The sequence below is a fragment of the Triturus cristatus genome, chromosome 9 (assembly GCF_964204655.1).
Source record: "Triturus cristatus chromosome 9, aTriCri1.1, whole genome shotgun sequence".
NCBI lineage: Eukaryota > Metazoa > Chordata > Amphibia > Caudata > Salamandridae > Triturus > Triturus cristatus.
This window is the reverse complement of record NC_140592.1, coordinates 70,095,533-70,383,890: the sequence shown is the minus strand read 5'-3', so window position 1 is coordinate 70,383,890 and position 288,358 is coordinate 70,095,533. Positions and strand designations below refer to the sequence as shown.

Below are 288,358 nucleotides of genomic sequence, written 5' to 3'. Positions count from 1 at the left end.
AGCCTTTGCATGTCGGCCTTTCCGACATGGAAAGGGTATTGGAAAGCGTCATTGGGGACCCCTAGCAGGGCCCCCTTTCCCCCTGGCTCTCCGTATCTTTGCTGGGGGGGCACCTCATGGTGCCCGTCACACGGTGCAGGGTTGTTCACAAACTCACATTTCTCAATGGGAGCTTGCGCTGTGGACGGTTTCCGCCCGACGCACAAGCTCCCATTGAGAAATGGGAGTTTGCAACCATGTGCGGTCGCATCCAAATGATGCGGTCGGAACCGCCGACCTGACGTTCATTTATCACCATTTTATTTTTCAAAAACCCTGTCCTGAGTCAAGGGTCAGGATGGAGGGTGGGGTTTTCTGCTTTCTGCTGCTGCCACTCAGGCAGCAGCAAAAAGCAGTGTGGGGCTGAGCACTTTAAGTTTAAAGTGCTCATGTCTCTTTGACCGGCCTTCTTGCAATGGCCGGCCAGACATGTGTATTTTAAACCTCTCTAATGCAGCTGTCTAAGCTGGACAAGAGACAGCATAGGGCTCCAGTGTCCTCGAAAGCGCCGAAGGAGGCCCCTGCCTCCAACCCTGGTGCTGCTTTCATGCTCCATGAGAGCAGCGCTAGGATTGGTTAGTGAAGTTTCCTGGGTCCTGCGTTGGAGCCTGCCTGCCCGGAGAAGACCAGAGCGAAAAGGACATTGCACCAGGAAGGTAAGTGGTTATTTTTTTACTTTTATTTTTTTCCCACCCGCGCACCACCCTCTGGATATGTCAGCCGCCACTGTTGAAAATATCTGTGTCAAAGAAGCAATCTTTCATCAGTGCAGCATTCAGCCCTTGTACTAATACTGAGGACTTAACCAGACCTACTCTCTTTTAGAAAACAGCTGTGAACACATCTGTTATAGCTTCACTTGAACGAATTGTAATTGTATAACTCCTACACGTCACACCTTCCCGCCAATCCGACTTGTAACAAAACTTTATCATCTATTGTTGCTTTGTGATTTTTCCTTCTGTTACATGTAAAATATTTCAGCAACGCAACAGAACAGTGGAAACAATACAATACAGAAGGAAAATAGGACAGTAAAGCAAAAGAGTAAACGCAGAAGGTAAGGCAGTTTAGGAAAGAAGCAAATAATCAAGATTTGCTGGTAGAGTTTTTGAGCGTATGTTAGTGAAATGGGCCCTAGCGTATGATGAATGTATGTGCGTGTAACTGTGTGATTACTCTATCCGTGGTAGTGGGCATATTGTGTAACTGTGTGATTACTCTATCCGTGGTAGTGGGCATATTTTAGATACCCTGATCTCTATCAGTATGTTCCAATTTTTCCTGAAGATATCATGCATATCTTCAGGAAAAATTGGCACATACTAAAGACAGATAATGTGCTGAAAAATCTAATTCCAGCCTATCCCTTGATCACATACAAGCGGAGTCAATCACTCAAAGATCATTTAGTCTATAGCTACTATCATGCGATACCAAAAGTGAAGAACAGAATCAATGCAGTAGGATTTTATTCATGCATGCGCTGCAAAGCGTGCAAATATAGCAAGAAATTCTTAAGCTACAAGGGGAGACCAGGTGATCCAAGGCCTCTAAGGAATATTAAACAATTCCTGAATTGCAATTCAGACTTCACGGTGTACTGCCTGGAATGTCCGTGTTCCAAGCGGTACATAGGAAGTACTATTCATTCCACCAAGAAACGTGTTCTTGAACACGTGTGCAATAACAAACAAAGATACTAACTATCCAGTTGCGCGTCATTTCAAAATGTTTCACAAAAGCAAACGAGATTTTTTTGAAATTCTACTGCATAGACCAAATAGAAAACGATGAAAGGGGAGGTGACACAACCAAAAGATTGCGGATACTTGAATCAAAATACATCATTGATCTTCAAACAAAGGCTCCCATAGGGCTTAATAACGATGAGGAACTATGGGTACATCTTCAATAGGGGTTAGTGACTTCTACAAGTCAAATTCCATCAGGGAAAACTGAACATAATATTCCCTTTCCCTCCCCATCCTTCCCACCACCGTCCCTCCACCTGACGCACAATTGCCCATTCAGGGCATAATAAACATGCATAGGAGTGAGCACTGTGGAAAGATATATACAATGTCAAAACCATAATATACATTAGAAACATTTGGTCTTCGGCAATTACTATTTAAAAATGTTGAGCTAAGTCTGAACTAATATATTTAACCGCAAATGTTGAATAAGAACAATGTTCACCCGTGTATAATGTTTTTAAATCACAAAAGAGCACTTTATCACTTTTTTATCGGTAGTAGTACTCATGAATACAAAAACATGTTCTAAGAGGGCCGCCATGAATTTTAGCATTAAGCGACGTGAGTCTGTCTTCTATGTTAATGAAATATCATGTGACATGTTGAGTAATGAAATACTGCCGTTTATGCACGATGTAACTGACATTGACAAAGCCGCAAGGCGAAACGCGTCTGTCGGTGCAGGGGGTCTGCACAATAAAGCACTTTACTCAATACGGCTCCTGTGTGCTCTTTCCACTTGGGCATGAGAAGGACATGCCTCTTTGTAGAATATATATATATATATATATATATTCACTTAAAAAACCATAGGTTTCACACATGTTATAGTTAGGTGGACATTTCACTCATAAAAAAACAATGAAATTCCCCCGTTATAGTTAGTTCAGATAACTATAACTCTCGCGCGCGCGCGCAATCCACTGCTGATGACGTCACATATTACATCACTCATGACATGGTCAGTGGCATCACTCATGACATCACTGATGACATCATCCTTTTGATAGAGTGGCGGTCGCGCGAGTTATAGTTATCTGAACTAACTATAACGGGGGAATTTCATTGGTTTTTTACGAGTGAAATGTCCACCTAACTATAACATGTGTGAAACCTATGGTTTTTTAAGTGAATTTGCAAGGTTTTTTAAATGCTAATTCCTAACTATAACGTGTGTGAAACCTATGGTTTTTTTAGTGAATTTGTACGTTTTTTTAAATGCTAAGTTATGTATTTATTATTATATTTTTTATATATTTATTTTACAATAAACTACGTATTAAAAATTTTTTTTTTAGGGTTTTTCACCGTGCGCGCACCCCGCGATTTTTAAAAACAAAAAATGTTTTTTTCTGCCTTCGGGGTCCTTCAGGGACCCCCTGACAAAGGCAAGGGGGTCAGGAACTCTCTACCCTGCCCCCTTTTCACGTTCGCCACCTTCCATTTTCCCTCTCGCACTCAAAACAAACAAAATGGCGTCTGACACTTCCTGATTTCGACCGATTCGAACGTTGACTGACATGTAACCACCAATCAGAATTACGCTTGCGCACGTTAGGGTGCGCGCACGGTGCGCGGCTATAGATATTTATGTACTTTAACTGCAATTTTCTCAGGAACTACTGAACAGATTGACTCCATATATGCAAAAGGCACATCCCTGACCTGAGGACTACCTCTTTGCCAAATTTCAAGTAATTCTGTTCAGCCGTTCGGGCTGTACCTTCGACTAAAGGTCCTAAGGGAAAATGCATGGGGAAAACGCGTTTTAGGACCCCCTTTTTTCTCGGCCCCCGCTTGACGAATCCCCCCGAGACTTTCAGGGTAGGAGCTGAGCGGAGCGCCCCATTAGTTTTGAAAATTTTGCGAGGATTCGTCAACCGGCGCCAAAGTTATTCAAAATAGAATTTTGAGATTTCCTATGGAAACACGGTCCTAACTATAACTATCTGCTGGCGACCGCCAGTAGATAATATATATATATATATATATATATATATATATATATATATATATATATTCACTGAAAAAACCATAGGTTTCACACACGTTATAGTTACGAATTAGCATTTAAAAAACCTTGCAAATTCACTTAAAAAACCATAGGTTTCTCACATGTTATAGTTAGCTGGACATTTCACTCGTAAAAAACCAATGAAATTCCCCCGTTATAATTAGTGCAGGCAACTATAACTCACGCGACCGCAATCCTCTGCTGATGACGTCAGATATTACATCACTGTATTTAGACACTTATTTACCCATGTCTTCTTCCATTAATCTTTAGCTATACATATATTACAAATATTTATTTTTCATAAAGACACATATGTCATCAGTGATGTAATATCTGACGTCATCAGCAGAGGATTGCGGTCACGTGAGTTACCCATGGTTCGCCGTGCGCGCACCGTGCGCGCACCTCGCGTTTTAAAAAAAACAAAAAATATGTTTTTTTCGCCTTTGGGAGTCCTTCCGTGACCCCCTGACCAAGGCTAGGGGGTCAGGAACTGTCCACTCTGCCCCCTTTTCAAGTTCTCCACCTTTTTTTTTCACCCCTTCAGACTGTGAGAGACAAAATGGCGGCCGACACTTCCTGGTTTCGACCGATTCGAATGTTTACCGACATCTAATAACCAATCAGAATTGCGCTCGCGCACGGCAGGGTGCGCGCACAGTGCGCGCACTGTGCGCGCGTATAGATATTGATATGCTTTTAAATGCTATTTTCTCAGGAAATACTGAACAGATTTACACCAGACCTGCAAAAGGCACTTCCTTGACCTAATGGCTACCTCTCTGATATTAAAAATGCATGGGGAAAACACGTTTTGGGACCCTACTCCCTGTTGACGAGAGGCAACTACCTCGAAACACGTGTCCAGGGATGGCTAACGCGACACTTATTTTCATTTTAAACTTTTGGCATAGACGTACCCGCCGACGCTACTTCATGGACCACAATTCTTTGGGGTAACACGCTGGTAGGACTAGCAGAGTGCGGCCAATCGGATTTTTGTTTACATTCAGGCTCCCTTGAGCCGGTGGGGCTGACGAGCCCATGGCTACGCACCTGCGCGCCTTGAGCGGTACTTTACCTGAGAATATTTTTTGGCAGCCTACGCAGCAACCTTACACACATACCTACTCCCTGCTGACGAGAGGCAACTACCTCGAAACACGTGTCCAGGGATGGCTAACGCAACACTTATTTCCATTTTAAACTTTTGGCATAGACGTACCCGCCGACGCTACTTCATGGACCACAATTCTTTGGGGTAACACGCTGGTAGGACTAGCAGAGTGCGGCCAATCGGATTTTTGTTTACATTCAGGCTCCCTTGAGCCGGTGGGGCTGACGAGCCCATGGCTACGCACCTGCGCGCCTTGAGCGGTACTTTACCTGAGAATATTTTTTGGCAGCCTACGCAGCAACCCTACACACATACCTACTCCCTGCTGACGAGAGGCAACTACCTCGAAACATGTGTCCAGGGATGGCTAACGCGACACTTATTTTCATTTTAAACTTTTGGCATAGACGTACCCGCCGACGCTACTTCATGGACCACAATTCTTTGGGGTAACACGCTGGTAGGACTAGCAGAGTGCGGCCAATCGGATTTTTGTTTACATTCAGGCTCCCTTGAGCCGGTGGGGCTGACGAGCCCATGGCTACGCACCTGCGCGCCTTGAGCGGTACTTTACCTGAGAATATTTTTTGGCAGCCTACGCAGCAACCCTACACACATACCTACTCCCTGCTGACGAGAGGCAACTACCTCGAAACACGTGTCCAGGGATGGCTAACGCGACACTTATTTTCATTTTAATCTTTTGGCATAGACGTACCCGCCGACGCTACTTCATGGACCACAATTCTTTGGGGTAACACGCTGGTAGGACTAGCAGAGTGCGGCCAATCGGATTTTTGTTTACATTCAGGCTCCCTTGAGCCGGTGGGGCTGACGAGCCCATGGCTACGCACCTGCGCGCCTTGAGCGGTACTTTACCTGAGAATATTTTTTGGCAGCCTACGCAGCAACCCTACACACATACCTACTCCCTGCTGACGAGAGGCAACTACCTCGAAACACGTGTCCAGGGATGGCTAACACGACACTTATTTTCATTTTAAACTTTTGGCATAGACGTACCCGCCGACGCTACTTCATGGACCACAATTCTTTGGGGTAACACGCTGGTAGGACTAGCAGAGTGCGGCCAATCGGATTTTTGTTTACATTCAGGCTCCCTTGAGCCGGTGGGGCTGACGAGCCCATGGCTACGCACCTGCGCGCCTTGAGCGGTACTTTACCTGAGAATATTTTTTGGCAGCCTATGCAGCAACCCTACACACATACCTACTCCCTGCTGACGAGAGGCAACTACCTCGAAACACGTGTCCAGGGATGGCTAACGCGACACTTATTTTCATTTTAATCTTTTGGCATAGACGTACCCGCCGACGCTACTTCATGGACCACAATTCTTTGGGGTAACACGCTGGTAGGACTAGCAGAGTGCGGCCAATCGGATTTTTGTTTACATTCAGGCTCCCTTGAGCCGGTGGGGCTGACGAGCCCATGGCTACGCACCTGCGCGCCTTGAGCGGTACTTTACCTGAGAATATTTTTTGGTAGCCTACGCAGCAACCCTACACACATACCTACTCCCTGCTGACGAGAGGCAACTACCTCGAAACACGTGTCCAGGGATGGCTAACGCGACACTTATTTTCATTTTAAACTTTTGGCATAGACGTACCCGCCGACGCTACTTCATGGACCACAATTCTTTGGGGTAACGCACTGGTAGGACTAGCAGAGTGCGGCCAATCGGATTTTTGTTTACATTCAGGCTCCCTTGAGCCGGTGGGGCTGACGAGCCCATGGCTACGCACCTGCGCGCCTTGAGCGGTACTTTACCTGAGAATATTTTTTGGCAGCCTACGCAGCAACCCTACACACATACCTACTCCCTGCTGACGAGAGGCAACTACCTCGAAACACGTGTCCAGGGATGGCTAACGCGACACTTATTTTCATTTTAAACTTTTGGCATAGACGTACCCGCCGACGCTACTTCATGGACCACAATTCTTTGGGGTAACACGCTGGTAGGACTAGCAGAGTGCGGCCAATCGGATTTTTGTTTACATTCAGGCTCCCTTGAGCCGGTGGGGCTGACGAGGCCATGGCTACGCACCTGCGCGCCTTGAGCGGTACTTTACCTGAGAATATTTTTTGGCAGCCTACGCAGCAACCCTACACACATACCTACTCCCTGCTGACGAGAGGCAACTACCTCGAAACACGTGTCCAGGGATGGCTAACGCGACACTTATTTTCATTTTAAACTTTTGGCATAGACGTACCCGCCGACGCTACTTCATGGACCACAATTCTTTGGGGTAACACGCTGGTAGGACTAGCAGAGTGCGGCCAATCGGATTTTTGTTTACATTCAGGCTCCCTTGAGCCGGTGGGGCTGACGAGCCCATGGCTACGCACCTGCGCGCCTTGAGCGGTACTTTACCTGAGAATATTTTTTGGCAGCCTACGCAGCAACCCTACACACATACCTACTCCCTGCTGACGAGAGGCAACTACCTCGAAACACGTGTCCAGGGATGGCTAACGCAACACTTATTTTCATTTCAAACTTTTGGCATAGACGTACCCGCCGACGCTACTTCATGGACCACAATTCTTTGGGGTAACACGCTGGTAGGACTAGCAGAGTGCGGCCAATCGGATTTACGTTTTGGGACCCCCCCTTTTTCTCGGCCCCCGCTTGACTAATCACCCCGAGACTTTCAGGGTAGGAGCTGAACGGAGCGCCCCATTAGTTTTGAAAATTTCGCGAGGATTCGTTAACCGGCGCCAAAGTTATTCAAAATAGAATTTTGAGATTTCCTATGGAAACTAGGTTGTAACTATAACTATATTCACTGAAAAAACCATAGGTTTCAGACATGTTATAGTTAGCGGAAATTTTACTGATAAAAAACCAATGAAATTCCCCCGTTATAGTTAGTGCAGGCAACTATAACTCACGCGACCGCAATCCTCTGCTGATGCTAATACTGTATTTAGACACTTATTTGCCCATGTCTTCTTCCATAAATTTTTAGCTATACATATATTACAAATATTTTTTTTTCATAAAGACACATATGTCATCAGCAGAAGATTGCGGTCGCGTGAGTTATAGTTGCCTGCACTAACTATAACGGGGGAATTTCATTGGTTTTTTATCAGTAAAATTTCCGCTAACTATAACATGTCTGAAACCTATGGTTTTTTCAGTGAATTTGCAAGGTTTTTTAAATGCTAATTCCTAACTATAACGTGTGTGAAACCTATGGTTTTTTCAGTGAATTTGTACGGTTTTTTAAATGCTAAGTTACTTTACGCCATTCGTGGCGTGCACGCCCACTTAACGCAGTTCGTTCCGTGCACGGTTTTTATCAACTATAATAAGCCCTGTACATTTGGTGGCCTTCGGCCACCAAAAGCACAGGGGGTGGGGTCAATGTGGATAGTGTTTTTTTTATTTCGATTTTATAATTTAATTATAATTTAATGCAAATTTTTTTTATGTCATTTTTTGTAAGCCTTTTTTTAATAATTTATGTACTATATCCTGCATTATGGAAAGGTTTTTTTTTTATGCATTTTTTTCCGTGCGCGTACGGTAAGCTGACGCTACGCGCTTGTAGAATACGCGTACGGTAAGCTGACGCTACGCGCTCTGGACGTAATTAGTGCAGCGCGCCTACGTGATACGTGCGTGCCGTACGTGTATACCCGGAAGCAACGTCGCGGTTACGCAGGGGCGTGTAATGCACATGCGCGATACGTGATACGTGCGTGCCGTACGCGTACACCCGGAAGCAACGTCGCGGTTACGCAGGGGCGTGTAATGCGCATGCGCGAAAGTGACGTAAGCGCTGCGTAAGCGCACCGTAAGCGTCACGTGCGCGCACGGTAGGTCATGTGACTTACAAAGAACACTTTTTATTGGTTGAAATTACTTTCACTTCCAGAAACTTCCCACACCACACCAATTCCCCTCATTACTGCTTGAAAGAACACTTTTCATTGGTTGAAACTACTTTCAGTTCCAGATTCTTCCCACACCACACCCATTCCCCTCATTTCTGCTTGTGATTCTCTAGGAGCAGGAGCTGGATTGACATTGGGATACAATGGCAGAACAGCAGGGCTCTTCTGAGAGTGAGGCCAGCAGCACCACCATGATCCAGAGAAGGAGGAAACAAAAGACTTCTTTTGTATGGGAGTATTTCACTTTTCCAGAGGGGGAGAAAAAGGTGAATGCTCAATTGGTCACTTGCATACTTTGTGATCGTGTTTTATCAAGAGGAAATCCAAGGAAGAAATATTCCTTTGGAAATCACTCTATGACGAGACACCTTCAGGACAAACACCCAAGGACCTTTGCTCGACATACTGGAGAAAACTCTTCAGTAAGTCACCAGAGCCCAGCCTCAGATGCTCAGCCGAGTACATCATCGGCAGCTCAGCTGAGCCCTTCCTCTGTTGTTGGAGCATCACCTTCTTCTTTTCCTTTGGACATCAACCCTCGATTTGCGAGTGTTGAAATGAGGTGTACAAAATGTGGTGGTCTTATTGTTTTTGGGGAGGTCAGTCTTCCCCTTATTAACAATAAGATAGACCAGCATGTTTGTAGACGCTCATAATACTCCCATTCTTTCTTTCCTCCATCCCTGTATGAACCCAACGGCTCTTATAAGAGCCAACCTTACCTCACAATTTTTTTTATTTTTTTTTAAGCTTTCCTTTTTGCAAATTTTTTTTTGCCGTGCGCGCACGGTACGCGTAATTCCGCGAATTTCGCGGAATTCCGCAGGTCACCGTGCGCGTACGCTACGCGCATACGGCGATTTTTCGAAAAAATTTTTATTTTTATTTTTGCCCTTGAGGGTCCTTCTGGGACCCCCTGACCAAGGCTAGGGGGTCAGGAACTGTCGAGCCTGCCCCCTTTTCACATTATCCACCTTTTTTATTCACCCCCCTGACAGTTCGAGAGAGAAAATGGCGGCCGCCGCTTCCTGGTTTCGACCGATTAGAATGTTTACTATGATCTAACAGCCAATCAGAATCGCGCTCGCGCACGGCAGCGTACGCGTACCGTAAGCTTACCGTAAGCGCACGGTAAGCGCACCGTAAGCTGCCACAGATATATATATTGATTTAAAGGCTATTTTCTCAGGATCTACTGAACAGATTTACACCAAACCTACAAAAGGCACTTCCTTGACCTGAGGACTACCTCTCTGCCAAATTTCTAGTAATTCTGTTCAGCCGTTCGGGCTGTAGCCCTGTCTAAAGGTCCTATGGAAAAATGCATGGGAAAAACGCGTTTTGGGACCCCCCTTTTATCTCAGCCCCCGCTTGACGAATCCCCCCGAGACTTTCAGGGTAGGAGCGGAGCGTAGCGCCCCACCTATTTTGAGAAATTCGCGAGGATTCGTCGACCGGCGCCAAAGTTATTCAAAATAGAATGTTGAGGTTTTCCTATGGAAAAGGGGTCCTAACTATAACTACCTACTGGCGACCGCCAGTAGGTAATACTGGCGACCGCCAGTAGATAATATATATATATATATATATATATATATATTTATATATATATATATCACTAACACGAGTCCACCAGCCGTTGCACCTCAGCGTCACGGGTGCTGCTCAGCGCTTGGAGGACGCGCAAATTAATTCCAAAACACAGGTTACCCACTCCTCCGGAACCTTTTACAATAGAGCGCACTCAGAGCCATCAGCGTTTCGTAAGCACTTTTTGCATTTATTTTCGTCTCAGCTGCTTGCAGAATAGACAAACGCGTTTCAGCGTGACCGCCTTCGTCAGTGTCTATTCGACTGTTACAATCAAAAATTGTTAAATAAAGTTTTCATGCAATTCATGGAAATAGAAAATAACGTTTGTAAACATAGAAGAAGGTTCAATACTGCAGACATTTGTTATGTTAAGAAAGCGGACATCTTTGAACAGTCAATACATTATATTCATGTATAGGTTCATAGCTTAAATATGCTTATCTCTGTCACTTATTATGTAAAAGGTTCCGGAGGAGTGGGTAACCTGTGTTTTGGAATATATATATATATATATATATATATAAATTTATATATATATACAGATATATATATATATATATTTTTTTTTACAATAGTTCTAAAGCTTACAATATAATTTACTATTTTTAGTGTATGTGTTTCTCCCTGAGGCTGAGATGCAACATGTCTCCTTCTCCCCCCCTGAGGGTGTTCGCCATTCTGGTCTGGGATCCACGGGGAAGCCATAGGAATATGAGGCACATTTATGTCAGAGTTTGAGGCGGGGCAGGGTGCATCTGTGATCAGAGCAGCAGTCGGCATGAGGGATGTGGAGGAGCGGTGACTGCAGCTCCACTTTCTTAGTAGGGATGCCTGCTCTGCCTCGCTTCACCTCGAAGCCACTAGAGTCACACCAAGCAGAGCTGAGCAGCTCTCTGCCTCTCTCAGATGTAGCAGTAGCACTAGGCTTTCAGAAGAAAATAGACTTTAAGAGAATGAAAGATTCACTTAGAGGTTGGCAGCTGAGAAGATCAACAAAACAACAGCCGATAAGGCATCTGCCAACCCTTTGGTTCCAACCAGCATTGAGATATATTGAACTGCGGGGTTCCCAACAACAGAGCTTTGCCACCTTGGAAACCTCATGATCTGATAAAGCATGCAACACTGGGAAGCAGGGACAATCACCCCATCTTCTTTAGGGCAGGGCAATCATCCCTGCATGATGTAGTGTTCTGCTGGACATGTTTTAGTGTTCCTGGAATGTACTGTACATACACGCTACACCCACCGATCACGGGCTTCACCAGTCAGGTGACTCTGCTAATAGGTGGGGCTGGTCGCTTGTGCCCTGAGCCAGTTACCAGTAACCCTACTACTGTGTCTGTGTGCACTATTCCCAAGTATGTGGGCGTAGAGCCCACTACTTTACACATACCACTTCTATAGAGGCATGCTGATCTTGAGAAGGTGGTGGTGCCGGATGCCTCCCAGTGCTTTGTGGTTTGTTACTAAAATGAAAAAGAAATACTGAGCTGACTAAAAAAGACATGGCCGCCGCTTAGCATTAGCAATGACGAAGTACATCCACAAGGTCCAGAGATCCCCACCGCACAGGCAGGGATATCTCATTATGGTTGGCAGACGTCCTCCAGGAAAGAAGAGACTACGACATCTGCTGACCTGGCTACCTCATAGATACATAGGTAATATGAATCCTACGACAAGCTGAATCACTTGCAAGAGGATGTGGACTAATGGCTAGCATGGCAGACCTCAAAGCTAGGTAAGCGGGTTCGACTCTCAGCAGGGATGCTCAACATCCTGTGATTTTGGTCAAATTACTTAATCTCCCTAACCACATTCAAGCCAGGACAGAGAAGCCGGGTCAATCAAGTCAGAGGAATGGAGGTTGCCCTTCAAAGGAAAGGAATACTACTTAAAACTAAGGATGGATGCCAGGAAAGAACCAATTCTCCACTCTCCAGTGAGAAAGAAAAATGAAGGCTGGCCAGGTGCTCAAGACAGGGTTTAGGAAGCACTAATAATTCCTGGATTATGTAAATTTCTGAAACAATGAATTTAAATCAGTTGCTCTTCCAAAGTCTACAAACTCACCCCTCTTGCCTCCAAACTCACAAACCACCAACTCTCAACCTTCTAATCCTGTAATTCAGTGCAAATAAGATGACATATGAGCTGATGTCCTGTTTCTCCCCTGTATACCACGTGTTGTGGCAATAGCGTTAAAATGTCCCAACTACCATGGTTGTCACTCTATAAACCCTGCATGCCCCTGCACTCTAAAAAGGGTCTGACAGGCTTAGACATCTTAAATTTAACCTATACAAGAGAAAAACCATGTTACTTTGATGTTGAACAGAGCATTGGGATATTACTGTGTGTACGCCCAATATGGCTCTGGCCCGGTACACCAGCTAACAGTGATATCCTTGTGGACAGTCGTAGGCCGCGGTCTCACTCTGAGCGTCCAGGTCAGTGCAGTGTGGATCCTTCAGGGGGATCCTTCAGGATCTGAATTTGCCAGTGGTATCCGCGTGCATGTATTCCAGTCTGGATTGCTGCAATAGCCTGCTCATTGATTTGCCAAATTGTGCTGTTGAAGAACTGTAGGGGGAACAGACACCTCCTTATCATCCATAGGAGCAAAGATGATCAAGTAATACATCCTCTCAGAAGTCTTCATTGGCTGGTTGGGACATAAAAAATTCCTTCTAAATTTATCTGCCTAATCCATATGGTTTTCTAGTTTGAAGAACATTGGTGTTTCAAACCTTATGTCCAGAAATGTTCATTATGCTCATAAACCTGGTTGCTTCTTCCAACTCTCAAGGGTCAGCTGAGGAACTTCGATTTCTGATCGCGATCGAATCGACCCGCCATTTTGTGCTCCGCCGCCATTTTATGTTGCCATCACTCAAGCAGCACGGCGAGAAAAGTCTATTCTGCTTTTTCTGCAACCTGGTGTCGAAATACGCTTTCTGCCTCTATTTACAAAGCTGGTGTTAGGACTGGCCGAGTACACTAATCCCCGTCTGGCTTTCCTAATCCCTGTCTCAACTATCTATTGATTCACACCATTCTTTTCTGACTCTATCTTGTCCCCTGGCCTTCACTGCCTTCTGCTAGCATTCTCTTGTTTCACAACTGTCCTCCAACACACACAAACGTATCTCGCTACCTGCAAGTTAGTTATGAATCTGTTAATGAATTAGCTTGAGGGAGGGGTGACACACATAGTTGAAGGAGAGGTTTCTTCGAGTCATCTGACACTTTTGTTTTCCAATCTCTCCTATTGGTTCTATCCTGTTTTCCAATTCTCCTTATTGGCTCTTTCTTGTGTGTTCTGGGAGTGCGTTTTGTTAAAATGTCTGAACCTTGTATAATATAAAACCCTGTGTGCCACAGAGTGAAGTGGCTGTCTCCTGAGAACCTACTTTGTGTACTTCTAGGATAACTGTACTAGCTGCAGCTAAATAAATCTGATCTTCTAACGCCGACAGAGTGTCCCGTGTCTCTGTGTAGCTGAGCAGGAGAAACCCAGGAGATTATGGCGTACCCTGCGCCGCCAGGCCCAATTGGTTCTGGTTCTTCAACTGGCGCCCAATGTGGGGAGTCTTCAGTGGTACCGGTTCTGCCTGAAGGTCGTGAGGAACCCCGCAAGAAAATTCCGGAGGGTTCGCGAGCCACATTAAGCGACCCCTGTATGTCGAAAGTGGTCCGAAGGTCTTTTGCAGCGTGGTTACTCCTTCCTGACGGCTACTGACGACCGCTGCCCTGACTGCCGCCCTGCTTTGGCCCTTCCTTTGATGATGTATGGTAAGGCGAGACGATAGACGGGCCTCTGTTGGTGTGAGAAGACGTCCTTAGTTAAGTATCTTCGTGGGTCGCGCCCACAATTTTTGTCCTTTGTTTTCTTAGTATTTGTAGTTCTTAGTCTCCGACTATTGCAATAGCCGAAACCGAGGGTAAGTGCATTTGTGCTGCGTAAACTGAGTTTTACTCCCTTGAAGTTTGTGAACAGACAGGAAATATCGCGAGATGCCTGGTCTGACTAAGTTTGGAAGAATTTGTTGTCTTGGTTGTAATAGGGATTCCCGACTTGAGGATTCTTGTCTGATTCCTTCGGTTGGAACTCCTACATCTGAGCTCTATTCAAAACATGGTATTGGCCCCATTGCCTTTAACGTGACATGGACCCGATACACAAAGAAAGATGGTGTTCTAAAATGGCCAGAAAATGGTAGCTTTGATCCTGATGTGTTAGATAATTTGGAAACAGTTTTATTCAAAAGAAAAGCCCGGCCGGCAATGTTTGACTCTTTCCGCCTTTGGCGAAAGGAAGCCAAACAGAAAGAAATTAAACAAGCAAAACAAGATAGAAAAGCACAAGGTATGACGATTATACAGGCTGCCCAACAGTTCAAAGATGATGAAATTGATAAAGTAACTGAAATTTCAGAGAGACAGCATCGCATGGCAATAGATAAATGCTATCCGGTGTTGCCTGTTTCTCCTTCTGATAAAAAGATAGATATAGAAGAAGATCCCCTAATGTCCCATTTATTGAGGTTGCCTCCGCCCTATGTACAAAGTGCCAATGCACCTCAGCCTTTACAGCCTGCCCAGCCGCCAGCGGTACCTCCGCCTGTTCCGGCTCTTCCGCATTTGACTCCTCCAGTATTACCGCCCTTGCCGGTTTTACCATTAACTTCGACTTCTTTGCCCTCATCTCCTGATCTTAGATCTCCTTTGCCTTCTGCACCTCCTGCAATTATCGATTCTTCTCCTGTTAGTTCTCCTAATACTTTGTCTCCAATTCTTATGTCTAATTCTCCGTCTGTGCGTAAGCGTCTCACAGACACTGTTACTGGTATTCTATCTCCTTTCTTTGGAGCTTTAAGTGTATCTCCGGCTTTTGCTCGAAGACAGTCTCGTAGTCAGTTCCCAGATTTTGAAGAACGAGAGAAGTTGGACTCTCTCGCACGAAAATGGATCAAGAAGGGTCCACAATACAGTGTGCTTGATATTATGCCTACCTTCTTGCAATGGAATGCGCCTACGCAAAGATATGTTTTTAATGTAATGTGCGACATTCACATTCAAGAATGGAAAGATGTTCGTGAGAGTCCGATCCCACAAGACCTGTTAAATGTTCAGGCTGATTTTGATAAAGGACTTATTGTGGGTTCTAGGGTTGAGAGAGCTATAAGGACACTTATGTCTTATAGATCCTTGTTGTTCTCTCAGACTTTTCTTGATTCTGATCCGACGGTTAAACTGACGTCGAAAAACTATCCCATGAGAGAGGTTCCTCCAGTATGGAAGGAAGAGGTTGCGGCAGTAGGTGCTAATGCAGCTATTCCTGCTCATTTTCAACGTATATGGGTACATGTTCCATGGAAACGATCTGAAGTCTTGGCTCTTAAGCAGACTCTACCAGATCCTCGTAAGAACCCTGCAGGTTATTACAAAGAATTATCACAGACAGTTGATGCTTGCATCATGAATGTAGCTGATATCGACATGTTAATGGGAAATGTAGTCCCACAGACAATATGGGCTAAGATTCGTAGAGAGGATCACGCGCAGGAACTAGGTGCTACTTGGGATGTTATAACTACTACAGATAGAGATCAAGTGAGTGGTGCAAAACCTGAAGCATTGATTTTGGAACTCCCTGGTAGGATTATTACATTAATGAAAACTATGATGCCTGCATTGAGAGCTAATTGGGATAAATTAGCAGCATGCAAGCAAAAGAAAGATGAAAGTGTTTCTGATTTCTTCACTCGTTTCGAAGAAACCTTTCTTGACCACAGTGGTCAAGATATGGCTACAGAAGGTGGACAGCGATTATTTGTGGACAAATTCGTATTCAATTTGCTTCCCGAGCTGTCACACAAATTAAAAGATTCTGAAAGTTCATGGGCTGTTTCTTCTTCTGCCCAGATATTGGCTACTGCACAATATTACGAAAACAGAGATAAAGAAGAGAAGGAAAAGCAAGAGAAAAAGACGAAAGAATTAAAAACAACAAGCCTATCCTCCACGCTATGTTCAGCCTCAATTTCAACAGCCTCCGCAGTTTCAGAGGTTGTATCAAAAACCTGAGCCATACATTCCGCGACCTTTGTTAGGTCCTAATCAATGTGCCTATTGTAGAGAGGAAGGTCAATAGTTGTCCGGTTTTATTGCAACGCAATGGAGCGTTATCTGCTCCACGAGGTCATGCTGGCCTCCAGTCAGCAAACAGAGGTAGAGGTCGAGGTGTGTTGACTCAAGAACAGCGTACCCTTCCTTATCCCAATTCTGTGAACTGTTTTGATCAGCAAAATGTTATGTCTACGCAATATTATAACGAAGATTATTATGTTGAAAACGGAAATGAGAGTCTTCATGCCAACTAGGACAGCCATGGACAAAGTAAGGGAGTTGTGTCGATTCCAGTAGATCGGAATGGACCTTATGTTAACGTCACTACGATGGGTGTTTCAGAGCCATTTCTTTTAGATACTGGGGCGATGAGAAGTTCTATCATTCATTCTAAACTCCTTGGGGCACCTTTGTCTGGCTTAACAAATGTTTCGGTAGGTTTCTCTGGCGCCCTGTTTGCAACCCAGTTTCTTGCCCTTTGCCTATTTCAATTGGCCCTTATGACTTGGAAGCTCCACTTCTGTTGACGAATGGTTGCGGTGAGAATCTGTTGGGTTTAGACCTATTGAAAAGAATGCATGCTACGATATATTGTTCTCCTTCTGGTGTACATCTTACTTTGGGACAGAAATTGATCTCCCCAATGTATTTGTCCAAAGATCAGTTTCCACCTGAATTACTTTCTCTTCCAGCAACACTTTGGGCCACGGGTCCAAACGATGTGGGTTGTCTTGAGATGCCACCTTATGTTGTCACTCTCAAGCCCAATGTTGAATTACTGCGTATCCCGCAGTATAAAATTTCCACTGAAGGTGAAAAAGTGCTTTTGGAAATTATTCATGATTTGATCCAGAAGGGTGTGGTTGAAGAAACAAGAGGTAACACATGCAATAGTCCTATTCTTCCTGTTCTCAAACGCACTGATCCTTCTCAACCACCTGTATATCGTTTTGTAATTGATCTGCGGGAGGTAAACAAAATTGTTGTCCCACAATTTCCTGTTGTTCCAGATATCACTGCTCTGTTTACAATGATACCTTCCACAGCGACTTGGTTCTCTGTTATCGATCTGAAGAATGCCTTCTTTAGTATCCCCATTGCACAAGAGTGTAGGGATATTTTTGGCTTCTCTCTTGGAGGCCGAAGCTTCCGGTTTAAGCGCGCACCTCAAGGCTATTGTGAAAGTCCCTCTATTTACAGCCATGCTTTAAAATGTCATCTTGATACTTTTCATTTGCCGTCTGGTGCTGCTCTCATCCAGTATATGGATGACTTGTTAGTAGCCACTGACTCAGAAGAGATTTGTAAAAATTTCACTGTTGCATTATTACGCCATTTGTTTAATCTGAATCATAAGGTTTCACCTTCTAAATTACAATATGTCTGTCGAGAGGTTACCTATTTGGGTCATCTCCTATCAAAGGAGGGACGGCGACTAACGCCAGAACGAATTCAGGCGATTACGCGAATGTCTGTGCCATCCACATAAAGGGAGGTACGTGCCTTTCTGGGTATCACCTCTTATTGTAGGCAATGGATCCCTAACTTCTCTCTAATAGCTAAACCTTTGTTGGCACTCACTTTAAAAGATACGCCTCAGCCCCTTCCATGGACTGATGAGTGCCAGAAGAGTTTCACTGATTTACGTACCGCTCTGTGTTCTGCTCCTGTATTGGGTACCCCCGATTACACTAAGCCTTTTACGCTCTATGTTCATGAGAGAGAAGGTTGTGCATTGTTAGTTCTAACACAGCAATTTGGAGACAAACAGCGGCCATGTGCCTATTTTTCGGCTACGTTAGATCCTGTAGCTAAAGCATTGCCCAGTTGTCTCAAAGCAACAGCAGCAGCAGCAATTTCTATTCGACAGTCTGCTGGAATAGTGTTGGATAACACTCTCATTGTCATGGTGCCACATGCGGTGGATACCTTACTAAACAGAACGAAAACGCAGCATCTTATGAGCGCACGTCTAACTGGATACGAGCTGGCGCTGTTGTCTAGTCACGTACACATTAAACGATGTAATACCCTGAATCCAGCCACTCTATTGCCCCTACCAGATGAGGAAAATGTTAAAGAACGGCATGATTGTTTCTTCCGTACTGAGGAAGAGACGAAAGGAAGAATTGACCTGAAAGATGCACCACTAGAGAATCCGGATGGAACTCTATGGGTAGACGGTTCTTGTTTTAAAATGCCTAATGGAGATACAGTTTCAGCCTATGCTGTGACTACTTTGCACACAGTGGTGGAAGCTGCACGTATTAGACATAATTCAGCACAAGCAGCAGAATTGATAGCTTTAACAAGAGCCTGTGTATTGTCAAAAGGGAAGAGAGTGAACGTGTACACTGACAGCCAATATGCTTTTGGTGTAGCGTTCAACTTTGGGCGTCTCTGGAAGGAAAGGGGTTTTCTCACCTCACATGGCACCAAAAAACAACATGGTCAGTTAGTGACTGAACTCCTCGAATCACTTGCCTTACCCACCCAAATAGCGATCGTGAAGTGTAGTGCACACAAAAAGATTACAGATGATGTTGGTCGAAGAAATGCATTTGCAGATGAAACAGCGAAAAAGACAGCAAGAGATTCTACAAGTCGAATGTATGTGGCAGATCCTGCAAATTGGGTCAGAGAGAGAGGAATGTATGAGAATACAGTAGAAAGTGTAAAAGCGATTCAGAAAGAGGCTTCGGAGAGGGAATTGAGCAAGTGGAAAGAAAGTACAGGAATGTTAGACGAGATGGGTTGTTGGATAGAACTATCTGAACATCAACGTTGGCTGTTACCGGATGCCTATGTACTCCCAGTGGTTACTATGGCACATGGTCCAGCCCACTTAAGTGCGAAAGGCATATGCAAGCTTCTGGCTCCAGTGTGGCAAAATGACACAATCCCAAAATGCGCAGACAATGTAGTGAAACATTGTATTGTTTGTCTGATGTACAATCCGGGAAAGGGAACCCCAACTCCAGCAGGTCACTTTGCCCCTCCGACATATCCATTTGAGGTGTTGCAGATCGATTATATTCACATGGAACAATGCAACAACCTCAAATATGTTCTAGTGGTAGTATGCACCTTTTCAAGATGGATAGAAGCATACCCCCTAAAGGATAACACAGCTTTATCCACAGCTAAAGTTCTACTAAAAGAATTTTTCCCCAGGTTTGGTTTGCCGCGCATTGTCTGGAGTGACAATGGGAGCGAATTTGTTGGCCAAGTTATGCAGAAAGTTTGTGCAGGTCTTGGTATCAAGCAAAAGTTTCATGCGGCAAACCATCCCCAATCAGCGGGTTTAGTAGAATGCTACAATGGAACCTTGAAGTTGAAACTAGCAAAGGTTCAAGCGACTACAGGACTCAATTGGCCTGATGCTTTGCCATTAGCCTTGCTATCCACCAGAACTGCAGTACACTCTCGTTTGGGACTTAGCCCTTACGAAGTGGTTTTTGGTCGCCCAGCTAATGTATGGGGAGTCCCTTGCCCTAAGAAATACTCAGACTTGCCGTATCCAATGTTGATTGATTATCTGCATGATCTCACGACTAAATTGCGTGTTCTCCATCGACAGGTTCAGAGTGCTCTGCCGGAGGCTTCCACAGACCCAGGTCATTCCATCCGACCAGGTGACTGGGTCTGCATCAAAAACTTTCAGAAGACAAAGAATTTGGAACCCAGATGGCGGGAGCCCCGGATGGTCTTGCTGACCACGAGAACAGCAGTTAAAGTCGAGGGGAAGAAAAATTGGATTCACGGTGTGCATTGCAAGAAAGTGCCTTTGCCTTTGCCTTTGCCCTTTGATCAGTGGGTTCGTAGAGGTGTTGGTGACTGTGAAAATGAAAAGACTCCACAATTCGTGCCTTTTAGTGATGCACACCTGAATGCGACACTGTCTGAGAAAAAGGACGACGACGTTTTGCAAGAAGCAATACCACCACATCGTCGCTTAGAAACGACTAATCCACGAACATTGTTCCAAGACCAAAGCGTACCTGGGAAAGAACGATATAATTTAAGACCTAGACCAAAGAACATTTAAAAGTTTCTCTCTTGTGTAGTATTCTGTCCCGGTTGCAGGGTCACGGTAGGAGTCTGAATCACGACATGAGTAGTGGCAATAGGCCTGCAGGACTTAACAGTGTCATAGGACGGTAGACAATCGTGATTTAGCGATTGAGGAAGATTGCCGTGAGCATCCATTAGTAAGATGGAAACTACACTAGGCAAAAGAGAGAGAAAAGAAGAAATAAAGAAAGAATCCTGTAAAATAATGTACAGTCGTTTCATTATAACTTTATGTGTTATTATATTATTGTGTATTGTTTTGGCGTTTATAAATTGGATTATTTATGCTCTGCAGCCAAAAGTTATAACTCCTTCTCCTTCTTCGTCTTCTTCAACTGTCTCTCCACATCTCTTTCATACTCTTCCTCAACATGAACTCATTAGAAGAACTGAATATTATAACAATTCCTTTATCCAGTTATTACATCAGCATCAGTTATTGGTCAATACGACTGATTGTTGGGTGTGTTGACTTATGCCACACACCGCAGAGAAAGGAATGCCAAATTTAGTTCTCCCGTTTTCTTATGAGGGTTCTGCTTGGGCTTATTTCGTCATCTTCTCCAATGCTAATCAAAGCAAATTCAGACGATCTGTTAGTTCACATGTTAGCGATCCCGATTTTAGTCATAGTTCTTTGATTAAGGGAATGGTGGCTATGGCTAAAATCATGGAAAATAGTAAAATCTCCATTGACGAAAGAAAGGCATACACCAACTGGAATGTCACCCAATATATGTCTAGTCTTAGTGATAAAGTTAAAAAAGGAAAGTCTTCACCAATTTGGACTATACCACATCAGGGCAACTTCTGCTTACAGATAAACGATCGCTCTTCTGACAGTATACAAAGGAATGACTGCTCCTACACGTACGTTTATTCCTCTCAGAACTCGCCTCCTCTAGTGCCGTCTCAAGGCACCTATTTCATTTACTATAACAGAGCTTATACATGGTTACCAACGGGTTTTTCTGGCACCTGTTATATAGCTTTTCTTCTTCCCCCTACTTACACCGCTTCCGCAAACCATCATCGAACCAGATACGGCAGAGGGATTATTGATTCAAAGGACACAGCAGGACAAGAGGGAGGAGATTTCCTCAAAGGATTTCTTCCTTTTTGGGGTCCAATGGCCAACAGCAGAAATATAAGGCAACTGGTTTGTGTCATAGAGACCACAATAGACATCACTGTAGGAGCCTTGAGTAACATCACGGCAGAACTACAGGCGGATCGTCTTATGACCTTACAGAATCGAGTTGCCTTAGATTTTGTTCTCGCAGATCGTGGTGGAGTGTGCAAATTGATCGGGTCAAGTTGCTGTATTTTCATACCTAATGACGCTCCGACAGTATACCAAGCTATCTCCAAGTTGCACATAATCTCTGAGTCTATTCACCAGGACGAAGGAGATTGGTCTTTTACGGAGTGGTTTTGGGGACTACTGTCCAAATGGGGTTGGAAAGCATTGACATTTCTTGGTATAATCCTGACCATTATTTTCTCCTGTTGCCTTTGTATGCACTGTGGTCCCGTTATCTGTAACCTTTGTGCTACTATGTGCATTCCAAAACCCAAACCACAAGTAACAGAAAACATAAGAATGATGTTACAGCAACAACTCGATGACCTCATGACTATCGACATTGACTCAGATTAGCATGAGTCTATCTTGCCTGAGTTCTGGCAAAAGGAGGGTCTGAGGAACTCCGATTTCTGATCGCGATCGAATCGACCCGCCATTATGTGCTCCGCCGCCATTTTATGTTGCCATCACTCAGGCAGCACGGCGAGGAAAGTCTATTCTGCTTTTTCTGCAACCTGGTGTCGAAATACGCTTTCTGCCTCTATTTACAAAGCTGGTGTTAGGACTGGCCGAGTACACTAATCCCTGTCTGGCTTTCCTAATCCCTGTCTCAACTATCTATTGATTCACACCATTCTTTTCTGACTTTATCTTGTCCCCTGGCCTTCACTGCCTTCTACTAGCATTCTCTCATTTCAACTGTCCTCCAACACACACAAACGTATCTCGCCACCTGCAAGTTAGTTATGAATCTGTTAATGAATTAGCTTGAGGGAGGGGTGACAAACATAGTTGGAGGAGAGGTTTCTTCGAGTGATCTGACACTTTTGTTTTCCAATCTCTCCTATTGGTTCTATCCTGTTTTCCAATTCTCCTTATTGGCTCTTTCTTGTGTGTTCTGGGAGTGCGTTTTGTTAAAATGTCTGAACCTTGTTTAGTATAAAACCCTGTGCGCCACAGAGTGAAGTGGCAGTCTCCTGAGAACCTACTTTGTGTACTTCTAGGATAACTGTACTAGCTGCAGCTAAATAAATCTGATCTTCTAACGCCGACAGAGTGTCCCGTGTCTCTGTGTAGCTGAGCAGGAGAAACCCAGGAGATTAAGGCGTACCCTGCGCCGCCAGGCCCAATTGGTTCTGGTTCTTCACAGCAGTCCTGCGAGGTGGCGGATGGAGCCACAGCTCTGGAAGAATCGGCCTCCGAAGTTGAGGTCCATCACCTCCCATTTGGCTTTTTGGAAGCCTCGACCTCATCTTTAGTCATTCTTCTGTTAGCATTTATCATGTTCTGTTTAAAATATCTAAAAAAGAAATAAAAAAAATACAAAAAACATTTATTGTGTTCTCTTCTGTCGCCTTTCTGCTGAGCTGCATCTTAGCTAGGTCTAGGGCCTTGTCCCAGTTCAAAGAAGCCTGTCTGTGTACATGGCATGTTCTGTAAATATTTTTTTATAATACTCATCTATGACCCACTAAATCATAAAATAACTTTCAATGTAATTTTTCTTTCACAGCCACCCCTAATGACAAAGGAATTTTCTAAAAACAAAAATAAAATATTAAAGCCTTTCTATTTTTCCACTTTATTTTTCTGTACTTTATCATGTTCTACATTTCTCCATTCTACCCTTTTCTGTTTGTATATGTGCGGATGAATGGATGACTATACACGCAAACTGTGTTCCCAACCGCCTGTTCATCAACCCCTCGTGATTCATGGCCTTTGTCCATGTGCAGTCCGAGGGGCATACAGGGCGTGGCATTCACAAAGGCCCTCCACCCAACCATCCCAGTGTCCTACCAGATGGAGCAGCACCTGGCCTTACACCAGTCCCTCTACACAACTATCAATGTGTGGCACCTAAAAGTCTTTGGTCAATCACCCCTATTCCCTGCACCCTTTTCTGACCCACACTACCTGGCTAGCATTACATTGAGTAACTTCCTTATTTTTTTTATTTTTTTCATAACTTGCATGTATATGGTTCATGACTTTGCTGCAAGTCACGAAGTTGGGGCCATATCAGCAACGGCCAGCGATAATTATCGCTGGGCGTTCTTAGCGATAATTTTCTTATCGCCGGCAATCTCTGCTTTTTATCGCCCTGGTAGCGCGTTACCATCAACGTGTAGCTCCAGGGCGATAAAAATTCCAGAGATAGTGATGTTATCGCCGTTTTGCAGGGAACATCGCTGGTTTCCCAGTTTTTGGAGAAAACAGCAGTTTTCTCCAAAAACTAACGTCTGCTAAAATGCAAGGGCATCCTTGCTGATAGCGCAAAGACGCGTTATTGCTCTCCTGACATGTAGTGTATGTCAGGAACGCCCACTTTGCATCTCATTAGAGATACAAAGGTAGACGCAGTGTAAAAGGGTGCTAACATGCAAATACGCATGTTAGCACCCTCTTGCTGATAGGGCGTTGGTTTTTATCTCTGCTCTTCTGGCTTTTAAAGCCAGAAAAGCAGAGATAAAGCCCTTGATGATATGCCCCTTGGTGTCTAGAAATCCGTTTTTTTGGTAAAACAAATGACTTACTTTTTCCTTTTATCATTCAACTTCACTCTATTTATCTTTAAACAAATGCACCATTTGGTTTGATTTTGCCAAACTCACAAGTGTTTCAAATCTTGTGAGTTCAAGATGGTGCTGCCCATTCCCAAATACAAAACAACAGCACCGAGATCACCACTTCTCAATTATTTGAGATTTCACCGTATTTTAAATGTTTGTTTTCCCTTTTTTGAAGACTTTTCCATGTCCCTGATGACAAATAAAATAGTACAGAAACTGACCCCATGCCTTGAAGTTTGCTCTCAAAATTCTTTCTTTTGGCTTCAAGCTTTCAGGTTTTGACAACTCAACATTTCAAGATGGTGGTTGGGGGATGCATACAAACTCTTCATCAACCACTTACATTTAAGTAAACATTCAAATCTGAGGAAAAATCTATTTATATATCAAATTTACTATAATTCCATTCATCAGTTTTTGCTGCGATCAACAGAAAAAAAATATATATAGCAAAAATGAAAAGCGCTTTCTTAAGCCCTTGCTTAATCGATTATATAGGACTTCACCAACATCATCCATCTTTGATTACTTCATTGTTGTGACCTCTTACAAATATCACTCAATGGGTCCCCTATATCTGCGTGGCAATAAATGTTGTCAAGACAAGGGTTAAGAGCGTCCATCCTCCCACTCTATCCACTGCTGCTATCATTCATGGAAACTATGGGGACTAGTTACGGTATGGAGGAACTGAAAATCCTCCACCATCTGGAGGGGAGTGGGATATACCTGGTCGCCTTTCTCCGCCGTGCTATCCCTTATGATGGAGAACATTCTGCTAGTAGATTCCCCTCTGTAGTTTCTGATGATATCATGTGGATATCTGCATAGATTTTGGACTTATAGAACCAGCTACCACGTAGATACACTTTTTGGGCATGTTGATGATGGAATGGATTATAGTATACCGGACATGAATCGGGTTTGATGACTCTTGGCTTGACCATGGCAAGTTTGTATCACTGTAATTCATTGGAATATTATCACTTCCTACTTGGCACTAATACTTTACATTCGTTTTGGTGAGTACACAATACTTAGGGGTCTATTAGGATGGCGGGCGGACATCCGCCCGCGATCGCAACCCTGAAAACCGCCGGTCCCATTAGCATGGCGTTGACGACCGTGGCGGTGAGAATCTCTGCCCGCCACTTTTTCACTGGTACCAGTCCACACGGATGCCTAGCGGGCAGAACTGGACTGCTACAATGATGCCTGTGCAGGGCCAGGCTCCGCCGGCATGATTATGATTATGGTAGTCAGACTTTCCGCGGCGGTGGAACCGCCATGGAAAGGCATGCAGAGAATGTCTCCCGGGGCCCACTGCAGACCCCCAATGTGTTGGGGGGTGTGTGGGTGCACTGGGGGGTACCATGCATGTCCCTGTACCAGGTGGCAGGCACTGTGCAGTGCCTGCCACGCAGTGCAGTGACATGCATGACATGCTCCTTTTCACACCGCGGCGGTGCTGCTGGCAGCAGCAACCGCCGCTATGTTAATCGCCAGAATTTCGACTGCGGAGCATCCTAATTGGACCGGCGGTTATGCCCCGGTCCTTGCGGGCGGTCTTTTCCAGCTACCATGGCGGTCGGGCAGATTTTCCGACCGCCATCCTAATAGACCCCAGAGTGTTTTCCTTTATTGGCACTTTTTTTCTTTCCTTTGATTTCCTGGCTGAAATAGATGGGCATTGTGTGCTTGAGAGGTGCATTGAGGTACAAAAGCGGTTATTGTCGAAATACATTATGAGTTTTGCACTTATTGCAGCTTTGAAAAAGTCTGCACCAGACGAAACATGTGACGGCTGTTGAGTGTATGTACTTATTTGAAAAACTGGAAACAATGAGAATTAACTTTTGGATCATTAATTAAATACAACAATTGCTAATGTTTGCTATTATTGCTTTATAGTGCTCCGGTGTCATATTGTAATTTTTAGGTCTCGCCTGCGCTGCTTGCTTGCGAGATCTATTGTCGCCGGTTTGGTTTAGGAAGTGGGGTTGGTGACCGCCCTGTTTCCCTTAGGCCCCACCCACCCGGACTGGACTCGTCGTCATGGGCGCTCTGTCTCTTCATGTTGTGTCCTTGCCTCACACTCGAGCCCCCCTTCTCTGAGAGGCTTGCGTCGTGTCCCACCACCGCAAACCAGTGCTTGTTTTTCATGGGCTTTCCGAGGCGGAGGGCAAAGTTAGCCACGCCGAATGTTTAATTGGAGCTCATGTCGCTTTACTTGTTTCTGGTGCTCCTCAGCCCCGGGTTAATTTCATTCTAGTGCTTTCGCTTTTGCTTGTTGGCTGCGTAAGGTGACTGTCACGTCACCACAAACGCACAAAACCCGTGTCAGGTGGCTCTCTGGATTAACGCATTCACTTCAGGAACTGATGTTTGATCCCATAGGCACCTGCCCCTCATCCTACCGAGGTCGATAAAATGATTTACTTGAGTTGGATAACATTAAACATTGAACAATACCCCTCCCAGATTCGAACAGCGCAGCCGTTTCCCCTCACAGAAACAGTACACACGTTCCAAAACATAACACCTACTGATAGCCAACATGCAAGTTTGCTACAGTCGGTGCAGGTGTCGTTTTCCATAACAGGAAGCAACAAACAAAGCAATGCTGAGAGGAGGAAGAGGAACACAAATACCTATGAACTGCGACACCAAGAAGCTGGCCAGGCAGGGACACAACTTTCAGAGCGGCCACTGGCTCAGTACCCTTACCGTCAGTCCAAGCTCGCCAGCGAGTAGGACCTGTCTGCTTTGCTGTCCAGCTCTCCACCGGGACGGGTACCGTGCACTCTACGGCCTGCTGTACAGCTCTCATGCACGCTGCTGCCTGCTGCTTAGCACTCCCACCGGACAGGTCTCGTGCAGAATGTTATTTACTGCACAGCTCTTCCCCGGCACAAGTCCAGTGCACTCTGCTGTCTGTTGCACAGGTCTCCTCCGGGACAGGTCCCGTGCACACTGCTGTCTGTTGCACAGGTCTCCTCCGGGACAGGTCCCGTGCACACTGCTGTCTGTTACACAGGTCTCCTCCGGGTCAGGTCCCGTGCACACTGCTGTCTGTTGCAACAGGTCTCCTCCGGGACAGGTCCAGTGCACTCTGCTGTCAGTTGCACAGGTCTCCTCCGGGACAGGTCCAGTGCACTCTGCTGTCAGTTGCACAGGTCTCCTCCGGGACAGGTCCCGTGCACTCTGCTGTCTGTTGCACAGGTCTCCTCTGGGACAGGTCCCGTGCACATTGCTGTCTGTTGCAACAGGTCTCCTCCGGGACAGCTCCCGTGCACACTGCTGTCAGTTGCACAGGTCTCCTCCGGGACAGGTCCAGTGCACTCTGCTGTCTGTTGCACAGGTCTTCTCCGGGACAGGTCCCGTGCACTCTGCTGTCTGTTGCACAGGTCTCCTCTGGGACAGGTCCCGTGCACATTGCTGTCTGTTGCAACAGGTCTCCTCCGGGACAGCTCCCGTGCACACTGCTGTCTGTTGCACAGGTCTCCTCCGGGACAGGTCCAGTGCACTCTGCTGTCTGTTGCACAGGTCTTCTCCGGGACAGGTCCCGGTGCACACTGCTGTCTGTTGCAACAGGTCTCCTCCGGGTCAGGTCCCGTGCACACTGCTGTCTGTTGCAACAGGTCTTCTCCGGGACAGGTCCAGTGCACTCTGCTGTCTGTTGCACAGGTCTTCTCCGGGACAGGTCCCGGTGCACACTGCTGTCTGTTGCAACAGGTCTCCTCCGGGTCAGGTCCCGTGCACACTGCTGTCTGTTGCAACAGGTCTCCTCCGGGACAGGTCCAGTGCACACTGCTGTCGGTTGCACAGGTCTCATCCGGGACAGGTCCCGGTGCACACTGCTGTCTGTTGCAACAGGTCTCCTCCAGGACAGGTCCCGTGCACACTGCTGTCTGTTGCACAGGTCTCATCCGGGACAGGTCCCGGTGCACACTGCTGTCTGTTGCAACAGGTCTCATCCGGGTCAGGTCCCGTGCACACTGCTGTCTGTTGCAACAGGTCTCCTCCGGGACAGGTCCAGTGCACACTGCTGTCTGTTGCACAGGTCTCATCCGGGACAGGTCCCGGTGCACACTGCTGTCTGTTGCAACAGGTCTCCTCCAGGACAGGTCCCGTGCACACTGCTGTCTGTTGCACAGGTCTCATCCGGGACAGGTCCCGGTGCACACTGCTGTCTGTTGCAACAGGTCTCATCCGGGACAGGTCCCGGTGCACACTGCTGTCTGTTGCACAGGTCTCATCCGGGACAGGTCCCGGTGCACATTGCTGTCTGTTGCACAGGTCTCCTCCGGGACAGGTCCTGTGCACACTGCTGTCTGTTGCAACAGGTCTCCTCTGGGACAGGTCCAGTGCACTCTGCTGTCTGTTGCACAGGTCTTCTCCGGGACAGGTCCAGTGCACTCTGCTGTCTGTTGCACAGGTCTTCTCCGGGACAGGTCCCGTGCACTCTGCTGTCTGTTGCACAGGTCTTCTCCGGGACAGGTCCCGTGCACACTGCTGTCTGTTGCAACAGGTCTCCTCCAGGACAGGTCCCGTGCACACTGCTGTCTGTTGCACAGGTCTCATGCGGGACAGGTCCCGGTGCACACTGCTGTCTGTTGCAACAGGTCTCATCCGGGACAGGTCCCGGTGCACACTGCTGTCTGTTGCACAGGTCTCATCCGGGACAGGTCCCGGTGCACACTGCTGTCTGTTGCACAGGTCTCCTCCGGGACAGGTCCTGTGCACACTGCTGTCTGTTGCACAGGTCTTCTCCGGGACAGGTCCCGTGCACTCTGCTGTCTGTTGCACAGGTCTCCTCCGGGACAGGTTCCGTGCACACTGCTGTCTGTTGCAACAGGTCTCCTCCGGGAAGCTCCCATGCACACTGCTGTCTGTTGCACAGGTCTCCTCCGGGACAGGTCCAGTGCACTCTGCTGTCTGTTGCACAGGTCTCCTCCGGGACAGGTCCTGTGCACACTGCTGTCTGTTGCACAGGTCTCCTCCGGGACAGGTCCCGTGCACACTTCTGTCTGTTGCAACAGGTCTCCTCCGGGACAGCTCCCGTGCACACTGCAGTCTGTTGCACAGGTCTCATCCGGGACAGGTCCCGGTGCACACTGCTGTCTGTTGCACAGGTCTCCTCCGGGACAGCTCCCGTGCACACTGCTGTCTGTTGCACAGGTCTCCTCCGGGACAGGTCCCGTGCACACTGCTGTCTGTTGCAACAGGTCTCCTTTGGGACAATTCCCGTGCACACTGCTGTCTGTTGCACAGGTCTTCTCCGGGACAGGTCCCGTGCACTCTGCTGTCTGTTGCACAGGTCTTCTCCGGGACAGGTCCCGGTGCACACTGCTGTCTGTTGCAACAGGTCTCCTCCGGGACAGGTCTCGTGCACACTGTTGTTTACTGCACAGCTCTTCCCCGGAGGGAGAGTGCTGTCAGCGGAGCCCTGGCAGCATTTCTGTGAGCCTGGTTCAACTTTTTAAATTGTGTTTTTTCCCCCCTGTAAATGTTGGCTTTTCCACGTCTTGGTGTTCTCCTCACTGCAGCATGAAATGCCCTGCAGTGTAGTGCTTGGATCCCAACTGCCCTGGTGATGATTGTTAACAAAATGCCCCGAAGTCAAACCAAAGCAGGAACTATTTACTTAGTTAATTAGAATTTCCAGAACACTCATTCACTCACACATTCATCTCCTCTCTTGGGAAGTCATTGGAGAATCCAGTGCCTTCTAGGAGCTGTAAACTGCAACCGTGATCCCAAATTAACTAAAGATTTCAATGTGATGCAAACTGCGAAGCAAATATTTTTTAGGGAGCAACGAAAGGTATTTTTGCGGCAAAGTTGACGTGACAACAGCACCAATTGCCTTTGCATCACGGAGTTGCAAACCCCCTATAATCAGGGCCACTGGAATTATGCGGCCGGAGACCACCAAATTATGCGGCAGTGTAGACCACATTTTGCGTCAAGAAAAGGCATACAATGTGGCATAATGCAGACATTTTTTTAAAATATAATTACTTCATTTTTATGTTACTTTTACACATGCTAATACTGTCTTGGCAGAGTTCACTTCATTGGTACCGGTTTAATAACTAAATACAAAAATAAGCAACTAAAAGATGACCAGTTAACCTTTACGAATGGTATTCCACTGCATGTGAACAGGTGTCGCCACTTTTTTGGTAACTATTGATCCGTTTGAGCTTGAGACAATCTTTTTTTTAAAGCAGCAGATTATGCAGCAAATGATGGATTATGTGGCAAATACCATGGCAGCAGAATCGCATATTTCCAGTGTTCCTGCCCTTGAGGTATGCAAAGGGGGCCTAATGGGACAGGAACAGACCAAACACTATGATGGTTCAATGCAAGGCCAGATCTGCTAAAGTAGAGTGACCTTTGCGTTGAGACCTGGTACAAAATTAAGACACCTGCAAATAGTGGGAATGCAGAATAGTTTGTCATTTTTAACCTACAGCTGCAAAATGACACATTTTAAGTGACATGACCTTAGCCGGTTGGGACTGTGTATACATGTTTTGTACAGGGTCTACCTTGCGTATAAATCTGACAACCCTCACTCACCTTTGCACTGTGGTGCAATTCCTAAAATGGAATTCCCTGCAAATAAATCATCAGTGTGCAACTCCCTGTAAAAATGGTGATACATAATTTTCCCCATTTGCCCAATGTAGCACTGCAGATAATCATGCATTCATGCATGATTTTTAATTAATTTGGGCCTAGGTACTCGGACAATATGAGTGACTTAGCAACTAAAGTGACTATGAAAAGCTTCCCCAGGACTCAGTCTTTTTTGGAAATTTCATGATACAAAAATAGCTTATTTTGAAGAAAAGCAAGCATTTGCAATGCAATAGGTCTGGCATTTACGCATGTTTAAGCTATTGGCATTGTAAATGACAATGTCTTTTATTTATGTTTCAAAAACTAAAACAAAAATAAAAGGCATTGTCATTTGCAATGTCAATAGCTCAAACTTGCGTAAATGCGTGACCTATTGCATTGCAAATGCTTGTTTTGATTGTAACCAGGGGCGGGTCCTCCGCTAAGGTAGAGGAGCGTTGCCCCACTGCTCTTTGAGCAGAAAAACAAAATGTTAATAACATAGTTATTATCCTTTCATTTTTCGCAGGTTCAGGGCTTGGTTAGAGCGGGCGGGGCTTGTGGCACATGGGGAGGATTGGTTTTCACACTCCAAGTGCCCACGACTGCTTGGCCGGCCAACCAGTCATGCACACTTGGCACTTTCCTCACTAGGCTGAATTACACAGCCTGGTGGGGAACGTGCCCAGGCTCACAGCCCCCATCTGAGCGCTGATCCATGACGCTCAGACCAATTACAAAGTTGCATTGCAGCGTGTGAATGGTTTAGGGGAGTCAATCACAATGCTGCATTGCAGGGTTGCAGGGCCGTTTCTACCATTAGACAAGACTAGGCAGCTGCCTAGGGCGGCAAAAGGGGAGGGCGGCATAAAACATGAGTTTGGGAATCACAGCCAAGTGAATCGGGAGTGGCGCTTTTTCTGTATTACTATTTTTCTGCAATGAACTGCCTGGTGCTAATGCACCCACTCCTGCTTAGTGTTAGTGCCACTGACATGACACCTTTTGACGGCCCTGCGGCATTATTTGCAGAAGATCACACTGTTCTTTCATCTTGAATTGGCGCCCTCCGCCAGAGTAGGGCGGCTGGCGCCCATCAGGTCGGTGCACTTGGACAGACTCTGTCGGACTATGACCCCCCCCCCCCCGCATGGCTGCGCCCCGGAGACTACTGACTTCCTAATAGTTGCAAACAGCGTGACGCAGTCACGCAGCGCGTCGTGGTCGTACAAAGCACGCTTTTATTCCAAAATTCCAGCCTGCTGCCTGAGACAAACCCCCTGTCTCTGCAGGCCTGGCAGAGCCCGAGGGGGGCGAATGGAGGTTCGTGCCCCTGGTGAAGCACCTCACCCTCCACTACGGAGAGAGCGGGGGCGTGCGGGGTGTTTGGTACCCAGAAAACTGGAGCCGCTCGCCTTGTACTGGGCTATCTTCCGCAACTGGGAGGAGGCGGCCGCGGAGCTCCAGCGGGCAGGTGAGTCCAGGGCAGAGGGGCACGCAGTGCAAGTGTGTCCAGGACAGCAGGCAACACAACGCAGAGTGTCCTCCTAGCTGGACAAGCAGTTCACAGTGTGTACAGGATAAGTGTGGCCTGCAGTGTGCAGTGTGAGTCCAGGTTAGTAGGGCACGCTGGGCCTGCAGTGAAAGTATGTCCAGTGCGCAGTGTGAGTCCAGCTAGGGCCCACTGGGCCTGCAGTGCAAGTGTACCCAGTGCACAGTGTGAGTTCAGGGTAGTAGGGCCCGCTGGGCCCGCAGTGCAAGTGTGTCCAGTGCACAGTGTGAGTCCAGGGCAGAGAGGCACAAAGGTCTGTATGTCCAGGATAGCATGCAATGCCACGCAGAGTGTGTCATAGCTGGACAAGCAGTGCACAGTGTGTCCAGGATAATGTGGCCTGCAATGCAAGTGTGTCCAGTGCGCAGTGTAAGTCCAGGGTAGTAGGGCCCACAGTGCAAGTGTGTCCAGGACAGCAAGGCCCGTAAGTACAGCGTGTGTCCACGATAACAGGGCATGCCGGGCAGGGTGTCCAGGGTGTCAAGTCCCGCAGTCAGTATGTGTCCGGGATAGCTGGTAACGCAGGGCAGAGTGTGCTCAGGATAGAACATGAATTGCAGAATTTGTCCTGACTAGAAAAAACGTGACGTATTAAAACGCCCTTGCATCCGGACAGGGTTCTCAGGGGACCTCTTCAGCAGCGCTGCCCTGCAGAGGCCCCTCTCGCATCTCACTACCCAGATCCGGCAGGACTTCCAGTCTGGAGATCTCCTCAGTGTGTGCAGGTAGGAGTCCCATCTCAGTGTGACACGCTCAACCCCCTTCCTTCGGACAATGTCACTATTCCTGTCTCACCTTCTTCTACCCCGTGCCCTCCTGCCAACTATACCCCAGTCACACCACCTCCTTCTAGCCCTGTCACATCCATCTCTCTCTTGCCCCCTCACACCTAACGTTTGCTGCCTGCCATGTCTCCCTCCCTCTACCTCCTCACATGTCCTCTTCTTATTCTGGCATCTCCTGTTGGGGCTCCTTAGCTCTTATTCGGCGTCTTCTGTCATGAGGGGCTCTCCCTGGGGCTCACATTATTCAAATTTCTGCATCCTGTCTATCCTACCTGGACTTGGAGCACTCATTTTCACCTTTCTTATTAGGGGCTGCGTCCCATCACAAGATAACAGCACCTCACCTCGGTGGTCATCACGCATGACAGGGAAATACTTCCCACATTGGATAAAAAAACAAACACAAAACCCTTCCAACCACACACCATACATGGCTTAGTTCTGCCCATGTAGATGAGTGCTTCAGTGCCCCACATAAGGGTAGTAGGCACTATATATTGGGGAGAGGATGTAGCCTTAGGGCTAGAGTGGTCGACTTCGAAGCTAGGGAACCGGGTTTGAGTCTCGGCAAGGACACTCAACATCCTGTGATTCTGGGCAAATCACTTAATCTCCTTGTGCCTAACAAGAACAAAAATCAATGTGTCCTTCTGTAACTAAACTGGTGCTCATGTAAAGCGCTCTGATACCTGATATCCTCGGGTCTAGTTAGCGCTATATGAAACTATAAAAAATATATATATATTTAACTGTTACAATACAGGATCACTGGAGCTCTTAATCTGCGCTCCCTGTGGTTGTTTTTGTCGGGTCCGTGGGGCTCTTGAGGTCGCTGATTCCTGGCCTCCTTTTCTAGGGTTCCTCTAGGCTTCTGTTTTGGAGACCTGGGGGCACTTCTTCTGGGTCCCTTTGGCTCCTACTGCGGGGTCTATGAATCTCAAGTTCTGTGGTGCCCTCTGTACTTCCACTCAGGGGTCCTCCTGTATGTTCCTTTTTCGAGGACCCACTGCACACCTCCTCAACAGCCTGTGTGTTCTTATTGTAGGTCCCCTGCCTGCTACACGTCTTCGGTTCCCAACATATTCTCTTGTGTAATGGTTATCTATTAAATACCCTTAGGTAGAGCACTGGCTGCACCTTCATAATTCCAACACGTTTTTGGGGAGAGGTGCTTCTAGCCTGGATAACAGGGGGAGAGAGTGATGGTAGTAAAAGGGAGGGGGCGGCATTTTTCAATTCTCGTCTAGGGTGGCAAAACACCTAGAAACGGCCCTGCAGGGTTGTGATTGGCTATGGAGTCCTGGGTGCTTCCCAGTTCCAGGACTTGCCGCCCTCGTTGGAGAAGCAGGGCAAAGACGGGATGGGCAGATGAGGTAAGTAGTATTTGTTTTTTTCCCCTTTTCCCCTTTCCCCCTGCCCCTCAACCCTCATTACCTGCCAGCCGGTACTGATTGTAACCCACCTCAGCGTAAAAATGTATGTGACACCCTATGGGTACCAGGGTGTCAGTAGCACTTCACTTACTTACGAGGGACATTTTGCAGGGGTAACAACATGCAAACCCAATTCTGTATATTAGGGATGTTCGATTGATTTAGACCACTGCTGCCTTTCTGTTTTTTTGTTACAGTACCTCAGCCAAAAAATGTTGCAACTCAGAATGAGTATTGACATGTAGAGGGATTCTTTCTCTGCTGTAATGAGCAACGTTGACATAGATCCCTTCTTTTGTTAACCAAGTTTCATTTTAGAAAAATAAGATCATAAGAATGAAAAGCTATTTTGTGGTTTGGTTGTTTAAAAAAGAGCTGCTTTATAATGCCCCATGACCTCATTTTCACCTTGCTGCTGATCCTCACAGCAGGCATTATGATATAATAATAATAATCCACATTTGTAAAGTGCAAACAATCACCCGTAAGGGTCTCTAGGCGCTAGGGGCCGTGGGGAAGATTAAGCAAGCTATTGCCCAGAGTCACATGGTGCTGGGCTGAACTGCCGCCGGCACTGGGGATTGAACCGTGATCCCCAGATTCCAGAGTCAGTCGCCCTGGCCGCGGCGCCACACCTCTTCCACTCAACTGAATCTTATCACCTTATCACAACTCAACTCAAATAAAATATTACAGTTGAACACCTATGTCGCTTTCTCATTACAGGTGAATTGAGATATCACAACACAACTGTAATAAGGAAATTAGAGACAGGTTGTTATATTGTGATTGTTAGAGTTTGTATTATATTGTAAAATAAATAAAAATAATATTTAAGTCAAGCTGTAGCTTTTGGCAAACACACAATGTGGTCCACATTGAGGATTACGTTTGGCTCATACGCGCCCTTTCAACTGCACGATTAACGCAGTCGATTAACATTAGGAATATTGTACACGGTTTTGTTGTGGGTTTTTAGGTTTTGCATCAAACCATATTCACTGCAAAAAATGGTTAAAGTAAAGTTATGGTTTCAAAGAAAAACCTTATCCAGTGTTTTAGATGGCTAAACCCTAACTAGTGCCCCGCAATGCCCACAGGGCAACCCTATGGCCAAATCCCAGGAGGTGGGGGTTGGGTGTATGGGAGGCTGCCCAACCCTTGCAACACACTGTCTAAGGTTGCAGTGGGCTGCATGGAGTTTTCAGAGCATTTGAATATGAAAACATGGACGTTCGATGTAGCATTTCATTAAATAATTCCAAACATTCACTGAAAAATCTTTGTTAAGAGCATGCCATGGTTTCTTTTGCTCATGAAACTGGTCTTAAAAAATATTAATTGCTGAAAAAGGTACAGTTATAGATAAACCTGGGCGGAGTTCACGGAGATCCGCATTGAGGAACTCCGCGAAGAGACAAAAAAACTCTGCCGCGCTATGCAGAGATCCGCAAGCAACGCAGTGCGCTTGGTCATGCCTGTTCGCGTTCTTTTTCAGCGCCAGGTGTTTGTCCCGCACTGGAAAATCACCGGGAATGGCACCATGTGCAGCGCAAGAAGGCGCTGCTTCTTTTCTGCCGCTCAAGTAGATTTCCTACTCAAGCGGCAACATTCTCAACGCAAACAGAAGGTTTCTCAGCGCGAGCCGTCGTGACCACCAGCGACCGCCTGCATTGAGAAATCTGACCGTCTGCGTTGAGAAATCTCTCTGGGAGGTGGATTTTTCCCGCTCGCCAACTTGATGATGGGGAGCGCGAGCGAGGTAAAATCTTGCCGGCATGTGGATTTTCCTTCCTCGCGCTTGCCAAATTGGAGCTGGGGAGCGCAAGCGAAGAAAAAAAGTCTGCTACGTGAAGCAGAGTTTTTCAGAATTGTGTGTGTCCACAGAGTGCAGAAAACTTTACAAACTCAGCGAACGGAGCAGAGTTCACTGCCCGGGCTTAGTTTTAGTGAAGTTATGGTAAAGGAACAAAAGCTTTTTTTTTTTTAAACATGAATTTACCATCTATTGTTTGCTATGCTAACCACAATTCATGACCCCCCTTTATCATGACCTCACACATGACATCAATGATAACATCTCAAATGACATCATTGATGAACTCACATATGACGTTACCAATAAAATTAATAATGACATCTCCGTTGTGGACACCTAAGATTTCATAAATGGTTCCACAATGATATCACTAGACATGAGAAGCATTTTTTTTATGTTTGAGGGCACAGTTTATTACTTTCTACATTATCTCGTCCCACCCACTATTACTAGCATGTGTAAGCTATGTTGCGGGGATGCACACAATATAGTCTACACTGATGGCCTATGTTGTTTTGATTTTTATTTACAACCAGCCTTCAAAGTGCATGAATAGCTTAGACAGGAGCCTTTAATGACGTCTTCCACTCATTCAAAAACTACGGGCCAGATTACGAGTCTGGTGGTCCTCGGACCGCCAGATTCATGGTGGCGCAGCAGTGGCAGATCCAGTCACCGCTGAAGGAAGTGACCCGGTAAGGGTCACTCGGGTCACTCACAACCACCTTCTCTGCCTTCTTACAAATGAAGAGTCAGTCAGACAGGAGAGATACAAACCAGATTGTTTATTGATATTACACTGCAGCGGAGCCCAGCCTGTCCAGCCTCCTGGGAAGGCTGTTGAGGGACTGGACCCCGTAAGCATACAATCACATTATGTACGTTGGAAAATTACTAGTACGTGTCATAATACAATGAAGGTACAGAGCATGAGTTTAGATTCTGCAGCTGGGCACAGGCTATCTACTGCCCAAGGACGTCTGGCCTATCCTCCCCACCGGACAGGTGGGAGGAGGAGGACTCTATCTAACGAGAAAGGCACGCACTAACGAGAACACTTGCAATTATTTAAAGAAAGCTCAACCTTGGAAACGAAACTTACTAAAGACCACTTTCTCGAAAATAACCAAGGCAGCAGTTTCGATTATCATACAAAATGGCTTCCGGATTACAAGATGGTTGCGCGAATGCTAAAATATACAGATAGGAGGGCCCTTCAGTATTAACAAACCCTCCTGTTAGCATGAGCTAACCATCTACAATTGGAAACCAAAGCAAAATATAAATGAATAATAAAGGCACATGGCTATTTTATACACGTAATATAGTCAACAGTAGGAATGTGCTCTATAAGAAGGGAAGAAGTTTCAAAGATACCCTTGTCTATGACCATCAGTTCATCTATTTCTTTCTGTAGCATTATTGCAGCGTTGGTATCATGAATCGATATCTCCCTCTTTTGAGTCAATACAGAGATACAATATGTGCAGCACATTGGAAGACATTGAATAAGGACACAGCAAAGTATCAAGGAAGAAGTCAGGTCTCCTGTCTTAGGGGCCCTCAGACCGCTTCTTCCCAGAGTGACAGGTTTCTGGGTGCTATATATATTTAGTAATGCCATGTCAGCGGATCTAGAATAAGGCACCAAGCCAAATATGACTAACAAGGATGTGTAAAATGCCAATTATAAATGGCTAGATATGGGCAAGCCAGAAAGGCTGGCACTGCACTGTGTAAGCAACTTGCACAACCAGATAAGGAAACTTATGATGACGTCAGGACAAGGAAGGTGACCTTTAAGGCTGATTCAGAATAGCTGATGGAAGCTTGTCCAGGCAAGGTCAGATAGGAAGCCCTTTGGAGCTCTGGGCCTCATGTTAGTGTGAGTGCATACATATGAATTTAAATGGATACACTTATTGCACAGAGACTGACTTCTTCCTTGCAAATTAGCAATGATGCATGCTTTTGGTCCCAATAAATACATTTCACTCTGTTTCTCAGCAAACCTGCTATGTCTGGTGAGTTTCATTCATTTGCTCCTGGGAGGGTGCCAGTATTTCCCCATCAGAATGGTGTTTGAAAGTGGGACATTGGAGGACTGTGATGTCACCAGTCGGTAAGTGAGATGTAAGCTAAATAACTAACTTGCCTTGCTGCAAGTGACCTTTCAGTCTTTCAAATGCATATTTAACACATAGTATTAATAAAAGGGGCATTGGCTGGCATTTAAAATAGACAGGGGAGTGTGGAGAATGTTTCTAAAATATTCTCTGTATCAATTCACTAATATGTGGCATACACTGCAGGAGTGCCTGGGTTAGAGAATAATTTATGTGCACCTACACATATAAGAAGTAGTTAAACAGGTGACTGATAAGTAACTTTATGTCAATAAATATTGACAAATGGCTAGACCCTTCGGGGGTTTTATAAAAATCCATTGCAGGGGACCCTATGCTAGGATGGGGATTGATTTTACCCACAAAAAAAGAAACCCTCCCAGAATATAGTGAGTGGAGCTTCTGATTTGCAGGTTGCACCGGAACACATGGAAATGATTTTGAAATATGCGTAGTTATGTCATGGATGAATGACTGCATTTGAATAGGGTATTGATCTTCAGTACTGGACCTCTATGTTTCCTTGAAATGTTTCTTTGATTTATATAAAAAATGGAGCGCATTAGTGCATTAGACAAGCAAATGGGTTTTATGTGATGTCTCTGGCCGGTTCATAACTGTTGATTTTCCTCTTTTTAACACATTCTATCCACTACCTAACAACTTTTCCTTTGTAGGAGACCTTTTGTATTTATCTTTCAGGGTAAGTGCACATTGTGAGTAAACAAAACACATTTCATGCGAGGGGATCTCAGAAGAAAATCATGGTAAGCCCACTAGAAAATTGTTTAAAAAACTGGCAGGAGGAAAAAAGGTTCAAAACAAATCATCACCAGATAGCCCTGCAGATAAAGGTAAGAATATGAATTATATAAAATATGTTAAGTAGTTGCACGCTACTGTGAAAAGTGTAGCTGTAACAAAGTATAGATGTGTGAAGCTTCAATTATATACCCAGAATGAAGAAAAAAAATTAGAATAAAAAAAGATGCATGGACTTTTCATACATTGTTCTATGTTTCAGAGAAGATATTTTGTGTTTGTTTATGTTATGTTATGTTATGTTACGGAAACTTCGAAAGCGCACGAATACCCAAGGGTGTCTTGGCACTAAGTTGGGGTGTTTAAAGTGTCGAGAGGCTAGGAATTAAAAAGCCAAGTTTTAACAAGTTTTCTAAAAACAAAAACTAAGTAACGTGGGCGCTGCTCTGATATTTATGGGCAAGCTGTTCCAAAGCGCTGCCACTTCTGAAGAAAAACAGCTACACCCCCCCCCCCCCCCATTCGAGTCTCTTAAATTTAGGACGCAAGATCATTAAAGTATTTTTAGACCTTAGATCTCGTTTGGGTATATACCAAGAGAGAGATTGTTTGAGGAACATGGGGTTGGAATAATATACGGCTTTATATGTAAGGCATAGAGCCTTGAATTTGATCCAGATACCCACTGTAAGCCAGTGCAGCTTTTTGATACAAGCTGAGAAAGGGTGACATTTGGGAAAATAAAGGATAAGCCTAGCTGCTGCGTTTTGGATACTTAATACAATAATACATAATTGATGTATTAAGGATTGCTCATGTTTTATGTACCTCTTGTAAAGCGCTCTGAAACCTTTGGGTATAGCTAGTGCTATATTATGTTAAAACTAACTTTACCTAGAAAAAGGCACTCAATAGGAAAAAGTAGGCCTCACACGGAAAAATGAATTTCTGTGTTTTACACAACTAGGACTTAAAACATTTTTTTTTTAAATAGATGCCCAACATTTTGTTAGTGCTGCCTATCAGCTGTGCAAAATGTTACAGCACTCTCCTCAAATACATGATATTAAATATTAAAAGCATTTACATTGTATGAGTAATTGGTGGCTGCTGTACGGGTAAAATGCTAAAATAAAAGTGTCCTCCTTTTTACCACATTGCCAACAATAGATTTTGACTGGCTTGGAATGCCTGGGTTTTAATAGAATGAACTGAGCTGAGTCCCAGCACCAGCTGCTGCCTTCTCTCCTGAGAAGTGTAGAAGCTGACACCTGGTGGTCATAAAACACAGCTAAATAATTAAGACAGGGCCGACCAAGTAAAGACCGTGGCAACTAGGTTTTTTTAAATTAGTATCAAATAGCACATAAAAGCATGTACATTATAGACAACTAGTCTTGAAAGTTAGAAATATAGCTTCATTCTTTTTGGATACAAGGAAAAGGATGAAAGTCAGGACTTTCCTTCCTAAAAAGTGCATTTGTGGATCTGATGGTAAATAATTACTACTTTCTAAAGGGTGAAATACTTATTTCTAAAGAGTAGAATAACTTTCTATGTTTCATTAACGCTTCTGTACTTTCTAAAGGGTGAAATACTTATTTCTAGAGGGTAAAATAACTTTCTATGTTTCATTAAAGCTTCTGTGCTTAGCTTCAAAACATCTTTTGTAAGTGTTATAAATAAAGGCTTTTAAAGACAAAATGAAAGGAATGAGGCTTGCTTTTCATACGTAGACACAACCAAACGGGTTAGTGATTATTTTTCAATAATGACTACATGTAAAAATAATTAAAAGTAATTGCACTAAAATCGTTTTTGCATTTTAATAACCTTTATAATGTCTACTAACCCTATTGTAAAAAAATATATATATATAGCAGGGGAAAAAAATCAATATTTGTGAAGTGCACATTCAGATTTCAATGTGCACATTAAGATTTCTATCTCCAAATGGTTAAATACGTTGTTGCACCAAATGGGTGAATATTAGTTTATCTAACAATGCCAATATTACTGTCTCTTAGTGACAAACTTAAAATGTAGTATGGCCTAATGGCTGCAGTGTCAAATACAAAGGCTATTTAAATGTTATACAAAGAGTAGCTGTACAGTCATGTGAATAACATTGCAAGCCTTCATGCACAAGAATTCTGGGCGCATTATGGCATTCTGAAAAATAGAATTTTGAGCCAGTTCTTTAGGTGCTAGAAAACACATTGCACAGGAATAAAAATAAATACATAAATAAGACAGCAAAAGTTACATCCTACCTTTAAAATATCACCACCGGAGCCAGCCCCTCAGTCATGCTTCTCGAGAGTTACTTGAACTGTGATGGCCACATGGGGATAGCCTTGCTCAGACAGGGGACAACAGGTTAAAGGGTCAGAGGTCAAGTTCTGTATTTAGAACTGACCAGCACTACTGAAAGCAAAATGTCCACGCAGGGAGTTTTGGAGCATTTTTTAATCTGAGGTTAGCCTCTATGACAGTGTGTGATTTCCTATTTTAGGGCCCTACATTAGACTATGAAAGCATCACAGCATTTCCTGATGTATACATGTACATATATAATTGTGTAAATGGAAGTTGTACATTTAGTCTATAGCCCTTGCAGTAATAATACAAATAAATAAATAAACAGGGCTGTATTTGATTGAACGGGGAACATATTCCTTTTCAGGAGATTTGCTTCCATTTTGGTCTACAGCAATAACACGTATTAAGCAAACGCACACTCCAGTGCCACTTGTTCTAAATAGGAAAAACATAGATATATAATACGTGCTTGTAATGTTGAAGAGTAGTTTAGCAACTTAATTCCTTTGTATAATTACATTTCCTGATTCAAACATTGTTGGATAAAACACTTCAGGTAATTTACAAATAAGATCATAGCATTTAAAAAAAATAGCTCATTTATGAGAATGTTAAAATAAACTTAGCTCTGATGATGTCTGAGGCTATAATGTGTCTAGGAAAATTAGGGTCAAATTAATTCTCAATTCATGTTAATAATATTGATGATATCGTCATTAGTAATTTAACTACATTTAAGAAATGGAGGAATTTACCTAGTTGTTACAATGAAATTATGGCCTTGATTAAGCCTTCCTAGAGCTAGAGTGGACACCACAGATCTGTTTAGGTACCATTAGCTAAAGGAAAAATTGCATATTCTTTTTGGAGCAGAGGGGGATATCACAGTTTTCTTGAGAAATAATACCAGTGTAAGAGGATATGCAGGGTGGGGTTTATCCTACTGTATAACATTATCACGGGGCGCAGCGTAGATACCAGAGAGTAGATAAGAGTATGGCATCAGTGCTATTGTTCCCAGTGTTTCAGGATGAAGGTATCAAACACGTCCCTCCCTGAAACACGCCCAAGGAGAATGTCATGTTTCCACTAAGGTGGGAGATTTTTCCACTAACGTGGGAGATAAAGGAATACATTTCACAATTTTAATATAAATAAATATAATTTTTTGCAGCAGTATATATATATTTTTTTTCAATACATGGAATATACTCACAAATACCTAAGGATAAGTTCGAACAGGGCACTTACTACTTGCAGCTTCAGTAAGGATTCAGTAAGGATTCTCAGTAGTTAGACTGCAGTCTGAAACAGATGAAAAGGAAATGGATGGATGTGCACTTAACTAACAATAAGGTTATAGAACTAAGGAACGGAGAGGTTTGGAAAAATGCCCTCCCCATAAAGTGATATTTAAAATAAATAGAAAATAAAAAAAAGAGAGGGTGGTGAAAACATGCTGTCCCCATAAAGTGATTACCTTATGAACTTGTGGATCCATTAGAGCCTGACACCAGTACTATATTATTATTTATACCTGTAGAGGCAGAGAATGTTTCTCTCTTCTGTGGGTTTTAACATTAAAGTCCATCTACAGAGTGAAAGCCTCTTTGCCGTCGTGCTGGGATACCCAGTACACTTTGTTCACTGTGAGTCCCAAAGTCAATGCGCAGGCAGTAAAGAGAGACTTGGGCCACCTATGCTTGGAAGGTGGTAGCATCGTCTTGCAGTAGGCTGATGGCCTCCTTGTAACATCTCCATCACTTGAGGCCTGTGAAAGCCTATGAAAAAGACACTGTAGCTCTGCTGAACTACCTTCAGAAGAGAAGCCTCATTGTCAAAATGCTAGTGCTGCCAGAAAGAGGTGACTTACCTGGGTTATGTGATATTCCAAGGTACACGCTGCATGCCACCTGACAGAATAAATTTGTTTTAGGGCATTCAGCTCCTGCCCACCAAGAAAGGAACGATGTTCTTCCTGGGGATAATGAACTGCGGCCACCAATGGGTCCATGAATGCAGATGCTATGACTAATGAACTTGCAAACTGTTTCAAGAAATTGAAATAGACAGTGTGTACTGCGCCATCATGGGGAATGCCTTTTTATCTCTGTTTCAGAGCAAAATAACATTGCAAATGAAGTGGTGTTGCACATGGTGTGCTGACACAGCTGGAAAAGAAAGGCCTGTGGGACACAACTATGTGACTTTGCTTTCTGCATTGATTGGGGGTCGGCAGCTGTGATGGTGAAGAGGACGGATCTCATTGTGTTGGACTATGCTTGTATTGTCTAGGTGCCACATTTGGTGCGGTTGCATTTGGTACGGCTGTTGTTGTCTTGATCAACACCACATTTTCTGTTGGCAGTAACACAGGTTATAATTGCACCATATTGTCTAATTGTAATGTCATAATAAGAGGCCCACCTGTTAATTTGGCAAACCTGCAATAGGTTCTTCTGATGAGATCCATTCTTTTAGAGACAGACGAGACCCCTAAGTAAGTTGGTGCTGAGATTGTAGAAATCAGCACCACGCCAAGATTAGACACCATTAGAAAAGGCAGACTATAGGAGTGGTACACTGATGGTTCCTACAGCAGACTGATAGACACTGATTACAGAGCAGGGTATGCTATAGCAATAGCTGAAGTGCAACTCTGCCACTTGGAACATCTACCTAATAAGTTGAGCTGTATGCTGTAACAAAAGCATGAATACTAGTCAAGGGTAAAACTGTTAACATTTAAACTGACTCACATTATGCTTTGCAGTTCTTATTTGTGGCCAGCTGTGAAAGTATTGCGCATTCATAACAGAAGCAGGGCGCCTTATAAAAAAATGGTCCTTTAGTAAGGATCCTGTTAAAAGCAATACTATTATACACCAGGATGGCCGGTAATAAAATGTGAAGCCTACACCGCAGCTAATACTAAGTTAGCCAAAGGTGATGCCATCGCTGAGACAGCATTACATGAAAGCATGTTACAGCCAGTGCAGACGGGACTAATGAATAAAGCATTCCAAAAATACAGCTCATTCAGAGACAATTGTTGCAAGCTAATGTAAAGGAAGCACAATGGTCTGCAACACCAGATGAACATAGAGGGTGGATTGATGATGGATGTGAGCCGAAGAGGGTATGGGCCTACCAGGATGAGATTCCTGTGCCCCCACGCAGTATGTTCCTTTCCCTTACAAGACTGGAGCAGGGACCCTCTGATATTGCACAAGGGAGGATGAATGCGCAGATGCATGTTGCTTCCCAGTGAATGGATTTAAATATTTACTGGTCTGGGTGGATACATTTTCAAAATGAATGGAGGTGTGTCCAACAGGGAAGAATGATGCAGCAACTGGGGCGCAGTGCTTCAGGAAAGCCAGCTCTCCAAGGTTAGGGGTCCACCAGACCATAAATAGCGATAGAAGGAGATCACTTACTGGCACATGCATCAACAAAGACTTTTGCGATTCCTAAATTGCGATTTTTAAGGAATCGCAATTAAGGAATTGCAAAAGCCTATGCATGTAGGAATCGCTATAAAAATAGTGATTCTTACAAATTCCTTAATTGCGACTCGCAAATTGCGACTCGCAATTAAGGAATGCCGTCCCAATCATTCCTATGGGCCTCCAGGCCCATAGGAATGAATTGGAGATTGCATGAGCAATTTGCGAGTACCAGTAAGTACTCGCAAATGGCTCATGCAATTTCAAGGGTGCAAGGGTGTCAAAATGACACCCTATTGCACCCCTGAAATTGATCTGTGCACATATGTTGCACACACACATGCTCTAAGGGCATGTGTGTGCGCAACATGAAACTTTGAAAAATGCACAAAAGTGCATTTTTCAAAGTTTTGCAAATTACCATGAAGTTCAACTTCATGGTAATTTGCTCCCCCTATTAGCGAAATCGCTAATTCTTTAACTTTAATGCATTGCATTTAAGGAATCTCAATTTGGGATTCCTTAAATGCAATCGCAATTTAAGGAATCGCTATTTAGAGATTCCATAAATTGCGATTTTTGCATTTGGGATGATGCATCCCAAATGCAATAATACCGGTCGCAAAGGGGCAGATTCTGCTAATCTGCCCGTTTGCGACCAGTTTTCTCGTTGATGCATGTGGCCCTTAGTGACTACATTTATGCTAAAGAGGTTGTGTTTGGGAATAAAGTATAACATGCATACCCCATACCACCCTCCAACTTGAGGCCAAGAGGTGTAAATTAGCTCCAAAATAACAATTAAAAAAAAAACTGATTGTTAGTAAAGGCAACTGATGGAACATGCCTGAAATTGCCTGATGCTCTGAATTTAGTACAGCCTGCAATGCGGCAAAGACTTCTAAAGCGATTATGGAAAAATGGTCATGGTGAGAAAAATAAAAGCTGTTTCTCTAGTTCTAGGTGGACTGAACCACAGACGGTGAACCAACAAAATGAATGGATTGAGGGGACAAAATGCAGAGCAGCACCCCAATGCCTGAGAGGACGGTACCAGAAATTGATGACCATCTGTTACCAGAGGACCTGCGCAACGCAGCAGTCAAGAAGAGGACAGACCAGACCATTTCTACGATCCATGAGGGCCCATCATAAAGTGTCAGAGGGACGTGTCATAAACTGATGCTGTTGAGAGAAGTACATAACGCAGTCTCGAAGAAAGGTGATGGTGTGCACTTGCAGAAAAATAGACTGAAGAGGACAACGCAGGGCAGGTCCGTGAAACTGCCCCTGAACAAGACGACTGCAGACCAGGAGGAGAAGCAGATGACCGCTCACTGCGTGCCTTTAAATTACTGACACTTGCAGAAAGTGCCCGGGAACAGAGTGACTAAGTGACAATGTAGCCTTATGCATTACACAGAGAAAACAATATTTGATTGGACACTTAATTATGAGTATGCTGCCGGTATCACAACAGCCTGCTGATATAATAATGATCTCATCAGCATGTATCAATGTGACAATATATGCATTTTATGCAAACACTGTGTAATGCCTTCCAAAGATATGTAACTAATGTTTCCTTCAAATATACATATATATTTTGGTTTTACACTAATGTTGGATAGGTCTAGCCAAAAGGGAGGATTGTTGCAAAATATATATGTATATCCATTTAAATTCATATATATGCACTCACACTAACATGAGGCCCAGCGCTCCAAAGGGATTCCTATCTGACCTTGCCTGGACAAGCTTCCAGCAGCTATTCTGAATCAGCCTTAAAGGTCACTTACCTTTTCCTGACGTCATCATAAGTTTCCTTATCTGGTTGTGCAAGTTGCTTACACAGTGCTGAGCCAGCCTTTCTGGCCTGCCCATATCTAGCCATTTATAATTGGCATGTTACACATCCCTGTTAGCCATATTTGGCTTGGTGCCTTATTCTAGATCCGCTGACATGGCATTACTAAATGTATATAAAGCACCCAGAAACCTGTCACTCTGGGAAGAAGCAGTCTGAGAGCCCCTAAGGCAGGAGACCTGACTTCTTCCTTGCTAAGTAGCAATGATGCATGCTTTTGGTACCAATAAATACATTTCACTCTGTTTCTGAGCAAACCTGCTATGTCTGGTGAGTTTCATTCATTTGCTCCTGGGAGGGTGCCAGTATTTCCCTATCAGAGGCGAGTTACATGTATACTCTAGCACCCAGAGAACCCCACAAAAGATAATCATCAGCAGAATAGCTCTCTGTTGTTTGATCCATGATGATCGTGGCAAAACAACAAGACCCAATGGCTGTTCCTCATCAATCATTGGCCTGCCAAAAGGATACATGATAGCAGAACAGAAATATACAATCAATATGACCTCAATGAAACCAAAGAAACAATCTTCTTCTCAGCGTCCGTTTTTCTTCTCCTTCGAGCCTCGCCGGCAGGCTCCTATTGTTCATCTACGGTGGTGCTATTGAACACTTCTCGTTGGAGCTGTGCCATTGCAGCCCTTTGTGAGGAAAATCCACTTCTCTCAGGATAGGGTACCCTCCCTCCTGGGAAAACACCCCAAACTCATCCTGTCCAGTGTCTCGAACAATGCACCAATCTCCCTATCCCTACTCTATTGTCCCTATTCTTCATCCATGAAGTCCATTCCTACTAATCTGACTTTTCCTTTGGTGCACTGTACCTCCGTCGAGGGTGCAAATTGTACTTAACAACTCCAGGAACAGAGGCATCAAGAAACAAAGGCTCACTTTCAGCGGGATTAACAGACTCATACTCGGACACAGACGGGCCATCCGACTGAAGCTCTTGGCCAGCCTTAATCTCAGGTGGTACTGCCTCATTCAAAAATGCATCGCTCTCCTCCTCAGTAGGTGCCCATGTTACTCTGGTATTGGAGAAAGGAATGAAACGGGGAACCTTCTCCGTCTCAGAATCCCCAATGCCGTCAAGCCTCCATTGATAATAGGGCAGAGGAAGTGGCACCTTCTTGCAGTGCGTTGAACTAATCCAATTTTTCCAACCGTCCACCTTCTATGCTGTACGCGTACCAAGGAGGATCTGGAAAGGCCCCTTCCACTGGGGTTCCGGACTGTTTTTGCGCTGAAAGTAGAGAACCAGCACGAAATTTCCAGGCCAGAGATTGTGGCCTGGTCCCTCTGTAGCGGATGGCAAGGCTTCTTGAATCTGCTGATGAATAGAACGCAAATTTTTAGTCAACTCACATAAATAATCTATCAAGAAAGGGTGATCTATCTCGTAAAAGTGGCGGGGTCTTGGAACACCCCAGACATTAGCGGGCCGACCAAAAACAACCTCATAAGGGGACACTCCGATTCTAGTATGGGCCGTAACTCTTGTCGACAGCAAAGCCAATGGTAAAGCATCCGGCCACTTCAATCCTGTACTCTCCTGGTTTTTTGCCATCTTTAGTTTGAGAGTACCATTGTACTTCTCAACTAAACCTGCTGACTGAGGGTGATTCGCAGCATGAAACTTTTGCTTAATGTGCAGGCCATTGCACACCAACTAGATGACTTTTGAATTAAAGTGACTGCTGTTATCACTCCAAATCAAACGGGCAAACCAAAATGAGGGAAGAACTCCATACCCGTAGCATCACCGATCACCTGACTTTCAGAAAAGGCTGGTGAAGACCTGGCTTTTCTCGCACTGCTAATCCTCGCTATGCTTCCCCACTCAGTGTTCTACTTCAGCGCTGGGACGCCCCGGTGATGCGGCAGCCATGGGCTATATAAATATCATAACATAACATAACATAACTCCTTTAAGAGAGCCTTCACGGTCGCCAAAGCTGTATTCTCCTTAGTAGGACAAGTCTCAACCCACTTACTGAATGCACAGACCACCACTAACATATACTTCAAATTATTTACCCGTTCCATCTCAATGAAGTCCATTTGAAGGACTTCAAAGGGGAAAGAAGGGGGTGAAAAATTACCGGGAGGTGTAGGAGTACCCTTTCCAGGATTGTACATCATACAGACCATGCAATGTTTTACTAAATGGGCAGCCCTATTTGGGATATTATCATTCTGCCATACAGGGTCTAGCAACTTACAGATACCCCTAGCACTAATGTGAGCTGGTCCATGAGCCATAGTGACTACAGGAAGAACATATGCATCTGGCAGCATCCATCTCTGCTTCCCCGACTTATCTATCCAACACCCATCATCATTCAATTGCGCCGTACTTTCCTGCCATATTGGTAATTCCTCAACCGTAACCTCACCCTGTATTTCCTTCACATTATCTATTGTGTCCTCAAACATCGTAACTTCTGGCACCCATCTAGCAGGACCTGTTACAAACATATTTTTCATCTTAGATCGAGCCGTCTCCTTGGCTGTTTGATCTGCAAAAGCATTTCCCCTCTCATATCATCAGTAATTGCTTTTTTAGTGCTACACTTCACCATTGTCATCTTCTTGGGCAGCGTTAAAGCCGACAAAAGCCTATTTATCAAAAGGCCATGCTGAATTTTTGAACCATGGGAAGTGATGAATCCTCTCTCTGCCCAGAGTTGCCCAAAATTACGAGTGACTCCGAAGGCATACTTGCTGGTAGTATAAATATTGACCGCCAGTCCCTGACTCAACTCACATGCTCGAATGAGGGACACTAACTCTGCAGCTTGGGCTGACTGATAGGGAACTTGTGATGTCTCAACTACCGTGTGCAGTGTTGTGATTGCATAAGCAGCAGTTGTGGTGCAATCCGGTAACTTAAAGCAAGACCCATCGGCATATAGTTCCCCTTGACATCAGTCAAGTCTACCCGTCCCTTCATCTCCTCTTCCGTCCGAAACATACAATCATGTATGTCTATGTCCTCACTCTCCGAAGGGAGGGGTAGTAACGTGGCAGGGTTCAGAGTGGCACATCTTTTAATTGTAATGTGTGGTGCAAAAAGGGTTAGTTCATAGCCAGTCAGACGTGCACTGGTAAGGTGCTGTGTTTTTGTTATGTTCAAAAGCGTATCGACAGCATGAGGTACCATAACTGTGAGATCAGTATAAAAAAAAAGCCCTGCCGATTGTCGAATAGAGACGCCCATGGCCGCAGTCCCTCTTAAACAGCTCTGAAGAGCTTTCGTGACTGGATCAAGCACAGTGAAAATATACGCACATGGCCTCTGCTTACTTCCAAAGGCCTGTGTTAAAACAGAAAGCACACAACCGGCCGACTCGTGTACATATAACACAAACAGCTTATTGTAATTGGGTGTGCCAAGCACACCGCCGAGCAAAGTGCAACCTTCAATTGCTCAAAAGCGTGTTGGAATTTAGGCATCCGGCAAAGGTTCTTGGCACATCTTTAGTTGTTAGATATAACAATGGCTTTGATAGTAAAGCAAAATTCGGTATCCAGTGACGACAATACGAAGTAATACCAATAAAGGCTCGTACATCCCTTTGGGTCCTTGGAACAGGCATGTTAACTACAGCATTAATATGCTCAGGAGTTAGTTTCCGACCCTCCTTCGACAGTAGGTGACCTAAATAGGTGACCGCCTGTAAACAATATTGAAATTTGGAAAGGGACACTTTGTGTCCAAGTTGAGCCAAATGCAGCAACACTTTTACTGTAGCTGCTTTACGTCCGTCTTCAGTATCAGACGCAATCAAAAGATCATCCACATACTGTAACAATACTTTACCTGGGGAAGGGTGAGGGAGTCCAAGTGACCCTTAAAAGCCTGGCTATATATACTAGGACTCTCAGTGTAGCCCTGAGGAACCCGACAAATCTAAAACTACGACATGCCAAGGAAAATCCGAAAAGGCGTCTGCTATTTGGATGAACAGGGACGCTAAAGAAGGCATTCTTCAAATCAATAACAGAAATGAATTTAGCAGAAAATTGAATCATAGTCAAAAGAGCAGTAATGTCAGGAACCACGGGAAACTGAGGGACCACTATTTTATTAACTTCGCACAGATCAATCACAAAATGATAAACATCAGTAACATCATTAGAGGAACCCGGAGGTGGCCTCTTGAGAACAGGAAGGATGGGACTATTACACACATTTGCTGTTGTCTCCTCTACCACTCATGACTGAATCAAATCTTGTATTATGCACAACAACGCCTGTTCTCCTGCATGCAAAATTTTATACTGAGGGATACCAGGCAACATAGCATTTTCTTTAACCTGAATAGAAACTGGAGGTATCTGCAAAAGTCCTACATCAGTGTCACTTGTGGCCCACAACGTAGATGAAATATCCTTAAACTCAACTGGAAGGGGGGCATCTTTAGACAAACATTGCATAGTACTAACCATACTCGGACCCATTTTCATATAGACACCATCTGGGGAACAGTAAATAGTAGCACGTAACTTCTTCAACAGATCCAATCCCAACAAGTTCTCCACAATTTGATGTTAGTAAAAATGGTAAATCAACGGTGAAGAGGCCTATAGTCAAAGCAAGAGGCTTGGGGATGGGGCTTACTACCGGTACACCAGAAAAACCAACTGAAAAATTGTTATGGCCAGACAGGGCTGTCGCAGGGACCAGTGACCTTCGAAACAGAACTCTTCATTGCTCCTGTGTCCACCAAAAATTTATTTTCCGAGCCCTGCAAATCCACACTAATATTAGGTCCATGCTGATATACAGGTATCGGAAATGGTCCCTTACCCTGTCTCTGGCTGTCCTAGCTGTAAGACATCCCCGTCACCTCATCCAAATCATAATCATCATGAAAATACTGTCGACCCCGAACGTCATCAAAGTAATTTTTATCGGAACAGCCCAGTGATGTCCCAGTAGCCTAATCTCCACCCTGACTGCATGCTCCCCGGCCTCTCCCTCCATCCTTCCGTCATCTAGGAGCCACAACCTTTTGCAACAAAACTGGGCCCTCGCTACACCAGTGCCCTTCCTCCTTGCAATACGCACATTGATTTGGGCCCACAGGCACAGCATTTCGGCTTGTACGAGGAAGCTGCCGGGCCGGTCCAATACCTCGACCCCATCCCTGCCCCCTAGATGCCTAATCCAGCCATACGCAATATCACCGAAGGGGTAGATGTAGTCCACGTACTCTCAGCAGCCTGCAACCGGGTTGCAATCTCTGGGAGAAAATTTGTGACAAACCTGTTGACAAACAATTGGATACCTGCTTCCAAAGACAAATCCTGGCCACTAAAATCCCAGAACACACCTTCAAACCAAGTAAAGAAATCAGACACAGTTTCATCTTTCTTCTGACGACATGGGGCCAGCTTATCCCAGTACACCTTTTGAGGTGGGATAAGAGAGTGCATATAGGTAATAAAGCGGTCTGGCAATGCCAAGATCTCAGCCTTAGGCTTTTCCCCAGGCTTCCTCTCCTTATCCCACGTCCTAATCTCGTCCCAAGTACCACCCAGTTCTAGGGCATGGTCTTGAGTATGCACCTGTTGCCAGTTATCCACTGGCACCAATAAGCCAAAAAACATTTCAATATCTGTTAACGTCATTACCGTCGATGTGGCAGCCTCTGTCAATTCTTTATAGTACGCAGTAGGATTTTTTTCTGTTGTCGGGTAACTGAAACTTAATTGCGAGGACTTCACTCCTCTTCCATGGAGTATAAACCCATTGTTCTTGAAAACTGGCCTCTACTCGTTGTCTAGTTACCTGATTGTGCTGATCACGTAGCTCCGGTATCTCCGGGTGGAAAATGGGGTGAACTCCCTCATCGGGAACTGAGATATCGTCGTCAGACATTTCTGATGCAATCTACCTCGATATCCAATCAATGTGATAACACTAGCAAAAATCTCATTGGAAACCATACACTTGGTCTTCAATATCCTAAACAGACTGAGGTGCAACACCTTTAAAACACTGTTCCCATAGTCCAATCAAAGTAGCCAACATGTGTTTAAGGGCATGCTGCTGGACAAATGGCTCATAATCCTTTAACACACTCCATACATCTTCAACACCATAAATAGGATTATGGGCCCACTGGGCAGGCTGATTGGCCACCATCTTTTTCTCCATATCTCCCACATCAGATCGAATCAACACCTGTCCCAATCGCTCCCTTGCAACTGCCCCAGCCCTGTCATCCTGGTCATGCACCGGTATCTCAGCGCCTAACAAGGGGGCATAAGAGAGAAGTGGGGACAACACAGTAATCGAAGGGGGAGTCATCAAGGTCAACATCGGTTGAGTAGTTAAGTGTCTGTGAAGGAGAAAGTGACGCCGTAACAACAGGAGTGGCAGGAAGACTAGCAGTCACATCGACTATGGGGACGGAGCCAAAGAAGAAGCTGTTGCTGTCTGGACCGAAGCACTATGATCAATACCACAAACAGCAAGAACAGCGGGGGCAGAGGCAGGTGGCAAGGGCTGTGGGATGATAGGATATATTCTATGCGGGGCATAAGGGGGAGGCGGTCTGTCTTCCAATAATTCTTCTACAAAAATGTCTGCCTCCTCCCTAGCAACATAGGACTTATCACATTGCAATCGAAACCTCCTATCGGCACATTCTATACCCTTCTCCACTTTCTCTTTATCATGCGCTACTGCTTTCTGAGTCAGTGTCTGCGTTCTCTGCCTCCGTGCCTCCCTTTCCGCCCTCAGCTGTCTCTGTTTAGTTTCCTTTCACCATACCAGAAGATAATCAAACATTGACTGCCTGCTATGCTTAGCAAACAGTTTTTCCTCTAAATAATTCAATTTCTGCTCATCAAAGGTGCCTGTTGATGGCCACTGCAATTCAGCATTGTCCCTTGTATATTTGTGCTTTAATGTACTAAATATAATAGGGCCAAGGCCGTATTTGACATATATATCATAATTCGGAGTACCCTTCTCAGGTGTGGGCTGCCCTTCCTCAAATTGAGCATTAGCAGAATAACAACGACACCACACACAACAGAACTTACTCCAACAGGAATTCTGTTCACACAAAGAAACACATTCACCACCCAATTACACTAGAACGCACTTGTGCTTTTACCAAAGGTCGCTTCCGCGGATTACATTAATCACAAATTAACAATAAGGTACCATATTAAAAGATATTCAAAATCAAATGCATGCGCTTGTCTAAAACTTATTCCTAAACCAACCAAAGTCCCCGCCAAACAAACGTCATGACGACAAAGAATCAAACAAGCTCTCCTGGTGCACACAGGTCAAACGACTTTATTCTCCACTGCCGACTCTTCGGACCATACAGTCAGATCCAAGGGTTCCGCCATTCAGGACCCCAGTCGCGATGACCACTGGGAAGGGCACTGCTGAATCAGACAGGCGGGCAGATGCGAGTACAAAACTCTATCGTGCATGGGTCCCCCGATACGCCAATCTGACCCAATGTGGCCCCATACTCCTCATACATCCATGGGCGAGGATAAGGTCACCCGATGGAGTCACTGTTCGGGCGATAACTGAAGGTAGCAACCCAGAAAGTGTCACTCGGGTCACTCACGACCACCTTCTCTGCCTTCCTAAAAATGAAGAGACTGTCAGACACTAGAGAATACAAACCAGATTATTTATTGATATTACACTGCAGCGGAGCCCAGTCTGACCAGCCTCATGGGATGGCTGTTGAAGGACTGGACCCCGTAAGCATACAATTACATTATGTACGTTAGAGTCCAAAAAGACCAGCCTACTATGGAAAAATACTAGTAGATGTCATAATACAATGGAGGTGCAGAACATGGTTTTCAATTCTGCAGCTGGGCACAGGCTATCTACTGGCCAAGGTCGTCTGGCCTATCCTCCTCACCGAATAGGTGGGAGGAGGACTCTATCTATAACGAGAAAGGCATGCACTAACGAGAACACTTGCAAATATTTAAAGAAAGCTCAACCTTGGGAAACAATACTTACTAAAGACCGCTTTCTCGAAAATAACCAAAGCAGCAGTTTCGATTATCATACAAAATGGCGTCCGGATTACAAGATGGTTGCACGAATGCTAAAATATACAGTCAGGAGGGCCCTTCAGTATTAACACCGCCGCACCCTTGGTCCGACTGCCCGATTACGACTCGGTTAGTCGGACCTTAATGGGACCGCCGGCTCCGCCAGGGTCTCCCCCATTACCTGGCATAGGAGTGGCTGTCAGAGGCCGCAATATGCTTGGTGGGACCACCACAGTCCCGCCAAGCATATTGCGAGTTTCCTCTGAGCCAGACTTTTCATGGCGGTTCAACTGCCATGAAAAGCCTGGCAGGGAGGAAACAAAGGGGGCCTTACAGGGCCTCCCTGTGCCTCAGACATTTGTGGATGCACACAGGGGCATGACATGTGCCCCCCTGTGTGCATGCACATAGGTTCCTGCATGACATGGACTTACGAGTCCATGCCGTGCAAGAACCTTGTGAGGTGTTCCTTTTGCCGTGCCTTTTTAAAAGAAATAGCTGACTTTTAAAGGATACCGCAGGAGGAACCGCCACGACCACACTACGAATAAGTTGTAATCTATTGGGCAGACGGGCAGCACGTGCTTTGGCCGAGCGGTGGTACCAGGCGCCACCACTCCGCCAAAATCTCGTAATTTGGCCCTTAGTAGGCATACCCTTCGTCCACATAAAACATGTACAACTGAGTCCATGCAGGAGAGTAAAGCTTTAAATGCAGATATAATTTATACATTTTTTTTTAAATAGGCGTCAATATCAGGGTACTCCAAAGTCAGTCCTGTAGGGCCGGACCCATGCCAGATTTTTAAGATAACTACATTTATCCAAATGGGGATATGCTAAAAATTTGGCATGGATCTGGCCCTCCAGGACCAACTTTGGAGAACCCTGGTCTATATGTCCAGTTGTTCAGGGATGCCAATGATGTGAAATTCTTCGATAGGCCTTCATTGTTTTCTTTTACATTTCCATCTCAGTATAGTTGAACATTTGGGCATCTTTTTTATCTAAAGTTTTACTAGTGTTATTTTCTTTCTGCAGAAAGCCACCCTTTTGTCAGCACTCACTGCCCCAGAAGCACTGACTGAACTATCACACACATTTTCAAGATGATAACAAATATGTCTACCTCATTGAAATTTGATGTCAACTGTCCCTTCTCATGGGAGAAGTAGTAGGGTTAATACAATCACTAATAATATTTTTTTTATAAGGCACTTAACACCAGAGTTTGGCAGTTTCTGTGTCTGTTATAGTCAGATATGTTACTGTTGCCTGATTTAAGGTTTTAAGTATATCGACCCCGGAAGGGGGATAGGCTGAGTTGGTCCTGCAGCATTCGGGACCATGACTTACAGGTCAAACAAACTGTGGCAGGTGATCTATGCAATCCAATCACTTCATTTGTGTTCTCAACTACTCCCTCAAACACATCACTCTGTGAGCCAGAGGGGTTCTGCTTTTGGGTGTAGACAACACTGATGCAGATCTCTTTGCAGCACCTACAGCACATAAATCAACATGTCACTCAAGTGCAGCACGCACACCTTCACTCAATATTTCACACATGAATCAAAATGTCACCCAAGTGCAGCATGCACAACTTCACTCAATATTACACACATGAATCAACATCTAACACAAGTGAAGCATGCGCTCTTCACTCAAAATTTCACACGAGTCAACATGTCACTCAAGTGAAGCACTCACACCTTCACTAAATATTTCACACATGAATCAAAATGTAACCAAGTGCAGCACGCACACCTTCACTTAAAATTTCACACATGAATCAACATGTCACACGGTGCAACATGCACACCTTTACTCACTATTTCAAACATGAATCAACATGCCACTAAAGAGCGCCATACACACCTTCACCCAATATTTGACACATGAATCATGTTACACAAGTGCTGCATGCACACCTTCACTCAATATTTCACACATGAATTAACATGTCACTCAAGTGCAGCACGCACACCTTCACTCAATATTTCACACATGAGTCAACATGCCACACAAGTGCAGCAAGCACACTATCACTTAATATTTCACGCATTAATCAACATGTCACACAAGTGCTGCACACACACCTTCAGTCAATATTTGACACATGAATCAACATGTCACACAAGTGCAGCACGCACACCTTTACTCACTATTTCTCATATGAATCAACATGTCGCTCAAGTGCACCACGCACACCTTCACCCAATATTTCACACATGAATCATGTCACACAAGTGCTGCATGCACACGCGCACACCTTCAGTCACTATTTGACCCAGAAATGAGCATGTCACAGAAGTACAGCATGCACCCCTTCACTCAATATTTCACACATGAGTCAACATGTCACAGAAATGCAGCATGCACACCTTCAGTCAATATTTCACACATGAATGAGCATGTCACACAAGTGCAGCATGCACACCTTCACTCAATATTTCACACATAATTCAACATGTCACACAAGTGCAGCATTCAAACAAGCACACCTTTACTCAATATTACACACATGAATCAACATATCGCACAAGTGCATCATGCACACCTTCACTCAGTATTTCACACATGAATCAATGAGTCACAGAAGTGCTGCAACAACACCTTCACTCAATATTTCACACAAGAATCATCATGTCACACAAGTGTAGCATGCTCACCACTCAATATTTCACACATGAATCAACATGTCACACAAGTCCAGCAAGCACACACGCCTTCACTCAATATTTCACATGTGAATCAACATGCCACTCACGTGCAGCATGCACACCTTCACTCAATATTTCACACATGAATCAACATGTCACAAACGTGATCCACGCAAACCTTCTCTCAATATTTCAAAAATGAATCAACATGTCACACAAGTTCAGCACGCACACACCTTTACTCAATATTTCACATGTGAATCAACATGTAACACAAGTGCAGCACGCACACCTTCACTCAATATTTCACACATTAATTAACATGTCACACAAGTGCTGCATGCACACGCACCCACCTTCACTCAATATATCACACATGAATCAACATGTCACACAAGTGCAGCAGGCACACCTTCACTCAATATTTCACCCATGAATCAACATGTCAATCAAGAGCTACACGCACACATTCACACCTTCACTCAATATTTCACACGAGCCAACAACTCACACAAGTGCAGCACGCACTCTGTGCCTCAATATTTCACATATAAATCAACATCTCGCACAAGTGCATCACACACACCTTCACTCAGTATTTCACACATGAATCAACGTGTCACAGAAGTGCTACACGCACTCGTGCATACCTTCACTCAAGATTTCACACATAAATCCACATGTCACACAAGTGCAGCACGCACAACTTCACTCAATATTTCACACATGAATCAACATGTCACTCAAGTGTAGCATGCTTATCACTCAATATTTCACACATGAATCAACATGTCACTCAAGTGTAGCATGCTTATCACTCAATATTTCACACATGAATCAACATGTCACAAAAATGATGCACGCACACCTTCACTCAATATTTCATACAATCAACATGTCACACAAGTGCAGCACGCACACACGCACACCTTTACTCAATATTTCACATATGAATCAACATATCACACAAGTGCAGCAAGCACACCTTCACTCAATATTTCACACATTAATTAACATGTCACACAAGTGCTGCATGCACACGCGCCCACCTTCACTTAATATATCACCCATGAATCAACATGTCACACAAGTGGAGAACGCACACCTTCACTCAATATTTCACCCATGAATCAACATGTCAATCAAGTGCTACCAGCACATGTGCACACCTGCATTACGCACACTGTGCCTCAATATTTCACATATAAATCAACACGTCACACAAGTGCAGCAGGCACACTTTCACTCAATATTTCACACATGAATCAACACGTCACACAAGTGCAGCACACGCACATTCAGTCAATATTTCACGCATGAATCAACATGTCACTTAAGTACAGCACACACACCACTCAATATTTCACACATGAGTCAACATGCCACACAAGTGCAGCAAGCACACTATCACTTAATATTTCACGCATTAATCAACATGTCACAAAAGTGCTGCACACACACCTTCAGTCAATATTTGACACATGAATCAACATGTCACACAAGTGCAGCACGCACACCTTTACTCACTATTTCTCATATGAATCAACATGTCGCTCAAGTGCACCACGCACACCTTCACTCAATATTTCACACATGAATCATGTCACACAAATGCTGCATGCACACACGCACACCTTCAGTCACTATTTGACCCACAAATGAGCATGTCACAGATGTACAGCATGCACACCTTCACTCAATATTTCACACAATCAATCAATCAATCAATGCATTTATATAGCGCACTACTCACCCAGAGGGTCTCAAGGCGCTAGGGGAGGGGGGTCCGCTACTGCTCGAACAGCCAGGTCTTGAGCTGCTTCCTGAAGGTGAGGTGGTCCTGGGTCAGGCGGAGATGGGTCGGGAGGGAGTTCCATGTCTTGGCGGCGAGGTAGGAGAAGGACCGTCCCCCTGTGGTGGCTCTTCAGATTCGGGGGACGGTGGCGAGGGCGTGGGCGGTCGATCGAAGCTGGCGTTTGGGAGCGTTGAAGTTGAGGCGGCTGTTGAGGTATCCTGGTCCTTGGTTGTGTAGGGCTTTGTGAGCGTGGGTGCGGAGACGGAAGGTGATTCTCTTGTTGACCGGGAGCCAGTGCGGGTCTCTCAGGTGTTCGGAGATGTGGCTGCAACGGGGGATGTCCAGGATGAGTCGTGCTGAGGCGTTCTGGATCCGCTGTAGTCTCTTCTGGAGTTTGGCGGTGGTTCCTGTGTAGAGGGAGTTGCCGTAGTCCAGACGGCTGGTGACGAGGGCCTGGGTGACCGTCTTCCTGGTCTCGGTGGGGATCCACCGGAAGATCTTTCGTAGCATGCGCAGGATGTTGAAGCACGATGAGGAGACGGCGTTGACTTGTCTGGTCATGGAGAGAGAGGAGTCCAGGATGAAGCCTAGGTTGCGTGCGTGGTCTGTTGGTTTGGGTGCGCTGCCTAGGGCGGGGGGCCACCAGGAGTAGTCCCAGGCGGAGGGTGAGGATCCCAGGATGAGGACTTCCGTCTTGTCCGAGTTCAGTTTCAGGCGGCTGTTCTTCATCCATTCGGCTACCTCTTTCATCCCTTCGTGGAGGTTGGCTCTGGCGGTGGCGGGGTCGTTGGTGAGGGAGAGGATCAGCTGGGTGTCGTCGGCGTCGGGTCAAATAGTGACTGAAGGTGTGCGCGTGTGCATGCAGCACTTGTGTGACATGATTCATGTGTGAAATATTGGGTGAAGGTGTGCGTGGTGCACTTGAGCGACATGTTGATTCATATGAGAAATAGTGAGTAAAGGTGTGCGTGCTGCACTTGTGTGACATGTTGATTCATGTATCAAATATTGACTGAAGGTGTGTGTGCAGCACTTGTGTGACATGTTGATTAATGCGTGAAATATTAAGTGATAGTGTGCTTGCTGCACTTGTGTGGCATGTTGACTCATGTGTGAAATATTGAGTGGTGTGTGTGCTGTACTTAAGTGACATGTTGATTCATGCGTGAAATATTGACTGAATGTGCGTGTGCTGCACTTGTGTGACGTGTTGATTCATGTGTGAAATATTGAGTGAAAGTGTGCCTGCTGCACTTGTGTGACGTGTTGATTTATATGTGAAATATTGAGGCACAGTGTGCGTAATGCAGGTGTGCACATGTGCTGGTAGCACTTGATTGACATGTTGATTCATGCGTGAAATATTGAGTGAAGGTGTGCGTTCTCCACTTGTGTGACATGTTGATTCATGGGTGATATATTAAGTGAAGGTGGGCGCGTGTGCATGCAGCACTTGTGTGACATGTTAATTAATGTGTGAAATATTGAGTAAAGGTGTGCTTGCTGCACTTGTGTGATATGTTGATTCATATGTGAAATATTGAGTAAAGGTGTGCGTGTGTGCGTGCTGCACTTGTGTGACATGTTGATTGTATGAAATATTGAGTGAAGGTGTGCGTGCATCATTTTTGTGACATGTTGATTCATGTGTGAAATATTGAGTGATAAGCATGCTACACTTGAGTGACATGTTGATTCATGTGTGAAATATTGAGTGAAGTTGTGCGTGCTGCACTTGTGTGACATGTGGATTTATGTGTGAAATCTTGAGTGAAGGTATGCACGAGTGCGTGTAGCACTTCTGTGAGACGTTGATTCATGTGTGAAATACTGAGTGAAGGTGTGTGTGATGCACTTGTGCGAGATGTTGATTTATATGTGAAATATTGAGGCACAGAGTGCGTGCTGCACTTGTGTGAGTTGTTGACTCGTGTGAAATATTGAGTGAAGGTGTGAATGTGTGCGTGTAGCTCTTGATTGACATGTTGATTCATGGGTGAAATATTGAGTGAAGGTGTGCCTGCTGCACTTGTGTGACATGTTGATTCATGTGTGATATATTGAGTGAAGGTGGGTGTGTGTGCATGCAGCACTTGTGTGACATGTTAATTAATGTGTGAAATATTGAGTGAAGGTGTGCGTGCTGCACTTGTGTTACATGTTGATTCACATGTGAAATATTCAGTAAAGGTGTGTGCATGCTGAACTTGTGTGACATGTTGATTCATTTTTGAAATATTGAGAGAAGGTTTGCGTGGATCACGTTTGTGACATGTTGATTCATGTGTGAAATATTGAGTGAAGGTGTGCATGCTGCACGTGAGTGGCATGTTGATTCACATGTGAAATATTGAGTGAAGGCGTGTGTGCTTGCTGCACTTGTGTGACATGTTGATTCATGTGTGAAATATTGAGTGGTGAGCATGCTACACTTGTGTGACATGATGATTCTTGTGTGAAATATTGAGTGAAGGTGTTGTTCTCTTTGCAGCACTCAGTATTTCACACATGAATCAATGAGTCACAGAAGTGCTGCAACAACACCTTCACTCAATATTTCACACAAGAATCATCATGTCACACAAGTGTAGCATGCTCACCACTCAATATTTCACACATGAATCAACATGTCACACAAGTACAGCAAGCACACACGCCTTCACTCAATATTTCACATGTGAATCAACATGCCACTCACGTGCAGCATGCACACCTTCACTCAATATTTCACACATGAATCAACATGTCACAAACGTGATCCACGCAAACCTTCTCTCAATATTTCAAAAATGAATCAACATGTCACACAAGTTCAGCACGCACACGCACACACCTTTACTCAATATTTCACATGTGAATCAACATGTAACACAAGTGCAGCACGCACACCTTCACTCAAGATTTCACACATTAATTAACATGTCACACAAGTGCTGCATGCACACGCACCCACCTTCACTCAATATATCACACATGAATCAACATGTCACACAAGCGCAGCAGGCATACCTTCACTCAATATTTCACCCATGAATCAACATGTCAATCAAGAGCTACACGCACACATGCACACCTTCACTCAATATTTCACACGAGTCAACAACTCACACAAGTGCAGCACGCACTCTGTGCCTCAATATTTCACATATAAATCAACATCTGGCACAAGTGCATCACACACACCTTCACTCAGTATTTCACACATGAATCAACGTGTCACAGAAGTGCTACATGCACTTGTGCATACCTTCACTCAAGATTTCACACATAAATCCACATGTCACACAAGTGCAGCACGCACAACTTCACTCAATATTTCACACCTAAATCAACATGTCACTCAAGTGTAGCATGCTTATCACTCTATATTTCACACATGAATCAACATGTCACAAAAATTATGCACGCACACCTTCACTCAATATTTCATACAATCAACATGTCACACAAGTGCAGCACGCACACACGCACACCTTTACTCAATATTTCACATATGAATCAACATATCACACAAGTGCAGCAAGCACACCTTCACTCAATATTTCACACATTAATTAACATGTCACACAAGTGCTGCATGCACACGCGCCCACCTTCACTTAATATATCACCCATGAATCAACATGTCACACAAGTGGAGAACGCACACGTTCACTCAATATTTCACCCATGAATCAACATGTCAATCAAGTGCTACATGCACATGTGCACACCTGCATTACGCTCACTGTGCCTCAATATTTCACATATAAATCAACACGTCACACAAGTGCAGCAGGCACACTTTCACTCAATATTTCACACATGAATCAACACGTCACACAAGTGCAGCACACGCACCTTCAGTCCATATTTCACGCATGAATCAACATGTCACTTAAGTACAGCACACACACCACTCAATATTTCACACATGAATCAACATGTCACAAAAGTGCAGCACGCATACATGCCTTCACTCAATATGTCACACATAAATCAACATGTCACTCAAGCGCAGCATGCACACCTTCAGTCAATATTTGACACATAAATCATGTCACACAAGTTCTGCATGCACACTCGTACACCTTCTTTCACTATTTGAGACATGAATGAGCATGTCACACAAGTGCAGCAGGCACACCTTCACTCATTATTTCTTACATGAATCAACTTGTCACTCAAGCTCAGCTCACAGAGGCACACACCTTCACTGAATATTTCACACGTGAATCAATGCCACACAAGTGCTACATGCACACCAGTACTCAATATTTCACACATGTATCAACATATCACTCAAGTGCAGCACACACATACCTTCACTCAATATTTCACACACGACTCAACATATCACACAAGTCGTGAATATTTCACATATGGCCCAACATGTCATACAAGTGCAGCACACATACGCGCACACCTTCACCCAACATTACACACATGAATCAACATGTCTCACAAGTGCACCACGTACACACCTTTACTAAATATTTCACACATGAATCAACATGTATCTCAAGTGCAGTACGCACATGAGCACACTTTTACCCAACATTTCACACATAAATCAACATGTCACACAAGTGCAGCACGCACACCTTCCCTCAGTATTTCACACATGAATTAACATGTCACACACGTGCTGCAACAACACCTTCACTCAATATTTCACGCAAGAATCGTCATGTCACACAAGTGTTGCACATGCACACGCACACCTTCACCTACGATTTCACACATGAATTAACATGTCTCGCAAGTGCAGGGCACACACACTGTAAGTCAATATTTCACACATGAATCAACATGTCACTCAAGTGCAGCACACACACCTTCACTCAATATTTCATGCATGAATCAACATGTCACACAATTGTGCACTCACACCTTCACTCAATATTTTATGCATGAATCAACATGTCACTCAAGTGCAGCACGCACACCTTCAGTTAATATTTGGCACATGAATATTTCATACAAGTGCTGCATGCACATGCGCACACATTCAGTCACTGTTTGACACATGAATGAGCATGTCACACAAGTGCAGCACACACACCTTCACTCACTATTTCACACATGAAACATCATGTCACACAATTGCAGCACACACACCTTCACTCAATATTTCACACATGAATCAACATGTCGCACAAGTGCAGCACACACACCTTCAGTCAATATTTCACACATGAATCAACATGTCACACAAGTACTGAATATTGCACACATGGCCCATCATGTCATACAAGTGCAGCACACACATGCACACACCTTCACTCAATATTTCACATATAAATCAACATGTCACTCAAGTGCAGTACGCACATGAGCACACTTTTACTTAATATTTTACCCATGAATCAACATGTCACACAAGTGCAGCACACACACCTTCACTCAGTATTTCACACATGCATCAACATGTCACACACATGCTGCAACAACACCTTCACTCAATATTTCACACACGAATCGTCATGTCACACAAGTGTTGCATGCGCACACCTTCCCTCAAGATTTCACACATGAATCAACATGTCACACAAGTGGAGCATGCACACCTTCACTCAATATTTCACACATGAATCAACATGTCACTCAAGTGCAGCACACTCTCCACTCAATATTTAACACATGAATCAGCATGTCACACAAGTGCAGCACACACACCTTCAGTCAATATTTCCCAAATGAATCAACATGTCACACAATTGTACACTCGCACCTTCACTCAATATTTCATGCATGAATCAACATGTCAGTTAATATTTGGCACATGAATATTGTTAGACGGACCGGGAGGGTCGGCCGAGGACAAGGGGAGAGGTCTCCGGGGAGAGCCGTCTCCAGTGATCGTACAGATGAGTAACTTCCCCCCCACAGATACACACCACACAAGGATAGGATTTAACGTTCTTTATAGGCGATTTCTTAAGGTACGATGAAATGGTACAAGGAGGTCTGGACTCAGGGGTCCCCTCGATTCTAGTCTCTTGGTTTGGGAAAAGGGGGTAGCGGGACAGTCTGGTTACCAATCTGGTAGCTGAGATGGTATGGTGGATAGCTCACAATCCTCGAGCTCGGTGTTCTAGCTTGGACGGGCCGCGGCAGCGCCAGCAGGTCCCGGTAAAGGTGGTCGTTACAACGGTCCGCGGCAGCGCCAGCAGGTCCCGATGAAGGTGGTCGTTACAACGGTCCGCGGCAGCGCCAGCAGGTCCCGATGAAGGTGGTCGTTACAACGGTCCGCGGCAGCGCCAGCAGGTCCCGACGAGGATAGATGATGCAGAAGGCCGCGGCAGCGCCAGCAGGCAGGACGATAATTCACAAGACAGGGCTACGGCAGCGCCAGTAGTCCGTCAAGGCTGAGTTCTTCTCGGTGTCTCTCGACTCCAGGATACAACTGCCTTCCTGCTCTGGAGCTGCCCTAGTTATAGGTCTGGCGCCCTTTGATGTCCGGACCCTCGCACTTGGAGGTCGGGGGGTCCGGGATGAGGGAGTCCAGACACCCAGCGGGGGGTGGAGCCAGCGCCCGGGGGAGCTGGAGGGTGATCGGCACCTGGCGGGGGAGAGCCATCGACACTTCTTTCTCCCATTGACCTGCCAAGTGGTCCGTTCACCTCCTGGGTGGATGGTGGTGCCGGGATGTCGGGGCCGGGCCAGGCCCAGGGTTAGGGTCGAGCTGAGGCCACGCGGCCTCGTGGCGCAGTGTCCAAGATGGCGGCTGATCCGGCCGGGGGAGCCGGTAGTGGTTCGGCCCCATGATACATTGATGTCCGGGGGCAGGAGCTCCGTCGGGAGACGGGGTGCGGGTTGCTCTTGTGGGTAACACCTGGGAGTCCGGGGCTTGGGCCTTGTCATGCGGGGAGGGAGCAAGCCCTTCATGTGGCCTGTCCAACATGCGTCCCCCCCAGCTGAAGGCGGGGAGAGTCACCCATCCTCTTGGGGACTCTCCTCGTCGAGGCGGAAAAAGCGTGACAGGCCATCTGCGTTGGCGTGGTCTTGGCCCGGTCGATGTTCCACAGTGAAGTCCATCCCCTGCAGGGAGATGGACCAGCGCAATAGTTTTGGGTTTTCCCCCCGCATCTGCATTAGCCACTGCAGGGGTCGATGATCGGTTTGCACCCGGAAGTGGGTACCGAAGAGATAGGGCCGGAGCTTTTTGAGGGCCCACACCACTGCGAAGGCCTCCCTCTCGATTGTGCTCCAGCGCTGCTCTCGGGCCAGGCGGCGTCTGCTGATGAAGGCCACCGGCTGGTCAAGACCCTCGGGGTTCAGCTGGGAGAGAACCGCCCCGATGCCGTGGTCGGAGGCGTACGTTTGCACAATGAATTCCCGACTGTAATCGGGGGCCTGGAGCACAGGGGCGGTGCACAGGGCGGCTTTCAGCTTCTCGAAGGCCGCTTGACAGTCGGGGGTCCAGTTAATCTTCTTCGGGTGGTTTTTGGATGTGAGACCCGTGAGGGGCCCCACAATGCTGCCATAGTCCCTCACGAACCGCCGGTAGTAGCCGGTGAGTCCCAAGAAGGCTCGGACCTCGGTCTGCGTGACTGGGGGTTGCCAGGACTGGATGGCAGCGATTTTGAGTTGCAGAGGGGCCACCAGACCGCTTCCCACCTGGTGTCCGAGGTAGGTCACGGACCCCTGACCAATTTGGCACTTGCCGGCCTTGATTGTGAGGCCGGCCCGCTGGAGGGCTTGCAGGACCTCTCGGAGGTGGTGGAGGTGGTCGGACCAGTGGTGGCTGTACACAGCGATATCGTCCAGGTAGGCGGTGCTGAACTCTTCGAGCCCCGCCAAGACCTGGTTCACTAGTCGCTGAAAAGTAGCTGGGGCATTCTTCATGCCGAAGGGCATGACCTTGAAGTGGTAGTGGCCATCGGGGGTAGAAAAGGCGGACCGTTCTTGGGCTCGGGGTGTGAGACCGATCTGCCAGTAGCCCGCTGTCAGGTCGAAGATGCTGAGGTAGCGGGCAGCCCCCATGCGGTCGATCAATTCATCCGCTCGGGGGATGGGATGAGCGTCGGTCCTGGTGACAGCATTCAAGCCCCGATAGTCGACGCAGAATCGGAGTTCAGGTGTGGTGCCGGGGGCAGCGGCTTTGGGGACCAGCACGACCGGGCTGGCCCAGGGGCTGTCCGAGGGCTCGATGACCCCGAGCGTGAGCATCTTGGACACTTCCTCTTGGATACAGGCCCGCACCCGATCTGGTACGCGGTATGCCCGGTGTCTGATAGGGGGACTGTCCCCAGTGTCCACGTCGTGCAAGCACCAGGGGGTGACCCCTGGGGTGAGGGAAAACAGAGTAGCAAACTGCAGCAGGAGGTCCCGGCAGCCTTGGCGTTGCTCTGGGGTGAGGGCATCGGAGAGCCGGACCCCGTCCACGGAACCGTCTTTCTCCTGAGTCTTCAGGAGATCAGGGAGAGGCTCGGAGTCTTCTTCCGCCCCACTGTCTGTAGCCATCAGGAGGCTGAGTTCCGAGCGCACAAAGTGGGGTTTGAGTCTGTTGGTGTGGAGGACCCTGAGGGGGTTCCGGGGAGACTCCATATCGATGAGATAGGTGACGGGGCTCTTGCGTTCGACCACTTTGAAGGGCCCCGTCCACTTGTCCTGCAAGGCACATGGTTCGGTGGGGGACATCACCCACACTTGTTGACCAGGTTCGAATTCGACGGAGGAGGCATTTTGATCGTACCATTTTTTCATGTCCTCCTGACTGGCCTCAAGATTCGCTTTTGCCATTTCCCTGAATCGCCGGGTCTGATTGCGTAGTGCCAGGAGGTACTTGAAGACGTCTGGAGGGGTCTTTAGGGGGGCCATCTCCCAACCTTCTTTGACTAGGCTGAGGGGCCCTCGCACAGGGTGCCCGTCCAAGAGTTCGAAAGGGCTAAAACCGAGGGACTTCTGGGGAACTTCTCGATAGGCGAAGAGGAGGCACGGAAGTAGTACATCCCACTGGTGACGGAGGGGCTCTTCCAATCCCCCAATCATTCCCTTGAGCGTGCGGTTGAATCGCTCAACTAGTCCGTTTCCTTGAGGATGATAGGGGGTCGTGAATCGGTAGGTGACCCCGCACTGTTGCCAGAGGGACTTCATATATTTTGAGATAAAGTTTGTGCCTCGGTCGCTGACGACTTCTCGGGGGAAGCCCACCCGGGAGAAGATCCCCATTAAGGCCCGGCCGACCACCGGAGCTGTTACAGTTCGCAGGGGCACAGCCTCGGGGTAGCGGGTGGCGTGGTCCACCAGTACCAGGATGAACCGATGTCCTTGTGCTGTGCGGGGGTCCAGGGGCCCCACAATGTCTATTCCCACCCTCTCGAACGGGGTGGTGACAACTGGGAAGGGTTGCAGAGGTGCTTTGAGCTTGCGGCCGCTCTTCCCGCTGGCCTGGCACGTGGGGCAGGACCGGCAGTGGTTGAGGACGTCGTTTCGCATCCTCGGCCAGAAAAAGTGGGTCACCAGACGACTGTAGGTTTTGTCCTGGCCCAGGTGTCCAGCCAGAGGGACATCGTGGGCCAAATTTAGCAGGAAGTCTCTGAAACGGAGGGGCACCACCAGCACTCGACTGGCCCCTAACTCCGCGATTCTCTGTTCACTGTATAACAGGTCGTTATCCCAATAGACCCAATGGGCTCCGGTGGAGTCCCCTGCGCTCTGGGCGATGGCTTGCTGGCGGAGTCCCTCGAGGGAGGGACAGGTCTTCTGCTCCTGGCGGAACTGTTCCTGGGTGGGCCCCCCTTCTTGACGCCACTGAGCCAGGCCGGGAAGGTCCTGGGGCTGGGCGACCCCTTCGGGGGTTTGCTCTGGGGGGTCGGTGTAGTCGGTGTCCTCTACTGGAGCGATCGGGGGAGGAGGTGCAGGCCATTCTGGTTCTTCTGGTCGGGGGATGGCACGGGCGGCCATGGACCGGGTGGTTACGCACGCCCAGTCCGGGAGGCCCAGCATCCCCGGGTGCTCTCTTCTTTCGACGGCGGCCCACGGGGAACTCTCAAGATCATTCCCCAGGAGACAGTCCACGGGGGCATCATCCCGGACCGTCACCTTCAACATGCCGGAGACCCCTCCCCATTCGAAGGGGACGCAGGCCATCCGACATAGACTCTCGGAATTGTCGGCTGAGCGGACGGGGCAGAGAATGTTCGGCAGGATCTGCTCTGGTTTTACCAGGTGACAGCGGACGGCCGTCACACTGGCCCCTGTGTCACGTAGGGCTTCGGCCCGGCGCCCATTAATGTTTACCCACTGGCTATATTTTCTGGTGTTGGCGGGTAGGGGGGCCCGCGGGACCATGTCTTTTCCCCCTAGGCACGCTAGAACCATGGCGGCCGGTTCCCACTCTTGTTGTGCCTGCTCGTATTCTTTTTGTTCTTCGGAGATTTGTTCTCCCCCCAGGGCAGCGGCAGCTACCTGGCGGGGTTTTGGAGTTTGGTTCTGTGGACAGTTCGGGTCATTGGCGTAGTGGCCGACTCGCTGGCATCGGTGACACGTGACGTTGGCTCGGAACCCCGGGCGCATCGGGGGGCGGGGTGCTGGCAGCGGGAGCGGCCGGGACGGTGTCTCTCCCTCGCCCCTGGCCTCCTCCTCCTCCTCGGGGACGGTGCTGACCTTGGTTGTTCCGGTTCTGCTCGTGTGGCCCTCTCCGGCCCACTCGGGTGCTTTCCCACCGGTCAGCTTCGGCGGCGAGTTGCCGTGGGTCAGTCAATTTACTGTCGAGGAGGTGCTGCCTGAGCTCGACGAAGCAGTTGTTAGACAGGTGCTCCCACACCATGAGACTAAAAAGTTGCTCGTAGGTCGTTGCGTGGCTTCCCTTAATCCAACCCTCGAAGGCTCGGCTGAAATAGTTGACATATTCCACCCACGTTGTACCCGGGATCCAGGTGCAGTCCCGAAACCTCTGGCGGTACATTTCGGGTGTGAGCCCATATCGGGTGAGGAGGGCAGCCTTCATGTGGTCATAGGATGACATCTGATGGTCTGGGAGCTGCAGTAGGGCATCGCGGCCTTCGTTGACGAACCTCCCCCATAGGCCGGCTCCCCAGTCACTTCGATCGATCCGGTGGGAGGTCATGGCGATCTCGTAGGCCTTGAACCACTGTTGTATGTCGTCCTCTCGGACATACTCTCGGACAACATCCTTGGGGATGTGGACTTTCTTTTCTGTCGCTCCCGGGGTGCGCGGTCGCTCGGGCACCTCCGGTTCTTTGTTCTGCTTCCGTAGTTCTATTTCTGCCAGTTTGCGCTCGTGTTCGAATGTTAGTCTTTTTTCTTCGAGCTCTCTCTGCCTCTGTTTTTCTTTCCGTTCTTCTCGGAGCCGCAGATGTTCTAGGTTCAGTTTTTGCTCGGCTAATTTTAGTTCACCGTCCATTTTGAGTCATGCCATTTCTAACTCATGTAATCTGTTTTTTTCTCTTTCTTGGATCTCTTCCTGCGAGAGGCCCGTTCCTCGCTCCTCGGGAGCCGTGGCGTTCCTCTCCGATGCTGCACCGTTTTGGTCTGGGGATCCGGCGACCCCGGTTTCTGCCCACGACTCAATGGCGTGCTTAAAATCGTCTTTGGTACTCAGGCCGGTGGTAGCAATGCCTAGTTCCATGCAGAATTGTTTCAGTTCACGATGGCTATACTCTTCCAATTTATCCATCTGGAATTTCTCGGTGGATCCGCTCTCTTTGGCTGACATCGTGGTTTTGTCGTGGGGTGAGCTACTCTCTGTACGATTACGCGTTGATTCGGATCGCGCCGCTGGCCACCAATGTTAGACGGACCGGGAGGGTCGGCCGAGGACAAGGGGAGAGGTCTCCGGGGAGAGCCGTCTCCAGTGATCGTACAGATGAGTAACTTCCCCCCCACAGATACACACCACACAAGGATAGGATTTAACGTTCTTTATAGGCGATTTCTTAAGGTACGATGAAATGGTACAAGGAGGTCTGGACTCAGGGGTCCCCTCGATTCTAGTCTCTTGGTTTGGGAAAAGGGGGTAGCGGGACAGTCTGGTTACCAATCTGGTAGCTGAGATGGTATGGTGGATAGCTCACAATCCTCGAGCTCGGTGTTCTAGCTTGGACGGGCCGCGGCAGCGCCAGCAGGTCCCGGTGAAGGTGGTCGTTACAACGGTCTGCGGCAGCGCCAGCAGGTCCCGATGAAGGTGGTCGTTACAACGGTCCGCGGCAGCGCCAGCAGGTCCCGATGAAGGTGGTCGTTACAACGGTCCGCGGCAGCGCCAACAGGTCCCGGCGAGGATGGATGATGCAGAAGGCCGCGGCAGCGCCAGCAGGCAGGACGATAATTCACAAGACAGGGCTACGGCAGCGCCAGTAGTCCGTCAAGGCTGAGTTCTTCTCGGTGTCTCTCGACTCCAGGATACAACTGCCTTCCTGCTCTGGAGCTGCCCTAGTTATAGGTCTGGCGCCCTTTGATGTCCGGACCCTCGCACTTGGAGGTCGGGGGTCCGGGATGAGGGAGTCCAGACACCCAGCAGGGGGTGGAGCCAGCGCCCGGGGGAGCTGGAGGGCGATCGGCACCTGGCGGGGGAGAGCCATCGACACTTCTTTCTCCCATTGACCTGCCAAGTGGTCCGTTCACCTCCTGGGTGGATGGTGGTGCCGGGATGTCGGGGCCGGGCCAGGCCCAGGGTTAGGGTCGAGCTGAGGCCACGCGGCCTCGTGGCGCAGTGTCCAAGATGGCGGCTGATCCGGCCGGGGGAGCCGGTAGTGGTTCGGCCCCATGATACATGGATGTCCGGGGGCAGGAGCTCCGTCGGGAGACGGGGTGCGGGTTGCTCTTGTGGGTAACACCTGGGAGTCCGGGGCTTGGGCCTTGTCATGCGGGGAGGGAGCAAGCCCTTCATGTGGCCTGTCCAACAAATATTTCATACACGTGCTGCATGCACATGCACACACGTTCAGTCACTATTTCACACATGAAACATCATGTCACACAATTGCAGTACGCACACCTTCACTCAATATTTCACACATGAATCAACATGTCACTCAAGTGCAGCACACACAGGCGCACACCTTCACTCAATATTTCACACATGAATCAAAATCACACAAGTGCTGTATGCACACCTTCTCTCAATATTCCACACATGAATCAACCTACCACTCAAGTGCAGCACACACACTTGCACACCTTCACTCAATATTTCACACATGACTCAACAAGTCACACAAGTGCTGAATATTTCACACATGACTCAACATGCCATACAAGTGTTGCAAGCACATCTTCACTCAATATTTCACACATGACTCAACCTACCACTCAAGTGCAGCACACACACTTGCACACCTTCACTCAATATTTCACACATGACTCAACATGTCACACAAGTGTTGAATATTTCACACATGACTCAACAGTCACACAAGTGTTGAATATTTCACACGACTCAACATGTCACACAAGTGCAGCATGCACAAACGTATGCCCTCACTCAATATTTCGCACATGAATCAACATGTCACACACGTGCAGCACACACACTGTTACTCAATATTTCACTTCCCTGGCTTGCCCTTTCTTCTCCTGGCCCTGTCCTTTCTACCCCTGTCCTAAAGGTGTGATCGAGTTTACTTAAAATGCTCGGCAATCCTTGTGCCCCCCTCATCTCCTCACATCAGCAACAAATAAGACATTATTTAAGGGTTAAGGGCTGGACTAGGTCGAAGGCCACCCTGTGATGTCATCAACACTCAAAATGTTGCGTGATGTCACTTCTGTCCCTGGCATTATGTTAAGTCGACATCCACACTTAAACCTTTCAGAATAAGCTGTGGCGAGTAGGTTTACTCTTAGTGTGTTTTTGTCCATTTATTTTTTATCTCATGTGTCCTCCCACGTTCTATTCAAATGCAGTAGGGGCAGAGTCCTGGAGGCGCCTCGAAGCTCTCCTGTGAAAAAGCACCTTCTGCAGCCTGTGTTTTCAGCCCGCCACCACCACGGGCCCTCGGGCAGCTCAAACCTCTCCTTTGAGGCCTGATGCTCGCCCACCTGGCTGCTCCTATTTTTAGAAACAAACCCTCCAGGCTGCTGCTAGAGCCCAACTATTTGCATTTCGTGATGTGTGACCTAATCCAGTCAAAAAAGAGGAAGCCGCTCCTTTTCACCCAGCCCCGCCTGCTCGCGTCTAAATAATATCGAAAAGTGAATATAATGCGAACATTTGTTTAGCAATCATTCTGCGCTTTGACTCCATACAGAAGAGGAGACCTCTGAGTAGAGGCAGGAGTCCACATGTTTTCACATCAAGCGGTGTTTACTTTAAGATAAATGCCGGGTAAACACCTCAGCTGGGAATCCGAGTCCAATTTTAAATTATAGGAATAGGTTCTTCCTTGTGCTCCATGTGGTGTCTTCAGGGAAGTGATGTCCGGCTGGACTATGTTGAAAAACTGCACTTAAAACGTGATTGTGTAACAGTGCCATTTTCTACATAAATGTGAATTTCCGCCCTCGCCGCACTGTCCATAAACTGCTGTCTAATTTAGTGACTAATGTAAAAATAGAGAAAAATGAATACTGGCTCCAGTGGCTCAGGGGTTATTAAAATGCAACACATGAGGTGTTATGTCCTCCAGACTCTATGAAAGTTAACTGTTTTTACTCTGCTCTGAGTGCTGCCATTCGTTTAGACTTAAAGATGCTGGCTGCAAAGACAGTGTGAAGATCTCCATTCGGTGAACTGGGAAATGGGCTTTTGTCTGAAACAGGAAACAAAAACTGAAATGCAATTCAAACATGGAGGATAGAATGATTCCTTCTATGTAATTTGTTTTTCATTGACTGTTAACTCACATTAAAGTTCACATCATGGCAACTGTTCTAAATCTCTGCGACGGAAGCATTTTTTCAGGGCGTAAAGTACAGATGCCAACCCTGACTTTCATGTTTTGTCTCCTGGCTTGTGAAAGAGAAGCCCCTGGCGTGTAACACGCACAATTGTGCCCACACACCTTCACTCACTATTTCACGCATGAATCAACGTGTCACACAAGTGCAGCACGCACACACCTTCACTCAATATTTCATACAGAAATCAACATATCACTCAAGTGCAGCACACACACACATACATACCTTCACTCAAGATTTCACACAAGAATCAACATGTCATAAAAGTTCTGAATATTTCACACATGGCCCAACATGTCATGCAAGTGCAGCACACACACACATAGCTTCACTCAAGATTTCACACATGAATCAACATGCCACACAATTGTGCACACACACCTTCACTCAAGATTTCACACATAAATCCACATGTCACACAAGTGCAGCACGCACACACCTTCACTCAAGATTTCACACATGAATCAACATGCCACACAATTGTGCACACACACCTTCACTCAAGATTTCACACATGAATCAACATGTCACACAGGTGCAGCACGCACACACCTTCACTCAAGATTTCACACATGAATCAACATGTCACACAAGTGCAGCACGCACACACCTTCACTCAATATTTCACAGCATGAATCAATATGCCACACAATTATGCACGCACACCTTCACTCAATATTTCACAGCATGAATCAATATGCCACACAATTGTGCAAGCACACCTTCACTCAATATTTCATACAGAAATCAACATATCACTCAAGTGCAGCACACACACACATACCTTCACTCAAGATTTCACACATGAATCAACATGCCACACAATTGTGCACACGCACCTTCACTCAAGATTTCACACATGAATCAACATGCCACACAATTGTGCACACACACCTTCACTCAAGATTTCACACATGAATCAACATGTCACACAAGTGCAGCACGCACACACCTTCACTCAAGATTTCATATATGAATCAACATGTCACACAAGTGCAGCACGCACACACCTTCACTCAATATTTCACGCATGAATCAATATGCCACACAATTATGCACGCACACCTTCACTCAATATTTCACAGCATGAATCAATATGCCACACAATTGTGCACGCACACCTTCACTCAATATTTCACAGCATGAATCAATATGCCACAGAATTGTGCGCGCACACCTTCACTCAAAATTTCATACAGAAATCAACATATCACTCAAGTGCAGCACACACACACTCATACCTTCAGTCAATATTTCACACATGACTCAACATGTCATAAAAGTTCTGAATATTTCACACATGGCCCAAAGCAGCACACACACACATACCTTCACTCAAGATTTCACACATGAATCAACATGCCACACAATTGTGCAAACACCTTCACTCAAGATTTCACACATGAATCAACATGCCACACAATTGTGCACGTACACCTTCACTCAATATTTCACAGCATGAATCAATATGCCACACAATTGTGCACGCACACCTTCACTCAATACTTCACGCATGAATCAACGTGTTACACAAGTTCAGCACGCAAAGGTGACAAAACTGTGCTGCTGCAGCAACATGGGTTTGTTTTTCTTGGAACATGACTCCCGAGGATGTTCTTCCCTGCCCCCTACTTGCCAACATTCTCTGACAAAAAAACAAATAGGATTTCTCAGGTTTAAACCATTATTTACCATACTGAGGATGTCACATCACATCACCTTTGCCCCAAGAATAGCATCACAGAAAATTACATAACATGATACGGGATGCAGATTAGAGGGACATTTTACGTGACTTTAGTCCCAGAGGACCTAATGAGAAACACGCATTGGCAAAGCCAATAGGTTTGACATTCGTATGGCATTTGGATATGGCCGCTGTCATAAAAACCTAATCACTTTGGAAATGCTTGTTTGACCAGCAGCACTGGGGAGTGTGCACAGACAAAGGCATGCGAAAAATACACGCTACAGAAAATATAGCAAAGCAGTGCTTCCCTAGTGCTTCCAGGCAGTTTGCCAATTGATTTTAGATGTGAAATACTTCCTCAAGTATTCCAATGGCGGAGGAAGGACACACCCAAACAGCCAATGAAGACAATGTGAGACTAAAGCACTCCTGTGGGCTGATCCAATATGTGAATGGCAAAGCCTCAAGCCAATTGCTCAAGGTTCCAGAGCAAAAGATGGAGACTGACCAAAGCTCTTTAAATGATGTATGTATGTGGTATTTGTAGAACGTGGTATGCCAGATGCAGTGCAGCTGGGTGGACGGCCCCTGCAGCGTGATGCAATGTTTGCCATGAATGCTGCAAACGTCAGGAACATCACACCTAACAACATGGCCACGTTCACAAACTAGCCTTTAAAGCCTTTTTCGAGTAAACCTTTCATCCACCTGTGAAGGAAAAATTCGTTGTCATCACTGCAACTTCCTGGTTGAGTCATCGTGCAAATTCATAGCTGTTTTATGTTTTATTTGTGAAGATCTGTTTCTGCCTGGGAGGAGGGCACCCCAGACAAGAGCACTGCCAGAGATCTATCTTGGGTCACATGGAAATCTCTAACAATGTTATGTTATGTTATGTTATGTTATCGTCACTTGGTATAGTGCACCGATCACCACCATCACAGTCATGAAGCAAGAAGAGTATGTAGCAAAGTGCATTTATTTCAATTCCACTTCAGATAAAATAGGCCTACCTGCCATCTGCATTTACACCACTATCAAGATTGGAAGAGTCTATTGTGGTTCAGAGGCTAAAAATGGCGGAAGAGAACATCTAACAACAGATTTAAGCGTAGAGCGAAAGAACGAATCAAGTGCCTTGTAGGGCCCGTGGCAATTTGTGTAATTTCCCCAACCTTCAATTTACACAATTTTGGGAAAATTCTGAGAAATTAGGTAAGGTGTTTAAGAGGTCTTGGCTCGGGATCGGCATGATTTTTCTATGAGAGAGGATACCTAGAATGCAAAAGTTACTCGAGGTAGTGCGGGAGACTGGTTCAAGCGCAGCAAGACTTTTTCCGCATGAACCAGCCTCTGGTTTACAAAAACAATGTTAAACTTCATATTATGCAAATTGTTAAGATTTTCAGATTTTGCGTATTTGGTAATTATGCGGTATTGCACCCACGCAATGAAGAGTATGCAGGGGCTACCTCTGATCCCATTAATAAGAGGAGACCCACTGCAGGGATGGGGACGGGCTTGAGCAGCCTCTCGGCCTGTTTCATGATTTCCAGGCTTCTTCCAGAAGGAGTTAGTAAGTGCTCTATGATCCTGCTCTTTGAGGTAGTCTGGAGGGAATACCCATAGCCTTCTGCCGGCGAAGCACCTTACGGGGCCTACTGGAGCCCCTGCACGTGAGTAGATATCCCTGCTACCCCAGGCCCTTCTCTGCAGAGGGAAGAGCGACCCTAGCCTGATTGGTTGGATTTTTGAAATTGTGGAATGCACTGGACAGTGATTGGGTATTGAGATGCTACCACCGGCCCACCTATGTGAATATACCTGGAGCTGCCCATAGGCTCCCTGAGCATTTGCTGGACTTGGACCTGTGTGTAGCCTTTTCATACTGAGCATTTGCTGGACTTGGACCTGTGTGTAGCCTTTTCATACTGAGCATTTGCTGGACTTGGACCTGTGTGTAGCCTTTTCATACTGAACTGTATGTGAATTGTGGAGCGGGTCTGCTGCTCTCCTCTCCATGCTGGGCCTAAGCCGAGGCCCTGCTTAAGGTCTTCTTGCCTCCCCTGCTGCTCTTGCTCAACATAGACATGTCCAATGAGCACAGAGCTCTGCTTTGCTGTTGAGAACCTGGAGGTAACTTCCGTCTGATGTAACCTTCACCCTGAAAAGAAGCTGCGATGTCAAAACTTCGACCATGTCAGGCACCCTTGTTCACAAACATCTGCTGAGCACCTCATTCCCTCGCCTATGACAGAGCCGGGCTGTGAGATGGTGTTGATTAAGCCGGGCCAACATACCCCTCTTTGTACAACCTTTTAATGTTTTACTCAGTTTCCTCATTTTTCCCTCTGTTGCCTGCCAGAATGTCATTTGGTTCCCAGCTACCAGGATCCAATGACCTTTGCGGTCCACTCTGAAACCCTAGTGGCCCTGGGCTGTTTAGCCTGTGTCTCAGTGATAGTACCTAGGTCAACATACCTCTAGAGGGCTGGATCCATGCCAGATGTTTAAGATAACGACATATATCTAAATGGGGATATGCTAAACATCTGGCATGGATCCAGCCCCCAGGACCAACTTTGGAGAACCCTGCTATAGAGTACCACCAAGTTGTGGGCACGGACTTCAACTCATTGCCCTCTTTGTGCTTCTGTTGTGTTGTTTTTTTACTCTAATTCAAGAGAGAAATGCACACAATAAAGGCAAAGCAACACAAAGCATCTATTTGTGGTTGGAACCCTTACAATCCTCCAATTTCAATCCCAGTGTCCATGTTTGCAAAGTTTCGCAAGGATTCGCTGTCTTCGAACCTGCAGTAGTGTATCCATAATGCTTGCATTGGGCCTGTGCCTTTTAAATGCTAGCCCTCATTCGGCCTTTATGAACAACATGATCATTGAAGGCGCTGTAAATATTATGTACTGTTTGGGCAGTGGACCTGGTTTCAGAACAGTATTGTGTTTACATCTGCTCTGCTTGTGTCCAGTTGTACAGTAGTGAGTGTTGTACAGTTCTGTGCTTAGGGTACTTTCTATTTGATGAATTTGTGTTCATACTATAAAAATAACCAACAGTCATTATTAAAAGTTTTGTGTACACACAGTCCTTGGCTGGACATGTGTACATGATTGATGCTTTGTTTTGTACTGTATTTAGATTCATGCTACACACCTTGTCATGAGCTCAGCTTTGGATTGTGTGACCATCTCTACCCAGAGAGTCTAAGATGTTAGCTGCAGGGGCATAGCTTCAGGGGGGGTGTTTGGGGTATGACACCCCCCAAATACAGTGCTTAATTTGTAAACAAATAAGTGCCGGGCCTTCGTGATGAGGCCACCGCAGTTTGCACCTCACATTGCCAGTGCAGCGCTGCAAATAACAGAACTTACACAAATGCTTACCATCACACTGCTACAAGTGGGAGAATTCAGACTGTTCAAGCCCCCCAAGCTTTAAAAATGGCTTGGATGGCTGGTGGTAGTTGTTTTAAACGTGTATTAAATTATTAAATAACTGTTTTCCTGCTCATCTTTAAATCAGCAGCTGTTCCAAGTGCCGGTGCCGGCATTTAAGTGCAGGTGCCGAGCACCGGAAAGCACCGGCTCAAATTAAGCACTGCCCAAATATATGCACTCTTGGCTGGGTAGTTTGGTCGGGGGCCCTGATTCTGGTCTGCTATTTTGTGTTCGTTTTTCTCACAAACCGGATTACAGTAACAGATTTTAACTTGTTGATTTTTTGGATAAGGAACGTAACTATATATATAGTGACTGGTTTACCTACAAAGGCAGTAAATCTGTACCCATAAAAATACTCCTTGAAAGAGTGCACATTTACTACTTTTTGGAATTCACAAACATTGGCAGCCCAAGGCTTGGACATCTCTGCAAGTCTAAACTTGTAAATATTCTAGCCACTGGCAGTTGCTCTAGGTAGAATTCCAAACCATTGTATCTCACCCACTGTGCCACTCTAGACAGAGGGCCTGATTTTCTATTTGGCAGACGGAGTAAAGCCAGATGGTGATGGGAGACTTTACATCCAACACCCTTCCTTTACTTCACCTGCCAACTTTAGAGATGTCTGCTGGCTTGTGCAGATCTCTATACATTGCAGGAAAAGCTGTTGTTGCCACTGTAGGAAAAGTTTGACGAATAGTTCTGTTAAATGTCAATCTTTTCCAAAGTTTTTTTTTTTTAATTTTTAAAAGCAACCTTCCAAAGTGTGAGTTTGTTTCTCAAAAAAGAAATATTGTCCTCCACACTATGGGAGTTTCCTCCCATGTGGTGGAGGGGTCATTTTTCTTTTTTTTTATAGACCTTCACCGCAAGGATATACTTTGTGGTGATGGACAGTTACAAAAATTAATATTCCACCATGCACTCTAAAGAGGGCAGAAGATCTGATGGCTTACCTCTGACAGCTCCTACTCTGCCTGGCATGTTTTACACTGGAGGAGTATATTTATTCCATTGGTGTCAAACTTTAGTCCAACCGATTCAAGATTGGGCAGGTGGACCTTGGCATTGGTGGACACAGTACTCTATACACATTTGAAACCGAGTACATGTATGCCAACATCTGCATCAGCCCAATGACCCACCTAATACAGATACGTACTGACCCTGCTCCTTATGGGATGACTCCATCCCACACCTTGGTCTCCTCATCCATTCACCCGGCAGCCCACTGCTATTTTAGTGGGGATATTTGTGATTCACCCCCTCCCCTCAAAATCTGTAAGCTACACCCCTGCTTATCTGCCCCAACTGATGTGTGTCCTGAGTGCTGATCCCTAAGAAACATCTCTCTTTTAAAGAGCCCAGGTGGCCCTGTAATTACCTACACTAGGGAAACTGTCCCGATCTGACCGAATGTTGCATGAAGTAGGCCCCGCAGAAAAGGCTGCTAGGCCTGCCAGCTTAAACTGGGCAGCAGATCAAAAGATACCAATTTTTCATGGAAAACACATCACCCAAATAACGTTTCTCCCAGCATATCCAGTGAGGGATGTGACATCAGGAAGCCTGCCTTGACCTGCCCTATTAAAAGGCTTGAAGAATGCGGAGGACCGAACTTCCGCCATTTTTGGGCAGTTGTCTGATTAGCTCTAGGTATTGATTTGGTAATCATGTTAATCAATCAATCAAGGATTTATAAAGCGGTGTAAATCACCCCTGAGGGCATCAAGGCGCTGGAGTTGCTAGCTGCTTCGTGGTGAGCTTGTCCATTCGAACCTGCCGGGTCTTGAGTCCTTCCCTGAATTGCCGGAGCGATAAGGTGGTCCTGAGGTGCAGAGGAACCTGCTGAGTCTTGAGTCCTTCCCTGAATTGCCGGAGCGATGAGGTGGTCCTGAGGTGCAGGGGAAGGTTGTTCCAGGCTTTGGCCGCAAGGCGTGAGAAGGAGCGCCCTCCGCTGTTGTTGAGTCTGAGGATAGCTCAGTACATTTTCCTACAACAATTCTGCTTGTAACACTGGAAATAGGAAACTAGAGTTGCTTAATGATAAACTTTATTTCCGTGTTCATGGATCTAGTGAGCGTGAGGTGACTGCATTTTCCTTTATTAAATCCTGTTCCTCCTTTTCCGCTGGCTGGCTTGCGCGTGTTTTTGTTGGCATTAGGCTGACAAGGTAAAGAGTTCACTCCGAGCCTGGAGGGGTCAGCACGGCTGTGCGCATATCATTGAAATTCCAACATATCTGACGCGGAGATCCCTTGGGAATCGAGTTTACCACAGGACACATATTCATAAATGTGGGACAACAGTGAAATAATTGGTGGGATGAGAGAGGGGAGTGGGGGGGATTTTTGTTGTAAAAACTGATGGATTGTGGAAAGTAGGAAAGGTTACCATTTTTGGGGGTGTTACAGAGAGTTTTCACAGGTGGGAGATGATCACATCTTATATTCATGCTGTCTTTGGAGTGGAGTGAGAGAAGTCAGGGATGGAAATTGACCCTGTTGAAAGATGATTTCATGAGGTTGGAATCTCAATGCCTGAGTATCAGTTGATATTAGAGGAGCTCATCTCTCAGATGAGAAACTGGTCCCAGTGTCCCTTCACCTCATCTTCCAAAAGCCAGTATTCTGCTTGAAGGCACTGCCACCCTCCTACGAGTCACAACCAAAGACGTCTACGGTTGACCAAGAATTAGAGTTAAGTTTTTCCAGCTTGGAGCATCCTGCTGCCCAGGGTCTAAGAAAAGCACAAAGCGGTGAAACCGTCAGAAGTAAACATGGGGTCCTATTTATGAGGATGCTTGCCTCACTCGTGCACCACACAACATGGTGTGAGAGTGGCGCAAACATTAAGACAGATTTTTGAAGCCATGCAAAGCCACTTTGAGTGATGAGCGCAGCACACTTAGATAGAGCAAACAATCAGAACGAACGATATTTCTCCTTGTTGTGCCTCCACTGGGTTTCAGATTCTTAGTAAATCTGGGAATGTGCCAAAATCCATGGGTGGATGCATAAGAACACCCAAGCTCCACCCTTGGATCGTCTTTCCAGGGCAGAGTAATGCAAGGCTGTGACTTGCGCTGTTTTGTCTCACTTCAGATTTATGAAGTAACGCAGGGCCACGCAAGGTGGCCTTGCGTTGTTTGGTAAATCTGACCTTAGTATTGTGACTTAAGCCTGTGTGACACAAGTGCAACGCAATACAATGATAAAGCTGGACCTATGTGTCACGGCAGCCAAAATACATAGGGACACATGCATCAACCAAAATACCGGTCCGAAATGGGCTGATTCGCAGAACCAGCCCCTTTGCGACCGGTACTTTGGCATTTGGGATGCATCAACCCAAATGCAAATTCGCAAAATAGGTAATCGCAAATCGCGAACCAGGAAGGTTAACTGGGGTGACAGGTGCTTTACGGTCTCAACAGCTAAACTCTGGAACACACTGCCTACTCATATCAAAACTGCTCCTACCCTCTTGAGTTTTAGGAAGAAACTGAAAACTTGGCTTTTTTCACCTTGATTTATTTGCTGTGGCACGATTTCCGTTTCTTGAGCGCCGAGACACCCCTGGGTATTTGCGCGCTTTAAAAATTGCACAAACATAAACATAAACATAAACATATTTTGCAAATGCATTTAGGGAATCTGCACAAATGTGACACAACAACCATGTCATAGGTGCTCTCAGTGTACTCCCCTAGGTCCTGGCCCATATTTAAATATGGATGCTTAGGTATCATGTCCTACCAAGGCCACTCCCTGGGCTATTGAACTTCAGACTTCCACTCCGCCAGCCATAAAGGTACCTGATATTCGTGTGAAAGTGGTCTTATCGTACCTACAGTCCACCCGTTCATCTAAGTTCAAAGGTTACATCCAGGACGGGGGTGGGGGGGGTCGTTTTACTCTGTTTTCATCCTGGACCATCATGGCGTGCATGGCAGACTTGAAAAGACTTGACAAGTAGAACTCATGCAGACATTGTGTTGAAGGACCCACCCAACAGGGCAGACCTTTGATGCCATGTTCACTGACAGAAACTCTGCACAGATGGCACTCATAGTGTTAGAGATTTCAGGGGCTCTGCTTTTGGAAACCCCACCATCCATCAACCTCTAAATGGCAAATTTCCCACTGCCACCTGGTTCTAAGTGAAGCCCGTTGTGTAATCTATGAAAGCACTGCTATTCCTGTGATGGGACGGTCACTGTCTTGCATATTCCCTCACATACCAGATGAAGAAGTCGCCTACTACAAGCCCCCTTTACTCATGACAGGTGAGTCACTCTGTTTGATTCAGCCTGATATAGCACATAGGTGGTATCTCCCACAGCACGGTAGCAGTGCTGTTGAGCAAACACTACAGGGTCATATTTATGTAGGTTTTGCTTCACCCTTGAACAACCCAAGGAGACTCAAGGGTGACACCAAACCTAAGTAAGATTTATCAAGCCACAAAAGGCCACCTTGCGCCGCTTGATAAATGCAGAGTAACGCCATGAAGCGCAAATTGATGCTTTGCATTATTCTGCCCAGAGAAGGCATTCCATGGCTGGAGAATGGATGTTCCCATGCATGGCTTCTGAAGAATTTCCAGATTTACCATTACTGGTAGTCCTGGGAATGTGTCGGAATGCTACGCCTTCCCAGGTGAGGCAAAACAACATCTATGTTTTTGTGGAGGAAGGTGTCCCTTCCTGCACATAAACAATCCTGTTTACAATGCATTCCTGCCCTTTCCCGATCACGCAGCACAGCAAGGTGACGCTGCGCTGCACTACGTGATATCTTAGTGAATATGCCCCTCTAGTCTATTCCGCACCAGGTACCATTGTGTACCTTGTGTACCATTTTGAAAGTTTTAAGGTGAATATGGATTCCCAAGTTTTGGCAGCGCATTCATTTACACATGCACTTACTTTCTGTCCTGCAGGTGCCAGAGCTATGGAAACAGCCTCTAGGGGATCCATCTTGCCTTGTCCATTTAATGATGTATGTAGTGGGGGGGTGGGTGTTCTTTAGCATAACTCCTCCGATCACTTCTTGGAATAGCTTTTAGCATATACAGACTGTTTCATTTCTTGCCCTTGTTAATACAATAGTTCAGCCATCCTGTACTTGAATAGACTATTGTTTTCCTGGCAAGTCTACCAGGATAGAATGTGCTATAGGAACTAGGTAAACTAGCCTGTCAAATTCATGAGGCACGACATTGTTATGTAATCGCTTATTTCATAAGTTATTTCATCTATTACAGCTGTTACTTTCGAGACCTCAGCTGGAACTGACTCCAAATGGGTGGACCTGGCCGTGCACAAGGTCTTCCAAGAGAGCATTATGGTGCTCCTGGTCCACAGTCTGGTGGCTTGAAGGTGATGCTTGCCTACACCAAAGAAGTCCATGCAGTCTAGGATGATGAACAGTTGTGACTACTCAGGCCGCAGAATAATAGTGTGTTTAAGTGCTAAAGATATACCTGATCATGAGCCATTTCCAGCAGCGGCTGCTGCCAAATTAAAGATGTGTGGTAGTAGCGCGGGGGCAAATAATTTTTAAAAATGCACTAACCTGATGCTCCTCTTTTCCGGAAATCCCTGGGCCAGCACCGGAGGCTCCCAGACTCCCCACCCAATTCAGACGCTGCTCTAAGGCGGTGAGAGCAGTGCCTGGAACTGTCTGAGTGCCGTGGTTAGGTGCTCACGAGGGGACTAGGACTATTTCTCCACCCAGCTGTATACAATACAGCTGGGTGGAGCAATACAGCTGGGTGGAGAAATTCTAAGTGCGCATGTCTGGCCGGCGTAAGACGGCTGGCTAAACAGACATGCACACTTACAAGTGCCCCCCACTTCTCCTCCAAGTCCCTGGCTAGTGTCAAGAGAGGATTGCCTGGCCTTGCCCTAGACTCTGCGGCACCGGCTGCCAGTGAAAAATAAAACGATATTAAAATAGTTGTATTATTGTTTTCTTTTCCATTCTGCAGTGGGGCAGCGCTCTCCGCCATTGTGTAGGAGCTGCCACTGGTCATTTCCCATTGTGGTGCCTGCGGGTGACATATCTTCCTAATCCAATTAGATGGAACCCTTGTGTGCTGCGTTTGGATGCGGCTCCCCTCCTCTACCTACAGTAGAGTATTTGTTCATTGTCACTGTTGAAATGTAGCTGCTTCTCTCCTGGATCTTAGTTGTTTGTTGATGTTATCAGCTAATCTGCTGCCTGCTTCTTCTGATTGACTCATAGTGTCTCTTCGCTGCATGCAGTTGGGCCTTCGACATAGTTCTCCTGTTCTCTTTGGTGCAGCTCCTTCACCTCAAAGTTGAGATGACCATAGTATGGGTTATGCAAAGGAGAAGAAACTGCACTATTTTGCCAATCAGATGACATCATCTCTTTTGCAATGTTTGCAGTGGGCATTTAGAAGAGATTTATAACGCCACATAATAATAATAATCCACATTTGTAAAGCGCAAACAATCCCCCGTAAGGGTCTCTAGGAGCTGGGGGCCGTCAGGAAGATTAAGCAAGCTATTGCCCAGAATCACATGGTGCTGGGCTAATCTGCCGCCGGAGCCAGGGATTGATCCGTGAGCCCCAGATTCCGGAGTCACCCGGGCCGCTGCACCACACCTCTTCCACATAAGTGTAAGCATCAACTGCTTGTGTGTCTGCCGTGTTCAATACAGGCAGAGTGTACCTTTGCACATCAAGCAAGGTTTAATTGTGTGTGGCAGAGGATCCAGGTTGATGCTTGTGTACATGGGGCATTTTTGTTCTGGTACTGGAGTTGACATTACTTGTCAAGATGAGATACAGTTATTGCTTATCGGCCTATCGTGTTTGAGAATTGTCGCAGGAACAACACATGAACTGTCACTTGCAGCTCATGTGCTCACAGCTCTTTCCTTTCCATTAATGCTTTAAACATTATTTATATTCTAATGTCTAGAATGTTGCTTTGGACCCAAGCTGCATCTCACTGATGAGGCCCAAACCAGCCTGAATAATCGCTGTAGGGGAGCTGTGGCTTGGCAGTTTTAGAGGGACAGCCAAGACTCCTTTGCCTTTGTCGAGGACTTTGATTTTTGTTTGCTGACCCAGTGGCCCTCACTCTCTTTTTATTCCATGTATTGAGAGTGTTCCTGAAAGTAGTTACTCTGAGTTTTGACACTAACTTTTCGACTTGTTCTGCATGCACGTCTATGTACGCAAAGGGTGCATTTTGCACAAAAAAATGTGCGAAAAACATAAGCAGTGCAAACAGCCGCCTCTTGCTTTCTGTTTGTTCATATTGTTGCTGTAGGTTTGTGCTAAATATTTGCTCTGCAAACCATGAAATAATGCAACATGGCATTAGAGCGTCATTACAGCGATTGCACCTAACAAGCGTAACACGAATTTACTGAAATTACGCAAGATTATGCCAGCATACCGGAAATGAGACCCCGGGCATACTTGTCAACAATTCCCAATGCATTTCACCATCAAGTAGTGCTTCATCATGGGAATTCTCTGAATCAGTTACATCTTTAATAAGTGAACCATAAATTGCAGGCAAGTGCAATAGGTAATCTGGGATGGATGTCCACAGCTTGGTGTAGGGCTTTGATTTTGACCCAGTGTTTATGACCTATACCTTTGCCCCTCACTGCGGGTACAAACATGATATACGGGGCACCCTAAACCACGAGCTAGCGATAAGATGCCCTTGTGCATGGACTTGGACTTGGTGGTGATTCCTTTATACTTTAGCTATAAAGTAGTAGGGATTTTCTTTCCATTCAGTTTAGATCTCCTCAACAGACAGCTTTAGCTTCTTGTTATTGAAGACATGTGGTGAACAATACAACACAGTGTGGACTTTGTGTCAGCAGCCTCCCTGTGATTTCATGGCTTTCTTGTCTCTGGCACTTTCCTGCTCCCTGTTTAATGGCCTTCCTCCCTATTCTTGTGTTTGTCCTACCAAGAGAATTTTGGTCTCACACAGATTTCAGACCTTGCATTGCAGTACACGTGGGGAACTAGTTACATCCCCTTGTGGTGCACACATGTACAATTGAAATTTTGAACACACTGTAAATAACAGGCTAAAAACAAGGCAATGCACTTTAGGTTATGGGTTTTCTTTGACTCAAGGACTTTTGGGTTCTGTTTCAGGGTGATAGCATTATGTCAATGGCTGATCACAGTGAAAGGTCACTGCTAGTTTGGAATGTCCACCAACATTGCCCACCTTTCTCAAGAGTTTGACTTATCACAGATAATCTCCACCCCACGTATGGAGTCTTCGCTCCACATACAGAAATTGAGCGGAGACTCCGCAGTCGGGGCGCAGACTCCACAGTCAAAGCGGAGATCAAATAACACAGGAAATGATACACAGGAAATGACATAGAGGAAGATGATGTCAGCCATTTTCATATCATTCTGTACCATCCTTTCCTTAGAGAAGCTTCCTCCTCCACCTGGTTGCTCTGCGCATCTATTCTGCCCTCAACATGGCTAAGGGGCTAGTTGAGAAGGAACCCCCCCTCATGTCACAGGGAGAGTATTTACAACTTTTACTCAAGATGATAATGGAAATTTGAATTTAATTTACATAGTATTCTGGGCCTTGAAGTGTGATTGAGAAAATGAAACTCATAGGAGTACAAATCACTTTGAGTTATAGAACAAACGTGAAGTGGCCCCTATAGTCTCAATTGCGAATGGGAAAACACATATTTACGTATTGAATGTCTTTGTTCCTCATGCATTAGGTGGCACCACAACACAGTCGTCTGTCGCAGGCAGCCCACGGAGCAGGTGTGGGTGCATAGTGGAGAGAGCGTCTGTCTCTAAAGGGGAGAGCCAGAAAGAGCTCTAGGCACCTCTGTCCTAGTGCACTTCACCTATCTCCTCTCATGCTGCCACTTTTCCTCGATGTCACACGTGGTCTGGACGTCCTCCCCCAATGCAGTGACTGCATTTGCGAACTGCCACTATAAGGCTGCGTTCTGTGTCACACTAGTTAAATAAGAGGGTACCCCATGTAATTCGTTGCATTTTTAACTACAAATTTGATAAAAGTTTTAGTCTCCTTTGAAATCGTGCTTCCTCCTCAAGACAGGAAACATCTCGGGTAGAGAATTGCAAGGGTGCAGGCAGGTGGAGCAAGGAGTATGCACGTGACATAGGGAGCAGCTAGGTTGTCGAATGAGTTTGGAAGAAACAGACTCTTGGCTGTGGGCTGCGTTTATGTGATTTCAATTCAATGAGTTTGTTACTTTCTCTGCTCCGAGTGTGGCGATTCCTACCCGAGTGTGGAGACTCCACAGGCATAAAGATACTACTCATAAGTGCCTTTGTCAATACCGAAAAGTGGTAAATTAGACTTCAATTTAAGTTTACCTTTGTGAATCGGGCCCTATGTCAGGCTGCAGGTATGCAACAGGTTCTCAGAGGCACCCTCTCTTTTAGCACACACTTTCACTGAGTTTGTGCTGGATAAATCCATTGTGACAACATGCATGCCCTTGTATCCCACTCTTTTTAGTGGAGCAGCTTTTAAGAACGTGGTTGCAGGAGAATATCTACATCAAAATACCCGACTGCTCAATACACGGTTTAAATATTTCCCCAAATTTGTTTTGAAAAAAAAACCTACAGGTTCACTGTCAGAGCTCTGTGATAGTCCATATTCGAAGTGAATGGAGGTTGATAAAAAATGGATACATTTATCTTAAAAAAATGTCCACTGACATTCGTAAGTGTACTTTTTCAAGCACTTTTTCCTCGGTGGTGCATGTGCTGCCTAATTAATACTAAGAGATGCAATCAAGGCATACAGTCCATTTTTTACTCTTACCATAACGTGCATTTTTAAAGTGCACGTTCACCCCTGATGGGCATCTTGCCACTGAATAACAGATGTTTAATGGTTACAAAACTCAATGGTACTGATTTTATCAACCTCAGAAGGATGAAAGGCTGAGTGCACTGACCGGGATTTGAATCTGTGACCATGAGGTTGAACACAGGCCCCTGCAGTGGATGCATCAGTCCACTGAGCCACCAGACCCGGCTCTTTGGAAGCATGTTATGGTCCAAGAGCTATAAAAGGTCAATTCGCTTGTCAGATGGCAACCTGCCTTCATCTTCTAAAGGATAAACTGCTGTCATGACCTTCAAGTATCAAGAACCGATAGTAAATGACAGTACGGTGCACATACTACACCCTAGTTGTTGTTGCCTTCACTTAAAACATTGCCACAACGCAGTGCCGGAAACATCAAATCCATGTACGCCCTGCAGGATTTGACAGTTTGCTTATCTAGGGGGCTATCTTCATACTGAAATTATTTAGAGAAAAAATCTGAACACAATGCCTGTTTTTTAATGTAAAGAAATATAGAGCTTTAAATGGCTATACCAACCATTAGGACTTTCTTTGCCAATCATATTAACTCCTCGAACAAGTCGACGAAAGAAATTTTCAATATTGTTCAAGGCTTTATGAAACCTGTAGCACTGAAAAGCACTATTCCATCCTCCAAAACTCTATGTGAAAAACTAGCTACTTTGTTCCAGACAAAAATTCAGGATATTTACTCCTCCTTTCCACTTCTGGGACCACCAGATTTTCCTTCCCAAACATTGGGTGCAACTAGCATGTGGGCAGTCTTTCGCCCCCTAAACCTAGAAACATCTGAGGGGGAGCTTAATAAGATAAAATAAGGCTCTCCTGTGGACCCATGTCTGGCCAGACTTTCTAAACTTTTTGCCCCTTGGTTTCTCCCGCTATTGAATGAGATCTGGAACTCCTCGCTGGTGACGGGGGTTTACCCCTCCAGCTGGAAAAATGCATATGTCCAGCCCATTCTAAAAAAGGAATATGCAGATCCTTCGGAGCCCAAACATTTCAGGCCAATTTCTCTTCTTCCTGCTCCGGATAAAATTCTAGAAAACTAAGTCCCGAAACAACTTAAGGCCTTCCTAGAGTCGAACCTTCACCTTCACGACTCCCAATCTGGTTTTAGATCCGGATCTAGCGAGGAAACGGCTCTGCTGGAAGTGGCAGAGACTATCCGGGAAACCATAGATCAAGGAAGCTGTGCGATGCTAGTGCTGCTAGACTTATCCGTGGCTTTTGATACCGTGTCGCACAGGATCCTTTTAAACAGACTCAAGGGTCTTGGGGTGTCAGGCATGGTCTGGACCTGGTTTCGCTCCTGTCTAGAGGGGTGCACGCAGCGAGGTGTTCTCCAGTCTCACACCTCAACCATTAGCCCGCTTAAGTGTGGGGTTCCGCAGGGCTCAGCCTTGAGCCCTACGCTTTTTAATGTGTACCTTACTCCTTTGGCTGCAATAATTGAGAAATAGGGGGTGAAGGTCGTCTCGTATGCGGATGACACACAATTAGTGTTCTCCTTCAAAGATCATAGCGAGTTGGCCTTTGTTAACGGAGGTGCTGTTTTTTAATCAACCTATCACCCCACAGCCAGAGCTTTGGTGGCCGGTTGAGCTAAATCCCCCACCTCTTCCAGTTACCTCTGCCAGGAATCTGGGCTTCAAGTTTGACACACAACTGTCTAGCAAAGTGCAAATTGCCCATGTTTCGGGGCAGTGTTTTTGGAAATTGAAGGCTCTTCGGAGCTTTCTTCACTATCTTCCTATGGACTGCAGGAAGACCGTGGTGCACGTACTGGTCACCTCTCAACTTGACTATGCGAACAGTTTGCATATAGGACTTCCGGAGTACTTACTCAAAAGACTGCAGATTATTCAGAACCCAGCAGCAAGGCTTGTGCGGAATGTGCCAATGCATCACCACATAACCCCCCATCTGATCAGTCTTCACTGGCTACCAGTGAAAAGAAGAGTAGCGTACAAGGCCCTTACTGTGGCTTACAGTGCAATGAACAACATTGGTCCGCAATATCTGAGGCAAAGACTTGTACAATACGGCAACAAGAGAGCACTCAGATCTAATGACAAGAACTGTATGATCATTCCACGGTTTGCAAAGGCTAGGACCGGAGGCCGTTTCTTCTCGGTCAAAACTGCTACTCTATGGAATACTATGCCGGAACACCTAAGGAAGATCCACTCTGAACACATTTTCAGAAGAGCATTAAAAACATGGCTCTTTACTCTTCCCTAACTCCTCATGACAATGTCAACAGCACTACTAGCATTGGGAAACCTCCGTAGGAGGTAGCCGCGCGCTCTATACTATCTATTATTATTATTATTATTACCAACCCGTGCAAGGTGTACACAATTTAAAGAGACCCGGATATGTTTTTAATACCTTCAGTCCTTTTCACTGTGTTTTTAGGTCTCGCCTAAGCAGCACGCATGCCCTGCATAGGTGGGCCTTTAGCCGTCGCTCTGCTCATTTTCAAGCACACACTTGTGCTTGTGGCGACATCCACCTTGCGGGAGTGAACAGGGGCACGCCACAAGCACGAGTGCAGTGCTTGAAAATGAGCAGACTGCTCTCCCAAGCGCGCGCGCCTCTCTCCTTGCCCACACGACCCGGCCACTCACTCGCTCCGCCTTTTCTGTCTTCTATTTGCTCACGCTTCTTGTTTGTTTTTGTCTCCTTACTCTAGGCGAACCATTGCTCTTCTCTAGCTTCATTTCCATCCCTGTCTTTTCACTTTCTCCATTCCTCGCTACGATCGAACCTCTCACTCCATTCATTTCCATTTTTCTCACTGCTTTCATTTAAATTCTCTCATTTTGCTCTCTTCCATCTCCCCGCCTTGATAAGACTTTCTCTTCCTTAGTATCTTTCTCCCAACTCTCACATCATGACATCATTTGCGTTGGAGACACCATCTGCGCTGAGTGCTTGCTTCTCTTTTGTCTGCTTGGCCTTCCTGGTTTTAGCGTCGATCACCGCCAACTCTCAAACCAGGTGAGGCACTCATATCGCCTGTTTTAGCTACCATGCCAGTTAGCCCCATGCGCTGCCCCGCACCCACAAGCAGATCTCTTTCTACTCTTCCCCCTCGATGGTGAGCATGCCAGAATGACAGCTGCTAGCCCGTTTGCTGCTTCCCTCTTGGGCTATGAAACGCCCACCCAGGCTGAGGACAATAACCCAGGGCCAGGCCTTATCAAACTGTCCCGAAGGCCGCTAATTAATTTTGCTAACCTCACAAATGAATGACAAGGCTAATCCTAAACAGTGCTAATCATTACGCTCATCTCAGGGTTGCCCTTGACCCTTACTGTCTCTTTGAACCCGCCCAACAACCAAAGTCACTTATTCCCTCTCCCCAACAGACCTGGACTGCACCGACCTTCGAGCTGCCACCCCTAGGAGACCATTCTAAGCCAAGGTGACTTCTTGATTTTTAAGGCGCTGGAGAGGACAATGAACGCATGAGCTGGACAAAGCTGTGACAATAATTCAAGGCATTGATGAATAAATGAGCACACAGAGCCTACTTATACTTACCATGGAAATGAAGCTCCTAAAAACTGCCTTTCAACATCTTTTTTGGTTTGTACTGCACTTTGTAGCAGATGGGGAAGGTTTGAAACTTTCTCCGTTTTAATCCTTGCGATGCGTTGACCTGAGTCACAGTAATTAACAAGCGCATTAGAGGAACAAGCAGTTGACATTTCGCGAGATTTCTCAAAAACGTGAATATTAACTAACTGGGCCGCACATTCTAAAGCAGAGGCCTGTCAGACCTCAACTCTAATTTTAAAGAATGTTCACTACAACAAAGTTCAACAAGCATTTGTAATGCAATAGGGCTCGCATTTACGCGAGTTTAAGCTATTGCCATTGTAAATGACAATGTCATTTATTTATGTTTTAAAAACCAATATCAAAATAAAAGACATAGCCAGTTACAATGCCAATAGCTCAAACTTGCGTAACTGCGAGACATATTGCATTGCAAATGCTTGTTTTGTCAAGGTATTGGGCGGGTAGGAGGACTTTGCCACCTCGTACCTTTTCTTTATCACCTTAGTACATTATGGTGACCCTTCCTTCTGTAGAGAGGCGTCCTTGTTTGACCTCTAGGTTATGTTCTTGAATTGCCCTTCCCTTCTGAGACAGGCAGAAGTTTGCCTGTCTTGTTAAACTCCTTTTTTGACTGTCTTCGGGTATGGCAGGATCCTGTGACCTGCATATTGTTGTGTTTCCGGTCTAGCCGAGATAGGCTTCCACTAGGCAGGATACAGCTGGATTTCCTCACGTTGATGGGTGACAGATTGACTAGTGCCTGAAGGGCTTGTGGTCTGGTCTCAAGGCGCCCTGTCTGATGCTTTCCAAGGATCCAGCATATGACAAGTGTTCCTGCCCCACGCAAAATTCTTGGGGCCTCATTCCTAAGAAATCAGTGAATCTGCACCCAGATGTTCACTCTCTTGCTTAGGTGCACGTTTGAACTTTCGAGGACTTCACAAAGGTTTTTCAGGTTAGACCTGGAAACTAGCACCAGACACCGCTTTCCAGGCACCCTCTTGTAAAGGATGTGTGCATTCCTTTCTTGTATGCACGATTGTACAATAAAAAAGAATTAGCAAAGTAAATATAACTAGCTTTAATGTTCTAATGTATGCAAACACTTGCAAGCAAAAATGGTTTCCGACTGCTCTAGCATATTAAAGCCAAGCCTATTGACTTTGCCAACGTTTGTTTTGTTTTTAAAAGTACTTATACAGCACACATTCAAACAGGAAGGGCAGCAGAGTGCTTTTTCGAGGGAGCTTGGCTTTGCCAACGTTTGTTTTGTTTTAAAAGTACTTATACAGCACACATCCAAACAGGAAGGGCAGCAGAGTGCTTTTTCGAGGGAGCTTGCTATTGTGAGCTAAGTTATTTAGGTTACACAAGTGTGGGTGGGTGCACATGCAATATTTGAATGTCACATTAGTATTAGGAGAATGCTGCCATTCACACATTTATCAATGCACAGTTAATGTTCCAAGATAACTTTATGTCGTCAGGGGCGGAACATCTGGATCCTGGACTTTTAGTGAACAACATAAAGCATGCTGGGGATTGTAGTCCTAGTGCACCTCAAATAAACCAATTAGCTTAAAGTTGGATTTTCGCACTGGCTTTTAGAAGGAAAACCCGTACTGGAATTTGGTTGTCCTTGGTGATTTGAAGCCATCTGTTGATTTCTTCCCTTGTACTCCAATCAGACTCTGTTAAGTTTGTGAGAGTTGCCCATCTCTGAAACGCTGCATAATATGAAGATGTTTCTGGTTCTGCCTGCTGAAATCTTTCAGAGGTTCTTCAATGTATTTACTTTGCTCACATGATTTTGTTTTTTGGTTGGGCATGGCTCTTTATCTATAGTTCTGGACAATTGTACTGAAAAACTAACAGACAGAACTCAACACCTGTGCCTATTACAATAACACAGTAAGCTCCAATCCTTTATAACGTACTTTCCTTCTTCCCGAGAGGACATCATATATCTTTTAACATCACTGGTCCTCACAAAAAGGTGGGTGAATTGGCTTTTCCAATGCTTGTTTATTGTTAGTCCTGGGAGTAATTTCAGTTATGCTGGAGTAACCTGGAATAATAATGGTAATTCTGCATTACTTTTTGGTGTGGCATTACCAATAATTACGCAATTACACTTGATTGCGTAATTAAGAGGAATTTGAGGGAAAATTAGCACAGAAACAATGAATTCTGTGAGTGGCTGCTCGAGCTGCTTTTCATGTTGTTTGGATTTAGTTCTATTTTCTTAGCGCATAATGCCTCCTCGTGTACAGTTTGGAGGCAGTGGTGCATTTTGTGCTAAGAAACCAGAGCTAAATGATGGAAGGAAGTTGTGGGAAAATCCTAACCGAAGAGCACAATTAGCGACCGTGAGCAGCTGCTCGCGCCTCTATTTGAGATCTGTTGTGTTTAGCTCTATTTCTTTGTGCAAAGTGCATCCTCTAGACCATTTTGAATGGGAGGGTGCATTTTTTCCCCGAAGAAAATTGAGCTAAATGCAAACCTACTCTTGTAGCATAATTCTGCATAATCTGGCATAATTTTTAGGTCATTTCTCATGATTATGCTACACAGAATTATGTGAGTTACGCCCACCCATTTCACCCCCCCCCCACAATTATGCTATTAAAAATATTATGTTTTCAATAAGGTATCCAGAATATTGACTAGTACTGGTTCCCAAACTTTTGACTCCTGAGGACCCCCATTGAGTCACCACTGGAAGCCGGGGACCCCCAAGCAATTTGTAGGATTTAAATTTCAAACATTAAAACAGTAATTTGAAAAAAATAAACACACATCTGCATACAAAACAAATACTAGAATTACTAAGGATTTTAGGGGCATATTTACAAGCCCCTATCGCCATGGGAACACCACTTTTTGCGATGTTCCCGTGGTGATAGGGGCTTCGCCTTATTTACAAGGCAGCGTTAAGCCACATAACGTGGCTTAATGCTGCCTTGTAAATAAGGCCCCCTTTCACGCATTGCTTAGCGTGAAAGGGGTGGGCAGTGGGTGTTCCACCGCAACACCTATTGATTTTGACGCTGCGCCCTATTTACAAGGGCAGCATAAATAGGAGGCAGGGCCAAAATTAAGACCAGGGAAAACCTGTTCTTATCTTGGCGAAACGAGAAGAAATGGTTTCTCTCTCCTCGTTTTTGCTTTTTCCGTGTGTGCTGCCTTGTGCAGCACACATGGAAAAAGCAAAGCGCCTTGGATTGTTTATGTTAAGGATGGTGACCCTTCCTGCACATAAACAATCTTAAAAATAAAGACATATTTTAACTTCCATGTGTGTTGCATTAAGTAGCACACATAGAAGTGACAAAACTGCATTTCAAGATTTCAAGGGGGACCTTCCTGTACATAAAAAATCTTCCCCTGCGCGCAGACAACCTTGCACTATGGCGCAAGGGTGCCTGCCTTGGTGCTACACTGCTAAGTGTAGCACAATGGAAAACGCAGGACTGCACCATATTCTTGTAAATATGGTGCAGCCCTGCGTTTCTGAAGTGGCGGAGCGTGTCGTTAAGCCAAGGAGGCTAACGATATGCTCCGCCACTTCTGTTGTAAGTATCCCCCTTAGTATTTTGTATTGAAAGAATTTGCAAAAAACTAAAAACTGTAATGGGAAGGTTGATGCTGCATGTCCGTGACTAACCTTTAAATGGTTGGTTTTATTTTGCTCTACAAGGCTCCTGCTCCTGCCAGGGCCAGACTGGAAACCCAAAGCAGCCCTGGAAAGTATTTCCAGACCAGTCCCCATACGGCGCACACCAGGTGCAGTGAGTGAGCCTGACCACTACAAAGGGGGCTTTGGGACGCTCTCCTCCCCAAAACATTTAGGATACAATAGTGCAGTCTACAACACATTTATCACTATATATTTAATTGTATCAGCTTTGAAAGAATAGTAAATGAAGACCTTACTATGCACCAGGATATGACAGTCTTTGTTGGGGTTCTTCAATGATTCCCTTACTAGCACCCTCCAACAGTGCCTCTCATCTCTCCATAGCGCCTCTCATACCATTGTAGGATGTCAGAGCACTTTACATCACACGCATATAGAGACAATGAATCATACGTGTAAATCAGTGTATAGAAAATGTTACATATGGCAAAGGGGACTACATGGTGTAGGATTCACGTCATTCATACTGATAGGCATTTTTAAAGAGTGCTTGGTCTGGAGAAGCACCAACTCAGGATTCAGAACATAACACAGTGGTTAGCATGGACTTTAACAATAAAAACGTATTTCCACCCAAATAAACCTTTTTAGCAGCATCAGGATAATGAAAGACTGGGAAAAAACATAAGTTACTAACTTGTACCATGCAGTTTGAAAACAGCTCTTTGATGCCAATTTATAGGTCACTGTGCTAGATTACGATTGTCACTTATGAACTGCACAGTAACAAAAGAATCTCTGTGACAAAAGCAGTAACCCACTGACCTATGCACATAAAATACTGTTTTTTTAAACTGCATGGTACACCTTCTTTGCAGTAGGCATATTAACCCTCTGTGCTACATTAGATAAGTCAACGCTGCTACTGGACAAAACTCTCATCTCTCTCCAGCAGATACATTAATTACTGGTGTTATCTTGACCCTTTTATTGTTGCTAGAAAACTGCTAATTATACAAGGAACTTTGCAGTGCTTTTTAAACTGCTGCCTACGGACCCCCTGGGAATGTGTCACTGACCCCTGGGGGTCCCCGGACCACAGTTTGGGAAACACTGCTATAATGGGAAGGTAAACATATATAAGTACGCATAGATTTATTGGGCCCAATTCACAAAGGTACACTGAGATCAAAGTCTAACTCTACGACTTTGGATATCCACATAGGGCATTTACAATTAGGAAAGTTAGACTTTTGTCTCAGTTAAGCATTCATGTTGGTCTTAAGTTTAACTGAGACCAAAATGCCCTTTGTGAATCCCGAAAGTCATAAAGTTAGACTTTCGTATCAGTTTACCTTGGAGAATCAGGGCCATTATTCTTAAGTCCACATTTATGTACCTTGATGATATATTTCTCTACAATGCACATAATGAGGAGTTAAGAACGGTAAATCTGTACTTACGCAACTATTCTGTGTCAAATGCAAAGAATGTGAGGATACATCTTATACATGTAAGTCAACATCTAATTTCTTTTATAATATATGGTTTTATTTTACAACTTTGTTAAGAACAAACTCTATATGAATTTTGCGAAGAGAGTTGGTATCCCTGTCATGTTTTTAGTCACTGCCTTACCATTGATGAATCTTGGAATATTCCATTGACAAATATGTAACCAGGCAGCATGGACTTGGCACACAGTTTGTTTACGACACAATCATTTATTATACAAAGTTCACTGTCATGCCCAAGTTCAAAGTCTGTCTTGTAGTGTGTATTATCATTTACATCTGGTTATTGATTAATGTATGTTAGAGGTCTTATTCGATGTGTATTAATAGCACAGGCTGGTTTTATGTTGACGATTTGTTTTTGAGATTGCATGCTTTGTGTTTTGGGAACTTCTTCATGGACATTTACTCAGGAAGCAGTATTTTGCAGTTGTCGTGTTCAGTGCTTCATTTAGTGAAAGCATAGGTGGTGGTGAGCATGCCTGTGCCATGAGAGTCAAATGTGATGCGATGAAAGGAGGAGCTAAAAAAATAGAAGTGCACGCAGAAGCAATTGTTATCACTGAGGGCCAAGAAACCAGGGGTTCAGATTTACAAGCCCCTTGCGCCACTTTTGCGTCACTTTTAATATGGGAAAAATGACGCAAAAGTGGCGCAAGGGGCTTGTAAATCTGCCCCCACGTGGGCAGCTGGATGTCTTGTCCTGCTTAAAACAAGTAGTACAAAAAAGTTTAGGGAAAAATGGCCACTTCGCTAAATTGAGCAGATTATTGGGTAAGAATGTATAAGTGACTAACATCTAGGAAAAAGAACTACTTCTGGTATAGAAAGATGTAAAAAGTAAATTAGAACTAACAGTTAGAACCTGGAGAAAATTAAGGTGTAAAAACAGGATCATATTTGTGCTATTGAGAATGGTGTTGTGCAGGTACAGTACGATTCAGGCACACTGGTTACAATCATTTCAGACAAAATGTTTTCTAAGTAATGAACCAGTGTTGCTTCAAGACCTTTCGATGTCTACCTTCTATCTTTTGGGAACAATTGGGGCAACATGCTTGGTTACTTCAGTGACAGTCATGGGAAGAGGTGTGGCGCCGCGGCCAGGGTGACTGATTCTGGAATCTGGGGATCACGGTTTGATCCCCAGCGCCGGCGGCAGTTTAGCCCAGCACCATGTGACTCTGGGCAATAGCTTGCTTAATCTTCCTGATGGCCCCTAGCGCCTAGAGACCCTTACGGGTGATTGTTTGCGCTCTACAAATGTGGATTATTATAGCATAACTTGCTGTGGAAACCTATTCAATGCAAAAATGTATATCACTAAAAAGGATTGCACTATATTGGGGTGGAAAGATCAGGGTAGGTTTCAAGGTATTTTGAGGCCCGGTAATGATATATCCATCATTTAATGAGATAGTTGATTCTTGTGAGGACGTATTTAGTGACGGATTAGAATATGCAGCTGAATTTGAACATCATTTTTTTTAAAAAGACAAGGCTGTACCTGTGTGCCATTACTCAGCATTATATCAAAGTGGCCAGTTAAAAGGAACTTTGAAAGAAATTTGTAAAAATGATATCATAAAACATGGGAACTCTTCTGATGGGTTACTCCCATAGTTATCTCAAAAACAAAACTGGTGAGATACAACTCTGTGTCGACCTTTTGTCACTTTATAAGAATATGCATGCCTGCTGCCACACACTGCCCAAAATTCAAGAGATGTTTGGAGAGCTGGACTTGTCAAGGTATTTTTCAAATGTAGATTTAAAGGCTGCATACCACCAGATTTCCCTTTCAGAAGAGTGCACGTATTTGTCCACTTTTCTGACACTTTGGTGGCACATTTTCTAACTTGTGGATGACGTCTGGTCTTACATCAAAAAGACAAATGCACAGTGGTTCCATGGGATTCCTTTGCACAGGTGTAATGCATAATTGCAACCTGCGGACATTAATAAATCCATTTAAACACATATTAAAATGTATCCAAGACCCTCTCTATGCCAAAAGATATTGTATTCTGTTTATACCCTTGAATAAGTAACACATATTTGCATATTCACAGATGGTACGGTGTTTAGAAAATAGTGCGTATGTGAATTATGCATCCAGTAGTACAAATATATTAAGGGTTCTCAAATCAATTAAATATAACAAAGCATTGTTTTGGTCTATGGAAACTACTATGGAGCAAGGCTGATTGCTTCACTAAAGTAAAATAAATGTGGACCAGGAATGGGAGCATCTGCGATGCATAGAATCCCCGTTTTATAATCCTGGTCCTGCATAAAATGTAGCAGATCGGTGTTCCACCCTCGTGCACGTCAGCCCTCCAGATATCCGCGACTCGCCTATACCCATCATCTGTGTGGATCTGCACTTACATACACTCAAACAACGCACCCAAAGGAGTGTTTGCACTCTGTCCAGGGTAATAAAGTACTTGTGATCCACCAACATGTGAGCGATTGGCTACATTTGCTTTGCAGTATGGCCAAAGCATCATTTTATTGAGAGATGTATGTTTGTGAGATATTTGTGATCAACTGTTTTCTCTCTCCTGAAGCACAACAAATTTTGTTTCAAGAGGTTGATTATGAATATTTTGAACCAGGAGCCCTCCACACCTACCTTTACACTTATGGGATGATTGGCGGTAATGGGGATCAGAGCTGACCTCTACAATCCATCCATCCATCCATCATTGCATCCATCCATCAGTCTGTCCGTATGTTCGTTTGTTCATCTATCCATCAATTCCCTGAACTACAACTGGCATTATTAGTGCCCACTGGCGACTCCACCACAATGGCGGAGGATCATCGCCCCACTGCCTGGCACAGTGCCAGCAAATGTAAAATAAAACAATGCTTTTTCATCATTTTATTTGACATTTGCCGGCTCTAAGCCAGCGGTGTTGGGAGGGGTAGGGCAGAGGCATGGGAGGGGGTGGAGGGGTGCTACGTGCACTCCACTCCATAAGTGCGTATATGTGATTTGGCCGGCCGTCTCAGGCCGACCAAACCACAAATGCGCACTTAGGTTTCCTCCAGCCCAGCTGCATTGAGCAGCCGGGTTGGCGAAACCCCACAGACTCCCTGGTTTGAGCAGGGCATCTTTTCTGCCTGCTGAGACCGATCCCCGCGTTACTCTGCAGCACAGGGATTGGCTGGGAGTCTGTCCCAGGGGCTGCTGGGACCAGCAGGAAGAGGAGAGGCAGCGAGAGGAGACGCAACGCTGGAGGCGACAAAAGTTAAGTTTATTATTTTTTTATTGCCTCCCCCCACCAATTGTGCGACGCTTCCTGGCGACTCCGCCCGCCCCACCAGCCTTTGTTTATGGCGACCACCGCTGTTTGTGCATCCCTAAAAAAAAAGAGAAATCTGCCCAGTGGCAACACAAGGCACCCAATTTGCAAAGTTATTTTCACACCTAGGTGCTATAAAAGGGTACAAACAGTTTCATTTATGAGAACAATTTCAAATTTATGATACCCAAAGCTTTAATTTCTACTTGTACATTGATTTGGTTACACAGAAAATTACAGAGTAAACACATCTCTACAACAAGTTGGTTGTGGGTATTCTAGGCTGCGATAGGTGTGCAGCGGGTACACAGCATGTGGTTCCTTCCTGGGAAAAATGTTTTCCCTGTAGAAAAAAAGAGTACAAAATAGCCAATGGACTCATGGACAACATTTACCCATTCGGTAATATGCACTTGCCACATTTCGGAATGTGTAAATGATTATGCACACGAACAGAGTGACAATTGCAGCTTCCTTGGCGTGGAGCCAGACGTCTTTTCGAAGCTTGCGCCCAACGTAGGAGTAACCCTGCAGGAGCAAATGGCCAACTTTTTGTGTATTAGGGGCAGAGGAGACATTCAAACGTTTTAACTCATGCTTGTCTGCGTGCCTTCAAGTGTTCACATAAAAGAAAGCTTGGAGATAAGCCAATATGATCTGGGGTATGATGGGGATGACGTGGTGAGGGCGGATTCAACACATAATATAATTACAGACCAGAGACAGCAGAAGGGTCTTTTGAGTTCACCCTTTAAATGTTGCCCTTCACTATTTCCTTGTGATTTTGGCCACCTAGCCAATGCTGGGTAGGCCGGGTTACCACCTGGCACCTTTCCATTCTTTCTTTTTCTTTCATAAATTATTAATATCAAGTGCAATAGGATTCTTCTTTTAGAAACTATTAATATCAAGTGCATTAGTCCATTTGGTTTAATAAAAGCAAAGCAAGACCGCAACTCCCAGAAGGCATTAGGGTGCCAGATGAAAGCCCAGGCCCTGCCACATGAAACACGGTGCCTCATAAGTCAAAACTCAAACAAACTGGTGAAAGTGATGCTTTTTCAGCCCTGGTCGTTCCTATTGGACACTTTGGGGCATATTTAAAAGGAGTTAAAGCCACCAGAACGTCACTTTTTCCGACTTCTGGTGGCATTAAGCCACGCCGCCTTGTAAATAATGCCCCGATTCAACCAGCACTTAGCGTGAAAGGGGTGTGCAATTGGTTTTGCAGTGGGCATACTGCCACAACACCCATTGCTTTTTTTACACTACCCAATATTTACAAGGTATGGGTAGCGCTAAAAATACCTCCAGGGAATATCTGGTCTTAAGCAGGCAAAACAAGGAGAAATGTTTTATTTCTCCTCGTATTTTGCTCTTTCCATGCATGCGGCACACATAGAAAGAACAAATCGCCTGTAAAATTGTTTATGTGCAGGAAGGTGTTCCTTCCTGCACCTAAACAATCACCCCCTGCAGCGCTGGCACCCTCGCAAAATGGCACACGGGGGCCTGTGCTGTTGCTAGGCAGCTTTTTTAGCGTCAGCGCTAGGGGTAACGCAGGGGTGCGCGTTTACTTGTGAATACAGTGACGGGTGCCTGCGCTGGTGCTAGGCAGCTTTTTTAGCACCCGCGCTAGGGGTAACGCAGGGGTGCGTGTTTACTTGTGAATACAGTGACGGGTGCCTGCGCTGGTGCTAGGCAGCTTTTTTAGCACCCGCGCTAGGGGTAACGCAGGGGTGCGCGTTTACTTGTGAATACAGTGACGGGTGCCTGCGCTGGTGCTAGGCAGCTTTTTTAGCACCCGCGCTAGGGGTAACGCAGGGGTGCGTGTTTACTTGTGAATACAGTGCATCCCTGCGTTTTGAAACTGTCGGAACGTGGCGTTACAAATTTTGGCATAACAGCGCATCCTGCCAGTTTCTTGTAAATATGCCCCTCTGTCTTCTGTCTGCGTGGTTTTGATGCAATTCAGATGTCCTCACTGTTGGGACAACATATCTTCACTTTCCTCTGAGCTTCTCCTAGGCACACAATGCAACTAGTGTTACTAGCCACGAGGTCGCGCGAACCTGCGTTTTTTGCACGGACCTCTGCGGGCGAAGGTGCCGCTGAAACAGCGGGCACTTGTAAACTCTGCCGCCTGAATGTGCGACTGTGGGCAGATCCAGGCAGTACATTTCCACTGGCTTCCAATGCAAGCAGAAGCTCTTCTTCCACTCAGGATGGTTTGGTCGAAAAAAAGAAAAAAAAAATGTTGAGCCTTTTTTCAATATAATAATTTAATTTGTCTGCGGGAAAATTTCCATCCTCTCGCAGCATGAAAGAACAGTTTGATCCTGGCCAACGATAGTTGTGCTAATTTTAATTTTGCAACTAGCGAGCGTTTGAAAAATAATCTTATTTACCAGAAGTGGTTTCACGCAAAGGAAACAACACGCGGGTGTTTGTCAAGTCATTGCGTGTAATGGTTGTGGGGCTGGTCTCAGCGCTCTGCTGAAGTCATCACTTCGGAAAACCACAGGACCCCACTGTGTGTTTATTAAAATGTAAAATGTTTTATGTGCAACATAGAAACAGAGAGTTTGCAAGATTTCATCCGAGGAGCAGGCGGGTGGGCAGAATGTACGGAGCAACGTACACATAACACACTACAAAATTCCAGACTAACGTTTCACTAATAGCCACTTAGCAAATGTCCCCCCAGCACAAAGAAGCGATCGCACATGCTAAGAAAACACTTCTCAGAGGCTGCTATGGTTGGGACAGAGTCAGCCATGTGTCTTAAGAGAGACCCCCAATGCAAGAGTCAGATGTCATGTTAGCCTCTGGGTCCCATGGAAGGCCGGCACAGAGGGGTGGAAATCTGCCACGTCAGAATAGTTCCTCAGGAAGGCCGGTAGGGCTGGGATAGAATCCATTGTATTTTCGCTGGACCTGTGAGTCCCCATGCCAGGATCACTCTGACTCTGTAAGCGATATGCAGATAAAGGCACACACACGTTTGATTATTCACATGGGGAGTCAGTGCCGGATAGGTTGTAGAGCTGGGGTAGAGTCAGTCACGTAGGGCTCGAAATATTTATTTATATGGCAGGCCAGCGACTCTGTAGAGGCAGATGTTTTGCGCCAGAGTTGATCACTAACTCTGCTTGTTTCACAGATGTAAAGGACAGCCTAAACACAGTAGACCTTCACAAAACTTGCATTTTTAAGTTCAAACTTTGCTGTGAGTAAATGTTGCACCAATGTGGGTGTGTTTTGCACATACAAGCTAAACATTGCCACATGGATGAATTTTTTGTTTTTTTTAGGATGCAGCATATATGAAATGAAGAGCGTATTCTCTCTATATATAATCTTGTGTGGGACAGTGAGTTCAAAAGTTGAAATTAGGACCACCAGTGCAATGTTAATTAGAGTCTTGCAGGCTGATATTCGTAAAAATAATTTATAGGGGGTTGAAAGATAAGATATTTTCCTTGGTGAACAAAAAGTTGCTCATATTTCTTCAAAAATCATTTGATTTCTCCATGAAAAAGTGAATTTGAAAGGTTCATGAAAGGTAGCACATAATTATGTGTTAACTTAATTAGGGAATTGATTTATTACTTTCTTCAGATGATTGCTGTCTACCTATCGATTTGTCTATCTGTCCACCTATGCATCTATATATATATATATATATATTATCTACTGGCGGTTGCCAGTAGATAGTTATATTTAGGACCGTGTTTCCATAGGAAATCTGAAAATTCTATTTTGAATAACTTTGGCGCCGGTTGACGAATCCTCGCGAAATTTTCAAAACTAATGGGGCGCTCCGCTCAGCTCCTACCCTGAAAGTCTCGGGGTGATTCGTCAAGCGGGGGCTGAGAAAGAAGGGGGGTCCCAAAACGCGTTTTCCCCATGCATTTTCCCATAGGACCTTTAGTCGAAGGTACAGCCCGAACGGCTGAACAGAATTACTTGAAATTTGGCAAAGAGGTAGTCCTCAGGTCAGGCATGTGTCTTTTGCATATATGGTGTCAATCTGTTCAGTAGTTCCTGAGAAAATAGCATTTAAAAGCACATAAATATCTATAAGCGCGCACCATAACGTGCGCAAGCGTAATTCTGATTGGCGGTTACATGTCAGTCAACATTCGAATCGGTCGAAATCAGGAAGTGTCGGCCGCCATTTTGTGTGTTTTGTGTGTGACAGTGAAAAAGAAAGGTGGAGAACGTGAAAAGGGGGCAGGGTAGAGAGTTCCTGACCCCCTAGCCTTTGTCAGGGGGTCCCTGAAGGACCCCGAAGGGTGAAAAAAACATTTTTTTTTTTCAAAAAATCGCGGGGTGCGCGCACGGTGCGCGCGCGCACGGTGAAAAACCTTAAAAAAAACAAACATTTTAAACGAGCCATTCCATATTACAAGATACAGTCAATCTATAACTATATACATAGGTAGCTTATTGTAAAATAAATATATAAAAAATATAATAAAACATACATAACTTAACATTTAAAAAACCTTACAAATTCACTTAAAAAACCATAGGTTTCACACACGTTATAGTTAGGATTTAGCATTTAAAAAACCTTGCAAATTCACTTAAAAAACCATAGGTTTCACACATGTTATAGTTAGCTGGACATTTCACTCGTAAAAAACCATTGAAATTCCCCCGTTATAGTTAGTTCAGATAACTATAACTCGCGCGACCGCCACTCTATCACAAGGATGATGTCTTCAGTGATGTCATGAGTGATGCCAATGACCATGTCATGAGTGATGTAATATGTGACGTCATCAGCAGTGGATTGTGGTCGCGCGAGTTATAGTTATCTGAACTAACTATAACGGGGGAATTTCACTGGTTTTTTACGAGTGAAATGTCCAGCTAACTATAACATGTGTGAAACCTATGGTTTTTTAAGTGAATATATATATATATCTATATATATATCTATATATATCTATATCTATAGCAAATTCACTGAAAAAACCATAGGTTTCACACGTTATAGTTAGCTGGACATTTTACTGATAAAAAACCAATGAAATTCCCCCGTTATAGTTACTGCAGGCAACTATAACTCACGCGACCGCAATCTTCTGCTGATGCTAATACTGTATTTAGACACTTATTTGCCCATGTCTTCTTCCATTAAATTTTAGCTTTACATATATTACAAATATTTTTTTTTCATAAATACACATATGTCATCAGCAGAAGATTGCGGTCGCGTGAGTTATAGTTGCCTGCAGTAACTATAACGGGGGAATTTCATTGGTTTTTTATCAGTAAAATGTCCAGCTAACTATAACATGTGTGAAACCTATGGTTTTTTCAGTGAATTTGCAAGGTTTTTTAAATGCTAAGTTACTTTACGCCATTCGTGGCGTGCGCGCCCAGTTAACGCAGTTCGTTCCGTGCGCGCACCGTGCGCGCACAGTGAGCACGCGGTGCGCTTCGCGCACCGCGCGCCCACTTTACGCAGTTAGTGCCGTGCACGCACAGTGGTCACGCGGTGCACTGCGCGCACCGCATGCCCACGTTAAGCGGGATGGGCCATGTACGCACGATGCGCTTCGCGCACCGTGCGCACATGGGGGACACATTTTGCGCATCTGTGTGAAATATATTCTTCGGGCACCATTTGCACACGGGGTGGGGAGAATGTGGATAGTTTTTTTTTTTTTATAATTTTTTACCGTGCGCGTACGGTAAGCGTAATCGGCGATTTTCCGGAAAAAAAAATTATTTTTTTTTTGGGCTTGGGGGTGGTTTGGGGACCCCTGTATCAATGCTGGGTGGTTAGGATCTCATGAAACTGCCTCTTTACATATATTTGGGGTACGTTTTTGCTGCCCAACTCAGGAAGCGAGAGAGAAAATGGCGGCCGCCGCTTCCTGGTTTCGACCGACTCAAATGTTTACTAAGATCTAAGAGCCAATCAGAATCGCGCTCGCGCACGCCACTATACGCGTACGTTAAGCTTACGGTAAGCGCACGGTAAGCACACCGTAAGCTGCCACAGATATATATATTGATTTAAAGGCTATTTTCTCAGAATCTACTGAACAGATTTACACCAAACCTACAAAAGGCACTTCCTTGACCTGGGGACTACCTCTCTGCCAAATTTCATTAAATTCTGTTCAGCCGTTCGGGCTGTAGCCCTGTCTAAAGGTCCTATGGAAAAATGCATGGGAAAAACGCGTTTTGGGACCCCCCTTTTAACTCAGCCCCCGCTTGACGAATCCCCCGAGACTTTCAGGGTAGGAGCGGAGCGTAGCGCCCCACCTATTTTGAAAAATGCGCGAGGATTCGTCGACCGGCGCCAAAGTTATTCAAAATAGAATGTTGCAGATTTCCTATGGAAACGTGGTCCTAACTATAACTACCTACTGGCGACCGCCAGTAGGTAATATATATATATATATATATATATATATATATATATATATATATATATATATATATATATATATATATATATATATATAGTTTTAAAGCATGTAATTAGCTTCCCATTATCGCTAGGAACAGGAAGTGACATCAGTGATTTGCCACCAGAACCATCTTTAAAAGAAGACGACAGACAAGTGGACTTCCCCTCATCTATTTGCACAGGAAGTGACATTACTGCTGTTCCTATCATACATCGAACAGTAACTGATGCCATTTGGTACCTTCTTCCTCCTTCAGTCAACTCTTCAGAGCATCGCTTCACCCACATGTCCGCACGAAAGGGCCTGTTAGGAACAGCGATGGTCTATGACCAGAACCACAGTTCAACTGAAAGTTACAAAGTAAGAGTAAATCATGTGCCTCACCGGCCACCTCTTACCTCCAATCTTAAAAATCACACCTGAACCTCGATGACCCAAACACTCACATAGCATTTTCACAACAGAGACCCAACCTCATACACACCCCACTAACTACCAGACCGTCAAACTACAGAACACACATTCCAGCTCATTAATGCTCGCTCTGCACTACTATATGCACGAGACATCAGAGACCTCAACACTTATCACAAGCTTGACATCCTATTCATCACAGAAAGGTGCTTCACCTCCACATCCTCAAACATCCTATACGTCCGCCTCCTCACAGGCTACAGCACCCAACATGTGGACCTCCCTCTACATACACGCATACAAAGCAACAGTACACTCTACAAGGAAACAACAAAAGAATATTGGGATAGTACGAAAGAAGAGGCTGTACAGACGAAAGGCTTGTCGAAGTGTCCCCCCCCCACACACACCATTGTACTCTAGTATCTATATGCATTTGACCCATTTGGTGTAAGACTAGATTGCAACTCCCAGAACACAATAGTTTGAAAAACAAAGGCCCAAGACTGGAAAGTTAGCCTGGAGCTATCTTCCATTCTATTTATAGACTCACAATGGTCTACTTATTTATCTATGCGCTATCTGTAATCTGTCTGTTATTTCTAAGCACCAAGAGCAATGTGCAATCTGAAGATTAAGCAGCGTAGGATTACAGCATGTCCGATCTGATCAGATATGCTCCATCAGCTGATATTGTGTGATCAGGGCCCTTGGGAGTCTAGAAGGTCAGTTTAAAAAGATAAAGGGTCGACTCCTGAGGCGGAAGCCGGGAGAAAGATCATTTGATTTTTTAAACTTGTGTGTCACCGAATAACTTGTTTTAAATTACTGTCACTGTATACTTGTGTGCCCAATCCACTTACCGGACAGAACTGCCGTGTACTCAGCGGAGCCAGCGCTGACGTCACACGCGTTCCCCCCCTCGCGACCTCCCGCCACGAGTCGAGGCCACGCCCCTTTTTCAGGCCACGCCCCCAACAAATAAACACTCGCGCACATAAAAGCGCCGTGATTTGAGCGCTCGCAAAGATAAAGGGTCGACTCCTGAGGCGGAAGCCGGGAGAAAGATCATTTGATTTTTTAAACTTGTGTGTCACCGAATAACTTGTTTTAAATTACTGTCACTGTATACTTGTGTGCCCAATCCACTTACCGGACAGAACTGCCGTGTACTCAGCGGAGCCAGCGCTGACGTCACACGCGTTCCCCCCCTCGCGACCTCCCGCCACGAGTCGAGGCCACGCCCCTTTTTCAGGCCACGCCCCCAACAAATAAACACTCGCGCACATAAAAGCGCCGTGATTTGAGCGCTCGCAAAGATAAAGGGTCGACTCCTGAGGCGGAAGCCGGGAGAAAGATCATTTGATTTTTTAAACTTGTGTGTCACCGAATAACTTGTTTTAAATTACTGTCACTGTATACTTGTGTGCCCAATCCACTTACCGGACAGAACTGCCGTGTACTCAGCGGAGCCAGCGCTGACGTCACACGCGTTCCCCCCCTCGCGACCTCCCGCCACGAGTCGAGGCCACGCCCCTTTTTCAGGCCACGCCCTCTATCCCACAACTCCAGGGCACTATAAAGTATGTGCAACCCCCGGTCGCGCAGCGGGCGGGCGCAGCGGGCGGGCGCAGCGGGCGCGACGATGGCGCGCCGAAGGCGCGCCTAAGGCAAGCCCGTCTGCGCCCGTCCGCGACCGGACGGGACTAGGGGCTATACCCCCTACAGGTTCCAGCCCAGCCATGGCTGATATTATTCGCTATAACCGCAAGGAATTGCTAGCTCTTAACAAAACAACCATAGCGGTCAAACCGCTCCCATGCATTCAAACTGGACCTGGCCTATCCTATGGACCTATCTCATGCCGCTCATGTCGATGGGCCAGCATGGGTCAACTTTCAATGGAACATCATACACTCTCCCCCAGTTACCAGCGGGAACTAAAATGCCTATATTTTAATGCCAGATCTCTACCCAAACATGCTTTAGACATCTGGGACATATTAACATCTAAGAGCCCGGATCTGGTTTTTGTCACAGAAACATGGCTAACCGACGCCAGTGCTCCAGACCTGGCCAACGCCCTCCCCCCTGAATATAAAATAATCACACAAAATAGACAAGGCAAAAAGAAAGGAGGTGGAGTTGCCGTGATTTTCAGAGACCACCTAACATGTCTCACGGATACAAGTACTGTCCATCCCGAACATGAGCTACTATCATTTAAAATTCTCGCAGAGAATTCTATCATATTAGCAGGTGCAGTCGTCTATAATCCGCCAGGACAACAAACCAGCGTTAGCGCCAAATTACTGAACCAGCTGCTCCCATCGTGCCTGAAACACAAAAATTACATGGTCATTGGGGACTTCAACGTCCATTACGAAAACACCGATGCCCCTGGATCAACACAGCTAAAGTACGACATGGAAATCCTGCAACTTAAACAGCTGGTCGAGGGCCCTACGCACATAGCAGGGCATACCCTGGATCTCCTTTTCACTAACATTGAGTCGACCTGCATCAAAGAAATCCTCCCCCTGCCCTGGTCCGATCACTCCATGCTTTCATTCTCTTTTAAACTCCCCGGTAAACCCGCAAAGACTAGATTTACCCCCATCACCACCAACAGAGCCTGGAGATTGATCAATGACTCCAACTTCCAAAAACACTTCAGTGAAATAGAAGTCTCACTACCAGACGATTCACCTATTTGTAGCAACGTCGTTTTGCTAGAAACCGGCATCCGCCAAACGCTGGACAAACTAGCACCCCTGCGGGAAATAAGGACAAAAATATCCATCAATGAAAAATGGTACACCCCCATCCTCAAAAGCCTTAAAAGGGAATGTCAAAAAACAGAACACCAATGGAGACAAACTAAAGACTCCGAAACAAGAGCCAACTACATCACCAAGCGGAGACAATACATCTCTGCCATTCGAGATGCAAAAAAAGCATTCTTCACACAACGAATTTACGATAATCACAACTCCACTAAAGAGCTGTTCAAAATCGTAAAAGAGCTCAGCAATCCATCCAGCACCTCACAAACCCTCACCCCCTCAACTGAGGCATGCGAACGGATTAGCACCTTTTTTTCTGAAAAGGTTAACAAAATTTATTCTACCTTTACCTCCTCCCATATCATGACCCCATCGGACAGCCCTGACGAAAACTTGCCTACATCCGACAAAGATAACATCTATCTAGACGTAGGCAACTCCCCATGCCTAACCAACTTCCATCCACTCTCCGAAGAGGAGGTGTTAGCGGTTCTCAAAACAATTAAATCCGGTTCTCCAGCAGACCCCTGCCCATATTTTGTATTTTCAGAAATCGTACCAACACTCTGCCCCCTCATCACCAAACTTTTTAATCAGTCCCTCACCTCTGCGTCCTTTCCAGAATCCTGGAAACACGCATTTGTAACCCCCCTCTTGAAGAAAGCCGGATCCGACATTCTTAACCCAGAGAACTACAGGCCAATTTCCCAGCTCCCCTACCTCTCCAAGGCTTTGGAGAAAATGGTCAACTCACAACTGTCCAAATACTTGGAGGACAACTCACTCCTGGACCCCACCCAAACTGGCTTTAGAGCAAACAACAGCACCGAAGCAACGTTGCTGGCAGTGTCGGACAGTGTCAGATGCATCACAGACCAAGGAGGATCTGTGGCTCTGATACTGCTAGACCTGTCAGCGGCGTTTGACACGGTATCGCACAAATGCCTACTAAAAACCCTCCAGAGTAAAGGAATACAAGCCACAGCGTTAAAATGGATCAAATCATTTTTAAGTAACCGCACCCAAGCAGTGCATATGGGTCAATTTCATTCACAACTCCGTCCTATTGGCTGTGGGGTCCCACAAGGGTCCTCACTAAGCCCCACTCTCTTTAATGTCTATGTTTCATCTCTAGCCGACATTGGAAGAAAGTGGGGCATCGGCATATGTTCATATGCCGACGATACACAGCTGATAGTGACTATGGACGAAGGGCTGGAAACAACTAAGAAAAAACTACATAGTTGTCTCTCCGAAATGGCAGAATGGATGAGCAACCATTGCCTTAAACTCAATGCCGGAAAATCCGAAATATTACTGTTCGGAAGAGCCAAACTATCATGGAACGATACGTGGTGGCCATCGTCACTGGGAACAGCCCCCACCCCAAAACAGTACGCCAGAAACCTTGGCATCATGATGGACGACGCATTGTCCATGAAAGACCATGTACGCATACTCTGGGGCAAAGGCTTCGCAATCTTGAAACTCCTGGCCAAAATCTTCTCTTGGATCCCATTGGACTGCCGGCGCACAATCACCCAGGCCCTTCTGGTCAGTCGCCTGGATTATGGCAATGCCTTATTCGAAGGGATGAATGAGCAACTGTTCTCCCGCCTACAGGTCTTACAAAACCAGGCAGCCAAATTGGTATGCAACAAAGGCAAACGAGACTCGGCAACCGCATGCCTGAGAAAACTCCACTGGCTACCAATGCGTCAACGAGCCACCTTCAAAATACTTTGTCACGCGCATAAAGCCCTCCACAAAACAGGCCCCACAATCCTGCAAGGTAAAATCGAATTCTATATTCCAAACAGAAACCTAAGGTCCAATAACTCAGCCCTGGCAAAACCTAAGCGCATTTTCAGGGCAAGGACAGGTGGACGAGCCTTTTCATATCTGGCGGCTAAAAGATGGAACGAGCTACCCATGGATCTTAGACATACTACAAACCTTCTACAGTTCCGGCAAAAACTAAAAACCCACCTTTTTCCACAAAACTAACTCCCTCTGCATAAATCTCAATAGTCCCCCTTTTTTCTTATAGCGCCTTGATATCCTATGGGATGAGTGTCGCGCTTTATAAATACCAGAAATAAATAAATAAATAAAAATCTAGCCTGATGAGATGCATTTTCATGAGTTTCATTAAGGCATGTGATTGGGTTTGGATGTCAATGAGGTGCTGAGTTTAATTCAAAGTCTTGAACTTTACACCCCCAAGGATCCGACTGTGTTTCATCCACTGTATCTGGCAGATGTTTCTGGGCTTGACTGTGATGATAGATACAAGTATTTTGGATCTTTTTACCAGAAGGTGATCTGTATATTCAATCTAGGAACAGGCTAGCTGAAGCATACAGGTACAGCAGTCATGGAAAGAGGAGTTTATTACTGTATTACAGTTCAGGGAGAGGACCGCCACCCAAGTGGAAGCAATGGAGCAATCACCCGTCAACAAAACATAATAGAACTTTGCAGCATTCGCATTCCATTCTATATGATATATCATATGCTACACATTTTACTTAAAATGTTTCAGTACAACAACATTTAAATCATACTAATTCTTAAGAACAATAAAGTATCAGAAACAGCCTATGTGATCAATTTAATAATGAAAAGACAATTTCTTTTACAGAAAATGTAATAACATGCAATTAAGACTCAATACCATCCATCTAAAAATCGTACAGCTCGGGTGATTTTTGGATTCATTCACTCTCCCTTAAGTTGCCAACATCATTGCCACACTAGTCTTCTTTGCTTGTAAAATAAATGTCTTTATATATTTCATCAAGAAACACACTGGCAAGTTTACAACTTTAATCTCATTCCGCATATTCCCATCACTCAGCTCCACTGTAAATTTACCCAAACTCACAACTTCTAGTTGAGAAAACTTAGAACTTTTCTAACAATGCCTGGCACAGAATCTCCTGCAAGTGGCATTCTCTCTTTCTCTCTTTTGCCAACACAACCTGTCCCTTCTTGAAATACCTGACCATACTTTTTCAGGCCCTCTACTCAATCTCTTCCTTCTCTCATTTACACAACCCAATTTGGTTTCAAGATAGTTCATGTTTTTCTCCTTCTCGTTAATTCTAATTTTTTCTCAATCCCACTATGCTCTGTAGATCTCCTGCCTGTAACACGTGCATCAGTGCCATCTTAATGCACTGAAGACCTAATGTGTTCAATTCCCCATTGCTGCAAACATTCCTTTATATCCGTTGTTATAATCTGCACCCCATTAGCGTTAATCAACCATATAGGAAAACCATCCCGTATATATATTTTGCCTGGAATCTCAATAAAAGCGCTCAGGTTGGTTTGGCTTGGACAATTGACTTCAGGCCAAATGGAACAGTAGTCAATTGCTATGATGCCAAATACCCCCCCTTAAGTAACTGATAACGTCCCATTAAGTTTCTGAAAAATTCCCCATTGTCATCTTCTCGGCGCTTAGATGGCCAACCTCTAGACATGTACTCCTTGACGTTTTGTAACACTCCATTTATCATAACTTGTAACTCTTCTTCTTATGAATGTGCGTCTCTTAGTTGAAACAGCCATATTGGCCACCAGATACTCACCAACATTATTTCTCTCTTCCTCTCATCTCTGATTGCTCACCATCAACCTTGAATGACAATCACCAATCATATTTTCCGATTACCCAGAAAGTTGCCCTCTGTTCATAAACCTACGCCTCTTTAGTACTTCAGTCTTCTTTTCACCATAACGTTGGCTGTTGTGAACACTCAAAAGCAAAAACAACAAAATGATGTATAGAACGCTTGAATCAATCTCAGCCACTGGCGATTGCTCGGGCCGCATCCCAATCCATCGCTATTTTGCACACCATGCCACCTTAGTGTGGGCATCGCATATGCAAATCAGTCTTGACCCAGCTCCTCATGCAAACAGTCAAGCATGAACTGCCAGGCCAGGTCCTCTCTAAACCAGGCACAACTCCAATGGTAGATACATATTTAAAGAGATCATTTGTTAGTAAAAGTCTGCGATTACCATAACGATAACTTTGCAGCATCTGCTGTATAACACTGGAGTATACAGATATACAGTAAAATATGAAAACAGCTCACCAAAACATTTATTGTTTTTTTAATCTAGGCTCCTAACTACAGAATTATTGTGTTGGTGCTCCAAGATGACAGTGCACAATCTGTGTTCATGGGTTTTAGCATTAATCCTGCACAAATACCACTTTTGGGCAGCATCCACACAGCCCTCAGTGTGTAATATATACATTTACAGGCTCTGAGGCTCCAGACACAAAACTCCACCCCGCGAAGTGTAATCCAGGGCCAATGCAAATGTGCTACATAAATAATTCCACCTCCTTTATGATATGAAGATGACTCACCAAAGATGCGCCTGTCAGGAACAATGTGATGGCTCACGATTCTTATAGGCTCTAAGAAATGGTAGGTAATGCTGGCCTCAAGCAACTACCACATGGAGATCTCAGCACAGCTCCCTTGTTCACTGCTGGTTAATTTGTTCACCTCCATCCAGAGGGATGTAGACCACTCAGAACAAGTCCCACTGCTGGTCACTTCATGCAGCACACATCAGAAAGATTCCTCTGGGGATTTCAAGAGCTATATGATATGTATGACTAAAATAGCCACCGTATCCTCTTCGTTGTTACTTTTTTATGCAATATTTTAAAATCAATGCTGACATGCCCTGAGGGTCAAACTAAAGTTTCAAAGCAAGTTAACAGACAACCTAGGATTCTGTTTGGTCATTTAAAATTTGCTTTCAAGATCTAAATTCTACACAGTTTAAGGTCTAGGGTTCTGTATCCCACTGATACAAACTGCAATGATTTTTTAACATGGGTTTCAGCTTACCCGAAATCTCACAATCATTTTTAGCAGTGGTATTTTCATGCAGACTTTCATTACAAAGAGCCAGCACCCATTATAACTATTAAATCTGTTTATATGATAAATTCTAGCTCTGCTACTTCTTACATCTAGGTCAGAGCTCAACTCATAAATTTAAAAAGCAAGGTTGCAGCTTGCAGGAGGTCCCCTTTCCAAACCTTTATGGAAATAATGTGTCCTGGCTTTCGCTCCCACTGTGAACAGGTGGGCATCAAGGCACTGTGGCATTAGAAAATCCTTTTGGGCCTCAATTTGCATGTAATTCGGCAAGTAGTTATTGATACCCTCTGCTAAAATAAACCAATGTGATACCCACATTAGTGAAATGACAAACCAGGAAGAAGAAGGATGGTAAATAGATATATCTGTTACATAAGACAAGAGCCTGGCTAGTCTTAAACAGATTATTTCACAGTTAGCTATTTTCATTCCCAAAACAAAACTTACATTGTGTGATTAAAGGGATTTCAACATTACAGAATTGTTGCAAAAAGACACGTCAGTCTTCTAATTTTACCATTCTGGTCTCCTTTTGAAATAGCTATAATGACAAAACAACGATGAATTAGGCCATATAATGACCATCATTTTGATTTTAAGTTTGTTTGTTGAATTTTCCAACCTCTGAGTTGGTTACAAAACCCACCAAGAAAGAGGTTGAAAATCCACTATAGTTAGGAGTTTCTGCCTGGGCTGTAGAGGTTTATCCACCAAAGGATACACTACTATACTATAGAAATAGTTCAGAAGAAAAAGCAACCAATGTCTGCCATTATTGTCAGTGCCATAATAAGCTGTGTGTTTGCATCTCAGCATCTCATTAACACCATAATGCCCTTTTCATGAAGTACAGACTGCATCTCCATAGTGGGCTTTCATCTAAAAAACCCGCCACTCTAGATTGGGCACATTTTCCATCACCATGTCTGGGGAAGTCTCTGCTGGCAGGGCGTTCATCACCAAATGTACCTGAAGGACAGCAGTGATACTGCTGGAGATGCAATCAGTAAATCACAGTCAGGCTGCATGTGACCTCATGGCATACTGCTATGTAAGCTTGATTCCAATTGGCTTCTGCCAGAAGGGGCAGCAACACATATAAATGTGTAAGTGTGATGGGCAACTAGGTACTTTAATTAAGCATTATAACAGAAAATTCAATAGTTTTTTCGCACAATATAATCTTTTATGCATCAATTTGAACCCCAAAAAACAAATCTGTTAGTTTGCCACATTAAAAACTATATTAATCAGATGTTATTGGAGGGTTTTGAAGCATAAAAATAAGACGAATATCCATGCTTCTGACTTATTATATTTGCTGTCCTGCTGCAGAGGCTGGGTAGATATGGCAGACCTCCCTGCGTAGGTCCATGCTGCCTGTTTTTCCTAGATTTTAGAGGCTGGTGGGGGGAATTGTAGCTCTTGCTTGGCACAGCAGCTCTCTGTACACCTATTGTTACCAATTATTTAGCTCCACACAGGTAAATATTACTTTCTCACGTCATGCATTGAGTGTTTGGTGTATCATTCCACCCATAAGTACTTCCATTGGAATGCATGAGGGACTACTATACATCTGGAAAGTACCCTCAATCATTACTTTATTTGTCAAATATAGTTAAATTCTTTATCTCCTGCACACATTGTACACTGAAGCCACTGCTTGCTCACTACGCCCCAAGGTCAGTTCCCTTTTAGAGAGTTACTACTTCCTGATTCTAGCAACAGAGGTTGTTTTGTCTGATGTTAGATGATTTGCTATTACTTTAGTTCCTCAATGACTGAAATGGCTGCTACAATGTGATAGGAAAATTATGTTTCAATTCTGAGCTTGGCAAAGTTTAAATATATCTTTTGAAAAACACTTTAGTTCTACAGAACATGTTTTTCAGTGAGGAAATAAGGGCAGTAGTGTGCACTTAGCAGTTTTGATCAATTGTTATGGGGTGAGAGAATTGGCCTGGTATTTGTGGTTAAAATGTCTCTGCAAAACAGGGGAGTATGTAAAAACAAAAAAATAGCAAAAAAAACGGAAGAGGGAGCAGCCAGGCTGCCTCGCCTAAGCCAATCACAACTCTGCAATGCAGCGTTGTGATTGGTCTACAGCGGGGTGACACAGCGCTCAGCCATGGAATGGGGGCCTGGGCTTGTTCTCCATGCAGGCTGTAATGCAGCCTGCGTGGAGAACAGGGAAAAGTGTGCATGACTGGTTTGGATGGCCTCACAGGGCCGGACAGTCATTGTGCACTTGGATTGGGCACACCACTCCTCCCCCGCTCTGAAAGCAGAGCGGCCCCTCCCGCCCTACAAAGCTGCGCAGCAGGAACAAATACAGTGATAATGGCCTCGAGTTATTATCATTGTATTTGTTCTTTCTTTCACTGCTTTGCAGCAGTGGGGTGATGCTCCTCCGCCTTATCAGAGGAGCCGCCACTGCCCAATAGAAATATTAAAGAGGAAACCTGATTCTTCTAGTAAATATTTAGAAGTTGTCTTCACTATTGTGGTGCATGAGCGAGGGAGACACACCTGAGGATTTGGTGACTTGTACAATACTTTTTATTTTATAATAGATTTTGACCCTGTCCTAGTCCTAATGATGGCCCCATACAAACTCTGTAAGGGACCAAAATGTTGACTTATTTAAAACATCAAAGAATTTGACTTTGGCAGGAATAATGCTAGATGGGATCTTTCTCTTTGAAGGAGTCTGAGAAATAACCTGTTTTTTAGGGCTTTTCTTGGTATTGAATCCCTTTTTTCTTTTCCTTTTGTTTTCACAATTGTCCTTGTCCAACGGTGTACATACTGTTCTTTGTTTGAATAACTGTCTATTTAAGTGTTGAGGGGTAGAGTCTTCTGAGAAGGTTATATACATAATTGAATGGGTATAAATATGATGTCCTTTTTAAAAACCTTTTGCAATAAACAGAATTATTTTGTGAACATTCACACTCTATAATGAATCACTCAAACAGATTATTTGTGTGTGGCAAGAATTTAATTGATTTGGTTTATAATTACATACGTCCAAAAAGGCATCTGTTGTATTTTTCATGCTTATTACCACAGCCTCTTGTGCTAATTAAAGGGTACACTCTATTGTGTTGTTGTCATTAACTCCTCTAGAACCATTAAGCCCCCTCCAAATCCCAAACTCCCCTCTTTTTTCATTTACATTCATTATTTTTTGGAGGGCCTAGCAGTTGTACATGGTTACTGGGTTGCTCGCCTGTCCCTCTTTGTTTGACATCCCACACGTACTCTTATTATTACTTTACCATGTCATAAAAAATAATTTGAAGATAGTTGTCATGTATGCAAGTTCTTGCATAGCGGCCATCTTCGAATACTTTTTTATGTATGGTGGCCATTTTGGATTTGTTGGGGGTTTAGGAGAAATCATTTAAAGATGATCACTGCACATGTATTTCACACTTTCTTTAAAGCTATTTGTTTCACTAGTTCTCATGAGGTGGGTAGCATCTAAACTGGAATTTGTTTTAGTTAATTATCTTAACACCTCCTCCCAGGTTCCTTCCCTGCCCCACCATTCCCCTCACAGTTCCGCTACACCTTTCGTACAATTCAACATCTATAAAGGGGACATTGTAACAATTTTGCCCCAAAAAAAGGTCACCGAAATTGCCAAAGATCCCTATCTGCAAACTGCAAGGACTGTCATAATTGGTGATTTGTGTAAGACTGTTAGCAAGTCTTGACACATCATTCTAACGCAGAAGGTTACTTACCCATCACCACGTTTCACCTCTACCTCCGGTGTCTCTCATTGATGACTATACACGATTGCGCCTTAGCCAGGGAAGTGACAGCATTTCCTTCACCTCTGAACATCATTCCATTCAACACAAACTATAGCTTTGACTAACAGGAGAGAGGGGGGCTTGAAGGTCAGGTTTTCCATCCCCCAATGGTTGTTGCCCCGGAGATATCTGATAAAGAGCATTTCCTGATGTGTGAAACCTGATGTTCAATGGAAAAAAGGGACCAGCTTCATAATTGTCATGAAGGCAGTTCTACACATTGTCATAACTTTATTTTCAAGACATACATTATATGGTTGAGGAACAGGACACTTTATGGTATTCCCACTGAGCAAGATCCACAGGTCTTAGGAGTAGATGAAAACATGAGCCAACAGATGCTCTAAGGCAGTCACTACATGGCCAAGCACAAACCCTACTGACACTACTACCAATGAAAGGGTAAAGATGTTTTCAATTCTTGCTTTGACTCCATTCGGATTCATCTTTGGGGATGCTCTCGCATGGAATTTTAGAGTTTGTTGTGGTATTTAACGAAGAATCCTTTTGATACCCCCAGTCATTCCGTCGTGGGAAACGTGCTTGAAGTAGCCTCTGCTCCAGTGGGGTGGGGTTAGGGTTTGCTGGCCTTGAATATTCAGTTTTCACTAAAATATGCCGCCTAGGGAGAGACAGCAGTAATGAGTGCAGGAGGTTACAACCATTTACGCATCTTCTAACATAGAACTAAAACAAATTGCACATTTGATCTTCTTAATTCAGCGTTTCTCATTTTTTATGTTGCATTCGATGAATTCTAGCACGTTGTACGGTTTATAGGATCCAAGAAAGCAATATTAAATTAGAATTAATTGAAAAAACACAAGGACAAGACAGTATCACAATGCAGAAAAACTGATTGCATTTACATTTATGGATCAATTATTAAATGCTATTTACCTTTACTTGCCTCAGCAACAGTAATGTCTTTGTGAACTTACTGATACGGGGGGGAGTAGGGGAATCATGCTACTGCAAGGTTTTGGTGCTAAGTGGCTTTTACCCTTGCCACCAAGAGAGGGGGGAGTTTTGGGATGGAGGCTTTGCATGACAACCACTGTACACAGACTGGACAATTGTACTTTTCACAGTTCCCCCAGCCAAGAAGTGAGAGGATGTGGCGCAGCAGCCAGAGCTGCCGACTTGGAACTGGGGATCTGGGTTCGAGTCTCAGCGTTGGCACAACATCCTGGGATTCTGAGCAAATCACTTAATCACTTGCCCATGGACAACGGCTGGATACCCTCATGAGTGGTACAACTGATGGAGCGGGTAAAATATTTTGTTTTTATATACCCAATCCATTTATATAAGTTTATATTAAAATGACTAAACGACTCATTTTAATTTTAACAGAGTGCTGTGATGAATTAACCAACCTTATTAACCAAGAGAATATACGTGGGAATGCATTAGCATGGCTAAAATAATAAGTGAACTAAGTTTGTATTCATATTAAAAATAATAAGTGTTGTTTGGTGATGTTAATGTGATTTGCACTTAAATAAACCAGCATTAACGGCTTTAAATGTTGCATATGGCTAGATAAATGCATAAACATAGGGGTATTAGTAAGGGAATAACACTGTTTAAATCATTTCTATGTATTAATTACGATTCTTGTGTTTCTTTACTTAAGTTGACCATTTCGGCCTACTAAAAGATGGCTGCTGACTGAATCCTTACTAAAGTACATGACTTCATAATTTGAGAAATGGAGAAAAGGCCTGGACTGATTTCATCGTGTCCTCTCCATGAACTATTGAACCAGGTCCATGAAGAATACTCTGGGCGAGATGCCAATGTCCCTGAACATGGAAAAAATGTTGCCATCTGGGAACCAAAAGCCACCTATTCACAATAGACTGATACTTTCCTGACCTGGGAACAGCTTTTCCCATGTGCCTAGTTTATACATCATCCGTATGTGAACTTTGGAAAATGTCTCTTAATGTATTGGGACGAGGCTGAAATTTAGCCAATCAGCGGCCTGGAAATAAAGCAAATGATACTGTAATATGTAAATTTTAGTATAAATATTAGTAGTCTAGAGAGAGAAATTAGGTTACCACCCAAAGAGCTTGAGACGCACCCTGATCGATGTTACTCTATGCGGCACTCCGAGCTGACAGCAGAGGACGGGACGATAGAATACTGATGATCTTTCTGAGGACTGGTTCTGACTTAGGAGACGACAAATAGCCAGAATAGGTAAATATGACTAAAATGATATGACAAATGTTAGGATTTTTAACCTGCAATTTAATTAGATAAAGAAATTTCTTTGTTTGAAGAACTGTGTCGGGTGGTTATTTCTTGTAATGTTTATTGATTAATATAAGAGTTGAAGTGTGTCCCATCAAATTCCGACTCAACTAAATGATCTAGTCGACCTCCGGATGGAGGAACTGTTAGGGTAAATTGATAGATGTGATTTTCCTCTATCCAAGTAATAGAACTGTAGTTCAGGATTTTGAAGATCCCTCTGTAAGCACGGATAGCTTGATTGAATGAATGTTGGTGTTATGGGCCCCACCAGCGTGTGATGTGTGTATGTGCATGTGACTGTGGAATCATTCCGTCCGTGGAAGAATTGCTGTAAAAGAAGGGGCCGTTTACCCAAACATTCCGCAATACCGACTGACACCTGAAATAATAGCAGGAGTAACCCCTTTGATTGAGAAAATGATCCAGCAAGGAGTGCTGAGGGAGATAATGAGCAGTCCATGTAATTCGCCTATCATGGGACTGAAAAAGCCAAGTGGGAAATTCAGGATTGTGCAAGATTTGAGAAAGATTAACAAGATTGTCGTCTCAGGTTGTCCAATTGTTCCAAATCCCTCAGTAATTTTGTATCAGATTCCACATGATGCAGAATGGTATACGGTAATTGATTTGTGCCATGCTTTCTTTTCCATTCCATTGCATCATGACAGCCAGCCGCTTTTTGCCTTTCGGTTTGGAAACCGTATTTTGGCATGGTGCCGAATCCCACAGGGGTACACAGAGAGCCCCTCCATTTTTAATCAGTTGTTAAAGAAATCTCTGGAAAGCCTTACTATGCCTGAGAGTTCAGTTTTGGTACAGTATATTGACGACTTATTGGTAGTGTCAAAGACACGGGAGGCCTGTGAAACAGACACCATAGCTTTGTTAAATCATTTGGCAGATGGAGGACTGAAGGTATCTCCAAACAAATTGCAGTACTGTAAAAAGGAAGTGACATACTTGGGTCATAATATCGAAAAAGGCCTGAGAAAAGTAACCATAGATAGGATCAGAATCATTAGAGCTCCAATGACCCAAAGAGAGGTGAGAATGTTCCTAGGAATGGTTGGTTATTGTCGTCAGTGGATAAGTAATTTTTCCCTGATCGCCAAACCATTCGTGAAATTGACAAAAAGTGAGGTTAAAGACCCCCTTGAACTGAACAAAGAAGAACTGGCAGCATTCAAACAGCTGAAGAACAGTCTATGTGAAGCCCCTGCTCTGGGTATGCCAGATTATGAGAAAGAGTTTGAATTATACTGTAGTGAGAGAAACGGATGTGCACTCTCAGTGTTAATACAGAAACATGGAAGACAAAGGAGACCAGTGGCATATTTCTCGTCAATGTTAGACCCAGTGGCAATAGGGTTGCCAGGATGCCTGAAAGCAGTAGCGGCTACATGCCGAAGCCTAGAACAGAGTGAGGGAATCGTGATGGGGTATCCAGTACGAGTGTTTGTACCCCATAGTGTGGCGATCCTTTTAACAAGGAGTCGAACACAGTTCATGTCACATAGTCGGCTGACTAAGTATGAAAAGGTCATTCTAGGTGCAAACAATGTGAGTCTGGAAAGATGTGTGAATGTGAATCCAGCTACACTTTTGCCTGATGCAGAGAGAGTGGAGATAAGGGAAGAGGTTGATCGTGATTGTCTGGATGTGCTTGACTACTGCACAAAACCTCGTCCTGATATAAGAGATCTACCACTGCCAGAAAGTGATCATGTGTTTTTTGTGGATGGATCCTGTTTAAGAACAGATGAAGGAGTGTTGAGCGCAGCCTATGCAGTATGCACAGTTTCAGCAGTTATAGAGGCATCGCCCTTGAAAGGAGTTAGATCCGCTCAAGTAGCAGAAATAGTGGCATTAACCAAGGCATGCAAGATTGGGAGAAATGCAAGAGTGACTGTGATGACTGACAGCCAGTATGGCTTCGGAGTTGTCCACGACTTCGGCCAACTATGGCTGCAAAGAGGTTTCCTGACCTCGAGCGGAACTCCCATAAGGAATGCAGTAGTGGTTGGGAAATTGCTTGAGGAAATACAAATGCCCAAAGAACTGGCTGTGGTAAAATGTGCTGCTCATGGACAAGGTAGTGATTACATCACTACCGGAAACCGTTTTGCAAACGACATGGCTCAGTATTGTGCCCGAAACAAATATTCAATAAATCGGTCAAAAGAAAAGGAAATGTCTTCTTGCTCCATAATGTTTACTAACGTTGTGGGAACCTGGGATGAAGTGAGGCAGTTGCCGGATGAAGCAGTGGATGAGGAAATGAAACAGTGGGTGAAAGCAGGATGTGCATCCAGGGAAAATGATCATGTGTGGGTCTATCGGGATGGAAGACCAGTAATGCCTGATAGCATGATGTCAACCATGGCACGGATGTATCATGATTCATGACCAAGGACATCTGGGAAGGGATGCCATGATAAGGGCTTTTAAGCAGACCTGCTATAATCCAAAATTCAGGCTGATAGCAGAAAGTCTCTGTCAGAGATGTTTGACATTTCAGCAGTACAACCCTGGAAGAAAAACGGTGGTGAGTCTAGGTACCATAGACCGGGAGGGAGGACCTTTCACCAGAATGCAAGTAGATTTCATTGAAATGCTCCCTTATAACAAACTGAGGTATGTTTTGGTGGTAGTTTGTCTGTTTTCTAGGTGGGTGGAGGCATATCCAACCAGAAGAAATGATGGAATCTCAGTGGCCAAGCGATTGTTGAGGGAATTCATCCCAAGGTACGGGTTTCCAATAACCATAGAATCAGACAGAGGAGGACATTTCTACAATGAGATCATGAAATTGATTTGTGAAGCATTGGGTGTACAACAGAAACTGCATTGTGCCTACCGACCAGAGGCTTCTGGTGTGGTTGAGCAAATGAATGGTACCATCAAAAACAGAATAGGGAAAATGTGTTTAGCCACAGGTTTGAAATGGCCTGATGTCTTGCCTCTGGTTTTGATGACCATTAGGTCTACTCCAGACAGAACCACAGGTTTGAGTCCACAGGAGATCATCATGGGACGCGCCATGAGACATGTGTTTGTACCAGTCAACAAGCTGATGACTATAACTGATGACATGATTTTGGATTACTGTAAAGGCCTGGCTGACGCAGTTCATTCTGTGTTTCACCAGGTTGGAGCGGATGCCATCACACTTGAAAAGAAACCAGCCCATGATTTGAGCCCAGGGGACTGGGTGAGGATAAAAGTCCACAGGAGAAGAAATTGCTTGGTTCCAAGGTGGGGAAGGCCAAGACAGGTCATTTTGACCACAACGACTGCTATAAAGTGTGCAGGACTGAAAAACTGGATACATGCAAGTCACACTTTGAGAGTTCCAAATCCAGCAGACGGCATTGGAAAAGAATACTTTGACGAATCAGAATCAAGTGATGAGTCAAGCAATGAGAATATAAAGTCAAAAGAAAATCCTGAAAGGGGGGAAAAGGAGCCAAGACTAGTTCAGACTCCCAGAGAAGAAATTCTGAGGAAAAGATTGCAGATTTCAGATGATTCAGATTCTGGAGGCGAACAGAACGCCAATGGTGAGCACAGAAAGAAGAAAAGAAAAGAACGTACAGTCAGAAGTAACATACACACCAAAGGAGGGAGTAGGAGAAATTCCACCTGAAACAATATTGGAAGAAGAAGAAGGGACAGTCACAGAGAGAGAGGGACAGATTGCGGAAAACCCCCGAGGAGGTGTAGGGAACTGCAACACCCAGCTAGGTGAAGGGACAAGTAGTCAGCAGGGAGATTGCGTACAGGAGACTCAAGGAGGGACAGAAGTAGGGCCATCACCAGAGGTGGAAAAGGAGATTACTGAGACAGAAAAACCAAACGAGACAGAATCTGAAGACAGTGAAACTGAAATACCAGAAGGTCGAGTTCTGAGAAAGAGAACTTGGATCGAGGAAAGAAACGGCAAAGACGGCAAAGCAAGAAGGAATGCTAAAGGAGATATGTGGCCATACAAAATCAAGAAACTAAGATACAGATTGACACGAGCTAAACCCTCAGAGGCTGAACAAGTGAATGAAGTAACCAGTCAACATCCAGAGAAAGAGGGAGAAACAGAAGTGTCAGAAGCAAGCAAACGTGCAAGAAAACCAAATCAGAAATATAAGTCACCTGAATGGACGTACGTGGCACTGCCTGAACAAGGAGAAGAGGCAGATAGTCAAGGAAATCCAGAGGAGACTTGGCGGAAATTGATAAAAGAAGAAGAAACTGGGGAAATCCTGAGAGTTATCTTATCCGATATTGGAGTAGAAGCGGAAGATCAGGAAATCCTGTATGTGGATGACGAGAAGGAAGTGAAAAACGACGAAAAGCCAAGCTGAGAAATTTATATTGATCCTTGTAGGAATACACAGGATTGAATAAGAAAATCGAAGTATTTGGACGACCTGATAAGTTTTAGCTCTTGTAGGAAAGCTATAAGAGGCGGAGTAGAAGAGGCTAAGTCAAAAGACACGGTTAGATCTAACAAGATGGCTAACATAGATGATAACAAGAGTAGATGTACCTTCATGAGAAGATGGTGCAAGGTATGTTGTTGTTGTACAGGACTATTAATGCTTCTTTGGAGCGTACTCGCTCTTTTGATCTCTTTCAAAGTAACCTAAGATACACTAGCAGGACATACTGAGAACATGACTAACATAGTAAAAGGTTCGCAAAAAGTAATACCAGTTAGAACCAGCACTGAGCATGTGCATCAAGATAGGTCTATAACTGATTTTTCTAGCAATGTGTTTTCAAAATTATTGTATGAATATGTAAAAACAATGGACGTAAGGGATTGCTATGTCTGCATGCAATTACCTGCCTCTGTTTCAGAAGGGGTGACTTATCATCACCTCCCAGCAACTTATAGAATAACATGTAGTTTCTTAACTAGTATATTTTATCAGGTAGGGAAATTAGAGTATCATTTGTCTAATATAGATAATATTCTTGGACGATTGCCCATGAATAATGAATTAAATCCAGCTAAAGATGCTAATGTATTAGGAGAAATTTTTATAGAAACTAAAGGACTAACTCTAGAATACATTTTTAAGAACAATTTAACCTGCAGTTTGAAACCAGAAGAGAAAACATTCTTGGATATGGTTGAGGAGAGGAGGTTGAAAATACACAAGAATGCAGATGGACAAAAAGAAGGGGAAAACATTTGGGCAATAGATGGGAACAAGGAAACGAAGGGTGATGTTAGACCAACAAAAGCTATAGATTCACCACAGAAAGGCAAATTATGCATTATGAGAGAAAGATCCCAATATGATTATATATATATATAGGGACAAGTGAGTGTCATGATACATATTTCATTGCATCCGGATGGGGATTTAGAGGTGGAGAAGACCCAGTTTTTCCTGGATTGTATTATATTTGTGGGAACAAGGCTTATTACAGGTTGCCCGACCATTGGTATGGCACATGTTATATAGGTCTGGTCTTTCCAAAGATCTTTCACATGGATAGAGTAGAAAATAGTGGACCAAATAACCTACTAATGCGTAGCAGAAGAGAAACTTGGTTAGAAATTGTAGGTGATATTTTTGGAGCCTTGATACCAGCTGTGGGAATATCTTTGAATGCAAATAATATTCAGAAGCTGTCCACCATAGTGGATCGCTTGTCAACAAGCACCGCTGGAGGATTTCTCTTGGTAAACACTGAGCTAGTTGCCATGCATGCTATGATTATGCAAAATCAACTTGCCCTTGATATCTTATTGGCAAAAGAGGGTGGAGTCTGTGGAATGCAGAAAGTTCAACATTGTTGCACTTACATTCCTGACAAAAGCAGAGATCTAAAAGTATATATAAAGAATATTACAGAATTGCATGATGAAATAAAACCACTGGAGGTTGAAAGTATCTGGACTAGAATTAGTAATAAGATGGCTGCTATAAAAGCTTTGTTGGGTAAATTAGGTAGTACTATAATGGGGAAAATATTATTTCCATTAACCTGTGTGATTTTCGTATTATTATTAGGATGTATGTGTTGTAGATATAGAAGAAATAAAAAGAAAGTCAAACGAGAAATTTACAAAAAGAGGGAAAGGAAACCAGAAAAAGATCTCAATGAAATAGAATTGGAAGAGTGGAAGGAGAGCATTTACGACAAAACAAAAAGAGAAGATGAAAGGGAAACAGAATTTTAAGCAAGAAGACATTTCAAATTTCTGTAAAAGTGCAAAAAATTGAAATTTTTGTGGGTTTTTTGTGGTGATAAAATCACCAAAGGGGGGATTGATGGAGCAGGTAAAATATTTTGTTTTTATATACCCAATCCATTTATATAAGTTTATATTAAAATGAATAAACGACTAATTTTAATTTTAACAGAGTGCTGTGATGAATTAACCAACCTTATTAACCAAGAGAATATACGTGGGAATGCATTAGCATGGCTAAAATAATAAGTGAACTAAGTCTGTACTCTTATTAAAAATAATAAGTGTTGTTTGGTGATGTTAATGGGATTTGCACTTAAATAAACCAGCATTAACGGCTTTAAATGTTGCATATGGCTAGATAAATGCATACACATAGGGGTATTAGTAAGGGAATAACACTGTTTAACTCATTTCTATGTATTAATTACGATTCTTGTGTTTCTTTACTTAAGTTGACCATTTCGGCCTACTAAAAGATGGCTGCCGACTGAATCCTTACTAAAGTACATGACTTTATAATTTGAGAAATGGAGAAAAGGCCTGGACTGATTTCATCGTGTCCTCTCCATGAACTATTGAACCAGGTCCATGAAGAATACTCTGGGCGAGATGCCAATGTCCCTGAACATGGAAGAAATGTTGCCATCTGGGAACCAAAAGCCACCTATTCACAATAGACTGATACTTTCCTGACCTGGGAACAGCTTTTCCCATGCACCTAGTTTATACATCATCCGTATGTGAACTTTGGAGAATTCTTAATGTATTGGGACGAGGCTGAAATTTAGCCAATCAGCGGCCTGGAAATAAAGAAAATGATACTGTAATATGTACATTTTAGTATAAATATTAGTAGTCTAGAGAGAGAAATTAGGTTACCACCCAAAGAGCTTGAGACGCAGCCTGATCGATGTTACTCTATGCGGCACTCCGAGCTGACAGCAGAGGACAGGACGATAGAATACTGATGATCTTTCTGAGGACTGGTTCTGACTTAGGAGACGACAAATAGCCAGAATAGGTAAATATGACTAAAATGATATGACAAATGTTAGGATTTTTAACCTGCAATTTAATTAGATAAAGAAAATTCTTTGTTTGAAGAACTGTGTCGGGTGGTTATTTCTTGTAATGTTTATTGATTAAAATAAGAGTTGAAGTGTGTCCCATCAAATTCCGACTCAACTAAATGATCTAGTCGACCTCCGGATGGAGGAACTGTTAGGGTAAATTGATAGATGTGATTTTCCTCTATCCAAGTAATAGAACTGTAGTTCAGGATTTTGAAGATCCCTCTGTAAGCACGGATAGCTTGATTGAATGAATGTTGGTGTTATGGGCCCCACCAGCGTGTGATGTGTGTATGTGCGTGTGACTGTGGAATCATTCCGTCCGTGGAAGTAGGGGGAGATTTTGTGTTCTGAACTGCACCACAACAAGCTCCACCGACAAGGATAATCAAGGAAAATTTGCAACGGACATTTATCAATCCTTCTTCTGGGTCTCAAACAACATCTAAGTCAAGGTTACACAGGGTGTGTGATCATCTACAGGCACCATTGATGATTGGAGACCGCACAAGAAGTAGCCACATAAATATGGCTGCCTATGCCATACTGATAATTGTTTAAGAACTCCCTGCACATGGGACAGCCCTAAACACACTATATAGTGTGCTCTGCATTGATGTCAAGGCCAGCGTTTCAGAAATATCTTGCCTATTCCTCTCTGTTGCTTGGTGATTGTACTGCATGATCATCGATTGATAACAGGCCAGACAATGTAGAGATATAGAGGACCTGGGATTTGAAAAGGCAGACTAAGCTGCAAGAGGATTTGCAAACTTAGGGCCTAGTTTAGAGTTTGGCAGAGGGGATACTATGTCACAAAAGTGATGGATATTCCATCCACTGTGTACTAAGTGCCATAAGTTATAATACATTGATGATAAGGCAGACAGGATAGCCAGACACATGTTGTTTGTATCCTGTCAGCCAAACATAAACTAAGGTCCTTAATCTGTTAGTGAGATCTGCTCTCAGAAATCAGCAAACAACACATCTTCCTAGCTATATCGAATTCCTGTCAAGAACAGTTCCCGGCATCAGGCAATCCCACATGCTCCCATATCAAATTCATAGGGACCAACTTTGTACCATTTACTATGCCACTACCAAATCCATCTGCAGACAAATGCAATAAATCCCTATTGTTATTTACCTACAAAATCATCTCTTTCAGGAACTCATTTTTATCTGCTGCATGTTATGCCTCCATTGCCAAAAACTTTGAACAACTTATCCACTTTCAAACCTATTTCTGCAGATAACCTTCACAAAATGATTGAACCACTGAAAACACTCAACTATTTCTCAGACATCATAAAAGACAATTAACGGCTTTTCAAACAGATTTGATGCTCAATAATTTAAACAGCTCTTATTCAAGATATGCTCTTTGATATGCTGAAAGCTGGACAGGTCATCGCCACACAACAAAAAAGCTGAACATAGTCCCTAAAACCCTGAATGATTTTGGGCAATTGTCTAACCTACCTTGGCTTTGAGAATTGACAAAACTGTCTCCACCAAATTGACCACTAGTATCAGGACAGTTACTTTCCTGCCAACTACCGATGGATGACTGAGACAATTTGTTGATGACAAACATAGCATATTGGATGATGGAGACTCCATCCTACTCTTGATACTTAACCTTTCCGCTGCTTTTACATGTTTGAACACGGCGGGCTGCTGAGATCTTGGAACACTGTATGGGCTTTCAAGGCCTGTCCTTGGCTGGTTTTCTTCCTCTTGTCCTCTTGGCCAAAGATAGGAGACAGCAGCTATGGAACGACGAAGATGCCATGTGGAGTTCCTCAGGGGCCTACATTGGCAGCAACCTTCTTCAACTGAATACCAGAGCTTGGTTTTTGAGGGGTCATGAGTTGCTTTGCATCAGTATGCTGATAACACTCAATTTGACTTGAAGACTCTCTAAGGGATGTACTGTTATGTCACACCTGTCTTGTGACCCTCCACTAAAGAATGCTGTATAATTTTCTAATGTTGCAGCAACAAAGATAACAGTTTGACTCTACACCTTTAAATATACTCAAGGTTGACAATTTTTCACTTTCAATTATCTAGCTGAGTCATTGTGTTCACTCTTGATTCTATCCTATCCGTAAGTCCCCACATCAATATGATTACGTAATAAGCCAACTACATCTTTACTCGTTAAGAAAATAAAGCACTTGCTAATCCTCACAAAGTTCAAATATGCAGCCTTGATCATCACATGTATGGACTCGGCAATGCCATTCTAAGTGGGGGACCGCAGACACATTTCACCCACAGTGAAAGCTGACCCCCATTCTATGGCATGACTAATCATCTTTACTGACAACTTGTATTTATATAACCCCAATTCTTCAGCAACTGCAGCAGTCTGGCATGGAGGTGAGAATAAAATGTAAAATCAGCTGCATCACCTTAAAACCATTATATGTCCATACTTTACCTACCTTCTAGATGTCTTTGAAGAAAAATGGAAAAATGTGATCTTCAAAGTAAGATCTTCATCATATTGGAAAATACCAGATGAAAAACCGCTCAAGCAAAGAATAAATCCTATTCCATAAAATAACATCTGGCACACACTGCCTACTCGCTGGTCACTGCTGAGCATTTGGACTTGAGGAAAGACTTGAAACTCATTTTTCCAGCCTTCACTTGGACTCCACCTTTTAACTCAACTATGTGCCTTTGTATAACTCCTCTCTCATTCTTAACCTCGATCTCTCTTTATTTATACTGCAGCTGTGTTATTCTCGTTCTCTGTATAGCACAACAGTGCCTCTTTGTGCAGTAGGGTTACACAAACCTGTTAAATACATATATAAAAATACAAATTATGCATTAATTGAAATGTTTAAGCATACCCTTTGGAAGGAATTGATCTTGTTGGGGTTCTAGCTTTGGGTGATAGCTGTTCACCTTCTGGCATGCCTTCAACGTATTCAGCTTCAGCCTCTACCTGATTAAAGTTGAGGCATGTAGGTATCCTATCCAAATTCAGAAAGATCATTCCATGTTAGATTAATATGACATAAATAATTGAAATCAATCTTGATGACAGTCGACATGTGTCAATAGCATAAAAATGCTTAGTCTACAACAGATAAACTGGGATTAAAAACAAATATCAGCTCTGAAACACGTAGATATTTAGGGATAGGATATCCAGAAGGTATTTTATTACAGATACAGTTATGATGGCAAACATAATATCAGTGGTGGTTGTTTTGTAATGTCCAAGATTATCCACAGGTGGCATTAGGTTCTAGTGATAAACTTGATGATTTGTTAGGCACCACAGATAACATGACCTGAAACTCAATATTGTGACTGGTGAGGATTGAAGAGGTTTTCAAATTGGCTAACCAGAGATAATGAGGAGAGATTCACAGAATGCTCTATAAGAATAACTCACCATGTTGGTGAGTTACCCTGAGGTGGAAGAACTGGAGAAGCGCACACTCAAAATAATGTGAGCTTTGGTAGACTTCTGGATAAGCCAAGGAATGGTGAAATGGAGGACTTTATGCAGCTATCGGTGTAAGGTGACTATTTAGAGATCTTTTCTCGACTAAGCATTTGCGAACATTGCTCCCCAGAAAACAGGCTTCCTTTGAGAGTTAGGTTGCACAAATATTTTTTCATCCCTTTTGATATTATGAAAAAGGTGGTCCATCTATAATGACAAGATGGATACTAGCCTTAAAACATATGTATGATTAGATCATCATCTTAAAAGGGTATACCTCTGGTGGAGTGAAAAAGAAACAGCGTTCTTACTGTGTGAAGAAATAACAAGAAATGCTCTATACCGAGTAAACATTCAAGAAAATAATATATGTTCCGAAAAGATACAAAAAATTACGATTATGATTTAAAAAAATTTATGCTAGAAAAGCTTCTCCTCTAGAGGATTTGCTTCAATCACAGCACTAGGGAGAGGGTGTGGCCTAATGGCTAGAGCGGTGGACCTTAAAGCTGGGGAAATGTGTTCGAGTCTCGGCAGGGACGCTCATCACTTAATCTCCTCTTGCCTACCACAAATGAATGTAACAACAAGTGCACATGTAAAGGGGCTCTGATACCTTCGGGTCGAGATCGCACTTTATAAAACTGTAAAAAAAACAAATAACCCCAAAACCGGGTGAAATACAGTCTTTCAATAATCTCCTGTTTATGGTCTGACTTGACAGTGCAGCTGTTGCCAGACATTTATATGAAAATCACAGAGAGTGGATATGGCTTTGCCCACCCACATGTAGGGAGCTAGGAGAACATGTTTTGTTTGTCCAGCTGACTGAGCTTGAACTTTCAAGGGCACATGCAACATTGAAAGGAACTAAAGTGTCTTAGATACCCAGGTACATTGTGGTGTTTTTCTGTGGCAGCAGCAGAGATAGGAGGAGGGCATAGATCAACATACAGTGACTTTAGATCAGCGCCACTGTCTCCTGGCCTTTTACCCTACACCAATATTATTCTACAGTTCTTTGTTTTAACACATATACAGATCCATCCCCATGCTATCTACTTGCAATGCTTCGCATTACCATATAACATTCCTTTAAAGCCAGACCTATAGGCATTGCCAATACTTGTTGATACTAGATCCACGGTGTCTCGGAGATCTTATTTTCTAAATTACAGTAGTTCTGAAACTTGATCTAATAATTCACCAATGAGAGTTAAGAGGTGATGATTTTGATGCCAATTTAATTATTTCCCAATAAACTACATAAAGATGTAAATTACGGGGCCGATTCACAGAACTAACTTAAGACAAAATCCTAAACTTACTACTTTTGGTAGTCACAGAAGTCAGGATTTTGTTAAGACAAAATCCTAACTTCTGTGAATACCAAAAGTAGTAAGTTTAGGATTTTGTCTTAAGTTAGTTCTGTGAATCGGGCCCTACGTCTTCGTTTCCTCATGAAGAAGAGTGGTGCTTCCACTAGGGAAGATGAAAGCTGAATGACTCCCTTCATCAAGCTCTCTTCAAGCTCTCTTGAATATAATGTTTCAGAACTTCTTGCTCAGACATAGCTAAAACATTTCATTTGCATAATAGAACACTCATGTGGCTGATGCAGAGACATCTTGTTTACCACCCTCAGAGAGAACATACCATCATGGTCTTGATACTTTATCTGGCTGTAGTTCACTTCAGTCACTCCCAAGACCTCAGGATAGTGAGGCATAGATTAGCTAATTTTGCAGCACAAAAATGGAAATTTAGCGGTCCAAAAATTTAAATTATTTTGCAACATTTTCTCTAAACTTCATTCTACTGCAATTCTTTCATTTATCATACTTTTAACACCAAAGACAGGGAACATATTTTTGTAAGGTTGAGCAAAACATGAAAGTCTATGCCAAGACATTGTTTAACCCGTTCCCTGCGTGCGTCGGCCAACGCCCGTCGCGAGCACTACCTGGCTAGTGCTGCACACGTCCGTTGGCTGACGTGGCCCCGCCCACTCATTAAAATTCCCGCACCGCGGCAAAGGGTTAAGGCATCAAAAACAAAGTGATGGGGCTACCCTCAATCTACAGTTTTTCACCCACCAAGCCACCTCAGTTTGGACCAGGCCATATGCAAATCGATTTTTACCCTGCTCCAATGGGACCAGCACAGCCTGAACTGCCAGGCCAGGTTTTCCCTGAACCATAAGACTAGCAATCCAGGATCTGTTCCGCTAATATTAGGACTCATCAGCATGGTATAGCTTGGTTCCAGGGGCAAAGTGAGCACTTCTGAGCATACCCATTACACTTAGGGCAATAAACACAAAGTGATGGATGGAATGCTTGGATTAATCTCAGCCACTGTCAAACATGTTTTTTTGCCCACCATGCCACCTCAGTGTGGTCCCAGTCACACTCCAATGAGCCAGAGCTGACAGGCCAGGTACTCCCTGAACTAGAGCATAAGTAGCCCAGGATCAGTTTCACCTTTACTAGGGCCCATCAGCCAGGTATAGCTTGAGTCCAGGAGCACAATGAGCACAGGACCCATGGTTGGCTTGGGCATACCTTTCACAGTTTTTCCAAACATAATTTATAGATTTTGTTGTTGTAAGCAATCCAGATGATATTGGCAACGTTTTACATGTCAGAAATCATCACGCATAAAGAAATTGGGTTGGTGAAATCTTTTTCTCACCAGGAGATGGCAAAAGGAATGGGGTTATAACTCTTTGTCACAAATCACTGAATGCCAAGCTTGTATCTCAAGAATCCGACACAGAGGGTAGGTGGATTCTCACTAACCTCCTGCTGGGGAAGACCCCTCTGTCTTTACTTAACATTTATGCCCCTAGTAGTGGTGATGCCACGTTTTGGTCTTGTATATCTCAGTTATTGCTCAAGTACCCATCAGAAAACGTTATTCTTGAAGGAGACTGCAACCAAGTGCTGGTCCCGTTTATTGATAGAAATTCTAAATCCCCCTTTATCCCAAACACGCCACACAAAGTTTTCACACAAACTATTCAACAAAGAAACTTATTAGACTCATGGTGCCTCTGCAACCCATCCACAAGAGAATACTCCTTTTTTTCCTCTCCACATCAAACGCAATCTCGAATAGACCATATTTTTATTTCACGCAACATTTCCCAATCCTTCCGTTCTGCTGACATAGGCTCTATACTCATTTCGGATCATGCACCTGTTTCAATTCAATTAGACATTTTAAATCAATCCACATTGCCAAAAAATGGCGTTTCAATAATTCCTTACTCCTTGACCCTAATTTCAATTAATCTTTTACCTCTTTCGCTCAAGAGTTTTTTCACATTAATTTAACAAATGATGTCTCCTTTCACACAGTGTGGGACGCCTTTAAGGCCACCGCTCGGGATTTCATCATTAGATTTGTGTCAAATAAACGTAAAGTTTCCCACATATTACATAACACATTTCTTGCTAAAATTAAAAAACTTGAGCACTCCTTCCACACCTCCAAGTCAAAGGACTCCCTTAAAGATCTCATCAATGCAAAAATCGCTTTTAATGAATCCACTATCGAACAGGCCTCCCTATACTTACTGAAATCCTCAGTGAAGTATTATGGTGGCCAAAATAAATCAGGCAAACTTCTAGCCAATTATCTAAAGATTAAACAACAGAAACTTCATACTGATTCCGTTATAGATGATAGCCAAGCACCAAAATTCAAAGACACTGAAATACTCCAATAATTTGTACATTTCTATCAATCCCTTTACACACCAGAAAACACACCCTCAGGTACAGACATATCCCAATATTTCTCCACAATTCAAAAACATATTAATCCCCAATTAGATTTAGCTTCTTTGGAAGCTGAACTTACGCAAACATAATTGTTAAATGCTTTAAAAACTCTGAAAAAAGACAAGACCCCAGGCCCAGACGGCTTCACAGTGCAATTTTATTTACATTTCGTTCATCTATTACTCCCACACTTACACACTCTTCTTTCTTCCTTTATCACTTCCCGTAATTCCACTGGCTCTTTTTCCGAAGCCTTGATCTGTCTAATACCAAAGGCTGAAAAGGATTTACGTTACTGTAAGAATTATAGACCTATATCCTTAGTTAACGTAGATTATAACATTTTCTCGAAAGCTCTAGCCTTAAGATTAGAACCTCATCTTCCCATGCTGCTTGGAAAAGAACAATCAGGTTTTGTCAAAGGTCGCAACATCACTGACAATCCATGCTTATTCTTTGACATTTTATCTAAATCATCACATTATCCGGACTCCTTGGAGGCAATTGCGTTAGATGCAGAAAAGGCCTTTGATAAGGTTTACTGGCCTTTTATCTTCCTCGCTTTCAAGTGGTTTGGGTTTGGACAAAAAATCATTTCTTTAATATCCCTACTTTACTCTGAGCCCAAGGCCGCCATATCTACCAATAGCCTCATCTCCCCCTACTTTAATCTTAAACGAGGAGTACGCCAAGGCTGCCCCTTGTCCCCTTTTCTTTTCAATTTGGCCTTAGAACCCTTTCTCTCAAGAATACGCCAGAATAACTCAATCACAGGTTTTGTCTCGGATCCTCAACAAATTAAGCTGGCAGCATATGCTGACGATATTTTAGTTTTTCTCTCCCAACCACAATCTTCACTTACAGCTTTTATGGGAGAGGTGAAGGCCTATGGATTGGTATCTGGCTATAAACTGAATAGAGGAAAATGTGAGATACTACCCTTAACCAAATACACCTTTAAGGATGATTTTAAGATCTCCAACTTTACTTGGAGCCCTAAACATATAAAATATCTTGGAATCTGGTTCTCTCCCTCTATAAAGACATCTATCTCTTTAAACATAGATAAATGTTCTGCCAAACTTAAAGCTTTGGTTGCAAGATAGCATCCCCTTCATCTTTCTTGGTGGGGTCTTCTGGACACAATCAAAATGATGTTGACTCCGATAGTTTTGTATATCCTTTCTAACGTTCCACTTTCCATTCCATCTAAATTCTTTCAAAAGATTAATTCTTTTTTGACTTCTTTTTTATGGAACGCTAAAAAACCAAGAATGGCATTAAAGAAATTAACAAGACCAAAATCTGAAGGCGGTGTCAATATCCCCCATTTCTCCAATTATCACAAAGCCTTTTAGTTACGACAACTATCGAATTGGATCACTAATCAATAAGAAGATAAACCTCTCTGGGTGGATCTTGAGACCTCATTTTTTGCTCCCTTCTCATATCAGGAATATCTCTCCTTTACTCGCAAACCACAAAAGCTCTCTACTCCCATAATTAAGCAATCCTGTACACTAGCATCCATTGCACCCCACTTAGTAGTGCATAATTTAGACACTTTTCTCAATTCCACAATTTGGCACAATAAACAAATCCTTCTTAATAGGAAACCTATATTTTAGAAGGCTTGGAGAAATAAAGGTCTACTCTGGGTTCATCAATTTTTAGATCAGGGCGCACTCATTCAATTTACGCAATTACAAACTCTTTATCATTTGCCTTCTTCCTTTAAACCTAGATTTTTGACCTTGCAGAAAGCAATACTTGATACTTATGCTAAACTCAAACCTTCACCTTCCTATATTTCACACCATAATTCCACTCTCCCCCACAAACATTTTCCTAGGTAGTTTAAAACCGGACTGGAATACAAATCAATCCCAGTTACCACTTATTGATTTGTTAACAGCTGTAGCTTTTCAGCAAATATAACAAACTGGAAAGATTCCTCTAAATTGTCCTATTTAGCTTGGTGGTATGCTGTATGTCACAATCATCGCCTCGATACAGCACTCGTTCATCCTATCTCTCTTGCTACTAAACGTTCTCACCTTTGGGGCCCACTCACACAATTTCTAGACGATACCGTGAAGAAAACTTCTTTACCTGCTCCCTCACAACAAGAAGTTACCAAGCCTCCTTGATCTCCTATTGTTTATTTAGAATTATGTTTAATTTATCATTTTCTATAATATATATATTTTTTCAATTGTGTATTTTGACATGTACTGTTATTTAGGATTTCTGTGAACCTTTGCTTGTATTCATATCATCTTCTATATTATCCTTTTACTATTTTAATTGATATTATACATCATTATTGTTCTTTATTACACCTTCATGTATTTATGTATTAACAAATAACTGCATATATGAAGTATTGTTTTTATGATCATATTAATCTTTTCAATTAACCTTTTCTTGAACTTAAAAATAAGTCATCACACATTATACAGTTTACTGTCTGTTAATATATTCATTACCATACAAATGTTTCCATGTTTGCTATAAGCAATCAACATAGATGTTGTGCCATTACACATTTTGATGACTTTGTAATCGAGCCGTCCAATCTAGAACACAATAATCCTCCCCAACTCCCCATTACCCCACCCCCACGTCCCTATCTGGCTCACTCCTTTGCTCATCATCCTAGAGTGCAATTGTACAGATTCTCTTTGCGTTGTCTCATCATACCTAATGTACTTTTTCTGCTATCTCATATTAGAGAGTGTTGTATAGGGGGATGGTGCTACATGGGCTCAGTGACTTGTGGAGAAGGGGGCGACTCTCGCTAAGACCCAGAGGGTTCTGCCAGTTTCTTAGCCTTCAGTGTTTCCAACATCTGGTCCCACTCCATGGATATGGGAATTTTTTTTTACCTCGCGTAGTTCCTCTCTTCCGACGATGGCGCTTTCCGCCCCTCCCCATCGGACCATCTGTGTGTGCCAGGTGTGTATTGGAGGGGAAGAAGCTGATTTCCATCTCATTGTGATGGCACGTTTCGCTACGAGGATAGCCATATCTGCAATTTTGTATTGTATTCTCTGACTTTTTGGGGAGGGGTGCAGCCCTAATAGACAGCTATCTGCTGTATCCCAGAAGGAGGTGCCTGTCGTGTCTTGAATTACCCCCCCTATCATTGACCAGAATCGCCGCAAACGTGGATATTTCCATAACATGTGGAGTATATCAGCATCCATCGTCTTACATCTAGGGCAGCAGACTTGTGCATCTGGGTATATACAGTTGAGGCGATGTGGGGTAGGGTATGCCCTATGTAAGATCATATACTGAGAATACTTGAATTTAGCATTTTGAGACACTTTTTGGGGAAATTCTAGAGCATACTTCCACTCTTTGTCTGTTAAGTCTCTATCGAGATCCCTGACCCATTTTTCCCGTAAGGGCACCAGAGAGGTTCCAACGTGTGTTCTAACGCCTCTGTACAGCCAGCGGATTAGGTGACATCCCTCTCCCATCAGATATACTGAATGCACCAGTCTGTGTATGGAGGGTTCGTTCCCATTCGGGGACCAGTGTTTCTTTATATAATGAAATATAGTAGCGTGTATCATAAAAAGTGTGTGGGGAACTCCCTGATTGTGGATGAAATTGTCGTGATAAGCTAATGTGCCATCCAGAAACAAGGCTCCTACCGTTGTCACTCCCTCTTGTGTCCATTGGAAAATCCTTTGTCTTGTAATTAGTCCTGTTGTAGTAGGTATTCCAAGTAGTGGAATATTAGGCGAATATGGGTCAGTTTGGTATGTTGCAATGACCTCCTCCATTATAGGGGGGCTGTCTTGAGCAAAGAGGGAGTCTCGGGTGGTATTTATAACAGTGTGTATAATGTTCCTTGCTCTAATTTTTGTGTTGTGTACCCAATTTCATTTAGATTTCGCCCTGCCAGCCAATACGACAGCCATTGCAATTGGCTAGCCATGCAATACGCTCGGAAGTCAAAAGCCCCCAATCCCCCCTCTTCCGGTTTCAGTTGTAGTTTTGCCAGACTCACCCTCCTTCGGCCCTTACCCCATATCAGTTCCATGAGAAGGGTATCCAGTGTGCAGAAAATACTAGCTGCGATCAGAATCGGTATGTTAGTAAAGTAATATAATAATCTGTGGAGTAACACCATCTTGGAGATGGCTATTCTACACATAACCGAGAGAGGTAATGATGTCCAGGAGACATGGGCATGTTGTGATCTAATTGTTTTCAGTATGTTCTCTTCTAAAAGGTCTTGAGATGTTCTGTATATTGTATACCTAAGTATTTGAAGGTTTGTGTTGCAACCATCAGGTCAACTTGACCAACATGGACGGGTTCTGGATCTTCCCTATATTGCATAAAAAATGTGTGTGATTTTGTAGCATTAATTGCCATCCCCGGGACAGCTTCAAATTGCTGGAATATAGGCGGAGTGGGCTTCAGATCTACAGCTAGGTCTTTAATATATAGTATAAGGTCATCAGCATATGCTAACACTGTATGTGTTATCTCTCCTAGTGGGATCCCTTTGGTCACATCGTCCCTCCGAAGTTTAATGAGCAGAGGTTCTAATGCCAGAACAAATAATATTGGGTACAGACGACAGCCTTGTCTTGTTGCTCTTGCCACAGAGTAGGGGCGAGATCTGTGGCATCCAGTACGGACCCGAGCTGTGGGTGCAGTGTAGAGGAGTTTAACCCACTTCATGTAACCAGGAGGTATGCCGAATTTTCTCATAATTATGAACATATAGTCCCAGTTTAGTGTATCAAACGCCTGTTGGAGGTCAAGAGAGATACAGCCAGTCTTACAGGAGATCTTGGTGGAGGATTCCATGACACAGTGTAGGCGTCTTATATTAAGGGACGTATTACGACCCGGAACAAAGCCACACTGATCTATGTGTATAAGTTCCGGGAGATAGGGGAGGACCCGATGGGCCAGAATTTTGCTAAGTATCTTATATTCAGTAGATAATAGGGAATGAGGGCGATATCCTGACATGTCGCGCGGTTCTCCGTTTGACTTGGGAAGGAATATGACTAGTGTCTGCATGGTAGTTAGTGGGAGGGAGTGGGCCTCCTGCACCGAGTTATATAAGCACGCAAGTTGCGGAGTTAGATTGTAGGGGTGGGCGGAACTTGCGTAGTCGAGCTACGCAAAGCTCTGCGAAACTGTAAAAAAACTCTTCGAGCACACAGAAATTCTGCGAACACGCGGAATTGCTTGTTCGCGATGCTTTTTTCCTATTTGCGAACGCTGTTTGCGTGCTCGGGGGGAAATATCTCACGAACATGAATTTTGAGAACGCGAACAAGCAAAAAATTCAGCGAAGCCGCGGAACGCATAATTTTGGGCAATTTCACATTCTCCGCGGAACGTGAAATTACCCAAATTCCCCGAGCTGAACGGAATTTACCGCCCAGGCCTATTAGATTGTCTGCAAAGGTAGAGTAAGATTCCACTGGCAAGCCGTGTAGGCCAGGGGTTCTATTATGTGGTAGTTCCTTGATGGCCTCCTTAATTTCGGCCCTTGTGATTGGGTCATCTAAGTCTTCCTGTGCATTTTCTGATAGTGTAGGGTAAGTCAGGCCATCTAGGAAAGTTTCTATATGTTCCGGCAGTGTATTATTTGGGGCACTGTACAGCAGTTCATGGTATTTATTGAAAGCAGTATTGATATCTGCCTGAGTATGTATTATGGTGCCATTCTGTAATGCCACTTCCGGTATTGATATGGGGGAAGTGGGGGGGGGGGGGTGCATTCCGTAAAAAACTGGCCAATAGAGTACCCGATTTGTCTGCTTCAGCATGTGCATGTTGAGTGTATGGTCGGTAGTCAATGAGGTGTAGGTCCTCAAGGAGTTCGGCATGTCGAATCCTCCCCTCTTGTATTTGTTTTTGATTGGAGGGATCAGTATTCGCTTTCCGCTCCAACTCTTGTAGGGAGTCTTCGAGTGCCGTAAGGGTCTTATTGATTTCCTGACGAGCCCCCACTGTAGCTCCTATAGATGCACTCCTTATCACTGACTTACAGGCATCCCATTCAATTAAGCGAGAAGAGGCCAAGTTCGTATTTTCATTAAAATAGTTGGTAATAGTCGAGTCTACTTTTTCACAGGAGATGGCATCTTCCAGCATCTGTGTCCATAACCTCCAAGTCGGGACTGGGGTGGGTACTTTATGCCATTCTAGAAGAAGCTCAAGTGGATTGTGATCAGATAGAGTTTTGCTTAGGTATGTAGTCTGGGTTTATTTGAGGTGTGATGGATGAGGAACAGAATATTCTGTTCAATCTAGTGTGTAGTTGGTGTGTTGGAGAATAGAAAGAGTATTCGTGATTTGTAGGATTTTGGAGACGCCATACATCTTGAATTGCCCAACCCTCTGCCCAAGACCTCAAGAAATCTGCGTGCTTAATGGAAGCGGCTCCACAAACCGGAGGGTATGAGCGATCAAGATGTATATTAAGGGTGGAATTATAGTCCCCACCCAGTGCCCACGGGATATCAGCCCAGTCTGCTAACACCGTGTTCAGGTTGGTTAGGAATTTATCCTCTTCGTAATTCAGAGCATATAGGCTACCTATAACTATGTGTACACTGTCAAGCGTCACATGCACTACCTGTATCTTCCCTGTGCGTCTATTCGCTGTTCTATATTCACGAATGGTACCCCGTGTCTGACCCATATGAGTATTCCTATCGCAAATGCAGAATATGATGTATTGAATATTTGGCCCCTCCATTTATTACGTAGTTTTATTACCACAGAGTCAGTAAGATGGGTTTCTTGGAGGAAGGCTATCTATATTTTCCGTCTGTTTAACTGGGCATGGATCCGATGACGTTTGTGTAATGAGCCCATCCCTCTAACATTCCATGTTAGCACTTTATATTTGTCCAACACAGCCATACAGTTATCTGTCTATTAATATTGTAATTGCCCCGGTATGGAAAATGTATATTGTGTGTTACACGACTTGAAGTGAGCCATATTCCCTGGAAAAACAACTTATCTAACAATCCCAATACTAGGTCTAGCACTAAAACTTTGCTGGTCCAAACAGTAATCAAAACAATTTGAAGGTCCAATCGGCTAACTAATGCAGTTCCTGCAGGGGGGAGGGTTCCTACACAGAGCATAGTACCTTCGTTCAGGACGGATCTATACCTTTCACAGTTAGGCATCAAAAACAAATTGAAGGATGAAATCCTTGAAATCCTCTCAGCCACCTCTGATCGCTCTGGCCACATCCAAATCCATAGTTTTTCGTCTGCCATCACCTTAGTTTCGACCCAGGCATATGCAAATCACTCTTCACCCTGCTCCAATTGGAACAGTCCAGCCTGAACTGCCAGGTCAGATCCACCCTGAATCAGAAGATAAGAAATCCAGGACCGGTTTTGTCCTTATTATGGCTCTCCAGTCAGGTATATCTTGGTGCCAGGTGCACAGTGAGCATGGGACCCACGGCTAGGCATACTAATCACACTTGAGGCATCAAACAAATTCTGGCCAGGCAGTTTGGGCTGGACTATTACCACTGGAGCAGGGTCAAGACTGATTTCCATATGGCTGGTTTCCAACTGACGTGTGAGCAGGGGTCGCGGATCTTCTAAAACATCTTGTCCTTATGATGGTCTCGTAGATTCATCTCAGCAGCGACTGAAACGTCAACGCCTTAACCCATTTTGGCTTAGTTTTTGTTAAGATTGAATTAAGGAGACTATGCTCCTATGTGTAGGATACTCCCTACCTTGCTGATGCATGGGAAATGGGCCTCTGAGTACTGATGACTAGTGACATGTTAGTGCTCAGTAATTATTGCTTCTGTCATCAATATCTTTGTAGAATTGCCCACCATTATTACGTTTTTTGGTAACTCTTGTGTCATATCTATGTTTAAAATACAATATAATTGATCCAAGTAAATACACCTGGTTGTTTTTGATTTATACTTTATCCTTGAATATAAATTGACTATTGTGCTTTTCATTTATTGTGGATGTGAGTAAGATATATCAAAAAGTACTTGGGTAGTTTATTTACATGTACTTTCAAATAGATCCCTTGTTAGCAATATACAACATCTGCCTTTTTTTAAAGGGTAGAGATAAATTCACCTTTACCAGTAAAGACGATTTATCATTACCAATCCAATAATATTAAACATGACAGAGCTACTTCTTCTCAATCAGGAAATACAGCTTATAAGCGTAATAACAAATTCCCAATGTTGACCTATGAAAGGGGTAGGCCTCACAGTATTGAAAATCTAATTCAGTTTTTTTTTTCACTACCAGGACATGCACAACTTAAATGTATATGCCCACACTCTTGATTACACAGCACTCTGCCCTATGGCTATCTAGGGCGTACCTTAAGGGTGACATATATGTAATAAAAAGGGAGTTTAAGGCTTGACAAGGGGTTTTAGATACCAAGTCAACATGGCGGTGTAAACTGCACACACAGACTCTGCAGTGTCATGTCTGAAACTTGTATAAAGTACTACTTGTGTGTGTGGCACAATCAGTGCTGCAGGCCCACTAGTAGCATTTAATGTATAGGCCCTGGGTGCACCTAGTGCACTCTACTAGTGACTTATAGATAAATTAAATATGCCAATTGATGATAAGTCAATCCAACAATGTTTTAAAATTCAGCAAAATTGGAGGAAAGCACCCTAAGGCTGTCAGTGTGCAGCCCAGTGTATTTATCAGTGTCTGAGATTAATTCAAGCGTTCCATCCATTACTTATTTATATACTTCAGTGTGACACCCTAAGTGGGATGGGTATGCCCAGATGGGATCCTGTGTATCCTTTGCCACTGGAACCAAGCTATACCCAACTGATGAGCCCCAGTGAAGATGAAACTGGGATTGAGTTCTTGTGTTTCAGTTCATGGAGGACCTAGTTCAAGCTGGACGGTTCCTATTGTAACAGGGTCAAGACTGATAAGCATACGACTGGGTTCAAACTGAGGTGGGATGGTGTGTAAACAAAAGATGGACTGGGATGTTGTAAAAAACCTAGTCATCAAAATTGATGCCAATCTCTCCATGGCAAACCAAGTCTCCACCGTGGTCGGAACCAGTGTGGGGTTACTGAGACAACTGCGGAAACTAGCCCCTCTCCTCTCATTTACCACACTACAGATGGTTGTGTCGGCAATGATTGTGTCAAGACTCGATTACGGCAATGCTTTATACATTGGTCTCCCTAAGAAACCGATTAGTAAGCTACAAGTGACCATAAACGGTGCAGATAGGTTGATCATCAGGCTTTCAAGACGGTCATACGCTACCCCCCTAGTGCAGCAGCTGCACTGGCTCCCCATTAAACAGGGAGCAAGGTTCAAAGGTCTCTGCATCGCCCATAAAGCTATTCATGGCCAGGCCCCAGTATATATCAAGGAGCATCTAGGGAACTATGTGCCGGGTCGTACACTCCGGTCGTCCGAGGTAGGCCTTCTGGCCTATCCGCGGTTCAGAATTACATCTAAAGGCGGCAGAGCCTTTTCTGTTTTAATTCCTATGGAATCGGCTGCCCGAGAACCTACGCAAGGAACCCACACTCCTCCCTTTTAGGAAACGACTCAAGACTCCTCTGTTTAGGGAGGCTCTGTACACAGCATAAAGCTCCTCCGAGTGTTGTATCTGTGACTGCGGGTGGGATTTGGCCAGTTTCTCGAAGCGCTAAGAGACCTGCCGGTGATTATGCGCTCCACAAATCCCAGTTAACATAACATAATATAACATTTATTTATTTATTTACCAGTGGCTGAGATTATTTCAAGCATCACCCAGGTCTTATCCACCTTTTCAGGCGCATTCTGAAATGCTCGGTTGAGCTGTGCTGTTATCTGTTTTTTCTGCGGGAGAGTCAATTTTGCCTCTACTGTGAATGAATGGTTGCAGCAAATTCAGAGTGAATACTGAGTTGCTTGTTAAGTTCATATAAAGGTCCTTCAGCAAATCATACACTTTCATGACCTCTGGTGTCTGACTTTGGAACAGGGTCATCAGACTTATAATGTTTTGACATTTCTTTGCCACAAAACCCAACTGAACTTGAAAGCAGTTCTTGTTGTTGCTGGTAAGAATCCTCTGCAGATTTTCAAGGGTTTCAGACTTGATGAGTTCCATTTCAGTCTCCTCAACCCATCATAGGCATCAAAATGCTTGCAGTGGTACTGGGCAGGGGCATCTTAAGGATTTTACGGGTCCGGGGCCAAACGTATTTTGGGGGCCCCAGTTTGTAACAGTTTTGAATATATGATCCAATTTCAGCTCTTTCATGTCCTCCTTGGCCAGGTCACTGACAGCGCAAAGACACACTGGTTCAAATTATAAATGCGTTTACATCTAATATTCAGGTATAGTGGGGTATTTTTTCAATATTATAATTCAGCAGCAGCTCTCTAATATTATTGCTAATAGTCTTTGTGACACCCCTGACACTTTACCATATGTGAGGTCCTGTGTTGATCTAAAAGAAATTGTTTATATGGATGCTGCGTGGTGTTAAAAAACAAGCATTTTCCTGCCAAATGTCTGCAATAGACTCCAATACTTCACCCACATAAAAAATAAATGAAAGGAATCTATTAAGAGTTATTCAAGGGCATCAGGACAAAAACAGAGCTGGCTCTATCAGGGGGCTTACCCTGAAAGAATGGGGCCTTGGGCCAGGGCCCACTTTGCCCATGTCTTAAAACGTCTCTGGAACTAGAGCAAGCATTCCATAGGGTGGAGCAAGGTTCAGGTACCATTCGCGATTTCGCTCTACGTTCCTCCACGAGGTGTTGCAGGGGTCTTTGACTTCTGCTACCAGCCAGTAGAAGATTTGAGTGAAAGTATTCAGCTCTACAAAAGGCTTGCAGATTCCCCCCCAACAAGTTTGTGATGTGGTCCAAGCAGGTGATATGTATTGATCTGGACTATAGATTTTTGGAACACAGTAGTATGTACTTTGAACATGTATGCACCATTGTCTATGTGAAAATTAAATGACGTCCTTAAGGGCAAAGTAAAGTGTGAGCGCCCTCACAACCCCATGCACTAGTTCCTATGGTTGCTTTGCGGGAGGAGCACTTTGTCTGCTAGGTAGGTCTGTATCCAATGGCCTCCCTGTGATAAGGTCACTGCAAATAAAACATTCTGGGGCTTTTTAATGAGCCCCTTGCGCCGCCGGTGCATCACATTGCGTGACGCAACGGCGGCGCAACTTGCTGTGTGAAATTTTCAAGCACACGTAAAGCCACCCTGCATGGCTTTACGTGTGCTCATAAATATCGCCCCATTTCACGCAGCACTTTGCATATTAGGGGTGTGATATGGGTGTTGCTGTGGGTGTTCCCACGCAACACCCATGTCCACTGGTGCATTTCCAGATTTATGAGCAATCCTAACCTGGAAATCAGTCAAAACACCCCCAGGGGTAGCGTAGCAAGGCGCAACGAGGAGAAATGTTTTCTTGTAAATCCGCCCCATTGTGTAGTTACCAGCCTGCCAAACAGCTCCAGAACCGGCTGATTCTTCCCTCTAGGGGGCAGGTTTACAAGAAAGTGACACATCTGTAGAGATGCGCCACTTTCCCTGCGCCACCCTGAGAAACCCTTGTGCCACTATGGATGCACTGTATTTACAATACGGCGCACCATGGCGCAAGGATTGACAGATGCGTCAGAAATTATGATTCATCTGTTGGAGGAAAAGTCAAAACCTTACGCCTGCTTCAAGCAGGTGTAAGGTTTTGACGCAGTGGCGTCCTAGAAGTGACGCAGTGAAATCTTGTAGATTTCACTGCGTCACTTTTACGAGGCTTTCCTACATGGGAACGCCCACCCTGCATATATTATACCTGATTCGGGGATAATGTGACGCAGGTCTTTACATGACACATCTCCCTAGATGCGTCACGTTATAAATTGGCTGCATTTTTTACACCGCCGCTGCGTCACAAAAGTGAAGCAACAGTGGCGCAAATGTGTCACAAGGGGATTGTAAATCTGCCCCTTGTACTCTACAAAAGAATTACAAAGATTAGCCACTTTCCCTGTCACCCTCCCCACAAAACAATGCAATCCATCCCTGAAACACTGCTACTTCACTGAACACTGCCTCTACTCACTCATTCTCCCACAAAACCAAAACATTAGTTGGACCTGCAGCCAGCCCCCATTCATCTCCCTCCCACCCAAAGCACCAGTGCCCCCTCCACCACGACACCACCCAAAAGTAGTTTTCAGTCACCCCAACCAAAGTACCAGTGCCCCTTACACCCTCCTCCACCCAAAGGTAAGTTGGGCCCGCAGTGGATCCCAGTTACTCCTCTCTCTACCAAGGCACCAATGCCCCCATCCTAATGATTCGATTGTGGGGTGACAGGGCAAGGGGGCAGTGCTCTTTGAAATACAGTGCCAGAGAAGAGGGTGGTATACTGGGCAGTGTATGGGGCATTCAGCAGTGTTTTGTGGGTGAGGGTGCTAGGGTAGGTGGCAGTGCATTGGTTGCATGGTGGCAGGCCAAGGGGGTGAAGGTAGAGAGGATAGAGTTGTGGTGGAGGGGCAGTGTAGGATGGCAAGGTTGGGGACCTTTTGGGTGGTGGAGATGTGGGTGTGTCACTAGTGCTTTGAGTTAAGGAGGGGTTATTGAGGCCCTACTTACGTATTAGTGGTGGTGAGGTAGAGGAGGCACTGGTGCTTTGGGTGTCGGTCGGGTGTCTGGGGGCTCGCTGCAGGCTGGTGGGCTGAAGGGGCACTGCTGCTAAGGGTGGGTGATGGTGACTCAGCATCCAAAGTGGGCTGACATACAAACTGATTGGAGAGAGTGGTGTTGGTCTTGGGGTCCACTGCATGTTCCTGTGGTGTGGGTGGTGAATGAGGGCCCAATATGCTGTATTTTATTATGTCTCCTAAGTCTGCCTCATGTCCCATGGACAGGGATCACAAATTATGTTTTCTTGAATGCCCCCAGGATCTTCCACATGCCCCACGAGCGACAGGCCCAATTTTTGATTTTGTTTTATTCCCTTCAGAGCCCACTGCTTACCCATATGCAGAAGGCCCAAATTCTGCATTCTTTTTTAAATGCCTCCCAGGTCCTACTGCATATATCACAGGTGGCAGGCACGAATTCTGTTTTTTTCTAATACAGCCCCCTCCCCCCAGGGCCATCTCTTTTACTTAATTGCCACCAGGGCCGGCATATACACCACAGGTGGTGCACCCAAATTCTGCTATTTTTCTAAGGCTCTCAAGGGTCAGCCACATGCCCCACTAGTGGTGAGCCCAAATTGAGCTATTTCTTTAAATAGCCCCCAGGGCCCGCCGCATGTCCCATGGGCAGGGGGCTCTGATTCCTTTTTTCAATTGCCCCTAGGGCCAGCTACATACCCCGTTGGTGACGGGTCTGAATTAATTTTTTTCAGTTTTTTATGGCCCCAGGGCCCACCATATGCCCACCTGGCGGTAGCCCAAATGCTTTTTCTTCATTGCTTCCCCAAGAGACCCCAGCTTCCAGGCCCGCAGCATGTAACCCGTATGGCATCAGCTAGTGGCGTAGGAAGGGGGTGTGATGGGTGCGGGTCTCCCCGGGTGTCATTACTTCCATTCTCATTCAATGTGGTGTAGCATAAACTAAGACATTGGCTGAGCTCTATAAGCTTTGCTTTCACACCAACGATTGCCGTAACTTAGTTTAGTCAGCCAGCGCTTGAATTTGAAAGAGCATGTTATTGTATACCAAGGGTGCCCCTATGATCCTGATGAAGACCCTCTTGTATGGAGTGAAATTGCCTACACCCACCCTGGGTCGAAACGTCGACAGCTCTGTGTTCTCTGTATTTAATGTGGACAACAGTGATAGATTCACCCTGTCCTGTTTTGACATTCTGTTCTTGTAAATAATTTAGCCTTGTCTAAGGCTGGTTAGGCCTTTTTATGCGTTTTTCATGTACACACTGTTCACTGCCGCCCTCCATCACTCACCCTCACTTTTGCACATTGATGCACCTATTCCTCCCTTTCCCTTTCTGGGGCACCTATGCAGAAATCCGCGTGATTGATGTGCTATGTTTGAAGATAATGCATTATATGTTCAATGTGATTAAATATTCTCAATCTGCTTAATAATTAGTTATAATTGATTTATCAGGTGATGTTGATGTTCATTTAATATTGCATTACCACTCAGCCTCTCTCCTACAGCTGCTTTTGCCTATGAGGCCGTAAATGCAGGAGGAAAATTCTGGCAGAGACTGTAGCACTTGGGCAGCCTATCATCCATAGACCCACGATCATCTAAATTGATCAGGCGGACAGTCTAGTAGGCGGATCGGGAAGGTAGACTAAGAGACAAGCTTGGTTCTGATCCAGAATTGTTTGGAGCATTGCCCACAATGTGTGCCATTGCTGATTCGGTGCTAGTCTCAAGTTGTGTCTTGCTGTGTTGAGACTACCATTGTCCCATGGTTTAGAAACTTTAGTGTCTTTCAGGGGCTTTACTTGAATATGGTTTTCATTGTAGTGCAGATGAAGGCAGCCACATCCTCCTTATGAAGCTGTGAAGGCATGTCACTGAACACACAGAAGTAGCAGATGTGTGTCAGAGACTAGTGATAGAGGTGAGTTTTGGTAGACATGCTGATTTTCTGTGGGAGGTCGCCCAGGAGGGAGCTCTTCAAGAATTATGATAATCAAGGGCCAAGTACAAGTGCCAGGAAGGATGTGGTGGAAAGATGGCTGTGGAAGGAGGTGACCTGGTTAGCAATGCTCAAGGATGTGGTAGAGAACCAGGAGAAAGTTATGAGTAACTGTTTAAAGGCTGGTGATCAGGTTGTTGGCTTAAGGCAAATCAGATAAAGTTATGGACTATAGCTGCTACTCTGGCTCCTGTTTAGGCTGATGATCAATGTGAATATGTTGATAATCCTGGGGAAGGCGGTCTTAATCTGTAGAGCAGAATTAAGCCAGGTGCCAACCATGTACACATTGAACTGTTTGAGGGATTTCCAGTGTTCTAAAGTAAACACAGGGTACCAGCACAAATTAAAGCACCAGAATACACTCAGAAAAAAACGATAAAAAGAAACAAATATAGTTTCTGGGGATTAAAATAAGTAGATGAAGGGCACTGAAATCCGGTTAGCAGCCACCAGCATCCTTCCACAACTCATGTCACCATGGTTCACAAAAAAGCCTTCCTCATTAGGGATCTTAACGTGCAATATTTATACTAAGTTAATATGTTAATATGGGTGAAAAGGTCTGTGTAGAGCATGGGTACTCACGAACATTTCCCCAGGGGCCCCCAAGTATGGTCTGTGGTGTGACCGAGGGCCACACTGATGCCATCAGGGTGGCAGTAGGGGGTTTGGGTGGGTCAGAGATTGTGTAAGAAGGTCTAAAAACATGGTAAATAAACAAGCAAGCATTTCTTTGCAGGTTAATAAATGCTTGCCCCTTTATTTAAAAAAAAAATCTGAATAGTAGTGCTCAACAACTAAACAGCAGCTTGTGCTGTTGTTCACCAAGGGGGCCGCATGTAAAGGTCATAAGGGCCGCAAGCGGGCCGTACTTTGAGGATCATTGGGCAGACCTGGAGGTATTTTTAATATCATCCATCTGGTTCCCTGCATAACCAGTTAATATTTTATATAAGAACTCCCATAACATCTTTGGTTGAGTCCGCCCAGGTAGTACCATCTTACCTGGGTGTGGAAAGACGCCTATGATGAAGCATGTCACTATTAGTGAGTGAGGCGTATTCTCCAATATCTTTGGATATCCCAACACCCAGAGCGGTTGTATACCATGATAAACCATTTTGTCAAGGAGCCTCGTAGCAAAACTAATTTTTGACAGTCTGTATATCCTGTTGGAGAACAGACAACAGCAGTTGCCTTGCGTGATAGAAGTAGAGTATCTTTAGCACCATGGAACTGGAAACAAGCACATTATATTTTCTGGGTTTGCAAAAGTATTACTGGCTGATTAACATGTGAAAATCTTATTGACAAATGTGGTAAGTGACCAACCTAATAGATGTGATCTCTAGGCAGCGTTTTGATCGTGGTGTATTCTGTCGATTCTGTTGAAGCTGTTCACTTACAAACATCTTGTTGACATTGTCTTCTGAAGCATCCTCCACTTGGGCACTGGTAGACTGTGGGTGCCTAGGTAACCTTTCAAAGAACAGCAACATTAGATAGTAAGTATGTGAAATCAGTGCTAGTTTTAGTAATATATGTGCTCCCAGGACTGATAGTGAAGCAGAGTAGATGAGGATTATCAAATACACAAACAGATTATGGAACTGACTCTGCTAACACTTCATTTACTACATCTAACTCATAGGAAGCACCTTGGGTGTCTCTTAGCATCATGTTTTAGCTTGTCTGTAGCATCACAGTAGGAATCAACATAGTTTAGATTGCAGAGGGGGTGCATCATTGAAATTCTGCCAGAAAGCACATTTTGAGGCATCTTGAACTGCTTTACCAGCTCAAGCATTTCCAATCTTTTTGCCTCTCTCTTTACCGGATAAGTATTTACCAACTGCAAATAGTGCAAGGGCTACATGATAATGGAAGGAAGGGAAAATGAAAATAAGAGTTTGAAGTAAAGACAAAAATAGAAAAACAAGTGAAAGAGCAAGCCAATTTGATATTTAGATTAAATAAATCATGAGTATTGCTTTCCAAATTTTCTAAACTATTTGCACATTAATTCATCCATTTATTAATAATTATTTTAGAGTAGGACATTACATGAAGAAAATGTTCATACGATTCCAAATATCATTACCTTTATGTATATTATAAAGCTATTAGTTAACTAAATCTTCAAAGCGACCGCGCAATATCAATTTCAACACAAGACCTTTGTAGAGCTCTCTGTAATCCATTGCCAGAAATGATTATGTCCTACTTGAATGGACAAAAAGGGCTAGAATTGCAATCAGCAGTATCATTGTGTATGAGAATTAGTAAAGATTATTTTAGACTGACCTCCATGTTGAATGTTCTTTAACATTGTTTGAAATGAACAATCAAAAGGGATGCATATAATTGATATTGTGTGCTTAACATATATTTGCTTTCTGAACTAGCAATCCATGCTTTCGAGATCAGAATGAGTAAAAGATATATTAAGAGTCTGAACTGCCCGCTACACTATACTGCCTCTTCAGTAGCTGTCGATTGGCTCTAACGAGTATTGAGAGAGATCTCGATGATCCGCTGCATCTTCCCATTTGTCTTTGACATGAAGACATTTAAAAAATAAAGCTTTGTGGGAAATTGAAATTGATGTTTGTAGTTGCTTGAAGGGACATTAACATTGTAATGTAGTTTTGTTCAAAGGGGCAGTAGTCATGTGTGAAAAACATCTCTAGAAATCCTGGATTACACCAAAGCAGAGTACACTTTGTGGTGTCTGGAATTTTAAAATTATGATAAATATCTGGCCATGCTCACATAACGCCTGCATGCCTACATTCTAATGCCTTCTTCGTCCAAACGTCATTAGTAAGCCTTCCTGAAAATCTACCAAATATTTAGTTCTGCAATTATAAGAATGTATTTTTCTCTGGCTCCTTGCCTGAGTTCCATTGTAGCATTTTCTCCCACACCTAAGCAGGCATGAGACATTTTTGCAATGACAGCCAATGTTTGGTAGTTTGCAATATAGTTGTGAACTACTACCAATTGCACCCTTGATATGTCAATCACAATACATTTACACCCAGCCCTCAATAAGGCACCTATTGCCTCTAAAATCTAGTGTACTCTACACAATAGATCCACTCACTGATTATTATTATAATTATTATTACTATTATTAATTATTTGGACACTTGGAATCGTGTGAATCGCTCCCGAAGGAGCATCTCAGCGCGGCGCTGCACAAGAGGAATGGGGAAGATCTCAAATATTTTACCACATTATTAGAACAGTTTGGCTGGTAGGTGGCTGGAATTTTCATTGGACTAATTTCCTTTTTCCCCCCTTAGTTTCCTACTGATGAACGATCTATAGCCCCAAAAAAAAGGGCTCATTTGCCTTTAGAGGATTCTTTGGCGAATGTGGGATGGCCGATGATGAAGCTTGACACCTGGGGTGTGTGTGAGGCGATCCCAAACCATTTTTTGCACACTTGTGTGAATTAGGGAATATTGGAAGTGGAAAGTGGCCAGTTAGTTTTTGCCCTTTTACTGAGGAAATACCTACACAGCAAAGTGCGATAAGCTCAAAGATAGGGCTAGTAATGTAGGGGTCCGTTTGTCTTTGTGTGGTTACGACAATCTAAAATAGCCAAGTCTTAAGACCCTTCTTGAGGGAAGTGAAGTTAAAGCAGGAGTGAATGCTTTGTCTGACAATCTCGAGCATCTAGAAGGGAGATAAGAATTTAATAGGGATGACAGATAAGCTGGCCGCGTCTTAAAGAGGGTGTTGTGTGTCAAACAACAGAGTTTAAAAATAACACGCTTCCTAATAGGCAACTAATGACGTTTTTTGAGGAGCTGAGAAGGCGAACATGAAGGGAGGTTACAGATTGGTTGAGCGGTGGTATTCTGAACAACCTGCAGTTTTGACAGCAGGCTATCATTTGCCCGAGGTCAGCAAATCATTCCCGAAGTCCAGGCAGCTGGTGATAAGAGCCTGGACCAGAGTCTTCCTTGCAGTATCAGGAAGCCAGGGCAGGGCTTTTTTTAGAGGCCTCAACGTAGCAAAAATGTGCCACAGGTGGACCCAACGTGATCTTTCATGGTGAGAGATTGATCCAGCCTCATGCCAAGATTTATTTACCACCTGCTTAGGTGTAGGGTCCATACCAAAGTGTATGGTCCACCAGTCACCTGACCATATCTCAGCAGCCTTACCAAAAAGCATGATCTCTGTCGTGTCGCTGTTCAATTGGAGATAGTTGTTCCTCATCCAGATGACTTCCAACATGCATCAGTTGCGACTTGAAAAAGTCTAAGCGGACTTATTGTGTTCGATTGGTAAGGAAGTCCATGAGGCAATGTAGCACCCTACCATATAGCCCTGCCTTGTGCAGTCTGCAGGTAAGAATAGAGTGGGAAACTGTGTCAAATGCTGCTGATAAATCCAACAGTACCAACATGACCGGAGTTCCCACATTGAGGGAGAGCCTGATATTATCTGACACAGCCAATAGCGCAGTCTCTGTCCAGTGAAGCTCTTTAAAACCTGATTGTGAGATATCCAGGATGCAGTTAGCTTCAAGAAAGGTAGAAAGTTGTTTATTAATAAACCTTTCTAATATTTTTCAAGGACAGGTAATAGTGAAATAGGTCTATGGTTGGAGGGATCTGTTGGCTAAGCAGTAGAATTTTTCAGCAGAATGCGTGCTAGAATTAGATAATGCACATGTGCAGTGGAACATATGAGTGTAGATCCACTCACTGATCCGTGCAGCATCTTACTGGTTAACGCACAGGTGAAGTGAAGAATATGAGTATAGATCCACTTGCTGATCAGTGCATACTGGATTGGATAATGCACAGTTGAAGTTAAGTATATGAGTATAGATCCACTCGCTGATCCATGCATACTGGTATGGGATAATGCACAGGTGAAGTTAAGAATATGAGAATAGATCCACTTGCTGGTCAGTGCATACTATGATTAAATAATGCACAGGTGAAGTTAAGAAGATGAGCATAGACCCACTCACTAATCAGTGCATATTGTTACTGGATAATGCACAGCTGAAGTCAATAATATCATATAGATCAACTCACTGATCAGTGCAGGTTCTTACAGGATAATGCACAAGTTAAGTGAAGAATATGAGTATAGATCCACTCGCTGGTCAGTGCATACTGTGATTGGATAATGCACAGGTAAAGTTAAGAAGATGAGCATAGACCCACTCTCGATCGGTGCATACTACTACTTCTTGACAATCCACAGGTGAAGTCAGGAATATGAGTATAGATCCATTCACTGATCAGTGCAGGATCTCACTGGATAATGCACAGGTGAAGGGAATAATATGAGGATAGGTCTATTCATTGATCAGTGCATACTGCGATTCGAAAAGGTACAAGTGAAATCAAGAATATGAATACAGATCCACTTGCTGATCAGTGCATACTGTAATTGGATAATGCACATGTGAAGTCAAGAATATGAGTATAGATCCACTCACTGATCAGTGCATCCTGTGATTGGGTAATGCACACATGAAGTCAAGAACATGAGTTTAGACCCACTCGCTGATCAAAGCATGAGTATAGTTCGACTCGCTGATCAGTGCAGGCTCTCACTGGAAAATGCACAGGTGAAGTGAAGAATATGAGCGTAGAGCCACTCGCTGATCAGCGCAGGACCTTACTGGATAATGCACAAGTTAAGTCAATAATATCAGTTTAGATCCACTCACTGATCAGTGCAGGATCTTACTGAATAATGCACAGGTAAAGGGAATAATATGAGTATAGATCTACTCGCTGATCAGTGCATTCCGTGATTGAATAATACACATGTGAAGTGAAGAACATGTGTATAGATCAACTCGCTGATCTGTTCAGGCTCTTACTGGATAATGCAAATGAGAAATCGAGAATATGAGCGTAGAGCCACTCGTTGATCAGTGCAGGATCTTACTGGATAAGGCACAGGTGAAGTGAAGAATATGTGTATAGACCAACTTGTTGATCAGTGTATGAGTATAGATCAACTTGCTGATCAGTGCAGGCTCTTACTGGATAATGGACAGGGGAAGTGAAGAATATGAGTCTAGATCCACTCGCTGATTAGTGCATTCTGTGATTGAATAATGCACATGTGAAGCCAAGAATGTGAGCATAGATCCACTCACTGATCAGTGCACACTGTGATTGGAGAATGCACAAGTGAAGTCAAGAATATGAGTCTAGATCCACTCGCTGATTAGTGCATTCTGTGATTGAATAATGCACATGTGAAGCCAAGAATGTGAGCATAGATCCACTCACTGATCAGTGCACGCTGTGATTGGAGAATGCACAAGTGAAGTCAAGAATATGAGTATAGATCCACTCAGTGATCAGTGCAGGATCTTACTGGCTAAGGCACAGGTGAAGTGAAGAATATGTGTATAGATCCACTCACTGATCTGTTCAGGCTCTTACTGGATAATGCACATGTGAAATCAAGAATATGAGCGTAGAGCCACTCGTTAATCAGTGCAGGATCCTACTGGATAATGGACAGGGGAAGTGAAGAATATGAGTGCCTTTGAACACAACTATATGTTGCATCATCTTTAGTTGTTGCACTGATCTGCATGATTTTATCTAGCTAAATCTACTATTCTACCTCCTCTTCCAGCAATGCGTGCTCTAGAGACAAGTACAAGTAATAGCATGTTGGGCTTACACAGTGGTATCCACTGTAATATGAGATGACATAATGATGGTGCACCTCTGACACACATCTGTTTCCACATCACAGCCTATAATCTGTCCTCAGAGCTTGCTTTCCCTTGAGCACAAAAACCCACTGGGCATAAACAACCGCTGGCACTGAATATGGACAGAGTACATTTTGCCACAAAAGACAAATGTTCGGTATCCAGTTCTACGATGGGAGTCTTCTCAAAATTTGGAAAATGTATATATGCCTAGTAAGTGCTTATAATCTTTCATAGATTATACTTTATTGTTTTTTACATATGCCTCTGTTGATAATGCCAGCACTGTAATCTTTTAAGAAAAAAATTAAATAACAAAAAAGGCCAAGGCGTGATTTTTTCTCAGATGAGCAAATGGTCCAGCAAGGACTCAAAAGTATTCAAAAACATGCAATAAATGTTACTGACTGGCACAATGTCCAGAGACTGTGATATGCAATGCCATAGAACTGTAATGTGGTTTCTTGGATGCACAGTCTTCCCATCTGTGCAACAAACACACTTCTGTCATTCTCCTAGCAGAGGCACGGGTGCGAATGAGACATTATCATGACCTCCCATTTTTACATAATTTGTAAAGACTAATGGGCACATTTACAAGGATTTAACGCCTCCGTAGCATAGTTTTTTGATGCTACGGCGGCTTTGTTTTCATTGCCATAATTACAAGTTGCCTCAAAGCCCAGTTAGTGGCATTTTTTAAGCATTAATGTCAATTTTTCACAGCGCCACTTCACTTAGCGTGACTTACCAAAAATGAGATGCAAGGTAGGCGTTCCCGTGAAAAATCTGCCGCAAAACACACAAAGCAATATTTACAAGAATTTCCTTGCACGTCGCTAAAAAAAAACCCTGCCTCTAAGTCACATTAGCGGCAGTTGCTTACCGCTAGGAAATACCTGGTCTTAAAAATTATGCTAACACACTTGTATAATAGAGGCCTCGTTTATGAGGTTTTGGCACAGGGCAGCGCTCCAAGGAATCTCGCTGCTATGCCGTGCATCAAAAGAAAAGGGAAGGAATGCGCCGTATCTATAAGGGGTGGTGTTAGATTCTGGCGGATTCACAGGTTTACGGTTTCTCATAAATCTGGCAATGTTTCAGATTCCATTGGTGTTGCATGGTAACACCCACAGCAACACCCATGGAATGCCCCTTTAATGCAGAGGTCTACGTGAAAGGGGCATATATTTACAAGACCATGAAAAGCCACGTAAAGTGGCTTTACGTGGCCTTGTAAATATGCCGTGGCACATTGTGCCACTGAAACGTCAGCAACAGGAAGCTGGAGATAGGGACCCACGGAAAGCCAGAGACTCTCTGGAGCCATCGGTTACCATGGAAGAAGTAGAGACATACAACCAGAAACCGTAGGGGGGCAGAGACGCCCAGCCAGGAGGTTCGTTGCTGGAGACAGGTGGCGCTCAGGTATTATAGCATTGATGAGGGCAAGCGCGTGCAGATAGCTTGAGCATCTTTCATAGTCTAGCACTTGAGCTGCCACACGTGGAGGTGTGCTGACAACGTGTCACCATCAATTAGGCCATGTGTGCGTGTCTATGGTTCTGTGGACACATGCCATAGTCACAAATGCAATGTGTTTAATGTCTACTGCGTAACTAATGTTCCTCATGTTTACAATCATTTTTGGACATATCTAGAATGCACAAACATGTAATTGATGGAACAACCACTGCCACTAGGGAATACTCAGATCAGGAGCACACATGATACATTGGGACAGTTAGACTTCCAACATGCGGGACAGTTCCATAATACCAGCACTATTTACACTCCAGGTCGTACAAGCGGGAGTGTGCACAATGTGCTAGGACAGGGAGCAGATCTACTGCCAGAGGATCACCCGCATTCACCTCTGGCAAGAGGAGGTCATAGCCCATTACATGCTTAAAAATGGGTCCATTGTCCGCCTCCTGAACCACATTGCACCTGGTCTGCAGCCCACATTCCCAGCGCTGCACCAACATCCCTCCACAGACCAAGCTACTCTCTGACCTCCACATACTGGTGTCAGGAACCTTTCAACATACCACGCTAGAGTGGCATGTGTATCACAGGCATCCTTCCCACTGTCCTGGATGCCAACATAAGCCTGGCAGCTAACAACAACGTCTCCAAGGGCATATCGTGAGTGTCATGGTGGAGATCTGCACTGCTATTGCCAGTGCAGACACACAATGAATGAATACCAAATACTGTCAAAGTTATGGCCTACACTGGCCCCAAGGTGTCTTGCATTGCTGTGAATGCAGGATACTTCTTCAATGGTTCTGTGCAACCTAGCATCTAATAACTTCTGCATCACCATGTGTCATAAAACATCTCACAGGGTCACATACATCCACTTTAATGTCCATGCCTCACACATTGAAACTGCAAATTCCCAATCAGAAATGTTAGAGGTAATCTATCATGAAAGGTCCGAGGCTGGTGTTGTCCAAAAATTGGTCGCACAGCGCTTTGTTTTGTCTGAACACACAGGGATGAGGCGTATGTACCATATTTATGGTGCATTCCTGTGCGTGCCCTTGGGCTGGTGCCAACAAATCTGGGCAGTGCCAGTGTCGGCACATTTGTGCCTTGTAGCAAGGGTGACTGCGCTGCATGGTGATTTATTCTGTGCATGAAGGGACACCTTGCAGCACAAAAATAATTAAGAAGCGGGAGTTGCCTCGTCCATGTGTTCTGCAGCATGCATCACACATGGAATGAGCTGAAATGCATGAGAACTAAACTAAAAGTCTCCTAGTCTTGCTTGTCTAAAGTCTAAAGTCGCACTATCAGAGCTGTCAAATTTGACACAGCCCCAGATATGTGAATCTGTAGCAGCATCAAAAGCTATGGATCTTGAGGTGGAACGTCCAACCCAACACCAATTGCCCACCCCTTCGCTAGAGCAGACTGCTGTGGTAAGGCAAATATGAACAAGGCGGCATAAATCAAGGTGAACTGGCTTTGCACAACCCTTTAAATATGTGGATGTTTTTAACACCACAAGAACACAAACAAAAGTGGTGTCCTATTGGCGTTTCTGCCATGTATGCATGTCCCCAAATCTTTGACAAAAGTAGTACATGCTTGGTTGACAGACGTGTGTGTCTCAACCCCATGACAGTGGTAGATACTTTACTGGAATGGGCTAAGTACTTGCCACATATATTGTCACACATACAACATATAGAAAAACAGTGTAACTTGTACCATTGCATGCATTGCCAATCAAAAATTGTGAAGTATGGTGCAGCATGCATCTGTGAAAGTTTGCATGCTAAGAGCCCCGACACATTCTGAACCAAAGACATCTTACCAATTGAAAGCCACATGCACTAGACGTGTCCCATGCCATAGCCATAGACTGTTGCCAGGCATGCAACAGCTAAAAGAAATTTTACAAATACTGGTGAAATACCTCTTAGCGTTATTTTATGAACCGCATTACATGTGAGTGTGACATTTTCATAGCCGAAATAAAAAAATGTGCACAGTACACGAGTTGTCAATGGAAATTCAACTCTAAACAGTTTGCGGTACAACAATTCAAACAAAGAACACTGGACTGCCACCTCCGGTCTGCAATGCTGCTTGTCAATTGCTCGCCAGTTTCTGCTCAGTTTTGCACTTGGCATCATGCCAGTGCTTCTTGGAGTTCGTCACTGTCGGTTTGACTTCTGCGACAGAGTTCACCGTGTAGACAATGGACTGCCAAATAGCGTTTTTGGGCACCAAAGAAACCTTGGAGGTGACGAAGGGCTGGTGTTGATGCTCTGTCACCTCCTCAATCAGGCTCTCATTCTTCTCCTGACTGTTTCTGCTTTTGTTTTCTCTTCCTCTTCCCATGGGACTCTGGCTGGTCATCCTGGCTGGGGGGGGAGGGATGGGGGGGGGGGGGGTTGTCCTGTGCCGAACTTGGTCCTGGCTGCTTCATTCTGCATTCAGGTAATATATTTTCCTTAGCAGCGTATTTGTAAGCTCTTTTTGCTTCTAGATGCTGAAAAGTGACATGAGGCTGACAAGAGTGAATTTTTTCCCCACTATTTGGTCGGCTGCACTTTTTTCATGCTAACCTGAATATGTTTATCACCTTGACACTATGAGCTAGTGTCATTTTTTGCAGCTGCTAGCTGATCCTAATTAAGGGAGGGGGGAGCTTGCAGAGTTTCACTTCGCAGAATTCTGCGGAGTTACAGAACAAGTCTGCCAAATTCCACCCCTGCAGCCGCTCCGCGCCTCTCACCTGCTGCTGGGGCCCCACTTGCTTGCCTCCACCATCACTCAGAGTGCAGACACAGCTTGGACAGGAGGTGTCCAAACTGGGAACAGCCAGGAAAGGCGATGCTCCCGTCAGTGCAAGGCTGCTCCTGTTGAGGCTGCACTCCACTGTCTTCCACGCCCTGCCCCGGTAGGAGTGGCCCACTGGTTAGAGCAAACAACTAGACCGCTGTCTAGACATGGAGAGCCACTGGCCAGTGGGCCACTCCTAACTGGGCAGGACCGGAAAGACAGTGGAGTGCAGCCTCGACTGGAGTGGCCTCCTGCTGGCAGCAGCATCACCTTTCCTGGTTGTTCCCGGTTTGGAGTCCTCCTAACCCAGCTGTGTCAGCGCTCTCAGTGACGGGGAGGTGAAACGAGTGGGGCTCCAGCAGGTGACAGGCAGGAAGCGGCTGTGGGGGTGGGTCCTGACCTGTGATGAGATGGGAGGGAGCAGCTCCGACTCTGGGGCCTGTCTGACCCTGTGTGCCTCAGTCTCGTGGGTTGAGTTCCTGCTCCTGAGTAACCCAGACCTCCGCGCCTGTCCCAACAACATTTACAGCCAGTGCTGTCATCTTCATCAGCCCCATCCGCAGGTGGGACTCTGGGTGTAGTATAAAGCACAGTGCATGCCATGGTGACACTCACAGCTCAGAGACGTTTTAACACATGGGCAAAGTGGGCTCTGGCCCAGGGCCCCAGCCTTTCAAGTGGCCCCCTTACAGAGCCAGTTCTGTTGAGTCTTGCCCTGATGACTTTGACTAATTTTTAAACAAATTCTTTTAAATACAGTTTACCTTTAATTTATTTTTAAAGTGGGTGATGTGTGAGAGTCTATTACGGGCACTTTGCAGACAAATGTCGTGTTTAGGTTTCATCAAACATCCATAAATATTTTTCTATTAGATCAAAACATGTATGGGAAATGGTAGGGGATCTCAAGAGATTATTTGCAGTAATATTAGTGAGTTGCTCCTGTGTTACAATATTGAAAACACACATCACTGTCCCTGAATTTTAGAAATAAACACATTTAGAATTTGGATGAGTGAGTCTGTGCATTTTCAGTGACCTGGCCAAAGATGGCATAATAGAGCTGAAACAGGATCAGAAATTCAAAACTGTTTTGAACAGGGGCCCCCAAAATCCGTTTGGCGCTGTGCCCCCAAATTCCTTAAGATGTCCCTGTCACAGCTGCCTGGGTTGATCCTCCGCAAACCGACGCCCGTCGAAACAAACACGTCATATATAAAATGCAAGCACCTCGGTAGCTTAAATTGGCTGGCTCTAGTTAGTAAAATCCCAAAACCGCTTCGGTCGAAAATGCAAGCAGCATTATTAGCCAGCACAGCTCAGCTACTGAAATATGCCAGGGCTTAGGAGTAAGACGTGAAATGTTGCTACTAAGGCATGCACTCCAGTGAGGTATGGCCGATCTGAACTGGGGAACGTGTCACATTCACCGCTCAGAGGCTCACGTCCACGGGCCGATGTCCTGCAAGTGGTAGTGATGTAATAAACGTAGTTAAACACTCAGGGCCTCGTTACCAGGTCAGATGCGTCACTCGCATTGGTGGGTAGCTTGTTTTTGTGCAGTAGAACAGTAGGATTGTGTGGTACAGAAACATTATTTAGCGCCATAGGAAGCCAATCTTTAGGGGTGGGCTGCGGGGCCGGCAAACTCCACCACGCGGCGGAGTTGTAGTTTTCCCTTGAACTCCGCGCTCCAAGCGGAGTGCGGAGTTGGCAAAATTCTGTGAACTCCGCCCGCGGAGTGAAGCCCACTGCCCACTGTTAATCATAATGCCATGTAGCGTCGTATTGTTAAATATGTCACAAACATAGCGTTAGGATTTGGCAATCGGCAGCGGTAAAAAAAAGTGCAGCTAAACAGCGTGAAAACTGCTTAGCGGCAATTCTTGTGTATATACCCCTCAGTGTCTTTCTTATAAAGTTCATGATAGGAAGATAGGGCCCGGTAAGCGCCTGTTTCAATATCTGTTTTTGATCGCTGACACCCCCAAACTTTTGCAAAAGAAGAGTCGTGAAGAAAAGTCTTCTCAGGATATTTTGGTGAAATTTCTTGCTTTTTTCCTGTTTGTGAACTCCAAGCCTTACGTGGTGGTCGCAAACAAAAACACCGTCAGAAGGCTTACCTAAATAGGTCAGGTCTTCAGAAGCTGTTGAGGCCACAGACCTACGATGCTCTCCTCCCAAAAGAATATTTTCAACATTGGAATCTAAGTGGTTTCCTTACAGCAGCATATGCCCCATTACCCTCAAATTTTCGATTATGCCTTAAGTCTGCTGCATACAGCCCATACCACAGAAACCACCTCGTTCCAAGAAAATAAATCTCTGGAGCTATGTACAGCCCTCTGTTCTGTTGGCCCCGCAGCTAGTGCCACACTATATACTAACCTATATAAAAAGAATGCACACTATCAAAAAAACAATTTTATGCAACCAGTCAAATTCCTGTGTTTGAATACTGCTTTTTGCCACGACCAATGGTGTTCTCCTCCACAGGCATACTTTAGATTGTTGAACATCACACTTTTGTGTCAGAAACGTGGTTACCACTGCAGAAGAACCTGCAACAATACCACCTGATGCTTTTTCACACAATCGGCAACATTTTGGTAGAGAGATACACGAACAAGAGAAAAGGTGCAGTGTCTAAAATTCTAGCAGACATTGAAAAAGATTTTTGGAATTTCTGCTTGGACAGAAACATCCTTATTCAGGCACAATAACTCCCAGAAATGATCTGAGTAGCATCAAGAACTCCAAGAACTGCAGGTTACGCTGGAAGATCTGCATGACAACATTTTGGTTCTCAAGTAGCAGGTACCCTGGCTTTTTAGTTGGTGATCAGACTTTGGGGTGGGCAAAGAATCCCCATCTGAATGACTGATCATGGAAACAGTTTCAATAGTTCCAAGGTTGATTTGGCTACTCGAGAAACACACACCATCCTTGTTTCTAATGACAATGCTGTGGCTCTCAGAGGCAAGGTCTACAGCCTTGCCCTAGATGGTTCCAGGTCTTCTTCATCTTGTCCATGTTGAGGAGTCCAAATGGAGAGCACAGCAAGCACATTCTTCAGGGTTACCTCCAGCTGCTAGCATGCGTGACTTCAAAGGTATGTTGACAGTCACATGACCTGTGACAAGCGTTTGCTTGATTGTCAGAGATTCCTTTTCTTGTTGGTTATTCATGTTAAGCGGTGGTCCTCAGCTCCAGCTCCATTATACAAAAGGAAGTTTCACAGACTCAGCTAGGATGAACAGGTTGGGTCTAAGGCGTTATTACAGATTAGCAGCTGGGATTGGGTGCATGTTTGTACTTGACGTGTACATTCTAAATCAGACTTGAACCTGTGCTACTGACAGATTGCAGTAAAGATGCTAGCTCAAAATCCAGCACTCTGTGTCATTCATCTAATCACGAATTGCCTTTAAGATAGTTAAAGGTAAAACATAACTTTTATAGTAGGATTTGCAAATCAGATTAATATGTGTCTTGCAGATGTTTGCTTGCTCTCTCTTCCATTTTACTTCTGTAACACCCAGCTCACAAAGGTATTTTCACATCTCAGTCAAATCAGATGTCCATGTGATGCTGTGAAATTTGCTAACTGAATTTCCATATGTGTGGTAGTATTTTTGGAATGAGAAAATCCGATCAAATCGGTTTGTAGGGAGAATTTCTCAGAGGGTCCAATGGGAAACATTAGTGAACGTCCTCAGAATGGACCCATTCTTGGGTATTCAAACCAGTTTATGAAGATAGATCCTATCTTTGAAATGTACAGAGATTTGCTCCTTTCAAGGGAAGCAGTAAATCAATTTTCAGGGTGGGACTGTGATTGGAACACCCACAAGACTGATGGGGCGCAGCGGAAGGGGTTGACGGTAATTCTCCATAGGCAAATGTGGTTTCTCCATAGAGAAAAACACATTAGATAATGTTAATGTTAATGTTATTGGCACTTATAGAGCGCAACTGCTACCCGAAGGTGTCCTGGCGCTGTATGTGATGTCCTGCAGTGTCCTGGGCATGGATGGGTTCAACTGGTCTTTAATGCGTAAATAACCATGTTTTCAGGGCCTTCCTAAAATCCAGAAGTTTTGTTGTGCATCTGAGATGTAAAGGGAGGTCAGTCCAAGCTTTGGCTGCTCCCAGTAGAAAACTTTGGCCACCCCAATTGGCTTTCTTAGCAATAGGAACAAAGAATAGTTTTGCTTCTGATGACCGCAATGTTCTTTTCGGTATATACCAGCGAAGGCGCTGAATCAGATGAGAGGGTCAATTTCCATGAAGGGACTTATGGACCATGCACATGGACTTAAATAGGATTCGCTTTTTGACAGGCAGCCAATGGAGCCTTTTAATCTCAGCCGAGATTGAGGCATATTTTGGAATGCCAGAGATCAATCTGGCGGCTGCATTCTGCAGGATTTGGAGTTTTTTCATAAACCCCTCCTGAATGTTTAGGTATAAGCTGTGACAGTAGTCCAATCTGGACATGGCCAGGGCTGTAATGACAATTTCTTTGCTGTCTTTAGGTAGTAAAGGCAAAATCTTTTTACATGATTTCAGTGTGTAAGATGTGGCAGAGACTATGGCGTTAACTTGATCTTTAAAAGAAAGCTTATTGTCAATTGTGACTCCTAGATTTTTGACTATGTAACTATGCTTAGTCATTTATTTTCACTATGCTAAAATATGTACCTGCACTTGGGATTAAATGGATATGCAGGTGAGTACTCCTGGAAATCTGCTGCTGTCACGGCTCATTCTTTAAGAATTTGTGAAACAATCTGTAATTTGCTGACAACATAGGAATAAGCCTCTCTGTAAATGTCCTACTTTCTCCAGGCCCTTTCGTGAACTGTTCACATCATGTGTAGGTTAAACTCCAAAATATATCAAATCCCATCTGCGGTCAGTAAATGCGGCCAAAAATATGACTGAGTTAGTTAGGAGAAACAAAAGTTTTTCAAGCCAAGAGAGTTTACATTTTACAATTTGCTCTACCTAAGGGGTTTGTGTTATGCTGCAGAAAAATGTCTTGTTCTCCTAAAGCTTGTTTCACTCACTGCTCACTCCAAAGTTCACTCACAGTGGGCGATTTTAGACACATTGAGAATGACATATCTCCTCTCAGCACCATTTCTAGACAGAGAACATCTTTCTCTGGTGATTGGTGCCCTGTAAATCAGCTTATCTTCCTGTCATCACACGGCGTCTTTCAGGTATTGAAATTCTGACTAACGTGAGAGCTCTTTATCACTAACATTGCTCACCTGGGCTAATGTCTCTGGCCTCGCCTCCACCCAGTTTAAAAGGGCTTTAGGTTGGCTTTGAATTTCCTGTACTTTGCAAGAGCGTTTGCTAGGCAGGGACATGATTTATTGATATTACTTCACAGACTGAAAAATTATTCTATTCAAGTGAAACGTCATGTTTACAATTCATCGACATAAATAAAAATGCCAATCATTACTATAGCACTAATCACAAAAAACCTTCCAACTGTAAAAACCATATAATTTTATATACCATGGAAAGTATGTTATATTTCAGCATAATCAGTCTTCAGAAGGTATATGAGGTCTTGAAATCAGTTACTGATACTCTGTACTAATTAAATTCTATAAAGATTAGAACGCACAAAACATTGTCAGTATCTGTAAAAGTAAAGACAAGAGGCGATATAGTCCGGCATCTAACTTTCCAACGGTGCAACTAGAAACCCTGGACTGAATACCCTGTTTTCCCAAAATGACTGAATTGTTTTCTTCTGCAAGTCAAGTGACTCATTCCACACAAAGTGAGCATTGAACAAAAGCTCAACTTATACATAGCTTAATGGAATATAATGCTGTCCCTTATCCTATAATTATGTTGATCACTTTTGTATGCAGTTGCGGCTGGTACCCTGAATATTTGATGGGACAACCACTGACCAAAAATGCCTTTAAGATCAGAATCAAAGCTGTCAGTCATGGCTCATTCTAAACAGTGTTTATAAAGACTGAGAGCTATGGCGTTGAGGCTGAAGGTAGTGCAAGTTTCTTACAGGGCTTGTCAGTGGCTCATAAGATAAATATAAAAATGTACTTACCCGCTGCATGTGCTGGCTCGCCTCCTCCGGTCCTCGTGCCTCCAGGCCAATGGCGTGGTCTGCAGCAATTCTCCACACCAATCCAGACACAGCTCTCATGCTGCTGATAATGTTCAGAAGCATGAGAGCAGCGCCAGGATTGGTTGGAGCGGCCTGCCTCGACGCTCCCTCAGACACTGGGGGCGTGTGCTTGCGCTCCACACAGCTGTCTAAAACAGCTGGGTGGAGAGGTTTAAAGTGCTCATGACAGGCTGGCCATCGCCAAACAGCTGGCCAAAGTGACAAGCGCATTTAAAACTGGAGTTAACACCACTACACTTCTGCCAATCAACAGCAGTGGCCCCACCCCCAAACATGGCTGGGAAAAGGGAAAAATAAAATGGTAATAAATCCATTTAATTATACAGTGCAGTTACCATATACCGTATTTTCAAAACATTGCTTCATAGTTTTCTGGGGCGTTATTTTAATGTCCTGTATCCATTTCTTTCTATGGGAATGTGTTCCTGTACCAGTGTTTGATAGTGTGTGGTGCTTGCCTTATTCCAAAACTGTGCTGTTGTACCCTGACCCTGTTTTGACACCTTTAAGGATGTAGTATCTTTTGAAGTGTATTTTGTGAATTTCAAATGTCTTACTCTTTTGTGGGTGTGTTTTTTGTAGTAGCATGCCCCTCAACCCCTCAAACTTAAATTTCACTCAACCTCTAGAGTATGCCTTTACAAGTTACAAGTTGGTATGGGTTCCACCAACTACCACTGTGATATCGCTCAGGATTGTTACCTAGAACGCATCTCACTTAAGTAGTGCTCAGCTGCAGGGTGATTTCAGGATAACTGGCTTTCTTTCTCAGCTACGCACATTGACAAAGACCTTGAGTGCCAGGTGTTTGGAAAACCTATTACCGGGCCTTGTCCTGGAAGTTAAATCCAGAAAACATATCATCTCATTGTGGTAGCTTGGTTTTACGCTAGTGCTAGAAGTGTTCCTATTCAGAAGTCCTGTAAGTACATTTAGCCATGCTAGGACTGGTATAAGCTGAAGAGCTTTTGATGGTGGCGACCGTTAAGCTTAGGGCCAGATGTAGGTAATCCACAAATAACGAATTCTTAATACCGAATTTTACCGATTCGGTATTAAGAAATCGGTATCGCTAATGTAGCTAATGAATCGGTAAAAAATACTGATTCCTTATTATTCCTTATTACTGAATCGGTAATACCGATTCGGTACTAAGGAATACCTACTCATTCATTCCTATGGGCTTGGAGGCCCACAGGAATGAATGTAAAGCCATTCTGTATTTGCGATTCGGTATTACCGAATCGGTAATTCCGGCAGGTATTTCAAGGGTGCCAGAGTGTCCAAAGGACACCCTGTTGCACCCCTGAAATGTGCCTGTGTGCACATGTGGCGCACATACTTGCCCTAAGGGCATGGATGTGTGCCACATGGCACTTAAAAAAAATGCAAAAGTGAATTTTTAAAGGAATTCGTTAATTACCACCAACTTGAAGTTGGTGGTAATTAACGAATTCTTAAAGCACATAAGCACTCTTTTATGTGCTTTCTACATTGCATTTACCGAATCTGTAAACACCGATTCGGTAAATACAGATTTGGTAAATACAGAATCATCACCTACATTAGGAATGGCTAAATACCGGTCAGGAACCCTGAAATTTACAGAATTTACAAAGTAAGGCCCCTAGACAAATGGGGGGATATTCTTTACTATTCTTATTCTATAGCTTTTGGTTTTATTATTTACTCGCATCCCATTGCTCTTCTCTGATTCCATTACTGAAGTGAAATGGATGAGACAAAGTGCTCTCAAGATGATGAATTCACCTAGGTGTCCAACTTTGATTCATGAGGGTTGGGTAAATCTCAAAATATCAGTCTTAATTTATCTACAGTGAGTCGAATGGGAATGTCTTTTATTGTCAGTGGTTAGCATACAATTCTGGTTCTTGTGGACCAGTCATTTGCACCCCTGAAACAGCCACGGATCAGGCACTTGCACTTCTTCCCACCCCTGTGCTCTTTAATCACACAAACATATGTGTATTAAATCAAGAGCCTAGGGGCCAAATGAGATATTGATGCAAGTGTGATTTCAGAGATCAGAGCCATGGTCCAAAGATCCATCTTCTGCTCCCTAAGCCCCCATTTCTACCAGGAAAACATTACAATACTGTGGTATGGTAACTTCAACACTGGACTATCAAAAAGCTCTCTACATGAGCATTGATTTGCATATAGCTGTCCTCTATCTGGAACGGCATATTGAGCAACATTATGATGAACTGGAATGTAGCCCAGAGTAATTACCAGTGTCTGATATTAATTCAATAATTCCACCCATCAAAGTTTTGCTTTTCTGAAGAGAGACAGCTTATGTGCGCTGGGTATGCCCATATATGGGTGCATAATGACTGTGCCATCGGACTCAAGCTGCCGGTCACTAATAAAGGCCCAAGTAGGATGAAACCAGTCAGGGATACTTGTCGTCCCTTCTAGAGGGCACTTGGACTGACAGTTTCAGCGGGACTGGTCATATAGGAGCAGGACCCGGTGGTATTTGCATATGGCGGATCTCTGTTTGGACTGGCATAGTTTGCAACACACAATGGACTGGAATGCGGCCTAGAGTAACAATCAGTTGCTGATATTCATTTGATTCATCACTTTTCTATTTTTCTAAGTGGGATGCCTTAGGTGCAAGGGATCTACTCGGACACAGGTCCCATGTTCAGTGCGAGATGGTACTCAAGCTGCACCTCAATATTGAGGCTGAAAAGTCCCCAACCAGTCTAGGGTTCTGGTCCAAAGTAAATACAAGTGGCTGAGATTAAGTCAAGCATGTTGTCCACTACTTGTTTTTTTTTTTCAGGCCAGCGGACATAAAGAGCAAGCCTGAATCAATGATAGCCACACTTGTCATTAATTACTACCACCATTCAAGTCAGAATATTCAAGCTGATCTACACCATTGTGGGGGGAAAACTCTACATCATGCATGCATGATGAAACTGCACACCCCTGAAACCAAGCTTGTGCATGTGAGTGTTGAGATCAAATGATAACATGCAAACTTAGCTACCAAGGCAGAAAAGTGCCCAACAGAATCAACCCAGTGCATAGTTCTCACAATGTCTTTGTATCCTCAAATGCTCAGAATAAAGACAAAAAACACATCTCTGGTGGACATCACAGAACACAGTAATGTGATGAACATAGTGCAATTTTAGAAGCTAAGCATCCATTGCACCTGGAAAAAAGCTAACCATTCAATGTCCTGCGCAGAGTCCAGAGTAGTCGTACAACTGTGGGTTCATACTAGAGGCAAGTGTCTCAAGAGACATTGTGAACTTGAACTCACTTGACTGTGCTCTGCTGTTATCCTAAATATCTGTTGTACCTTTCTCTGCACTCCAGTGGTCCTGTTCTGGAAATCCTTCATTTCTCAGCCAACCTGTTCCTGTGGGTTTCTTCCCATCTCTGGTTCTCAGGTAAGTTTCCCAGTTTGCCTGGGAGTTACTTACAGTGAGACGCCGAGGTTATAGAGTAAGTCTGATCATCCTGTGTCCTTTTGTTATATCAGCTGCCTTTAAAAACTGGACGAAAGACTTACCACCTGTCACTCTGTGTTTTAATAGATAGCTGGATCTTGTCCATGTGTCACAGAGATTCCTGTAAACTTAAGAGTCCATCCCAGGTCTTCTACCATGCAACCTGCTGGCGAGAGGGTTCTCTTTTTTTCTATAAATCCACCTCCCTTTTCCCTGGTCTAGGTTCCCCTTCTTGTGCTGCAGTTAATTCACCTGGTTAATCTATAAGGAGAAAAGGTGGGTTAGCCTAGCTGCCCAGTATCTGAGGGCCAGATTTACGAAGACGCCATGCAACGTAGTTCAGCAAGTAAAGTTGCTACAATGCATTGCCTCAAAAGTAGAGATGGAACCGCACCATGGGGCATATGTATCAACATCTCCATTTGCGATTCTCAAATAGCGATTTTTTGAGAATCACTATTTGAGAATTGCAAAACGGGATCTATCTAAAAATTCGCACAAATTTTGCGAATTCTTAAAATTCCTTAATTGCGATTAGGAAATTGCGAAATCGCAATTAAGGAATACCTTCCCATTCATTCCTATGGGCCAGGAGGCCCATAGCAATGAATGGGAAGTCTTTCTCAATTTGCGAATCGCTATTTGCTAATCACAAATTGAGAATATTTTCAAAGGTGCAAGGGTGTCATGATGACACCCTGATGCACCCCTGCAATCAGCATGTGTGCGCATATGGCGCACATACATGGTATGTGCGCCATATGGCACTTTGAAAAATGCCAAACAGTGCATTTTTCAAAGAAATCGCAAATTACCACCAACGTGTTACATAGCATTTAAGGAATCGCAATTTGCGATTTCTTAAATGCTTATGCAAACTTAAGAAATCGCAAAATTAGCGATTCCTTAAGAATGCGCTGCTGAAATGCCTCATACATCTCATTTTGCGATTTTGTATTCGCAAACGCTGTTTTTTTGCGATTCGCAGCGTTTGCGAATACAAAATCGTTTGATACATATGCCCCCTGCTCTGGTAAGATGTGGCACTGCTCTGCTCTCTCTTCACTTCATTGCCGCACTTTTGGTTGCTTGCTCAGCAACGTTTTTGTACATAAAGGGGACTGTTCCTCTACAAAAAATGCTTTAAGACATTTTTCTCTTTGTGTATGTGCTGTAGAATGTAACACACATGCAAAGACGAAAAACAAAGAGGATGAAAATATTCCTCCCCGTTACGCCTGCCACAGAGAGGTGCAGGAATCTGATGCAAATCTCTGCCTACAGTTCTTTGTAGCTCAGGATTTGCACCAATACCCATGGGTGGTTGCATGAGAACAGCCACGCACCACCCATGGAACACCCTCTTGAGACAAAGTAACGCAAGGCAGTGCATTGCTTTGCAGTGCATTACTTTGGGTTACAATCCAACGCATATTGTGGTTTGTGCTGTATTGTAAATATCAACCTAACACTTTGTGTCAGGTCTGAAGTAAAAAAAAAAATATTCAAACCCAACACAAATTCTTCATAAATCTGGGGTCTCTAAAGCTCGCAACAGGAAGGGTGGGAGCACGTGCTGCAAGATTTCTGATTTTCAGACAATTTTTGCATGATCATGTGTCCTTGCTCCTACCACTGACGGAGGTCTGCAATTTCGTGGCCAGTGAGCACAGAAAATTCAATTACTTTGCACAAATTCCACAGATTTTCTGAGGGCACCCACACATGTTCATCCTCATATGCACGCGAGGAAAATCTCGTAAAGTCTTTGCACCTGAACAAATGGTAGGATCCAGGCCTGGACTGAGGAAGAACTGTGATTTGAACTTGCTATTGTTACTCGGCCAACCAAGATTCCTCCATTAAAATACTGATTAATAATGCTGTTCCCTAATTTTGTATAATTTTTATGACTTTTTAAATCCCAAAGACAAGTTGGAATGTTTTAATACTCTAATCAACTTTCAGCAGTGACATTTGATGGTGTAGGTAACTACAGGTGGAATGAAGTTATTGATTTTGAACACATTCTTTCCAGGGCTCAATGTGTGCTGGTTTTGCCTGTGCTTGGCACCAGCACTTATTTGTGAGCACCTAGCTTGTATTTATGAGAATTCACTCTGGTAAACTCTCATAAATGTGAGTTTATTAGAGGAGCACTTAACTATTTATTATATCTTACAAAATGTTAAAACTAGGACTTAAATCTGCAGTTTAAAGTGAGATGTGGGCGGTGGCAGCTGCAGTGGGCCAATGTGAAATACATTGTGCCCTGGTACCTAGTTTTTTTTTTACAAATTAAGCACTGATCCTTCTCCTTACCGATAAGGATGATCCTCCATGAAGTTAGCTGTGCCCTGCCATCTCTCCTCCTCAGGACGCCAACCCAAGTAAGAACGGAGGGAGCTTCGCTCATCAGCAGAGTTACAGACCTGGTGGCTCTCAGCGAGCTGCAGTCGACGAAGGACTAGAGAAAAGACGCTTATAGTTAGGGACCCATCAAAGATTAGCCAGATTTAGGTTAACTCAGTTTGTTTGCCAATGGCTAGTGGTGCTCAGTGCACTGTGAATGAGTGAGTATTTGTATATTTTACTATTAAGCAACCTTGTAATAAATTATAATCATCCAGTTTTCCAGGTCCCTTGAGGACAGTTGCAAAGAGTAGAAACCAGAGACCAGAATGGGAAGGTCTACATTTGATGATTCAGTCTTGCTTCAGGAGAAAGTCAACTATTGTATTCACAAGATGTGAATTTACATTGGTAAATAAATCAGTCTAAATGCTATTAGTGTGGGTTGCTGTTTGGTGTGTAAACTAGGATTGTGCTAAATTGAAAAGTTTTTTTTCCCAAACCTTCAAATATTTATCACAAAAACGACCAAAAAGAAGTGAAGGTCACAGAGTTTGACGCTAGTTGACGATTCACATGAAAATCTGGACTGCACAGTGTTTTTTTCATGTCATTTGTTGAATCACTCACATGGCAAAGCTATGCAAGGTATGAACTCGTACAACATGGTAACATGTTATTGGGGGAGCTCAGTTTCACTTTAACTGTGAGAAAAACAATGCGTGAGGTCAGGCAAGGAAAAAGCAGAAACATTTACCAATTCCATGTAACCAAAAGAACAGGGAACTATTTGACTTCCTTTAATGTAAACTATGTGGAAACCATGAATTTCATCAGAAGTCTGAAGACAGCTTGTGATTTTGTTTCTGTTCACTGAGTCCTTTCTTCCACTTCCTTGCTCTTTATCACAGGCTTCCTGCACAACTGATGCTCACTCTTCCATCTCATCACTTGTCTCTGTTTTCTACCACTCACGCTTCAATTTCTGTATTCCAACACCCCCATTGATGAAACTTAAGGGAGCCGGGAACTCTTTGACGTCGACCTCACCTTTGCACCACATGCCACTGTGCAAATTCAGCCACTCCTTCAGAGTGAAAACTGAACTAAGCAGACCCGCTGTCACATCACATACTCTGGTCTATCCAAGCAGACATATTGCCTTAAATTCATAAAGCAGGCAGTGCTTAATTTGAGCCGGTTGCTACAGGTGCACAGCACCAACACTTAATTGTCAACACTGAAAATTATGCTAGTTGCCACATTGGGTGCTGTTTGCGTTATTTAGAGATGAGCAGAACAACAGTTATTTATTTCTTCAATCTACAATAAAAACAACTAATACCAGCTGTTCAAGCCATTTTTATAGTTTTGGGGCCTCAAGTAGTCTGAATTTTCTAACTTACACACGGGTACTGCTATTGGCAGTGCTGACATGGGGAGTGGGTGGTGAAACTGCAGTGGCCTCTTGATGAGGGTCCTGGCACTTGCTTCTTTTTTTAATTTTTACACATTAAGCACTGAAAGCAGGATCCCATTGAACCATCTCTGAGTGGTCTGACCTGGCCCTGGTGGGTGCCAAGTCTAAATGCAAGGCCTTCACCACCATCCATAAACTGTATTGGGGCAAAGACCTGCACACCTGCAGAAACTGACATCTCATTACGGACGCACCAGGGAGACCTATGCCCTTTGCCATCAGATCAACTACCATTCCCTTAAGAGGCAGAAACATGCTGGAACACCCTTTTTGTGTTGAAATTGTTTATCAGCATTTACTAAATATAATACAATAGAGACAATATACAGAAATATGTAATACAATAATGGGAATTACATTGGAATAAGTGTATAAATAATTAAATATATGAATTACAGAAGGGTGGAGATATTATCTGACTGGGATACAAGGGATACATTAATAAGATGCAAGAAGGAGAAAAGAAAACAAGTATGTATTTCCATCACATTGCTTATTGTTTTATTCATGCTGGAACACCTTTGATGTGCTGAGGTAGGACATCAGACCAGGGTGGTCACCACATCCAACTGCATGCTTAGTTCCCTTTCTAACAGGCAAGCTGTTTTTCATGCTCAAATATTGATGTTGCCAAAATGCAAAGGGAGGTATAATACAAAGGTCCCCAGTAAATAAATAAACAAATGCCATTGTCCTCTGGTTCTTCTTTTCTCCTTCAGAACCTCAACATACTGACGTTGTCCAACAGATAAAATCTGGCCTAACAGGGGCACGGTTTATAGAACGAAGACTCCTTTAGAGCCTTGTGTAAAATGCATCACTATTACTCTGATGTAGAAATAACATTATTGCAAGGTACTGACCCATGACTTTGAAACCTAGGCAACCAGGGCTAATTCACAATTCCATTTGCACACCTAAATGCAGCTCAGATGCACAATTGGCTTGGATTATGAGTGTAAATTCAGGTTTGGATAAATTGATGTGCTCACAAGTAATATTCCACCTGTACAACAATGGTTGACATCTAATTTTGTGGTGGGGCGTGTCCTTAATACAAGGTGCGTGTGAGGCAAAGTTGGTGAAGACCCAGAAACTCACAAGTTTGTAGCTAGTCAGAAGATGGTTGAGGCTGGTGTGATGATAGCACTGTGACCGAATGGACATCAGGTTGTCTTCCTTAGCTACATAAGTTTGCTACCAAATTCTTGTGATAGTAGATTGTCAATATAGAATCCGATCGGTCCAATAATAAGATGCAAGTGATGAATAAATCAGAGCAGCAATTCTTAACCTTTAACATTCTGTGGACCACCACTGAATCACAACCCAAAGCCATGGACCCCCCATGAACCTCAAACAAAACTCACAAACAATTACAGAAACAAGTATACATCAAACAAATACACAAATTATTAAATGTATTTGAAAATAACCGGCCTAGCAGTCATCTTTTTACATTAAAATGAACGGCCATCATGGCAACTCCTTTCAATGTATGAAAAGTTCTGCGGACATCTGCTGTCATTTTTGATGACCATTCATCGTATTTAAAAAAAAAATAAAAACATTTACAAACAAAATCCCAAAGCAGGAATTTGTTTCAGAAATTTTTTAAACAAATACCCCCATTACTCCAGCACTTCTCCCCAAGGATGTGGGGGTCATTATTCTTTTTCTGTCCCTCACCACCTGGCTTTTCCTATTAGTGGTGCACAGCAATAAAATACATTACACCATCCATCTGAAATAGGGTGGGCAGTGTAATGTCCTCCTTTGGACAGCCCCTACTCCATTGGACTGTCAGGAGACGTTTTCCATTAACAGAGCCAAATAGGGCTCCATCAACAGAAAACTTAAGGTCCGTCCATCTCTAAAAAGGGGGGCAGACCGAGGGTTGGGCTGACACGGAACTCTGTTGTGTTTACAAATCAAGCTAAGGATAGCAACTTATTTTTAGCCTCCAATTTCAAATCCCTTCACTTTTACAGATCGTTTTATAATTTTCAATTTAGCTTTTTCATGAATGTATATTGTCGTGTCTACTAGGCCAAAGAACGACAGACACCGTGGTCTATGCACAGGAACTTTATTACTCCGTCTTCACACTTACTCGATCACTTTCCAACTGCCCGCCGTCCCGTCTAGCTCCTCCCTTTACTCTCCACCCCTCTACTCCGCCCCTCGGACCACTAGACTGTCCTACGACTGTACATCTCCCCCTTTGTTAACAGAACAAAGAAACCCTGTGTTACATCTCTTCAATTAACCTTTTGGGCCGTTGAATTGTTTGTCGGGGTCTGAGAGACCGACTTCCTGCCTCATCTCTCGGAGTGCCCCGTTCTCCCCTTTCCGGGCTTGTGACACCCTCGGCTTGTTCCTCAATCTGCTCAGTCCTCGGTGTCACTGCTGGGGACCCAAAGGCTGCCTGTAGGGCAGGACTACACTTATGAAAGTGCGACACATTGCGGGTGATGCGCCTGTTGTCTGATTCCGCAGTCAGCATTGTGCCCTTTTGTCGGATGACAGTCAGGGGTTCCGCCCTGAACCTGCTGTCAGTCTTTCTGCTCTGCTCCTGCTTGACTATCACACAGTCCCCTTTCCGAAGTGAGAGTGACCGTGCACGTCTCCGGCCATCAGCATACGCTTTCATACTGTCTTTGCGGGCTCTGTCTGCGACCCTTACTTCATGATGTATGCGGTTGGGTGATACTGGTCGAAAGGCCCCTTCCCAGGTAGGTATCCTGGTCCTAGCAGGACGTCCTAACATGAGCGTCGCAGGACATTTGCCCGTGGTGGCATGGGGCGTCGTCCGGTATGACCGGAGTACATCGTTGAGGGCTGTTTGCAGATCTCTTTTGTCTAGCGTGGCCTGTTGGAACATTTTCTTGAGAGTGGCCATGAACCTCTCGACCGTACCGTTGGCTTGTGGCCATAGCGGGGTTATCCGCCGGTGTCGAATATCCATGAGTCTCATGAACTCCCCAAACTCCTGACCGTTGAAAGGCGGGCCATTGTCCGTTTTCAGTTCTGCAGGCACACCCCAGGCTGCAAAGATTTCATCTAGCACTGGAATGGTCACGGCTGCGCTGGTAGACGACACAAACTGAGCAATGGGGAAACGCGAGTATTCATCAATCACCACCAGAACATACTTGCCCGATTGCATGGGGCCATAGAAGTCCATGGCTAGCTCGCGCCACACACCCGATGGCAGTGGCGTCATCTGGAGTGGGGCCGGAGGGTCTCCCTGCCTCACCACCTGGCACTGCGGACAGTCTTTCAGGGTGAGTTCTACCATCCTGTCGAGAGAGGGGAACCAGACACGCTCACGAAGGGCCCTCTTGGTCGCAACTACTCCTCGGTGGCTTTCATGCGCCAAGTTGATGACTCCTTGGCGCAGTAGACTGGGAATGACGATGCGGTGGTCTCGCAGTAGCAGGCCTTCTGAGGTAACAGACAGCTCCTCACTCACGTTCCTGAACGCTTGCATTTCTTGCCTCGTCACTGGATCACTCCCTTCCTCGGTATCTTCATGCCGCCATCGGTGTGCCTGAACCTTGCGAATCACTCTCTGTAATGTCTCATCTTGCGAGGTGGCTTGTTGGATGACATCCAGGGGAACAGCCGGTGGCCGCGCCTTGTCCACCACAAAGTGAACATATTCCTCAGCAACTGACGGTCTGGAGGATTGGGATGGCTCCGGGTGCCGCGACATGTAGTCAGCTGGGTTGGCTGACTTTCCTGGCTTGTGTACAATGGTGTAAGTGTACTCCTGCAACCGAAGTCCCCATCGTTCAATGCGAGGAGGCATCTTCGAGCGTGGATTGCCAAAGATGGTGACGAGCGCTTGGTGATCCGTCACTAGGGTGAAATGCTTCCCATATATGAACACATGGAAGTGTTCACAGGCCCATACAACCGCGAGGCTTTCCTTCTCCGGTTGTGAGTACGCTTTTTCTGTGTCGGAGAGACTCCGGCTGGCGTGGGCCACTATGTGGCGTTGATCAGTGTCCTCGTCATATTGGGCTAGGATGGCACCTAGACCGACCGGGCTGGCATCTACTGTGATTTCTGTCTTGCGGCTGGGGTTGAAGTAGGCCAGGCTCTCGGCGGCTCCGACCGCTTGTTTAATCTCTTGGAAGGCTTGCTCGCACTCAGAGGTCCATTCAAATTTCTGCCCTTGTTTGGTCAAGGTTCGGAGTGGGTGACTTAGTGTGGCATAGTCTTTTATGTACCTTGAGCAGTAGCTCGCCATGCCCAGGAAGGATCTCACATCGCTGACATCCCGCGGGCTTTTGGTGTTGTTTAGCGTGCTCACTTTGTCCGGGTCAGGCTTCATCCCAGCCCCTGAAAAGATGTGCCCAAAGAACTTCAGCTTCGATTGATGCAGTTCACATTTCTCTTTGTTGAGTGTTAGGTTTGCCTCTAGGAGGGCGTGACAGACTCGATCTAAGGCCGTGTCGTGGTCTTGGACAGTTGCCCCATACACTAAGATGTCGTCACTGTAGTTCAGTGTGTTGGGGATATGGTGAATGGTTTGCCGAATCGCTTCTTGGAATATTTCAGCGGCCGAGGAAATTCCGAAACTCAACCTCTTGTATCTGTACAGCCCCAGGTGCGTCGCAAAGGTTGTAATGTACCGAGAGCTGTCATGGAGTTCCAGCTGGTGGTACCCTTTATTGAGGTCCAACTTGGAGAATACTCGAGCGCCATTCAGCGCGGCAATCATGTCACTTAAGTGTGGGCCTGGGTGACGCTCTCTTTCAATAGCGGTATTGGGCATCCGCATGTCCACACACAGCCGTATCTTCCCCGGAGTCCCTTTCTTTGGGACGATCACTACGGGCGACACCCATGGCGTGGGACCCTCCGTGCGTTCAATGATGTCAGCTTGCAGGAGGTCTTGCAGTTCATCCTCCACGGCCTGTTGAAGATGGAATGGCACCTTCCGGGGGTGCTGGGCGACTGGCCGAACCTTCGGGAACTTGTGGGCAATATCACTGTCATTGCTGACGCGGTATAGGACTTCCACTAGCCGGAGACGTTCGACCGTCGGCAGACTAAGGAGGCAGTCGGCCTCCGGTCCTTCTATGACGTGTATCACGGCAGGGACAGATGTTGTTTTGTGTCGTAGTGTGGTTGAGAACTTCCCGAGGCACGGAAGTGGCTTCCTGGACATCCAGGTGTAGACACGGACGTGCGCGGGGCTCAGTCGCGGACGGGGTTTCATCTTATTGTATTCAGTCACTGGGAGGTAGTTTAGTGACGCCCCACTGTCCATTACGAACTTTGTGTTGTGTTCACCGACACTAATGTCCAGTCGGGGATATTTCTTGAGCTGATCTGGGTCAGCGATCATGTTTGCATACTCCACAGAGTAGTCTCGTTCCTCGGATGTCGATCTGGAGTCCCGCGACGGCGACTTCCTCGACCATCGCGATGTCCGCGACGTCCTCGACTCCCCGCTGGACTGTGACGACCTTGACGACGACCTCGGGTGGTCACGCACCGCTCGTGCGTGGTGCCGGTGGGAGTCGCCTCGCGATGGCTGGGTCTGTCCTTTTCCTTCTCACGGCGATACTCTCCGCACATGGCCTCAAAGTGGTTGCTTCGGCCACACTTGCGACATTGCTGTCCCATGGCTGGACATGCTCCGGTGTGTGGGAAATCATACCCGCATCTATAACATCTTCGAGCTGGTGTCTTTCGCACGGGGAAATCTATGGGCTACAACAGAGGGACCCTGAACTTACGAAATGTGTGTAGAAAGTGTCAGGGAAAATATAATCAAATAACAACAAAGATTTCCTACACCTATATACTTGAATTTAAGGCCATAAGTCCATATGAATAAAGTAATGCCCACAGACTAGGTGTACAAAAATATATATGACTAAGTCATTTATTAAATTTTTTTCATTTTTTCAGAAAGACTGTTATTTATCCATTTTAAATTAGAGATGAATTACAACATTTAGACAAAATCATTATGTCAACAACAAAACACACCATATCAACAGAAGTATAAATGCAAGACAATAATGGAAAACATCAGAACATCATACAAAACTAACAGGGGTACAAAAAAGATACATATAAGACAATACAATTTTTTTTTTTTTTTAAAAAGACAGTTCATCATAAAAAGTGCAACCAACTATAACCGCCAAGACAAGCGCCATGACGCACGGGGTCATGGCGCTTGCTTCTCCTCCCTATGTCTGGCCGTCAACGTCCCGAGTGGCGGCGGCGCGATGGCGGCCGGGTGTGACGTCTGTGCTCTCGGGACCCTCGGCGGGGCCGGCTGGTTCGCACCTGGCATATCTGTTCTCTGCGGTCTGTACTCCCTGCTTCGATGGTCTTGGCCTGTTCCTCAACTTGATCATGCACCCTCGTCATTTCTTCGATCTCGTCGAGGGTGTGACTTTTCTTCAATAACTTCCTCCGAAGGGTCTCGGACAGGCAGCCATCAATGACACGCAGTCGTATGGCATCATCCGTCGAGAAAGCTTCAAAATGACAATGTCGCGCTAGTCTGCGCAGTCGTGTTATGTAGGTATTCATCCTCTCATCTTTTTCTTGGCGCGCCCGCTGGAACACATACCTTTCGTAGTCTACATTCTTCTTATGCAGGAATTTCTTGTCGAGGGCCTCCCTCGCCTTGGCGTATGTCCCTGCGTCCGCAGCCGGGAGTTCCTTGATCATTTTGCTGATGTCTTTTCCCGCTAGGTTGCGAAGCGCGATTATTTGGTCTTCATCACCAGTCACTTTGGAGCCTTTGATGTAGTCTTCAAAGTCTTCAATCCACTCCTCCTAGCGGGGGCCCATGCTGCTCCCGACCACCAGCGCTAGAGGCTCTGGAGGACGCAGGTGAGACAGTCCCATCACGACGGGCTTCGCCTCTTGCCGTGCAGGCGATCCTTGGTTCGACATCTTGTGTGGTACGAGTTTGCGAGGTCTCTATAGCTTGTTGATGCTTGCGTTTCTCTTCTTGTTCGCTTGCTCTCGCTCGTGCTTCTTTTTTTTCCTTTTTTTTTTCTCTTGCCTTTGCTTGGGTTTGTTTGGCGCCTGACTCCAAGATGGCCGCCCACCTGTTTGCAGGGCTCTGTCCTATGATGGCCGCCTGGTTTAAAGATGGCCGCCGGGCTGATGCTACACGCTGTGCCAGACACGAGGCTGACTCATCCCCCGGATTCCTTCCCTGCAGAGCGCTGCTGGCAGCTTCATTCACTCGCTCCCTGGGCCTTCCTCCTTCCAGGTGAGCACACGCGCAGTTGCTGTCACTCCCTTGTCTGCACACACACGAGGCTCCGGCTTCACGCTGGGGCTCACCTTCAGATGGCGGATTTTCTTCTCTCCGGTCAGCGCTGCTCTCTGACACACGCAGCAGGGGTCAGGCTCGGGGCTGGGCTCTCGCTGTCGTCCCGCTTTCACAGGGCCTTTGATCCCGCACAGGTTCCGGTCACGTTCCGGAAGGGCCGCTTTCAGGCGTCTCCGCTTGCGCCTCGGCCAGGGTGTAGACCACGGTCTTCTCGGGGTTCAGGGGAGCATCCCATGCATCCCACCCTCGTCGCCAGCTGTCGTGTCTACTAGGCCAAAGAACGACAGACACCGTGGTCTATGCACAGGAACTTTATTACTCCGTCTTCACACTTACTCGATCACTTTCCAACTGCCCGCCGTCCCGTCTAGCTCCTCCCTTTACTCTCCACCCCTCTACTCCGCCCCTCGGACCACTAGACTGTCCTACGACTGTACATATATTTAATTGATCTGCCAAATATACTTTTGTAATTAGTTTCGGATCCTCTCAGTAGATGACACAGTTTCCAATGGTTCCATGATGAACCCCAGGTCAAGAACAGCTGAATCTGAGGATAAGGAATGTCTCTGTTAAGATCAAAAACCAGGTGTCAGCTATAGGACAAATGATAGAAACCAGTTTCCGCCAAAGGCGTAGCTTCGGGGAAGGGGGTGTTTGGGGTGTGACACCCGCAAAATAAACGCATTCTTGGTTTGGTAATTTAGTCTGAGGCCCCACAGTTGGGTCTGCTATGCCTCTGTCAGTTTTTCTGCCAAGAGTAAATGACAAACCAGTGACTCTTGATGTAAAATAGGAGAGAGACAGAGATATATATATCTGGTGACTCTGAAACCAGATAACCTGGAATCAATACCAGCTACCCTGCTTGTCCAAATTGTTTGACTCTAGGCAAACGTTTTATTTCACAGAGCCTCCCTTTTCTTTGTTATTGCATGTAAGAGCACTTTTAAATACTTGAATTCAGGATATGCGTGTACACGCACCTCTTATGTCTGATTTAATACCCTATAATGTTGCTCCATCTACAATAAGAATCTAGGCCACATTCAGGGGTTACATGGCTACTGACTTGCCTTTTAGTTCACTAACACCATTGTTGTTGGCATAGAGAAAGAAGGGTGAGCCACAAATATCTGTATGATCATGCTTAAAAATCACTTTTAATAAATGTCTTTTCTATGCAGTAAAATGATCTTATGTACTAAGATTAAACGCTCCGCATGTTAAAGAAATACACTTTTTTAAATTAATAAGAGACTACGTCATTTTATTATATTGTTTGTTGCATGACATACATGCCAAACATTTTCATGCACTCTTTGAGCCATGCTAGCCCCTTGGATCGGCTCCTGCTCGGCAAGCCCTGTTAGTTTGCTGGTGTGCCTACCTCTCTTTGTAACTCGAGCTTAGTCCTTGGGGCCATCAGTCACTTGGTAAAATGATCTATAAATTGTGAGGATGGAATCATGCAGCCATGTTTACACACAGAGTAGAATTCGTGTTCTGGTAAGAGTGAAAGTGAAGAGGGAGCCAATAAAGGGACAAGCAGATGGAGATGAAACCATAAGAAGCACACCCTAATTCACAGCTTGCAGAAATAATTTAAAGTCACCCATGCCTGGACTGCAGATAGACAGGACAAATGTAGGAAAGGAGATCAGTGGGGAAAAATAGATTCAAGGACGGAACTTTGGGGAGTGCATTAATGGTTGTTATTGCGTCAGCATAGTTAACAGCGATAGCATTCAGTGGTGGAGGCCCAATAACACAAATAAACAAACAGGGCCCGATTAACTGAACTAATCTGAGACAAAATCCTAAACTTGCTACTTTTGGTATTCACAGAAAGCACTTACTACTTTTGGTTAAACTGACTACATTTGGTTAAACTGACTACTTTTGGTATTCACAGAAGGCATTTAGTAGCAATAAACTTAGTTTACATTTGACATGGCATGAGTGATGTCATTTATGAGATCATAAGCAATGCATGACAGTGGGTAATATCCCTTTAACCGTTGTTTCTTTCAGTGTATATAATATATACTAAAAAGTCCTCAAAACGACATTGCCCATAAGCGGGTGAGTAATAATTATACTCAATTTATGATTGCGTTTTATCCACAAAATAATATCAAACATGTCCACAGTGTCAAATACATACAGGTCCTCATCTGTATTGAGGTCCCTAATCCTCTTACTACCCGATACAGCAATTTTGCAATTCTAATAGAATTTTGAGAAAGTAAAATGTCATCATTCTGAATCTGGATTTGGATTTCCCCTCTGTAAAAGCTTTGTGACTGGGCCCCTTTAGAACAGGGTCTGTAATCACCATTAACAGTAAGTGACTGAAGTAGGATTATGCAACCAAACAATGGAGGTCATTACGATGGTGGATGGTCTTAAGTCCGTCTGCCATCGTCATGGGGATTGGGACCGGCCGCGGATATGGCGGTGGTCCCGCAAGTGCAATTACAATGTGGCGGTCACATTGTGCATGTTTACCATTGCTGCGGGTGCTGCTGGCTGCAGCACCTGCCGCAATGGCAAAAATGCATGTTGTGCATTTACCTGCACTACATGGCAGGCACCACGCGGTGCCTGCCACATGGTGCAGGGAAATGTTGGGGGGCACCATGGGTGCCTCCCAAGTCCACAACTAAAATGCCCCTGCAAATGGGGGGCCCTCAACGGGCCCCCAAAGTACATCCTCGGCAGCCTGTGAATGGTGGTTGAGCCGCCATACGCAGGCTGGCGGAGATGCAGCAACCTAATCTGGCAGACGGTGCCTGCTAGGCACCGCCATCATTTTATGGATGCAGGGTGGGTCCGACAGGCAATCGTAACTATTGCCTGTGTCGGACCCTAGTCGGACGGACTTCCCGTCTGCCAGCAAACCGCCTGCCGTACTCATCGGACGGGCGGAGAATGTCCACACGATGGTGGTAAATCTGCCACCGGCAGGCTGCCGTTGGCAAATTTACCGCTATTGTAATGACCGCCAATGTTTTTAATAGTAAATTAGCAGTAAACATAAGACGTTTTCATTATGCAAGCATAGTCTACCATAGATCCTGATTCTTACCTACCCGCAGCTCATGTAATGGCCATCTTTTCCTACTCCTACACGCTTGCTTAGTCCCGCAAGTGTTAGCTCTTGAGTAAACTCACCAGCATTTTGTATTTGAGTGCATACCTTGCTCAGCATGTCCTTGTGAGTAATATCAAACTGTCATGAATGGAAACACACTCACATTTTGTAATGCGTACCTTGTTTAGCTTTTCCTCACAAGTGACAACACAAATAACAGTTGCATAGAAAATACTTAGAGTCCTGATTTTTGCTTGAAAGCACCAATGAAGCCAAACTACGGGTAATTTCTAAGATTTTCCAAATTTCGGCAATAATTATGCCTACTTTGCGAGGGAAAAAAACTAGGCAACTTTTGCAGACCCCTACAATAACCTTCTCTTATAAATCAAAGACAGAAATGGCTTACGTTGGACTGATAGGACAGGTCTGGTGCAGCTCCAGTGACGAGGGAGGTTGTAGTAGTGGCTCAGTCGCTCAAACTCGAGCGCCTCACGCTTCTCCTGAGCGTTCTTGGCTCGTAGCGAGTAGTTGAACCTTAGAATCTCCTGCCTGAGAAGACGACATATGCAACAGAGGTTCAAAGTGGTCTAAGCTGAATGCATGTAATTCCATAAAACAGCTACAGCTCACAGACCCCTGGGGCAGTCATGTTCATCTGCCTACTTGTGAACTTTTGAGAAGGTTCAACACTCTCCAAGAAAGAGATCAAGGTGTAAAACTAATGATATAGTTTATACAAACTTGTTGCTGACCACTTTGTGATCTTGGGCTAAAATAGAGGTACGTTGTATGAACAAGAGAACATAGAATCTGCTTTGAACTGAACAAGAGAACAAAGTGGGCTTTGACTGGCTACCTAACGTTGACACCCATTTAGAAAGGGTGGGATTAAGGTGGTGACATGGGCTTCACCGAACCTAGTGCCAAAAGAAGCCAGAATGTCTGGATAGTGCAGCACAAAATTAAATAGAATTTGAAAGAAAGCCCAATCAGGCAGTAAACAGAAGGAAAAGGTTGAATTGACTGACAGAATCCTAGGCGGGTGATTGACAAGTCCAGGAGCTTGTCAAGTTCTTCAAAAAAGAAGAACAATGAAAAAGTCGTGATTGGCACCTATGTAGGTGGTCCAGATATTCACAACTGAGCACTCTCATCTCCCTCCTTCAGATGGACCTGGTCCAAACAGGAAGAGCAGGAAAAAACACCCTAATGTTGATGTAGTATGGAGGCCTGGCTGCTAGGTAAGACCAGGATCCAGGCGACTAGCAGCCCAAATGTAAGCTTAAGGACATGGTGGCCGATTCACAGAACTAACTTAAGACAAAATCCTAAACTTACTATTTTGGGTATTCACAGAAGTTAGGATTTTGTCTTAAGTTTGTCTTAAGACAAACTTAAGACAGACTTAAGAAAGACTTAAGACAGACTTAAGGCAGACTTAAGGCAGACTTAAGACAGACTTACGGCAGACTTAAGGCAGACTTAAGACAAATTTAAGACAAAATCCTAACTTAAGTCTGTCTTAAGTCTGTCTTAAGTTTGTCTTAAGACAAACTTAAGACAAAATCCGAACTTCTGTGAATACCAAAAGTAGTACGTTTAGGATTTTGTCTTAAGTTAGTTTTGTGAATCGGGCCCATGGATGCTGACCCTCACCAACATCCTTAAAACAGCCTGAGGTAGCAGAGATCGCTTGACAGAACCTACTCTGATGTTCACTAAGAGCTGGAAAGTGAGGCATAATGCAAGGGAGACAATAGAAAATATACATACACGAAAGAATAGGTTTAACTCTTCTACAGTGCAAGCACACTGAGGCATGAACTGTCCGTTTACACACAAAGGCCCTTATTTATGAAGGGCTTGCGTCACTTTTTAGTGACGCTGCAACGGTGTAAGCAATGTGCCACACTGCCCCTTATTTACAAAGTGACTTGTCTAGGTAGATGCGTCACTCTGTAAACCCCTGCGCTACATTAAACCCGCATCAGGTATAATGTATGCAGGGTGGGCGTTCCCCCATAAAAAAGCCTTGTAGTAGTGGTGCAGTGAAATCTATGAGATTTCACTGCGCCACTTGTACGAATTGACTGGGTCACCATCCTTACGCCTGCTTGAAGCAGGCGTAAGGAGTGCTGCGGGGCGTTTCACATGGGACTCGCCCATGTGTAATGACACATTACTTGAGTTGAGGCAGCTATCCAACACACATTTTTGTGCCACCAGATACGCCAGGATTCCAGACATATCTATAAATCCTTGCACCATGGATTGCTACATTGTAAATATGGCGCATCCATGGCGTCGTAAGGATGGCGCTATGAAAATTGACACATTTCATAAATGAGGAGCAGTATTTCAATGAATTCAACAGAATATGGGCATCCATGTCACAAAAGCAACAAACATACAGGCCACACGCTAGTCATCCATAAACCTGAGCAGCAGGAGGCATAGAACGATGAGCAACAGCGGAGCGCAGGGTAGTCTAAGTCGGGGACTAAAGGTAATGTGCATAAGAGGGGTATGTGGTAATGTACAGGAGTGAAGCAAATGGTGCACTGCATCTGGGGAGTGTTGTGTTTGTGCTTGAAGAGAGCAGTGTTTAATTGCTAGAAAAAAACAAGTGCCAGGGTCCTTGTCAGGGGTCACTGCAGCTTCCACCACCCATTGCTCCTGACAGTGCTGCCAGTGACAGCACCAACACAACTAACCATCACACTCCTATAAGTGTGACAGTTCAGACTTTTAATATATATTAAAAATTACTAATACCTTCCACCTAAGCTATTCTTATTGCTTTGGGTGGTAGTATTGAATCATTTTAATTTATATTGAATTATTAAACAACTGTTAATGTGCTCATCACAAAAAGTAGATAAAAGTGCCACCATGTAGCATGCTGTCTTAAATGCCGGTGTTGACAAAAAAGTGTTGGTGCCAAGCACTGGAAACCACCGGCTCAAATTAAGCACTGTGACCACTGAATGTTGTGCATCAAAAAACACTGAATGATGTACGTTTTGGGACACAGGGCTGTTATGCAATGTGGGGGCTAATGGTAATGTGTACATGGGAACCTGGGACAGGTTGCATGTCAGAATTGTACACATAGGGGGGGCGTTGTTTGGATGCTGGACGAGATGGCGGCATGACTGCAGAGCTCCGCGCTGTGGGTCTCGTAATGACTCCGTTTTGTACGGAAAACACCTCATCTGTGGAGCGGAGACACAAGCGCCTGATCTGACTCTATAGTGGGAAGCCTCCGGTCTTATTCAGGTGTGGCATTTTTCCAGTTTTTCATATTTTCGGCAAAATGCGCCGTTTCTACATAAATAATGGCCACTATTTTGAGCTCTGAGTTTGCAGCATTGTTTTGAGGACTCTCTTTGCGTGTGCTCCTCTGTCCAGTTTTGAGGAAGGAAAAAGCATGTGGCTGCTCTTTTAAATGAGCAAATTACTTTTTTTCTGGTTCTAGCTTCCCTGAGGTTTTTCCTGCTGCTTTGGAAAGCTGAGGCTGCTTAATTGTTTATTCACGGCCACCATTTTGTGATTCCCTTTACTTGCTTCTTGTCAGTTGAGTATCTTCTGGATCATTTATAACTTCTTTCCCTAACTGACTGTCAACCTGTGGATGTTTTATTGCATCACTGCTCTATCAACGCTGCAACAGTCTGTGAATGTATTGGAGAGGCTTTTAACCGCCTTTTTTCACATATCTGTATTTCAGTATTATTTTTAAGTCTGCGCAACAGGCACAATCCATTCCAGTCCAGTGCAAAGATGTTTCTGTTACTTCCTTTTTCCGTTATCCTTCTTCTTATGGCTTTACCCTCCTCATTACTGTAAAAGAGCTTAGACACCCTCATTATGTCACCTTTTACCAATACTCATGGTGTTTTTGACTGACTGCGAAGGTGCCCCAAGGAGTTCTTAATAGAATTGAAATTTTATTTTACTGCTCTTTGGGTGTTTACAATTAAATATTGCTTTTTCTGTTCCCTGTGTTTTTTTATAGGAAGGCTAAGAAACCTTAAACTTATTACTTCCTCCAAACGTACAATGCTATCAGACTCTGAATCTTCTCTTAAGGAAATGGAGGACGTTTTGTCTCAGAAACCTGATCAGGCGTCAGGCACCATTCCAAAATCACACTTATCAAGTAAGCTCCCTACAATTTCCACCAAGCGACCGAAAAAGGACCCTCCTTCTCCAGTGAACTCATCCTCGACCTCCATGGATTTAATCCTCGAGGAAATTCGTGCTCTGAAACCTTTCATTGAAGAGACCAATAAAACTTTGCAACATCTGGATGACAAATGGTCCTCATTGGATTCACGTATGCTGGTGGTGGAACAGAGAACAGATTATTTGCAGGCTTTGTGCTCTTGCATTTCTGTTCTGGAATCTGAGATATCCCTGCTTAAGAAACAGTAGGAGGATTTAGAAAATCGTAATCGCAGAAATAACCTCCAAATTTATGGTCTTCCCGAGAATACAGAAGGCTCCAATCCAATAATCTTTTTACAAACATTCTTGCCGAAACTCCTGGACCTCCCTGCTACATCTCCTCTCAATATCCAAAGGGCTCATAGACTTGGACCCAGGATCTCTGCAAAACCCCGAGGAGTCATCATGTTTTTCCTGCAATATACAGATCTTCTCCAAGTCTTGTTTGCAGTCAAATCCCCAAAACAATTGTTTTGGGAGGGTCAACGCCTATTTTTCTCTCAAGATGTGGCTAAGGTCCGGCTGATGGTGGGAAAAAATTCCTTGATCTTCGACCTCAATTGCGATCTCTAAATGCCAGTTTCAGACTTATCCACCCCTGCCTTTTCAAATTCACCTATAAGGAAAAGACTACCACATTTGATGATCCAGTCGTATTGCAGGAATTCCTTCGTCAACATGGAGGGTTGCAATGGACACTTCAAAGCCTGCTTGATTTATTATCTTACTTCACCTTGTCCGATTGTTTCTTCATATATGTAATTCCGTGATTGTTGTTTTGCTTATACATTTGCCTTGTCTATTGCATTAAGATGTATTTCTTATCTATTTTTTCTTTTCTCTTGTACATTAAATGTTTTACTTCACCTATATGTTTTATCCCTTCTCTTATACAGCTATAGTTCTTCACCCGTTGTTGCTTCCCTTATGATCCCCCCCTCTTGTCGAAGTTTTACCCTTGGTCCCTTTGAGGGCTCGGCGGAGCTCTGATGATGATGTCGTCGTCGTCTTGTGGTGTAGCCATCCTCCACTTCGTGTTGTGTTGTAGGTATGTTGTTCAGTCGTCATTTGTTTGACATGTGCTGTCTTTTTGTTCTCCATCTTATCTTTCTCTCTTTGTTATTCTTTTCTAAGGTCTCTTCTTTCCGCTCTTTTTTACATTTCTTCTTCTTTATCTTTTTCTCCCCCTTATCTTCTCTATTGAATTATATGTTTAAGATTGGTTATGGCAATGTATGTTTAGTGAATGCTTATGCTACTTTTTTGCTCATCTTTCCACTTCCTTTTGTTCTTTTTTCTAGTACCTTCTCTGCTCACACTCTTTTTCTTCCGCTTTATTTTAATTCAAAGTTTGAATGTTTCACTGTTTGCTTAGAGAATGGAATGTTCATGCTAATGCTTTTTATTCACATTCAGAGTTACTACATAGAATATTAAGGGTTTAAATAATCCCATTAAAAGACAACTGGTGCTATCTCATGTAGCTAATTTAAAAACTGACGTTGCACTACTTCAAGAATCTCATTTATCAGAAGCTGAAGCTTCCAAACTAAAGAGATGTTGGGTGGGAAAGATTTTCTCTTCTCCAGCTTTAGATAAGAAAAATTGAGTTCTGATTCTTTGTCATAAGAAATTTAGGGGCATATCAGCAACAACCGGCGATAATTATCGCTAAGCGCACTTAGCACTAGGATAATTATCGCCGGCTAGCGTGGATTTTTATCGCTGAGATAGCATGCTATTTGCAACGCTTATCTCAAAAGCGATAAAAATCCTATCGCTAACTCCCAAATGTGAGAATATCGCTGGAAAACCAGCGATAATCCCACGAAGTTTGGCGATAGCTTGCTGATAGGGCCTCACATACTTAGCCATGATATCCACCTTACATAGGATTTCATGCCTAATCCAGTTTCAAAGCAGGCGTAAAGAAAGTAGCGATAACAGAGGTTATCGCTACTTTTCTTGTCGCTATGCTGCTTTGCGTGTGGCTTGATAATAGGAGAAATCTCGCTTAGCGACATTTCTCCCGATTTCCTGGGAAGGAGCACCCACTTTGCATCTCATTAGAGATGCAAAGATGGGCGTTAGGAATTCAGGTGCTAAGGCAAGGTTTCACGCGATAGCGTGACCTCGCTGATATAGCGATAAAATTATCGCCGCTTTTCGGCCGAAAACGGCCGCAAAAGCGGCGATAATTTTATATTGCCGCCTTGTAGATATGCCCCTCAATGTTTACGTTGTTCACCAAGAAACTGATTCCGATGGACGTTGGGTTATTGGTAAACTTAAAGATTTTCTGGCCACAAATCTCTGATAAATTAATTTCATATGATGATGACTACATTGTTTTTGGCGGTTACTTATTGGATAGATATTCGTCTGTCAAATTTGTAAATACTAAAATGCACTCACAATTTACCTCCTCCTTACAACATAGGTACCTTGTTGATATTTGGAGACTCTGTCATCCAGATCTCAGAGAATATACATACTTTTCACCTCCACAACAAACACAATCCCGTATTGACTATCTCTTTCTTAGTAAGCCTTTAGCTCAACATGCCCTACATTCTGAGATAGGATCTATTTTAATTTCAGATCATGCCCCAGTTTTTGCTGATTTCGATCCAGTACCTTTTACTCCTCACACAGGTAGATGGCGTTTTAACAATTCATTACTTGCGGACCATAACTTCTCTAGCCAATTCAGTTCTTTTGCCTCTGAGTTTTATGCTATTAATTCAACTCCAGACCTTTCGCCTGTAATCATTTGGGATTCTTTTAAGGCGGCAGCCAGAGGTTTTATAATGAATTTTGTCTCACAAAAGAAAAAATCTTTTGAAATAAAATCTACCCAATTATTTCATAAAATTAACCAATTGGAATATACTTATTACCACTCCAACTCTGAATCTTCTCTAAAAAATCTTATTGATGCTAAAATTACTTTTAACAAACTTTCGACAGATGCTGCATCTTCCTATCTTTTAAAGAGTAGTGCTCGCTATTATGGAGGCCAAAATAAAATGGGGAAACCATTGGCTAATTACTTAAAAAGAAAGAAAGAAAGAAAGAACTAGAATAGACTCTTTACAAAGTACTAATGGTTCTCTTCTATTTAAAGATGAGGATATTTTAAATTAATTTTTCTCCTTCTATAAAAATGTATATACTCCAGAGACTCAACCAACTCAAATAGGTTTATCCTCTTATTTTCAATCTATTAATTCCCCTCCCTCTGATTCTATTGATTTTGATTATTTGGAACTCGACATTACACTATCTGACATCACCCATGCTATTTCGGTCTAGCGACATGGGAAGGCCCCTGGTCCCGATGGATTTACTGTTGAATTTTATGAACATTTTGCTAAACTCCTTCTTCCAAATCTTTTACTCTTATTTAATTCCTTTATTACTAATGGTTTAGCTCATGGCACTTTTCAAGAAGCCATGATATGTCTAATCACAAAGGACAACAAAGACCCCTCCTTTTGTAAAAACGTCCGCCCCATCTCTTCAGTTAATACCGACTATAAGATTTTTGCAAAAATGTTATCATTACGTATCGATCCTATTTTACCTGAAATTATTGGACCTGAAAAATCCGGCTTTGTTAAAGGTCGCTTATCCTCCAATAATTCTAGAGTCTTCTTTAATGTCCTCAGTAAGGCTTCTTCCTTAGATTAGCCTATTGCTGCCATAGCTTTAGATGCTGAAAAAGCATTTGACAGGATTGGTTGGAATTTTATGTTTCATGCTTTAAAATGGATATGTTTTCCTCCTAAATTAATCTCCTTAATTTCTATTTTTGTTAATGGAAAATCATCAGAATATTTTTCTCTTCTCAGAGGAGTAAGACAAGGTTGTCCTTTGTCTCCGTTGTTATTTGTAATAGTGTTGGAACTAAAATTAGACAAGATGCTCAGATCTCTGGTTTTCAACTTGATACTCATCAGGTTAAAATGTCTGTTTACGCAGACGATATTCTTTTCTATTGCTCTAATCCGACTACTTCCCTCCCTCCCTTCTTTCATCAGGTTAATACTTTTTCTCAATTGTCAGGATACCGTCTCGAACCAGATAAATGTGAAGTATTACCACTTAATGTTTTATGCCTCAAACAATATTTCACCCATACTAGTTTTTCCTGGCAATCCTCTAAAATCAAATGACTAGGTCTATGGTTTTCTTCTTCTATCCCTGAAACTTTAAAACTCAATTTTGATCATATTATAAAATCACTAAATGATAATATTACTCGTTGACATCCTCTTTTTCTATCTTGGTGGGGTCGACTTGATTCCATCAAGATAATGCTCACCCCATTGATTTTATATACTCTTTCTATGATACCTGTGCATATTCCCTGACACTATTTTAAAAAAATGGATTCACTTTTAACTACATTTCTATGGAAAAACAAATCCCCTCTAATAGCCTTATCTTCTTTAAAAAAGGATAAATCTAATGGAGGTCTTAGATTTCCAGATTTCAAATCCCTATCACTCGGCCTTTTCTCTGAAACAACCTTCCCGTTGGCTTTCTTCAGCATTTCCCACTCATCCCCCTGTGTGGCTTTCCACATTGCATTTCAGGAGTTTCTTGCTTTTACCAGCAATATTTCTTCTGTTCGCTCTCCTATTATTTCTCCTTCTCGCAAGCTTCTAACCCCTTTTCTACCTTTTTCTTACCCTTCTATTGCCTCACTGTCTCAACAAGCTATTTGGCACAATAAATAATTATGTATTATTAATCGTACCATTTATTGGAAATCTTGGAGATCCAAGGGATTACTCTGGATTTCCCAACTTTTATTCAAAAATCTTCCCCTATCCTACTCTGATTTACAAGCGAAATTCTCATTACCTAATTCTTTTCATAAACAATAGAATTCTTTACTCTTCCTCGTTACTTTACTCCCCTCGCTTAATCAGTACCTTCTTGCATTACCGACTAATCCCACTCTTTCTATAACTTGTTCCTCTCTATTTCCCATTCTGGACTCATCCCCCTCGACTTCTTCTATTTATAAGTGTCTATTATTACCTTGGAGAGGTTTAAATCAAAAACTGAATTGGCGTGGGAAAGGGATCTGCAACAATGCTGGCCATCCTCCATATGGGATAAATTGTGGCTTAAAATTCACAAAACCTCAAGAGCAGCTAACACCTCTCAAACCCTTTATTTTGTCTATCAACAATTATTACTTTCCCCTGCAAAATTTGCTTCCTTTCCACATACTACTTTATCTAACTGTTGGTCATGTCCTAGTTCTAATGCAGATTTAAAACATATGTTATTTGAATGTCCCAATATTGCTCATTTCTGGCAATTAGTTTGGTCCCAGGTTAAAAAGCTCTTTAAAGTTAACATCCCTTACTCCTTATCCAATATTTTTTTTAGGTTCCCTGTCCCCTCACTGGCCTCAATCACCAGCTAATTTCAAGCTGCTAGATTTATTATTGGCTGTCGCTTTTCATCAAATAACCTCAAATTGGAATCAAACTGACAAAGTTACATTCAGAGCTTGGTGGAACACTATTTGTTTTCATAATAGGCTAGATACCAATTTTGTTAACCCTATTTCTTTATCTATTAAGAGGGATCTCTTGTGGCTTCCCCTCACTACATATTTATCTTGGTCTGCCTCTAATGTTGTTAACGTTGCTGATGATGTCCGAAAACGGCCTTAATTTCACCTTGTTGTCTTATTTTATAATAATTAGGATATTGTTACTCATGTTTATGTACTAAAATTAGTTTATATTGAGATTCTCTTATTGCCTAGGTATTTTCCTTTTATGCTTACAGTGTTTAACTTCCTACCTTGTTGTTTCTTTCTCAAGAATTTTGATAGAGTCAGATTATGTTTTACCCCCCTCTTTTTCCTTTTTCCCTCCTCGCTTTATTTACAGCATGATTTGTTATAGCGATGATTTTTCTTATTACTTAACATTCCTTATATTAATGTAACTCTCTAAGCTTAAAATGTATATGCTGTTCTTTTTCTCTTGTTTTTCAATAAATGTAAACTTAAAAAAAAGAATTTTATACCTAGAAATGTCATCTGATATGACTATCCTGTAGTAAATGTTGTTCACAAAAATATTGTCCCAATGGGTTTAAATCTTATAACAGCAACTTCAAAAACAGCAATATTTTTCTGAACGATATTGAGGTAACAATACGCATGTCCGGTGATATTCCGACAATGATATTCTGGTGGCATGCTGTGAAATGGGCCACATGGCAATAAACAAACAGGGGCACCTTGATGTAGTCGGTGGGAGGGTGATGTCAGAGAGGGCTCGAGCCAGGCATGAATAATTCCTCCAGTATGCTTGTCTCTCTGCATGTGGACTTGAAGTGATTTTCTCATAAAAAATCCGGGACAGCAAGCAACAGAGTGCAAAGAAAAACATAGGAAACAGATAAAGATCACATGCCTAGCACGTGTCTGGCATTTTGGAAAATGAAGAAGGATATAATCAGCCTTTACTTTCATTTGAATACATAAGAGATCGATTTTTACGGGTTCTTGAAGCTACGTTTGGGTAGATTCCACATTTATTATGTTCTGTACAGGCACTCGCACACAGTTAACACAAAGAGGAAAAATTACAGTCATGCATGACTTACAGGCACACAGACACACCTGTATAGCTGCAACATGCCAAGTCAAGTGCCTACTTCCATCTTTAGCTATAGACTTCTGGCATGAAACACGTCGTGAGGAGTTTTATAAGCCTATACGTATCTGAAAAGCAAGCCTACAAGTCCAGAAGGCCATGCATTGAGGCCAAAAAGCCAGAACTTGCTAGCGTTATCACGCATAGGACTCCATCGTTGTGGTCTAAATTAGCACAGTTAATGGAATCTTTACATTTACACTGGAACATATGGAGACAGTAAAGTCCAACAGGGGAATAGATTCAGAGGGGGTGTTTGGGGTGTGACACCCCCTCAAACAAATTAATAGACTCGGGTTTGTACTCAGGTCTGGGGGCCCTGAGTCGGATCTGCTATGTCTATCTTGCTTTTTCTGGTCCTGAGCATAGAATGAAAGACAAAACAGTGACCTTTGATGGAAATGAGAGAGAAACACAGAGACAGAGATACCCAATTGGTGTCTGAATCTCAAAAGGTGACACCAGATAGCCTGGAATCAGTAACAACTTCTCTGCTTGTCTGAATTGTGTGATCCCAGGCAAATATTTTCTTTCACAGAGCCTCCTTTTCCTCTATCATCACATATGAGCACACTTTAAAATACTTGAGTTTAGGAGATGCGCTCTACAAGGGCCTCTTATGTTTGTTTAATAAACTATAATCAGGGCCAGACTGACTACCAAGCTTTTCATTCTAAATAAAGAATGCAACAAAAAAAATGGTTTAAAACCATTCACTTTTGCATTGTTTATTTAGAACCACTGCAAGTAGGAAGGTGGCCAGCAAGTCCCCGGCAACAAAACTGGCCCCCACACCAAAACGCCGGGTAGCCAGCCCGGCCTTGACTATAATGTTGCTACATCTATAACAAGAACCCAGACCATGTTTAGGGTTTACATGACTACTGACTTGACTCTTATTTCACTAATGGTGTTGTCACTGGGGTCAAGTCATGAATGTTTCTAAAAACTATTAATAAATGTCTATGCAGTGATATATTACAATGTACCAAGGAGAAAACGCTTCTGCATGTTAAAGAAATACAGTGTTTTGAATTTTGATGAGATTGTATCATATTTTTACATTATGTTTGTTGCATGATATACATGCCAAATGTTTTCATGGCTATCGTGCGCAAACTCTTAGGGCCAGATGTACGATGGAAAATTGCATGCGCAAACAGGTTTGCGATCCGTTTGCGCATCCAATTTTCCTCTGGGCCATGTACAAAAACTATTTTGCGAGTTACAAATAATTTGTGACTTGCAAAATAGTGTTTTGCGACTCGCTATTAGGAAGGGGCGATCCCTTCCCAATAATGACTCACAAGCCATGTACGAATGTTTTGCAACCGCAATTGCAGTTGCAAAACACTCACAATTTACACCCTTTTCAAGAGGGTGGTAACGCAGTCGCAAATGGGAAGTTGTCCCCAGGGGACCCTTTCCCACTTGCATATGCAGGGGAAAATATTTTTTAGGGGCAGGCAGTGGTCCCATGGACCAATGCCTGCACTTTAAAAATGTCACGAAAACGAAAATGTTTAAGGAAAACGGGCTGCATATTTTTAAAAAAACTGAAAAGCAGTCCCAGACATGGAGGTCTGTTGAGCCCAGCAGGCCACAATCCCTGGGTGGGCCTGTCATTACCAATGGGGTCACAAATTTCGAGTGCCTCTTTAATATTCACGAGGCTCGCATTTTGCAACCACATTGGGAATCGCAATCTGTGTCTCTGACACTGTTGTACATTGTAAATTACGACTCGCAATTTGCGAGTCGCAATAAAGCGCAAATTGCGAATCGCAATTTACACTGGCCGTACATCTGGACCCTAGAGACAAGTCAGACATGGCTCGGCTCTGGCTCAGCTCGCCCTATTAAATTGCCTGCAGGTCATCCTCTATTTGCGACTCATGCTTAGTACATGAGGCCGGCAGTCATTTGGTAAAATGATTTATAAAAGGTGAGGACTAGAGACATGGAGCTCTGCCCACATGCACCAATTTGACAACTCTACCATTGAGGTTTCTTGTAGCAGAGACGAAAAAGCATGAGTGCACTGATGATACATTTAAGGGCAGGGACTCCAAGCCATTAGGCTGTAGGTGACTGTGGCCATGAATTTCATGGGAGAACTACCGGGCCAGTTGGGATTGTCAGGGGCAAAGCTATAGCGGGCTGTTTGGGGCTTGAAACACCTCAAATGCATTCTTGGTTCGGTAGTTGGGTCTAAGGGGATCTGAGTTCGGTCTGCTATGTCTGTTTGTTTTTCTTGTTGGTCTCATTTTACTAAGAAGTTTTAACTTGTTAATTTTATCAGAATCTTAAATATGTACAGTGGCAGGTTTGCCAAAAAAAATTGTAAACCTGCACCCATAGAAATACTCTTCGGAGGGGTGCAGATTTGCTAATTTTGGAATTCACAAACATTTGCAGAAACATGATTGGAAAAGCTAGGCTAGTCTGACATTTCCAGGCAAACTACTGGAATTCAAACACTGAAAAGCTGATGGAATGAATGTTTGCAAATAGTCTAACCAGTGGGAGTCACAGAGTAAATCAAATTTAGGGCCTTATTTAGATCTTGGCGGATGGAGTACTTTGTCACAAACGTATACATATCATATAATGGGATCGTTATACAGCTGACGGGATATCCGTCACGTTTCTGGCGGAGTATTCCTCTTTACCAAGATCTAAATCCGCCCCTTAGTCCATTAAGTTCAAATATTATACTTTGTGCTCAAATGAAGCCTGGGCTAATTTTGCCAAGTATAAAAAAATACAAATAATTTTTAAAAAAGTATTACCTGGCGAAATTTGCAAAGGACAAAGCTTTGGGGACAGTGCAACATTTTGCTCTTGTAATACTGAATTGAGCTCAAAAACTTATTTGAGTCCTGGCTGTTTCTCATTTCTTTTTTCCATCGGACAAACCATTGTATGTCATTTTGTGCCAAGCTTCGATTGAGGTAATCATTTCTTTACTTGCTTATTATAAAGCGCCTTGTCATCTTGTTTTTGGGTACAGTCGGCACTATGCAAAAACCTAATATATAAATACATAAATAAATTGCCAGAATAGAGAGCATATTATGATTTCATTCAGTAGCATACCATACAAAAACACAAAAACGTTCGTCTTATTTTTAGGTTAAAGTGACATATTTGTAAACAAGGACTGTACTTCACTGTATGACACTTTCTGTAGTTTTAATTTGACACGTAGAGGTAGCCCCAGGGCCAGTACGTGGTTTTAAATTTAGGACTGACTGACCCTCATTGTGGAATACTACACCCACAAAAATTTCCAAGTTTGTTTATAATATCTGTTTGAAAATCTAATGTCTATTTTTAAAAGTGCATTTTTAGACTGACTGTTTTTTTTTTCTATTTTGAGGTATCGTTAACACAAACGAGAGAGAGGCAGAGAGGCAGAGGTTAGCTCGGCCTGCGACGCTGCGCTAGCGCTTTGCTGCTTGTTTTAAAATTGCACAAATTGTTTGAAAAATATTCACATATTGTATTTGCACTTGCCGCTTCTGTGCTCGACGACTCCCCGGTCCACCGCAGCAATTCCAGTGCTGATTGAGTGGAGGGAGAATACCGAGCCTGAGGGATTCTACTCACCCTCATTACTTCCTGATAGGGACATTCTCGGGCGGCCATCTTGGCAGGTGACGCTCTATCTTTTCTCCTGGTTCTATCTATTTCAGCACGGAATGGCGCTGACGCGCAGCGGACGCGTGCAGCGGGTGCGCCGAAGGCGTGCCTAAGGCAAGCCTGTCTGCGCCCATCTGCGCCAGGACGGGCCCAGGGGCCACAACCCCTGCCAATTCTCCAAGAAACAGCGTAACCTATAACTCCCAATCGCTGCATGCGTTGAGGAAGGATACTAACCACAACTGTCTCCACTCGTTGATCATTGCCGACAGGCATTCCCACTGTCCTCACTGCAATTATAGACTCCAACCTTACAACCTCCACGCGCCCCAGGCCAATATCCCATTTAGGATGTTTCTTCTAAATTGCTGATCACTTCCTAAACACTCTGTCGAATTAGCATTATTATTAGAGGAGCTCAAGCCGGACGCCCTCTTTCTGACAGAGACATGGCGTCAGATTGAAGCTGATCCTGCCATCATCCAAACCCTTCCCCAGGGCTATACAATACTCAGAGCTGATCGCAAGACCGGCAGAGGTGGGGGCCTAGCAATTCTATTCAAAGACACTTTCAACTGTCGAACCATCATGAACACGCTACCAGACTGTGAAAGCACGGCCTTCTCCCTGGAGTTATCACCAACGAGCACCTTCTCTGGTTTATTGCTCTATCGCCCCCCGGGAGCCCTAGGGCAATTTTGCTCTAATCTTGCCACGTCAGTCGCTGACCTAGCACTGGCTCCAGCCAATTTCACGGTGCTTGTAGATCTCAATATCCATCTAGACGATCCCTCCAATCACATAACTAATGAGCTATTGCTGAGCCTCCAAGCATTCCAACTTAGACAGAAAGGATCTGCCCCTACACATGCCAAAGGTCATCTTCTTGATCACGTGCTCAGTAACCTGCACAACCTTGTCGTAGGCACTCCTACCCCACTCCCCTGGACGGATCATTTTTTGATTCCTCTTTGTTGGGAGACTTCTATGCCTCCTCCAACCCAGAGAGCAATGCTGATCCTGGAAAGGAAATGGTCTAGACTCGCATCTAACAAATGGACCTTGAAGCTACAAGACCACTTAGTAATCCCAACCCTAACTTGGCTAGCGAGAACTTTAACACCTGGATCCAAAGCTCCCTTGACTTAGTACTCCCTAAGGAACCCACTCATAGGAAAAGCAGACTAAAAACAGCCCCATGGTTCTCCCCCAAACTGAGGGATTTGAAACAGTCATGCAGAAGACTAGAAAGAAGATGGAGACATAACTTCTCAGAGGCTAGTAAACTTGATTACAGAAAGGCAATCAGGCTTTACAAACTAGAAATCAAGCATGCCCAAACCGCATTCTTTGAAGAGAAAATAGGCATCGCCACAAACTCTCCCAAACAGATTTTTCGTATTGCCAAATCACTCACCACCCTACCCCAAAAACAACCCACAACTGATGGAGCACTTATCCGCTGCAATAATTTGGCAGTTTTTTTCCATCAAAAAATCCAAAAGATTTATATGTCTTTTCCCACCACACCGACTAAGCCCTTGGCAACCAGAACAAGACGCCCTCACCCCAACTCCCAATGCTCGTTAGAGCGAAATCCCCTCCTAGATGTTGAATCACTGGATCTGATCATTCCCAGGGTAACATCAGGCTCTCCCTCTGACCCAGCCCCACCGCAATTTCGTACCCTAGTCATTGACTCCATCCGCCCAGCAATTCTTGATATTTTGAATTCTTCCATCACCTCTGGTACGGTACCCCCTACGTGTAAATGTGCAATGGTCAGGGCCCTGCTGAAGAAACCTAACCTACACCAATCCAATCTGACCAACTATCGTCCAATCTCCCTTCTCCCCTGGCTGAGCAAGCTGATTGAGAAACATATTAACACCACACTTGTTGATTATTTGGAATCCAACAATCTGCTACATGATTCTCAAACAGGCTTTCGTTCTCAGCTCGGGACGGAGACTGCTTTATTAGCAGTAATGGAGGAGGCAAAGAGGTTACTGGACCAGGGAGGCACAGCGGCAATCATCCTTCTGGACCTCAGTGCCGCTTTTGATACTGTCAACCACAACATCCTGTCTCATCGTCTCAAAAACATGGGAGTGTCAGGCACGGCACTAACCTGGTTCCAGTCCTTCCTCAGTGATCGCTTCTTCCAAATTTTTGAAGGAGAAGCGGTGTCCACCCGGTTGCCTCTTAGCTGTGGGGTCCCTCAGGGCTCTGCCCTGAGCCCTACACTGTTTAATCTCTATCTGAGTCCCCTGGAAGATATTGTGCATCCATTTGGCATTAAAATCATCACTTATGCAGATGACACTCAGCTAGTAGTGGCATTAAACAACTCTGAGGGGTCATCCAGCACCCTAGGTCCCTGCCTAGAGGCGGTGGCCGAATGGATGGAACTCTCGTGCATTAAGCTCAACGGGGACAAAATCGAGATTATGTTCTTGGGCAACCCTCGGTCTTCCATCCCCTCTATCCCTACTCCTTCATGGCCAGTCTGTCTTGGCCCGGCCCCAGCCCCAAAGGCACAGATCAAGAGCTTTGGAATGTGGCTAGACAGCTCCCTCAATTTTAACCACCAGGCTACTAAGCTCTCAGCCACTTGTTACAGCCTGATGAGAATGCTACGGAAAATCATTCCCCTCCTTCCCTTCCAGGCAAGAAGGATAATGGTACAGTCTCTCATACTCTCCCGCCTTGACTACGGGAATTCCCTATACCTGGGAGCTCCCCAACTTACCATCCATAAACTGCAAACAATTCAGAACTGCGCTGCCCGTCAACTTCTCCAAATGCCCCGATGGCAATCTGCCAAACCAGCACTCAGGAGCCTCCACTGGCTCCCAATCTCAGCCAGAATACAGTTCAAAGCTATGTGCCTGGCTCACAGAGCCATGTGGAAAACTGGCCCGGTCATTACCCATTTCCCTGTCACTCCATATCAAGCCCCCAGAAATTTTCACTCCAGTGCCTCTTTTTTGGCCACTCCAAAGATAATACGAAGATCTAGATGGGGTGGATGCTCTTTTTCGTCTAATGCACCAAAACTCTGGAATACGCTTCCTGCTACTTTACGGACGGAAAAAAATCTGCTGGCTTTCCGTAAACTTTTAAAAACTCACCTTTTTAAGACATCGCTCTAACTGATTCAGCAGACCTGCCTTTTTTTCTATCAATAGCGCTGGGAGGCCTCAGGGTAGCCATGCGCTATATAAATATAATTTCATTCATTCATTCACAAACAGAAATGTATGTCTTTGCCTGGTGCACGTTTATGAATGTCTTGAATGTTTATAAACTGTGGGGCATATTATCAAGAACGGCGTTAAAATTATCGCCGTTTTAGTGGCAGGAAACTGCCGCTAAAGCGGCGATAATGGGCTTGATAATATGCCCTAGAGAATTCCTATAGAAGCCCATGTTCACACCAGAACATGGGCTTCTATTGGAATTCACAAGGGCATATTATCAAGCCCATTATCGCCACTTTAGCGGCAGTTTGCTGCCGCGGCAAAAATTTTAACGCCGTTCTTGATAATATGCCCCCCGTGTCTGGTATTTTGTTGTGTTACACCACATTCTCTGACGCTACTTCTTTTTTACCTCCATAAAAATACTCTGTATGTGATCACTGATCACTGCTGTAAGGACCCTGTTGTGGCCCAGACTTGCCTAGCTCTCCCATGGACTCCGCACTGAGACCCCTGATTCCGGGGGGACATCACATTTTAAGGCTTCCTTTGAATGTCTCTTGGTGTACAATACTGGGCTAGTTTTGTGGATGCTTACTGAAATCCACGGGGGGACAAGGCTTCCATTGCAGTGGGTGGGGTCCCGAACAGATTCTGCACGCACTCTGCCTCCTACGTTTACCTTGAAGGCCTTCTTCCCTAGGTACTGCCATGTCTGAGTCCAAGCAACCCTAATCCAGTTTGTCTTTGTGAAATCAGCATCGTGGGGACCACATGAGCGAGCGCATCTATATATGGAATACAAACAGGCCACTCTTTTGCGAGAAGCGAGAGATACAGAATACATTTTAATTGAAAACAAGGAAATGGCATCACCTGAACAAGAGAAAGGACTTTGTTCTGTTATGTCATGCTATATTATGTGTATTTATAAAGCGCATTATCACCTGGTATCCTGGTATTGAGCAGGTGTGTGTGCCTTGCCCTCCAAGAGTAGGTTGGTTAATTATAAAGCCAGGCCTTCAGCTTCTTGCAGAACTCAAGAAGAGAGGAGGAGACTATGATGGGAGTGGGAGGCCTATGAGTGACGTAAGAGAATGCCAATCCTCCTGATCTGGTTCTGTGTATGATAGGGATGTGTGCAAGTACGGGTCCTGCAGGAGGTGGTTGATGGAGGGACATGGGACTGTTCAGGTAGGTGAGGCCTTAGCAGTGCTTAATTTGTAAAATATGAAGTCCAGGTGCTCAAATGTTTGTCGGAGGCCACACCCACTGTCCCCAGCTCTTCCCACTTACTCTATTGACTCCACCCACATACTCAATTGGCACTGCTGAAAGCCAGAGGTAATACCCGATCTGAATTTCAGCAAGGGAGCCTGCCTCAAGTAAGGTTTTGATAGGAGGTTCCCCCGCCCCATGAAAATCTTGAAAAGGATGAAATCTAAAGTGCATTTAAAGCAAATTTTGGGTATAAATTAGCTAAAATGACTGCTGCATTGAAAAGGGACATGACTCTCATGAAGTAAGGATTTAGGACAGTGATCAGGAAAGCGGACGATAAAGTTATCTTCATGCACAGACTGACTAGTCTGTGTGAATAGGGCTAAAGGGGATTGAGATGATATCTCTGTGCTTCAGTTTCCTGGTCTGCTGAAACTGGAAGCACTTCCATACAGGCTAACCCCAGCATTTACAATGTCTTCACTTGCATAATGTGAATGCAGCTCCAGCGTAAAGATGCTCAGAGCCCCATGGACTATTACATGTTGAGAAACAGGCCCTATTTACCCTGGTAACAAGGCTTTATAGGACTGTTCAGTTTGCAGCCATCTTGTTTGTAGCGGGGCATTAACATAACAGCTGTAAAATAGCACCCTCCGGATTGGCAGATTATGTTCGTGGGAGACATCTATATGAATTTAACTGGCTGCTGACCAAAACTTCCCACTTTACTGTGCCTGTTCCAGATTAATGAAGATTTTGGGTTGCTCTCTCCTACAGAGAAGGGAGACAGTGGAGATCGCCTGCCCTAGCAGCATTACCAAATGTATCTGGACAGCTCAAGTTTTTTCAGAAACTCCAAAACAACCACTACAAAAGCATGGGAGAACCCAGCCCGCCTGTGGGTGGCTGACCCCAGAGAAGAATCACTTAAACATACAGTGGCTGGGATACTGGGCAAAGGAAGTACAAACCTGGCTCATGGTGGAGTGTCATCAGGGGAGGATGTGAGAAATGTCTGTCACCAGACGTGCAAATATTGCAAAACCCAGTCAAGTTCCTCTTAAACACGCATCTTATGAAAGTTTTAACACTAAGTTAAGTATATATCATCGTTCTGTATTTTTTACAATATCTTCGTGTGAGGGTGTACAGCGGTGACCTTCCTCACAGAGATCACGGTTATGACATGAACTCTTGGTGTCTCTTTCATTCCCGCATGTGACTACTTTATGGGTTAAAGTTTCTGGGAGGACCAACTCTCTGGCCTTTGTGTTTACTTTTACTGGAAAGATTATACATTTACCGTTTTCTACACTATTCCTATTTTTGCTAATTCACCACAAAAATAATACCTCTATGCAGAACTGGAATTTTATTGTGAAGTCCAAGAGATGGTGGCAGTTTCACAGATTTAATTGCACATAACACATAGTGTATATTTATGCACGTGTCAGTACCCAAAAATCGTGCAATTGCACATTAAAAGTTGTAGTTTTTTTTCTCCATATGAAAAATAGCTTTCCTCGCTGCATCCCCCACCAAGATGCCAAACGCCGATTCCATTCATAAAACTAATCATTTCCTCAAGCAGGATTTAACAATCAGCCTGGTTGTGTAACATCCAGTATTCCTCTTGCTCCTTCATTTTCAAATATTTGCCTAGCCTTCAGTACTCTTTTTTTTTTTTTCTTTTAGCTACCGAGGTCCCATGACGTCCAAAAATACCTCCTAATTAATTTACACCATCCAGCCCTTGTCAGTAAAATTGGCAGAAATGCCTAACTGAGGCCTGCCGCTGCACACTGCGCACATGCCATGGACTGCCAGTGCCGCCGGGGCGTGTGTGCCTCTTAATGTGGTTCTCGGCGCTCAGTCTAGTTGAACCCTGCTCAACCATGATTCCAGCCTTAACCAGCCGGGTGCGGCTGCATGTCACAGTCACTTAAGGGGTGCCAAGTAGTGTGTCTAGGACCAGCACAAAAAAAACGAATTACAACAAAACGTCCAGGAGAGCGCCTGGAGTCCTGTGGCTCTTGCAGCTTCAAAGACATATTTCTTGAACGTTGTATGAATTCTAGAAAGTCATAAATCTGCAACCATTTGGATATGGCAGAAATGCCCACCTGACGCCTGCTGCTGCACTCGACACGCTGCTTCAAAAGATACTGCCGCCGGTGCGTCGTCCGTGTGTGCCTCTCAACGCCTTAGGTGCTCATGACGGAACCATTCCGTCATGAGCACCGGTGCTCCTGTGCTCATGGCGGAACCATTCCGTCATGAGGACAGGGGCACGAAATCCCTCTGCTGCAAACAGCAGAAGGATTTCCCCTTTTTTTTTTTTTGGGCCTCAGGAGGTGAGGAAGAGCTTCCCCAAACTCCAGAGGCCCCTCACTGGTTTTCAATCTAATGACGATCGCGCGCGTGACGCACTGTCGTCATTAGATTGAAAACGAAAGTGAAACTTAGTTTCAGTTTTAGTGTTTCAGTGCTCGTGGGGCTATCTCAGCCCCGAGCACCGAAACACTTGGGAGAGGTATTGTTGGAAAGGGGAGAATCTCCCCTTTCCAATGGTACCCCTCCCTAGTGTATCCCTGCTTGGGGATCGCCGGATCCACTCACTAGGCACCAGGGAGGTAGGAGTGGACCCTTGGGCAAGGGCCTTTGATCCCCCCATATTTTTAAGGGCTAAATTCAGTCTTTCTGCCCCCAATCTGCACCCCTGGGGGAACAAAAAGCCCACTAGATGCCAGGTTTTTTTTTTACATATAATTTAGGGGTGGGGTTGCCCAAGATGGGCATGCCAATGCCCCCAACCCTCCCCCCACAAAATTCCAGTCTTTCTGCCCCCCCGGGGGTTCAGAAAGCACCCTAGTTGCCAGGGATTATTTTTGTGCGCCAGGGGTGGAGTCTGCCCATAATGGGGATGCCATAGCCCCCACCCTACCCCCCAAAGTAAGAATAAGACTTTCTGCCCCCCCCAGGAGGCAGATGGGGGCAATAGCCCCTGATCTGTCCCCCGGGGGGGGGGGGCAGAAAGCCCACTAACAAAACCAGGGATTTATTTTATTATGTAAATTAGGGGTGGGGGCTGCCCAATATGGGCACGCCAACACCCCAACTCTCCCCCCACAAAATTCCAGTCTTTCTACCCCCCTGTGGGGCAGATGGGGGCAGTAGCCCTCAATCTGCCCCCCCGGAGGGGCAGAAAGCCCACTACAAACCAGGGATTTATTTTATTATGTAAATTAGGGGGGGGGGCTGCCTAATATGGGCACGCCAAAGCCCCCAACCCCCTGCACAATAACAGTCTTTCTGCCCCCCCCCCCAGGTGCAGATGGGGGCGGGAGCCCCCAATCTGCCCCCCCAGGGGGCAGAAAGCCCACTAGACGCCAGTTTTTTTTTAACGATTAATTTAAAGGTTTGATAATGCCAAAGATGGGCATGCAAATGCCCCCGCCCCTCCCCCCCACAAAATTCCAGTCTTTCTGCCCCGCTGGGGGGCAGATGGGGGGCAGAAAGCACCCTAGACGCCAGGGATTTTTTTTTATGCGCCAGGGGTGGAGGATGCCCAGAATGGGCATGCCAAAGCCTCCACCCTACCCCCCCAAAGTAAGGATAGGGCTTTCTGCCCTCCCCAGGAGGCAGATAGGGGCAATAGTCCCTGATCTGCCCCCCTGGGGAGGGGCAGAAAGCCCACTAGGCCCCAGCGATAGATACGTAGTGTTGGGGGCTGCCCAGAATGGGCATTCAAATACCCTCACCCAAAATAAAAAATGCTAGAGTTTTTCAACCCCTCTGGAAGGCAGATTGGGCAATAGCCCCTCATCTGCCCCCCGGGGGGGGGGCAGAAAGCCCACTTGGGACCAGGGATTTTTATTTTTCCAAAGTTCGGGCGGGGGCTGTCCAGAATGGGCATGCTAATGCCCCGATCCCCAGAAAAAATGCCACAGTCTTTCTATCCCCCCTCAGGATGCAGAAAGGGGCAGTAGCCTCTGATCTGGCCCCCGGGGAGGGGCAGACAGCCCACAAGGCGGCAGCGATTATGCTGGCTTTTTTATATGTAGGGGTGGGGGCTGCCCAGAATGGGCATCCCAATGTCCTCACCCACCCAAACAAAATAGGCAGTCTTTCTACCGCTCTTGGGGGCATATCGGGGCAATAGCTCCCGATTTCCCCCCACCCCAGGGCGGCAGAAAGCCCACTACGCACAGACTTTTTTGCGGAATGTGCCTACTTCTGGATTTTGGGTCCTAGCGCACCTAGCACCCAAGGAAGCCTACCAAACACACACATTTCTGAAAACTAGAGACCCTGGGGATTCCAGGGAGGTATGGCTTGTGTGGATCCCCCAATGTTCTTTTACCCAGAATCCCCTGAAAACCTCAAATTTAGCTATAAAAAATAACTTCTTCCACACATTTTTGTGTGGGAAAGTTGTGGCATCACTGTGCTCGGCGGCCAGCTAGAGAAACCTACCAAAGCCACACATTTCTGAAAACTAGACACCCCGGGAATTCCAGGGAGGTATGGCTTGCATGGATCCCCCAACGTTTTCTCACCCAGAATCCCCTGCAAACCTCAAATTTAGGTGAAAAAATAATAATGCGTGTCAACCCAGTGATGCCACAACTTTCCCACACAAAAATGTGTGGAAAAGTGATTTTTTCTGCTAAATTTGAGGTTTGCAGGTGATTCTGGGTAAGAAAACATTAGGGGATCTATGCAAGCCATACCTTCCTGGAATCCCCCGGGTGTCTAGTTTTCAGAAACGTGTGGGTTTGGTAGGTTTCCCTAGCTGGCCGCCGAGCACGGGGCCAAAAACCCAAGTGACCCCCTTGCAAAACCAGGTCGTTTTGTGATAGGCATCTTTGATGTCGCCTCAATACGTTTTGAGCCCTTGACTGTCGCGGGTACTTGGGCCTTCCGCACGAGTGAGGCATCATTTTTATCGGGATACCTGGGGGAGCGTTGGGTGGTAGGAAATTTGTGTCAGTCCCGTGATGCCACAACTTTCCCACACAAAAATGCGTGGAAAAAGTGATTTTTTTCAGCTAGATTTGAGGTTTGCAGGGGATTCTGGGTAAGAAGACATTGGGGGATCCACGCAAGTCATACCTCCCTGGAATCACCAGGTGTCTAATTTTCAGAAATGTGTGGGTTTGGTAGGTTTCCCTAGGTACCGGCAGAGCTAGGGTTCAAAATATACAGCTAGGCACTTTGCAAAAAAAGGGTCAGTTTTCACTGTGAAAATGTGGTGTGCCCACGTTGCGTTTTGGGCCGTTTCCTGTCTTGGGCACTGGGCCTACCCACACAAGTGAGGTACTAATTTTCTCGGAAGACTTTGGGGACTGCGAGGTGGGTAGAATTTTGTGGACCAACACAGATTACAGAACTTTCCACCACAGAAATGTGAGGAAAATGTGTTTTATTTTACAAATGTTGAGGTTTGCAAGGGATTGTGGGTAACAGAACCTGGTGAGAGCCAGTCATGTCACCCCATCCTGGATTCCCCTGGGTGTCTAGTTTTCACAAATGTATAGGTTTGCTATGTTTCCATAGTTGCCGGAAGAGTTAGGGTTCAAAATCTACAGCTAGACACTTTGCAAAAAAAGGGTCAGTTTTTACCATGAAAATGTGTTGTGTCCACGTCGCGTTTGTGTCCGTTTGCTGTTGCGGGCTCTAGGCCTACCCACACAAGTGAGGTACAATTTTTCTCGGAAGACTTTGGGGAATGCGGGGTGGGTGGAATGTTGTGGATCTACGCAGATTTCAGAACTTTCCACCACAGAAATGTGAGGAAAATGTGTTTTTAGACACATTTTTAGGTTTGCAAGGGATTCGGGGTAACACAACCTGGTGGGAGCCAGTCACGTCACCCCATCCTGGGTTTCCCTGGGTATCTAGTTTTCAAAAATTTATAGGTTTGCTAGGTGTCCTTAAGTGCTGGCAGAGCTACCGTCAAAATCTACAGCTAGGCACTTTGCAAAAAAAGGGTCAGTTTTCACTGTGAAAATGTGGTGTGTCCACTTCGAGTTTTCGTCCCTTTGCTGTTGCGGGCTCTAGGCCTACCCACACAAGTGAGGTACCATTTTTCTCAGGAGACTTAGGGTAACACAGAATTGTAGAGCAACTGTTATTACCTATTGACTTGCGATGCATTTCTGCCTTCCAAATGAATAACAAGGTGTAAAAAAGAAGTCATTTTGACAAATGACCTATAATTCTCATGCTAGTATGGGTACTCACAATTTTGGAAATGTTCAAATATCTACTGTTGGTAAAATCTATATTTTGTTCCAATTTAAGAAATACATAGGTGTCTTTAATACCGATTTTTCCATGTATATATTTTCCAAAATTAATTGCTATATACCTGGTACATAATAAAAAACCATTGCAAGACGCTGCTCAGTTATTGGCTCTGGGTTCGTCGGGTTCGTGGTGAACCTACAAGTCCTATTTATCCCCACAACCAGAATGGTCCAGCAGATGTAACGGTATATTGCTTTCAAACAGTTGTCATATTTGGAAGAAGTTACAGGTGAAAACGTTGACACAAATGGCAGGTTTTTTTCCAACTAATTTTCAATTTTTCCTATATTCAACGGTTAGTTTCTATAAAGAAACCTTGAAGGATCTACACAAATGACCCCTTGCTGAACTCAGAATTTTGTCTACTTTTCTAAAATATATATCTTTCCAGGATCCATTATTGCTTTTATACCCATTTCTACCATTAACTGGAAAGAGGTCGAAAGCACAGAAAATAGCAAAAATAGGCTATGTCCCAGAAAAATGCCAAATCTGTGTAAAAATGTTTGGTTTTCTGACAAAAGTCTGCTTGTCCCTGAAATCTGGGAAGATGGTTATTTCAGCACCACAACCCCTTTTTAAATACCATTTGCAGGGAAAAAAACAGACGCTTTCATCTGAAGCCCTTTTTTCCAATTTTTCACAAAAAAAAAATTAGCTGTATTTTGGCTAATTTCTGGGTCCCTTCCAGGGGAATCCACAAACCCTGGGTACCTTTAGAATCCGCATGATGTTGGAAGAAAAGGACCCACATTTGGCGTGGATAGCTTCTGTGGTGAAAAAGTTACAGGGGCCTAAGCACGAACTACCCCAAATAGCCCAAAAAAGGCTTAGCGGGAGGGGGGGGGGGGGGGGGGGGGTTAGGTCTAGCAGCGAAGGGGTTAATGATGATAAGGTGGGCTGGCAGCAAGGAAAATGCAAAAGGTTACGCACGTACGTAAACACGCTGCTTCCATGGCTGCCGCAGCCACAAAATCAGCATCAAATTCAGCCCAATCATTGGCCCGCCCACTGGCAACACTGAATGAAGGCATGGTTTTATAATCGATAATCCGCTCAGCCTCAGCTCTTCACCGGAGGAGAAAGAGTGAGAGTGCGGAACCTGTGAATAGGTGTACTCGTTATAATTTTTTTGTCACACATGTGGTATAGACCTGCCCTGATAAATAAGTTCCGATGCAAAGCACCATAAACCACGGGCACAAATATGGGCACTTTGAGCCAGTTTCTGGCCACTCCTATGTTCTTTTACTTCACTTAACAAACTCTTCAGTGTTTAGGTCAGTTAGAGAAAGACCTGCCACTCACTCTTACTCTGCCATTGTTATCCTGTCGGGATCGGGTCTGCTTCCTCTTACCTCTTGGAGCAAATAGCCGCTCCCTTCGCCTCAGTTCTTTCTAGCATCTACCTGTGCACGGTTAAAGTCCAGGCAAGGGGATGCTCACTCATCCCTACATGTGTCATGGAGGCAACTCGTCCACTTTCCCAGTTAGGAGTGGCTTGTGTTTGATGGATAAACCAGCGGGGGTTATTTTGGAGTTATTACTTGATTACTCCACGCGCCTATGAGGACCCACGAGGCAGCTCGTTGGTGAGCTCCGGAGGCCGTGTGCACGGCGCTGTGCACCAGACACTAATGGGGGTGCAGCTGTGGGTCGCTAGGCTCCGGCTGAGCCTCTATGGCCCCAGGTGCAATGGCGAGGCTTGTCGTGCTGGGAACACCCCTGCTTGGATACTTCTGCAGCCAGGTCTTGCCTGAGGAGGCAGTGCTGCTCACAGGCCACCTCGAAGCACCGACAGCAAGGGCATTCCCTTTCCGCAGGTCACCGAGCCAGGTTAGTGTGCTTTTGAGGATGCAGTGTCCCAACACCCGCTCAGGTGGTACTATCCCTTGACACTCCCGGGCATATCTCCCGGAAAGTTCCAATCTTTAATGTGTCTCATTGGTGGTTATTTTGCTATGAGGTGCATTAACCATGGGAGTGTGAATTTACATTACCCGAGCCTCGAAGGCCCCTATAGCTCTTTCCCCATAGTAAATGACCTATTGACTCTAGAAGCAATGAGAACTTCTTGGCAGGCGGGTGGCCCAGGTGGGACCCGTCAGCTTTTAAAATTAGGTTTTGTTTAGGGTTAAGGAGCAGGATGTTCCTGGAATGTAAGGAAACTGATGCACATAGCTTTTCTCGACACAATCAGTTTGCATCTGCACCCTCACTAGGTGCGACAGACACCCGAGTCCATTAATTAGACTTTCATTAAGGTAACGGTTCTACTACTCCCTACCGATTTCAAGTCTCGCAAAACAGTGTTGTTCTCCTGCCCCAGAAATCTGACCCACTATAAGGCGGGCTGGCACCAAGGAATTTAAAAAAGGTTACTTGCACACGTGGCTGCTGCAGCCGCACAGGATCAAATTCAGCTCAATCAGTGGCCCGCCCACCGGCAACACTGAATGAAGCCATATTTTTATTATCAACACTCCGCTCAAGCTCAGCTCTACACCGGGGAGACAGAGTGAGAGTATGGAACTTGTTGTGAACAGGTATACTCATTGTCATTTTTTTGTCACACATGTTGCGGTGTAGACCCAGCCCTGATAAATAATCACCGGAAATCACCAGCAAAAATTAAGTACTGGGCCTTAGTTGTATAGTGTCTTGAATGTGTGTGTGACTAGTTTGTAATGAGGGTGTGTGTGTATCAGGGCTCTCTGAGATGTGGTGTGATGTGAGTTCAGTGAGGGAGGGTGAGGATGAATCTGGCTGCCGAGTTCTGGATGGCTTGTAGTCTTCTGGAGAGCTGCTTTGTCATCCTGGCATATAGAGTGTTACCATAGTCCAACCTGGTGATGACTAGGGCATGAGAGATGCTTTTTCAGGAGTTTCTCAGGAGCCGTTTGAAGATCTTCCTCAGCATCTTCAGGGTGAGGAAGCAGGATGCAGTGAGAGCATCGACTTATGCGGTCATGTCCATTTTACTGCTGATGATAATTGAGATGTTCCGGGCCTGGCTGCTGACTGTGACTGTGAACCCGAGTTTGGCCAGCCACCTGTTGGAGACCCATGGTGAGGTGTTCTTGTCGAAGTTCACTGCTTCTATCTTGTTGCTGTTGAGCTTGAGGCAGTTGGCTTTCATTCTGTTAGTGATGTCACTCAAGCAGGCGATGAATTTGATTCTTGTGTTTGGATCTTGTCTGAGAGGGTAAGTATGAGTGACGTATTATCGATGTATGAAAGGATGTAGATGTTGTGTGCGCAGAGGACGTTGGCCAGCAGGATCGTGTATGAATTGAAGAGGGTGGAGCTGAGCGATGAACCTTGAGGCACTCTGCATTTGAATTTGTGGGCTTTCAGAGAGTAAGGTGCCAGGTTGACAGCTTGTGTTCTATCTGTTAAGAAAGAGCAGATTTAGCAGTTAGCTGGTCCTTGGATGGCAACCTCATGCAGGTGCCTGATGAGGGTGGGGTATGAAACTGTGTCAAACCTGCAGTTTTAGCATCTGTGGCTAAAATGTAGGGATCAAATTAAAAAAGACATATTTTTAAACTGCAAGTGCAGGCCTTGAGGGCCACTTGCTTTTCGGCCCTGAAATCATGAAGAAAGACCATCACATTTCTGCCTGTGCACATGCAGAAAGGTATTGCACATGCACTTATTACAGTCAGATTAGACTATGCCAATGTTCTTAACTGGGGGCGCCGGCAGGACTGCTAAATAGGCTCTAACTTGTGCAGAATGCAGCAGCATGCTTAATCCTGAATACCCTCAATAGGCAGTCCATCCGGAGGGGTACGAAGGTGGTTCACTGGTTCTCTATCAGGTAAATAGCCGCATTCAAAGCGCTAATGATTACTCATGGAACACTGCATACTAAAGGTCCTATCTTTCTACATGAAAAAGTCAAAGTTTATGTAGCTAGTAGTGGACTCTGATCCTCTAACCAATGTCTTTTATGTATTCTTAAGCTCTACAGTACCAGAGCAAAGGGAAGGTCTTTTTCTGTTTGTGTGGCTAGATTGTGGAATTTTATGCCAAAGCATTTATGGGAGACTGAAGTGGAATCTGCATTAAAATCTGGCCTGAAGGCTTTCCTCTTTAGAGACATGTAGTCAAGCTTCATTCACTTCAGTTCGTTTAGCGCTGGAAAACTTACTGGGGAGCAACTGTTTGCACTTTACACATTGCTCTTCATTCATTCAAGAATCATGTGGATGTCATCTGTGGCGGCAATGAGTGCTGTTTCTTTACTGTGGCTGGGCCTGAACCTGGAACCTGTGGCATCGAGATTCTGGGGCTTGCTGAGCTGATCCACAATAACTCTGTTCCTCCTGGAAATAGACTGATACACATTGCCAAGAATTTGAAATGTTTATCTAGATAAATGAGATATTCAGTAAAAAACAATAATGTGGTGAGGTTAGGGTCCAAGGATGGGAGGCTAGTGTATGCTTGCCAATCTCCTTTCCGATGCATTCTCTCCCACCCCTTACCCTCATTCGATACAATGCACTTGTCTGCATTAAACATGGAGATGGAGTGCGGGTAAAACTAGAGAGCCATTAAAGCAGAAGTGTTGGGGTTACAATGGTGAACTTATGCTTTTTAATCCATCTACCAGCTCCCTTACATTGCTAATGTGTGGGTGCAGATAACCAGGTGTGATGAAGGAGATCCATAGACATCCCATGTCTTTAGTCAACAGTTTAGATATAAAATCTCAAAATCTAGACCTGACTTAAGAAGAGCAATGCTTGAAGAATTCATGTTGGGTATCCCTTGAGCCTGACCTGCAGATATGTAACTTTTGGCGGTGGTGGTGTGGCCCCAAAAGTGTTGGGTTACTGGCAGGCATAGCCCCTTTCCTGGAAAAAGTTTCAAAGGATTTGCCACTGTAACCACTGCTTGTCCAGTGTAAGGCATATGCACTTGTGCTAATTCACCACCCTTCCAAGAAGGCAGAATTCTATATTGAACTATGGAGACCAACTCAATCTCAGATGATAGACTAGAATACTTCCAGGGCTGAGGGTCAGCCATAAGTGATAAGACGTAAGAGTATAGACAGAACCAGTCGAAGGAGAGCACATGGTCTTCACAACATCTCTCGTGAATATTAATATCCTGTCAGTATTGCTGCATCATGCCTTGATGGTCCACAACATGCTCCAAGTTTGTGTCTCTCACTCCATTTCCAGCTGAGTAGACAATAAATGGCTCACAGAAAAGTGTATAACGAGGCCTGTCATGACCTTGTGATCTCTGCCTTATAAAGGGCAGAGGCAGTGGTGCTGGTGAGCATTTAAAATAGTGGGCATAATTAGGCAGACCCAATTCAACAGACACAGTAAGCCTGACCATGCTGGCAATGCTCAGGAGCATTTAGGAGGGTTATCCTCTGGAAACATTTGAAAAACATGTAGCTAACTTGTTAATTGATGGCACGACTGCCAAAATAACTGGCATCATTGGACTATCACAATTCTTCCATAGTGTGCTAAACATATTTGATCTTCCCCCGGGTGAAAGGCAGAGGTGAGACTAAAACACTGCGGGCCTGATTCACAGAACTAATCAGAGACAAAATCCTAAACTTACTACTTTTGGTATTCACAGAAGGCATTTAGTAGTAGTAAACTAACTTTACTACTACTAAATGCCTTCGGTGAATACCAAAAGTAGTAAGTTTAACCACAAGTAGTAAGTTTAACCAAAAGTAGTAAGTTTAAACAAAAGTAGTAAGTGCCTTCTGTGAATACCAACAGCAGTAAGATTAGGATTTTGTCTCAGATTATTTCTGTGAATCGGGCCCTGCACTTTTTACCTCTTTCTCTAGAAAATGGCTAAAATGTTGTAAGGTGTACCAGACGTTCACATTATTTGGGTTTGCAATTTTATATTTTTCCATTATCTGGGTTTGTAATTTTATATTTTTCAAGGTGTTTGTAGTTTTTTTGCTCACATGTCAGTCAAGAACTCTTTCATCAGCATACTCTGCCATAAGCGATACACAGTGCATTAAGATGCATGTACATAATATTGATTCCTGAAATACAAAAATATAATTAAAAAACATACAATTTACTAATATCGATACATCATGGCATCACGCCAATGGAAAGGTTCTCTGACTCACAATCGTGACTTATCATCTCGTATTACAATAGATTGTTGGAGAAACCTAACCACAGAATAACAAAAATGTGCTCCTTTCTACCTTTCACCTCAAACATTTTATTAGAGTGCACATTCCAAGCAAACTTTAAGCCAAACATTGTGAACGAGAATTTAATTGGAGTGAACAGGGTGAAAAAGTGAAACGCTGTTCAGATCTAGTCTTCAACAACATTAGAGACCATAGTATCTTTTTTTTTTTGCGTAGCACGAACTCGACCGGAAGGTATTGAAGCTTTTTACATGAGCACCAGTTACCTTGCACAAGGACACATTCATTTTTGGTAGCCACTGGAAGATTAAGTGATTTGCCTAGAGTCACAGGATGAGCCGCTGCCGAGACTCGAACCTGGTTCCGCAACTCCAAAGGTGGCAACTGTGACCGTTATGCCACATCCTCTCCCCTAATCATTAAAAGCTCTATCAACATAAATGACTCCATGCCCATCAATCAAGAAATAACAATCTCAGGAGCAATTGCTCTGTGGCAAGATCAAAATAATATCAGCCAAAGATTTCACCAACTCAGTATGTGTCGTCATTCAAGTATTAGCATAAAATATATTATGAAAAGCCAATGATTTTGATCCTTATCATGAATTTGACGTTTTCTAAAAATAGACATAAATAGCATATTTGTTTTCGGGGTAAATAAACACACCTCTCTGCAACAAAAGCTTCTCAATATTTTAAATAACTTACTGTAGCACCATCACACCAAATACCACCATTTCTCCTATAGTAAATAGAATGTTTTAAACCCAAACACCAGGTTATATTCTTATTTTTTTATTAGGATCCAGGTATAACAGTATCATGGATATAACTTGAATTGATCTTTCCTCATAGGTTATAAATACCATTTTCCATGCATAAATAATGTAATTATATACATACAATAAATACAGTATACAAAATTAACACTCAGAGCTTCTCATCTCCTAATCAAAACTATCACTAAGAATGCAGCTGACTTAAACTCACATAAAAGGAACTACTATAACCAACGTCTACCAAATGATGTGATGGAGCATCTCAATTCCTTTTATCATTCCATTTTCAAACTACTCCTGCATCTTCCAATTTAAAATATTCTCCCCGAAGTTTCTTAAATTTCCTAACTCCCCCAGTGCAAATTGCATATTGTTGCTCACTTGCTCTTACTCGTCTTATTTTTTGTAGCCAATCCTTCAATGAGAGAATTATCTGGTTTCACCAATTTTGAAGTAAAAGGGATCGAGCTACCGCTGTTGCAATGTATACTAGTTTTACCCACTTGTTAGAAAGGCCAATTCCAGGGTCGTACCCCAAAACTTTCAGACAAATAATTGTGGCCACATTAACTTTCCCGATGTTTACCAGATACTGGAATATTTCAGTCCAGAATCCCTGTATGAGTGTGCACTGGCTAATCACATGAGTCCAATTTGCCGGGGAGTGCCTTAAAGACCGGGAACAAGTACCTGGGATAGCCGCGTTAATGTGCATTAAGAAGGCTGGGATTCTATATAAAAGCCATTTCGAAAAGAAGAGCATCCGTCGCCAATTGGCTCCTCTTAAAATTGAAAAATTCAGTATATTGACTCCTTTCCACATTTTTTCTATCATATCAAGACTTTCATCTTTCTTCCACTTATAACCACTTTTTGGGTAGACGCCGGGCCCTTGCAATCGGAAAGGATTTTCTTCCATTCCCCTGGCCTTTTCAGAGCCCCGCTGCTACATGGGGCTGATGCCGCCTCCCAGTAATAAGGATCTGACCAAAGTCTAAATCCTCTAAAACTTTCTTGAGCCTTCTGAATGACCTTACTTCACCTGAGTTTTGCCATCTACCAGGTTATATTCTTCACGTGCTCATGTGCTTAATCACATGATAGGGATCTCCATCGTAAGATGGTTGTAGCCACCAAATGTCAAGAATTATCCTCTTTTTGCCGGAATGCCCATCAAAAGCCATAGGTGGCCATCATCTGCCATGGGTATCATAATACCTTGGAACTGGAGGCTCACATTATAGCAAAGGAATACATCTTATGACAGGACTGACATCTTTATAGGCCACACAAATACCTAGAATGCCCATAATGTGTCAAAGAGGGTTGCCTTATTTTATGTTCCCTAGGTATGGATGATCCCCAATATGTCCAAAAAATCCACTTTATACTTTATCCACCATAAAGCATGTGATAATCATGGTAAGGAGGGGCACCTTATGCCAATTGTAAACTAATGGAAGTGAAGCCACTAAATGCTAGAATTGGTGACCTCCTGGGCCGTATAATGAATATGGTGTTATGTCTCATTCTCTGCTACAGCGTACACTTAAGTCTGTGTTCCAGGTGCAGACTGGAATAGTCCACCATATCACAGCTCATGTGCTGCTGCCGCATTGATGTAAACCCAAGCCTGTACTGCGAGCAATGCACTAGTGAGAGACATACTGGCTCGTTGAATCCTTTGTTCCACTATTAACTGTACAGTTAACAACCAACAGGCGTTTCAATGGAGGTCAAAGATTCATTGCAGGTGGGTGCAATGAGGTCCCTGGAACTCTCTATCCATCTTTTTTATAACGTTTCCCTAGGGTGACTGTGGGAAATTGCCCTTTCTACAGGGTTACCCTCAAACTTCTTGCCTCACTCTTCCTCTGACCATCTTTTTGTTGGCCTTAGGACTCTGAGCGCTTTCCCTCTGCTAATCAATGCTAAAGTGCATGTGTTTCTTCCATAAACGTGTGTGTAATTGGTGTATACCTAAATGGCATATTTCATTTAGTTGTAAGTCCCTTGTAAGGTGATATGTCATATACCCAGGTCCTGAACGTTAAATGCTACTAATGAGCTGAGCACTGATTGTGCCACCCACAGATGTAGCCTTTAAAACCTGTCTCAGGCATGCCACTGCAGTGCCTGTGTGTGCAGTTTACTGCCATTTCGACTTGACATTTAAAACTATTTGCCAAGCCTTAAACTGTCCTTTTGTTACATATAAGTCACCCCTACGGTAGGCCCTTGGTAGCCCCAAGTGAAGGGCTCTATGTAAGTAAAAGGCAGGAAATGGACTTTTATGTTTTGCATGTCCTAGTAGTGACAAAAAGTCTCTTTCGTTTCTGCTACTGAGAGGCCTACTCCTCTCATATGTTAGCATTGGGAATTCCTTAATACACCTTTCAGCTGTAATTCTTGATCAGAGAGGAATGGCTTTTTAATGTTTCATATGTTTGGAAAGGTATTGATAAATACTCCTTACTGGTAAAGTTGGATTTAACATAACTGTTTTACTAATGACACTTTTAGAAAGTGGAAATTTCCCTACACTTACTTCTCTGTGGGCCTTGCAGCCTCTCTCCAATACATGTTTGGAGTGGGTGTCAGCTACATTTTGTGTTTTCCGTCTAGACAGCCACAAACACAGGTAACTTAGGGACATCTGCAGTGTTCTGCATACTGATGGCTCTTTCTGGGCAGAAAGGGAGGATGGGGCTGACACTTACACTTCAATAGGCATAGTGGCCAGACCCCACAAAAAGGGCTGATTACCCCCCACAGATAGCCTGGCAGACAGGACTGGGTTGAAAAGTTACTTGTACACTTTAAAAACTACTCTTTGAAGTCACCCCCACTTCAAAGGCACATTTGGGTATGAGTAGTGGGTCTCTGACCCCGAAAATCTGACACTACTGGGCTTACAACTAAGCTCTGCCAGAGGAGCTGCTGTGCTGCCTAAAGTAGCCTCCACAAACACGCCACAGAAATCTGGGACCTCCTCAACAACGCCTCTCCAGGCATTGCCTTCCTCACGGAAAATTGGACCAACCCCTGCTCTGGTCAAGACATTGCCCCGATGGCTACAAAATCACCCACAAGGACCACGCCAACCGACCAGGAGGAGGCATCGCCATCATCCACAAGAACACCTTTGCCTAACCACTCACTCAAACAACCCAAAGACAACCATAGAACACCTCCACTACCAGATCAAGACTAACCCCAACATCACCCTCTAGAGGCACCCTCGTCTTCACACCTCCCGTCCCCGCCCTCCCTTCACCGACACCATCGTAGACTTCATCAGACCCCAGGCTCTTATAGCCATTGATTACATCCTACTCAGCGACCTCAACTTCAACCTGGACAACCCCAGTGACCAGAACACTGCATCCCTTCTGGAGAACCCCACCAACATCACACTCAAGCAGCTAGTCACCGGTCCAACCCACATACGCTCGACCCTGTTTTCTCTGCCAGCGGAAATATCACCCACAGCCACACCACCGAACTCCTCTGGACCTACCACCACTGCGTGAACTTTACCTTCACCACTCCCACCGTAGAACACGGCTGTCACCGCCCCCCTATCATAGCTGGAACAAGGCCATTAAAGAACATCTCACTCCCTTCCTCAGCACTACCACACCACTGACATTAGCAGACGCTGACATCAGCCGACGCCAACACCTCAGCATGCAACCTTCACCAATGGATCTCCAACTTCGCCGATACTCTGGCACCCCTGAAGAAGGCACACAGCAAGCAACACTCCAAGAAAGCTAGCTGGTTCACTCTTGCCCTCCATGAGTCCAGACACACCTGCAGATGACTCAAGAAGAGATGGAGGAAGAACAAAACCACCAAACCGTTGTCAATGCACACCACCTCCTCCTCAAACCCAAGACAGAATCAACGCCAATGCACACAACAGCAAAGAACTCTTCACCATCGTCAAGGAGTTCACGAGGCCCAACAGCGCGACCACAGACCTCTGCAACAAACTCGGCACCTTCTTCCACCACAAGATCAGGACGATCTATGACAGCGCCGAACCCCAAGACCTTGCCACAACGTCCTTCACCACTGCACGCAACACACCGCATCCGAACAGATCCTGCTCAACTGAACTCTGCTCACCACAGACGACACACTCAAGACTATGAAGAACATCCACTCTGAAGCCCCATCGGACCCTTGTCTGTACCACATCTTCCATAGAGCAGCCACCTCCATTACCCCCGAGCTTCGATGCACCATCTACTGCTCCATTGAAACTGCCTCCTTCCCAGATGACTGGAAACATGCCGAGATCAACCCCTGATGAAGCAGCCATCCACTGATCCGACAGACCTCAAGAACTTCAGACCCATCTCCCTACTCTCCTTTCCAGCCAAGGTCATTGAGAAGGCCATCAATGCCCTACTCGCCGAGTTCATCAAAGAGAACCACATCCTGGACATCTCCCAATCCAGCTTCCAAACAATGACAGCACCGAGACTGTGCTCCTTGCTGCCAGGATGACATCTGCTCAATTCCTTGAACACAGCAAAACCGCAGCCCTCATCCTACTGGACCTCTCGACCGCCTTCAATACTGTCACCCACGGCAACCTAATCACAAGACTCCATGATGTCTGCATCTGCAACAAGGCCCTGGACTGGAACCACTCCTTCCTGACCAGCCGAACACAGCGAGTCAGACTACCTCCATTCCTCTCAGAACGTACAGAGATCAGCTATGGAGTGCCCTAGAGCTCCTCATGAACCCCACCTTCTTCAATGTCTACATGGCCGCCCTTGAGGCTATCGTCAGAAACCACGGATTCAACATCGTCTCCTACGCCTACGACACCCAGCTGAGCTGTGACTTACCCAGGACGGGATAAGAATTGATAGGATTTAAGTCTGGTATTTCCATCCAGTCTCAGGATTGACTGAGTGCTGTCAGCCTAGGCATAGCAGTGTAAGCCAAAGGAATCAGTCAATCGAGCCATGGGCACCATGTTCAGTTTAAATAGAGTGGGACTGAGGGCAGAGACCAGAGGAACACCATTCCGAATCAGCTTGCTTGGAGAATAGAAACTGACTAGTAATTTTGCATTGTGCCACCAGTTGCCATTGATCATTATTTGTGAAACATAAGGTTCCTTTTGGGAACAATTATTAGTGTTCTGAAATACACGAAGCGCAATCTCATAGATATGGGAGATGTAGTCAGGGAAAACTCCACACTGAAAGCACATGCAAGTAATAATACAAACACAAAAGGCAGTTGTGATGATGTCTAGTATATATTGTGCAAAACCATACATACAATATTACATGTTCCATGTAAAACAGAACCCATGAAAACATATATGCAAAAAGATTTGTGACCAAACAAACATAAAAAGCAAGGGTTTCCAGCACCAAAGACGAACAACCTCAATTTGATTTACACAAAGTTTTACACCAAGCCTCTCCATTCAAAGGTTTGTTTAGTATTGTCAACGAGGTTTCGACCCACTATGGAATGTGGGGTCTTATCAGGTCTATATAATAAGAGAGACACCTGATAAAGAAAAAATGCACCACCCAAAAAGTGCAAAAACCAAAAAGTGCCCAAATTGAAATTACTGACCTATGGACCCAGGAGGGAACCCCATGCAGGAGAAACCCGGAAACAATACTACAGGATCCGCATGCCACCAGGGCAACCAAAGTCACAGTAACCCTTCTGTGACACAACCAGGCAATTAAGCATTAGAAAATGCCTGTAAGGAGTATGCTGCCACCTTCCCTCTTGGGGCAATTTAATATTAAGCAGTCAGAGCGGTAGTAACCAGTATAGCCGTATCCAAAATCAGGTGGTCAATGAGGACAGGCTACATCCGTTAAGCTCTCCTTGTCTTCGGGAGTATGCACACGTTGCTTTTGGTCGCTGCAGAGCACTGCAGCCAACAGCAGGATGCGCGGGAAGTCAAGAAGGTTTGCGTGTAGAATGCGTCCAATCCAGTGTGGCTTAGGAGACCCTATCCAGCGTTCCTTAGACTTTGCACTTATCATCATAGGATTTCATTTAGGATTCCATATTAGCAATGTGTTTTTCCATTCCTTTAACAATGAGGGGGATAGTTGGTTTATTTTAAATGTATCTTGTGTGAAATTTGTGTGTAGGCTGCACTACAGAGGATCTAGTACTGGAGAGATCCTTTTCCAAGGGAAAGAGGGATCTGCTCGATCAGTTCCAGTATTCATTAGTCGCTCCATTACCCGACACAACAATGATTTTCACTGGAATGAGCCAGACTGATCAGGGGTTTATTTCATGGGACCATATTAGCCAAACAGGCGAAGCACACCCACCAGATGAGGTGCTTAGACCTCCAAACTCTCTTACATATCTAGGGGTTTCATTATACCTTGGAGTTCAGAAGCAAAAACCAAAAAGATCAAATGCATGGCCCATTCAGGTTAAGCTTTGATCCTAGGACATCACCATTAGGGGGTCCTGCCCTGCCCTATGAGCAGCAGTGTTTTTACTCATGCCAAAAAGGAGCAAAAAAATCGGTCCTTCACTAGAAAAATGGATCCTTGCATCGAAAACAAGCAGAACATGAACTGATTCAGCAGGGTACATTCTGTCTGCAAAATGTCTTATAAAAGTCATGGTAGCAGCCTGTGTGGTCTTTGAAAATGTATTTTTATGGCAACAAAGGATAAGCCAGTGGACCCTGGGGACAGTCACGTCACCTATGCACATTATCCACAGACGCGGAGTCCTCTAATAAGAACTACAAAAGGCCTAATTGGCTAATTTGCATGCAAGAATGGGCTGATGGGAGCCTACCTTGGCATTTGGGGCCAAACGCTGCTCCTGCCCTGTCATTGCAAACTTTCCGCAGTTTGGAGTGGTCTCAGGAAATGTCCCCGATGGTGCTCACCTGGCTTCAAAGCACAATCCCACAGCGCCTTTAGGACACTGATAAATGAGTTCACCTGTGAGGGTTTCATACAGAAGTTCACTCTCAGATAGAAACTGAGGAGCTAAGAAAATAATTTGCATGTGTGCATGGAGAAGCAAGTACATCATTTTATCCCTTGTTTTGACATGTTTCAACTATTATCAAAGCAAAATTCACTTCATATCGAGTTATTAAAAAGGCATTATTTCTTTTCTTAACACCTTTGGCACCGCAAAACGAATCTGCACCAAAGAATACGGAAAAAAATATGTTCAATTTAGGTTCATCATGCCAAGTTTCGGGCAGATCCATCAAGAGGTGGCCCATTTTACTTTACATAAGATGCATTGATTACAGAGACAGAAAAATTGGCTGAACGGAATTACATCAAGCTTGGCATGTAAATAGAATTTTACTCAAGGAAGTGCAGTTGCTTTGATTGGTGTAAATCATTTTAGTACTCTTTGGGGAATTGGGATTTAAAAAGTGCCTCGGTTTGGACAAGAAGAGGTTACATTTTAGAGATAGCTGGACCACTAATTTGTGGGTCTTCTGCGGAATTCTCAATCCACATTGGAATCGTATATCCAGTTAAAAAATGTAAGTGCAACACTCTCTTTAAAGATGGTCTACCTTGTTGAGTTGATCTGTATTTTTTCACATTAAGCTAGGATTGGGCTTCTTCCCTCAGTGCTTATTAAGTGCTCTTTAGAGTTCCCAGTCCTTCTTACCTTTACCATTGGGTGGAGTCAGAGATGCTCTCAGTGCAGTCCTTTAGTGAGGCACTGGTAGGCAGGTTCTGAACTCTGGACCCTACCCAAGTGCTAGGACATCCCTTCTGATCACCAGTGGCACCAAAGGGAGAGGATGTAGCCTTACAGCTAGAGAGGTTGACCTCGAAGCTGGGGAACCGGGTTCCAGTCTTGGCAACGACACTCAACATCCTGTGACTCTGGGCAAATCACTTAATCTCCCCATACGTAACAAAAATGAATGTGTCCTCATGTAACAAGTGTTCATCACAAAAGAGCTGCTCCTAGTGTGATAACCCAAACGAGCTACAAGAACGTTGTGAGTGTGGGCATCTCACAAAAAGATACGGACTGGTCTCACACACCACCTGGTGTCATGCTTCATCATTGACCAGTCCTCGCCCTCCAAAACCTTCGTTTGATGGAGGACGGGCATACACTTGACGACAAGGATGCACTTCTAAGTGATGGAGTGGGGGCCCGTGACTATGTGAGTGAAATTAAAATTAAAAATCATTATAGTAGTCAGTAGCAATTCTTTAATGTGAAGTGAAAACTATATGATATTAAAATAAGTGCGACGGTGATTGGGATATTTATTGTTCCCAACCGTCTAGTGAATGATCTCGTGGATGGTCGACATGTTTCTGCCTGGGTGGCCCCGAAGGGTCCGCGGCATTCATCAGGACCTAGAAAGAATAATAATGGGCTCCGTTCTTACCACAATATGGTAATGTGTCACCACTGCGGGAGTGTGGTATAGGTCACACTTCACCGTCTAAGGGCTGCTTCCAATAGTGAAGCCCTAATGATATGGACAAGTAGCCTCATGGGAGAAGAGGCGGAGAAGAAAATCACAACTGTGTTTCCTTGTTACTCGCGATCAGCGCGTCCTGCAACCTATGCGTCCGCTCACGGTTCTCCCGGATATGTATCCCTGTACTTTTAAAATGACGCAGTTTGTCGCAGTAAAATGGCTTGCAGCGCCACGCGGTGTCATTTTGTTGTAAATGAGGCCCCATGTGTCCATGTACATGCTCTCCAGCCTCAGTTGTTTGGACTTGCGGTTGACAACCATGGATGAGAGTCATGGAGTGTGGTTGGTGGATGGTTCTCAGATGCCTACAGATTCCATCTTGTACTGTTCACTGGCATGTCTGCGGATGTTGGATGTATGTGGCTGTACCAGACTGCCACAGGCTTAACTGTGTTGGTTTAGTGTAGCTGCATTGTTTAGTTCTGTGAATACCTGCGCCCTGTGGACATAGTTACAGACTTCAGATTGTCATTTACTTTGCACGGGTCTACACAGCAGATGAGGTGGATGAGATGTCAATCTTCCATTCTGCTGCAGCTGAGAAGAGTGCTGGACCCTGCTTCATTTAGAAAGATGTTCCTGCATCATTACAAATGATGCTTTGGACGCACTGTTCAGATGGAGCAGGTCAAAGCCTCTATACAAGTATATGAGGGTGCTGGTGCTTGTTCAATGTGATTTGTGTCACAGCTTTTAGTATTGGTCCAGGGCCATGACAATCACTGTAGCTCCATGTTGATCATGTCCAGCATGTCAAGGGCTTGAATTGACGTGCAGCATTTCGGGGGCACCTTTGCAGTCTTCCATATACTCAACTCTAGTCATGGTTGCGAGTGGACTGCTGATTTGAGTGCTGGTCTCTTCTTCCCCTGTGGTTCTCCTTTGCACCTTTTGTGTGACTTACCCCATGGCTGGCCCTCTTCATGTGATAATGTACCCTTAAAGTAAGACATGTCATGTCTCCTTCAACCTTTTGCCTTGCTGGGCCTGGGTTTCAGATTGATACTCACCCTGGCTTCTTCCTTTCCAGGTATGTATGCAGAGGATGCCTCAATATGTGTCTTTCAGGGCTTGGGTAAGTTCAGAGGAATGCTCTAGAGCAGGGGTTCATAACCTTTTGAGTTTTGTGAACCACCACTGAATCACTAACAGACGCGGTAAGGGTGGGCGGAATTTGCGAAATTGACTTTCGCAAATTATCGCGAAATTGCGCAAAATCTCCGCGAGCATGCAAAACTTTCGCGAAGATGCGGAGATTGTTTTTCCCGCCCGTTCGCGATGTGTTTTTGCATGCTCATGGGGAAATATATCTCCAACTTGCCCATGCAGTCGCTAATGGGCGCGGCCATCTTGCTCGCGATGCTTATTTCCTGTTCGCGATCGCAATGAAGTGTTCGTGATCTCAAACTCTCGCGGGATAACGCAACCGGCTACCAACAATCCAACATCTTGTGGTGCGCGCGAACGGATAGGAAAACTCGTCGGCGAACGCAGGAACCCGGTAAGTTGCGACTGCACGCGCAAGAATGCATTTTTAAAGCGCGAACAAGAAAAATACTTCTGTTTCGCGGCAGGTTGCGAATGTTTTGACATTTTCGCGCTCTCCGCGGAACGCGAAAATGTCAAAATATCGCAAATTCCGTTAGCGGAACCAAATTTACCGCCCAGGCCTAATCGCTACAATATGAACCTTAATACTATACAAAAAAATAAAGAAACAAGTATACAGCAAAAAATAGGTAAATTATTAAATGAAAATTGAATGAAAATAAAATGTATAAAGCGCGCTAATGCCCATAGGCCTCTTGGCACCAGTACTGCAAGAAAAGAGTGTTAAACCTACAACTATATTGACTAAACCCATGTTTGAGGCCTTTCCTAAATTGCCTGTGATTTTCAGTCTTTGTAATGTTTAAGAGAAGATTATTCTACAATTACAGGTGGCACAGGTGAAACTTCGGCTACCCCAAGAGGTAAATTTAACTTTGGAAACCATCACATTGCAGGCCAAAGATGATCGAAGATTTCTGCTAGGAAGGGGGCACTGGACTGTAGATCTAATGTGCTCTGTCCTATCTGTACACAGATCTTTATGTGCCAGCCAGAAAGCTTTGAAGGTGACACATTTTTTCACAGGAAGCCAATGCAATGTGGGTAAAGCCTGAGGGACAGACGGATACTCAGGGATGTTAGGAGCCGGCGAGATGCTGTATTTTGCAAAGCTTGCAATTTATTCAGTGATGGTTGTTGAATATTCACATAAAGCACCGCAATAGTCAATCCGTGATAAAATCAAGACGACTATCCATTTTTTGCAAGTGAGATGGAATTAAAGGGAATACTTTTTTAAGTATTCTTAAAATGTAGAAAAAGGTGGATGGTACATGATTTATTTAATCAGAAAAGGTAAGTTATCAACAAAAATCACTCCCAAATTCCTTGCCTCATTGATATAAATAGGAAGAGAGCCCATCTCCATACGCCACCACAAAAGGGTCCAAAAAGAGATGTTGATGTCAAACTGAACAAACTCAGCATTCAGTTTTAAACAATTGATTTTCATCACCTACCAATTTCCAGTGCAGCTGTAAAAGTTGCTTGTTACCTCTTCTTCGTTGCTGGAAATAGATACTATGGGGCAGATTTATGTTTCCTGGCGCATCCCTGCAAATCAGCAGGGATGCGCCAGGAAAGATGCGTCACGAAAGTTTACCCTTGCGCCACAATAGATGCACCGCATTTACAATGCAGCGCATCGTGGTGCAAGGATAAACAGATCCGTGACGCATCTGATGGCGGAAGGTTGGTGCATTGCTGGAGTTGCGTCGCAAACGCGACGCAGCTCCAGCAAGGCTCGGGAGTGCCCTATCGTCACAATGCTGCGTCAATCCTTACGCCTGCTTCAAGCAGGCGCAGGGTTTTGACGCAGCATGGCCGGAAAGGTGACTTAGTGAAATCTTGTAGATTTCACTCAGCCACTTTTCGGAGGCGTTCCTGCGCCGGAATGCCCCCCCCTGTGCAGGTACGCCCCCATGTGGCGCAAGCTTTACAACGTGACGCATCTCCCTAGATGCGTCATGTTGTAAATGGGGCGCAACATGGCGCAGGGTTTACGCCGCCGTTGCGTCACAAAAGTGACGCAACGGCGGCTTAAACGTGGCGCAAGTCCGATATAAATCTGCCCCTGTGATCTTAGTATCATCTGCGCATGACGCCACCGAAAATCCAAAGGAGTGAATGAGCCCGGCCAGTGGCTTGACGTAAAAATGAAAGAGGGTGGGGCTGAGCTAATATTGATTAGTGATCTTTTAAAAAATACTTCTTCCTAAACTCTCGAGTCATTACCTGCATCCTTTTGTATTTTTTCAACATAATTTGCAGAAATTTCAGTGTAATGCTTCTATTTTAATGTGTCTATGTTTAATAATGAAACCAGCTTTCAATTTACTTTAAATAGGTGTTTTTTACTGGACATTTTTCAGGGAAATATGGCCTTTTAAGATAATCATTTTAAATCCATCTTTAAAGGAAGCTGGTTCTTGTTCAGTTCAATAGCATACTATGCATGGGAGAGCATTGTCAATGGAAACACACCGGCAGGCGGGAAACAAACCACAGTGTTGTTGCAGTCAAGGTAAACGTGTGACCACCCATCAGGGCCTGCAGCTGCTCCCAGCATAAATTGTGTGTCCAACTGAAGTCAATTCCAGTTCCTGTGAGGTCTGCCAGTGGGATTTACTTGTGGGGGGTTGTTTAGATTGATTTAGCAATTTGGTAAATAAAAAATTATCGTTTAGCGATGAATGATGACTTGCGCCCCAAATTTGGATAAATACACTTGAGATACTCCCTGCTGGTTTGTAAACAGTGTGCATGTATACTAACAAGCTCTGTGGTTCTCTGACCTTTCTTTGTGTACTTCATAGCTGACAAGTGGCTATAAGTCAAGTTCTGCTGGCTAGTGTTTGTATACACCTCAGGAGGGTAGAATGTGAGGTTAGAAAATGTCCTCTTTGGGAGGAGTTGGTTGTGATGCATGAGATCCTCAGAGGAGGGTGTCCTTTATTTCATCTTATCCTTGCATGCTGGGAAATATTAGGCCATGTTTACGATCTTAAAAGTGACACTACAAGTACAGTAACATACATGCCGTATGGTAAAAAGCAATGGCAGGTTGAAGAAGTCACACACGACATGGAGACTCCCTTGGACATGAAATATGGGTAGCCAGTGATACCAGCTGACACAACTGACCTGTCATTTGGTACCTCTGCTGCCACACTGCTTCCTCTGGTTTCTGGTGTCATGAAGGTCTTTTCAGAACTAGAAACGAAATGGGTCTTGAAGAGCCCCATTTACTTTGTACAGTTTCATCTTCTAGCCCTTTTCATGACCGCAGTAGCAAATAGAAGGCTGTAGATGGGCTGAGGGTTGGACAAGCAGTCAATCCTTCAATGTCATCAGGGATGAAAGGGCACACACTGCAACATGAGTTTAGGTGAACAATATTCTTGTGCCACTTTTTTTGTTGTAGATTTGGAGCGCCTTACATGAGCACTTGGCTGTTATGGCAGTGGTTGATAAAATATACTGTATGGTTAGTGGTAAACATTTAGGGGCAGATTTATGTTAACTGGCGCATCCCTGCATATCAGCAGGGATGCGCCAATTATTATGCGCCACAGCTGCGCCACCATGGATGCGCCGCATTTATAATGCGGCGCACCATGGGGCAAAAATGGCACAGATGCGTGACGCATCTGTGCCGTAAAAGTGTCGCATTGCTGGAGTTGCGTCGCAAGCGCGACGCAGCTCCAGCAATGTTCTGGGGGGCCCTATCTGTAAATGCTGCGTCAATCCTTACGCCTGCTTCAAGCAGGCGCAGGGTTTTGACGCAGCATGGGCCTAAAAGTGACTGAGTGAAATCTTGTAGATTTCACTCAGCCACTTTTAGGAGGCGTTCCTGCGCCGGAACGCCCCCACCTGCCCTGGAACGCCTACATGTGGCGCAGGGCTTTACAACGTGACGCATCTCCCAGATGCGTCACGTTGTAAATACCCCGCACCATGGCGCAGGATTTGCGCCGCTGCTGCGTCACAAAAGTGACGCATCGGCGGCGCAAAAGTGGCGCAAGTGCAACATAAATCTGCCCCTTGGTGCCCACCATTTTATGTCCTTGTTTAACATAGTTTGTGGTTTCCCAAAGACCCACAACATTCCTATAGGAGTGAAAGTCCCCAAGATCATGTGCAACTGGCCTGCCTCCCATTTTCTTTGTGTCTCTTGACTTTTCTCCTGTGTTTTTATTATTTGGCAACAGTCCCTGGGGCCCCTAACACCTAGGGACCCTTCAAAACTGCATAATAGCACACCCTTGGTGAACCGGCAGAGGGCAGACCTCCATTGCACTCCCCTTTGATGGTCTAAGGGAGAAACCAACTGTTACTCCCCCGGTCTGTGCACTGGTGGTAGTATCTGATTATGAGTGTTTGGGGTTCCTTTACCTTTTCCAATGCAGATATGTCGGAGCTTCACAAACAATCAATCAGGAGTTTGTATAGTGCCGCTACTCACCCGTGAGAGTCTCAAGGTGCTGAGGGGGGCGGGGGGGCTGCTGATCCGTCTGGGCGTGGAGGTTCATTCTAAGAGCCAGGTCTTGAGATATTTCCTGAATTGGGTCAGCGATGGGGATTGCCTGAGGTGCAGGGGCAGGGTGTTCCAGGTCTTGGCGGCGAGGCAGGAGAAGAACCTTCCTCCGGTTCTGGTCTTGTTGTTCCATGGGACAGTAGCCAGGGCAAGGTGGGCGGAGCGAAGTTGTCTGGCGGGTACGTGTACGTGGAATGAGAGGCAATGGTTCAGATATGCGGTCCTACATTATGGAGAGTTTTGTAGGAATGTGTGAGGAGCTTGTAGGTGATTCTCTTGTTGACTGGGAGCCAGTCGAAGGTGTTCTGTGATGTGGCTGTGCCGAGGGATGTTGTGGACCAGTCTGGCTGAGGCATTTTGAACGGTCTGTAGTTTCCTGAGCTGTTTCTGGGTGACGCCGGCGTTGATTGTGTTGCTGTAGTCGAGTCTACTGATGATAAGTGTGTGGGTGACCATCTTTCAGAATACTGTGGGGATCCATCGGAATGTCTTTCTAGCCGGCGGAGTGAGTGGAAGCAGGATGAGGATACGGCGTTGATCTGGCGGTTCACTGTGAACGAGGAGTCCAGTATGATGCCGAGGTTACGTGTGTGGTCCATAGGGGTGGGAGGGGTTCCCAGCGCAGCAGGCCACCAGGAGTCATCCCCGGCTGAGTGTGCAGGTCGCAGGATGAGTACTTTGGTCTTGTCAGAGTTGAGCTTGAGGCAGCTATCTTTCATCCAGGTGGCAACGGCCTTCAATCCACTGTGAAAGTTGATTCTGGCGGCTGTATGTTCATTGGTGAGACCTGGTGTTCTCCTTTGCATGTGGCAGCTCTCTGGTACTTAAGATCCAAAATACTGAAGTCCTTATTTTCGAAAAGCATATCGTATGGACAACTGAATGGTGGCATGGCTCCCTATGTTCCCTACTGTGTCCTGCCGAACACTGCAGAAGCATGGGAATCATATTTGATTTCACACTCAATTTTGAAAAACAACCAACTCTTACAATATCTTTTTTTTATTTTTTAGCATCGTCAAAGCACAATTTGGTCCAAGTTCTTCTAATATAAAGGCAGGACTATTGTAATTCATTACTGTTTGTCTTACAGTCCTATTTCATGCATACAGTGCATTTAGCACTAAATGCTGCAGCACAGACCATCTTAGGACTAAGAAGAAGCACATCAATCTCCAACCGCTTGAGATAATTACGCTGGGTACCAATCGCCTGAGCAGCATCTTTAAAGCACACCAACTCTGTCACAAAACACTGCAGGGCAGATTTATCAATATTTCATGCAACACAACACAGCGAAACACCTTGCTGCACTGTGCTGCATGAAACTGAGAGGGTAGGGACGTGACACATTTAACATTATATCAGGCATTCTTGTCTTCTTGTGCTGGTGCCGTTTTTGGTTGCCTAGCACCAATGCAGGCTTACAAGAAGAAATAAAGATATTTCTCCCTGTATGTCTCCCCTGGGAAGGCTTAGCATTTTGACACATTCCCAGGACTACCACAAATGGTAAATCTGAGTATGAGCCGAAATCAATGGGTAGATGTGTGGGAACACCGACGTTCCACCCAGGGAACATCTCCCTGGGGCAAAGTAGTGCAAGACAGCGACTTTGTTACTCCAGATTTACCAAGCACCACAGGGCCACACAATGTGGCTTTGCATGGCTTGGTAAATCTGACTACAGTGTTGCTTTGCCCTTGGGTTAGCTTGCATGATGCAAGGGCAAGCAACACTTTGATAAATCTGGCTCTGCACTTCACAACATCATGCTCTTACATGGTTCGCAAGATTTGTAGGTACTCTTTCTATGTCTTCTGTGATCAAAGACTCAATACTTGGTTGAAACGTTGAAATTTAAAAAAGGTGATATTTTGGGATTGCTCTCTGTTCTGACAGCCAAGGCATGGAACGTGATGCCCATCTCCCACCCGGCCCAATCTAACTTTGCCAACTTTAAAAACGAGTTAAAAAACAATCTTTTAACAAATAATGATCTTTCTGTTCTCCTGTTTTGTGTTGGGTAGTATAGCTGGGAAGTGACTGAATACGTCTGTTCGAGGTATTGTGCACTAAACAAATTTTCCATTCATTCATTCACACTAATATATATAATTATGGGACAGTTGTACTAAGATACCGGTTGTAAAAAGTGCTTGCAAATTGTGACTCTTTTTGTGGAAAAATCATTTTTTGTGAACCGACATATATACTAATAGATCACCTAGCAAAATACCAAATTGTAGTGAGGCATAGACCAACTTGAGAAATGAATATTAATTTAGCATTTTGCAATGTGTGACTCAGTATGACATGTCTACAATCACAGCAGGGTGGACTGAGGGTGCCATAAGAAAACCATCTCTGTAACAGCTTTTATAAAATGATTTTTTTTGTAAAGCAGCCCCATTTCCTTAAAATTGCAAAGGAGAAGGGGTTGGAAGGGAACACCTTCTCTCTTGCTAATGAATTAGCACCCCAACTTGGGAGTCTATAACTTAAATTGATTTGCAAACCATTGATGCATAGTGCCCCGCATTGCAATTTGAAAGGGGCGCTCACAACACATCCCTTCCAAATTAAGATTGAATATCTATTCAAAAACCCATTTTAGGAGTTGGTGAAACTTTACTAACTCCTAAAATGGGTTTAGTACATTGAAAATCACGTTTTAGCAGGTGCAAGCACTCAGATTCTGCTATTTGGAGATTGTAACCAATAATAAGTTTTTTGCACATCTGGCCTCAAGTGTTATTCTCATCCAGATGTTAGTAAAGGAATGTTCAGCAGTGGGATGCCAATTATTTTATCTTTATTATTATTAAAAGTCATTCCCACACTGTGACCACAATATTAGAAGCTGGGTTGCAAAACAGTGCAGTTCTCGGCAAGTAGATTTTGCGCGGTATTCCGTCAGGCATTAAATATCCTGTAGTGTGTTTACAGTATTGGATTAGAGGTACTAGTTTATTGCATTCTCCTCATGTAATTATTAACCACAAAAGGATATGGCAGAATATCAAATATAAGGAATCTTTACAGCTGGTGTAAGCCAGGTATATTGCCACACTCATTGTCTTCCAAGCATACATTTTGAATATTTGCTTCCACACAGTGCAAATAGGCTCCTAAATCTAGGAATATAGCACGTTACAACGGGTGCTACTGCCACGCAGTAGGTAACAACGCGGTTGTTACAATGACCGCGTTGTTGTTAGAACGCGTGGCATTACATCGCAAGTCATTTCAACGACTTGCGCTAGGTGGTGCCCTAGATTTAGGAATATTATAAATTATTATTCCTACTCCAGTTAGCGCAACAGCAGGGAAGGTGTTGGATTTAAAATCCAACACATTCCCTGGTGTTGCACACCACCTAGCGCAAGTCGTTGAAACGTCTTGCAATGTAATGCCACGCGTGGTAACAAACGCAGTCGTTGTAACGATCGCATTGTTACCTACCTGCATGGTTATAGCAGCTTTGTAAACGCTGTTTCCAAATCTAGTCAAGAAACCACAAAAAAGTACTAGAGAATATACCAGCACATAACAAAATTGTAACAGGCCCTCAACTCTCCTTGCATGGGAGCATTTTAGAAGTACCCATCACCTACTCTACAGATCCTCTCATAGGGGCAGTATTTATTTTCTTTATTTATTTTAAAAGTTTTATATAGCGCGACGATGATCCATGCGGGTATCAGAGCGTTTACACATGTTCAGAGAGCAGAGACGTATGGAAGCAAATAAGGTTCCCAAGGTATGGGAGAGATCGGCACAAAGTATATATACAAATGGATATAGTAGCACTGTAATGGTATATTTCCCTCTCCAAAATCCCACAGGCTATTTTACAAGTAGTGAATAATAAAATTGTATCTTGCTCCAACAATCTTATCGGGCACAATCATGTGTGTTGGCTAGATAGCTATTGTGTTACGTAGCAATCTAGGGGACCCTAAACTATCCAGAACCATTATAATGTGATGACAAATATATAAAGACCTGAGATAAATGTAAACCATAAAATATAGCAATCACTGAGGGACATTACGCAGTATTAATTATATCCATGTGTGATGGCATGCACAAGAGTGGTGTAACATGGCCCCCACAGCGGGGGGGGGGGGCTCCAAGCTCCAGGCCCCCGCCAGCACAGTACCTCGACTGGAGAGCTTCAGATTGAGTACGTAGGGGGGCACTCCATGTACCTTGCAGGGGGTTCTCCTCAACGTTCGTTACGCCACTGATGCATAACATCAAGGGGCATATTATCAAGAAACTGCGTTAAAATTATCACCGCTTTAGCGGCAGAAAACTACAGCTAAAGCGGTGATAATGGGCTTGGTAATATGCCCTTGAGAATTCCCATAGAAGCTCATGTTCTGTTGTCAACATGGGCTTCTATTGGAATTTTTCTGCGGCATATTATCAAGCCCATTATCTCCGCTCTAGCGGCAGTTTTCTGCCACTAAAGCGGCGATAATTTTAACACGGTGCTTGATAATATGCCCTTAAATTTGTCACATTGCAGACCTTATCCCTCATTTAGAGACACGCATACCTATATAGTTGACTATTTTCAGCACCTATTCAAGTCAAGAGCATTCATCAAGTTCATTCAGCAATGTTTTGTAATCATTAAAACCAAGTGTGCTCAGGCTTCATCAAGAATACTCATTGGTTAGTATCTATATAGACAAAGACATGCAACATCATCGGTATGCTTCTAAAAATAGGAAGAGACAATAATCAAAGATTAACATGATGAAAATTGTAAGACTGAATTACAACCCCAATTGCCAGTATGAATGCATTTTAGTTCCATTAGCATTTGCAATAAGGATTGTAAAAACTAGAATTTGTCCCTCAAAAAAACACAACTGAGTTGTTTTTACATACTATAGATAAAAACAAAATTATTTTTTCCAAAATCTGGCCGCCTATCTGGAAAACATTCATGAATCAAAAATCTCAAAGGTGTGCAAATAGGACATCAAATCGTATTATTCTGCCCAAGATCATTGGACAGTCACCTGCAGCCCTCTGTATACTTGGTAAATAGCTATAATCCATTATAGCAGGTAGTTTCAGATTACGATTTCTTATAGTTTTTTTTGAAACACCACTTTAAGCCTTTCCCTCCAAAGTCGAGCAGCACAATCCATTCTGACATAGATGGGTATGCATGTTGTATCTCGGCATCATGACGTCACCGTGTATGCTTTGCTTGAGAGTAATTTTAATACACTGGAGTAATCATATTAAATTCTTTCTTACTCTTTGATGTGGAATTACCAACAATTAAGAGTAAATTGTGATGGGGAAATTAGCAGAGGCTGCTTGCACTGCTGTTTGTGTTGTTTTGCATTTATTGCTATTTTCTCTGCGCAACATGCATGCTCACATTCACGCAAGGGTGCATTTTATGCTAAGAAACTAGTGCTAAAAGCTGGGTGTAAATTGGGGGGGGGAAATCCTACTTGAAGAGCGCATTTAGTGAGTGCGAGCTATTCATGTTCCTTTGCATTTAGCACTATTTCTTAGTACAAAATTCATCCTTAGACACAAGGTGGCATTTTTGCTGAAAATAGCCCTACTTGCAGAATTACACTTCTCACCTAATTCCTCATAATCTAGCGGAATTTGGTAATTCCACATGACTGCGCTACACTGAATTAAGCAATTTACGCCCACCCATAGCGTGTACTCATTCTTAGCATCATTATGGAATATCGTCATGGCATCCAGAAGATAACTACTCTGGTGGTGGAAGCGTGAGTCCTCTCATTATGGTCCTCCATCGTAACCATCATTGGAGACTCGATCACAAATATTGCACTTCCCACTTTATTATCATGGGTCAAAATATGCCCAACCAAACTTTGGGACCAGTCATTATGGAAACTTAATTCATAGATAATATTTCAACCAGGCCAGAGGGTGTATATGAAAATAATTTCATAATGATTTCATAATTAGATTTTATAACGAATATACAAATAGAGGGGAAAGAAGAAAAAAGTGTCTTCTTTTTTCTCAAAGCAGGCAAGGTGTCCAGAAGCACCCCTAGAATGCACCCGTGTAGCTTCATCAATGTCCACCATGTATATCAAAAGGCAGTTACAGTAGCCTTCACATCTGACTTCAGACTAATTACTATCTTATTTGGTTAGAGGAATTTCTAGCTTATACACAGCCATTCCACAGAATCATTCAAACCATCTAGGGCAGTATGAAGTCTAAATATCCAATTCTGCTCAAATCTGACAATTTATTTTCAGAAATAGGAGTCATTTTTTGCAGTACAGTCCACTTCAAACACTCTGCGGGATGTCCCAACACCGTAAAGCTTGGGTTTCATTTCACTCTACAATTGTGAAAATAGTGGGCGTAGCCATCGCTTGTTTTGAAGACTAAAGCGTAAATTTCCAAGGACCTTTAATGATATCAGAAGAGAACTGCCCTTGTTCTGGGTCCACTAGGTGTGGACTAATAGTGTGCAAAAGTTTTTATCGCACGACTGAAGTGTTTCATAGGATACAATTATTTACATACTTTTTCCCCTCAAATCTGATAACATTTCCTTGCAAGTGCTAGCGCCATTAAAAATGCATGTGCCATGTACTCACAAATACACTTTAGAGACATATTTCTCATAACTTCGAAATCAAACTAATGATGATGGGCTTTGTTCTCCTCAAAACATCTTAAAAGAGACACACGAAGGTCCTTTTGAGTTTGGACGACATAGTCGTCAAAACGTGACGGGTATCATGTCCACTGCATTACAAGTGCCATTGGCTCTAATACACTTATAATACGGTTGACGGAACATCAGCACATTTGTGATGGAGCTTCCCGTGCACTCAACTCTATATAAAGGCCAAAGTCTTCATATTTACATGAAAACTTTAACTACTGGAAATTGTGATTTTTGCAACAATTATTGAAAGTTTGAGAAAGGACCACCAGTGTAGTGTAGAAGGCCATTCAAAGCAATTTCACTATTATGGCAAGTAAAAGAGATGTTAAAAAAACCTCCATGGTAATTATAAATAAAAATATAATAAAAGTCAAGTACACGATAATCCCCAAACCAACACTGCCCAATTATTAGTTCACACCCACAAAGCACAGGTATGCAAATATTTATCAGGTTATTCTGAAATATTGTGGGTATAGTTGTCCAGACCTAATGTTTCACAATGGATGTTGCATATTTTAACCTGCGGAAACTGGATGATTGGTAGAAAAAAGCTACCCTGATTCGTCGAATTAGGATATCAGTAGCTTTCCCAAATGGAAATGTTATGTCTGCGTGCATTACGGACTTTTCAATAGATGTTAGGGCTGGGAAGGGAAAAGGGCGAGAAAGATATTTTAATGGGGTATGCTCAGTGGTTAATTTGTAAAAAAAAATAAGTGCCGGGGCTCTACTCAGGCGGCAGGTTGCACAGCCCATTTCTCCTGCCAGCACCGCCTAAACAGCACGAAATACTAACCATAAAAGTGGGGAGCAGATGTGGCGTAATGGCAGAACTGCCGACTTCGAAGCTGGGGAACCAGGTTCGAGTCTCGGCGTTGGCTCAACATACTGTAATTCTGGGAAAATCTCTTAATCTCCACACAAATTAATGTGTCCTTAAGTGGTGCTCTTGAAAAGCACTGGTGTTGAGCACTGGAAACCACCGGCTCAAATTATGCACTGTTTATGCTACGACCATGCAAATTCATGTGAACACCCACAAATTGTAAACAAAATGCAACATCACACATCTCGCCCAGGAAGCAGAGAGAAAGACAGCAATGCAGAAGAAAGCAGCAAGTGTGGGTTCATGGGAAACGAGAAAGGGGCGCACGGATTTTCCACATTTCAATAGGCTTCTCCGCATAGAAAAATCTTTTGGAACAAAGCTTTAATAAAATCGAAGAAGCACATCAACCCTAAAAAAACTGGACCATTGTTCACCTCCAACCATCAGTCATTCTTAGGTTGAGGGTTACCAGGTGTACTCCTGAGAGGCTACAAAAGTTGTAGATATCCAGGACTTACACCTGGGCTCTTTATGAGTAAGGACAAGCAGTGTTTAATACCAGCAAGAATAGACGTAGGTGCATTTCTGCTGTTTCTGGGCGCCTTACTCATCAAGCCAGGAAAGCTCTTGTCTGTATTAGCAGTAAAGAGGAGGACAAAACCCAGAAACGAAAGGTAATCAAAACAAAGCTTCTGAGATGTTACTCAGCACGCGCCAAATGTGCCTGTTACCTTAAACAATCTTAGAAATTGAAAAATAAACTTTATTTAATTAAGGATTCATGCCTTTCTAACAATGGGATGGACTTTCACTGCCTACAAAAGACACCATGTTTGCAGGAAACAGGCAGCAGGGCTAATTAATTTATTCATACTTTTAAATTTATTGAAGCGTTATTGGACACTGTGGGCTTGAAGACTATAGTGTTCATGTCCTCCTGATCTCACCCATCCTAGGCAATGAGCATCTCCACCGCCTCTCCCTGCGTCATCCCCCCACACTGACCATAGTGTAACGAAGTTAGCAGTCTAGCAGTTGGGGGGCGGAGCGAGTAGGGTGGAGGGGAAGAGGAGGAGTCATGAGAGGAGGGGCAGTTAGAGTAGGGACAGTGTTGAGGTTGGATGTGTGGAATAAAGCTCCCATTATATATATACACGAAGTGTCTGTGGTCCTTTGTAGCGGGATGCTACAACTGGCGACGAGGGTGGGATGACCAAGCCCCACTGACCACAGAGCTCCAGAGATTGTGGAGGAGCTGAGAGCGGCCACAGGAATGAGTGTGGACCTGCCTGAAGGGAGGAAGCCGATCGCGCCGAAACGCGACTCACGCTGAAAGCGTGTGCTTTGGATGACGCTGGTGAGTGCAGAAGTCGGGAGCCCACCCCGACCCTGCCGTGCGCCCAAGAGTGAAGAGAGAAGTGCCCCAATACTGGAGACGCTGTCCCCGAAGGCCCGCCAGCGAGCGTCGTTGAGCGCGTTGAAGTCAAGCTGGAAAGCTCGTTGATGCCGGCAGATCTCACGCCCGATGCGTGAGTTTTGGCACGCTGTCGCGAGGGAAAAGTGGGAAGCTGCAGAATAAGGCGGGAGCCCACCCCGACCTCACCTGATAGCTGTTGCCGCTGAGGAAAAGCAGGGCCTGAGGAGTGCCACCCTTGAAGCTGCCCGCCGGTGAGTCCAGCATGGAAAGGACTGAATGAGCCAGGAGAGAAAGCCTTGTGCGTGTGTAGTGACGGCGGCCATCTTGGAGTCAGGCGGCTTTCAAGACAGACCCCTTGAGTGTTACAGAGCGGCCATCTTTAAGTCAGGCACCAGCAAATAAGCAAGCCTTGTCAAGTGCAATTAAAACAAGCATTGGCGGGGAGACGTCAAACAAGCATTGTTAAGTGCAAACAAACAAGCATTATCAAGCGCAAATAAACAAGCATTGGCAAGAAGAAGCAAACAAGCATTGTTAAGTGCAAACAAACAAGCATTGGCAAGCGCAAATAAACAAGCATTGGCAAGAAGAAGCAAACAAGCATTGTTAAGTGCAAACAAACAAGCATTGTCAAGCGCAAATAAACAAGCATTGGCAAGAAGAAGTAAACAAGCATTGTTGAGTGCAAATAAACAAGCATTGTCAAGTACAAATAAGCAAGCATTGACGTGAACAGATAAAGACACGGGCACCTACATAAGGGTGAGAATAAACAAACGACATTATGGCGACTCCTACTGTTGTGGGAGGATCACATCTGCGAGCCCCGGAACCCCTGACAGTGACCACAGGAGGGAGCATGGGCCCCAAGTGGCAAGAATGGTTGGAAGAGTTCGAAGATTATATTGAGGGATCCAAGGTGACGGAAGACAAAGGGAAGCTAATTGCCCTCCGCAACTTGGCAGGCTGGGAAATAAGCAAAATCATCAAGGATCTTTCGCCTGCTGAAACGGGGACGTATGACAAAGTGCGTGAGGCACTTAACAAAAAGTTCCTTCATAAAAGAAACGTAGATTATGAGCGCCATGCATTCCACCAAGCACGCCAAGGGAAGGAGGAAGCAATGAGTGCATTCATCACCCGGTTACGACGGCTGTCGAGATACTGCGAGTTTGAAACCTTCTCGCCTGACGCTGCCATCAAATCGCAAATCATAACCGGTTGCCATTCAGAAACACTCAGGAGACGGCTACTGAGGAAACCCCACGAATTAGAAGAGATTGAAGAATTGACCCGCATATATGACCAAGCGAAGGAACACGCTGCCACCATTGAAACAGGCCACAACGTCAGTCATGAGCAAGCGCACCGTGTTCAAGACCGACCTCGTAGCAGAAGGAAGTATTCGCGGGAGAATAAATGGAGACAGAGACCGTCGTCTCACCAACGACGCCCGGAGTACAGGAGAAGGGAAACAGGGCGAAGGGATCAAAAGCCAGAAAGGACTGGCCGATGTTATCGGTGTGGTTATGATTATCCCCATACGGACACCTGTCCGGCCATGGGTCAGCGATGCAGGAAATGTGGGCGATCCAATCACTTCGAAGCCATGTGTGGGGACTATCACAAAGAAAGGCGAGGCGAGACAATGAGATCGTCCCGCTCTGACATCCCTGAGAGCCCAGGTGGTCCCCAGGTTCATCACATTCCAGCCGGGAATCACGCAGGTCACGTTGGGGACGCAGATCCCCATCTCGGGACTCGAGATCATCTTCCTCCAAAGACTCGACCTACACTGTGGAACACTTGAACCTGATTGCGGACCCTGATCAACTAAAAAAATATCCACGTCTAGATATTAGAGTGGGGAATCATGACACCAAATTTATATGGGATAGCGGAGCCTCGCTGAACTATATTCCAGTTACGGAACACGAGAAAATGGTCCCGAAACCCCCACTAACTTTTGCACCGGTCCGCGTCTTTACGTGGATGTCCAAAAAACCGGTCCCCTGTCTGGGTAAATTCCACACAACTCTCACCCATGACGACATCACTGTACCGGCGGTCATACATGTCATCAAGGGGCCTGACGCCGACTGCCTACTTAGCCTCCCCACTGCGGAGCGTCTTCATCTGGTGGAAGTCTTATTCACAGTCAACGACAATAAGAACTGTGTCAGCAAGTTTCCCAAATTACTTCCCAAACAGGGGAAGGCGGAGAACCCGGCTGAATTCATGCCCTGCCACCCTCTACCGTCGTCAGAATGCAAAATATCGATTGCTGAGGAGTATCTCTGTCAGTTGACCAGCAAAAGCAATCCACCGGCACCATTACAAATGACCACCCTACCCAGGATGACCACCCTACCCAGTGGAGTGTGGCAAGAAGTTGCCATGGACTTCTATGGACCGCTGCAGTCTGGAAACTATGTGGTTGCCATAATTGACGAATATTCACGATTTCCCATCGCTCAAATAATATCGTCTACAAGCGCCTCCTGCACTCTCAAAGTGCTATATGAGACATTCGCAACATGGGGTGTCCCCAAGGAAGTCAAAACAGACAATGGGCCCCCATTCAATGGACACGAATTCAGTGCTTTTGCGAAATACATGGACTTTGAGCACAGAAAAGTCACACCGCTCTGGCCACAAGCGAATGGCACCATTGAGAGATTTATGGCTACGATTAAAAAGACATTTCAGCAAGACACTGCTGTGAAGAGAGAACTGCAGGCAGCTCTGAATGAGGCTCGAAGAGCCTACAGGACAACTCCCCACTCAACCACCGGACAATGCCCTGCGACCCTCATGCTAGGGCGGCCAGTGAGAAATCGTATCCCGACAGGGGAAGGTGCTCTGCAAGCGGTATCACCAAATTACATGCACCAGGAAATAGCTGTGACTGCCAAGCATAACAAGGACAGAATGAAATCGTATGCCGATGCCAAGAGGAGGGCGAGGTCTCCATCTTTGCATGAAAGGGATCATGTTTTCATTAAACAGGAGCAGCAGAGAAAGACTGATTCCCGATTCCGTGACGAGCCATTATTAACTATACAGCAGAAGGGCACGATGCTGACGACGGAATCTGAACAATGCAGAATCACCAGGAACATCTCCCACTTCAAGAGGTGTCCGCGAGACATAAAAGGACCGGGGGTGAGCCCGACTGACACTCCCGCACTTGAAGAACCTGATCCTAGTGATACAGGAGGCAGAGGTCAGCAGAGTGAGTCCGTGCTGAGCATGTCCACTGAGAACACGTCGTTGCGGCCATGTCGCGATATTCAGCCACCAAAGAGACTAATTGTAGAGATGGACTGAAGCACTATTGTTTGTTTGTTTTATCAAGAAAAGGGGAGATGTAACGAAGTTAGCAGTCTAGCAGTTGGGGGGCGGAGCGAGTAGGGTGGAGGGGAAGAGGAGGAGTCATGAGAGGAGGGGCAGTTAGAGTAGGGACAGTGTCGAGGTTGGATGTGTGGAATAAAGCTCCCATTATATATATACACAAAGTGTCTGTGGTCCTTTGTAGCGCGATGCTACACATAGAAGGCCTGGAAAGAACAGTGAACGGGGCCAGCTTCTAAGTGTCCCCATTGGCTGAGCCAGTTTCAGCATTCCACACAGAGTGCCACTGTAATTAAAAAAACATGGACGAACCTGGATGCAAACATGGTGGGAAAACATTCCTCGGTAATTGAATGTACAGTTAGCTCTAAATTTGCATTTACATTTGCATTTTTGTAAATTTATGCGCAGATAAACATTAGCTGACTCACCTTAGGAGCTCCTCTAATGGAACGTAGACACTGAAGGGTACAGTGGCAGTTTTAGTAAGCAGAAGACTCTGCAAACACTCTCATGTAAATGAGAGAGAGGAACTGGTAGGAATATTTCGTTTCTCTATGGACTGGTAAAATGAAAGACCCCGACACATGTAGGACATTTCATTCTTTGCTCCTGTTACAGATTACACTGGACGCAATACTCACTACTACTTACATCAGTCGATTTCTCAAGTTTTGTTGTAACCATGGAAGACACAAACTTTGTAATTAGTTTGAGGCCTGGACTCTCTACATACATAATATGGGCCTACCCTAGTGTAATGTGTTATATTACCACTTCTATTTTGGGTAGGCATTACTTTCCACTGCTAATAGATACTTACCATAGTCTATAGCTTCCTGCTATCTTTTCCTCACACTTAGAATTTCCATCAAATCATTCCTTACAACAAATGATACTATATACATATATATATATGTGTATATATATATATATATATATATATATATATATATATATATATATATATATATATATATATATAAATATATATATATATATATAAATTCACTGAAAAAACCATAGGTTTCACACATGTTATAGTTAGCGGAAATTTTACTGATAAAAAACCAATGAAATTGCCCCGTTATAGTTAGTGCTGGCAACTATAACTCACGCGACCGCAATCCTCTGCTGATGCTAATACTGTATTTAGACACTTATTTGCCCATGTCTTCTTCCATACATTTTTAGCTATACATATATTACAAATATTTTTTTTTATAAAGACACATATGTCATCAGCAGAAGATTGCGGTCGCGTGAGTTATAGTTGCCAGCACTAACTATAACGGGGCAATTTCATTGGTTTTTTATCAGTAAAATTTCCGCTAACTATAACATGTGTGAAACCTATGGTTTTTTTCAGTGAATTTGCAAGGTTTTTTAAATGCTAATTCCTAACTATAACGTGTGTGAAACCTATGGTTTTTTCAGTGAATTTGTACGGTTTTTTAAATGCTAAGTTACTTTACGCCATTCGAGGCGTGCGCGCCCACTTAACGCAGTTCGTTCCGTGCACGGTTTTTAGCAACTTTAATAAGCCCTGTACATTTGGTGGCCTTCGGCCACCAAAAGCACAGGGGGTGGGGTCAATGTGGATAGTGTTTTTTTTATTTCGATTTTATAATTTCATGTTGCCAAAATTTAGTTTTTTTTCACAGGTCTAATAAGCCCTGTACATTTGGTGGCCTGCGGCCACCAAAAGCACAGGGGGTGGGGTAAGTGTGGATAGTGTTTTTTTTTTTTTTTTTTTTTTTTAACCATACGCGTACGGTAAGCGTACGGTAAGCGTACTCGCCGAAATTGCCGAAAAAAAAAAAAAAACGTTTTTGCTCTTGGGGGATATTTGGGGACTCCCTCAACATGACTGTGTGGGAGGGAGTTGTCAAAACAGCCCCGTAACATGTTTTTGGGCATCATGTTTGATAAATAACACTCAGTGCGAGAGACAAAATGGCGGACGCCGCTTCCTGGTTTCGGCCGATTCGAATGTTTACTAAGATCTAAGAGCCAATCAGAATCGCGCTCGCGCACGCCACCGTACGCGTACGGTAAGCGTACGGTAAGCGTACCGTAAGCGGGCTCAGATATATATATTGATTTAAAGGCTATTTTCTCAGAATCTACTGAACAGATTTACACCAAACCTACAAAAGGCACTTCCTTGACCTAGGGACTACCTCTCTGCCAAATTTCTAGTAATTCTGTTCAGCCGTTCGGGCTGTAGCTCTGTCTAAAGGTCCTATGGAAAAATGCATGGGAAAAACGCGTTTTGGGACCCCCCTTTTATCTCAGCCCCCGCTTGACGAATCCCCCCGAGACTTTCAGGGTAGGAGCGGAGCGTAGCGCCCCACCTATTTTGAGAAATTCGCGAGGATTCATCGACCGGCGCCAAAGTTATTCAAAATAGAATGTTGTGGATTTCCTATGGAAAAGGGGTCCTAACTATAACTACCTACTGGCGACCGCCAGTAGGTAATATATATATATATATATATATATCCAGAAAACTCCCACTGCTTCTCAGATCAAGCACGGACCACAGGTAAGGTGCAGATTTCCTTATTCAAATAAGTCCATCATCTGCGCTAGCAGCATAACGCGGTTCGACACTGCAAGTGCCTTGATCACATGATGCACGTTTATTGGTTATGTCCTGTTTTTATATACAACCATTTTTTTCACATTTGAATAGTTTTTTTCTCTTTTTTACCTTTTTAGTGTTGTTGACCCTTAAAGTGACAGGTGCCTATATAGTGCAAAGTTCAGCATAAACATAAACAAAATACTTTACAAAATACTTTTACTGTTGCTAAAAATGAGTAAAATGCCATTTGTCATGATTTCATTAAATACTATCAGTATAAATACCTAAAAAACTTTCATGCATGGCTGTTGACATCACATGTTAAAACACTCATTGTTGCGTCCGGGTTTAAATACCCTGTCATCTCAAACCACATACAAAATTATATGTATATATCATTGGCTAAAATTTACAGTACTTGGATATAAGACCCCAATTCATATAAGTTTACATTTTTTTGCCGAATGTTACTTATTCTAAAACCTGTGCTAAAATATTAAATAACCGTGTATAAACATCCCTACTAAAAACCTATAAAATGTGTATAAAAAAGTGTATAAAGTGTATAAAAAAGTGTATAATAAGTTTATCTAGTGACATTTGATATTTGACTGAAAGGGGGCCTTTATGCAGCATGTCTAGAATAATTTTCTACATCATATTGTAAGCTATCACTAGCTGACAATCCAGTTTATCCAATATTTAACCTTAGTTTGAATTTAATGTTTATATTTCTGAATGGGGAAATTAGGTAAAATGCTAGCTTATTACCTTGATTTTTAAAGGCACGTAAAAAGTTCCTCAGTAATATTAAGGCCTCCAGGTTGTTTACTATCTAGGTCTAAAATGTATCTGGTTTCCAACCTTATGAGTGCCTTTTCCCTATCCCCTCCTTGTTTGTATGGTGGGATAGCATCAATTAAAAAATATTTCAGTTCTTTGGGGTCTGCGTTGTGTTTCTCCTCAAAGTGGCTCGCCACAGGGTACGTTGCATCTTTGTTTTTAATGGCCCTAACATGTTGAAGTATACGTTTGTGTCCCTGTAGTATTGTGCTTCTTACATATTTGAGGGAACAAGGACACTCCAAAACGTATACCACAAAATCGGATTTGCAAGTTAGGGCTTTCTCTATAGTTCTTTCTACTGCACAGAAGGGGGTAGTATAGACGACTTGTTAACTCCATGTTGACATGCTTTGCATGTTTTGCAACGGATAAAGCCCTTCCTTTGTGATAGCCAGGTGTTCTTAGGCTGCATATAAGGATCATTTTTGACCAGGACGGCCCTCATTGAGGTGGCTCTAGTATAAGTTATGGACGCCTGTTTGGATAGAGTATGGCCAATGACAGGATCATCAAGGATTAAAGGCCAATTTTTTCTAATAATCTTTTTTAATAGCTTGTCCTGTTTGCTGTAATTGAGGATAAATCTGAACATAGGAGGTTTTGGGGATTGTTCTTCCTTTTCGTTGGCCCCACCTATCAGATCTTCTCTTGCCTGCTCTATATTTTTATTAATGGCCTGGTCAATACATTTGTTGGAATACTCCCTGGCTTTAAATCTGCTGGCGCAAGCCTGGTGCGCCTTCTTTAGTTCATCCTCCTGGCTACAAATCCTTCTTAGATGCAGCATTTCCCCGTAGGGGATGCTTTGAATAAGAGGTTGTGGGTGAAAGCTACTGGGGTGCAATATTGCGTTGGCCGCCGTAGGCTTTCTGTGCAACTTGGTTTCCAATATGCCTGCATGAATGTAAATGTATACGTCTAAAAAGTTAGATATATATTATCTACTGGCGGTCTATAGTTATAGTTAGGACCTAGTTTCCATAGGAAACTCATTTTTTGTTTTCGCAATAACTTTGGCGCCGGTTGACGAATCTTCACGAAATTTTCAAAACTTATGGCCCGTTATGGTCAGCAAATATCCTGAAAGTTTCGGGGTGATTCGCCAAGCGGCGGCCGAGAAAAAAGGGGGGTCCGAAAACAAGTTTTCTCCATGTTATTTCCCATAGGAAACTTTAGACACGGCTACAGCCCGAACTGCTGAACAGAATTACACCAAATTTGGCAAAAAGGTAGACCTTGGTTCAGAAAGAACTCTTTTTGTTAAATGGTGTAAATCTGTTCAGTAGTTGCTGAGAAAATCAAAAAATTGAGGTAAAAAAATACATTTCCCATAGGAAACTTTAGACATGGCTATAGCTCGAACTGCTGAACGGAATTACACAAAGTTTGGCAGAAAGGTACTGCTTGGTTCAGAAAGCGCCCTTTTTTTAAAATGGTGTAAATCCGTTCAGTAGTTGCTGAGGATATCCAAAAATAAAAGTTTCGTTTTCTATGGCCGCGGTGGATCCGCGCTCCCTCCCGACCACGAGCTTCAAGCTAATTGGCTGTCAACACTCCAAACCAGGAAGTGTTGGCAGCCATCTTGTGCCTCGGTAACCGAGGCACAAGAAAACAGGGAAACAAACGCAAAAAAAGAAAAGAGGGCAGGGTAGAAACACCCTGACCCATAGGCCTGCTCAGGGCCCAAAAAATCATCCGAATTCGCGCTGGGTTTGCGAATCCGGCCAAAAATAAAAAAACAACAAAGCGCGGACTCCCGCGCTTCATTTAATTAAGCCCCTGGGTGGATCAGGTCCCGGGGGCTTGCAGAAAAGAAATTGCGGGGGCCAGGGGGACCCACGCAGCCCCGGGGACCGCCACCCCCTGGGGCTTTCAATAAATATTTGCGGGGGGCACAGTGCCCCCCCCGCAGCCCCGGGGACCACCACCCTGGAGCTTCTTTTAAAAAAAATTAAATATACCTGCGTGGGGGGGCTAGAGCCCCCCCACATTCTCCGGGGACCACCACCTCCCCGGGGCACTATAATGTAAATATGGGGGTCCGTTACGGACCTCTGAGCCCCGGCGACCACCACCTCCCCGGGGCTGTGCAATTGAAGGGAAGGGGGAAGGGACCCTCAGGATTCAAGGGGACTTAATCTCTGAACTTAAAACGCGCCACGGGGCGCATTTGCACAGTGGTGAAGGGAGGGGCCTGAGGTGACATGTGTGCAAAAATGCCCTGTGGCACGTTTAAAGTTGGGAAATTAATTTCCTTTCAATCCTAAGGGCCACTGGGGGCCAACTAGCCCACCAGGTGCTTCCAGTAAGTGCCACTGCACTACATTGCAGAGAGGTGGTCCAGGCCACGCCCCTTTTTACACCTCTCTGCCATGGAGCTCTGTGTCGCTCACTGGAGGTACCTGATAGGCTAGTTGGCCCCCAGGGGCCCTCAGGATGAAAGGGGACTTTATCCATCAACTTAAAACGCACCACGGGGTGTGTTTGAACAGTGGTGAAGGGAGGGAGCGGGGCCTAAGGTGCCATGTGTGTAAACACGCTCTGTGGTGCGTTTAAAGTTGGGGAATTAATTCCCTTTCAATCATGAGGGCCCCTGGGGGCCATCTAGCCCACCAGGTGCTTCCAGTAAGCGCCACTGCGCTGCGTTGCAAAGAGGTGGTTTAGGTCATGCCCCTTTTTACACCTCTCTGCAACGCAGCTCTGTGGTGCTTACTGGAGGTACCTGGTGGGCTAGTTGGACCCCAGGGACCCTCAGGATTCAAGGGGACTTAATCCCCCAACTTAAAATGTTCCACAGGGCACGTTTGCACAGTGGTGAAGGGAGGGGGCGGGGCCTGAGGTGACATGTGTGCAAACAAGCCCTGTGGTGCGTTTTAAGTTGGGGAATGAATTGCGCTTCAATCCTGAGGATCCCTTGGGGCCAACAACCCCACCAGGTACCTCCAGTAAGTGCCACTGCGTTGCGTTGCAGAGAGTTGGACCAGGCCACGCCCCTTTTTACACCTCTCTGCAACGCAGCTCTGTGGCGCTTACTGGAGGTACCTGGTTGGCTAGTTGGACCCCAGGGACCGTCAGGATTCAAGGGGACTTAATCTTCCAACTTAAAACGGCCACAGGGTGTGTTTGCACACATGTCACCTCAGGCCCCCCTCCCTTCACCACTGTGCAAACGCGCCCCGTAGCGCGTTTTAAGAGGTAGTTTTAATCCCACTGCCCTATGATGTACTAGGGCCTTACAGAGGAGGTCATGCTAATCACAGGGGTACCCCAACGTATATAGTGTTTCCTAGTGTATGTAGGTGTTTTCACTGTATTCTAAGTGTCCTTTAGCATAGCACTGGCTCTAGGCCTGGTTAGTCAGAGTAAGTTACCACCAGTACCCGTCTGAAAAATTTGTGGGCACAGGATGATTTTGGAACAAGGCCTCTTTCTGCTCCTCTGTTGGTTCTTTCTGCACATGTCTTGCTTCTTCCTGCACTTTTCTTCATCTTTGTGGACTTCTGTTGCTTCTTTCTGCATTTCTTTTGCTTCTTTCAGTGCGTTTTTTCTTCTTTCTTCACATGTCCTACCTCTGTAGGCATAGTTAGAAACTAGCATTTGAAAAACCTTTGAAATTCACTGGAAAAAAACATAGGTTTCAGGCACGTTATAGTTAGAAATTAGCATTTAAAAAACCTTTGAAATTCACTGAAAAAACCATAGGTTTCAGGCACGTTATAGTTAGAAATTAGCATTTAAAAAACCTTAGAAATTCACTGAAAAAACCATAGGTTTTCTAGTTAGTTGGACAAATTTACTCATACAAAACCAGAGAAATTCCCCCGTTATAGTTAGTTCAGCTAACTATAACACGCGCCCCTGCAATGCACTGCTGATGATGTCACATATTACATCACTCATGGTATGGTCAGTGACATCAGTGATGACATCTCAAATGACATCACTGATGACACTACTGACTGATGACATCATCCATGTGATAATTTGATGCATCTTCTCACACCCTAATATAAACTTGGATACACCCACTCTAAATTACAGACGGCCATTCTCAAAACCATAGACACTCCAACAGCAATTACTACATACCCACTCACTGATTCTTTGGTCTTCACACACATCCACTCACTTACCAGTACAGTCACTCATACTTACGGTCACTCAGTACAGGACTATCATATGCACTCATACACCTATATAAACACTCACACATCACGAATCATCCATAGAGGTACTCACACACCTAGTCAGTCATGCAAATAATTAATCACACTGCCATTTAATCACCTATACAGTTATACACACACCAGCTCAATCACTCATACAAATACTAGCACATTCTTACGCTCTTATACAATCACTGATACAAGCACAAACTCATCCATACAGCCACTCTCACAATCACACACTCTCACTTATAGCCATTTATATACTCCAACACACATATATACTGCCTTTCACATATGTAGTTACTCACACATGTACCACTGAGATATACATTCACTCACTAACACACCCATACACACACTCACTCACTGACCCATACAGTCCCATACAGTCCATCACAGATGCACTCTTGAAACCATGCACCCAGTGAATCACCCACTCACACATCTATGCACGTCTTGTTTCTTCCTGCACTTTTCTTCGTCTTTGTGGACTTCTGTTGCTTCTTTCTGCATTTCTCTTGCTTCTTTCAGTGCTTTTTTTTTTCTTTCTTCACATGTCCTACCTCTGTAGGCATAGTTAGAAACTAGCATTTGAAAAACCTTTGAAATTCACTGAAAAAACCATAGGTTTCAGGCATGTTATAGTTAGAAATTAGCATTTAAAAAACCTTTGAAATTCACTGAAAAAACCATAGGTTTCAGGCACGTTATAGTTATAAATTAGCATTTAAAAAACCTTAGAAATTCACTGAAAAAACCATAGGTTTTATAGTTTCATTTGAGATGTCATCAGTGATGTCATCAGTGATGTCACTGACCATGTCACGAGTGATGTACTATGTGACGTCATCAGCAGTGCATTACAGGGGCACAAGTAATAGTTAGCTGAACTAACTATAATGGGGGAATTTCTCTGGTTTTGTACGAGTGAAATGTCCAACTAACTATAACTTTCCCTAAAACCTATGGTTTTTTCAGTGAATTTCTAAGGTTTTTTAAATGCTAATTTCTAACTATAACGTGCCTGAAACCTATGTTTTTTTCAGTGAATATATATATATATATATGTATACGAATATATATATATATATATATGTGTATATATATATATATATATATATATATATATATATATATATATATATATATATATATGTATATATCCAAGAAAGAAGTGACTCAAACAGATGGATTTAGCAATTTGCACAGAACAAAATATATTTCCACTACAACGTTTCAGCTTATGCCTTCCTCAGATGGTACATGATGGTTTGTTCAGTGACTTCACAGATGACACAGTTGAATTTTCAAAAAGCATAATGAGTGAAGATTCCATTTGGAATGTGGAATCAGAATAGAAGGTATATTCAATTGCAATACAACATTTACAAAGTATACAATTTCTTCAGCTATAATTAGGTAATAACTGACATCAAATGCAGCATTGTCAAACACTCGAGCTGCACCCGAATAGCAAAGTACAACAAATAAATATAAAACACATACATATAAAATGCAGTTTGGAGTTCCAGAAACAGCCAATATCTACAACTCCAAAAACACAAATCATCCTTAAATACTCATCACATTGTTGGCGCCATGGATCTATCGAGCATAATTCAAACTATCTGCTGCTACAACAGGGTGTTCCTTAGTTTAATGGTGTGCTGAGTGAAATGAATCATTACTGCACAAATACACTCTGATGCCAGAAGATGAAAATGAGAGAGGACTGGTTTGCACTGCCTAAAGTTTAAAGCTCTGAGCAAAAGAATCAAATAAGGCTTCCTGGGTCCCGTTGTATGACATTACAAGGGAAGACTTTACCTCATATGCCTTTAACACACAATGCCTTTACCACACATTGCCTTTACCACACAAGTCTTCAACAAGCATACGCCTTTACCACACATGCCTTTACAAGGAAATGATAAGTAAATATCAGGTAATTGAAACCCCTGTAAATATTTATATATATTGCCTACTGGCAGTCGCCAATAGGTAGTTATAGTTAGGACCTTGTTTCTATGCATAAAGTGCTTTTTCTTTTGCCATTAACTTTGGCGCCGTTTGATGGATCTTTGCGAAATTTTCAAAACTAATGGCCCACTCTCTACAGCTACTGTGTTGAAAGTGTCGCGGTGATTCGTCAAGCAGGGGCAGAGAAAAAGGGGGGTCCCAAAATGCTTTTTCTCCTTGTTAATTTCCATAGGCAACTGTTGAGGCAGCTACAGCCCGAACTGCTGAACGGAATTACAACAAATATAGAAGAAAGGTAGTTCTTGGTCCAGAGTGCACTCTTTTTGTTAAATGGTGTAAATCCGCAAGGTAGTTCTTGAGAAATGTAAACCTTTCTCAGATATACAAATAGGGACGAGGTGGATTCGCGAACCCTCCCAATCTCGAGCCTACAATCTGATGGGCTGCCAACACTTCAAACCAGGAAGTGTTGGCAGTCATCTTGTGACTCGGTTGAGAAATTTTGGTGGGATTCGCGTTGGATCCGTGAATCTGGCCAAAAATATTTAAAAAACAAATCCCAGGCTTTGTTTTCTTTAAGCCCCCGGGTGGGCCAGGTCCCGTGGGCTATGATTAAAATAGATGTTGGGGACCATGCGGACCCCCGCTGCCCCGGGGATCTTTACCCCCCTAGGGGCTTAACCATTCAATGCGGGGGACTGTGAGGCCCCCCGCGCAGCCCCATTGACCGCCGCCTTCCGGGGTAAATGCGGGAACCACATGCCCCCCCAGCCCCGGGGACTGCCACCTCCCCAGGCTAAATTGAAAAGCTGCGTGGGGGGCTGCAGCCCCCCCACAGAAACCCTAGGACCGCCACCTTCACAGGGCTATATTCATAAAGAAAGTGTGGAGGGTCTTGAGCCCCCCCACACAGCCCTGAGGACCACCACCTCCTCCACAGGGCTTAAATATTGTTGCAGGGGTCCGCGCGGCCCCCCTCGTGGCGACATAAATAGTCCTGGGGTCTGCCACCCCCCAGGGCCAGCTCCAGCAATGTCGCAAGGGTGCCCAACCCTAGGACATTGCAGTTTGCTATGGGATGGCGAGAGCACTGCTCCCGCCATCCCATAGCAAACAGGTTGCTCGCTTTGAACAAGCGAGAGCACTTTGCTCTAGCTTGTTCAAAGCTAGCACACTTTGCTTTTTACCCCCAGGGAGCTGCATGTTAGCAGCTACCTGGGGATAAAAAACCATGGCGGCTTCCACAGGAGGCAGGAGCTGGCCGGGACCGCATGGGGCTTCAGGCTTCCCCAACGGTCCCTAACCAGCTGGCCATGCACCTGGGGTTGGGGTCCCAACGGCCAAAAATGGCAGCTCACACCCCTTTTTTATTTAAAAAAAAAAAAGGCCGAGCCCCGGGGTATGGGGTCCCGGGTCGAAACCAGCCTGGGGAAGGGGGCCACATGGCCCCCTCGTTAAAAAAAAAACCAAAATTTTAAATGAAATGGCCTGGTCCCTGAGGGGATGGGTCTCCGTGTCTGAAAATGGCCGGGAGGGGGGCCACTGGGCCCCCCTCCCTTGCAAATGATTTTAAAAAATGGCCATGCCCCAGGGGATGTGGTCCCCGGGGCCAAAATCGGGCCCCTGTCCTTTTTTTCTCACATTTTGTTAAAGAAATTGGTCAGGCCTCAGGGATGGGGTCCCCAGGGCCCACAACAATCAAGGGAAGGGGGGCCACAGATCCCCCTCTTCCTAAAATATAATTACAAATATGGTGCTCTTTTTGTTGGGGGATAAAGTCCCCTTCGATGCTGTGGGTCCTTAGGGGCCGACATGTTACCTCCAGTGAACTCCACACAGTGGGATTGCTAAGAGGTCTTCGGAGGCTACACACTCCCCCTTTCTCCACCACTCTGCAAACGCGCCTCCTGGCACACTACTGGTTGGGGGATGAAGTCCACTTTACTCCTGAGAGACCTTGGGGGCCAAGAAGCCCTCCTGTACCTCCTGTAAGTCCTACGTAGCGGAATTCCTGAGAGATGGTTGGAGGCCCAGCCCCCTTTCTCCACCACTGTACAAATGCGACTGCTAGTTAAAAAAAACATAGAAATTCACTGAAGAAAACACAGGTTTCAGGGACGTTATTGTTAGAAATGAGCATTTAAAAAACCTTAGAAATTCAGTAAAAATACTCAGGTTTCAGGGACGTAATAGTAGAAATTAGCATTTAAAAAACCTTAGAAATTCGGAGGAAAAAACAAAGGTTACCACGGACATTATAGTTAGGCTGACATTTCACTTGTACAAAACAAGCGAAATTCAGCAGTTATAGTTAGCTGAGTTAACTATAACTCATGCCCCCGCAATGCACTGCTTATGATCTCATATATTACATCACTGATGACATGGTCAGTGACATCATATATATATATATATAAGCAATGCCTAGTGCTTTACCCTCAATATATATATATATATATATATATATATATATATATATATATATATATATATATATATATATATATATATATATATATATATATATATTCACTTACTGACTCATAACCCCTAAATTCACCCATCCTAAACCCTAAAAACACCCTTACTACTCAATACCCTTAACCACCCCTAAACCTTAAAAGCACCCTTATCACCCAATAGCCTATCCCACCCCTAAACCCTAAAAACACCCTTACCACCCAATACTCTTACCCACCCAAACCCTAAAAACACCCTTACCACCCAATACCCTTATCTAAGACTAAAACCTAAAAATGCCCTTACCCCAATACATATACACACACGTATATATATATAGACACACATACACACACACATTTACCTGATATAAACGTACTATTTAGTTGTAAAGGCATGTGTAGTAAAGGCATGCGTGATAAAGGTATTGTGTGGTAAAGGCATTGTGTGGTAAAGGATGCATGGTAAAAGCATTGCGTGGTAAAGGATACTTGGTAAAGGCATTGCGTCATAAAGGCATTGCGTGATGAAGGCATTGCGTGGTAAGGGATGCGTGGTAAAGGCCGCATTGTAAGGGCTGTTTCCCTCTGGGTAATTTGTAAAGCTTACAAAAAACATTAAAAAATGTAAGTTGACTGAGCAAAGCTCGGGTCACAAGGACATGGTAAGGGCTCAACCCGCTTTCAGGTCAAGCCCTGGAGAATACTAAGCCTAAAATGAGAGAAATAAATCCTGAGAACACTCAGAATTAATAGAGTACGAATTGAAATGTAGCATTTACAAAACCAGCTGTAACCAGCTATAATAGTCACAACATGACCAAATGGGAATCCCCCCAGAACATTTAGGAGCGTGGAATCAATCATGTAATGGGATTTGACACAAGTTCTTAATTTAATGACAAGCAATTTACTTGCAACAAAGATTAATGCTGTGTGAATAATGGCAGATTTATATTGGGCAGTTCCTTCTATGTTTATAACAAATGAGAGATTAAACAAAGTTAGGATGTTTTATCTATTGAAATATTTCAAAAATGTGACACTATCCCCTAGGGAGGTAGCCATATGTTCACGATTACGATTAGTGCAACTAAAAATCCTCCACCAAAGTTATTACGCATGTACAACACTTGTTAAAATGGGTAAAGTAGAGGAAGCAATGTGTCCAAGGAAATGTTGATGGGCGGGCACGTTTCTCCACATAATTTGAAGTTGCCCTGCGCTCTAGCAATAGTGTAAGAGGGTGCTGGCCTGTCTTAATAGTGTTTGAGGAAGTGACCTGGGATTGTCAGCCAGATGGTGCCTCCTAAATGATTGGGCTGAAACTAACTCAACCCGTATGGACCGACTTCGGCTCACGTTAGGATTGATGGTGGCCAAGCGGAACATAGCGCGTTTGTGGAGGTCCGAATAAAGCCCCACGTTGGGGGACTGGAAGAGGGACATGGATTGGTGCATGCGGGCCACGAAGAAAGGGGTTGTTCGAACAAATGGACTAAAGTATGGGGAAAGTGGAATGCATATCTGTGGGAGATATGTACACCTAATGCGGTTATCACTCATGAGGCTTTGCAATAATTTAGATCTGGATTTTGCCGCTGATCTGTTTACTGTTGTTCAAACAATTGAGGGTCAAAGTATTCCCAAACCGTTTTTTTTTTTCAATAAACAGAAATTAAAATTAAAAAATGTGACACTATAGGTGTGTTTAATATATGTTATATCTGTTTCAGCCATGAAAAAGCAGCCGCTGGCTGTGAAACGTATGATTTGTGTATTGTCTGTCTCTTTTTCCCCTTCTTGGATTATTAATGTCATCTAACTGGTACAAATGGTATGTATGTAAGACTGTACATCTCAGATAATTCCTACCAAATAGGTGTTTACAGTGTAAGTAAATGCCACTACGTACATCTGCACATAAATAGCACCATAACTACTATAACTGTGATGCTAGCTTTTCCTTTGGGTGCCTCCAAAACCATGGTTTATACTCATCTAAATGCTTTTGTACTAAACAGAATGTGTCCTGCCTAGAACTTTAATATCATATATAAAAGACACGTTTATCTGCTTTTGAGTGGCACAGGTGTGTTTGGTGTCATCAGCCCTTCCAGCAGATTGTTGTTTAATTGTCTCCATTATTCCTGAGACCACAGGCTTGTATAAGCCATTTTACCTGCACCTTTGAGAGAGGAATCTAAGTGTCTTTCTGTGCAGATCTGATCAGTACAGGGTAACCAGGGCCCTTCCCTTCTCAAAGAGTCTGCTGTGTGGTTGTGTCATAAGGGGACTGTAAGAAGTCCACATTCTGCATCAATGGTGCCTTCTACAAGTACATGATGAACATGACACAAGATGGAGATTTCTTACATAGAGAATTATGGCCTGCATGGCTCCCTTGTCATTGAACTTCCTGCCAAGGCTCACACCCCTCAAACTCAGTAGGAGTTTCCCACTTGTCTTCTTTGTGTGTTGTGATGCATGCCTTGCTCGGTGCCTACCAAGCTATAGCATCCAGATAGACCTGTTTGCATGCCATATACAGGGCACATCCTGATTGTAGACCACATACTTATAGGTGGATTGTCAGGATGAGGCCCCAGTGCACATATCGTGCCCCCCTACTTCTCTAGCATGAACGTCAACAATGAGATCTGCAGCATCTCCTAGGAGCAGAGGACAAAGCAGGAACTGAACTCTGGTGGGGTTTACCTTGAGGCTGGGTCTTAACCGAGGACTAGAAGATGTCCTCAAGGCTGCTTCCCTCTGGGAGGAAGGGGAGGAGCAAGACTGCCATATAATAGGAGTATAGGCTAATCTGCATGCAATGCCCCAAACAGTTGTTGGAAACAACTGTCGGTCAACTATCCATTGACCTTCAGCAGTCCCAGATCCGGGATAATAGGCAAGACAGACTTGCTCCTCATTTCCGCGGAATCACTCTAACATGGTATGTAACTGTGGTATGCTTTAATTATTAAAACATGTGTATTTTAAATCCACTACACAACAATGTGAAGATACAAAATAGGCCTGTCCTAGCATCTACACTTGCTATTTATAGAATGTGAACTTGGCCATAAACTGTTAATTTTTTTAATGATATGTATGATAAGAACTTCTTTTGCAGAGGAAGTATTTTCTAATGATGTTTTACGCTTTTGCCTGGTTGAGTGTCTCACTTTAATTATTTACAGTATTTATAAAGCATTCCAATTATCCCCAAAGGGATATCCCGATGCTGGACCAAAGGTTTAGAGCTCCATAGGCTAAAAACCCTAAATGGGGAATAACCAATTCTTCAACCTCTTCTGAAACATGAAGCAGTCAAAAGTCAACAGAAATCAAGAGGCAAGCAAATCCAGTGATGGGCTGTCAGATGGCTGAAAGAGCGACGGTACAGTACTGATCCAAGCCAACAATGACAATCTAGACCACTCAAACAACCCCCTGACCACCAACAGACTTACCCCTGTGGAGAATTCACAAACCAACCTCATGACACACCTCACCAACCCGAACTTACTGCCCCCCGTCGCCACCTTCCCCCCACAACAAGCAGCTAACGTAATCAACCCCCAGTCATTGACTCCCATCCCTCACCTATCACCGACTCTCAAGAAGCTGACGCTTGAACCGCGACAGGTGACGCCACGCCACAGGTCCTCGACCACCCTCATGGGCAATTCAGTAAACTCCGACACTGTGAGACATTCTCTAACTAGCAAGCTCTCCCCTTCCCTGGATAGCCCCACTTGGGATTCCAAAAACCTGAACTCCACCACCCCCTCCTCTTCGATCATGACTCAGAGACTGACGATACTGGAAAACAAATTGGAGATCGCAATACTGGGCATCAACAATATCCTATCGTACCTCTCTTTGCGTCTGGAGCCTTCTCTACGCCCTCACCTTATTCCCACAATTACCAACACTAAACTCACACGACCCCCCAAGGCTCAAGGGCACAGCTGGCCCACTATCCCCTCCCTGAACAAACATCTAAGACCCAAAAGAACAACTGCAGCAATGTCCATGAGTGAGGAGATTGATCTTGCCAACTCCTACGACGCTTCTTCAATGGTCAACCCCTGTTCCAAAATCAAGGTTATCATGGGACTTGGAAGAGAACGCCCCCCACCTAGAACACCGAGGCCTCCAGCCGTCCTTACTAATGTCCCCATGATTCCCACAACAAAGATACTAAACATCAAGGAGACAACAAAATGCATGCTCATTAATTGTAGATCGGCCAACAAACATGCTACCGAACTGGCAGAAACCATCCTCACCAAAGACATAGACATCTCATTCATCACTGAAGCTTGGTTAAATGAGTCCTCCTCCCCAATCATGGACATGCCCGTCCCCCCGGGGTTCTCAATCATCAATAAAGATAGCACGAAACACCAAGGTGGGGACATTGCAATCATCCACAAGAACAACATTTCCGTAGCGGAATCAGACTCCTTCAAATATAACTCATTTTAACACCTAAGTGCCACCATTAAGACGAGCGACAACAAAACACTAGACTTCCATCTCCTCTACCATCCACCAGGTAACGCCCCTGCATTCGGAGAACACATTTCAGACCTGATAACACACTGCGCTCTCCAAGACTCCAACAACATGATATTAGGTGACTTCAACCTACATTGGAACGATGAAAACAACTCTTTGACCCAATCCCAGAATGAACTTCTTCTCAACAACAATCTCATCCAACACTGCACCGAAAGAACCCATAAAAGGGGTGCAACTCTCAATGCCATCATTGCCCACGAAGACGCAATCACGATAGACCACATCCTTCCTGTCGACTGGTCAGACCACCATATCATTCTATGCCACATCAATCAGACTTGCCACCGCCTACCCCGTACACAGGAATCCTTCCACTGGGTGAGAAATCTTAGACAAATCCCCCACACTGACCTGGAAGAAAGGATTAGCTCACTCCTTCCCATCGTCGCATGCGAACGTTCGACAACCGAACTCACTGCACAATACAATGCAACAATGACCTCCATTCTCGACCAGATTGCACCCCTGAAATTAAAAAGAACCAGGACCATTCCTTCAAGATCCTGGTTCAACACAGATCTAAACTTGGAAAAAAGACAACTAAGAGCTGCAGAAAGACTCTGGAGAAACAACCCATCAATAATCCACCTAGACCTACTCAAATCCGAACGCAGGGAATATAAAAAACCCATTAAGAATGAGAAAACTTCTTTCTTCTGTGATGCACTAAACAATGCCAAAAATCGACCCAAAGAACTCTTTAATATCATCAGACAACAAACCTCCAAGCCCCCCTCACCCGCTTTGATGGCCTCCACAGAACTATGCAACAACTTTGCCACCTTCTTCAATGAGAAAATTAACAAGATTGAGCTCTCCTTGGACAACAACCTCCAAGCACCCAACGTAAGCCCTCCCCCCTGTGAAGAAGACCTCAACCCACCCAGTCACCCGCCCAACAACTGGAAAACCTTTGCCCCCATCTCAGAAGCAGAGATTGCTTAATTGATTACCAGCTCCGAACCCTTTTCTCACTTCTCAGACCCTATCCCTGCGCAACTAGCTAAGAAACTGAATCTCACCCTAGCCCCGCTTTGGACCAAGATAATAAATAGTTCCCTAAGAACCAGAGTCATGCCAGACTGTCTCAAAATGGGTCAAGTCACTCCACTTCTAAAAAAACCAGGCTCTGACCCCAACGATCTCAACAACTTCAGGCCTGTATCTAATCTCCCCTTTCTAGCAAAAATCTTGGAAAGATGGGTCCTCCAGCAATTAACACAACACATTGAAAGCAACAACTTCCTAGATCCTCATCAATCAGGCTTCAGAAAAGGTTGCAGCACTGAGACAGCGATCCTGAATCTCATAGATGACATTCACAATTCACTTGACAGTGATCAATGCTGTCTACTGATCCTCCTGGACCTATCTGCAGCATTCGATACGGTTGACCACAAGCTGCTCATTTATGTACTGTGGGAAAGGGTCGGAGCAGAAAAGGTGGTACTACAGTGGTTCTCCTCCTTCCTGCAGAACTGTACCCAAAGAATAAAAACTAAAAACAGCACGTCAGGCCTACTCCCCGTAAACAGGGGGGTTCTGCAAGGATCAGTTCTCTCCCCGCACTAATATCTACATGGAGCCCCTCACCAAGGTACTGAATAAAGCCCCCCTTCCACCTATATGCAGACGATACCCAGATCAACCTTGAAACTTCCTCTATTGATGACATACAAAGACTAAACCTCACTCTGAAAGAAATCCAACACTGGCTATCCCTCAACCACCTGAAATTAAACCAGGACAAGACGGAAATACTCATCATATCCAGCAAAGCACAGACCCCCCAAATCACAGAATGGCTAAAAACCATTGATGCTCTAAACTGCAGCCTCATCCCAGCAGACTCTGTAAAATCACTGGGAATCACTCAGGACCTTAAGTTAGACATGGTCAAACACAACTCAACCCTAAATGCAGCAGCCTGGATGGTCACTGATGTAAAAAAATATGTACATATCACTCCAGCTCTCAGAGAGCTAAAATGGATACCAACCGAAATGCACGCCAGCTTCAGAACAGCCTGTCTCACTCACAAAGCCCTGCATAACGATAAACCCGCATACCTGGCCGCCAAACTCCACAAAGCCGGTCAGTCAAGGAACCTAAGGAGTACTAACACTCTACTTCTCATCCCGCCAAAAACTCACAACATAAAACCTCATCACGCGCCTTCTCTGGAAATGCATCCAAAATTTGGAACTCCATCCCAGTTCATATCAGGACTAACCCCTCTTTTCCAAAATTCAAAAGCCAGCTCAAAGACCTTTCCCTCAAACGATATCTTCCGAATAGATAGCTGACGCTCTACAGAGAATCCCGCAAACGGCAGTACTGATACCTCTTTTACCTCTCGTCTCTCTCCGGTGCTCCACTTCACTGTTCTGGATTTGTCACGAATCATGGAGTCTATCGGCTACTCGTTGTGTTTGAACTGTACTCGCCACGTATCTTTACGTTCTATTTGCTACTCTTTGTGTTTGAACTTTACTCGTCACGAATCACTATTACTATGGTCACTTCCTATGTTTGATTGCATCTTTGACACATGTTGTAAAGTGCTCTGATACCCTCGGGTCTGGCTAGCACTATATAAAACTCTTAAATAATAAATAAATACATTTTTCAGATGGAGATACTCTTGATTAATTTCTTGACCTCAGAGTAGCGCAGCCTTCTTGCGCCTCGGTCATAGCTATGGGGAATTCCTTTAGAATTGTTTCCAAAGGATCACCCTCGCTGTTCCTCGGAGGACTAAAATTGCTTGTAAAAGACTCAGAATTTACTTTTACTCCAAGGTCTCCTCAACACAGCAGTGGAAGCAACATTAACTGGTAAGCCACTCAAGGAGGTAAATGAGAAATTAACTAGGAAGTGGTCAGACCAGTGGATGGGTCAATATCATGGATCGTAATCGTACACATGTTAGAAAACAACAGGTCAAGAGTTTGTCCTGCCTCATGCGTAGGGCCCTTTATCCATTGTTTTAGTTGTGAGTATCAAGGGAACCAGTTTCAAGTTGGACTTGGAATGCTGAAGTGTTGTAGATTAAAACACATGGAGCAAAGTCTATAGTCCAAAATGATTCATTAAAAAGAATATAAGTGCAAAACTTGACAAGTCCCTATGGTAAAAGAATGCAATCATAAACATCTGCGAGAAACACATAGCAACACAGTTTATTACAGCTTCAGGCGAATTACTGCTTGCAATTCAGATAAGTTCTATCAAGATGTGGTTGTGCTTCTCAAGCAATCCTGCGGCCAGTCATTACTGGTTTTGTAAGTCACTGAAACAGCTTGTTCAGTGCCCTAACAGGCCTCTATTTAACACTCAGATGCAAAATAAGTGTATATTTGTCCTTACACTTCAAGTTTGATAACCGTCCAGAAAGAACCTAATTGAGAGGGGCTGTGTATTGGTCTCAGCATAGAAAATACCATCTGGGTGCCAGGATCCTTTTTGGGTTGTCTTCCAAAAGATTTATAGGGTGAGACTTTGGCAGACGAATCGTATCTCATTGTGGGTTAACTCACTCAGTGGAAGCATATATTTCAGAACTGAAACATCATTCTTTCCTCCTTCTGCAAGTTCAGAAAACTGTCAGAACGCACAGAAATTCAACCCTAGGACAGAGACATCTTGGCTGTGTCTGAGGCTGAGAGGGAGAAGCTTGCCCTGAATTTATGAGTTTATTCTGATAGAGTAATGTTGAGACCTAATCCAGGATTCTCATCCCAGCCCTTATCTTTAGGTTAAGCTCTCACCTGGAGAGAGGCGATTCACTTCCCCCTTCATTTTCCCAACTCCTCCTCTCCGGCTATGATTTCCCGCTTCCCTGATCACTTCCTGAATCTCAGGCGTAGAGTCTGGGAGAAGGAAGCCTGGTCTCAGAGTAATGAAGATAACCGATAAGTAATCACAACTTTACCACCTCATCCAGCATCCTTGTCGCAGACCTTACACTTGAGGCTATATCAAGCAGCTGAATTATTAGGATCCAAAAAGAATATTCATCGGAGCATGCACTGCTGTGCGATACTTCATACACGTGAATGAGTCAGGCTAGAGTCCAGTAAAGTTTACTGGGATCCAGTTCTTAATTTGTAAAATGATAAGTGCCAGGGCTCTTGTCAGGAGACCACTGAGCTTGCAGCACCTATTGTCCCTGCCATGCTGCCAATGATAGCAACAACACAACTACTAACCAACACACTCCTACAAGTGTGATAATTCAGACTATTCCAGCCCCCAAAGCTATAAGATTGACTTGGGTGGCAGAAAATAGTCATTTTTCATTTATATTGAATAAATAATGAACTGTTGTTGTGGTCCAAATTAGCCAGAAAGTGCCACCTTGAGGTCTACTGCCACAAGCACTGCTGTTGACAATTAAGTGCCAGTGCTGAGCACTGGAAACCACTAGCTCAAATTAAGCACTGCTGGGAGCTGAGGTCTTCTATCACAGGCACCACCATAGCCCTAAATCCAATTCCCCCTGCTAAGCAGAGCAGACAAGAAGATTTGGAAAAGCACCAGAAAGTAAGAGGTCACTTTCCTGTGATCCCCCATCAATGCTCTGAGTCTCTTAAGGCACAACATCCTGGGGACAGCTCTTCCCCAATGGGCTCAAAATGTGTACCTTTGTCCACAAATAGAGATTATCTTTTGATTTAAAAAATGTTGCTTTCAGTTATCAAATGTCTATAAGTGAGTAAGGACACAAAGTAAACAGAAAGTGATCAGGGCAGACATAAAATGATAGCCTGAGTTAACAAATACAAGGTTGGAGGGGAAGTGGGCCCTTAAAAAGGAAGAACAGAAGGGGTATTATATATATCAGGGCCTCGAATTCCAGGGCCTGGCACCCCTTCAGAAACATTCATATATATACATTTTGATTGCAAGCAGCATTCATTAATAATGAGGCAGCTTCCATGACCAGACCATCCGATGGCGACAGGTGCAATTCTTTCTATTTTCCCGGAGTTCATTTTTTTTAATACTAAGAAACTGGGGCCAGATTTATTAATATTTGACACAGCGGAACAGAGCAAGACAAGTTGCTTTGCTGCATCAGATTGAGAGGGCAGGAATGTGCCCTATCTACTAAGATATGGCGCATTCCTGCTTTCCCTCTGCATTGGTGCTCTAGTGGCTGCCAAGCGCCAATGCAGGCATCCTTGTACCATAGCGCGAGGGTGCCTGCATTAGAGGCAGAATTGCTATGTGCAGGAAGGGACACCTTCCTGCACAAAAACAATCCTCTAAGGCTTTGTCCTGTTTATATGTGTGATGCCGAATGCAGCACACGTAGAAAGAGGAAAAAATGAGGAGAAATAAACCTATTTCTGCTTGCTACATTTAACCTGAGATGGCAAAGCATTTTGATGTATTCCCAGGTTTACTTGTTTTAGTAAATAATGCATCGAAAACCATGGGTGGATGCATGGGAACACTCATGCTCCACCCATGAAATCCAAGGCAGAGTCGCTCAAGGCAGCGACTTGCGCTGCATTGTGTTACTTCAGATTGACTACGCCACGCAGAGCCGCACAAGGTGGCTCTGCGTGGCACAGTGAATCTCATTGAAGGGCTTTCATTGCCCTTGCATCTCTTAGCATGTCTCAAGGGCAACAGAAACCCTTAGTAAATCAGGGTCCAAATACTTAGGGTATCCGAAGAAGTGATGCGTGGGCAAAACTTAAAATGTTGGTTCTATGCCTTACACTAATTCCTGACAAGCCATGAAGCAAGTAAATTCCCTGACTCCAGGTGAAGGCTTCATCTTAAAGGTAAGGACTGGGATAAGGAAACCAGGAAGTGGTAATCCTACATTGTTGGTACTAATGTCTTGGGCCTTCTATTTGCCAAACCAATGTGGCTATCTACCTCATTATGTTGTTATACTCTTCAGGGTTTTTCTACACTTTGGGCTCTTATTATTGATAAAATCTATTAAAGTTTTCTCCAAGAGAGATCACTGGAGGTAATACCATCCTTGCACCTTTTGTGGATTTCAACAATGCCCTGTACTTAGGCATCCTGGGAATGTAGCTGCTCTGAATCTTCCAGACTTAGAATGCTGCTGCTCTAATGCACTGGCATTATTTATTATAAGTGAGAGGAAAACTGTTGCTCTTGCTATCATAGATGACTTACGCCGTCTAGCAAATTATAGCAGGATTGTGACATTGCTTCCACTGGACGTGTCTGAATCCTTCAACTGCGTCAATCATATTGTTCTTCGTGTGAATTTGGCAGAGTGGTGTGAGTTCTGCACTATAAAGGCTTGAAGTGTTTCAGGTAGACCTTCGGCTCTTAAACTAGATACCTTGACATTGGAATAGGGTTCACCTTCTTGTAGTGTTCCTCATGGAGCAATATTATTATTCAACATCTAGTTGCAAAACGTGATGGTACTCTTAAATCCTGCAATATCTTCATTACACTTGAAGTTGATTGTTTTCAGTTTACTGTAAAAGCTACAGCAGGGTCTTGGGAAGTGATACAGGGCCCGATTCACAAAAGTAATCTGAGACAAAATCCTAACTTTACGACTTTGGGTATTCACAGAAGGCATTTAGGAGTACTAAAGTTAACATTTTGTCTCAGTCAATCTTAAGTTTTGGTCTTAAATCAAACTTTAGACAAACTTAAGTTTAACTGAGACTAAATCCTAGTCGTAAAGTTAGGATTTTGTCTCAGTTAAACTGAAGTTTGCCTTAAGATTGCGAGAACCTGGTCTATGGAATCGACCATAGAGTCTTCAATGCTAGCATCAAGAGATTGCTATTGAGTCGATAGTGCAATCAACACACACCATTTGACATCCCACAAAGACGTGAACATCCAGTTGTGCCTGTTGTCCAAACATACATTTGCCAGTGCACGTCACTGGTGACATTGAGTCATTTAGGATCATGGAATGGCACTTGTGTTTTCATTTTGGCCTGACTGCACTAAAATGAACATAACACTGAACATCCTCTGAAGTTTATACCTTTGAAGAAGCAGCAGCCCTCACTCTGCAGATTTGCTTAACAGGAAACGGTGCAGTCTCTGCCACGGAACGACAGCCCTATATCAGCCTTATGGCGTCCAGGTCCTCGAAGCTGGCAGAGAACTTGAAGTGCCTTCTCTGTAGTCTCCAGCAAGAAAGGGTGCTTGTAATTATTAGAGGACCCTCGGTCTCAAATCCGAGGAGCCAAGTCCAACTAATGCTTTCCTACATTTTACATACTAAAAGTGAAAGTGAAAGTGAAAAGTGAAAAGTAAGCTCAGCTTTAAGTGTAGGTTCCAATATGATGCTAGATGGCACAATTTATCAATACACCATTCCTTTCACCTACTAGTGAGGTGGTGAAATAAAAAATGCTGTAGGTTACCAGCATGGACATCGGGTAGATATATTGTTTACGTATGCACTTACTGATAGGGTAGTATGCACTTTGATAGGGTAGTATGCACTTACTGATAGGGTAGGATGCACTTACTGATAGGGTAGTATGCACTTACTGATAGGGTAGGATGCACTTACTGATAGGGTAGGATGCACTTACTGATAGGGTAGTATGCACTTACTGATAGGGTAGGATGCACTTACTGATAGGGTAGGATGCACTTACTGATAGGGTAGGGTGCACTTACTGATAGGGTAGGATGCACTTACTGCTGGGTAGGATGCACTTACTGATAGGGTAGGGTGCACTTACTGATAGGGTAGGATGCACTTACTGCTGGGTAGGATGCACTTACTGATAGGGTAGGATGCACTTACTGCTGGGTAGGATGCACTTACTGATAGGGTAGGGAGAAGCCCAGGAGCCTCTTACGCTTGCATGGAACAGGGCGTGGCTTCATGGACCGGTCCCACGGTAGAACCGGTGGGCGTGCAGTTTATACATTGAATAGGCCGTGCTATAAGTAGGTGTAACTTGCGGTGCTCCTGACACGCTAACTTCTGATTTCTAGTAAATAAAACATGGCATTATTTTGAGGTACTTTAGGGCTAAGTTCCAGTGCTAAATATGTCTTGTACTGGAAGGTAATCCTCATTTCAACATTGTTGTGACGCAACAGGGCACTAAGAAGTAGGAAATCTGGGCCTCGGTAAACAAATGATCATTCTTAGGAAAGCCATCAGCCTCGCACATAATTTATCGTAATTTAAGAAATTGCTACAGGCACTAAAACTGCACAAATGATGGGATTCTCGTATTCTCTGCTCAACAAAGTAATGAAATAGGAAAACAGTTACTCTTTGGAAAAAATAACAGTTCATGTGTAAATCAATATGTCAAACATTAAGCCTCGTAGAAACAAATATGCCGAGATCCCAGCTCCTGATACAGACACGAGAGTAGGCAGCCATAGGGGGTGGGTGTAGGAGTGATGCAGCCACAGGGGGTGGGTGTAGGAGTGATGCAGCCACAGGGGGTGGGTGTAGGAGTGATGCAGCCACAGGTGGTGGGTGTAGGGGTGATGCAGCCATAGGGGGTGGGTGTAGGAGTGATGCAGCCACAGGGGGTGGGTGTAGGAGTGATGCAGCCACAGGGGGTGGGTGTAGGAGTGATGCAGCCACAGGGGGTGGGTGTAGGAGTGATGCAGCCACAGGGGGTGGGTGTAGGGGTGATGCAGCCACAGGGGGTGGGTGTAGGAGTGATGCAGCCACAGGGGGTGGGTGTAGGAGTGATGCAGCCACAGGGGGTGGGTGTAGGAGTGATGCAGCCACAGGGGGTGGGTGTAGGAGTGATGCAGCCACAGGGGGTGGGTGTAGGGGTGATGCAGCCATAGGGGGTGGGTGTAGGAGTGATGCAGCCACAGGGGGTGGGTGTAGGAGTGATGCAGCCACAGGGGGTGGGTGTAGGAGTGATGCAGCCACAGGGGGTGGGTGTAGGAGTGATGCAGCCACAGGGGGTGGGTGTAGGAGTGATGCAGCCACAGGGGGTGGGTGTAGGAGTGATGCAGCCACAGGGGGTGGGTGTAGGAGTGATGCAGCCACAGGTGGTGGGTGTAGGAGTGATGCAGCCACAGGGGGTGGGTGTAGGAGTGATGCAGCCACAGGGGGTGGGTGTAGGAGTGATGCAGCCACAGGGGGTGGGTGTAGGAGTGATGCAGCCACAGGGGGTGGGTGTAGGGGTGATGCAGCCACAGGGGGTGGGTGTAGGAGTGATGCAGCCACAGGGGTGGGTGTAGGAGTGATGCAGCCACAGGGGGTGGGTGTAGGAGTGATGCAGCCACAGGGGGTGGGTGTAGGAGTGATGCAGCCACAGGGGGTGGGTGTAGGGGTGATGCAGCCACAGGGGGTGGGTGTATGAGTGATGCAGCCACAGGGGGTGGGTGTAGGAGTGATGCAGCCACAGGGGGTGGGTGTAGGAGTGATGCAGCCACAGGGGGTGGGTGTAGGAGTGATGCAGCCACAGGGGGTGGGTGTAGGGGTGATGCAGCCATAGGGGGTGGGTGTAGGAGTGATGCAGCCACAGGGGGTGGGTGTAGGAGTGATGCAGCCACAGGGGGTGGGTGTAGGAGTGATGCAGCCACAGGGGGTGGGTGTAGGAGTGATGCAGCCACAGGGGGTGGGTGTAGGGGTGATGCAGCCATAGGGGGTGGGTGTAGGGGTGATGCAGCCACAGGGGGTGGGTGTAGGAGTGATGCAGCCACAGGGGGTGGGTGTAGGAGTGATGCAGCCACAGGTGGTGGGTGTAGGGGTGATGCAGCCATAGGGGGTGGGTGTAGGAGTGATGCAGCCACAGGGGGTGGGTGTAGGAGTGATGCAGCCACAGGGGGTGGGTGTAGGAGTGATGCAGCCACAGGTGGTGGGTGTAGGGGTGATGCAGCCATAGGGGGTGGGTGTAGGAGTGATGCAGCCACAGGGGGTGGGTGTAGGAGTGATGCAGCCACAGGGGGTGGGTGTAGGAGTGATGCAGCCACAGGGGGTGGGTGTAGGAGTGATGCAGCCACAGGGGGTGGGTGTAGGGGTGATGCAGCCACAGGGGGTGGGTGTAGGAGTGATGCAGCCACAGGGGGTGGGTGTAGGAGTGATGCAGCCACAGGGGGTGGGTGTAGGAGTGATGCAGCCACAGGGGGTGGGTGTAGGGGTGATGCAGCCATAGGGGGTGGGTGTAGGAGTGATGCAGCCACAGGGGGTGGGTGTAGGAGTGATGCAGCCACAGGGGGTGGGTGTAGGAGTGATGCAGCCACAGGGGGTGGGTGTAGGAGTGATGCAGCCACAGGGGGTGGGTGTAGGGGTGATGCAGCCATAGGGGGTGGGTGTAGGAGTGATGCAGCCACAGGGGGTGGGTGTAGGAGTGATGCAGCCACAGGGGGTGGGTGTAGGGGTGATGCAGCCATAGGGGGTGGGTGTAGGAGTGATGCAGCCACAGGGGGTGGGTGTAGGGGTGATGCAGCCATAGGGGGTGGGTGTAGGAGTGATGGCATCTGCTCTGCGGTGTCTCACTGGGGATTTAAATAAAAAGCATTTTAATGCCCTTCTCTGATGTCAAAGGACATTTGAATCATTCTCAATCTGGCTCTGCAGGCAAACATCTTATTGTGCATGACAGTGAAAAATAAATTCTCAAAGGCTCAAAATCTGAGCTTTTTTGGGCAGTCAAGAAAATCGCGCCTTGGATTAAAGTCGACCAGCATACTTCCTTACTCCACATTAAGTGAAGCCATCTGCTCCTGCTGTGCCCTGGCACAGGTCTTCATCATGCCAGATGCCTTTGCTTTCATTGTGATTTTTCTTTGAAGCAATGGCCTGTGTACATCCTTCTGCACCACATATGTGGCAAGAGGTTCCCATCATTCTGTACAGTCAATTTTCCAATTTAGTTCCAAATTTTTTTGAATCCATGTTTACTAATTTCGATTGCCACAGGCCTTCATCTTGGTCCTTCCAAGAAAAGTATGGGACATTTGGCATCATTCACGAATCTGGTACAAATCGACCCGGCCAGTGGTCAATGCTGCATGAGACATCTGGCATGATCAGCCTTCGCATGACCACTAAGGGACTGATTACGAGTTTGGCGTCCATAGGACCGCCAAACCCGTGGTGGCAGTCCAAGCACCGCCACACTGCAGCACCATGCGTCGCATTACGAATGTGACGATCAGAATGCACAGAACCGTTGCAACCCCCCGGATCTCTGATCCTGCGGCGGTGGTGCAGCGGTCAGAGGCAGTAATATGCTGGTGCTGCCAAAGTGGCACTTCTGAGCGCATTACAAATTGCCTCCCCGCCATCCTTTCAATAGCGGTGAGCCCGGCATGGAATGAGTGGCACAGAGGCTACTCAGGGAGCCCCTACACGGCCCCCTGTCGCATCTGTGGCTGGGGTTGCATGCAGGGGGCACATGCATCCAGCACAATCACCCTTGAACAGTGGTGCAAGGGTGCTTGCATTGCAGGGATGATTGCGTTTATGCAGGAAGGGATACCTTCCTGCACAAACACAATCATTAATGGTGTTTTGCTCCTTCTATGCGTACTGCAGAATGCAAAACATATAGAAAGGGCAAAAACGAGGAGATCAAGTATTTCTCCTAATTCATTTATTATCTTTATTTCGACCTTGTAAGTCATAAAAGAGATCACAATATAATTAAAACAAATGTTTACACACTGCAATATAGCTTTCTAAAAAAAACTGAGCAAAATACATCTTCCAAAAGAAATAAAGAAACCTCTTCATTGGCATAAAATACATCAAGAGGGAATCTTGCTCATCAATGGAAAACTCATGTATGCTGAGCAAAGTCTCATTTTGTCACAAAAGTTCTTCTAATATTCCACACAGCAGCTAAATATTTGCTAACAGCAAAAACAGTTAGAGGGGATAAGTCTCCTAATTGCGCCACATTAACGCCTCCTTTTGAAAGACTTAGCGCTGCTGCCTTGTAAATATGGAGCAGGGCACAGTGCCACCAGAAGGTTGGAAAAAGTCACGGTCTGGTGGTGCTATGTCCTTGTAAATATGCCCATTAATATGCGGCCCTATAGATGCTTGAGCCTTTCTAGTCAGGTGCCATAAACGCCTGTTTCTGAGTATCTAGAAAAATTTACTTTAGGTAAAACAAAAACATGGTGGTTGGTTCAATCTAGTTATCTGGTAATGTAAGCTGCCTCAGTATTAATTAAGGTACCAGGCTTGCTTGCAATTACAAATCAATAAATAAATGTTGCTGAAGGAAAGTGGGGACCTGAAAAGTGATGGGCCTCCTGCACAATGCCTCCTGTGAGGACCCTGCATCCAGACTGGCATTTGTCTTGCAACAAATATGATAGGTAATGCAGGGAGACTTCTAATGTAAAGAAACAGGATTTTAGCCAAGGTTTTTACCACTGGACTGTATTTGAGAGGTTACCATAATCATTACCTTTGATTTATTTCAGTTTAGGAAAAATACGATACTTTTCGTATGGTGGGCTATCTATTCCCATTGGAATGCAGAGGCACCTGAATGTCATGGTACCTGCTGAACAGGGAGCGATGAGTAGCAGTTGAAGAAGTGCAGCCTTGCAGCCAGGGCCTCGGTGGTGGACCTTTCAGGTCAATAAATCCTTTTGAGATTCAGAAAGGCTCCTTTATTTCCTGCAAGCATTTCCAAGAAAGTTAGGGTCAGATGTATGAAATTGCAGGTTTGTGATTTCCTAATACATTTTTTTTACCGATCTGCTATTAGGAAATCGCAAACAGCTGTGTACAACAGTGTGTTTTACACTGTTTGCGATTCCCAGTGGGTCGCAATTGACCCTCCTCCGTGGTGTATCATAGGCCCCTGCAGCCACAGCGGTACTGGGGGAGGCAAGCTCCAGGGGGCCCCCTCAGCACAAAACTCTGGCTGTAGAGCTCCTGATTGAGTCCGTACCTTGAAGGGGGGCCCCTTGAAGTTTGGTTACACAAGTGACCTACCTCATTAATATTAATGAGGTAGGTCACATTTTGAGACCCATTGGGAATCGCTAAAAACACAGGTATGCTGGCCATGTCTGTGTTGCTTTTAAATAAAGCAATGTTATTTTTTAGGTCTCGCCTGACCCAGTGCATGCGCTGGACTGGCAAGACTTTTAGTGAGGGCTCAAAAAATGCTACCTTGGCCAGCCTAGAGCTACAGTGCAAGTGCGCGGGCGGGCGTGCGCTTAGGAGCAGAGGCACCATATGGCAAACCTCATCATGTTCATTAAGCGCCCGCGATCACTTTCACTTTTGCCCGCGATCACTTTCGCGGCGCCCCTTTGATGTTCTCATTCAAAGAACATCAAACATCAAAGAACATGTTGTTGTGTTAATGCTTTGCTGCGCCCGTTTGACTTACAATGGGTTTTCTCTTTCCACAAACTCGATGTTTGTGTTCTTCCACACACACAACCACACACACAACCACACACAAAACCACACACACAACCACACGCACAACCACACACACAACCACATGACCACACACACACACAACCACAACCACACACACGCAACCACAACCACACACACAACCACACACACACACACATACACAACCACACACATACACACAACCACACACACACACAACCACACCCACACACAACCACACACACACAACAACCACACACAACCACACACACAACCCCACACACAACCCCACACACAACCACACACACAACCACACACAACCACAACCACACACACAACCACACCCACAACCACAAACACAACCACATGCACAACCACACAACGACACCCACAACCACACACACAACCACACACACACACAACCAAACACAACCACACACACAACCACAACCACACACACAACCACACACACACAACCACACACACAAACACACACAACCACACACACACAACCACACACAACCACACACACACACATGACCACACAAACAACCACACACACACAACCACACCCACAACCACACACACACACAACCACACCCAACCACATACACAACCACACACACACACACAACCACAACCACACACACACACACCACACACACAACCACACACACACAACCACACACAACCACACACACAACCACACACACAACCACAACCACACACACAACCACACACACAACCACACCCACAACCACACACACAAAACCACACCCAACCACACCCACAACCACACACACAACCACAACCACACACACACACACACACAACCACACACACAGAACCACAACCACACACACACAACCACACACACAACCACACACACCCACAACCACACACACTACCACACACACAACCACACACACACAACCACACACACAACCACATACACGACCACACACAACCACACACACAACCACACACAACCACAACCACACACACAACCACACACACAACCACACACACACAACCACACACACAACCACACACACAGCCACACACAACCACATATCCATACACACACCCACAACCACACCTGTACCCACAACCGCACCCACACACAACCACACACACAACCATACACCTAGCCACACACACACAACCACACACAACTGCACACACACAATCACAAACACAACCACATACACAACCACACACACACCACACACAACCACAACCACACACATACACACAACCACACACACACAACCACAACCACACACACACACAACCACACACACAACCACAACCACACACACAACTACACACACATCCACAACCACACACAAAACCACACATACAACCACACACACAACCACACACACAACCACACACACACACAACCACACACACAACCACACACACACGACCACACACAACCACACACACAACCACCCATGTCCACACACAAAACCACACATACAACCACACACAACCACACACAACCACACACACACACACAACCACACACACAACCACACAAAACCACACACACAATCACCCACAACCACACACACAACCACACACACATACAACCACAACCACACACACAACCACACACACGACCACACACACATAACCACACACAACCACACACACACACACACACAACCACACACAACCACACACACAACCACACACACAAGCACACACAACTACACACAACCACACACATGCACAACCACACACACAACTACACTCACACACAACCACACACACATACACAACCACACACACACAACCACACACACAACCACACACACACACAACCACACACACACACAACCACAACCACACACACAACCAAAACCACACACACAACCACACACACAACCACACACAACCACACATCCACACACACACCCACAACCGTACCCACACACAACCACAACCACAACCACACACACAACCACATGCAACCACAGCCACACACACACAACCGCACACACAACCACACACACAACCACACCCACACACACCCACACACACAACCATACACACACAACCACACACAACCACACACAACCACACACACAACCACACACACAACCACACACACAACCACACATACAACCACACGCACAACCACAGACACAGAATCACACACACAACCACACACACACAACCACACACACACAACCACACAACCACACACACAACCACACACACACACAACCACACACACACAACCACACACGCAACCACACACACAACCACACACAACCACACACACACCCACACCCGCATCCACACCCACAACCGCACCCACAATCACACCCACACCCACAACCACACACACACACAACCACACACACAACCACACACACAACCACACACACAACCACAAACACACACACATACAACCACACACACAACCACACACACAACCACATACACACAACCACACACACACACACAACCACACACACACAACCACACACACACACACAACCACACACAACCACACAACCACACACACAAACACACACACAACCACACCAAGCATTGGCATAGCCAATAGGTCTCGCCTTTGGGACCTTATAAGTGTTTAGCCACACAACAGCTGATGTGATTGCACCAAGGATATTGTGCTGCATAACTAAATACTTAGAAGGTCCCAAAAGCAAGACCTATTGGCTATGCCAATGCTTGTTTTTAAATGCAGCCCTTTTTCCTCAAGGAAAAACGGGATGCATTTAAAAAACAACAATGAAAAGTTTCTTTTCATTTTTAAAGAGTAGGCAGTGCTCCATGGGACCACAGCCTGTTCTTAAAAAACGTTTTCACTGCCAGTCACAAAGGAGAAGGGATTCCCAGGGGACCCCTTGCCATTTGTGAATGGGTTACCACCTACTTGAAGTAAATGGTAAAATGAAAATGTTTTGCAACCACATTTCGGTCGCAAAACATTCACGCATACCACTGCAAATCTCTATTAGGAAGGGACGCCCTTAACACGCCTCTTCCTAATACCGAATCGCAAACCCAATTTGCGATTCGGTACTAGGTTATCAAATCGCTAAATTGGTTTGGTACATGTAAAATGGTCTTTTTGGGGTTGCACACGGCCCGATTCTGTGAATTATCCTGTTTGCAACATCATAAAATCTACATACATCTGGCCCTTAATGCATGGCGATAAGATAAACCTACAAGACCATGCATGCTCAGGGGGCAATTGTAGCAGTACCCCCTCTCCAACCCTGTGACTGGCCAGCATTGTTGCGAACAGCTATTTCAGACTACCAATGAGTATATACTCTGAAGAAAGCCAGTACCCATGTGCTGATTACTTTTGGAGTAATATTGAATAATCTGTTTATTTAACGCTTCCAGAGATGAGCATGGCAAAGTAACGTAAGAAGCTCCCTTTCATCTCAAGCGCCTGAGCGAGTCATCAGCGTATTGACACGCCACTCTGTAGTGGCCAAATTAGGAGGAGAAGACGCACTGCATCTGCCTTGCGTGTGACTGGCCCAGTTCAGTGGCTGATGGCTGGTGAGCTGTTAATTGCTGAAGTTTTTAGCTAGAAAGGTACATCATGTTTGTTATATGAATAGTGATTTTTTGCCTGGCTGTCTGCTCTGATTCAGCAAGATAGCAACAGTGTAAGAACATTAATTAGCATTAGGACTTCCTAATCTTTAAAGGCTGCCTGCTTGGAGTGCAGGATGTGGGATCTGAAGATACTTTTGACCTTCTCAAGAAGTTATAATTTTTCAAAAGCATTTCTATCATCCTATTGTACTACACTGTTAGTACCTACCGAATTTAACATGCAACTGCAACTGAGATTTGTACTGTCATTCAATTAGCATGTCATTTTAATTTATTTCAGTCGGTTATTTAAATGTTATTAGGTTATTGTGTGTAGAACATCATGGCGACTGTTAGGAGGTCACAGCCTCTTCTTTCTGTCAGAAGTTGGTGAACCTCTACTGTTGAAGGAACACTGGAAGAGATTGTCTGACTCATTGCTAATGGTGGGGAAAAAGGTTACAGTATCAGGCAATAGGGTAATTAGCGCCACCATTTTTCATCGTGAAATGCTGAACATCAACTTAGAGACATTTATGATATGTCTATGAAAATGTTAGTGAACCATTTTGGGACACCTATTAATGTAGTTCTGAAACACAAACATTTGTTGTAGGACAACAAGGGAAGTGGCAAAGAGTAGGTAACTATGTAGTATCACCGAGGAACATAACATAAACATGCAAGTTTGGTGAACTAATTGAATAATTGCTGAGAGATCAACTAATGTGATGCATAAACAGTCCTTTTGTGGAAGAAACAATACTTAGGAAAACCAAAACTGGAAGTAGGCAATTGGGAATGTAAAGGGAATAGAGCATACAAACAGCTAGCTGCAAAAACGTGCAAACTGAGTACTACTCTGATACAGAAGTTGCAAGAGTTAAAGAAGTGAAAAGTGACTGTGTTTGCACAGTGGTTAAAAGTAGTGTAGCACCGGAAAGAGTGGAAGGCTTTAATAGTAAGAACTATTTTGAAAAAAAATCTACATGCAGAAAATCTTATACGTGTGGTCACTTCACTAGGGTGTGCAAGACCAGAGAAAAAGTGCAGCAACACATGCAGAAGTTGTTATATATGTTCAAGAAAAGATGGAAGTGTTGGTGATTTTGATTGTGATGGACTCATTTTGCCAGGCTCTAAGAGGGGAATACATCAGTAACTGTGGTTGCTGAATTAGGGTCACCATACGCCCTGATTGGTGACAAAAACTGGGAAAGATTATGTGGCAGAGATAACATAAGCGTATTGGAGCCATATACCAACCCAGATGGCTATGGAGGGTCAAGAATAGATTTTATTCGCCGCACAGGCATGCAGATATAGTTTGCAGTTAGGACAACAGTACTAAACGTCTACTTGAATAAAAGAGGTGACAACCTCCTTAGGTTTCTAAGGTTAGAGGCACCAGTGTGACCTTATCATTTTGCCCCATTTCAGTTCTCCCCAACTGGGCCTAATGATTTAGCTGTCAGATGAGGATGTGTGCATTGCTGACAAATTTCCAAATGTTTTCAAGAACAAATTGAGCTTTTTAAAGTGTTTTGAACACAAGTTAATTCTAAAAAAAGGTGCTAAACCTACTATAAATAAAGTGATGAAGGTACCAAATCTATTGATTGAGCCATTGATGGAGGGACTGTAGAGATTAGAAGACTTGGATGGCATTGGTGAGATCAAATTCCCTGAATGGTTGGCACCAGCAGTTTTGGCATTCAAGGATAGAGGGAATAACAGTAGTGGAAGTCTAGATCCTCATGCTCCCCACTGGAAAGCCTGGATAAAAAGGTGACCTTTGCGGAATATATCTGGTTAACTAGTGAGAGATGTGTAAATGTTTAGTGTCATGAACCTTTAGGCAGCCTACCTCTAGCTCCATCTGTAGGAGGAGTCTAGGCACTCTACCACTTTTGTAACACCTCTAGGAGCATTTTGTTGTCAAAGAATGCCTTTTGCTTTTGCTTGCTTCCAGAGGGTCATAAGGAAAGTGCTGAAAGGTGTAGAGCAAGTGATGTTGTTCAAGGACTATATCCTGGTATACTGTAGAAAAACAGATGGCTTTGATTGAGATTTTAGAAAGGTTGGAGCATCACTTCTCAAACTGTGGGTCAGGATGCATCGAAAAAGAGAACTAAATAAAGATGAATTTACATTTTGGTGCCGATTAGGATCCTGGAAAAACCGGGTACGAACCGTCGGTCGGAGCGTTTTCTCCGTCCGACTCGTACCCGGGACAAAAACATTACAAACATGGAAGTACAATTCGCACGGAAACACCATTTCCGTACGAGTCGTACAAAACACCGACCGACGAAAATATACATACGAATGTGATCCGGGAATGCTCCGACGTGACGTCGGGACGCTTTCAGGCAGCGTTTCACGACCCAGGAAGTACGAATCGAACCGACAGCAGTCCGGACGGCAATATTTTTACGGCACCCAAAAAGTGCCGGAAAAGCGAAGTACGCCGCGAAACGACCAGATTAGGGGGCCCGGTACGCGCCCTACCCCCCCCCAGCCCCCGTGAGTATGCGCCGAACCCCCCGTGTATGTACACCCATGTACGCACGAGTCGAACCCCCACCCGTGTACGTACGAGTCGAACCCCCACCCGTGTATGTACACCCGTGTACGTACGAGTCGTACCCCCACCCGGTCGTACCCCCACCCGTGTAGTACGAGTCGTACCCCCACCCGGTCGTACCCCCACCTGTGTACGTACGAGTTGAACCCCCACCCGTGTACGTACGAGTCGAACCCCCACCCGTGTATGTACACCCGTGTACGTACGAGTCGTACCCCCTCCCGGTCGTACCCCCACCCGTGTAGTACGAGTCGTACCCCCACCCGGTCGTACCCCCACCCGTGTACGTACGAGTCATACCCCCACCCAGTCGTACCCCCACCCGTGTACGTACGAGTCAAACCCCCACCCGTGTATGTACACCCGTGTACGTACGAGTCGTACCCCCACCCGTGTATATACGGTGCGTACCCCCAGCGCTACGCGCTGGGGGTACGCACCGTACATACACGGGTGGGGGTACGACTCGTACATACACGGGTGTACATACACGGGTGGGGGTTCGACTCGTACGTACACGGGTGTACATACACGGGTGGGGGTTCGACTCGTACGTACACGGGTGTACATACACGGGTGGGGGTTTGACTCGTACGTACACGGGTGTACATACACGGGTGGGGGTTCGACTCGTACGTATACGGGTGGGGGTATGGTCCGTACGTACGGGGGTGTACATACACGGGTGGGGGTTCGGCACGTACATACGGGGGCTGGGGGGGGTGTTCGGCGCGTATGCGGGCACATGTCTCCATGGTTGCTATGGGAGTTCGGTGCGGACGGTGTTTTTTCCACACGGTTGTAACATCGGACGCACGGGATGGATCGTACTTGCGCGGTCGGACTTCACTTTTCACATTTGTATGGTAAATCGTCCGGGGACGTGTCGGACACATTTTCCGACCCGAGGACGTGTGGGGAATTATTCCCAATGCGATTCGTATGGACTTTTTCCCATGCGAATCGTACTTGGCAGTTTCTACGGCACTTGTACGATTCGTACGGTAAAAAGACCGGATACAAGTCGTACGGGGAAATTTTTTCCAGGATCCTAATCGGCACCTTTGTATTTATCTTGTCACATTTGCTGTGCTTCAAAGACATAAGTCAAATGGCAGACTATGACCCCTGGCCAATTGCTGTTTATTCTTTTGACATGAAGAATGGTGCTTACTTTCCTTTTTCTGACTTCATAGTGAGAGGAGTTTTTAAAGTAAATTATGAGACAATCCTGCTGGGGTACAATGAGTTGAAAAGGAAAGGCTCTAGGATTTATTTTTTTGTAACACACAACAAAATTTAAATACCTGTAAATGAACTGAACACATAGTTCAGAAAATACCAGCAGTTAGGAAAGCAAAAATTGAGCATTTGTTTTGTAATTCTGAAGTGTGATGGAAACAAACCATTTCAAAATATTCTCACTCCAAGTCCTTCCAATATTTTTTGCTGTTGAGTTTTGCTTCTTAAACCAGTCTCAACAGAGACTGTGCTCACTATACATGTTCATACACAACCATCCCACTTGCATATGACTTTCACACTTAAAATAGAGAAATATGGATATGGCATTATAGCTAGAGCTGCTATCTTTGGATCTGGGGAACCAGGTTCAAGTTTTGTCATTGGCTCTTGGCAAGTCACCTAATCTCTTGTGCTTAAAATAAAACAAATCTGACCATATGCACTGTAATCCGATGCTCATGTAAAACACTCCAGTGCCAGCTACTATGCCAGTTTTAAGTAGCTGTGGGCGGTAAATTCCGCTCTGCCAGCGGATTGCACAGAGTTTTTGTCACGCCACACTCTGCTTGGAGGGCAGAGTTTGGCAAAAACTCCGCCTACGCCATGTAGCGGAGTTTACCGGCACCCACCACTATTATATTGTTATCTGAAATACCTGAAACTGTGAAGGCAGCATCATCTGTGCTTCTACTCGGCTGCTCAGCTTAATCATTTATGACCCTGGTCAGAGATCCGCTCTATCCCCAGCAGCTCCCCTTCGTCTTGCCTCAATGCCGACCCCGTGATCTCCTCCATGCCTGGCGTTCGAGACCACTGCAGTCTGCTCCTTGCGGTGCCCGCCCCTGCCTGCCAGCCCATTCCAGCCTGGTCAGTGCATCCTGCGCTGCTGTCTGCCCTCATAACGGTAATCTGTGCCACTGTTGTTATTGATTTCTGCCACACTTACTGTTAGCTGCTTGCCTCTGTACCCCGTGGTGTCTTGATTGTTTGCCACTCATTTTTATAGTAACTGTTGTCTCTGTGCCCCGTGGTGTTTTGACTGTTTACCACTAAATTTTATGCTACCAGTTTGACTCTGTGCCCCGTGCCTTTTGTGTGTTTTTGTAATTTTCTGTGCTCGTTCATTCTGCTCTACGCTGCCCGGCTCTTCCCTGCCCCTGCTGCCCCTGTGGCCCCTGCCTACGCCCGTTTCCCGCCTCACAGCTGCTCGTCCCTCCCCTGTCCCCTACTTAATGGCGACCACTGTGCTGTTGCGCCACTGGCACACCAAAAGCGTGCTAAAGGCAAGCCCGTCTGCGCCCGTCTGCGACTCAACAACGGCCAGTGCCAGGAACCCTGGATCTACAAACCCCAACCGCGACAACTCCGCCACACTCCTCATGTCAGGATCTGGGCTCAAAGCGCCTGCCACAACTACGATTCCCAGAATGCAATGTGCATGAGTGGGAGGAGCCACGGGCTTAAAACGCCCTGAACGCGCGCACGACGTTGTGCGTAATTATCGAATCCGAAGACTCGAGGAGCGGGGACCTTGTTACGGTGTTTCCCGCAATTTTGTTCGTGGAAGCCGACGAGATCGGCATTAGGAGTCACAGGCGGCAGAGACCGCACATCCAAGAGAAAGGCCGCACCGGCGAGATTGCCTGCAGCACGAGGACGGACCGGAGACCTTTGTTTTTCACTTCACTTGGACACTGAAGAAGTGTGTCCTCCGGAGTACGAGTTCCGCGCGCAGGCTGCGTGTAGGAGACGGGCGAATACCGGAGTTTCCACAAACTGCAAGTATGGGTGGTGGCCATTGTTAAGTCCTCGAAGAAGGGGACTCAGTACTTTATATCTAAGCTCCCGTCTAGCGACAGCACCTCAATTACCTTTCCTGAAAGGTCTGGATATTCCTTCTCTCGTGTGGGGTGTCGGGATTGAGCGGTGACGAAACCGCCATATTACCGTCCTGATTTACGACCGGTTCACTATTTCTAGTACAAGCTGGGAGTAATGGATGTGTATAGTACATAACCTAGGCTGCCAGGACAAGTAAGGCAGCCCTTTCCGGACTTTGTCCTACAGGAACAGTAGAACATTTCATTTAGGTTAAGTTAGAGGGTATCCATAGGATAGTGTGCAGTATAGAAAGGAGTGTCCAGTTGCAACGTCCTGATACCAATTCACCTAAGTTCCAGAGAAAGAAACGTCGGGTGTTCTGTTATTGCATTGTGTTTATATGTATCTTTCTTCATACATTCCCTAAGATACAGGGGTTACTATTTGTTTTGGGGTCAGCAGGCTCCCAAATGGGTGTTGGCGCATACGAGTCTGTGTGTGCATGTTTAAAATGAACTAAAGAAATCATTACTAGAATTGTTGAATTGGTAGCGAGAATTATCGAGAGTAGTAAACTGTATTGGCAGTGTACTTGTGTTTTGTGTTGCCTGTTAATTCTTTCTTTACAGGTTCTAATCCCCGCTGTTCCCATCCTTCCCTTCCCTCGCTTGATTGCTCCAGTCTTCCGTGCCTTTAGTGCAGGAAGTTGGTGACGTCGAGAGGTGGACCCCATATAGCGTCGCCCGAATCCTGAGGAGTATCGGAACAGGGACTGATTCTAACAGAATTACGCACCTATGTATTGAGACTCCTCCCGGTTCGGGGGGTGGGTAAAGACGCAGTATGGAAGAGGTCTTAGTTGCATTAGCCGCAGTACAGCGAGAGTTGGCGGCCTCTAGGGCCGAAACAGCGGACCTACGTGATAAAGTGGATAGACTGTCACGGAACCCTTTTGATGTGGGATCAAGTGTGCATCCCGTTCAGGTTAATGTATCTCCTCCCATTCCTTTAGCGAATCCTGAGCGGTACTTAGGTGACCCACAGAAAATACAGGTATTTTTAACTCAGATACTGATGCATTTTTCCTGTAGGCCTTCCTCATTCCCTACTAACCATTCTAGGGTGGCGTTTGCTATCTCCTACTTGGCTGGAGATGCAGCCAATTGGGCGGTGCCTTTAGTACGCCATAATGATCCGGTATTATCGGATTGGGACGAGTTTCGAGCCGCTTTGGAGGGGGTGTTTGACAGGAGAACAACCACTTTTAGCGCTGACAAGGAGCTATTGGAGTTAAAACAAGGGAGAACGGAATTAGTAACTTACTTAACCACATTCAATCGGTTGGTAGCGGAAGCGGCGTGGCCAGAAGAGAAGAGAATGTCTCTTTTCTATCAGGGATTATGTAACGAGTTAAAAGACGTAATCGCTCGAATCGATCCTCAGCCCAGGACATGCGAGGCTCTCATTAGTCTGGCTTTGCGGTTGGATGGTCGTATTACCGACAGAGGTGGGGATCGGTTTAGGGTAGAGAGAAGTAGGAAGGAGGCCACGGTAAGTGAGACAGCTGCGGAGCCCATGGAAGTGGGAGCGGTCCGTGCTCAATTGTCAAGAACTGAAAGAGAGAGCAGACGAACACAAGGCTTGTGTATGTACTGCGGAAAGAAGGGGCACTATGTCCGTGAGTGTCCAGCTAGGCCCAAAAGACCAGGGGGAAACTACAGGAACAAAAAGGCTATCGCCACGGTGGCGGGAGTAGAAGTTCCCGTAAAGGAGAGTGAAACAGCAGAGATAGTAGTGGTTCCCAGGTGGACGATTCCCTCCCTGGACACTCAACCACAGGGTGAGACAGAAAGACATTTGGAATTGAGCATGTGGTTAGAAACCAGAGTGCAAACCTTTCAGATCACCGCTATGTTGGATTCAGGGGCCACGGGTAATTTTATCCATCAAGGATTAGTGGACAAATTAGCTATAGGAAAGACAAAGCGCGATATCCCCGAGGAAGTATTAGCGGTTGATGGCAAGCCTCTCACCTCCGGACTGCTCATAGAACAAACCGAGACTGTCAAGTTAACCTGTAGAGCGGGCAACATGAGTCACATAGACTGGTTGGCCTTAAATATCATTGATGCGCCTCAGTATGAGGTTATTCTGGGGATGCCGTGGTTCAGCCTTCACAATCCCACCATTGATTGGAGACGTAGAACCGTTCAGTTCTTCTCGGAGGATTGTCAAGAGCATATGATGCTAGGTGGGTGTTCGGGGGCCACCGTGTTGGCTAACACATGGGTCGCAGCCACGGCCGCAGAAAAGGAGGTGGTCTTACCCAAAGAGTATCGGATCTTTTCTGATGTATTTAGCAAAGAACAGGCCGAGTCTCTTCCACCACACCGTCCGTATGACTGCCAAATAGATCTAGTAGAAGGTGCTACGATTCCAACGTGTAGAGTATATGCGCTCTCCGAACCCGAAACGAAACATCTCAGAGAATATTTAGACCATTTTGTGGAGATAGGGTTCATTCGCCCTTCCCGGTCACCGGCGGCATCGCCTTTGTTTTTTGTTAAAAAGGCTAATGGAGATTTGAGGGCGTGCTGCGACTATCGCATGCTAAACAAGAATACAGTACGGAACCGGTATCCTCTACCACTCATACCGGTTCTTTTGGATCAAGTTAGGGAAGCAACAATTTATACGAGGTTGGATCTCCGAGGGGCGTATCATTTGGTGCGCATACGTAACGGGGATGAGTGGAAGACGGCGTTTAAAACTCGCTATGGTCTGTTTGAGTATCTGGTAATGCCGTTCGGGTTGTGTAACGCCCCGGCGGCATTCCAGTACTTTTTGAACGATGTCCTTAAAGATTTCGTGGACAGAACAGTGGTCGTATATATAGACGACATATTGATTTATTCAGAGAAGGCCGACAGTCATCAGGAACATGTGTCACAGGTGTTACAGGAGCTGAGAAAGCACAGCCTTTTTTGCAAACTAAGCAAGTGCGAGTTTGGGGTGAAAGAAGTGGAATTTTTGGGAGTGATACTCCGTCCGGATGGTATGAGTATGTCGGAACGAAAGGTGCAGGCTGTACAGGATTGGCCGGTTCCCCAAAACGTGAGGGAGGTACAGTGCTTCCTGGGGTTTTCGAACTACTATCGGAGATTTATACAAGGGTTTTCACAAAGGGCCATTCCGATTACCCGGTTGCTTAGGAAGGGAGTAGTATTCGCCTGGACCAACGAAGCCAATCAGGCCTTTGAATATCTCAAAGAGGCCTTTACATCTGCACCGGTCTTGAGACACCCACAATTAGATGTCCCATTCATCGTAGAGGCGGATGCATCTAACGAAGCGATAGGGGCAATCCTTTCACAAAGGGACAAAGACACAGGGCAGCTTCACCCGGTGGCCTACCTTTCACAAAAGATGTTGCCTGCTGAGAGGAATTATAATATTGCTGAAAAAGAACTCCTCTCGATCAAAAAGGCTTTCCAGGAATGGCGCCCGTATCTCTTGGGTGCTAGGTTTCCGGTAACTGTTTATTCCGACCATCGGAATCTACAATATCTACGAACGGCTCGACGTCTGTCACCTAGACAAATGAGGTGGATGCTTTTCTTTGAAGAGTATAATTTCGTCATCACCTTCCGTCCTGGGGCCGACAACAGAAAGGCAGACGCATTGTCCCGAGTAATGGCGGTGGAAGGAACAGAGACGGATGTAAAAGAGTCTATTATACCACCGCACAAGGTCATTTGTACCATACGAGCGGAAGAGTATCTGGAAG

General features: G+C 44.6%; 1 protein-coding gene across 1 annotated transcript; it reads right to left on the bottom strand.

Annotated features, from left to right (window-relative positions):
* Positions 1-119,303: 119,303 nt before the first annotated feature.
* Positions 119,304-242,294, bottom strand: LOC146797410 (uncharacterized). Its single transcript, XM_085627552.1, has 5 exons — positions 242,175-242,294; positions 174,685-174,829; positions 153,000-153,146; positions 132,562-132,684; positions 119,304-120,764 (listed from the first exon to the last, which is right to left on the bottom strand). The coding sequence occupies exons 2-5, from the start codon at positions 174,702-174,704 to the stop codon at positions 120,557-120,559; spliced, it is 498 nt and encodes a 165-aa protein (XP_085483678.1). The 5' UTR covers positions 174,705-174,829; positions 242,175-242,294; the 3' UTR covers positions 119,304-120,556.
* Positions 242,295-288,358: the final 46,064 nt, after the last annotated feature.

Excerpts from the sequence above, each read along its gene's own strand:
- LOC146797410 (XM_085627552.1), bottom strand. The coding sequence starts at position 174,704 with ATGGAGGATCATCCTTATCG. Across the intron at positions 153,147-174,684 it reads ATGGAGGATCATCCTTATCG|GTTACCTAGGCACCCACAGT; the intron begins GTAAGGAGAAGG and ends GTTCTTTGAAAG. Across the intron at positions 132,685-152,999 it reads CTAGAGATCACATCTATTAG|GATACCTACATGCCTCAACT; the intron begins GTTGGTCACTTA and ends GAATTTGGATAG.